We start from the raw sequence: 288,358 nt of genomic DNA, 5'->3' as shown, positions 1-288,358 counted from the left end.
ACTACAGAAATAAAATACTTTGTAAATTAGCATATTATTTCTAAAGGACATAAATCTGTATTTTATTAGTTCTTAAGCACAGTTTACTTACCCAGTGGCTAATAAATTATAATTTCTTACATTTACTGGTGTATCAACATAATAAAAAACGACACCTTACCTCCATCATATATTATAATACTGAGCGAATGAGTGTAAGGATAAATTATTAGCCCCTCGCGACCCGGTCAAGCTTCGCACGCTATGTACAATGAATAGAATTTTTTTGTCTTGATTGATTAGTCTCAAACGTTTTATTATTTGCACATACATGATACAATATGCGAGTATTAATAAAAATGTGAAATACCTTTCTGAAATAAATTTACATACCGATGATTTTCGTATCATTTTTTTTTATTGCGTGTTTTAGAAAAGCGAATGAAAAAGGAACATACGCGTGGAGAATTTTTCAATCATTACTTTGGGATTAACTTTTTTTATGAACAGATATTAGATATAGATAGACGAGTACATCCATTCTAAACCTTCTAGAAAAGTATAAAGTGTACTAATAGCCAGTACTGTGCCCATCTAAACGCACCTCGCGTAGATATCATAGTGACGTGTAACTTTGTCAAGGACTACGGAACAGAATTAAGTAATCAAGGCGTCGGCTTGTAACAAAGTTCTGCCGTGTTACGAAATAATGAGAGGGAAGTTATTACGGTTCTTTGTGAAACTGTAGCATTTTTATTCTAGGAAATGTAGTGGGCTATGACCACGTGGAGAAAGGTATTGTTTGGTAGTAGGCGATTAGCTTTTTATATATAGGTGTAGTACCTATTGTTTGATGGTAGCTGATCGGTTTTTTATTTAAATTGATTGTTTTATGGATGCAAGAATTAATATAAAGACATTTTAATTAATAGTTTTATTTCTAATTAGATTTTTTTTAGTTGGTAAAAACTTCGAAAAGAAAACTTCTCTGTTGTTGTTACCGGGTCGCAGCTAATCCAGTTGGCCTTCTGTCTATTGATATTCGTTTTATCAGAGGTATAAAATGTGAGCTACATTGCTGCAAATTATTTATACATGCTTGTTTGTATTTTTGGCTTCATGGCATTCAAATGCTTTATATAAATACAAATTTATAAAGAACTAGCTTACCGCCCGCGGCTTCGCCCGCTTTGTCTAAAACCTTATAAATTATATACTAAAACCTTTCTCTTGAATCACTCTATCTATTTAAAAAAAAAAAGACGGGTTGCACTCCGGGAGTGCCGGCAGTGTTTGATCGTCACGTGTCCTGACGCGAGTTTAAAATTTTATACCCAACGCCGCTAAAGAAGTTTTCACTTCAAAAACCGCATCAAAATCCGTTGCGTAGTTTTAAAGATTTAAGCATACAAAGGGACATAGAGACATAGGGACAGAGAAAGCGACTTTGTTTTATACTATATAGTGATAGAAAAAATTCGATCACGAGGCGGGACTCGAACCCGCATCCTTTCATGGCGTGAAAGTAGAACGTGACTAGTAGAGCTCTATAACATTTTCATCAGCCTAAGACTTTTAATTGGCATAAGTATTTCAAACAAGGTTCTCGAATTTTTCCAAAAGCATATTATGTATAGTAATATAGGTATTGTTTCAAAACTTCAAGGTAAAATTTAACTAAAAAGCTCAATAGTTAAACAATTGAATGAGATACAACACAATTTCAACAAGTCCCATTCGTCCCCACGTGACCAGAATACGCGAAGACATTGCAATTTATTGAATTAAGAGCCGTGTGCAGCTGACGCGAACCTTCTGGAACAATTGGAATCGATAGCGGGGAAATGTGGTTTCGTGCTTTCGGTGAATGGAGTATTTTTTAAGGGTTATATTGGTTATTATATATTATTATATTATAGTATTTTTAACATGCTTTTATTAGCTCATTGAACACTTTATTTATCAAAAATTGAAGGATTGTAATGTTATAGTTTTGTGTTGTTAGCTTAGCTTTGTCGTGAATATGCATATTAACTTCACTTGTATGTTTGTAAGACTGTATGTTTTTTGTAACCGACTCCTATAGACTCGATTTTGGCCCATTTTAAACGGACAGATTTAATTCAAACTTCGTACATTATCATGGATCTTTGACAATGTAATAATTTTATGATTTTTTAACTAGTAGGTATTTATTTGAAACCAAACATTAGAGGACTTTTAAATATGATAAGCTTTATTTAAAAATTCTTATACAACGCCCAAATGTTTCCTAATTTAAATATTTAATTGAAATTCACTTTATAAACTAAAAATGTTACCGTTCTGATAAAGTAACAATACAATGTTTTACATTTTTAGTAATAAAGATGTTTTTATTCTTAATCTTAACATAATAATTGAGAAAGCTTAAGGATTAAACTCAAAATTAAATATTGTACTGTTGATCCTATTTTCAGAGCGCGGGGGTCTCACCGGAAAAACCGTGACCCAATTTACGCCACTCGCACTTCCATCTCGCTGTAAAATATAAAATTAGTTATTTAGACGTAACATTATCATTCTATTATATCTAGAAAGCATTAGGAGATCAGAAAATATCTTATTTTATTTAAGTTGTCTTGTTAGTTTGTGAGGATGGGTGGACGTATGTGTCTTCTTTCTCGGGAAAACCACCGAGCGGATTTTGATAATACTTGTTAGTGATATAGTATATGTAGCAGAATAACACATAAGCTATACTAATACCTACCTTTACCTCGTGTCCGTGGTTGAACGCATACATATTTGCAATACCTTCACATTACTCCTTGAAATAATAGAAATTAAACGCTATTACTCCGAAAATATGTAAAAATGACGCCCAATTTATCCCGAAAACAAACAAAGGCGAAACGTTCATTTTAAACATCACTATACCATCCATTAAAATGCCATGACAGTACAAGCCGAGAATAAATTGGAGCCTGCGTAGGACGAAATATAGCCCTACAAAATCGCCCGAACCCTCCAAGTTTTTAGATCACATACTCATAAAGTACCAGGTAACTTGTTGCAGGGTTGAATAAAATTGTGTGCTTTAAAAGGGGTCGTTTTGGCACCTGTGTCTTAGATTTTGTAGGGTCCTGGTTTATTGCACGCCTCATAAGCGAAGCGTTGAGGTGGGTACTACTGTCACTTCGCGCAAAACATCTGATTTTTCAAACTTAAAATGTCTTTATGTATCATACATTGCACTTGTAAGATAATACATACACACACATATTAAGAAAAAACACTATTTTTAACGTTCATGATATTTTTGATGTCATTTTGTTATTTAAACTAGTTAAAAAACAGTTTAAAAAAGTTCTGTCTTGGACGTCCGTGTGTCTGTATGTGCGGATCCTTTTTCTTGTTAACACGATAGCGACCGAAATACTTTACTAATCGAGTCTTTTTTTTTCTCTTACGCTTGAGTATGCTCAGGAATAGAACCCTTTCATTTTTCAGGGTCTGATTCGATGTGGTTTAATTGTTATTAAATAAACAAAAATAATAATTAATAAATATTAATTAAAAAAAAATTATGAGGCGTGCACTTTTGGATTTTTCAAATTATTTTATTTTGTAGGTTGTAAATTCGATGAGTTTTAGTGTGACAAAGAAGAACAATCGGACGTTGTCACGTTCAACTATCGTTAGTAAACCGACTTTACAGACAACCAATTTTTTATTTAGGAACATAGGTACCCTTAAAACAATTCGTACATTAAGAGCCTACAGTCCACTAAGTATATTACCATAAAAAGTATATACCATTTGAATTAATATAGCTAAAGAGATCACGTGACTACAAAATACAAATATTTGCAACAACATTCTCATAAAATATTCTAGTAAATCCATGTAATTCATCTAAGTGTACTTCGTTTATTTACTTGGCGTAATAAAACAAGGGAAACACAGCATTTGAATAATTCTTTGTTATATCTTTTATAAGATATATTAGAATATGATATTATGTTTATTTAAAGCAAAAAAGATATAATAAAGCTCGAAGTATTTGAAAAGTTTTTGGGTTACAAGTTACGCCTGCTAGACACGTCCAAAAGGTAGACGTTACATCTTATTATATATATTACATCGTATTTTAAATATATTTCGCAGAAAGTATCACACGAAACCCGAGATACTGTTTCAAATTTTCATTAATTCTTTATTGGTCTATCATATTTTATTTATAAATAACTTCAAGACTGATTTGCTGGTTATGGGTATAATTTTATGTGATAATTTTTCATATTTTGATAAAAAAAAACATTCAAAACTTACCAGTATAATAATATCATCACTTGAGATTCTCCGGCATTATACTTTATTTTTATTTTAACACTAACTGGGCTTCGCGGTTTCACCCGCGTGGCTCCCCTCCTGTTGGTCTTAGCGTGATGAGGATATAGTTTATAGCATTCGTCAATAAATGGACTATCTAACACAGAAATAATTTTTCAAATCGGACCAGTAGTTCCTAAGATTAGCGCGTTCAAACAAACAAACTCTCCAGCTTTATAATATTAGTATAGATGTTTATTGGGATCACTATTACAAAATTATAAATAACTAATTAAGTGTAATATTTCAAAAATCAGTTCAGCTAGAAACATGAAGCTATGTAGATTGTAGGTATCGATTTTATTGATAGTGGTAAATTGGTAAAAGCAATTTTACGTTCAATAAAGTCTAAAAGTTTCACATTCAACTACAGCAGTTGTCGTACGATTTTTTGATAAAATGTTTGGACGGACGTCGGACGCATTTTTTTTCTCTCTATTTTAAATTGCAAAACCGGCGTTAGATTGTTGCTCTTTTCCACTAGAGCTTACGTTGAAACGTGTAATTTTAAAGAAAATACAACGAGGTAGTTCAATCAATCATTATATTAAAGAGATAGTTAAAAGCTACACTTATTTGAAACACAATTTAACATTAAGTAGGTATATTATGAAGTTTATGATCCGCATAGATTTATAAAAGATTTTTTAAACAGTAATTAATTCTGGCTCACCACTTGTAACGATATTATTTTAACAAAATATGTTGCATGTACCTATTACTAAATAGACAGTAAATTAAAATACCTTCATCATAATTCATAACAATTCCAATTCGGAATATAAGAAAGCGACCAATATGACAACAACAACAACAATAATAAAATCCAAGTAATCCATTACGATCTAATAAAATGTCTAGTTGCATTCGACTCGTAAAAATACCCTCATCTTAATAAAACATATTCATTTTGCAACTATTGGAAACGCGTAGAAAAGGCCCACTTTATACAACAGTTAGATAGGTAAGTAATGTTTTATGATATAATTAAAAATATACCGACCCATAATCTTTCTTTCTTTCATATTGAGGCAGTTGTATTTAAATGCTGATGAATCCGACATTCTGTGACGGCCGCCATCTTTGACCGATTTTCATCAAACATAGCTAAGAATCAATGTAAAGAAACTGGCTTTGAAATGTCAAAATCGCATCGAAAATCAGAACATAATTTATGAGCTACTAGCTTTCCGCCCGCGGCTTCGCCCGCGTTTTCAGAGAAAAACCCGTTCCCGTAGGATTTCCGGGATAAAACCTATCCTATGTCCTTTCTCGGGTATCAAAATATATCTATACCAAATTTCATGCAAATTGGTTCAGTAGTTCAGGCGTGATTGAGTAACAGACAGACAGACAGAGTTACTTTCGCATTTATAATATTAGTATGGATGATGCCACATAAAAACTCCACACTTAGATCGAAAGACATCGACTTCAAACTTATAATAACCCCCCTTTTTCCGTCGGGTTATAAAAAAAATACGTGTGGCACTCGGGGACTGCCGCGGTAAAGCTATTGCATGCTATGCCTTCAAGCCACACCTCCGAGCCCGTCGGAGTGGGGAGCGTGAGGTTTTTCGTTACGGAATTTTTCGATTCTGTCCCCGCGCTCAAGGCCCGCGATAGAAGCTATGCAATAGCTTAAAATGCCCACATCTTAATAAAACATCCATTTACGGCTAAACTGAAAGCGGATTAAACCGTCCACCCCATACAGAAACTATTAAAGCTTAATTATGTATGACGTAGTCAAATAATCTAGAAAATGTAAATAACTATTAAAAATACCCTAATACTTGTTCATTTAGAACTATTGGCATAACGTTCAAAGCGTCCAGCTAGCCAAGGAATGTATTATGATGTAATATGTAATTTCTGCCATCCAATTAAGTTGATTGCATCGTTCGCACTAAGTGCCAGCTATTTACTCTGTCAAACACCGTGGAATATACAATGGCGGTTATGTATTGTGTTTTGTTCCATGTTTTGTTCGCTAATCTCGTAGTAATGTAAGTTGTTTGTTAGTACGATTTTTGGCTAAGTGTGCGTGTCATTACCGAATGTAGATGTGGCATGGCTAATTAATTGGGTGTTCTTTTGGTGGCTTTATGTGTTAATGAGAGGTGTTTATTATAAAATATTGTGTTAATTTTTAGTTCAATTCGAGTACCTATGTCATTTATTGTAAAAATATTAATGTGCTTAAATCTCAATACTTTTTGTCATAGGGTTAAATATAATAAATGTTTATACTATTAATATTAAACAGGTGAAAATTTGTCTGTCAGTCTGTTACGATTCCACGAATAAACACAGTACAGATTTGAATTGAAGTTTGGAATGAACTATTTTCACGGGTAAAACCGTGAGGCACAGCTCTATGCAGTTTAAAATAATTTGGAAAATCCAAAAGTGCACGCCTCTTAATTTTTTTTAATAAATATTTATTAATTATTATTTTTGTTTATTTAATAACAATTAAACCACATCGAATCAGACCCTGAAAAATGAAAGGGTTCTATTCCTGAGCATACTCAAGCGTAAGAGAAAAAAAAAGACTCGATTAGTAAAGTATTTCGGTCGCTATCGTGTTAACAAGAAAAAGGATCCGCACATACAGACACACGGACGTCCAAGACAGAACTTTTTTAAACTGTTTTTTAACTAGTTTAAATAACAAAAATGACATCAAAAATATCATGAACGTTAAAAATAGTGTTTTTTCTTAATATGTGTGTGTATGTATTATCTTACAAGTGCAATGTATGATACATAAAGACATTTTAAGTTTGAAAAATCAGATGTTTTGCGCGAAGTGACAGTAGTACCCACCTCAACGCTTCGCTTATGAGGCGTGCAAAATCTGGGTTACAGTTATCTTTAATGTATATTTTTTTATTTACTCGTAGTACCCTTTACATAAATAATTTGCAAACTTTAATTATTAATTATTAAATTTTGTAAATATTTTACAGATTTATTTTATATGCGGTTGAACACTTTCAACTAGGGCATTTTGTGGTTTTATGGACCCACAGCTAGTTATATTTCCTGAAGTTGAAATTAGCTACAAAATACTCGTTTATTTCTATCTAGGATCGCTTTATAATGGTATTAAAAGTAAAGAATTGTAAGATTTAATTAGTTTATTTTTTCATGATGTTTTAGGACAAAATACTGTACTTATTAAAGAACAATTTAATTGCATATTTCCATGGAAAGTTGCTGAATATTTTTTAGCCCAGGGGTCCTGGGTTCGATTCCTGGTGGAGACGAAGAGAAAAAAAGGTCTCGGTCTGGTAGGACACAGAAAGCTGATCACCTACTTGTCCCTAAAGAAAATCGATCAGTGAAACAGATGTATAATGCATCTGCCCCTTACCCCACTAGGGGACATGGGACTTCACTTACTTAATTGCGTTATGTGTAGGTAATACATCATCAACACTACAAAGCGAAAATGAAAATAAAGAAGATGAATAGAATATAAATTTAGCCTTAATAAAAATTTCACGAAGCCTCAAGATTACTTTAAGGGCCTAAGATTACTCGTAATTCGTTTAAGGACTCTTAGCGTTATACTAGCCTTAGCCTTCAACTAAGCCATTTAACAATTTCCTCTGTTATAAGAAAATGAAAATTATTTTTTGTGACATAAATGCTTTATCACAAACAAACATAATTTAGATATTAAGATAATGTCCCTGATAGCCTATTTAACACCTTTGAATGTGCATTTCCGAATAATTTTTACGGACAGATAATCTGGTACTATCGATTTATACTGGATTAATATCAGTTTTAAACATCATTTTACCATTAATAAGCTACAGTTAACAACAATATCCTTTTGTATGCAATTAATTTATGTGATTGGGAATTGTGAGGAGAAATAAATAAATGATTTGATTTGATTTGATTTGATTTGATTTAAACACGTTGTATCTCTGCCAGGCAGCTAACTATAAAGCGTAGGTATGCGTAGCATGCGAAGCGTAAAAAATTAAACGTTTTCAACAAAATTAAATAAACGAATATTAAACAGACCGTTCGTTACTTCCTAGAACTTAAAGCTATGGAAACATTGCAAAAACAATAAAAACGAATAGCCTGTATTTTGTTATTGGTACATTCTATTTAAATTATACAAACTCGATAAACACACACATAGATTTCTTCTGAGAACTACAGCAAAAGAAATCAACCTTTCTCATTTAAGAAAAATAGCAAAGAACCTATTTCTTGTATATTTTTCCACCAAATAAATACATCTTAGCACACTAAACAGACATGAACATAAGTTTCCAAGAACTAAATGTGGTGCTTTTAAAGACCTCAAAACTAACGGGGAACTCGAAACAAATGGCATGCATTTGTGAGTGTAGTTTATTTAAGTCGAAGATTAAGCGGTGACGGACAAACAGCGGCGCGAACTTTCGTCGTTTGTCACTGTTCTTGGACACGTTTAATAGAATTGAAGTTACTTTTTATATTGCTCGGGTAATGTATTGAACCTTCGTAGAGGTTAACATGTTTGTCTGAACGTTTTAACTGCACTTTTAGTGTTCTTAGGCATAAAAAAAATTGTCTCAAAATTCAGGACAGGATTGGAATTTTTAGAAAGGATAAAATCAAAAATTTATTCTTCGATTTAGTAAATTATTTTTTCCGTTGCTACATTATCACTACATAGTATAAAACAAAGTCGCTTTCTCTGTCCCTATGTCCCTATGTCCCATTGTATGCTTAAATCTTTGAAACTACGCAACGGATTTTGATGCGGTTTTTTTAATAGATAGAGTGATTCAAGAGGAAGGTTTATAATGTATCATAACATCCATTAAATAGTGGAGAAGTAATGTTATTTTTGAGGTTTCTAATGTGATGTCGTAAATAATTACATTTTTTCCGCTTACATTGCAAACGCAGGCTGAACCCTACGAGTTTTTTCAAAATAATGTACTAAGTATTGTACACATTGAAAAGGTCTACAGAAAAGTCCGTGATGGTATATGTCTATCTCTTATGGATAACCCACAATAACTTTTTTTTGTCATTTACTTTTTACGACAAATAATGGCTAATTTTCGAAGCGATTTTAACCAATACAGCATTAATCCATAACCAATTGTTGTAATACCTTGAATACATTGTTCATTTAATATAGATCTATATGGCCCTTTACACCGTATGATTTAAGTGAATATTTTCGAAGATATTACAGATTTAAAAATTTGCAGCGGTACCGGCCGGACGCCATTGCACCCGTGCGAAGCCGGGGCGGGTCGCTAGTGTTATTATATTTCTTTTTTTGTTTTATTTCAGATCTTCATACACGAGTAAAGAGTACCTACAAGAAAGCAATAAATTCAATACAAATATAACATGCATAACAATATGAAGACACCAGAGGAACAAAACAATCCTCAAAGCAACTACATACAAAACCCTGTAAGAAATATATGTATTCATGAATTCATAGTTTCAAAATAAATCTCCATAAAGTACGTTGTCCTACAATAGACGACACAGTGCACCCTGCACCTGAACTTAAGTAAATATAAAGTGACACTTCTTAAACATTTCATACGAAAACCAAAAGAACGAGCTAAGCACACATACCTAGTGCTCTTGAGACGTTTTCCCGTATTTTAATTTTATTTTGTATCACGTGTGTCTTGGTTAAACTGTTGGAGAATATATTGTTTATGTCTTTATTGGAAAGTTGAGACTTTAAAATAATTACACATTTCAGAAGAAATATTATATTGATGAAGAGTATCTAGAGCTATACAAATAATGGACAACTGGATACACATCTTTAATAGAAATTCTTTTTTTTTTATTGATGCAATATTATAGGATACTTGCAAAATTTAAAATGTAACAACGACTAAAAAGTAATAGAACACACGTCTTAGTTCCAATTGTTAGCTATCTTTTATCAAAATATTAGCGTATTCATATTTATTCTGTAATTAAAACATTAAATCGACACAAAAGTTGACCTTTAACAAAGCATCGATTAAAATTGATTAACTCTCTGAATTATTTCAATATCTTTAACGGGCCTTTCGAGTTTCAATGAAAAGTAACACCAATCATTATAAAATCGTTTCTCAAGTCAAGTGCTTTCGATAAATTAGAGCAATATAATTTTGAAGCGTAATTAATAACGTCCAATAACGATCCGTCGTACAAAGTAATTTCATTAAATCACGTGAAAACGGTTAAGATCTTGTGAAAAATATTGACAACTTTTTGAATTACAAATGATAATTTTTTTTAAGAATATCTTGTGAAAAGATTGACAACTTTTTGAATTAGGAATAATAATTTTTTTTAAGAATATCTTGTGAAAAGATTGACAACTATTTGAATTTGGAATGATATTTTTTTTTAAATGACTTTTTGTTTTTTTTAAAGTTGAATGGGCTAATAATTTTTTGATAGTAAGTGAATTTCACCGGCCTTAAGCTACGGAGCTTTGACCTCTGAAATTATGTTGCTATTAATCCAATTAATTGAATTTGTTTTTGATTTGTAACATCTCACATAATTTATAATTCATCTGAGCATATTATTTATAATACTTAGATTTAGTAATCTTATATATAAAAATGAATCGCAAAATGTGTTGGTAAGCGCATAACTCGAGAACGGCTGAACCGATTTCGATAATTCTTTTTTTATTATATTTCTTGAAGTACGAGGATGGTTTTTATGTAGAGAAAACGTAAAAATGTACCACGGGCGAAGCCGGGGCGGACCGCTAGTAATTCATAAATATAATATATCATTGTGATTTTATTATCACAGATTCTGTTCAAGTATTTAACGACACATAATAATCATAAAATAGAATTCATTCATCTCTTGGCATTTTGGTAATCTCTTATATTGTGCTTTATCCTCTAGGCTCTAGGTATATTAATTATTCTTTATCTAGATCAGTTTATTTTAAACAAATTATTGAAACATCTATACATCATAAGCGACATGTTAAAAGCCCGTCATATTCAATAAACGATCATGTAAAAGGGTATTCGTGTAGCGAGATACAAACATAAATGGCTGCTAATGGTTGTTAATAAAATGAAAAAACTCTCTGTGATTGATTAACTAGCGAATCAAATTTAAAAAAATCTTGATGATGATACAAAAAGAAAATGCTGCGTTTTGCACAAAACGCCGAATAAAAAAAGAAAACGATTGGAACAAGATTACTAATTCCTTTTAATTCATTGAAATAAATGTCTCTCTAAACCTTATAAGAAAATCTTATTTTTCTCTTCGTCATTCATAAAGAAATAGAAAATTATATAGCAATTTTTTAATAGTAGAAAAAAATCGATCACAAGGCGGGATTCAAACCCGGGCCGCCGCCATTCCGGGGCGATGCCAACTCAGCCACCCGTGATCCCAAACGCCTCGTGATCGAATTTTTTTTTATTCTTATAAAGCATTTGAATACCATAAGAAACAAAAATATCAAATTCATAAAATTATATGTGTCCGTACGTATATGCTGGTATATGTAAACGTTAACAAAATAAATTTGTATGTTAGGGGGTTGCTCAGTATGACCAGATGTTACAAGGGGGAGAGTCAAGGAAAACGTGACGTTCGCAGCTCATTAAAACGCATCCCGAATTTGTAATGATGACTATATTTTGTCATCCTACTACTATTATAAAGGCGAAAGTTTGTAAGTATGGATGTACGGATGTTTGTTACTCTTTCAAGCAAATACTACTGAACCGATTACAATGAAATTTAGCACACATATAGAGGGTAACTTGGATTAACACATAGGATAGGTTTTATCCCGGAAATCCCACGGGAACGGGAACTATGCGAGTTTTTCTTTGTAAACGCGGGCGAAGCCGCGGTCGGAAATCTAGTGTAATATAAAAAAGAAGGGTTCAAAGACTAAGTGGTATTTCCCATTCATTTCTCTCGGGAGAAATTTAGTGTCACATCTCAATCCTCAGAAACCAAATGAAATTTTAATCTTTGATTCTTTTGGTACTATTCTTAAATACCTAGTTTAAAATTAAAACTTTATCGTATCAAACATAACAGTACTCATATTCTATAGTAATATTGATTAACTGAAGAGTTTGTTTGTTTGAACGCGCTAAACTCAGGAGCTACTGGTCCGATTTGAAATTTTTTTTTTCGGTTTTAGATAGCCCATTTATCGAGGAAGATTACATGCTATATATCATCACGTCAGGACCAACAAGAGCGGAGCAATGCGGGTGAAACCGCGGGACACAGCTAGTAAATTATAAATGATCAGTATGAAAAGTGTCTTGTAAATAAATCTATCATAATATATTGTAAAACATTTTAGCTTCAAAACCAATTCAATTAACATTAGCTTTTTGGTATATAACTGAATACATTTTGTGAAACTCCATTCATATCATGATAGTATTATAACTCCACTGTTCGTATCCGCACACATGTGGAGCAAAAGTTTTATTAAAATAATATAATACTCGGGGTATAGTTTATTTGTAGTATTCACTTGGAGTTGTAAATGTATCTAATAGTTTATTATTTGTAGGTACTATGTATATTTTACTAGCTGTGCTCTGCGGTTTTTCCCGCATTGCTCCGCTTCTAGCCTTCCTCGATAAATGGGCTATCTAACACTGAAATAATTTTTGAAATCGGACCAGTAGTTACTTAGATTAGCGCGTTCAAACAAACAAACTCTTCAGCTTTTTAATATTAAGTATAGATTACAGGGTATTGTATATTCGTATCTACACTGTTTTATTATAATACACTAGCTTTCCGCCTGCGGCTTCGCCCGCGTTTTCAAAGAAAAACCCGCGTAGTTCCCGTTCCCGTGGGATTTCCGGGATAAAACCTAGCCTATGATACTCGTGGATAATGTAGCTTTCGAATGGTGAAAGAATTTTTAAAATCGGTCCAGTAGTTTATGAGCCTATTCATTACAATCAAACAAACAAACAAACAAACAAAGTTTTACTCTTTATAATATTAGTGTAGATATTGTCTATTAATTGAAGAATGTATTCAGTATACAATTAAACCGCCTCTATAAAGTGTTGATGCCGGAAAAAAGACTAAACTTTTTTATTTGACTTCACAATTTTGGAAGTGGGTAATAAAACTAAATGAAGCTTATCTTCAAATTAAAATTCACTTCATGATTTATATACTGTAATAATTGTGTCGTATAAATCACTTGTTCGTGGATATCACAAAATAGAGTAGGTATGAAGCAATCTAAATCCTTACTATCTTACTAATATTTGTATACGTAGTATATTATTATTAGTCTGTGCTAATATTATAAATGCGAAAGTTTGTATGCTTATATATTTGTTACTCATTCACGCAAAAACTGCTGAAAAGATTTTCCTGAAATTTGGCACACATATAGGATTTGGACATATAGGATAGATTTTAAGAAATAAATCCTACGCGAACAGAACTGCGGGTTTTCCTTTGACTACGCGGGCAAAGCTGCGGGTGAAAAGATAGTAATATCTAAATAATTTGGAAAATCCAAAAGTGCACGCCTCATAATTTTTTTTTAATAAATATTTATTAATTATTATTTTTGTTTATTTAATGACAATTAAACCACATCGAATCAGACCCTGAAAAATGAAAGGGTTCTATTCCTGAGCATACTCAAGCGTAAGAGAAAAAAAAAGACTCGATTAGTAAAGTATTTCGGTCGCTATCGTGTTAACAAGAAAAAGGATCCGCACATACAGACACACGGACGTCCAAGACAGAACTTTTTTAAACTGTTTTTTAACTAGTTTAAATAACAAAAATGACATCAAGTTAAAAATAGTGTTTTTTCTTAATATGTGTGTGTATGTATTATCTTACAAGTGCAATGTATGATACATAAAGACATTTTAAGTTTGAAAAATCAGATGTTTTGCGCGAAGTGACAGTAGTACCCACCTCAACGCTTCGCTTATGAGGCGTGCAATTGTCCTTCCGTATGAAAACTCGAAAACGTCTATTCAATAAAAAAAAAAAACAAAATATGCATATAACCATATAACCAAGGCATACAGCAAACTAAATTGTTTGAGTTAATAAGACCCTCTCAGCGGTCGTAAATTGGCTTAACGTGCACGCGCGGATAATTTTGTTACTGTTTTTAGTGAAACCTATATTGTTGCTCGCTATCCTATGTAACGGCATATCCTCTCTAGTTTATTAGACATAATTCAATAAACATACATTAGTGACTAGTTTTGGCGAAGATGAAAGGTCGTAGTTGAGCTCTTTAATAATTCATTATGGTTTCTCTTAGATCTTGATATGTTAGATATGCATGAAGTTAATGTTTCCTAATAGTATAATGGGTCAACTGACATTATAGGTACTTATTTTATAGGAAGGATTTGAAGGAACACTGTTTATATTTTTACTTTATGAAATTTTACGTAGGTATTCGAAATAAATTGGATTATATGCTATCATAAAAAAAACTAAAGTACTTATATTTGGTAGTTGACTCAATATACTAAATAACGTATCGAAAAAAAACGATGTGTGGTTTTATGAAACCACGGTAAAAGTGAAACTGTTCGAACGGTTCCGAACACTGCTTTGTATAGCGCATGTCGCGTGACGGTCGGCTGCCGAGTAGGTATACCTACTCGGCAGCCGCGATACACGCGACATGCGCTACACAGACCAAAAAGTTTGAGACGATGTAATAAAAGTTTCACTTTAAAAATTACAAATTAATTCTAAATAAGGAAATAAATCGAATGTCGATATATTTCTTGAAGATGTTCATTATTACAAACAATTTGAAAGAAAGCGCAAAGTTGATTTGTGACTTACTTCATTTAAACCGAAAAGGTTTTCTAGTTCCTAAGAATTCAACTCATTCTAGGACAAAGAGAAATCTTTGATAATAAATTTTCTCGTACTGCAATCGGTCGGTAATAGAATTTCCAGGGGATTTATCATTCCACTCAAGACAAGAAAACAATCATAATTTAGTATCGATCATGGGAAAGAAAGGTCCGTGAACATTTTCACAGAAACCACAGATGAAACTAAAATTTAATGCAAAATATAGATAAACGTTGTTGATAATATCTTTTTCTTGTAATTTAGGGGCTTTTAGGGGGGTGAAAAATAGATGATTTCCGATTATCAGTACTACCTACCCGATATGAACACAAAATTTCATGAGAATCGCTCAAGCAGTCTAGGGGGAATTAAACTACGAACACCGCGACACGAGAATCAATCACTACAGAATATAAAACAAAGTCGCTTTCTCTGTCCCTATGTACCTATGTATGCTTAAATCTTTAAAACTACGCAACGGATTTTGATGAGGTTTTTCTAATAGATAGAGTGATTCAAGAGGAAGGTTTTGGTATATAATCCAACCAAGTATTAGGTTTTAGACAAAACGAGCGAAGCCGCGGGCGGAAAGCTTGTTTTATATATATAAGATAATAAATTAATATTTCTACTCATTTAATTTTACATTTATAAATTCTATAGTTACGTTTTATATTATAATAATTAACTGTTAAATTGCTTCACTGCGGTATAATAGAATAATCTAGAAATAATCTCTGCGATTACCGCGAGAATTGAGCATCAAATTATACAAATAAAGTTTAAAACTAAAATTCAGTTTTAATTTAATATCGCCGTGGATTTTCAGCGGTTGCAGTTGATTTATTTGTCACAAACTTTGTAAATAACTTTTTGCCGGCAATTAATTTTCAAAGTTCTGTTAGAATAGTCCCATTTGTAGGTTAAATTAAAAGTTATTATTTTAGAGTTGCATATAATTGTTGTTTTGGGCTTCTACAACTGTTTGACGAGATAGGGGGTAAACTTTTTATTACAGAGATCTTTTTTAAAAGAGAATTTTAAACATTTTTACTGGTTTCTTTGTTTCAATTGCATTTTGGGCGAGGTCTTCATTTGTAAACAAACTTGACTTTTCATATTCTAATGACCATAGTTTTAAAATAAAATCATGTTTTGTATCCAATAGTTACGATCCTGAAATACTTTTATTTCTACTGTAAGTATATATTAAAGAGTTTTGTAGTGCTAAATTTAAAACTTATGTAAAAAACGTATTAGTTCAGAGAGTCTATTACAGCATTAAGGAATATATGGAAGATGAAAACCCATGGAGGGTTGTCGCGTAAAAACCACAGGACAGTTCTTTGGCATATTATGACAACATAATATTATGTAGTTACATATTTTGTAAAATTAAATTGTAATACTGATATGATTTAAAAGAGCAACTATGGAGTTTCTTGCCGGTTCTTCTCCGTAGTTACTGCTTTCCGAATCGGTGGTAAACGTTAAAAATAATATGTAATGACGTTTTAAAAGTGCTTGTCGAAGAAGTCTAATTGCATAAATAAATGTTTGAGTTTGTTTGTTTGTAATCATTAACCTTTATCAAACGTTACGTGAATTCGATCGCAATTAAACTTTGACAAATCCAAGATGGCCGACGGGATTCTATGTGTATAGTTACATGATGAGTCGGCCCTTGTAGATGTATCGTGTTTATCCCAATTATACACCAGCGTAATGAATCCCCGGGGGCGAAATTCTCATATTGTCAGAGAAACCTTTGTTTTTGTTTATGGCTTCGTGTTTGAGACGAAAGAGCAATGTTTCTGTTCGTGGTTATATAATTATAGGAAAGTTTGCGTTAAATTTATTTTAGATTTGTGTTTAATTAGGATGGAAAAGAAAATTGTAATATTTTCGGTGTTAATACCTACTTAGATTGTATTACGATATGTTTTTTAATAGCTGCGCCCCGCGGTTTCACCCGCTTGGCTCCGCTCCTGTTGGTCTTAGCATGATGATATAATATAGCCTACCTATATCCTTCCTCGGTAAATGGGCTATCTAACACTGAAAGAATTTTTCAAATCAGACCAGTAGTTCCTGAGATTAGCGCGTTCAAACAAACAAACTCTTCTGCCTTATAATATTAAGTATAGATAAGTCTTCATCGAATTTAAGACTTCTCAGTTTGTTAAATAGATACTGTAACTTGAGGCTTAGTTAATTTAGTAAGTTTGATGATGATGATTTAGAAGTTTATACATATGTATATGGATGAGACAATTACAATAAATGTCGTTTATGTATTGCAATTAACTTTCTATATTCGATTTATGCTCGGAATAAGGAAGCGCAAAATTGTGACAATTTTTTACTGATGAAATCTTCTTTTATTCGTGTTTTCGAACGAAAACAATGTAAATTTATGGATATATCAGAAAGGAAGTAATTCGGAATGATATCGACGTTGAACAATCAACTGTTTTGTTATTTGGTAGCTTATAAATTTATGGCCCTGTGATTTGAAGAGCCTTTGATATTGTGGCATAAATTTCACCTTATTTGGAGCAATTGGGTCAATTTTGTAGCCCTCTTGAAATTATACAAATGTTAAAACAGTATAGAAATGGTTTTAAATCATAAGGCATTATGGTTCAATTCAGGAAGTAATTTGAATTGTGCATTAAATATACTATTGGAGAGTTATTTAAAAAAATACCTTTCCATTTTTTGTTACTTTATATCTTGTAGGTATATGGTATACCTATAGTTAATTTTAGTATAATTTAGAAAACCATCCCACTAAATCCCACTTCAAGACAAATCCCATACACGACATAACTGGTGCGTTCAACATCGTCATGTCAACTTGTTTATGGATACCATCAATTTAACAGTAACTCACGAACGATATTTATGTTTATTTCATAATAAATTACGTACAATTTTGTTGGACTGGTTTTGCGGGAAATCTGGGTAATATTTCCTTGCTTATTGTGTGTGTTGATGTCTTCATATTTGGTTTAGTTTAGCAGCGTACAGGTGAAAATAATATTTACTTAATTCATTGAGGAATAATTGAGCTGATTTAATTATAATTGTTTAATAAACATAGTTTCATCCTAAATAACATTGTTTTGCCGTAAAAACAGACTTCTGCATATGAAATTTAACTCTTATGTGACTTATTTTCATCTGTTTTATAAATATAATACCTATTTATTGTGATGTTTGTTTTATTTTCCATGAATTAAATGTTATTATTATAAACCATCACGTTTTGACTTTGATCCATAGATAAACAAAAACTACAAACAATTACTTCGATAATTATTATTGCCTTTTTGTGATATTGTTTTTTTTTCTGCTTTGTCCATTCATGTTTGTACCTACAATGAAGTATAATAAATAAATAAATAAATTATTAAAGTGCACAATTACCATTAAAGAGAATATTATAATGTTATGGGTCATTTAGCAAGCCTGAGTGTAGTACAGTTTAGCATAATACTAAATGAACCCTCATTTAAATTTATTAAACGACAAAAGATAAGAAAAGAAAGGAAAAAAGATCACAATGTGGATAAATGTACCCTTTCTGGGATAAGTGATTTAGCCGACAAATAAATTACTTCCTGCGCAACAAAATTTAATTTTGAACGTAAATTGTGTGCCTTTTATTTTCGCTTGGGCCTTTATTAATTTCATATTTTTCATTGCATCCGAGATGAAAAAATTTGATTTTCCGATTTTCGTAACAATTGTGTTTATTAGCTTCTCAATTATTTAAAAGCGGCTTGAAAAGTATAATGCCATGTTCTATTTAAATGTATGAATTTCCCGTGTTACAGCCAGTTATAAACCAAAAACCTCCGATACGGCTGCACAATTTTTATAATTTTATTTATATATTCGTTAGGTCTGACTCTCTGACTATAGTCAGTTATATATATACATGCAAACGTTGTCCTGGTTGCCCTATCGGGCAGGTTAACGTTTGTCAGATGTTTGTAAAATATGAAATTCTCTCTTGTTTAAACTATACGCCATTTATACAATATTAGCTTTCCACCCGCAGCTTCGCCCGCGTTTTCAAAGAAAAACCCGTTCCCGTAGGATTTCCGGGATAAAACCTATCCTATGTCCTTTCTCGGGTATCAAAATATCTCTAAACCAAATTTCATGCAAATTGGTTCAGTAGTTAAGGCGTGATTGAGTAACAGACAGACAGACAGAGTTACTTTCGCATTTATAATATTAGTATGGATGACAAAAATATATCACATAACTTTTAATTACCAAAAAGTTGTCGTGAAAATCTAAAAACACGTAAAACTAAATTTATTTCACGCAACGAGAAACTAGTTCAACTAAAACGTGCAACTCCAAATAAAACTGTATCAAATTAAATAAGTTTAAACCCGAATTAATTATATGCAGATCCGTATAATCCTACTCTTTTCATTAAAAAGTAAAAAAGCGTGTCCTTATGTAAGATTTTAGCCGGTATATCTTTCTGTGGCTTCTAAATTAATAGATCGGGCTCCATACATAATATTATGTAAAGACTATAGCGGTCCGCCCCGGCTTCGCCCGTGGTACATATGAAAAATAGATGTTGGCCGATTCTCAGACTTACCCGATATGCACAGAAAATTTCATGAGAATCGGTCCACCCGTTTCGGAGGAGTATGCAGACTAACATTGTGACACGAGAATTATATATATAAGATTATATCCATAAAGTTAAGTAGCTAAAGAATTATCATCCCTATGCTAAGTTATACGCAAGTATTTGAATCTCAGATAATATCGTAGTTAACCATTGAGATAATATTACTACGTATGGAGGAGACACCACGAACAAAATCTGTGCGCCATTTTTTTGCTCTAACTAAGTTTTAAAAATGATTATCTAGTTAGGTACTTAACGATGAAAGTTATTCCTTTGCACTTTTCCGTATTATTTGTATTATTTGTGCAATATCGTAACACACACGAAGGCATATTTGATGCGTTTCACTTTAAAACCATTAAAAATACCGCTCAACATACGTCACATGACGTATGTTGAGTGGAACATAAGTGATGTAGGCGGTGTCGACTCCATATTAATGATTATCTCAATGTAGTTAACTCATGTATTAATTTTATGAATAAAATTAAAACATCAGCTTATTAATAGCTTATTAATTTTCTTTAATTAAATTTAAAGTACTTTAATAATTTGTCTTGTAGGTACTCGTGCCTTTAAAACACCAAAACTTAATTAAGGCACTAGAAGCATGTGAAGAATTTAATATGGGTATTAACGTTATCATACGTTCCAATTACGCGAAAATCTTTTTATATCCATACTTGTGCAAATCCGTATACTTATTCAATACGAATAAATGCAAAATTTTACGATTAAAAAAACAAGTACTGACTACTGAGTGAAGTAGGTATGAAGTATGGGCTTTACTTTTTTATTTATGCAAATAATTTAATGGACTTTTTGTTATTACAAGAGGAATTATGTATTGACGCGGTAGTCAGAAGTGAAGCTTCTTTGGCAAGTGAAATTTTACTCTCAACGCGCCTAAAAAAGTTTCACTTCAAAATGGCAGGATAAAAATGACCTGCATATTAGAGGAAATCTTGAAGCAAGCAAGTTATATCAACTTGCATACGGTACTTGAAAAAGCTTACTTTGAAAAAGACATATAGAATCAATCTACACCATACCCCACCAGAGGTCATGGGCAATGGGCATTAATTCAATAAAAGTAACTTTCTTTCTTTCTAAACGAGGCGAATCGAACATATGCCCAAAATATGCAGCCAAATGCAAATTATATGAAAACACGAGGAGAGTAAACACGGCTGTTTGATATTCGTGTTTTAGAGCGCCATTAAAAAGCAGTAAAGGGGCGAAGGCTTCATTAAGTCCCGTCAGAGTGGCCGCGACGTGACGGGAATATCGTGGCAACGGTATGGAAACGGTTTCAGAACGGTACGGTATGGTATGGAAACGATTTTTGAACGATACATGAAACGATATTTTGGAATAAATTTGTGAGGGGATCTATTTTAAATTTTTTTAAACGTCGCAACGTCTATCTTTTATAATTGTTTATAATTATCCTTTAATTCTCTCTAAGTTATCTCTAATTTGTCAAATAAACTTTTCTCATATTTGCCAATAACTTCATCGAAACAACAATCTGAGCATTCAATAAAGTATGCGAAATCAAATCTTATAATACTGCTTACAAAGGATCGGCCATCCAGATAGGGTCACTAAGTTTGCAACATGACAAGTGTAATTATTGAGAAAAATGGCATCGACGCCGTGACGTTAGTGTGACAAACAAATTTCAAAATCACTTTCTTGAAGTGAAACTTCTTTAGGCGCGTTGAGAGTAAAATTTAAAGGTCGCGTCATGGCAATACCGTCACGCCATGGTGTAAGGCGACGATTTTGGTATCTTTGAGTCTTGCCAAAGAAATTTCACTTCTGACACGTGTGCCGACACACGCTCTTTTTTATAATACACTAGCGGTCCGCCCCGGCTTCGCCCGTGGTACATATTTACATTTTCTCTACATAAAAACCATCCTCGTACTTCAAGGAATATAATAAAAAAAGAATTATCGAAATCGGTTCAGCCGTTCTCGAGAGGTAAGTACTTAATCTCTAGACAGTAATGCAAGCATGACATGAGTTTACGTGAATTGTCATGCTGCATCTTCGTCTAGGGACGACTTTATTTACCCAACTATACTTAGTAACTATAATATAATATCATCATCAGTAGCCCATTTAACTATTCCTACAGTAAACTAAGACTTTTGATGGTTTGATAATATCTAATATTTAACTCGTCTAAGATGTCCTCTGTCCTCTAAAGTTAAAACCAAGAAATGTTCTTGATTAATCGTCACAGATTTTAAAGTAGGGTACAAACTCCAACTAAGTGACACGTTGCCTTGTCAACCCTTGTCTTATGAATAAATACTGCCAATCATACTGCATTTACATTAATTATTTACCGGTTAAATTATTACTTATTCATAATATTTCCATCGACTTAATCATTTAGTCCCAATTGAAAATTCACTAAATACCTATACCTTTTTTTAAAAATGAACATATTTGCAATAAGTCGTTAAAGGATTACGTGTTTACATGTCAACGTGTAATTCTTTAACGTAAATATGCCTATAACTTACTTTTTTTAAGGAAAATCCAACGGAAAATCTAAAATGCACCGCTAATTATTGGTCTGTTCAGAAGGCATTATAATACCGTCTTTACTGTCTTACGTCCTGTGTATTCTCTATGCAACCTAAGAAAATATATTTGAATGATCTTCCATTCATACAAAATTATGCACATCTGAATGCTATCACCATAAAATGCATCCTGAAAATTCCCGGAATAGCGGGAAATATTTTCGCGTTATATGCAAGCTCTTAAATCGATTACCTCGTACTTCTGTGCGATCATTCCCTTGATAAATATCTACATTAGCATTAAACTATGTAAATTGGGGTACTTGTTGCGCCTGGCTTATTGCCAGAGTATAAATCTGATACCCGGCGTCGGCTGAGTTTCACTAATTCGCACTGAAACTTGTGGTTTCAGGAATTTGGAATGCTCCAGAGAGTTCTGAAATAGGCTTCTTAATTGGAAAAGGCAGGTCAGCTGTTTTATTATTCGTTCGGGTTAATTGTTTTTGTTCGATGGTAACTTGCAAACTTTAAATAGTCACATTATGCTGCAACTTTCTGCGTGCATGCGTGAAACAACGGCAAATAAGGTTTTGTTTTTACTTCAAAATAGTTCCTATGAAAACATGCTTTATAGTAATCCCAAATAAAATATAATAGGATAATAAAAGGATAGTAACATGTTTATCAGATGTAAATTAAATATAACAAAAATTCATTAATCGATTTCATACATAATAACCAGCCCATAAGCTAAACATTTCATGTAATTCGATAGAATTAATTTAATTTTTTAATAAACTGAAGAATCTGAAGAAACTGAAGAAATCTATAAGCATCTCTTAACGAAATGCGCAGACAATTTATTCAAAAGTTGTTAATTAAAATCTAAACTAAACACGCTCGAGCCACATCGTATCTATTCAACCAACCCACAGAAAACTGTATAGTGTATACTCTGATAGATAAATAAAATAGCAAAGTAAATAATGAAGTTGTTCCATGAATATTATAGTTGGAGCCACGTCGACAAACTTTCGATGTCACGGTTCAAAGTTGCGGAAATAGTATAACCATAGTATAACTACGGACACAGCGGCTTAGAGTTGTGGTCACAAGTTCTAGAAAGAACGTCAACTTTGGTGGCCGTTAAAATTTGGTGTCGAAAGTTTGACACTGAACCGGCTTAAAATTTAACGCGCTTGTTCAATTTAGATGCTATGAAGCTGGTGTTTATAGTGGGAATTATTGTGTTTGATGGTTGGTTACTTAGATTGAAGTTTATTTATTTTGTTCAAAAGATCAAAAAACACCTTAAATGCAGTTAATTAAACGCTTAGGCTAAGGTAAAATGTGATGAAAATGAGTGTGCGTTCGCATATTTATGTAAACCTACTGTATGTGAGTCTGAATACTCTATTCTTAACGCGTATTTGAATATAGACGGTAGGTATCTAATATTTATTTACACAAAACTATTCTAAATTTATCTAAACACAACGCAATTAGACATTTCCAATATTAATTACTTTTGCCAATGCAAATATTATGGTTCCATATACGATATTAATTAATTCTGTAAAAGACGATCCCCCTTGAAACTGAACGCAAATAACGTAGTAATATAACCTGCCAAATATATTAATATATTCGGTTGAAATGTAGATTATACAAGGAGCAATGTATTAGTCAGTTGGAACGTTGTTCAAACAGATTTGCAAACAAATGGATTCATGGCAACTAAGAGAAACTAATTCTGAACTGCCAATAACTGCTCAAATGTATGATCCGGCGTGCATATGAATTAGGTTAGATTTACAGAGCTTACAAACTTTGACACATTGAAAGTATGCATACATTATTTTATAGTCCTCTGAAATGTTGTCAGTATCTTATTTTCGGATATGGTCCTATCTTACGTTTTGATACTGTTTTAGCATCTATAAAAGCATCATATAAAAGTACCTAAAACAATCCGCCCTGTATAAAAATGAATAAAGAAAATGAATTGATATTATACTCTCTAATGAATACACATTAGAGAGTATAATATCAATTGGCAAAAATTGCAGGTATATAATATATCCCTCTGAAAGTAAGCCATCAGAAAACATGTTTTGAATGGAAAACAATTCTGTAAAACAAGCCATTACCATTGAACCAAACGTTTGCCAAAATAAAACAGTTGAAATGAATATTTCTTTCCACTATTTATTCTGGCCACTATCTTGATAACGCAAAACTTTACCCCATAAACTACGCTGCCAAAAGAAATTCAATAACATTTAAGTGCCATAAGACGTTCTCAAAACTTTCTTATCTATAAAATTACCACGATTAAACTGCTATTGAAAGTTGAAAAAATAAAGAACACTTTCATGAGGATCCTCCAATAAGTCCCCGAGTAATGAAAAAGCTGTCAGTGTTTAATTAGCTACCCTTTCGAACTCTTAAAACTTGTGGAGTGTGCTGTGAATACAAATATTTTTGAAAAGAAAAATGTATCTGAGGGGCACTCGACAGTTCTCTCTTTGGGTGCTAAGTGCAACTTGAAAGTTTATCTTATTTATTTCCAACTGATTAACTATTTAAAGGATTCATATATTCACGAGTTAGGTAAACAAAAAGTATATTCTGTTAGTATTATTTTTATAAAAATTAAAAATATTCTATCTAATAATATAAAAACACAATAAAACTAAACAAAAAATCCCACAAATACCACACACAAAAGAGTGATAACCTGGAATTACCATTTATAAGAACTCTATACGGTAAGAGAAACTTAAGATTTGAGGGAGCACAATTGTACAATAGCTTGCCTAAAGCAATTAAAGAATCCTCATCAATTACTATTTTTAAAAATAAGTTAAAGACATACTTAACTAATTTCGATAGCTGATTGTGTTATACTAACTGCAAAATTGTTATTTCTCATATGTGTGATCATTGTATTGTTCTTGTTTATTTTATGAGATAAATAAAGTTTTTTAAACCGAATATTCTATTATGCTACCATTAACATTAACTTTAGATTATAATTATATATTTTTTCCCCGAAATCCCACAGGAACGGGAACTACACGGACGGAAATGAAATAGTCAAGCATGATATAAATCCAAAATTTAGTCATCAATGTAAAGAAATTAATAATTAAATAGTTTTATAAAATTTCAAGAGCATTTGGCTGACAGACAGCTTATGCAAGGGGAAACTTTTGTTGATGAACAAGACTTAAAAGTTTCTCGGGAAGTTTATTTGAAAGTCTTAAGTTATAAATGAAATCAATAATTTGAAAACAACAACAGAGACATTCAACACTTATCTGTCACTATATTTTGTCACTAGAAATTAATTTTAAGATAGAAAACTGTAGGTATTTCCATGTATTTGCTATACTAGCTGCGACCTTCGGTTCCACCCGCGTGGCTCGGCTCCTGTTGGTCTTAGCGTGATGATGTCTTAGACTATAGCCTTCCTCGATAAATGGACTATCTAACACCGAAATAATTTTTCAAAACGGACCTGAGTACTAACACCGAAATAATTTTTCAAAACGGACCTGAGTAAGTAGTAGTTCCTGAGACTAGGACGTTGAAACAAACAAACTCTTCAGCTTTATACGATTAGTCTAGATCAGCTTCTATGGACTTTTCAACGAATTTTAAACTCAATTTACGCACACGAATAAATCGAGCTAAAAAGCCGTTAAAAAATTACTTTCACAATGTACTAATCTTATTGTGTCTATGTGGTTTCTACTTTCGTACAAACCGAACTTCTGTAGTTATTCGAGCCCTCTGAAGTTCCTAATATGTGCCGAAATACGATGCTGTTCAAGTCTAATCACTGGCTTAAACCGCAATGATTTAGGTACCTAATAAATGATTTTCTTTCTTTCTTTCTTTCAAATACTAGAATAGTGTATGTAATAAAACTGTTCCTACCTGCACTATACTGGGAAACACATTACTTTTTCTCTAATAATTTTACGCTCACTCCAATTAGGCTACAAGCCAAATGCACCGAATATCAAAATATGACGTCATCGTTTCCACACGGCTTTAAACTCAAAACTTCCTCACACTCACATTTAAGGCTGGTTTACACTTTGATTAGTGTGAGTGCAGGTGATTAGTGCGAGTGCAGGTGTGTAGTGCGAGTAGTGTCCAATTCAACTGCGAGTGCAGGTGATTAGTGCGAGTGCAGGTGAGTAGTGCGAGTAGTGTCCAATTCGCGACGCTACACACTACGCTAAACACTAAACACTCCTGTCCAGACGTGTTTAGGCAGGCACACTGCGAGTGAGGGGGAAGGGAGGGCGCGCGGGGCGTGCCTACTCGCAGTTCACTCGCAAAAAAATAGAACACGCTTCTATTCACTTTACTACACAGCCTACTAATCACTTGCACTAAACAGTCGCTGTCCACACCTAGTCACTAATCACCTGCACTAATCACCTGCACTCGCACTAATCAAAGTGTAAACCAGCCATTAAGTACCATGATCCATTCTTGTAACAACTTAAATCTTACCCAATTAATATCACCAGGGCAATCTAAACTTTGCGCATCTTCCAACTCGGAGAAAAAACGTGCCAAATAAATTAATGCGGAATTAAGCAAATGAATCTCTCCATCCCTCTGTTTTCGTCGAGAAATCTTAATTAAGACGGTGATGTATACCCGCCTTTGCGTTTTATAGTCATTTGGGTAATTATCATAGTTATAAGACAGAGAATTCTCACTAATAGTTCGAGAATTTTATCAGGGAAATAGATTACGCGGCATGACCTGGATCCTTATCCAGATCACTTTAGTTTCACTTTTCCAAAAACAGAGAACATTATATTATGTGCTAATAACAGACCAGTCAGAGTAAACAAATGTTCTCAGTTAGTGCTGAAAGCAGTAAGTACAGGCATTGTCTAATATCTAATATAACTATATAAAGGCGAAAGTTTGTAAGGATGTATGGATGTATGGATGTATGGATGTATGGATGTATGGATGTTTGTTACTCTTTCACGTAAAAACTACTGAACCGATTACAATGAAATTTAGCACACATAATATAGAGGGTAACTTGGATTAACACATAGGATAGTTTTTATCCCGGAAATCCCACGGGAACGGGAACTATGCGGGTTTTCCTTTGCAAACGCGGGCGAAGGCGCGGGCGGAAATCTAGTTATTAAATAATGCACAAACATTTTAAAGAAACTTTATTTTTTTATATTGGTATATAAAAAATGAAAGTTTCTTTGATAATCACACTTTTATAAAATCTTAATAGCATTACCTTAGAGTGTTCCTTATATCTACCCATATCTAAACCATTCCATTAACCATTAACTAATATAACTACGTACTTCATCATACTTATATTATATCTCAATAGTTGTTACCTACATGATATATGTACATAATATTCAAAGCATTATACAGGGTGTCCCAAAAAGTAGTGATGAACGGAAGCTGGGAGGTAGAGGACCTAAAGGGCTATCCGAATCACCCCCATGTATGTTATGCGATTTTTCGTATTTTCGGAGTTATGACGTTTTTTTCAATTTTTCACCTATCGCCGAGTACGGTGATATTTTCACTCATGGTGACGTCAATTATTGCGGAAGGTGCTTGATTTTTTTTGTGTGCTAAGCTGAAAGATAGGCCAATTCAGTATGGTAACATTTACTATCGTTAGATCTTTGAATGGAATAAAAAAAAGAATTAAAATGCCAAGAAAGATAAAATTACCCAGTATGTTCTCCACTTCAAGGGCCCGTAAAAAAATAAAATCACATAAAAAAAGTTTTCCATTTGGCTTTTAAAAACTTGCTCTATCTATCAGGTAGCTACCCTGAAAATTTCATTTTATTATTCAGAAGGCTTCAATCGAAAAATTGAAATCTAAATGAGGTAAGTGCAAAAATTGAATTAACATGATGATTAATAAAAACAAATTAAAACCAATAACAAGGTGTTTAATTACCAGAAATTTTTAAAATGACCCCGCTATTGCTCAGTGCAAGTGCGACATCACCGTAAAAAGTTGTCTTTTAAATGTCTGAATGCCCTTTTATCATTTTTAATGGTTTCTTCTGCTACTATGAATTTCCAGGTTATTTCGTTCAAATTGTGGCAGTCTCTCGTCTTTGTAGTATCCCCACGGAAAAAAATCAATAGGGTTTATGTCCGGGGACCGTCGAGGCCAGGCTAAAGGGCAAAGATACCCTGAAAGATGGATTGGTCGTTGCAGCCTGCGCATGCGCTGGTGACGCCTGCCTTAAAGCCTGGCCTGCACGGTCCCTCGACCTAAACCCCATTGATTTGTTTCAATGGGGATACTAAAAAGACCTCGGCTACTTGAGAAAATGCTACAATTTGGACGAAATAACCCGGAAATTCATAGTAGCAGAAGAAACCATTAAAAATGATAAAAGGGCATTCAGACATTTAAAAGACAACTTTTTACGGTGATGTCGCACTTGCATTGAGCAACAGCGGGGTTATTTTAAAAATTTCTGGTAATTAAACACCTATTTATGGGTTTTAATTTGGTTTTAATGATCATCATGTTAATAAAATTTTTGCACTTACCACATTTAGATTTCAATTTTTCGATTGAAGCCTTCTGAATAATAAAATGAAATTTTTAGGGTAGCTACCTGATAGATAGAGCGAGTTTTTAAAAGCCAAATGGAAAACTTTTTTTATGTAATTTTATTTTTTTATGGGCCCTTGAAGTTGTGAACATACTGGGTAATTTTATCTTTCTTGGCATTTAATTCTTTTTTTATTCCATTCGAAGATCTAACGATAGTAAATGTTACCATACTGAATTGGCCTATCTTTCAGCTTACCACACAAAAAAAAAATCAAGCATCTAGCGCAATAAGTCACGTCACCATAAATAAAAATCTCATCGTACTCAGCGATAGATGAAAAATTGAAAAAAATGTCATAACTCCGAAAATACGAAAAATCGCATAACATACATGGGGGTGATTCGGATAGCTCTCTAGGTCCTCTACCTCCCAGCTTCCGTTCATCACTACTTTTTGGGACACCCTGTATAACTAACTAGCTTACCACCCGCGGCTTCGCCCGCTATTTCTAAAACCTAATAAATGATATACCAAAACCTTCCTCTTAAATTACTCTATCCAATAAAAAAATCCGCATCAAAATCCATTGCGTAGTTTTAAAGATTAAAGCATACATATCCAAACCATTGCATTAATACAAAAGGACATAGGTACAGAGAAAGCGACTTTGTTTTATACGATGTATAGTGATTTAACTTCTCTATTTCACTATTTATTCACATTTAATCCGTGTTAGAAATCAGAAGAACAGCGGAAAAGCAGCCTTTGAAAGCCATTACCTAACAACACGAATGCTTTCATAAGAACTTCTTAGAATTCGTTTGAATCGATGCAGTCACGCTTTTTATGATAAATCGTCCACTCAATGGATGGTCTGTTATGAATTACTTTTTCTCGTTTATACTGCGAAGAAATAAAATGTTAAAATACAATGCATTTTTGTAATAAGCTTTTAGTTATGTAGGTATGCATGTTTAGTGTAATCTAATTTTTCAGGGGTGTGTCAATTCACAATAAATCATATGCGTCACGAGAGAAAATTTCATTGAATTATTAAAAGAATACAATAATAAATCATTTAGCGTCCTACTTTATCAAATACTTACTTTAAATACTTCCATCACCTTCACCTTAGCGTAAGCTAAAGCTTGCTAATACATACACTAAGACCTTCACCCCGTGCGTCGAGTCATGTTTTCTTAACAAAAAACAACATGCAAAATATGATAATTTACATTACATTATCTCTTATATATAAAATTCTCGTGTCACAATGTTAGTCTGCATACTCCTCCGAAACGGGTGGACCGATTCTCATGAAATTTTCTGTGCATATTGGGTAAGTCTGAGAATCGGCCAACATCTATTTTTCATATGTACCACGGGCGAAGCCGGGGCGGACCGCTAGTACTCTATCTAAATGTAAACAAATTATTATATAGCTACTGAAAGACATTACTCAGGTCCAGCTTGTACAAATACAATGAAATAGAGAGACACACATAAAATCACATTGCAATAAATAAAATAGAACAACGCAAAGTCAATCAAAAAGACCCACATAATATCATATGAACAATAAGGAAAACACTTTCAGAATTCCCAATACGTTTATAACATAATATTATAGGGTCCGTTCGACCCAAGGGCAAAAACATGCCATACTAAACCTTCAAACTAGATATTACAAATTATTTTCTTACCTCCTACTTCAAATAAAACTTTTTTTGTAAACGTTTCATGCAGTGAATTTTGAGAAGATTGTACGTAACGGTGCATTGACATCAAACGAGCGAATGCTAATTTTAAACCCACTATGTCAAATTCTTTTACTGTAAACAGGCGTAGAGCATTCGCTAAAGTAAAAGATTCTTACAATGTTCTAATACTGAACAACATACTGAATGCGAGTTTTCGATTACATTAAAAGACAACGGAAGAATGCTCTTGCTCTAGCTCTATGTTCATTTGTTTGCTAAATTAGTACACCAATTTTTGCGTCAACCGTCAGTAAAAATTTTATATTACTTTTTAGTCCTTCAAACTAAACATTACAAATCATTTATCTTTTATTTCTATAGAATTTATTTGGTAAACTTTTTATGCAGTCAAAACAATTTAAACTAAGTTTAAATTAAGTTAAAGACCGTAATCTGTTTGTGACAGTTCAACATTAACTGACAAGTTGAAACATAAATCTAAAGATAGCCATACAAAAGCAATAAGCAATATTCGGTTATAATTATAATCGACTATAAAGCTCTAGTTATTTACTACTATCAGTAGTAATTTCTTATTTTGACATGCAATAGTAACATATTCTAAAAACATTAAGTACTTTAAAACTGAGAAGAAACAAAAAGGTAAATAAATTATATTTCTTAGGGCCGATTTTTCAATGCTTGGATACAACTTATCTGTTCAATAAAGTATTACACGATAATATTAAAATGTCACGTAAACTGTCAAATACGGGCAATTAGAATACGTTTTTAAAATAGTAGTTTTATACATTATTCGACGAATAAGTTTTATCCAAGCATTGAAAAATCGGCCCTTAATGTATGTACTGTGGAGCTTCCCTTATTTGAGCTTTCATTGAAATATACTAGAAGTATATAACTAAAGATATAACTAAATATTAGATAAGACTTCTTCTGATACATGAATATTATTGCATACTTAGATAAATATTTTGACAGATTTTAACAAAGAACTTCCTTCCTTCATAATACCTTAAATTTAAAGTTACATTTTACTACATTGTACCTATGTCAATAAATTCCATACACGCGATTCAATTTCGTTAGTAGACTTTAAACTTTCGTAATAAACTTTAAAATCCTTTAATAAACTTTAAAATCGTTCGCAAACTTAATAATCTTTCCGTGAGTAATAAAAGTGAAGTGGCTTTGTTAGTTTTTTCTTAAACTGCGATATTAATCCAGTATATGAAACGAGTTGTTAAAATTTTATTGTTTTGATCATGTTTTACGGTGACATAAAGTATAAGTGTTCATAGTGATAGCAAAATAAGAGCACTAAACTTAGTTTAATTAGGTACTAGCTGATGTCTGCGGCTAGGCTGGCGTGGTTATAGAAAAACGCATGGAATTTACAATATGTTTCACTACGGTAAGACCATAATTGGCTTCAAGTAGGCTGGATCAATTTTTAACGAGTGGATATTGCAATTAATTAATATTAATAAAATAATTTGGAAAATCCAAAAGTGCACGCCTCATATTTTTTTTTAAATAAATATTTATTAATTATTATTTTTGTTTATTTAATAACAATTAAACCACATCGAATCAGACCCTGAAAAATGAAAGGGTTCTATTCCTGAGCATACTCAAGCGTAAGAGAAAAAAAAAGACTCGATTAGTAAAGTATTTCGGTCGCTATCGTGTTAACAAGAAAAAGGATCCGCACATACAGACACACGGACGTCCAAGACAGAACTTTTTTAAACTGTTTTTTAACTAGTTTAAATAACAAAAATGACATCAAAAATATCATGAACGTTAAAAATAGTGTTTTTTCTTAATATGTGTGTGTATGTATTATCTTACAAGTGCAATGTATGATACATAAAGACATTTTAAGTTTGAAAAATCAGATGTTTTGCGCGAAGTGACAGTAGTACCCACCTCAACGCTTCGCTTATGAGGCGTGCAATAAATGCATTGGTGAAAACTAGATGCTTATTGCGTTTTGTTCTGCTTTTTATTGAATATTGTTATTTATTTTGCATTATTTCTAGAAGCAGTCTACAATCGGTAGAGACACCGTTGAATATACAAAAAAAATATCGGAAGATATTTTTTGAAGTGAATTAAAAAATAAGCTCAGCAGAATATAATGTGGTTAAAGGATATTGAAACTTATGAAGTGCTTGCAATGTTTTATACAGATAAAGTTTCTGAACGCATCGATCAAAGATACTGTTCAAAGTTTCATTATGCAAATATTATAGCGAAATATTTTCTGAATCGAGTAATGAAAGTGATTCTTTTGGAAGTGAAAGTTAAGAGTAAAATTCATGTCGCATCATGGCAATACCATCTAGTCATGGAGTAAGACGACGATTTTGGTAAAGTCTATTTCAAGAAAGAAGTCCCGCGGACAATTATTATGGAACTAATTTAACAGATGGGGAGATCGGCCAATACATTACAATATATATCAATTTTTTTTTATCTAAATATTCGACTCGTAGTAGTTTATAAAATGAAATTAAATGAACGATACAGTATTTCCCCCACAGATTTCCCCACATTTAACCTTGCCAACATTATTACGCGCGCATACAGCGCTGCGTCTGCGGGACTTCTTTCTTGAGATGGACTTTATCTTTGAATCTTGCCAAAGAAGTTTCACTTACGTACGATTTGCGTGTGATTGGCACACACGCTCTTTCTATTATCATCTGTATTGTAAGATAATAAAGGGTTTAAAAAAGGCTCAAATTATAACTAACTTCAATCTATTAGAGCGTGTATAAATATTATAGCGTGAGCGTGTAGTGATACCGATGTTTGTATCTTATAGAAGTAAGATGTGGCATATAAGTTTATTTTGACTCTTACAGTAGGAATTAGCAATTTTTATGGAATAGTAATTTCACATAAATTTTGCAATATGCTATACCTAGCCATTTTGTTTATCTACTGTTAAAATGAGGCTCAAATCACATAAAGAAAAACAATCAAAAACATAAACAATCCAAAAATATACTTTCCAATTTTTTTCTACTGAAACACAATCTAAAGAATTGTAAACGCCAATAATAATTTATGTTACAATACGTCACACAACTCTAAACACGATTCATCTTAAAAAAATCTTATCCCCAGCTATAAATTTAAACCTATCATTTCCTTAAATCCATATCTTTGAAATTTTACACCAACTGTTCAAAGTTGGAAGCAAATTCGCGATATTAAACCGACATTCCTCGAGACGAAATATTATATCCGAGCTTTCAGCCGTTCAGTTTTAAGAGAACCAATGATTTATTGCGAAAGCAATAACGTGAATAGATATTTTTCGTACAATTTATATCTTAAGTTTTTAAGAGTTAACGTTTTAATAGCGCAATTTATGGTTTTGGTTTCACATTGTATTGTAAACAACGGGACCTAGAATCTTATTATTATGTTAATGTTTGAGTGTAATGACCCCGAATTTCTTCGTTCACTCTATGTTAGGGATTAATCAAGGGTAACTTATACTTTTAAAAAAATATTAGATATCGTCTCAACATAACAGCAAATTTTTTTTTCACATTTACCAGAATATATGATTCACGGCTAACTTCGTAATAGCAATTTAAAACTACACCATACATATTATAACATCAATTAAATCAACTTAAGCGCTTGCAGAAAACGTTGTTTACTACTTTTTAAAAGTATGTTAGTATCAGATTAATATATGAATTTTCATGATTATTAGTTTCAGCAGAGATTCATCATCATCATCATCATCATTAACAGCCCATGTTTGTCCACTGCTGGACATAGCCTCAGCAGAGATTAACAATAAACATTCAAAATTTCACAAGATTTATTTCACCGAGATTCATTTTATTTAAATACTTCACCATTCTTGGAAACAACATGAAACTGCCTCTATTTTCTCCTTAAACACAAACTTATCTGTTTCTCTTAACGTCTGGGAATGATAGCAAGTATCAATTTTAGTTGCTAAGTCCACAGACGTTATTGTCTGAACGATTAAACTTCTATAGAACTATGAAACTTTTTATGGGCCGAGTTATGATCACTAAGTACCAATTAGATATTATTCTGATAGCTCTCTTATTTCAATGACTTAAACTTGTAAATTGTATGAAACTTTAATATATTTTATTCGAAAATGATACTGGCCTCCGCTCTTCCACTCATCGTGCGAAACACTATATTTGATGCTGACCTTCTGTGGTGGTGTGGTACCTTCCCCGGTGCAAGCTGGCCAAATTCGTTCCGAAGTATCTATACATAATATAATTTAATCGAAGGAAAATCAAAACCGTACATTGAATCACTTAATGAAGAAATGGAGTAATTTACCGAAGCCAAAAATATTATTTTTAGAATTTTCGTCTCTATGTCCTAAACCCAATAATTATTGCATGGATTTAGTTCAAATTTTGCATGAAAATTACTAACAGGTCAGGTAGGTAAGTTATTTATAATCACGCTAAGACCAATAGGAGCGGAGCAATACGGGTAAAATACTCGATACTTAAAAGTGAGAACAAAGGGTATCCTATCTAGTTAATATCGTCTCATTAAGAATGTGCAAGGAACAAATTTTCTACAGACTGTGTTATTATGTTTATTTATGTTACTTTATTAACATAAAAGCATCGGAAACTATCAATCAGGCCCAGATTTAATATGTACTTGTGATCGACGTTCACGCGAGAATCGTATAATCTTTTGGTAATTTATAAAACACGATATTTAATATAAAATTACAATTATTTCAGTATAATGATCTATACGATTTTTCCTAAATAGTTTTATAATAATGTATTGGTAATGAATTTCTATAATTTTCTCTTAATTCGAAATTGGTACTCGTTCCATAAAACAATGTGCATTATAATTTTCATTTGTATTTTATTCCTACCCACGATAATGGATTCGTAATACATCATTAATTAACTATTTGATTAATTCATTATGCACTGAAATGTTCTGTTAGTTTAATATCGCTTTTTCTCTGCATATAAATTATGTAACAGAGGAACTTTATATTCTTCCATTTCATGCATTCAACTTGGTTTATATAGCATTGAAGTGAATAAGCTAAGGCTTCTATAAACATTTTAAATGTGGGTATCAAGGTTTAACAGACCGTTATTTTTTCCTTATGAATTTGTCCGTTGTTTCTCCTCTCAATTGCTTTGACTATAAATAATAACTACTTTACTATTAAACAAAACGCTGCGTCGTGTCGTTGTCTTGTCGTAGTCGTATCGTATAAAGCGTGAACGATAAGGCGGTTCCATCAATCAGAGCGCTGGCCGCAGACCTCAGGATGGGGATGTCACGTGTTTTTGTAAGCTCTTGCTGGCTCTATCATTGGTAATTGCCTGTTATAATTTGTTCAGGAACAATAGGTACATATAAAATATTGTTTTTTAAACGATTAACTTATTTTTTTACATACAAGGGATAAATACAATGTTCAGGATGATTATGTTATAAATATAACTCAACAGAAATCGGGATATTATTTATCGTACCTATATTCTCTGGTGCAAAACAAGGGGCAAACCTAGAATTCACTATAGAAAATGTAATGCTAAAAGTAAACGAAAAAAAAACTTTGAAATTGATATCTTAATTTACATACTTAGTAGAGTAGGACAAAATGTGTCTGACTGAATTAATGACAATATTCATACAGACAATGAGGTGTTTGATTGCTTATTCCACGTGCAATATATCAATTATAGTCACTAAGGAAGTTCGTGATACCTTTACCGTAAATCTTTAACGCGTATAAAACTTTTTGAGCTCCGAAGTCGGTTCCATTTATCTAGCGAACTCCAGGTTTTTGCTAAAAGCCGATGGGCTACGAAGAAAAATGGTGAATCAGTTGTGGACATTTGAAAACGTTACAGTTTTCCAACGAATGGATGACTAGCCGGCGTTGTTCCTGAATTCAGTGGAAAAGTTCGCTTAAATCGAGTTCGGAAAATTTTGGTTAAAATTTAGCAGAATATTACGTGTTGGATTTGATGCGTTGAGCTGAGAATTCGTTTGGTATTCCGGCTTAGTCGGATGTAATCAGAAAATGGTTTGACTCGTTCCCTCTATGTAAAGAGATTCGTTATCTGTGCATTTGCTTAATAACTTCTTGATTTTTATCAGGCGCTCTTTGAAGGATGAATTTTATTGAAATGAGATGAGATTATTTAAATATGGATCGTGTGTGCACACATTTTAAATTAGTTTCATATGTAATTAGGCAAGCAATGCATATCCGTTTCTTTCTTCATCGAAGTCTTAAGTTACTTTTCTATCGCACTGAAATTAAGCCAAAACAAGCTAATACCTAATCATTAACTGTACTTATAAATATGACCATAAATAGTTACAACAGTTACAGCATAAATTATAAACTATTTATCATAATTTAGCAAATGAAGAGAGTCTAGGTCGTTAAAAGAGCTGTGATCATCCGATACTTAAAAGCTGTGTCACGTCACACTAAATTCAATATGGCGCACTCTAGGACATAATTCTTACTTTTGAGGACAAACTTTTCGTAGCCGACTTTCAGAATTTAGATATGTTTAATATTACGTATATAATATACTAGCTTTCCACCCGCGGCTTCGCCCGCGTTTTCAAAGAAGAACCCGCATAGTTCCCGTTCCCGTGGGATTTCCGAGATAAAACCTATCCTATGTGTTAATCCAAGTTACCCTCTATATATGTGCTAAATTTCATTGTAATCGGTTCAGTAGTATTTGCGTGAAAGAGTAACAAACATCCATACATCCATACATCCGTACAAACTTTCGCCTTTATAATATATATTAGATATATATTAGATTAGATATTAGATATTAGATTAGTAGGAAATGCAAACTTCTTCTTTAACTCATGTAAATGTATATATGAAATTAAACGAACTTGCGTAAAGTGCAGTACATACTATACTAATATTGTACGCCGCGGCCGTAGAGGTTTTGAGTACCAAATGACAGTAAACTAAACGTAGAAAAGATAGGTTGATATTCATTATAAGATCGCTATCATCATCTTATGCTATACTAGAGTTACACAACATGCACTTGATATATAGTGCTTTCGAAAGGCTATATATATCAAGAAGCAGACAGAAGGAATAAACGACCACATTGGCAGGGTTTCCAGCGTGATTCCCCGTCTATACCGAACTGAATACTTGATAACGTTATTGAATTATTAATGTAACATCCTAGAACTTTCGATGCACAGCTAGAATAACATAATTTTATATTCCTCTACAATTTTAATACAGCGGTGATACTATGAAATACTTTCTGATACGTAGGGAAATTTATCGACGTTTTTTAGTCGCATTCAGTTCATTGGTCTTGTAATTAGTCTTGGTTAGTTCTATTTGAAGTTGATCTCGGTTGCCGATAGACTGAGACAGAAAACATTGATTAGTCGTAATATATGTTAATGCTTTTTTTAAAACTAAGGGGTAGCTTAACACCATGTTTGATTTACATTTCTTTCATTCGAATAATATGTAGCAATTGCAATTGTTATCAAGTTACCGTATTATCTATTTCAAAATATTATGTTTAAATATTATTTTTTATATCTAGTGTCTGTTTCATAATATGCATATTAATAATTTTTATTTTTTCAGATCACCTGGCTTGAAGGACTGGCGAGTGATGACATCGCCCTTTTTATGCATTGTACTTTTCTTAATTCAACATTTACAATAGTAAGTAAATCAAATAAATAGTATTTATAACTATTTATACTTTATAACTATTGTTTACGGTTAACTGTCCACTAAGTTACTTTATTTCTATTCCACCTACCCCATCCCAAACTTTATATACGATTTTGTAACTTTTTATATAAATATTGGCAATAAAAGACACTCTGTATCGATAACTTTAGTTACAAACACGTTTTGAGGATAAAATAATTCGACTCAATATTTCCGAAGCTTGGTTCGAACAATTACCAGGGATCCCGGGCAGAGTCGGAAATAATACGTTTCTAATAACGTGTTCCGTGTTTCGATATTACGTATTGAGTCTTTGAATTGCTTTTAACAGGGTTTTTGATATAGTGTCTGGTTTTACACGAGAACATTTGGAAATAAAAGACTTGCGAATAGAACTTTGGTTTGAAAAGATTGCAATGAAACAAATGAAGTTTTAGGTACAGTGGTGTATCGAAAATTACTTAAACATATTTTATTTGAACAGGATCTTGAACCAGAGACTTCAAATGTGCTGACTAACCCTGAAATAATTTTTAAAATCGGACCAGTAGTTCCTGAGATTTGCACGCTCAAACAAACAAATAAACAAGCTCTTCAGCTTTATAATATTAAGTAAATAGATTAGTATAATTCCTTTTCGTTCCAGATCCAATATTTCCTAGAAATAATCTTACATTAATTAGAGCTAAGTATGGAGCTGAGAATAGTGAGACAAATTACTATGAAATGTATAAAAGAATTTCGATTAATAATCTTCATTCCCTAGAATGACAGTCAAATAGCCGCATGTCGCTTGATACAAAATGAAATTGATTAAAAGAAACGGTGGGAGCGCTAAAGCAATTTAAGCCGAAACCAAACCGAACATACCGCAGCCTTAAATCAAACCGAAACTTTGTCGGCTCGAATTCGTGGAATATACATTCTGTAACAAATTATTTGTAAAGAAATTGGGGCTCCTGTTTATGGCCCCTGATTCTTGTGTACATCTTACTCCGGACACAATTTGTTTCAACAAACTATGCGAAAAATGGAATTGAAATGGGACACGTGATGAGAACCATTCGTACAGGGACTGCTTCTATAATTTTCCGAGAAATAGTATGCATGTTTATAAATATTAAAGGTAAAACGGTATATACACTGGAAAATATAAATTTCTCTTTACTAGGTTGTTTAATTAGTTGCAATTGCTGTAAACAAATGTATTATGACCGCTTTTACATTAGCACCTTTCCGTTTTAATTACATTTCGGGTTTCCAAAATTTAAAATCCGTCCCTGGCAAGAGCCCAACAAAATAAACAAACCAATAAATTCCAGCAACAACAGAATACTTGCTACAAATTTTCGGAATATTGAATTTTCCCCTGTCCCTTTCTAATTAGCCGTGTGAAAGCAAGACAAACTGAATTACACAGATTATGCAAGCCGTGATCGCTCGGAACTATCTTCATTTTCAATTTCAATATATCTCTGTGATTGAAAAGAATTCAATTACGGTTTCATCTCCAATATCAGAGCACGTAACCGAGTTATTTTTTTCGTGCGGAAGCTTCTATTAAGATTGGATTGATTGAGATATTATTATTGATCATGATTTACACTTTTTAGTTCTCTGTGATGTAGGGTAACGGCACCAGTGGTCAGCCTCATAACAGCTTTTTGAAGTTTTGACAATTGCCATTTCTACAACAATCGTCGAATAAAAAAACGTACAACATGTATGGATTTATTGTTTATTGTAGTTTCGAATCAGCGTTAATCAAAAACAATAATTTTCTTAGTAAAATATATAATTAATTTTAAACAAAAAATGGCACAGTGTCCCAGTGAACAGCCTCTAAAAACCAATAAACAGCCTTGTTGAACCCAGTGTTCAGCCTTTAGTAAGTATAACTAATTATGAGATCAAAATAAACAATGTTATATCAAAATCAACTATATTAATCACATTTTTATAGCAACGATTCACTTAGCACAAAAAAATGTATATCGCACATAATACAAATATTTTTTTAAACATACTATTACAATCTCTTTGTGTCTTCTTATTTTCTAGGAACTTCTTATTATTTATCATAAAAATAACAATAATTCTTTTAAAAAAAATCAGCGATATTAGTTTATAATATGTCCTATTGATGTATCTATAATCCACAATATATATAATTATAATCAACTACAGGAGGATCTCTTTCGGAGGATTTCTCTGGAGGATACTGTTGTCTTGGCGGCATTTTTAGCTAGAAAAAAAGGGAACAATAATAACTTTTGGATATGAATACACATAATACCATTATTTCAGGTAAAACTTAACTAACATGAAGTATTACTTATAGATTTAAACACAAACATTCGCATTTATACTTAAAATATTATTTCAATAACATCGTGGCTGAACACTGGATCATTGAGACCCAGTGGTCAGCCGCTTGAAAAAATATTTTGAAATGCGGCTGACCACTGGGTTTTCTAACAATTAGGAATAATCCCAGTAATCAGCCCCAGGGGCTGTCCATTGGATCTTTCATAAAAAATCAGTATCCAATGGTCAGCCCCTCAAATTTTTAAGTAAAAAAACAATATTTTTTATCAAATTTCATAAAATTAAATGCTATAAGTAATCTATAAATTTAGTATCTATAAAACACAATCACATTTCATACTAAAATATGTTATTTCTCACCTTTCAAAAGAGCACCACGTGAAACAAAAAATATTGCAGACATGACACTTCTGCTCTTGTCGGCGGACAGCACCTGTACGAACGTGTTTACTTCTCTCCCCTGACCCCCTGCTGCTCCTTTCGCGTGATGCATGAACCAATAACGAAACAGAGCTTCTATTTAAGTGCGCGTGATTTGGTTATTTTGATTACAGCGATATTTATGGCCAATAAACAACGCAATAGGCTGATCACTGGTGCCTGGCTGACCACTGGTGCCGTTACCCTAAGTATTTAATTTTGCGTCGAATTTAATAAATCGCTTAACTTCTTACGATCTATTGGTCACCATGATGTGTATGTTATTATCAGGGATACGAGACCTTTTAAAAAGTACTAAAATTCATCGATAATGAAGTTTAGGGAAAACTAATTCTAATACTTATGATAATAACTGAGTTATAATCATACGTAAAAAATGAATGTATTATTTCATTATTGCACCATAACTTCTAAGCGTCCAAGGCTCGCAATTTATAGAGGCTAGCTCATTTTTTTTTAATTAACATCTTATCTTGTTCCTGTAAATTAAACATATTAATGTATAAGGTAATGTAAGGTAGAAGTTAGTTTGTTTGTTTGAATGCCCTAATCTCAGGAACCTTTAAATCGATTTCAAAAAATTATTTCACTGTACTGAATGTGTGCATTGTGCGCTATTATAATATTTAATAGGTATGTACCACGGCTGAAACCGGGGCGGACCGCTTGTATTCTATAATTATGTAGGTGATCAATTATTAGTATCATTTAAAATATTATATGCCACCTAACATAATAATCAGAAATAAGATTAAATGGATTTAACAATTTTATAAATGTTGATTTATTGTAATCTTCTTATCTTCATACTGCAGCAGTGCCACCGGCATCTGCTGAAATAAAACATTTTAAACTATGAAATGTATAATTTTAAAGTTATCCACACACATTTTAAACGAGAGTTTTCAACTATTTTTGTTTCACGTAAGTGTCGATGACCCCGTGCATTCTTGAAATTAGATCTCATGTTTTTATTTGTGAATTAAAATTGTAATTAATTCGCTGTCTTACAACCGGTTTTTAGTTGATTTTCAATTAGATTTTGGTGTTTTCAAAAAGAAAGAAAATATTTCACAGCATTTAAGATGTTCTTGACGTGAAATACTCTATTCAATAACCGGCCAAAAGTTGAAAATAGTATGTGCTATATGCACTAGTAAAATGCCCTAGACTACCTACACCTTTTTCTGTAAAGTAGCAAAGTTTTAATAACAAATAATTTAATTCAATACAAAACTTATCTTGATTCTATTTTCAGCTGACTACACGATAAGGTTACGTTCGAAATCTCTAAAGTACTAAGAACTTTCGGAATTATCAAAACCCTTCAATTTTGCGAAGTTTCGAGTTAGGTAAGCTCGTCACGATTCCAGTACTTCGCGCCAAGGAGAATAATTATTGTAAACCGAAGGACAAATATAAACAAATGGGACATGGACGGAATATTTTATAGTAGCGTTTAGTGGAACATCTATTCTGATTAAACAGGTCATAAAATTAATTATTACTATTTCTGTTACATAATTATTCATTCCAATAATAATGCATTGTTTGCACCAAGTTTGCACTATTCTGTTTAGTGCTCCAAATCAATAATTAATTTATAATTGATTATTCAATTCGATTATATTATAATGCATCATAATTCCTTTCCATCAAGTTCTATAAATAAAACAAAAATACATTACAGAATTAACATCTTAAGATAATACTAATCCTACTAATATTATAAATGCGAAAGTTTGTGAGGATGTGTGTGTGTGTTTGTTACTCTTTCACGCAAATACTACTGAACCAATTACAATGAAATTTAACACACGTATGTATGTAACTTGAATTAACAAATAGGCTAGGTTTTATCCCGGAAGTCCCGAGGGAACTGTAACTATGCGGGTTTTTCTTTGAAAACGCGGGCGAAGCCGCGGGCGGAAAGCTAGTCTTTACATATAAAAACAAAACAAGAATGTTTTGCGAGTACAAAATCGCTGTTCATATATTACATGGAATAGTCCCTAAGTAGAACAAAAGGTCAAAAAGACCCGAAATAATCGACCCTTGATATAATTTAGCCATTCCTAAGATAATTGCCGACCCGGCCATTAAATGGTTGTGTTGTAACCTCACGTTTAGATAAAATTAAAAAAAAAATATACTTTAATGACTGAAAACAAACAAAAGTAATGTTTATGGCACTGTATACTTGTTGTAATGTTTATGTCTCTTATAATATTACTAGCTTTCCGCCCGCGGCTTCGCCCGCGTTTTCAGAGAAAACCCCATATAGTTCCCTTTCCCATGGGATTTCCGGGATAAAACCTATCCTATCTCTCAAGTTGGATCGAACTGCACATGGTGTGCGAATTTTATTATAATCGGTTAAGTGGTTTAGGAGTCCATTGAGGACAAACATTGTGACACGAGATTTATATATATTAAGATGTATAACTTTAATTATTTTGCATATAAATAGGAGGTAAGATATTATAGATATGAGTTATTTTATTATTTTGATTAATTTAAACTAATATTATAAAGCTGTAGAGTTTGTTTGTTAGTTTGAACGCGCTAATCGCTAAAAGGATTTACTGGTTCGATTTGAAAAATTCTTTCGGTGTTGGATAGCGCATTTATCGAGGAAGGCTATCTTAATCTTAATACTATTATAAAGGCGAAAGTTTGTATGGATGTTTGTTACTCTTTCACGTAAAAACTACTGAACCGATTACAATGAAATTTAGCACACATATAGAGGGTAACTTGGATTAACACATAGAATAGGTTTTATCCCGGAAATCCCATGGGAACGGGAACTATGCGGGTTTTCCTTTGAAAACGCGGGCGAAGCCGCGGGCGGAAATCTAGTAGGCTATATAATTATCAGCGGGTAAAGCCGCGGAGCACAGCTATTATACAAAACTGTTGATATTGTATTCATCATGTTGATGCCGAAATATCCTTTTCCATACTACCATAATTTACTAAGATGGATTACGGAATCTTGCTAAACAATATCACATTATACACACAATAAATGATAAATTGTTTGCATAATAACGTTTGTAGACTATGTTTATAATATATCCGGTATTCCCTATGCGGAAGTAATCACAAACCTCGGGATCGGAGGTTGTTATGTCAATTAAATAAGACCGGCAAAACATCGCATTGAAACGTACTGAGGGTTACATATTATCTCTTATATGATACTAGATTTATACCCAAGCTTCGCCTGCACTGTTTTAAAGTTAATTAGTATATACTTCCTTCAAAAACCGATTTTTTTAGTTTCCACAATAATTGATAGTGGAAACAACACAGACAGACGTGGTGGATTACAGTGTATTAGATGAAGTACTGATTTAGCTATGAACAGCTGAAGCAGACTAAAAATTATACAAGTCAAGATATTTATTATTTTATTGTACATTATTTAGTAAGTATAAACTTTTGTTTTGATCTATCACAGCTTGGAATATTTTTAACAGACATAAAAATAATAATACATCCAGTAATGTAAATTCGTATTGAAGCATTAGTATCGTTTAGGGACGATTTTTCAATGATTGGATAAAACTCATCCGTCCAATAAAGTATTACACGATAATATTAAAATGTCACGTAAGCTGTCAAATACGGGCAATTAGAATACGTTTTTAAAATGGTAGTTTTATACATTATTCGTCGAATAAGTTTTATCCAAGCATTGAAAAATCCGCCCTTAGTAAAAATTGTTTTTAAGCTTTGACATAACAATAGTAGTTTCTTAACACATTGGTACTGTGTTTGAACCTTTTCATTCTTAAACCATAATGAAGAATTGTAGAAACATTCTGATTTCACAATTTAAATTAAGACCCCTATTCAGGTACATACTACATAATAAGAGGAACAATTCCAAACATTTCTAGACAACACAGTACAATCCCTTGTCATTTATAGTTCACTAACATGCAAGTCTGACATTATGCAAAACATGTGCAAATGTAGGAATTCTTCAAGTCCCCGGACAGCGCATTATCTCCTGGATAAACTGCTGGGTCAGTGTAAATTGTATGCAATTGTTAGTGAACAAAAACTTTTAACGTTCTGTTTAACGAAGTAAGACAAGAACATACGATATCTTATGACGAATTTTGTTTCGAAGGTTTATCAAAGAAATTTGGTAGAAGAAAGCCTAGTACATTCTAAACCTAGTACATAATAAAAAGCAAATTTTCGTGCATAGTTACTATAGTATACTTCTTATTCACGTTAAAACACTCCGAAATAAGTAGCAGAGCACCGTAGCACACCGTAGACCATTCGTAGCACGGGGGCTACACATGTGAAAGAAAATTTAAAAATAAACTATCAAAATATGTTATTATTTTATTTCATTGTTCAAAAACAAACAATCAATAAGTTTTAATTCAATAGATTCAATAAACTTCATAACAATACCCCATAGTGTGAACACATTCCTCATAGTAAAATTGGATAAAGCAGAATTACGTCTCCAAGAGAACCGCATCTGCCCGCTGCTGGGGATTAACCACATTTATCATTTTGAAAACGCAATTAGCCGCTACAAAGAATATTTAAAATACTGTATATTAAATAGGGTCGTTTGTCTAGTGTTTTATACGGAAGGAGGTCTTGGAAAAAACGAATTTATACTGAGTATAAATCTTTTAATGAAATGTACATTTTTGTGGACTAATATTTATTTTTGTAGAAAATGTACTTCGTATTTCTACTTAGTAAATATCCAATGCATACATAAGAAATATACCTTATGGAACTGTGCTGAAAAAATCATACGATCATGGTTTCTAGAAATTCAAATACATTATTTGACTGTTTGATATTAATAAAGTGCATAAATAAAGATGGTTTCATTTATCTCATTTATCAATATTATTTTCCCTGCTAGGTCTTCACGTGATGAACCTAGTATTAAACTGAAGGTTCTTCTATGGACTATCAGTTCTTAATCTACACTAATATTATAAAGCTGAAGAGTTTGTTTGTTTATTTGTACGCGCTAAACTCGGTAACTAATGTTCCGATTTGAATAATTCTTTCGGTGTTAGATAGCCCATTTATCAAGGAAGGCTATAGGCTATTTATCATCTCGCTAAGACTAACAAGAGCACTGCGGGTAAAACCGCGGAGCACAGCTAGTTACCTATAAAGGTTAAAACTATAACATACTACTACTACATCATGAAGACAAATAAAATAGGTTAAAGTCAGAAACTGTTTGAATATAAATGTGTTGTGTCCCAACACTAAAACTCCCAATACGGTTCACGTAACCACATCAAAGGGTGCTCCTAAGTTAGATAATTAAACGTCAAACGTATCTATTCCAATGTTTGCAATAAAGCGTAATTGCTTTGAGTTATGTAACTCCGTTTTATGTTTGACAACTATTTCAAGAGGTGAGTTTTCATTATCTCGTATATTATTATAGCTTAATATACGTTAGAACCATATTTTTGACCATCTACAATTAAATTACAATAGAATAATATATGTTTTTTGCATTGCATTTTATCGTAGAGACATATTGCACGCCTCATAAGCGAAGCGTTGAGGTGGGTACTACTGTCACTTCGCGCAAAACATCTGATTTTTCAAACTTAAAATGTCTTTATGTATCATACATTGCACTTGTAAGATAATACATACACACACATATTAAGAAAAAACACTATTTTTAACGTTCATGATATTTTTGATGTCATTTTTGTTATTTAAACTAGTTAAAAAACAGTTTAAAAAAGTTCTGTCTTGGACGTCCGTGTGTCTGTATGTGCGGATCCTTTTTCTTGTTAACACGATAGCGACCGAAATACTTTACTAATCGAGTCTTTTTTTTTCTCTTACGCTTGAGTATGCTCAGGAATAGAACCCTTTCATTTTTCAGGGTCTGATTCGATGTGGTTTAATTGTTATTAAATAAACAAAAATAATAATTAATAAATATTTATTAAAAAAAAATTATGAGGCGTGCACTTTTGGATTTTCCAAATTTTTTTTCAAGTATTTCTTCTTATATACAGTTATTTCGAATGTACAATTCAGGTACATAATATGCTAAATGCAGGTGCGTAGAGTGCAAGGAAACGCAGTCTAGATTGAAGAACATTCAATTTGATGGATGGTAATTATAGTATAGCTTCTTTATACATAGATGCAGTGGTTTTAATTGTCTTTAATTTTCTATAAAATACAAAATAGTATTACTAAAGTTTTCACTGAAAAGTTTAAACTGTCATTTTATTCACTCTATAAATACTAATGTTGTGTAGCTCTAATGAAACTAAAATATCATCAAAATTAGTACTAATAATAATTGCAATTCTAAATGAACTCATTGTGCCTCAAACCTTCATAACGCGGTCGAAGCCACCACAATGCTTCTATATATATATATTAAATTTTAAAAGATAATATTTAATAGCATCACTATTATCTATAAACAGCAAACTAAGGGGAAGAAAAAGATTAAAATGCATTTGATAGATAGCGCTAAAAGGATACTCTACATTTTCATAAACACTGGAAAAATTGTGAGTTGGAAACTCGATTACTTAAAATGAGTAAACATACCTCTTATATCATAATAATTAGTTTATATGAACAAGGCAATAGATGCTTCGAAAATATACTATAATATATACAAAATGGTTAAAAATATTTGAAAACAAACATTATTTTTTGAGTCAGCTAATAAATATACTTAGTTCCAGTCTGGCAGAAATATGGATAACCCATTTATTTTTCAAGCATATAAATTAGTGAAATATATAATTTATTTCTCCATAACCCACAAGGGAAAATACTACTTCAGTTTGGTCCCAAACGTTTGAAACTTATAACAATAGGCTCAAATGGCATGAATAAAAACTTTTGTGAACAGTGCCTTTTTAGGGTTCCGTAGCCAAAATGGCAAAAACGGAACCCTTATAGTTTCGTCATGTCCGTCTGTCCGTCTGTCCGTCTGTCCGTCTGTCACAGCCGATTTACTCGGAAACTATAAGTACTACAGTGATGAAATTTGATGGGAATATGTGTTGTATGAACCGCTACAAAAATATGACACTAAATAGTAAAAAAAAGAATTGGGGGTGGGGCCCCCCATACATGTAACTGAGGGATGAAATTTTTTTTTTCGATGTACATACCCGTGTGGGGTATCAATGGAAAGGTCTTTTAAAATGATATAAAGTTTTCTAAAAAACATTTTTCTTAAAGTGAACGGTTTTTGAGATATCAGCTCTCAAAGTCGTAAAAAGTATGTCCCCCCCCCTCTATTTTTATAACTACGGGGTATAAAATTCTAAAAAAAATAGAGGTGATGCATGCTAATTAACTCTTTCAACGATTTTTGGTTTGATCAAAGTATCTCTTATAGTTTTTGAGATAGGTTGATTTAACTGTAATTTATTATATTTGCTGCTACGGAACCCTTTGTGCGCGAGCCCGACTCGCACTTGGCCGGTTTTATTCTTGGTGAGTTCAAAGTATGAGGAATGTGATTATCTGAAAACTAATAGACTTCAGACTTGTATTTTTTCTTTTACTGTTTTAAATCTATACATGTTGTAAATCTATTAAGGTTAAGCAATAAATATAATATGCTATAAAACAACAACGAATTCATTCATCTCAATAAATCATAATTTAAAAAAATTCAACCAATTTCATTTAAAATGCAACATACAAAAGAACTCCAACTAAAAAGCAGGTTGAACTAGTACCGTTTAATAATCTGGACGTTAACACTGTTAAAGAATAATTCCATGTTGTTAACAGCTGAATAGAAAGAGTTGAACCCTAAGGGAAATCATACAATAAATAGGAAATTTTCTCCGCTTGCAAATTCGCTTCAGGCGATACACAACTTGGCTCAAAGGAATGTTATAAAGTGTGTCCGAGACCACATTTTTAGTTATGTAATGATGTACTAGTGTTGACGCGTGGTTTAGCTTTGAATATAGCTTACTTTTTATCCGAGTACTATTTGTATTTGTACTGCTAAGTATGCACTGCTATGTACTATCTCTATTTCATCTGTTTTTACAACCAACTTAAGAATACGAGCTACGATGCTAACTTTTGTCAGGATAATTTATTAAAAATTCTCTTTAAACACAACAATAGATTGAAAAACCACGGGCTATCGATGCAACCCAAAAAAAAGGAATCCAACGCTTCGCGTTTGACAAAATATTGACAAACTCAATTATTGATGAAGCTAAATTCTGTTTGCAATACAGAGGTAGGCGTTCATTGCTCGGGAACGCTTATTAATTTATCACCTTCAAAGCCGATTTCACGAATGAAACAGCCGTCGGACATGACATTTTGTGAGCTAACAACCGATTATTATGCTTTAAATATTGTTTATTTTGTGAATTAGAATCTTCCGATGTAGGACGCATATGTGCGTTATGTAATGCGTTATGTTATTATTAAAATTATTATCAAAACTAGCTGTGACGCGTGTACGACCCGGCTTCACCCGTAGCTACTTACTACCGTACTACTAGTTTGATACAAATATAGTCTATAGCACTCAGGGATCACGTACCTATCCAACGGTGATTTTTCAATTGGTACAGAAGATATTAGCGCGTATATACGAAATACTCTTCATGGTTATGTGAAGATACGTTTCGAATCTCGCCTCTCGACCAAATATTTTACAGAAAAGTAGCTTTTAGCCCACGGCTTAGCCTGCATGCACTTCACGTTATCCTGTGACATTTCCATCCTCTATTTCACACGCATCCGCTTTTTGAAGTGAAAACTTCTTTAGCGGCGTTGAGCACTTTTTCTGTAATGGGTATAAATTCTTAAACTCGCGTCAGGACACGTGACCTGATCGAAAAAGCGTAAGACGGATGGATATCAAACATGCTCAACGTTAATAATCAAGTTTTCACTTCTGCCGGCACTCCCGGAGTGCAACCCGTCTTTTTTTACCAAAACTAGCATTGCAGAGAATCTAGACTATCTGACTACCAAATACGTATTATCAATATTTATTCAGTCTTTCAATCCTGAAAGAATAATAAAGATAGGCAAACAGATAGTCACGTACGCATCTATACTAATATTATAAAGCTGAAGAGTTTGTTTGTTTGTTTGTTTGAACGCGCTAATCTCGGGAACTACTGGTCCGATTTGAAAAATTCTTTTGGTGTTAGATAGCTCATTTATCAAGGAAGGTTATAGGGTATATAATATCATCCCGCTACGACCAACAGGAGTGGAGCCACGGGGGTGAAACCGCGCGGAGCAGCTAGTTTAAATATAGGTGGGGATTGTGACAAATGTATTTCTGGTGCAATTAATATATTTTTCGCTTGTAATATAATATATAGTCTATATGTTATCATGTACGTCCTGCTGTTTACAGTGGCATGTATAATATAAAACCTTGCATAGAAATTCCACTTATATTCCCAAATAAAATGCAGCCTGTAAGTAACAATATCAAAAGCTGACTCTACTAACATTATTGGTTGTTAAATTTTCTACAAAAAAAGGTAATTTTGCAGTCTTACGTGCTCATAGCTGATCGGAGATAAAAAGTTTTACACACAAGTGGTTTCAAGCATGTTTTTCTATTTAACAAAGTTAACATCGCTCCGATCAAGGAACTTCGTTAAGTTGAGTATTTCTATTAGAGATACCTACTCGTTCTTGAGTTTCATTGAAATTTGCAAGAAGATTTTCGTAGAATTTAGATAATTTGACACTTATAACAGTATAAAGGATAACATATCTACATTACTCGTGAATTTGTTCGTATTACGCACTAAATTACGTACTAAAATACGCACTAATATCGTATTGTTTTTAAAATTATATCGTTTTATTATACTACAATTTATAATAACTTCATATTAGATTATGTTTCATTTCCGTCTAAAAATTCAGTCTTTATACCTACAATTTCTTCCAATGATCTATACAACTATCTATACTAATATTATAAAGCTGAAAGGTTTGTTTGTTTGAACGCGCTAATCACAGGAACTACTGGTCCGATTTGAAAAATTATTTCAGTGTTAGATAGCCCATTTATCGAGGAAAAATAAATTTGGAAAAGTAGTACCTAATGACAAAATGTTTACTATTATATTTACGTTTACGAACTTTGAAATAATATTAGTTCTATAATTTAGAATTTATTTACATATTATCACTACATAGTATAAAACAACTAGCTTACCGCCCGCGGCTTCGCCCGCTTTGTCTAAAAGGTTTTAGACAAAGCTGGCGATAAGCTAGTATTAGATAAATATAGAAATGTACACAATATTTTACAACCACTACTATTAAATAGTACGATTTCAAAGACAATCTGCCCAATAAATCAGCAGATTATTATTAATTATGTATAAATAATTTATGAGAGATAGCCAGATACGACTATTTATTACCGTTATTAGTTATGTTATTTGTACGTGAGATATTTATAATTCTCGTGTAGGAGTTTAATGTATTCTTTTATGGATTTATTGCGACGTTCAAATATTTTTGTTTAAGGAATAGGTATATTATATTATTATTTTAAATTTTTCATGAAACTGAGCAGTTAAATCCCCCATTTTTTTAAACTGCGATTAAGTAGCCGAAGAAAAAAGATAATGTTATAATTACGATTTACACAAGTAAAAGTTTGTTTCAAGAGAATAATTGTTATTTACCTAAATACAAATCCTATAAGTACATATATTGCAATCACATATTTCACACCAGACATCTTCATATTCTACGTCATTCTATTTATTTCTCGAAACGTCTTATTTACCCATTGAGTTACCATGTACTACGTACTAGAGAGGGCATCTCTACTAAACTATTTCTAACACGAGTTAGAGTCAATCGTCTCAAGCCATTTTTTTTTTGTTACATTGATTGGTTTTAATTGTTAATTTTATTCAATTTTTTTTAATACGATAAACAATATTTATTTGTTACATTGATTGGTTTTAATTTATAAGTAATAAAAGGCAGAATATCTACAAAGTGTCTACTCACAAGCCGGTCGGCGCCGCCGCGTTTGTTACACAGATTTTGTTCGTTGGGACCTCTCTATAGTAATAGTACCTCAATGTATTTACCCTTCCACGAAAATAAGTAAATATCCTATAATTTCCCATGAAATACATCGAAACACGCAAGTAAGCCTGTTATATTACGCTCCAGTAATTACGGCATTCGTCTTCATTTACGCTGAAGATAAAATACCAATTATTTAAGATTATTTATCTTTATAGGCTAGAGTATGGACCGGAATACGTTCTGTCGTGTAATATATTTTATCCTATCAATGAATTAATAAATAAATTACTATAAATATGGTAAGAATATCTGTAATAATTGTTCTACTATTATTATTATAATAGACTAGCCACTCGTACCTACTCTGCCCCGGATGACACGGCATAAAAAATGGACAACAACAGAAAACAGATAACAGATAAAATTACTATTAAAACTGGTTCAGTAGATCCAGAGATTACCCTTTATATCGTCACAAACATTACGTTTGATAATATTACTATGGATTGAAAAATCATAAAACTAAACTAAGATTCCTTATAGTTAAATTTAAATGTAATTCGATTTTAAATACATTTAATAAAAAATATTTCAAGATAGTATTTAAAAACAGCGACCCCTCAAAGCAGCAATATCCCTTGTCCAGTTTTCAGCTTTCATTACTTACTAGTATATCAACGTTCACAGCACCATTTAGCGCTGCAACGATGATTAAAGCGCTTCAAACTAACGGCTCGCTGATCCCAACCTCGTTACCTGCACGACACTCCATTACGTCGCCGAATTTACATTGTGGTGTAAGGAGTGGGTGAAAGCGCTTTAAGGTAGAGAAGAAGCTTAATTCGAACAGCAAGTCAAAAGTTAGTTAGTCACTTCTAGGGAAGCGCGCTCCATCTTAGACCACATCTCAGCTTACCATCAGGCGAGATCGTGGTCAAGCGCTTCCCTATCATACAATAAAAAAAAGTCACTGGAACATTTTTTCTGAATCTACGTGTGTTTTCCGATGTTCAATCTTAGGCTAGGCTACATTTTAGCTTACCATTAGCGCTTCCCTTTTGTCAACAAAAAAGCTTCTCGTTAGACGAAAAAAATTGTTAGTAATTTTATTTTATTTGACAGTTATACACATGATTTAGATAGCGTACAGTGAAATCTAACTGAAATGAAGAACCATTGAAGCCTTTACACTGGGGTAGATCCCTTTAAAAATAATAAAAAGTGCAAAAAAATCGCAGTCGGATGAAACCCATTAGAAAAAGAGGGGAATATGATGAAAATTAAAGGAAAAATAAATTACGGTCAATCCGAGTTCGGGAAGTGGGAGGGGGGAGCTTTTAAGAGAAAAAAATGGTTTCTCTCGATTTCCGACAAAACTACAAGTCCTACGGAAAAAAGTTCAATGGCAAAGTTGTAGGTAATAAAAAAATCTACAACTTTTTTATTGACAATTTTTTGACATAACCTCAAAATTTAGGTGAAAAATTAAAAAAACCAAGTTTTTGGTTTTTTATTTTTAACTACTTCAAAATTTATTTTTTTTCTACGACATTTGGTAGAAACTTGCTTTATTATGTCCCAAATACACTGTAATTTATTTGATTGAAAATATTTATTTTTTCGCCTTATTTTGAATTAATACCAAAAAAACAGCCTAATTTTCAATCGAAAAGTCACCCGTCAAAATATCAGCTTTTTTCAAAAACTTGGGGAGCCTTTTATTCATTGAAATCTCTACTTTCATATGGTGTAAAAAAAAATAAACACCACCATAGTAAATGTTCTCAGGAAATGCATACAAACAGTGTGATAATGAGCTTTAACTAAATCAGGCACACTTCTCGAACTCTATATCTTCTCTTGTATCTGCTTTTCGGTAATATTTCAAAAGAAAAATAATTATCTGTTCTAAGTTTAATATTTTACAGCATATTCAAAAGCAAAATGATGTCGATATAAACATTTCAGGTAGTTCGAGAAGTGTGCCTGATTTAGTAAATGCTAATTTTCACACTGTTTGTATGCATTTCCTGAGAACATTTACTATGGTGGTGTTTATTTTTTTTACACCATATGAAAGTAGAGATTTCAATGAATAAAAGGCACCCCAAGTTTTTGAAAAAAGCTGATATTTTGACGGGTGACTTTTCGATTGAAAATTAGGTTGTTTTTTTGGTATTAATTCAAAATAAGGCGAAAAAATAAATAGTTTCAGTCAAATAAATTACAGTGTATTTGGGACATAATAAAGCAAGTTTCCACCAAATTTCGTAGAAAAAAAATAAATTTTGAAGTAGATAAAAATAAAAAACCAAAAACTTGGTTTTTTGAATTTTTCACCTAAATTTTGAGGTTATGTGAAAAAATTGTCAATACAAAAGTTGTAGATCTTTTTATTATCTACAACTTTGCCATTGAACTTTTTTCCGTAGGACTTGTAGTTTTGTCGGAAATCGAGAGAAACCATTTTTTTCTCTTAAAAGCTCCCCCCTCCCTTTTCCCAAACTCGGATTGACCGTAATTTATTTTTCCTTTAATTTTCATCATATTCCCCTCCTTTTCTAATGGGTTTCATCCGACTGCGATTTTTTTTTGTTTCAAAAATTATCTACTCTAGTCTATTCATTTTAGTGCTTATAGAAAAGATATAATCAACAGTAATTTATTTGAAAACACAGCTTTGACACATTTTTCTTAATCAACTTATGAATGTGTCTGTTAAACGATATTTTACTAAATGTTAATGACTATGAAACTAAAAATCAGTCCTTTTTTGCATTGCTTAGCGTAGAAACGAATTTATATGCCATCAGCTCTATATCTGTGTGTGATAAATAATAAGTATTTCAGGGCATTTTTCACACACGGCACGATCTGATACCATACTAAGTTTTTCGCTTGTGTTATGAAAAGCAGATAACTGATAAACATACATATATAATTTTAAATATGTACTTATATAGATAATTAACACCTAGACACAGAGCAAACATCTATGTTCATCACACGAATATTTGCCCTGGGTGGGAATCGAACCCACGACCTCTGGCTTGGAAGGCAGGGTCACTACGAACCAAGCCAACCAGCCAGTCATGAATGAATCACCTATGGACATGCGGTAGTTGCCCCATATCTTACAGCAGACCCTATAAATTGATTGCAAATCGCAAACATCATTCCTTTGTACCACTACAAAGGTCTTTGCCATGTAATAGAATAGGACAACATGTCGTAACTCATTTGAGGTAAAGCGTTATAAAACAATATACTGGGACGTCTTCACTGCGGAGTTTGTAATTTATGATGAGCGGTCATTTTAAAGGATTTATATTGTAGCGTCATTGCAGATGAGAATGGAATTTAGAAGGTTCCAGAACAATTTGGTGACAGATAATTTTTCTGTATTAAGGATACTAAGATGGTTTGATGATAAGCAATATTGGTCAAATGCTTTCAATGAAAAAGTCGTATTCCAAGATCAAATGTAGCTTACTGGATCATAAGTTATTTGGTCAATAATTTTTGGAGGGGATCAAAATACATTTAGGTACTTATTTCATAATCATAAACAATATAAATCTGGAATAAAAATTTTTTAATTAAAGATGTACTTATATTTTTAAAGATAAAACACATGTTTATTTTCTCTAGCAGCATAAAAATACGATGTAAAGTGATAATTTTGTAGTGATTAGAAATAATCCTAATGTGGGTCACAGCTCACGCGCCGCTAGACGGCCTCAAGCGGATAAACTCCATGTTAATCATGACACAATAACCTATTAAAATATTACGTTAATCCAGTACTTGCTTGAAACATTTTTAATAAATATTACCGCATAACTTCTACTTACTTTGATTAACCCTTCTTTTGTAACAAATTCATTTTTCCCGAAGAGCAGCTTTCAGGAAGAAACTTATTTAAAAGAAATAATATTTTGATTAATTACAGTAACTAATCTGTCTCTTTCAGGTATATTTGAAGAGAGAATAGGCTTAATAATTACTTAAAGAATTCCATAGTATAGATTTGAGAAGTTTGTTTCAGAGACAATTAAACTTTTTTTTTAAAGATTCGCGATCACCTCTTTAAGTTTGAATTAAATCCTTAAATTGGGTCAAAATCGAGTCTAACTGCGTTGGTTACACACACAGGTTACACACAAACATATCAGAATAGAAACATACACTAACTCAAACATTTTTTGGGAGTTGCGTAATATCAACGAAAATTTAATTTCTTTATTATGGTTTTATAAGATAAGTGCATTTATGCTACCTATAATAATAAATTTAAAACTTAATTGGATTATTTCTTCATTTCAAACTTATCAGTCAATATGAAGTATAATAAATCTTTAATAATATTATCGTCGCATTTTAAAATCATCAATTTCGACCCTTATCGACAGCTGTGAACGCAATAAGACTTTGTCCTAAAAATTGTTTTAATAAAAAGTTAAATTTTCGAGATCTGAGTTATACTTACGTTTTCCTTATCTTACTAATCGAAAAAGGATCAGAGTTATAACCACTACTATTGTTTGCATTTAATTATAATGCAATGAAATCTTACTAATATTATAAATGCGAAAGTTTGTGAAGATGTGTGTGTGTGTGTGTGTGCGTGTGTTTGTTACTCTTTCACGCAAATTCTACTGAACCGATTACAATGAAATTTGGCACACATATAGAGGGTAACTTAGATGACACATAGGATATCCCGGAAATCCCACGGGATCAGGAACTATGCGGGTTTTTCTTTGAAAACACGGGCGAAGCCGCGGGCGGAAATCTAGTGTTTAATAACAGAGAAATTTAAAAGCTTTAAATACAATACGGTATCGACACTTTTACGATAGTCTATTGTGATTGTGTTATTAATATTAATAATACATTATTTTCTAAGCTTTGTTTTATGCATAGCATTTGTTGAGCACGCCGTCGTTGGGTTCAACATAAATACATTCCAAAAGCAAGGTTTTAATCATAAACTAAGCTGAGTAAGTAAAGCGGTCATTATAAAACCTAAAGAAATGTTCAGCCGAAATTGTCAACCAAGTTCCAATGTGCCAACTCTAATCAACTGCCGGCCATTACCGATTCAATCACACGCCAAATTGCTTTGATCAAAAATTCTAGCTGAGCTGTGCAGATGTCAAACAGTTGAATCTAGACCATCGGAACGCTTTCATTATGAAACGGTATTGCTACTCGTATTGGGTGTAAAGTTTATGGGCATTTTTATATCTTGGAAGGTGTTTTAATTTGAATCTTCAGTTGGACTCTAGCTTTAGATACTAAGGCTGGATATCAGGGTTGTAAGGCAGATTTATTTAAATAGAGAGCAAAAATGTATATGGTAGTTATAGTGAGCTTGTTTAAAACAAAATGAATGGGCTGTATGAATAACAAAACAAATTTTATATTTATCAACATTAAAAGTGTGAATTGAGCTAATGCCCGACTGGCATTATATAATATACTTGTTTCCTTTTTAAATCCACATCCATAGGCTATCCTGATAATTATTGTGACTTACCTATATGTATTTATTTATATATATTTTTTTACCGTCTAAAAAAGTTCAAAGTTTCAGTTAAAATCGATAAGGACAAGTGTCATCAAAAGCATTAACAATTGCCATAGCAATATATTTCGTGTAATATAATATCGTAATTAATAAAGACATTTCACAACCCCGCTCAATAAATTTACCTTGACTAACATAAGCTAATTGCTACGAGCGAAGCCGGGAAGGGTCGCTAGTATATTACCCTTAACGTATTATTTACTTTAGTACAGTAAACAACATTATTTCGTTATCGATGTTCGCAAATAACATTGAACACTGGCCGGAAGCTATTATCACAGTTTATAAACAGCATTGAAAATTCACATTTCACATTGTTATCGGCTTGTCATATTATATTCGTATACTAGTTTGACACGCGACCCTGTCGACTATAAAATTAATGAGATCAAAATTATATATTTGTTAAATTATAAAAAGGACTGCTCCTTTGATAAAGCTCTACAATAGTTTTTTTACTAAAAATCCATCCATCTGGTTAGATATGCAGTAACTTATTTATCTTCTTATATATAAAAATGAATCGCAAAATGTGTTGGTAAGCGCATAACTCGAGAACGGCTGAACCAATTTCGATAATTCTTTTTTTATTATATTCCTTGAAGTACGAGGATGGTTTTTATGTAGAGAAAACGTAAATATGTACCACGGGCGAAGCCGGGGCGGACCGCTAGTTTATAATAATTTTCGATGTTTATGCTAATCCAAAATAAGTAGGTATATTATACTGTAACGGTGCATTTACATCAAACGAGTGAATGGTCATTTTAACCCCACTATGTCAAATTCTATTAGTGTCAAGCGTAGAGCATTCTTTCGTTGTTTCGAAAAGATTCTATGCTATGTTCTTATACTGAACAACACTGAATACGAGTTATCGTTTACACTAAAAGATCACGTAAGAATGCTCTTGCTCTTAGCTCTAGCTCTATGTTCGTTTGATGTAAATGCACTGTAAGTTATGTCAGAATTAAACAATGAACTTAAACTTGGTGGCCTTATGGCTACGCAGCAAATCTGAAAAACTGTAAAAACAAAAATGTAAAGTGTACAATATTGATAAAATTTATTATATTATTTTTTGCTCTATATTATCTTCATCGTTGTACAAAATGTACCTACTATCTATATTTTATTACCTATAATTCATTTTTTGATTGCCTTTATTTTCATAGCGATTCATGCAATAATCTCAAACATTCCATCCTTTCTACAGGGTTACTTGTAAAACACCAGCCACCTCGCAGGACAAGATAGCTAACATCATAAGTAACAACATTAATTGTTCTACGACTTTTGGCATAACGCAATAAATTATTTTAAAATGATTTTTTAAACTTTTATTGTACTCTCCTAACATTTGTAAGTCTATGTTCTATTCATTATCGGATGGACGACGCGACGCCCCCTTCCCCCTCTCGTTCGCTTTTTGTTTACGTAATTTTTGGGATGCGCGTAGAGTTTATAATATTCAAACGGAAAATAATGAATATTTATTTTTGTATGAAAATAAAATCTAACAAATTATCAAAAGTCGTAGAACAAATGTTGTTACTTATGATGTTAGCTATCTTGTCCTGCGAGGTTGCCGGTGTTTTACAAGTAACCCTGTATAACTACATTCTTAATATCCTTTAATAAGTGAAGTCCCATGTCCCCTAGTGGGGTAAGGGGCAGATGTATTATACATCTGTTTTACTGATCGATTTTCTTTAGGGACAAGTAGGTGATCACTGATCAGCCTTCTCCAGTGTCCTGCCAGACCGACATTTTTTTTTTCATCTCCACCGGGAATCGAACCCAGGACTCCTCGGTTCTACGCTCACGCCTCAACCACTGTACCAAGGAGGCGGTCAATACTTAATACCCACATCTAATGAAATATTATTTCTATCAATACATTCCTAATACCATAATCTAATGAAACAATACAACGTTATCTATTTAAATGGAGCTGTTAAAGATTGGACGCAACGATTGGATTTCGCAAATCGAATGCAAACTCCACTTTCCTTGGATAATACAGAGCTGGGTCTGTTAAGTCATTTTATATAAACGTAGACCAAGAGCTGAATAAGAAATGTTATTAGTCTTGCGACAATATAATTTCTTTTCATTATATTTTATCTTTATGCGTTGAAGCAGTGCTTCGTAAATTTATATGATGATCACAAAGATTAAAGTTGAAGTTAAGCTTATAATTTTGTATTGTTATCTGTATCTTTATGGTACCTACTGAAATTGAAAATATTAAATTAAAAAAAAAACAATAGCAATAGCTCCACTTGCTTTTATTTTCATTTAAAATTGAATCCTAAGTTACGACGGGTTTTGAAATATCATCAGCATGTAAGTTTAAGGAATGAAGGGATTGAAATAAAAAGTATCATATTAAATAACTAATTTATTTCCTTTACAAACACACACAATTTACATATCCATAAAGAACATTATAAATACTTATTTATATGTTCCTCTTTCTTACTTTGTAGCAGCTTTTGAGTTAAATAAGAATTGATTAAAAGAAACAATACAATTCAAATTTAACGCCTATTTAACTATTTAGTTATTTACAAAAAGAGTCAACCGGCTCTCGGACTAAATTATAATAGATCGATGCAGATACGATCAGGTCGAGGGCTAACTGCAGATACACCGATATCATCTACACCTGCGAGTGAAACCACTCGTATATCCCTGAATATTATTAAGGCCATTAATTATACTGTTATTTTCAATAACTCGATTTTCCTTTGAAATTGAAAATGCAATATAAACACCGCAATGCTCTGATTATGAAATTGTATTTAATAAAACTTTTAAATTTTACAATTGTGAACCGTTTTTATTGCGTTAGAATTAATTAAACCTCGTTATGAATAATGTTCTGACCACTTTAATGGTGGAGTGGTGAAATTTTTATATTAAACATTATGCCTATTGACTACAGTGATATTAGTGTGGAAGTTTGTGTGCATGTTTATTATGAAAATATGTAGGTGCAAATGTAAAAGACAGTTTAATATTGAACCATATAAAATATCCTAGTAACTACATATGTTAATAGTGCTACAAAGGATCGATTGCCAAGATGACAAATTAAATTTTACCTATGATTCGCAGACCCTTAATAATTACGGAAGTATCGAGAAACTAAACTAATACTTTCGCTCCATTTTTACCTACTTGACATGCAATTGACATAATATAAACAAAACATGCCACTTATAAAATCACTTAACCTTAAAAATTAAAACTTTGTGATGTCGTTTTCACAAATTCTCTTATTGCATGCATTATTTTATCGTATCATTCTCATCCCTGTAGAAGCTTCCTATAATAATAAAAATTGTCATCTCTTCAGTACTGTCAGTATCAATAATTATTATGCATTTTTAATTAAAGGATAGGAAGGGAGGTTTGGGGGGTAAACTATTTCAATCAAACAACGTCCCTGACCTTCGATATAATTGTACATTTCCACTGCATACCAATTACCTGAATACCAGATATGGCAACATTCTGCGGTCATAGCAAATACGCGATATATCTACCTATCAATGGATTATAATTGTATTAATATATTATCTATTCGCCACTACTACTACTATGATTGAATCAGATATTTCTAAGTTAGTCAATTTTTACTAAGTTAGCATTTGGTGAATCTTCTTAGTTAAAATATAGGACAGCTGGCGAAATTTCGCACAGCAATTGATTTTCTATTTAATAATGTATCGCTTACCATTTCGTAGGTATTTTCGTTAATTTTCTTAATTTTTATAATATAGTATAGTATATCAAATATATTGGGTATTGTTATAATTTATTAAACCTATTCAAATTGTATCTTGATATAGCTGACAAATCATACACATAATAATAAAATGTTACTTTACACACACACACACACACACAAGCAGATAAAACACACTGGGATTAAAAGTGGGATAGTGGGATCGTCTGTTATCACAACAGTCGCTCATCGATGACAGTCAATCACTGAAAATATCACCCCACATTTAAATGCATTAAAGTTTACATTTTGTTGTATTAGGTGTTCCAGAAATTACACTACCCAGCCTATTTGAATGCACTAAAGTACCTACAATAGGGCACCATATTCTTTAAATATATTTTTACAATACATAATAGGTATATGGTTACCTGTAAGAGCGCTACCGTCGAAGAATCGTTCTTAATCATATGTTAGTATCATTTAATCTTCGGATTTATTACGTGGACATTATCGGCTTTATAATAGATATCTTAGTAAACGATATTTAATTTCCTGAAACAAAGAATTATAGAGAAACAATCGCGAACTTCAAAGAAATATTTTATGACGCAATTAACGTAATATTTTTTTTGTATAGGTACAAGGCCAATTGCCTCAAGCCTTCATTCAGAAAATCCCTACTTGCTATGAGAAATAAAGAGATTTCATACACCACTATAGAATAGATATAAGTAAGAAGAAACACATTTACATTTTTTATCCTGAGATATATGCAAAAAATAATGTAAGTAACTGTTACAAAAGCAGGCAGGCAACTGAAAACCTTATTTTTTTTACAGATTGAGAAAAGTCATTGCGATTGTGCATTTTTGGGAAATTTCTCTTAACTATTGCCATTCTTTGTAAGCTACGTAGGTTAGTACCCTAAAATAATCACTTCGATAGGTAGTCCTATCGAAGTGATTATTTTGAAATAGTTACAGTGTAAGATTTTTTGACTTAATAATTCTTAGAATAGTCGTAACTTCTACTTCTAGAAGCGCAACAGCTATTATAAGATTTTTGTGTAGAAAAATTAACGTGATACAAAAAAGAAAGAGTTTAATATTAATTTAAAAGGACGGATTTAAATAAAATATAATTAAAGCTAGGTCTTAGGAAAGTGATCATGACTTTCGTTATCAATCGTCAGTCATATATTGCATTATAAATAATAATAACAATAAAGATATGTCGAAAGTATTGTCTGTCTAAATAAGCTTAACGAAAATACATATTGAAGGAGCTTATATTAATAAAATATGTGTCGCATCGTTATTACTGTTTGCCGCCAAGATGCTTTTATGAGGAACTAGCGGTCCGCCCCGGCTTCGCCCGTGGTACATATTTACGTTTTCTCTACATAAAAACCATCCTCGTACTTCAAGGAATATAATAAAAAAAGAATTATCGAAATCGGTTCAGCCGTTCTCGAGTTATGCGCTTAGCAACACATTTTGCGATTCATTTTTATATATAAGACTAGCGGTCCGCCCCAGCTTCGCCCGTGGTACATATTTACGTTTTCTCTACATAAAAACCATCCTCGTACTTCAAGGAATATAATAAAAAAAGAATTATCGAAATCGGTTCAGCCGTTCTCGAGTTATGCGCTTACCAACACATTTTGCGATTCATTTTTATATATAAGATTATCAGCATCTATTCTTCGAATAGAAAGAGTTATAAAGATATCCCTACTTAAAAACGGATCAATCATTTTTATCTTTCCAAAGTTATTAAGAGCAATAAATTGATATCAGCCTTTATCTCTTAATCTAAACATCAGTAAATCCCTTGTAAACGATAATATTTTAGTATATAATGTAATTTTTCATTAGGAATAACATAATTTGAAAACAACAGTGGTAAGTGAAATTGTAATATTTGCAATATTCTTACGATCCTGTTTAATACAAATTACGGTGTTTCTTATTTCATTCCTATAACTCCAATTTGTGGTAGTTAATTTTTCATTCATAACAATTTTTTTCATTATATAATATCTTGCACTTAAATTATCCAATCAAGATCTAAGCATATCCCTTGATCATTTGTTCTTTACTATATTCTATCTTAGACATAAACTAATAATCATTTTCCGTTACAGATCAAAATGAAATTCCTAGTGCTCGCAGCCTGCTTCGCCGTGGCCCTCGCCGGCCCCGCCCGCCTCATCCCCGAGAGCGCTGGCCCCGTGGTCATCGAGCCTGAAGAGATCGCCGTCGGACCCGGCATCGTCAAGCCCGAAGTCATCAACCCTGGCCCCGCTATCATTGACTACGAGCCTATCTCCGTAGGCCCCGCTGTCATCGACCATGAGCCCATTTCCGTAGGCCCTGTTGTCATCGACCACGAGCCCATCTCCGTAGGCCCTGCCATCATTGACAATGAGCCTATCTCCGTTGGCCCCGCCATCATCGACCCCGAAGTTGCCGCTCAAGAACAGAGCCCCCTTGTTCAAGTCATCATCAACATCAACTCCAAGAGCCACGTCATCGAGATCCCCGTAGACGCGCCCGAAGCTGGCCCCGCAATCGTCCCTGAGCTCATCCCCGAACCCGTGGACGTGATCGACGTTGAGCCCGTTGATGTGATCGATGTTAAGCCCGTTGATGTGATCGATGTTCAGCCCGTTGATGTGATCGACGTTAAGCCCGTTGATGTCGTCGACGTGAAACCCGTTGACGTTGTTGAAGTCGCCCCCGCAGAAATCGGAACCCCCACCCTCCCCGCACCCGCTCCCATCGTCGTCGACCCCGCTCAAATCCTCCCTGAACAACTCAACTAAATACCAGTATTTAGCTGTAGGAACTGAGAACACTCAAATATTAGATGGTTTGTTAAGTAACATAAGTACATTTTTGTATTAAACTTTTAAAACATCTAGTTCCTACTTTCAATCATCCGTTTTGAGACGCTGTGACAATTCCCATTGTGGTATTTCGATCAATACAATGGTGCATATTTGAATAAATACTTGACTATTTATGTTTCGATTTTTATTTATAGTTTGGAATTTTACAATTTTAATTAATGCTGTATTTAAAATTAGTTGAAGGATTATGACATTATGCAATACGATAAAAAATTACATTTTCTGTTGGCAAGCACTTTTCATTATAAGTTACTGCCAATTTATATAGTTATTGGCTTCCTCAATACTACTCATACTGCTCACTATCTGATAAAAACAGTTTCTATTAAAAATGCAAATTTATATTTAGATGCATTCATTTGTTTAAGCTAATAACACCGATAAGAAATAGTGTGTATGCAATCAAATTAAAAATAGGATCGGACTCAACCACATAATATTGTGACGTCATAATATCATTTAATCCAAAAGAAGTATCTTTTATTTCATGTCAGAGACTTAATTGATATGCAAAAAGGGTATTGATTTAAATCTATTTTTAAAAAGTCATTTGCTTGGCCACGTCATTGATCATCTTATTTTTAGGTAGATCATATTATAAGTCTGTGGCGCCTGTATCACGCAAAGTATTGATTTGAGTGTTTTATCTGTAGCTCTCTTGATGCTGTTTTTTTAATAGAGGGAGTGATTCAAGAGGAAGGTTTTAGTATATAAATTATTATATTTTAGACAAAGCGGGCGAAGCCGCGGGTGGAAAGTTAGTTAATTATAAATCTATATGTTAATAAAAATCAATAAAAGGTTATCACATTTCAAAATGCATTAGTATTCATTCTTTCTTATTATAGGTATTGTAATTCATCAAAAATTATTTAAACTATAATTTTACTCATGGAATCATGATTAACGATTCTTGTTTCAAAAAGTAAAAGAATGAATACAGTTTTAACAATCATAAACTCCGATTCAGGTTAACACCGTAAGATATGATACATAATTCGTAGGAAACTTAAACACCTCTACTTTCACAAAGGGTCGTGGAGACGTTCAACCTTTTATAAACTTTATTTTCCCTTGCGCCTTGTTAAATTTAAAAGCCAACTACGAGGATAAGTAATTGAATTACATCGACGATCTACTTTCTGTAGAAGCAATATATTTTTAATTCCATAGTATAGACTATAGAGATACGGATTTTTTCTTTTCATTTAATGGATACATTTTATAGTGAACAGAATGTGTATGAAAAATGGAAATAATAAGAAATCTGATTGAATAGAAATTTATTTATTTCTTCATTTCAACATACAGAAGTGAGTATAGGTACTTTCCAGACTCATAAACACAACAACACAGGTTATATTACATAAAGAACTTGATACGCACAAAACATTATTTGTTAAAAGTAAGATCTGAAAAACAAAATAGAAACCAACAACACCAAGCACAGGTAACTCCAATTTAAAATTTCCAGAAATCAACTCGCAACCTTCTAAGAGTTACCCATTACTACACTGAAAGGTCGAAAGGATCTCAAGACATACAAAAGAAACTTTATCACTAACTTCTTAATAGAAATAAAACAACTTCCATTTGAACAAGGAAAGCAATTGAAAACAAATTCCTTTTAACGCTTCTACCGAACTTGTTGTTAATAATTAAGTGCTTTTGAGAAGGTTTCAATTATCAGATCAGTACGAGATTCGATCGTTGGTTAAAAAGAATCTTTGGTTGCTTCAATCAGAGAAGTAATACAATGTGAAAAAAGAGCGTGTTTGCCAAGCACACATGTAAGAAGTGAAGCTTCTTTAGCAAGATTCAAAGATACCAAAATCGTTACTTTACTTCAGTCTCCATGACGTGACGGTGATGCATGCAGACCTTGAAATTTTACTCTGAACGCGTGAAGATCTTTCATTTCAAAAATTACCAGGTTGAATGGTGAGGTCGAAAGTCATGTTCTTATTCTGACCAGACTTTAGGTTCAGTATTATATTTTCTTTCGGGCAAAGTTTTACTCTGTCTCTGGAGTCTTGGCTATTTTGTGATTTGGCAGTATTTAAATAAATTATTGTTTGCATTATTTTTCCACCGTAATTTTGTTTATTGGTACTGAGCATTTTATATCTGTCGCACTGATAATTTCTTACAATGGGCAAAGAAGAGATTTTTTTCAATTTCTACGTCTACCAGGAGAACTAGAACATTTTGTTATTAACCTTCACATAAAATATCATATATATTATAATATTATTTCATCCCTATTATATAGAGATGGTGTAATATATAATATGTTCCGACATTTTTGATAAATTATAACTGAGACAGATAGTGACTACCTTCCCTTACCTTATTTCTTCTAAAAACACGATTTTTTATATCCTTCTATTTACATTCTTACCTTTCATTTTACCAGAAAACGTAGAAATAAGAAAAATCTCAGTTGTTAAAATGATCACAAATTAGTTTCCAAATTAACTAATTTCGCTTAAAAACTCGAATAATGGAAATTAAACTGCAGCGTTATGCAAACGCCCGACATAATCAACTCTGTCCAAATTCTTATAAGCACAAAAGAGCTATAGAAATTAATTAAACCATCCACCGCAGACTAATCTCATTCCGGCCAGCAATTACCCAGCATTTACTGCGAAACAACATTAACTCTGCTCTTACAAAGTCAGCGCTTTAACCTTATCAAAATCACTGTGAACAATCTTGAAAAACTTTTGTCGGGTTAGTAAATAATGAAGCATCAGTGGTTGTCTAAACTAATATTATAATGAGGAAGAAAAATAAGATTGTCATAGAGTTAAACAAAATGGGGTTCCTCAATTCGACTATTTTTAACTTATACTATACTAGCGGTCCGCCCCGGCTTCGTCCGTGGTACATATTTCACAATAAAAAGTAGCCTATGTCCTTTCTCGGGTATCAAAATATCTCCATACCAAATTTCATGCAAATTGGTTCAGTAGTTTAGGCGTGATTGAGTAACAGACAGACAGACAGAGTTACTTTCGCATTTATAATATTAGTATGGATTTATTTGAAGGCTGCTGCTTCCCGTGTGATCTCATTTTAAGGTCTATTTCTGAAAATTTTAAGACAGTTTAGTTGTAGAATTTATAAAATAATTTTGTTTATAAAATAATTATTATGTTGAATGTGTGTTTAAACAAAAAATGATTGAACTAAAAACTAATCGACCGAATTTAAAAATGATATCTTCAGTAGAAAGCTTCATCTTAACCACATAATGTCAGCTTTACTTTATTTCCTTGGTTACTGGGCGCTCTGAAACACTTTTTTCATGATTTTAAATCAAGTTCTTACTTACGTCGATTAATAATATTTTAAGTCAGTAAAATAATTATCAACAAAACACCAGAATAAATTAAATATAACTACTTACAAAGGCATAATCATAAAATTACATATTTCTAACCTTCAAAAGAAATTATTATTGAACACCTGTGACAATCGTTAACAAAAAGCTACCAGACACCTTGACACACATCCTGCCAGTTTAATATGTTTTCTGTTCAATTTGTTTGTACTTAGTTACTTAGAAAAAGCTTAGAAAATAATTATCTTTGGTAGGTAATAATTTCCTACAATATGTAGGTTGCCTGGAAGAGATTAATTGTTAGTAACGTTTTCTGTGTTGTATAATTTTGTACAATATTTTTAATGTCTTGTATTATACGCAGATGCAGAATCTGGAGAGATTGATTGTGGTTGGGAACACGGAGGGCAAAAGATCGCGCGGTCGTTCACCAACACGATGGACATACCAAGTCAAAAACTCATCTGTCACTCATTTCTACACGGTCGTAAGTGACGCCGTGGACAGAGACCGGTGGAGGCAAATCATCCGCTCGATACAAGCCTGATATTATATTGAGATATTATTATTGTTATGTTATCAGCATAATAAAAAAGAAAATAAATAAAATTAAAGAATATAGAACTTTTTTTGGTACAGAATCCTACTAATATTATAAATGCGAAAGTTTGTGAGGATGGATATGTATGTATGTTTGTTACTCTTTCACGAAAATACTAATAATAAAGTATTTTGAAGAGGCGATGGAAATATATTTTAAATTTACCTTCCTTCTATTAACATGGTTTTACCTATAAAATTATTAGAATAATAATTATAGAAAATAACTCACTGTACTTCTACAGTAGTATGAAACTTAAAACCTGTGTGTTACTATTCCACGCAAACAATACTAAATAATTTATCCGAACTAAATATTTTTGTTTATCAAATTTTAATAATGATTGAACTTATGATTGATTACAGGTATTAAACACGACCTTTTAATATATTACCATTGACAATACCCATAAATAAGAATTTATACCTATACTAGATTTATTTATCTGTGACAATAATTGATGGTCAATAAAGATTATATTAAATATATTTTGTTTGGTGTTTTTTTTAATCGACGTTTGAAAAACTTTCCCAACCATAAAAATTAAACTATAAACTTGATTCGTATAAATGATAATCTTTTATAGCTTCTATGCATTTATATTTTTATCTATTTGTTTTTGTTGATAAATTTCAGAAATGGATATACTATTTCTGTTCTTTAAAATGTAAAACTTGACGTCTCAACTTAACATTTTTTTGTTGTTAATTTTCAATGTTAGAGGACAAAATATGAAGTAGATAATATTTTCCACTGCGTATGTAATACCTAAGTCTAGAAATAAAACATCACGTTTCTAAAATGTTTGACTATAGAATCAAAGTGTAAACATTTCCTCGGAGTAATATGAGTTCTATTTTTTACTTTTTTGAAGTGAAAACTTCTTTAGCGGCGTTGAGCACTTTTTCTGTAATGGGTATAAAATCTTATACTCGCGTCAGGACACGTGACCTGATCGAAAAAGCGTAAGACGGATACCATTCCAAAATATCAAACATGCTCAACGTTAATAATCAAGTTTTCACTTCTGCCGGCACTCCCGGAGTGCAACCCGTCTTTTTTTTCTCGAGTAGATCCGGGGCAAGTGGCTAGTGAATATTGCACAAATGTGGCTAACCATTCATTTCCGTAATATCGTTTATTTTTGTATTAATCTCACTAATCACACTATATTTACGACAAACTTGATAATGCCAAAATAATCACGTTGCCACAAATTCTCTTGACAGGATGTTATACAGGGTGTACCAATGATATTACTGATTATCTTGACTCATATCTTTGCATGTATGTTTGCTCGTATACTTACGCATATATTTTTTTTTATTTAATCCTGTGCCGCACAGTTGGAGTTGGAAGAAATAAAATTATCACTAGGATTAATATAAGATGAATTATCTACATATAATAGAATAAAAAAAGTAAACAAAGTTTGCTAACAATTTTCATCGTTGAAATCTAACAAAGTAACATAAGCGTGTTATTGACTATGATCATAAATTAAAGCCTACTATAAAATTGACGAATATCTTAATGATAGGTCGATTTATTTAAAAATTAATATTTTGTCGAATAAATGACTACCTACTTAAAATAAATTAATAATTTAGAACATCCTGTGTATGAGGGAGTTCCCGCTATTTATTTTGAATTGTTTGAACTATTTGTTTTTAGTTATAACTACATATTTTATTTCGGAGTAAATAGTATGTACGAGAAATCTTATTCTCTCATAAAATACCGATCAATCATGTCGGGAATATTTCTACAATATGCTACTGCTTTTCACAGTATGGTTTCATGTTTCTGGAGTATCTTCTTGCTACTATTCCATTCTAACTTATTTTCCAATAGTTATTAAATAATAAGATCAAATTATATTTAAGTTCTTCAAACATTGAGAAATTATATCATCACGAAAGATATTATTAATTGAATATTCTTAGTTGAAAAATTGACTGCACCTTATTAATGTGATTTGTAATACTTAGTTCCAATAAAAATCTTAAAATTTAACGCTATTTCATGATTAGTTGCCAACAATTTTCATCTATTTCAGACAAAAAGTTATAAATTTTAACAATAATCTGGTATTAATCAATCGATATAGAGTAAATTGACAGGCTGGTTTAGGCTATCGGTGCAATAAAGATAATAAGCCCTAAACGTATTTGTTAATTTATTAATTATACTCGCAAAAGATAAAGTTTTGTATAAAACATGAAACTCGCAATGAGAAAGCACAGTTTATATTGGATATAAACATTACAACAAATCAAAGAGAGGTAAGAATATTATAAAATATTGTCACCAATTAAAACATAATAAATTAATTTAAATCATTGAATTTTTGGCATAAAACTTATTGCGTAACCTGACTTAATATTTTGTAAAGAATTATACTCTGCTAAAATAATCACCACGTTGTTTAAGTTTATGTAGCTGCATATGCACTTATTTTTTTCTTTTATTTTCAGGAGAAGAATGAACACTTTATTTGTTTTGGCGGCTTTGGCTGCGGTGGCTGTTGCGGTTCCTGCCAATCGCTTCATTTCGATTGGACCTGCATTAGTTGAAGAATATGAGCCAATCTCCGTTGGTCCCGCTATCGTGAAACCAGGAGGCATTTCCGTAGGACCTGCCATCATCGACCAATACCAACCAATCTCCGTTGGCCCCGCTATTGTGAATCCAGGAGGCATTTCCGTAGGACCTGCCGTCATTGACCAATACCAGCCAATCTCCGTTGGACCTGCAATCGTTGACCAATACCAACCAATCTCCGTCGGTCCCGCTATTGTTAAACCAGAAGGTGTCTCCGTTGGACCCGCCATCGTTGACCAATACCAACCAATCTCCGTTGGACCCGCTGTTGTTGATCAATACCAACCAATCTCTGTTGGCCCCGCTGTTGTTAAGCCAGAAGGCATCTCCGTTGGACCAGCCATCATTGACCAATACCAGCCAATCTCTGTTGGCCCCGCTGTAGTTAAGCCAGAAGGCATCTCCGTTGGACCGGCCATCATTGACCAATACCAGCCAATATCTGTTGGCCCCGCTGTTGTAAAGCCGGAAGGCATCTCCGTTGGACCGGCCATCATTGACCAATACCAGCCAATCTCCGTTGGCCCCGCTGTTGTAAAGCCGGAAGGCATCTCCGTTGGACCGGCCATCATTGACCAATACCAGCCAATCTCTGTTGGCCCCGCTGTAGTTAAACCAGAAGGCATCTCCGTTGGACCCGCCATCATTGACCAATACCACCCAATCTCTGTTGGCCCCGCTGTTGTTAAGCCAGAAGGCATCTCCGTTGGACCCGCCATCATTGACCAATACCAGCCAATCTCTGTTGGCCCCGCTGTTGTTAAGCCAGAAGGCATTTCCGTTGGACCAGCCATCATTGACCAATACCAGCCAATCTCCGTTGGCCCCGCTGTTGTTAAGCCGGAAGGCATCTCCGTTGGACCGGCCATCATTGACCAATACCAGCCAATCTCTGTTGGCCCCGCTGTAGTTAAACCAGAAGGTATCTCCGTTGGACCCGCCGTCATTGACCAATACCAGCCCATCTCTGTTGGCCCCGCTGTTGTTAAGCCAGAAGGTATCTCCGTTGGACCCGCCATCATTGACCAATACCACCCAATCTCTGTCGGCCCCGCTGTTGTTAAGCCGGAAGGCATCTCCGTTGGACCGGCCATCATTGATCAATACCAGCCAATCTCTGTTGGCCCTGCTGTAGTTAAACCAGAAGGTATCTCCGTTGGACCCGCCGTCATTGACCAATACCAGCCCATCTCTGTTGGCCCCGCTGTTGTTAAGCCAGAAGGTATCTCCGTTGGACCCGCCATCATTGACCAATACCACCCAATCTCTGTCGGCCCCGCTGTTGTTAAGCCAGAAGGCATCTCCGTTGGACCAGCCATCATTGACCAATACCAGCCAATCTCTGTTGGCCCCGCTGTTGTTAAGCCAGAAGGCATCTCCGTTGGACCCGCCATCATTGACCAATACCAGCCAATCTCCGTTGGACCTGCTGTCGTTGACCAATACCAGCCCATCTCTGTTGGACCTGCTATTGTAAGGCCAGAGGGAATCTCTGTTGGACCCGCTGTTATTAAGCATTGATGATCTATACTCGATAACCCCAAGATCGTTCACTTTAAAGAAACAAATAAAAAGAACACTATTTTTCTCTAACAACTAACTTTTCTTTTCAGTAAATAGAAACAACTTATAAAATGAACTAATAATAATTAGTGATCTGATCTATGATTTTGTGTACTCGCGTTGTTATTGTTTTGAAAATTATATTTATTGAAAATTAAAAAAGTGTGTTCATATTTTATGTCCTTATAAGTTTTATGTTTTTTCATCAAATAATTATTAAAAGTATATATTCATATACTTAGGTAAAATTTGCCACAGTATAAACTTTAAAAAACACTAAAACAAGCATATTAGAATATAAAACAACTAATTTTAGCAAATAACATTTTCAGTGAACCCAACATTATTTCTTTATTTCCGTTTCGCGATCGAATCAAAAATGAATGTCGTATCGCGTGTAAAATGAAATCCCATCAAAAACATCCTGTAAAAAACCCAAGTCTCGCAGCTCAGTCTTTCTACCGTCAAAAGTTGTGAGATCCATGTAATACCAAGTCGGTTAATCTATTTAGTGTCTACTTGAAGGACCTTCTGTCTTAAGTTATTACATAAGTTATTATCATGCCAATATTAAAAATATTTAACGTTTTAAACAAATAGATCGACTTGGACATCGCTTGATTTGATTATTAGTATGTATCACACTACACAGCACGACGGGCCAGCGACCAACAGGAACGAGAGTTTCAATCGCGTGAGGCGCGAGAGACTAAAGAATCTAATATAATATTGTAATATTCATTTTGTTTTCATGCGATGTCCAAGTCGATCTATTTGTTTAAAACGTTAAATATTTTTAATATTGGCATGATAATAACTTATGTAATAACTTAAGACAGAAGGTCCTTCAAGTAGACACTAAATAGATTAACCGACTTGGTATTACATGGATCTCACAACTTTTGACGGTAGAAAGACTGAGCTGCGAGACTTGGGTTTTTTACAGGATGTTTTTGATGGGATCTCACTTCTTTTTGTAGAGCCTTTCTTTTTGATACCACCACCAACCACCAACTGCATAAATAACTTTGTAATCCCATATATTTATATGGGATTACAAAGTTATTGATGCAGTTGGTGTATTTGGAAAACTGGACTGAAATTACAAAATATTTAAGTTTTCCCATGATTAAGACACTAAACTCTATATGTATTCCAAATATGAAGCTTCTAAGTCTGCTAGAAGTGCCTTGGACTTTTGATGATCGGTGAGTCAGTGAGTGACAAAATTTAGAAACTTTAACAAGTTGTCATTCTTAAACTACTGGTTCAAATTGACTGAAATTTTAAATATTCCGTGTTTATACAATGCCGGATTAGTTACTGAAGATTCAGGTTTCTTGCTTTATCCACAACCGAATTATAGGGGGTCGAAAAAGGCCCGAATTGCTTCGAGAAAAGGATGGTACGGCCGTGCCGCTTTTTTTTTGCTCGACTTGGCGGGGGCACTGCCGTGCCCCCAGATGAGTTTCCCGGCGAATATTATTGGTTAATGCACTTTATGAAAAAGTAATAGATCGGTTTATTTATTCTTTTACATTCACTAAGATCGTTGCAATAGTCTTATTACATTTTGTTTTTATCTAGACACTATAATTTAAAGATATCTTATTTCATAATTATAAACTAGCCACCAGTAAATAGTATTATGTAATTTATCTGTTTATTTTATTTTTCTACTACATACTCCTATGACTGTTCCTTGACGGTCAACGTGATTGATCATGGCCTGTACCCTCATAGGAAGCCCATGTCCCTATAGTGGGAACTGTATGGGCTGATGATGATGATGATGATCTACACAAACAAACTACAATAAAGTAATAACTAATAATGATTTGATAACAATTAGGTACAAGCTTGTCTGTGCCAAAATATCTATTAAATATCGTTATCCCCCATACGTAACGAATGTTTAATTCTTTGTAAGCACATTACATATATAATCCATCAACTAATTATAAGTTAATCAAGTTAAACTTGTTCCATAAACACAATGCTAAGTTAGCACCATACCGGTAAATTCGCTTCAAAATTTGACAGATGTGAAGAAATACGCCGCGTATAAAATATTTCGTAAACATACGGCATTCAATAATGTATTTAGATGACGCGATTTTTTTTTATACGCTTATAATAAAATATGTCAAGTTTCGTACGTGCACAATGTACGTATGTAAATATATGTAATGAATATCCAAAATAATATCTACTTTTGAATTATTTTATGTCTCTTTCATGAATTTCATTCCACGATTAATTATTATATTAATCAGTTCAATATCTTCTTCTTATATATAAAAATGAATCGCAAAATGTGTTGGTAAGCGCATAACTCGAGAACGGCTGAACCGATTTCGATAATTCTTTTTTTATTATATTCCTTGAAGTACGAGGATGGTTCTTATGTAGAGAAAACTTAAACATGTACCACGGGCGAAGCCGGGGCGGACCGCTAGTTTAAATTAAAAATGTTTGCATACTTAAAGAAAAACATTTTATTCATATAATTGACAAAATTATAATTACTTATTAGCTATATTAATTGCAATAGATTGCACGGTAAAGTATAAGTACATGTGCCATTTCGCTTATTAAAAAAAATAGAAATCGATAAATATCGACCCAATGCCATCATGTGGCCATCATACACTAAAATATTGCCTGCTACGTCTTATAATTTCGTAGCGCCTTGTAGCTCGTAGCGTTGTCCGTAGCGCTACTATTCTCGTCAAAATGTCAAACAATATGTACATTACCAAGAAAATAAGCTGGAAGCAAATGAAACGGGCGCACGAGGAACGTTTTATGAATTCATAAGGTCTTGATGAAGTTTTTATTTTGTTCATTAAGAAGAAAATTTGATTTGATTATTTCACTCACGGAGAATGGGGCAGGTGAATAATTTATTTGGGGGTCAATGCGACCTTTTTTGTTATATGAATAATTTGCATAATTTTGGAGTAAACGATAGTAAAAGGATTGAGAATGTGAAATTTGTTTAGGAAAATATTAGAATGCATTGAAATGTCGTTTAATTTAGGTAGAATCAAAGATTGTATGGTAATAATCTTGAGGTTTTTAAGGTATAGGTTCCATCCATTTAGTACCGTGGTTCACTGTAATGGGTTGGAAACTCTGTATACCATATAAAACAGATAAACAGTATCCAATCCAATCGTATACTTACAATTACAAATGCATATAATATATTATATTCGAATTGTAAAGATCAAAGGACATGACCACGAATGCCCTAAACCTCTCAAGTGTACATAACTCAAACTATAATCCAAAAAATCTCACTTGATTCTCCGTAATAGTAGCACATAAAACAGGTGGGGTTAGTGAGCCTTTAATAATAATAATAAATGGTGCTTAAATCACCCGCCTGATGCCTCTGCGATGAATTATGGTATATAGTGTGAGATGTAATGAACATTTTACGATGTAATTCGTCGTAGGGAAATGATAACTCATTTTAAACTCGATTTTGTGAAAATGCTATTTTATAGATAGAGTTTGCAAAAATAAAGCTCGTGTTAAATAAGAAGAGCAATATTATTTTGCTTGATAATTAATTAAGAGCTTATTTTTATTTCTTATAAATTTTAAGCTATTGCATAGCTTCTATCGCGGGCCTTGAGTGCGGGGACCGAATCCAGAAATTCCGTAACGAAAAATCCTCACGCTCCTTACTCCGACGGGCGCGGAGGTGTGGCTTGAAGGCATAGCATGCAATAGCTTTACCGCGGCAGTCCCCGAGTGCCACACGTCTTTTATTATTTAACAATAAATTGACCGCTAATGCCGCCTTGGTGACTCGATATAAAAACATAAAAAATCTAGTTTTAACTAATGGAATAATAGAATACAAAATTGGTTAGTTGTACCTAAATAAAAACAAATCCCAAAAAACTAGCAAAGAAAAATCATTTCTTCTTAAATGTTAGTTTAGACAGAATAGAAAGCGTCTCTTACACTATAAAAGTGGTACAAATAGGCCAATCGCGTCCTTCTTATAAAGTACGCGGATTTCTTATAATCCTCGGAATCTCTCCGGCATATTTTACGATGGCGGTATATTTTATTTCCATTTAACCTGACGTGAATTATATTTCAAATGATATATTGTTTTATTTAATCGCATTTAGCTACTGATAGTCTGAGATTCTGGTTGTATCTGGAGAATATCTCTTTTTATCTAGTGGATTCTGACAATCTGGAAGCAAGTAAAACTTTGAAATTAAATGTAATTGGACTTCAATACGAGCTTTGGTTTCCTTGTAAATCTTGTTTGCCAATCAAAACGTTTTCGAATCATAGAATACCTACAAAGGCTACTCAGCAGATTGTTTGAAATCCCGACACATTTTTATTCATTTACTTTTTTAACATCAGAACAAAACAATCTTAGAAGATGTTTCGATTTCACTCACCATTATTGTCTTGACGTACCTACTTACATTCAAACGTAGCTAGCAATGCCATCTCCAAAACTCAACAAAATTTTAAAGCACCAGCTCTAAACGAAATGACCGTCACACAGGCAAACAATAAACCAATCACGGTACAAAATCAACACGGCTAGCAAACATCGGACAATTTTTCCGCTTTGTCCAATCCCAGTCCATTCTTTCCTGGTCTATCACCTGAACCTTACTGTATTTGTACAGCGAAATTGAGAACGTGCTGTAATTGAATTGTAGCTGCTTCGAGCATAGACTATACATATGCTTCCAGTGTCGCGAATGGTCTGGGATTTATGCCTTAGGGCTGGCGCAGATATGGCGGAGCGCAGCACAGAGCATTTTTCACTGTCAAACTATTATCGACACTGTCCTCATTAAAAAAATATTCATAAGCGTAGCACGCTCTCTACGCTATCGCTGCATGTGATCGCTTCGATGCTCCTCCGGAATAAATTGTTATTTTATTTTGAATATTAATTGCATGAGATGTCGATAATTGTACCTATGACCGTGAAAGAAACTCTGCGCTGCGCTCCGCCATATCTGCGCCGGCCCTTTAGATTTACTAGTACAATGTTTTGCGTTGTGGGAAATAGAATAATTACGTTGAACCCTAAGGATTAGATGATTTCCTGGTACACTGTATTCTGCTTTGGAATCGTTTAATTATGTTTAACCCCAGATTCTCGGATGAAAGGTTTTTACATTTCTGTGTAGACTGTAGGGTTTTGTAGCTACCAAACTATTCTGATTTATTTACTTATTAAAGTTTGATTAAATATGAAATACGAGATGCCGCTTAGATGGAAACGACAAATATACGTATAATTTGCTATTATCAATTCAAGCCTAGAGTGAACAGTTACCTTCTAGGGAAGCGCGGGAAGATGGTACCATCTTAGACCTTAGACCATCTTAGACCACATCTCAGCTTAACGTCAGGCGAGATTGTGGTCAAGCGCTTCCCTATTCACAAAAAAAAACATTACTTACATTATCTTTACTATAGTCTGTAAGTGCTAAGTAATAATAGAATATAGAGAAACTTGAATCAATTGGACACTACAGAGCATTAGTCACAATCGATGTCGATTTAACTCTACACCACTTAGGATTTCAATTAATGAGCAACATGAAGAAAATGCCTAACTAAGACTTAATAATTGTATTTTTAGTGTGTAGGAAAAAAAATAGAATTATTTTCTTACCTCTTACTATAACTATCTCTAGCTACTTATACCTTAAATATAATATGTATTTTGAGCGAGAAAATGCATTTTTTTAAATCAAATGGATTAATATTTGCATGATAATATACTACAATCTATACTTAATATTATAAAGCTGAAGAGTTTGTTTCTTCGTTTGTTTGCTGGAACGCGCTAATCTCAGAAACGATTTGAAAAATTATTTCACTGTTACATTGTCCATTTAACGAGAAAGGCATTATATATTATATTTATGCAGGTAAAACCGCGGGGCACAGCTATTGTCGTGTACGAAAATACTAATTTAGTGCCCACTCTGGATAATTAAACTAAACAGAGAAATAGTAAAGCAAATTCATGCACTACATAGTTCACTGGGCCAAATTGTTAATAAATTACTCCACCCCTTTACATACCTACAATCTACATACTCAAAAAGATAAATTCCCGAAAAAATATCCGAATATTATACAACATATACAGGACGTTTAAAGTCCCCAAAAATATCCGAATATTATGCACATACAGGGTGTTCCGAATCTCCAACGTTCCCGGATAATTCGGTTACGCTTTGCGATCCTTCACACTAATAGAATCGGTCGGTGTTGCCAAGTGACATACGATAAACAGACTTCAACTTATTGGACTTGCAAATTTGTTTTACCAGTTTATTTGAACGGACAACGGATTAAGGCTTTAATTTAAATCATTTCGTGTTTCCTTTTGTGCAAGTAATTGGTAATTATACAGCGCGTGAAATATCTTTCGTGCTTTAAAATTAATAGGTTTATGTTGCTAATAGACATTAATAAAGAAATAAACACTGTTATTGTGTCAATTTTTCATGTTTAAAAAAAACAGATTAAAATCCTACAGTATGCAATATTGACCTTATAATATTATGTAAGATTTTTTAAATTGATTTGAGATATTAAATTTACAACTTAAAATATTATTTACAACATGAAACTTTCAATATTTTTACCTGTACAAAATGTTCAATTTCAATACCTATAAAGTATAAAATACATAAAGAAAAACTACATCATGTATCACTTTACCATTTCTAGGAGATATTTCATTGGTACGATGAATTATTGCATCTATCCGTTTGATTGCATGCATATGGCAGGTCATAGAATCGGGTTTCGTTCTATTTCCGCGATTTTTATTCCAATGTATTTCGGAACGGAATGTTATTTGATCATACTGTATATTTACGTTGTTTTAGTAGTAAAGATGATTTATATGGCTTGTTAACTACGTAATACATAATTTATTGATAATTAAGAACATGTGCGATTTACACATAACTTGCTTTTGGAAAAAAAGGTCTTTTGGCATAAAAAGGTAGTTTCGCTTTTGCTTTTTTTATAAAACAGTAGGTGCCAAGTAAAATTTTTTATTTCTATTGATCACCAACGATCACTTCACCTATAAATGAAGGTAGGTACAACTTCTTGGAATGAGTGTTGAAGAAAGACAATTAAAACTGATTTCGTTCTAGGAAAGACAATCTAAAACAATTGTTGAAGCCGGACGGGAAATTAGTGGAATTAATTAAAAGAATTAAAAATTGTGTAGGTATAATGAAATTCGAAAACTCTCTTTCGTAAATTCGAAATCTCCGCCTGACATTTAATTATGTATTTTATTTACTTCAGCACTATTATATATTACTATAAAATATTAAGTACATTACAAAATTGCGTTCAATTAATAAAGTCTACCGTGCAAATAATGTTGTCTAGGTATAGTTACCTAGTAATAGAGAAATAAGAGTTATACCGTATTGAAAGCGATTGCTCAATATCCCCTTATTACGTGAATTCAAACTAACTTTTAAATGAAATAGCACACAGTTTGAGCGAAGAGTATCAATAGTCTCATTAAAACCGAGGCAAGTTCTACTTTCCCGCTGAAAATCTTGAAACTCGAAAATTGAGCTTTTATATCAGTTTATAACTTGTTTAATAAGCCTTTTTTGTTACAACTGCCTCAAAGGATTTTTAGATTTGAGCTGCAATAAAAGTTGGGAAAGTTTTCCTTGATTTTCTTATTCGTAGAATATCATATCATTGCTATTTGCTTTTACGGTTATTTACAGCTTTTGAGACTTTATAAAATGTTGAATTGTGTATTTTATACAAGGTGAAAGGTAAGACATTTGAAAAATTTAGACAGGAGAAAAAAATTTGGACTTTGTATGGAAATCTGTCAGCTGATTAGCGAAGTTTCCTTACAAAGTCCAATTTTTTTTTTTTACGAATTCAGCAAAGTTGTAGAACAAAAGTTGTTCAGTTTCATGAGTAGAAGCTCCTGTCTAAATTTTTCAAACGTCTTACCTTTCACCTTGTATATTACGAGAAACATCACTTCAAAGTCGCTTTCTCTGTCCCTATGTCCCTATGTATGCTTAAATCTTTAAAATTACGCAACTGATTTTGATGCGGTTTTTTTAATAGGTAGATAGTGATTAAAGAGGAAGGTTTTAATATAAAATTTTTTAGGTTTTAGACAAAGCGGGCGAAGCCACGGGTGGTTAGCTAGTTTATAATAAATTCTTACAAATTACTTTTTTATTCCCTTTAATAAGAAAGTGATATTAGGTAACCAGAAAATTATGCAGTGTAGATAATTTTGATTTTAAGTTCATATTTTGATATCTTATAAACTGACACTTCATTCATCATACATGACCTAATATTTAATGTAAAACCTTTACACAACTAACATACTAGCCTGACCAAACCGCAAATCCACGGCTTCTCAACTAAAACGAATACAAATGAATATTACATAAATGCCGGTTTACAGTGAATGCGATACAATTGAAATATAAACCTAGGCCACGCAGGTACCTACCAACCAACCACCCTCGGTAATCCTTCAAAGGGTCGGCCTCAGATTATCCGTGAAAACATACGAACTTTAACTCGATTCATTTCGTATTAATTGCTCGCTTTCAGTGTTAAATTACAAGAATGCTTGATGAACAATGGATAGCTTACTGAAAAAACATACGGGGGAAGTCAGGGCTTTCTGTCAATAAGCTACGTCATTTTTCTTTTAATTCAGGAAGCTAACGTAGGTATATAAGATTATAAGACGTTTTATGATATCGTTTTACAACTGTTAATTGGGCACAATAATAATGTGATTTAGATTTAGATTATATAGTTTCAAATAGCAAAACGATATTATGTAGATCACGTGATATTAGGATGCTTTGATCTTAAGATGTTAATATGGCTTCCACGATAAATAGCTTATACTTCTCGATAACGCACCTGGGGCCTTAGACAAAGTAACAACTACAAAACGATAACGAAGTTAGAAATCGCAAAAATGTATGGGATTGACATACGCCGCGTTAGATCACGTGGTCTATCTAATGTCAATCCCATACATTTTTGCGATTTCTAACTTCGTTATCGTTTTGTTATTGTTACTTTGTCTACAGCGCCTGTAATCTCTTTGTATTTCCCTCTCCCACACCTTCTCCCTTTGTGTAACAAATCTCCGTATTTTCCAATCGATGGCACGCATATAAATCATGAATAAATTCAACTCTAGGACGAATTATTAAGGCTCCACTATACCGCGACTCGTATAATCCTGCCACAAAGGAAAGCTCCAACGCTCTGGATTTCACGAATGTTTGCGAGTGTCATTTAAAATATTGTGGTTTGTAAAGGAATGGCGACAATGGACAGGCCTTTGTCAAAGACTTGGCCAGATCTATGAAATGGCATGAAAAAATGCCTCGAAAATATGCAGCTTTCAGTCGTAGGGTTATTGGGTTGGAATATTGGAGTGATCTCTGAAATTTGGTTTGGGTTTCGAAATGTAGGGAAGAATAAGAATTATATGCGACTTAAGAATGTAAATATTTCAAAATTACCTCATCGTGGCATAGATGTATAAATGATGTTACAATTTTTGTTAGCAATTCATTAAATCTGTTGTTATACCCTTTTCCTCAAATACTTAATTTTCTGCTGCTTTGTATACTAAAAAGTGATAGACAATTATTATTCATCTATCTATTAATAATTAAGATTTAAGACTAATTCGAATGAATAGATTGAAGAAGAATTTATAATTAGTAATCACAATCCCGCACTAATAGAATGAAACCAATAAATTGAAACAATATCCTAAAATCAAACACATATAGGTACAGTTGATATATCTTACTTTTGATGACATTTAAAACTAGTTCAAATTAATAAAAACTAGAATGATATTATGATAAATACCACATTCCAGCACACAATCCATTCTTGAATAAGAATACAATACCCTAAAATCGAACACATCCAGATACAATCTTAAAAACCTCTAACCCAGTTAAGCAAACTACAATATTGACAGAAACTAATTGATTCACGCAGGTTTACTATTGTTTGAATAATGCTGTCCCAGCGGAGTAGAATCATTGATCAATGCTGAGAGAAACCTATCAAATGTAGGCTCCGTGATTGGTTTTTGCAGATTTATTAGGTATCTATCAAATCGAACCGTGTTCATGCGGTGTTCGTGTCGGTTTATCCATTTTGTACATTCGTTGTTGGTAGGACAACAATGTATTTTAACGACTGAAGCGTTTTGCCACAATGTGACGACATAAACGGAATTATGAATAATCTGTGTAGCACCTAAATCAGTGTTAGCAAACATAAATACCCTCTCTTTGAGGTATTTTGAAGGGTCCACAAGCGCTAAATCCGTTAGATACTAGATAATAAAATAGGCAAGCTAGGTTACATCGAACCTTCTTAAAGGTCCACGAGACATAAAAATATATATTTATTCAATAAATATATAAAGTATACTAAAGCTGCGTCAAAGTGAAGCCACTAAAAGTGAATTGCTAACAAAAGGACCTCTCGCCCGCCAACAAATTTTGCCCACGTCACCGTAGCCACGTAAAAAATCATATCCATTACGATAAACCTGGGGTTACATTACTTTGCCTTTTGAAGCAGAAGATATAATTTTATTAGAATTTTTAACATGAAAATTATTAAAGTAAATTTTAAGACTTTTCTAGAGGTATGAAATTTTTCTGATTCATGAAACAAGGCAAGGATGTTATAATGTTAAAGTTTATTTAATACTAGAGGTCCGCCCTGGCTTCGCCCGTGGTAAATATTTCGCAATAAAAGGTAGCCTATGTCCTTTGACCTTTCTCGGGTATCAAAATATCTCCATACCAAATTTCATGCAAATTGGTTCAGTAGTTTAGGCGTGATTGAGTAACAGACAGACAGACAGAGTTACTTTCGCATTTATAATATTAGTATGCCTATCCAATGAAAAAAATGTTAAGGTCTAAAATAATTAACACTACAGTCTAAAAATGTTTCGCCCCATTCATTCTAAATTTCCGTCCGTCTTCATTAATTTGATTCTTATCACCAAATTGATAGTAAACAAGATAATATGAAAGGTAGGTTTAAAGATAACTTCATAAACAAATAAAGTTTCCACAAACAATAATCAATCACAAATTTATTATACGACTAGCAATATTTAAGGATTTCGTAAAAGTAAGGAATATCCATTGAATCTAACCCGAGCCTTTGAACTCAAGTCGACGCGTTCTCGGATTCCTGAGTTACGAAGGTAAAAACAAATATGCCTATTTCCAACAATTTCACGCTTATATTCTTTTAACTTTCCTTTCCGGGAATTTTTCGTCCACTATTCTATACATAATTCTATTATAATAATTTTCACATTTGAATTGTGAAGTGATATTTTGTTCAAATAATTAGATAGGTACATGTCATGTTTTATTTTGCAAAACTTTTAAACGTGGGACAGCTAAAATTGTTGAATTATAATATTTTCGAGTTTTTGTAAATTGTTATAAAAATATATAACTACGAGATAAGGTAATATCACTGTAATTCGTAATTAATCATTCAATTCTATATTTTCTGTAATTTTCAAGCTGATTTATTTTAAAGTTGGCAACCCTTATTCAAGATCCAATTAAAATCGCATAACCTCAAAGGTTAGAATTTGAATGCTCACCCAATTCCCTTGTATTGAAACACAATCAATGACTTATATACCCTATATGATGTAGGTAGGTACTGCACTTGTCTTTCTGTGCTATACAAATCAGAGATTACGACTGGGAGCCAGCTATACCGGCATTATGTATGAACAACGTGAAGTAAGAATAACGGACGATATTGTTTTCGTTTTTTCTATTGAATATCGAATATGAGAACGATGAAGCTCTTTTTGTAGGTGCCTACATTCCCTTTAGACCTTCTTCTTATGATAATTTTACTGTGAATTATTAAAAATAATGTTTAATACACTCAATAAAATTTATGAAGAAAATTTACAACAAAACTAACCTGCGGTGTGACATGTCAGTCAGTCACACCGACTTTTATTACATTATACACTTATATCCTTCAAAGGAAATTGAGTGGCTCTTCAATTTCCCCACAGCAAACTTATCCCATGCAAAACAAATTATATGACAAAGTAACGTAGGTATATAAAAATTCAATCCCCATGTTACCCGTTTACCGACGATCTATAGCTTCGTTTCCTTGATTAAATTCAGTGGTTAGAAGACACGTTAAAATTTCCCTCGAGAATCGGAATCAAAGCTATCTTTAAAGAGGAACTTTTGATGCACTTAGAAAGATTTAACGCTAAGCGCATCGCGTTAAACTACGTTGGGTATTTCACTTTGTGGAGACATTTGTATTGTACCTACAAAATGAACTAATTCTGCCGCGGATCCAATGAAAGAAATGTACTGGTTGGGAAACTCTTTGTGTACGTAATGTACGAGGGAATTGGAAATTTGCTTCGGGTTAAGTAGGTACTTCGGTGAAGCGATTTTGTTGCTTAACGCCTGATTTATAGAATAACTAGATTTCCGCCCGCGGCTTCGCCCGCGTTTTCAAAGGAAAACCCGCATAGTTCCCGTTCCCGTGGGATTTCCGGGATAAAACCTATCCTATGTGTTAATCCAAGTTACCCTCTATATGTGTGCTAAATTTCATTGTAATCGGTTCAGTAGTTTTTACGTGAAAGAGTAACAAACATCCATACATCCATACATCCATACATCCTTACAAACTTTCGCCTTTATAATAGTATTGAGATGAGATGAGATGCTAAATGTAAGTAAAAAAAAACCTTTTATTGATGGATAGATTTTTTTTGCCAAGAAGTTGTATACTTACTATCTATAGTCTATACAGTAAAATGCGAAGGAAAACTAACTAAACTAAAACTAAAAACTAAAACTGAACACCTTATTTATAGGGGGGAAAAAACTGAACACCTACAAAAATATGCTCCTTAAATTACCGCATCAAATTTTCGCGGATCCGTGTGGAATTCTAGATTCGCGCACAGATCAAACCCAGTCTGTCAAACTGATAGCAAACATTTCTATCGATTTGACCTGCATACCTCCCAGTCCATGAATTTAGACTTCAATTGAGTTTGAGCTGGCAATATAGCTATGCCTTTTGCAGTGTATTAACATAATATTATAAGTCAAGATAGAAGGCTATGGAAATTTAGGCCTTATTATGAGAATAAGGATAACAATAAAATTTACGAGCGTATTTTATAAAAAACTAGCGGTCCGCCCCGGTTTCGCCCGTGGTACATATTTACGTTTTCTCTACATAAGAACCATCCTCGTACTTCAAGGAATATAATAAAAAAAGAATTATCGAAATCGGTTCAGCCGTTCTCGAGTTATGCGCTTACCAACACATTTTGCGATTCATTTTTATATATAAGAAGGTGGAGACCGTTAAGATAGTAGGTACTAAGTATTATATTTTTTAATTCTGTAGTACCTACCTTGAGATGTAGGTACAGTAGGTACCTATGTCTTAAAATTTGCAAAGGATTTCAGGCGTAAGCCATTCACCCTTCATGTGCTGGTTCACTCTGGGCACTTTCTGTCCTCTGTCGTGTCTGCTTATCTGTTTTTCATTCTGTTTCTCCAATGGATAGTGGCTCTCGAGGAAACTTTTAATAGGTACATTTTATTTACGAGCGAAAAGCTAGGATTGGTTAATTAGTTTAGGGTAGGTATTAATTTGCTGCATAAAATCAGTGTTACAAAAGGGAATTATTTGCATTACTACTTAATTGTTTACCTCATTTTATTAATCACTTGTGATAAAATGGTACAAAGATTACGATGTCATCGCAAAAAACATGCATGCAACTATCGCCTTTTCTCCTCGGAAATACAGCCTAGCTTTGCAAGCCTATACTAATTGCAAACAACACTAATTTTGACGAGGCGTATAAACGCTAAAATTTTACTTAATTATTCGACAAAGGAGCCAGTAACAAAGCGATGCCATCCAATTAAAGGAGGCCTCTTGAGGGGTAACATTTGATGCAACCTCAAAGATCTCTACGTAATGGACTTCTCCCGCCATAAAACTCTTTTTAGATTAATTAGACTTTGTACCTTTACGGCGCGTCATAAAGTTTTATTTAGCGAAATGGCTTGTATTTCAGCCATGTTTTTAAGTTTTTTACTTTATCTTGTGTACATAATAAACATTGTTGCGTGCAATATTCTTATAGTGCAGTGTACAGTGCAATGAATATTTGAACATTTGAATTTTTAATAGTTACGAATTTATATATACATAGTTTGATAATTCTGTACCTACGGGTACACGTACTCATCTGAAAAGTAGGTAGGTAACAATATTATTTACGTAGTCACATACAAGGTCATATTCTATCATTGCATACAATATTATCATGAAAATATTATGTTGCATGTACGTTGCATGTCTCCATTCAACTTCGTCCAGCTGTTGACATAATAATATAAATAATTAGTTATATAAAGTAAATGTATACAGCGGCTAATACCTACCTATATTATTACAATATTTCAGATCACTTGGGAATAATCAGGAGATTGAGCGGCTACAGAACATAGGTCATAATCTAATTATGGAATTTTGCGTGTTTGAATAATTATTATGGCTCTTTTTAAATTCGTTATATTTAAACACATTTAGATTTTTAAGCTATTGCATAGGAGTCGATACATATCTATCAAACTCCGGTAAGTCCATTTTAACAGAAATGTGGGAATCGAGGTATTTTTAATAACTTAAAAAAACAATATGTTTGGACCTTTATAATTTATGACGGATATAATATAAGTAATACATTAGAATTATTTTTACGAAGAAAATAAATGTATTACTTGATGATTATGCCACTAAATTATATTTAAATCTGGACATACAGGCGTTTGATATGTACCAGCAAAACTTACCGGGATTTGAAAAACATCGTCTTGGACTTACAGGAGTTTGAAATATCTCTAATGGACTTACAGGGATTTGATAAAAACTCAGTTTTGGGACGTACTGAGGTGATGGAAATGGGTAAATAGTTCGTCGCGTTGTAAGTATTGGACATTAAAATAAAATATGTAAATTAAAAGATACAAATTATTATTATTATTAACCTTTATCATCCCACTGCTGGGCAAAGAGAGAGGTCAATAAATCAAAACGGTTGAAAAAATCTCAGTACGGCCCTGGGCTTCATGGCTGGGAATTACTACTGTGCGTGTGCTGTGCGTCTAGTTTCATTTATCTTTTAGCTGTTTTCTGGGCCTTGTCTGTTTTAGCTTTTGGTATTGTTTTTTTCCTTGCTTTGTCTACAACCACCACCTCTATAGTAAAACTGTTTTCTTCCATCATTTATCAATAAAAACGATTTAAAAGCATTGCGGTCAAACGTGTTAGCTTCAACAAAATTAAGAGAAATGGCAGCCATCTTAGTGCCATACTGCGCTGTGATTGGTCGAAATGGACTTGCCTGAGTTTGATAAACCACTGTCGATGGACATACCGGAGTTTGAAAAAAAAAATTTACTTTAAACCTTATTTTAATAGAGATACGATTGACTTACCTAAATTTGAAAAGTAGAGACTGGTTTAGTTTACAATTCAAAATTGGCGCCATTGTTATCTCAATTTTGGCGGGGAGTGGACTTACCGGAGTTTGATATGTATCGACTCATTTATTTATTAGCTTCTATCGCGGGCCTTGAGCGCGGGGACTGAATCCAGAAATTCCGTAACGAAAAAACCTCACGCTTCCCACTCCGACGGGCACGGAGGTGTGGCTTGAAGGCATAGCATGCAATAGCTTTACCGCGGCAGTCCCCGAGTACCACACGTCTTTATTATTTTGTATAATATGTATGTATTTGAATTAGCTGGTACCAATTATTATAGCCCAAAACTTAATTTGGAGGGAATATTAAGAAACTGAAAATGACTTTGATATTATGATATGATATAGATTAGATGATAATATGATAATATTATTTTTATTAGGAAATGTTATAAAAAAATAGGCAGGTGTGCAAATTATTAAAAATAAATAAATAATTAACCTGTGTATAGGTAAACCAGAATCTGATGGCAAATTGGGAAATCAAAATTTTGAGTGTGCAACCCTAGGGAAAATGGACTGAACGATCTTGATACTGCTTATTTTTTATTTTGTCCTCAACATCATTAGTCACATTACATAAGTGAACAATACTGTACTTAATAATGAGATATCCACTTAATATTATGTAGGTACATACTTACATGTATAATATACATATTACTAATTTTATCTATGTAATACATATTATTATTTACACATACCTATATTTGTATATTCATTATCATTATGCCATGTAAAAATATGGATGTAATGATAACGCAGATCAAAACAAGATAAATAATTTTTTATAAAATAAAATAAAACTATGTTTATTTTCGTAAGTATTAAAGATACACACATTATAAAATTGACTTGGACAGCTTGGACTTGACGAATAGCCGTATTGGAAACTCCTGTAATAAATTTTCATAAAATTATATTGTAATCAACAAACAATATTATAGTTACCGACTTATAATATTTTTTATTTTTAGGGCCGATTTTTCAATGCCCAGATAAACAGCTAGATAGACTTTATTCTTCAGTTAACAAAATATTCAATTTTTCAATAGACGAATAGGACTTATCTATCGAATAACTACGTTATTTGAAGAATAAATCTATTTGCCACTCCAACGGCCAGATAGCGCGCTATTCGACGGTTAGGCGTTTGAGTTGACAACTGATGCGTCAAATTTGGGATATTTTCGTATGTCATAACATAGAGCGTAGAATAATTAACAATTAAACCTCTTTCTATAAAATTATTATCAATTAAAATCTGATTTGAATTTGATACTTAGCACTGATGACCATGCCATTGAAAATTTGCCGAACGCTGCCTTTAAGTATGTCGTTTCCATCGTAAAATATATAAATTGAAACACAAATTTAACCAAACTCTTTACTCGAATCAAAACAACAATCAACAATCATAGAAGACAAGACAAACTTCAAATGCACTCCTGACGTGAGTCATAATGACGGTTGTTGACAAATTGCAAGAGTTGACTCTATCCCGCTCTAACCTGACTAATTTAATATGTTTGTTTCGCCACTCCGAGAGCAGAGCTGCCAATATGGAAATATTTGGTCAGATAGTTATTCATCAAGTAAATCACGATTGAAAAATAGGCGAGCCGTTATGAGTTAGATAAATAATTGAATAAATCTATTCGACTGGTAATTATTAGACTGTTTATCTCGGGATTGAAAAATCGGCCCTTAGTATCAAAACGGGTAAGTCCAATTTACCAATAAAATCTTCAAAATTGAAAATTGTGATGTGTTTGACCCTTCTTCATTTCTATACACATTATAAACAACACCTCTTGCTTGTGATCGCAGCGGCTTTTTCGAAATTTTCGAAGATTTTTTAGACAAAATCCTAAAAATTATTCATCAATTGCAAAGAAGACAAATAATTTGACAACCAATTTGATAGTTGTCAAATAAAATTGCCATATGAAAATCTTTTATTTCGTAAATATAAATATGCCATCAGATTCTGGTAGACCTATAATTAACCCTGTGAATAAACCCGCCTAATTTATTTTCAACTGGCCACATTATTTATTTTCAACTGGCCACATTGAACTCAAATAAATAGCGCTGGACTAGCAACACTGTATCAAAGTGTTGCGTTTAGAAATATTTCACAGCAAAAGTCAAAACATAAAGAAATATTATGTAATTTTTATTTAATATAATTTCCTATCTACATAATATCTCCATACTATTGCTTTTTTTTATTCAACTGAATCAAATAATTAGAATTTTACCACAGTTCTGAAATTCTAGGAGAAGTCGTTTCAAAACAAAATTAATTTCTGAACGTAAGCGTTCTTCGTTCCGTAATCCGTTGACGTTTAACAAAGTTTCGAAAGAGCTTCACGAAATGATAAACAAAGCTGTGATAGTGGGCGTTGTCACACATTATTTTACTGATAATTCATAGATTAAAAATCTGATAAAGCGGTGCCGTTGTTTCGCGACATTGTACTAGATAAAATTGGAACTAAATTGATAAAAACAACATACAAAACTTCATTCGTGGTGTTGGTGAATCACTTGTTTCGACTCATGTTTTTTACGATTTTGGGTTTAAGACAAAGTATTATCCGATAAAACTTGCGGCAGAATTGACGATTATATGCATATGATTATATTTTAATTCATGAAAATGTTGTATTGCGCACAATAAATTATTTTTAACATGATTCATCGAAGTTTCTTATTGGACCGTAAAGTTAGTGTTGTGTGAAAATGCATAGAAAAACATTGATAACATTATTATTATGTGCAACTGTGAAGTGTCAGTCTAATAAAGACTTATACAATGGACAATTTAAAAATGATTATTACAATGTGAGAACGCAAGAGGCATCTAGGGACCACAGAATACCAAACCCTGGTGACTCAGACTATAGAACGTATGTGTACAATAACCGAAGATATGGAGCGGATCCTTCGAGATATAACCCGTATAACCCTAATATAAACCGGCCTGGAGGCTTTCCCTACAATCCTATTGTGACTAATCCCTTGGACGAGCAGTTTAAATTCAATTCAGTATGTATTCATTACCCTTGGGTAAAGTTACATTATTATGTAAAAACTACATTTGAAGTTCTTTATTTGTATTATGATTACATATAAATTTATAAATGTTCAAACTGATAAATTTAATTTATCAGTTTTCTCAGAGTAAATTAATTGTTACTTGTGTATTGTAAATCAATGTGTAATGGCTATTATATATTATTAGTAAGAAATTTATGTACATACTATAAAATGTGCTTGAAATACACTGTTCAATATTTGTTTTTTTTTTTGTGATTTACCATGAATCTCACCAAGCGATTTATCTCCTTAATAACACATTAACAACATACATTTCAAGCAATTTATTTATCAATTAATTTTTGCTTAATTTAGTTATGTCTAAAAAATACAAAAAAACACAATAACACTATCAATGACAAAATCGTTTCTAGAATCGAGACCCCAATAATCCAGATGCATTATTCCCCGGAGTTCTTGGTGGGTGGAGAGAGGATCTGCAAGGGAAAGAGAGGCGAGACTCAAGGCAGCTGAAGAGAGACATCTTCGTTAACACTAATTATGGACAGGTGCAGGGGTTTAAGGTAAGTTGATTGTTGCGTTATGAATTGCTTTAAATACTTTTATATTATGTATACCTAATTCAAAAAACTCAAGTACACAAAATTTAAAACTAATACCACTATAGGTGGCAAGTAGTGCTGGGTGTATTTTGGAGAAGCTGCACATGCTTTCTGTTGCACCTGTATTAAAAGTATTGCTCAGAAACCTTATATTTTACTTTGGGGCCAGGTTTGGGCCAGTGTTAAATAAATTTGCCTCACACTTTTGTGACTTTTTTACAATATTTAATGAAAGGTGTTATTTTTTTTAGATAAAAATAAATAAAAACAATCAGTCGTTAGACTGAGTAGATACATTATAGTCTTACATATACTTTAATATGTAACAATCTTTCAGGTATACCTTTACGACAATCCAGATCCAGATTCAGGGTATCGACCGTGGTTGACACCTGTGGAGAGAATACAGGGGGAAGTGTCTGTGTTCCTGGGGATACCCTACGCTCGACCACCTGTGTTGGAAGGCAGGTTTAAGGTAATTTAATGGGAAATCATTATTTTGTCGCTATTAGTAAGTAGTTTTCTAAACATTATTTTATTTATTGATGTGGCTTTTTTTTTCAAAATAAAAAATAAGCATAAACTTACAAAAATTTTAAAGAGTGTAAACCATACATGAGGAATTGATAATATATTTTACTGAAATGTATTTAAAACTTTAAAAGCACATATTTGTAGATGTATAAGCCATTTATAAGAAGAATGGAAACACACATTAATTTTATTTATAGGTATATAATTAAAATGGGACATTTTTTTTGTCTGTTTTGATCTCCATTTGATACTAAATGCATATAAAACATTACAGCCTCCCCGTCAACACCCCGGCTGGCAACTAATTCAAGCGGTAGACTGGGGGCCGGCTTGCCCGCAGCCAGTCAGGTTCACAGGCGCTACCAAGGGAGTGCGGGATATGGACGAAGACTGTCTCTACTTGAATGTGTTCTCGCCTAATGTGAGTTTTTTGTCATATTTTGTGGTTAAATTGTGATTGCGATACAAATGGTTGAGTAATGTGTGTGTATATTTAAATTTTAATGAATTTTGGCTAGAATTCTTATATTTTCATATAGAAACGAACGAGTACTACCGTACGCTTCTGCGACACTTTTTACCCCGCACTACCACTTTGTGGAATAGTCTTACCCCCTTTTGTATTCCCGCCCGTGTATCACTTGAATACCTTTAAAAAGGGAGCCTACATCCATCTTCGACAGTCGGTAACAGCCTCACAAAGGTAAATTTGTGAGTGCTCATGGGCGGTGGTAATCACTTCATTAGGTGATCCACCTGCTCAGTTACCTGCTCTTTTATAAAAAAAGAAAGAGGTTCACAAGGACTATTAAAAGGTAGCGCTATATGGACGAACATGGGAACATTTATTGGCTGATGATGATGATGCATTCCCGCCTAATGATATATTATTTAGAAATTTTTACGTATTATATACAAATCCACAAATATATTTTATTAATTAATGTATTCAAAAGGAATATTGATCACCACAAACATAATAAATATTGTCTATCATTATGCGGCAATATTTAAATCACTATAATTAATTGGGGACACATTTCAACAAATCCCGAACAATTGAGACAAACGAAATCGCAAAGTTAATTACAATCACGGGTCATTAACCCCCCACTCATTGGACGATTAATTCACTGAATGAGTTAAATGATTCATAATTACTTCATTGTTCGTTATTGTAGGCCTTAAACTAACGTGATCTTGCAATTATATGCGGCAATTTGGACGTCAAAGGGTTTTAATTGCTTATTTATTCGGGAACTTGAGGCTTATTAAAGCAATGCGGTAAATGGTAGAAGAGTTTAGTAGCTTTAAGAAATTATCTTTATCATAATTCAATACTACACTACATATAAAATAGCGACATGCTGTCTTTGAAATGTTTTTATGGCCAAATTTAGACTAACATGTTGACTTCATTTAGAAACAAGTGTATGTACTTACTTGTAGGTTCTGGCTGTTTTAAATATATATTTATAAAACCTTGAATTATTATATCAATAGCATGTTGGCTTCATTTAGAAACAAATACTTATATGAATAGCTATAACAATGTATTGCTTATGAATATGGAATTGATATGGGATATTGTTTCGTACAATCAAAAATTATAGTTGGGCAAATTAACATACAAATTAAGCGCACTATAAACACGATACTAATAATTAAAATTCAAAATTCCTTAAGAAACTAAGTACAGCTTAGTTTTTTACTGTATTCAAAATAATTTGTGGCCCATTACCGTAAACCCTTAATAAGTTTTAGGTTTATACTCTGTTTTTTTAATCCATGACGTGACGGTATTGCGCTGACGCGACCTTTAAATTTTACTCTCAACGCGCGTAAAGAAGTTTCACTTCAAAACGATATTCATCATTTTAATTTATTTTTATTCATTATTTGTTTTTGCAGACGGAAGCGGGTGCGACAGCTCAAAAGTACCCAGTAATGGTGTACATTCATGGCGGCCAGTTTACCTCGGGAGCGTCTAACCTGTTCCCAGCTCATATGCTAGCTGCGTTTTATAATGTTGTTGTTGTTTCTTTTAATTATCGGCTGGGGGCTTTGGGTGAGTTGATTTGTTGTAAGTTTTTATTAAAGTGAAATTTTTATAACATCGTCTCAAACTATTTGGTCTGTGTAGCGCATGTCGCGTGTATCGCAGCCGACCGTCACGCGACATGCGCTACACAAAGCAGTGTTCGGAACCGTTCGAACAGTTTCACTTTTACCGTGGTTTCATAAAACCACACAACATTTTTGTATATTAAGTTACAAGTGACAAAACTCAATTGAAATATAATCAATGCTAATCAGTAGCGATTTATCCTTCTAATGTGTTTATAATTATTAAAATTAGTCAACTGTTTGGGTAATGGACAAACAAACAAATCTTTATTTGTAGTATTAGTTTAATAATTTATTAATTTCAGTTATGCTACGATACAACTCGATTTTTAGAAAAAAATCGACAGATACCTGCTTGTTTTATTTTTTTCTTAATTTATACTTACCTTCAATTTTCACCAAAATTACTAATCATATTAATTCCCACTTCCAGGTTTCCTATCAACAGCGGACGAGAACTCGCCCGGCAACTACGGTATCCTGGACCAAGCGATGGCCCTCCGCTGGGTCAGAGACAACATAGCCCCTTTCAATGGAGACAGCGAGTCTATCACATTGTTTGGACCGGGGGCTGGGGCTGCGTCAGCTGGACTACTGGCTGTGGCACCGCAGACTAGAGATATTGTGACTAAGATCATTGCACAGGTATGGGCAAGGAGATTTTGATGATCTGTTAGCAGAGTGCTGCTTATGTTAGGTGCAATAAAGACAGGTTTATGGCATTACTAGCTGTGCTCCGCGGTTTATGGCATTGCTCCGCTCCTGTTGGTCTTAGCGTGATGATATATAGCCTTCCTCGTTAAATGGGCTATCTAACACCGAAAGAATTTATATATCATCACGCTTGGACCAATAGAAGCAGAGCCAAGTGGGTGAAAGCACGGGGCGCAGCTAGTGTTCTGTATGTCTATTTAAAATATTTTTGTATAATTTAAAAAAAACGCCTGCTTGACATATTATTACGTCTTTAAAAATAAAAATTACAAAATCCCCAAACCTTTACAGAGTGGATCAGCATTAGCCGACTGGGCGTTAATCGAAGACAAATTTCGGGTTCAGAACACGTCACTCGTCTTTGGTAGGCTGCTGGGTTGTCCGATAGACTCCTCGTGGAAGTTGGTCAACTGTCTGCGTCAAGGCAGGAGCTTCCATGAGCTGGGGAATGCGGAGTTTCAGGTAGCTTATCTTCTAGGGTTGTTGAAAATTCATAAAATTAATGTTAACTATATTTATTTGTGTTAATCAATTGCGCTTTTATAGCAAAAAAAAAGAATACATAGAATAACGTGCATATTCGTACACGCACATAATACATTTACCCCCATAAACATTTACACGAATAAAGTGTAACGTACACTTCGTACATCCGAAAAATAATATTAAACTTTTTTTATGTATTGATTAAATTTTTTAACAATACTTATCCAATTATTTCGATGGATATATTCATAGCCCTATTATATCGATTTTTTTTTGTATTCCCACTAAAAATAATATTTATAATTCACTAACTATCAATAATTGACCCATTTTGTGTGAAAAAAAAATCCGAATTGCAGCCGCAAGTGGGCTTCATACCCTGGGGTCCCGTCCTGGAGAACAACTTTACGTTCCCCGGTGACGGCTGGTACGAGGGCTGGCGCGAGAGGGACTGGCACCTGCTGCGGAACACCCCCGAGGAGCTGATCTCCAGGCGGCTGTTCAACCCGGCACTGCGGTACATGACCGGAGTTACCACGCAAGAGGCGGCATATTATTTGTGTGAGTAGAGGAAGAGATATAATAATTTATTGGTCTTGGTATTAAATTAATTAGTAAATAAAAGAATTGCCTACTCAATTGCACTGACTGCGCATGGTGTTATTTAAATCAATATTGCAAATGCCCAGAACCTTTTATATGTCATTAATATGCAAAATTTACCGTTTGGCCAAACATTCAATACTTTTTGGTGCAGTATCATATGTATTTTCACGCATGTATTATAGTAACATACACTATTATTGCAGACAACAACCACTCCCTGGCCCCGGACTACGAAATAACCGAACAGTGGTTCGACCAGAAGGTCCGAGAACTAGTTCTCCGCTACAACTACACGCTGAACCCGCGCGGCGTGTACGACGCGGTGCGATACATGTACACCTACCACCCCGACCCGCACAACGCGAGCGCGATACGCGACCAGTACGTGCACGTGAGTATCTGACACGTTGTGACACGTATAACACGTTATGGGACTCGCTACATGTACACCTACCACCCCGACCCGCACAACGCGAGCGCGATACGCGACCAGTACGTGCACGTGAGTATCTGACACGTTGTGACACGTATAACACGTTATGGGACTCGCTCCATGTACACGCTGAACCCGCGCGGCGTGCACGACGCGTGTACGGCGTGTACGGTGCGCTACGTTATATACATGAGTTTATGACACGTATTTTGCGAAAAAATACATGCTTTTTATTTAGGCTAACCCATATAACGCTAATTTAATCATATAATAAATGTTTTGCGGTTTTTTCACGCATTTTACACTCGATACAGTCAGTACACATAATATGTGGCGGGTGTTGTACGCTTTTTGCGAAAAAAACTTTTTTTTTCACGTATTCCTTAAATAATTTATGTGTCACAGTAACTAACATGACTACGTAGAATATTAGCTCTATACGCGATCATAACGTGTATATATAGAGTATTTTGTTCGTTTATCATTAAATTTGTATGATGAAAAATAAATTTTAGCGAAGAATATGAACCCCTCCAATTATATGGCATGTTAATAAACATTTTCAAAAATGGGAGCATATCACGGGTCACAATATTTTCAGTTCAATCAATCACTTCACTTTAAGATACAAGTCTTCCTGTAAATGTAACATTTTAATACAATGAACAATGATTCTGACCATGTTGATTAAAATTTAAAAGACATAATGTTCGTTTTAGTTGTAATACATATTGTGGTAAATATGCAATCAACAAAAATAAACCAAAAAATAAAATAAAATAACATTCTGACAGCGGTGGGATTCGAACCCACGCCCTTTCGGACTGGTGCCTAAAACCAGCGCCTTAGACCGCTCGGCCACGCTGCCTGATGGCGGAGTCGTTAGATTTAGCGACAACACTAAAATTACACAATGACTAAGTGTCAAAAGAGATCCTACACGCTAAGTACTTAATTTTTTCTTTGACAAATTATTTTGTTTAATAATTTATATGACTATACTAGTGTACACACGTAAGAAGTGAAACTTCTTTATGACCTTATTTTTCAAAAAAATAATTTACATACTATATGCAACTTTACAGAAATACGTCGAATCATGCGTGGTAGGGATAAGAAAAAGATGGCGCGTAACGGAAAAATGTCACGCGTAACGAAAAAATGTTACACTAAATTTTTTTCCAACCCCGATAAAGAAGTTTCACTTCAAATATGCTCATCTATACTAATATTATAAAGAGGAAAAGTTTGTAAGTATGTATGTATGTATGTATAGTTTTCACGCATAAACTACTGGACCGATTTCAAAAATTCTTTCACCATGAGAAAGCTGCATCTTTACTGAGCAACATAGGCTATATTGCATTTTGAAAAAAAATAGAGATCCTCACCAAAAATGCAATAATGTAACCCAAGGTGTAAAAAATCCTCAATAAAAGTTCTGTCATCGCGTGCGCTGCGGAATCTATGGAGGATAGAACAAAAAAATGTTCTACGGTATTATAGAATGGATCAATATCTACAAGAAAGTCCGCGATACCATATGTCTATCTTCAGTAGTTATGTTACTACAACAACTTTTTTACGTTTTCAAAGTAAATAGAAGTGCCGACAGTAATCAAACCATGTTATCCATACACATATATTAATCCTTATCCCATTAAATGATGTTTTATTATAGACTGTTTCAATACCAGCAAAATACTTTTTAAATGAAAAGAATTGGATATTCCATTCAAAAGATATAACGAATTTTTAAAAGTGTCAATCTACAGAAAATAGTAGACCGTATACTGTTCGAGCAGGCCGTAGTTCGGGACGGGGTAAAGGTGATTTTTATGTGATTAAAAATTAAACCTATTATAGTCCGACCTATAGTAGACTTTTCACTGTCACGATATCTTTGCGGGTGAAACCGCAGGGCATTGCTAGTAAGTTATAAGTTGAGGTTGCCTTACCTGGCCTTATTCTATCATATTAAAATTTAGGAACATAGTTAAAACATTTTGTTCCAGAAATCATCTCAATAATAATTAAATAACGTAGAGAAAAATGCTATATGAACAAGTAACTTAGTTCAGTGAAAATAGATGTCGCTATACGCAATTGAGTCGAGTTGAATCGCGCTAGTGAAATTTTTTGTTGTATACTGATATAATTTTTGAATGGAAAGACATGACATGGGACCCGGAGGATGACATGGACAGCTTCCTTTGATAATGTAATTTTTGAAAAATCTGACAGTTAGTCAGATTTGTATATAATCACAGAACAGTAAAGTAGATAGAAGTGTGATGTGGGCGTGGCCCACGTGTCACTTGTAAGGTAAGATCACCTAACTTGCTCTCAGTTGTGCGCAGAAAAATATTCGAGTCGGTTGTCAGCTGTCAAACCTTTTTTCCATATTTATTCATTAATTAGGACGTGTTGTTCGGTATAAAGAGTGCAAAAATGATAGCAGACGAAATAATATCAGCAATGAAGGCATTTCATACCGTCGGTAAGTCTTATTTTAATTTATTTTAATTATATTTTAATTATATTTTATGTTATAACTTCGCTTGTCGTAATTTGTCAAAATTGTATACAAATATCTAGTCAAAATGAACCTTAATCCATAAGAAATTAGTACTATTATAGATTGAACAGCAAACAAGACTTTCTGGAATATTATTGCAATAAACAAACGAATGTCGCTTTAGTGATGCTTGTGGTGCATATCGACAGTATCGATACTTTAGAAAAGACAAACATTACTTATAAATATTAAATTTTATTTTATTTTTCCTTAGCTTTCATTTGTCTTATTTATTTATAGATTTCCCAAAGAGGCTAATTTAAAAGAGAAATGGATAAATGCAACGTGACGAGTTAACTGGATGCCGAACAGTACTAAGCGGTCTAACAAAGGCCACCGATACATCAAACCTACAGCAGTTCCAAGATTTAAAATAATGCATATTTTCTGTTTGTATTTTGTAAATATAGATTCATACTATTCTATTCCGTTTTTTATTTAATAATAATAATATAAAAAGACGTACTTAGTAGTAATAAACATACTCCAAAATGTGACGCATTATACTATACTCATATAAAAGAAAGAAAAAAAAATACACAAAAAATATTTATTTGTGAATTATCGATAACAAGGCTGACATCCCTCAGAGCATAGCATCAGATAAATATCAAGTTAATGTCATTAATGTTGAGTGACACAAATTTCAACCTTATCTCTATGTGTTGCGTTTCAAATTTATATCTATCGAAAACTAACGCCCTCTGTTGTGGAGTAGCTGAATGTTTTCGAATTTGGAATTTCTGTGCAATGAGAAACAAAACAGCTAATATACCTAGGGATGTTATACTAAAATAAACCGTAACATGGTGCGTTAGGGTACATATTGAAATGCTGAATTTATAACCTAAGTCAGTTTTTACTCAAATTAAGCTGTCCAATCAAAGGCATAGTTTACTTGTAGTGTACTGTATAACTATCGGTTAAAATGTGTGGGTTTGGCGACACTGGTTTTCATACTAATTAGACATTACAGCACTTCTATATGTTTTTACTGTTCTGTGTATATAATGTAGTGGAAGTTGATTATAATGACTCCGAAGCTGAAGGGATTATCATACACGCCAAACTGAGAGAAAAAAGAGGCCGCCATAGCCCTTAGGTAGAAAATAAACAATCCTGCTGTTTTTGTAACTAGGTAGTAGGTACATATTTATTTTATTACTAGCTGTGCCCGCGACTTCGTCCGCGTGGAATAGTGACTGCATACTTAGTAGTTACTACTTACTTCTTAACTTTTATTGAATAATATACATACCATAAATAATTAAAAGAACTGTTAGTAAAATTTATTACTTACATAAAAAAATATCCTTAATAATTTTAAAGTTTGTCTGTCTGTCAAGACCCTTTTTCTCAGGAACGCATGAAATTCAAGCTGAAATTTATATCGAATACTTAAATCTAGGGTCTATCGTAGGTCTTCATCTATCTTCTATAATATAAAAATGAATCCCAAAATGTGTTGGTAAGCGCATAACTAGAGAACGGCTGAACCGATTTCGTTAATTCTTTTTTTATTATATTCCTTGAAGTACGAGAATGGTTCTTATGTAGAGAAAACGTAAACATGTACCACGGGCGAAGCCGGGGTGGACCGCTAGTATGTATTAAATATGGTTGGTGGTATCTGCAAAGTTTTATGTGTTTTTTATTGACTCCTTAGAATTATAATAACTAGTTACGCATCCACCCCAACCCTCTGTGTTAGGTTGAGCAATAGCTTTCCGCTGGCCTCAGCAAGACCACCGGAGAGTTCTTGCAATTTAACATAAGCATAGCAGTTATTGAAAAACATTTGTTTCGTAATAAGGTATCGATTGTATCATTGCATGTAATTCTGGCATTAACATTTGTGACTCCAAATCGTCCACTTGTTATAGTTAAGTAATTAAATAAGTTTAATTTTAATTTTATTTTATTTCTTTTTTTTAAAAAAAGTCAAATCGCTCCCGCAAAGTTTAACTGGCGCAGCCGGTAGGATAGCCACATAAGGTCTGCATGTCTAGAGGTCTTCAAAATTAGCCCTAGAACATTGCTATAAAGGCCGTGCTATCCTGAAAGAACCGAAAAATAAATTTGTTAAACGACCACGACGAGGAATAATGGGATCGACGATCGGTTGGTGAGTAAAACTTTTTGCCATCCTTTCTGATATATTCCCATATCCTTTTCACGAGAGTGTAATTTTGACTTTTAACTATTTTTAACTGTTATTTTGGGATTGAACGTCTCGCATTATAACGGATCTGGTTTTAATATGAAATTCTATTAAATCAGTAATTAGTTAGTTATACGTAAGAAATATCGTATTTAATTCTAAGAATTGTCTTGCATAAAACTCTGCACAGACTAATTAACTATAGAGTGTAACTTAATTAAAAGTTTTAAATTAGAAAATTAAATGATTTTTGCATAAAGAAATATTAATATTAATTGATTTAATTGATCTCAAAATCGATCGTAATTCAATTAATGATTTTTATATTTTATATGTGATTTTATAACTTATTTCAAGTTTTAATTTTTATAGTAATTGATAACATATATTTCTTTTATTGTGCTATATTTTAAGAATTTTTATTACTTATATTGTGTTTTAAATTGATTTCTGTGTGTGTGATTTTTATAATTCGAAATTATTGTAATTGGTTAAAGACTTCAGAACTTTAATTACTCTGTACTTATTTAACATGGAAAGCGTAAACGTAATAACAATTCCGAGTGATATGTTAAAGCTTATTCCTCTTTTTGGTGGAGACAAAAGAATTTTGAATTTATTCTTTCGAAAATGCGAATATATAATTAATAAATTTAGAGGGCATGAAGAGCAGAATATTTACGTTTTACATGCAATAACTAGTAGATTAATAGGCGATGCCGCCGCGTTATTATCGGAGCGCGAAGATATTAATACTTGGCCCGCGCTAAAAGAATTACTAGAACAACATTTTGGGGATCCGCGCAGTGAGGATTGCATAAAAATCTCGCTCGAGTCCTGCAAAATAAAATCCGGGGAAAGTTATCTTGAATTTTGTAATAGGATACAGAATATTAGATCGTTACTAATATCGAAGGTTAATTTATCGGTAGATACGGAAATTAAACGCGCGAAAATTGCGATTTATAATCATACAGCCCTGAACGTTTTCTTGTATAATTTGCCCGAAAACATGGTGCGAATTGTTAGACTAAAATCGCCTAATACATTAGAACAGGCTCTAGAAGCTGTGTTAGAAGAAGTTAATTTTCACGAACAATATCAGTCGCGCAATCGTACCCATAATAATACAACGGTGCCCCAATTTTTACAAAATCCTCAACAAAGATTTAATTTTGGGACACCAAATGTACCTCAAAAATTTGGTTTTAAATTCACACCCCAGCAACCGTTTAATAAAAATCCACAATTTGGTTATAAGCCACCGTTTAATAAAAACCCACAGTTCGGGTATAGGCCTTCATTCCATCAAAATCCACAATTTGGTTATAGACCAACATTAAATCAAAATCCACAATTTGGTTATAGACCAACATTAAATCAAAATCCACAATTTGGTTATAGGCCTACATTTAATCAAAACCCACAACTTGGTTATAGGCCCCCTCAAACTTTTGGTATGAAGCCACAGCATTTCGGTCAAGGACCTCCTCAAAATAACCGCTTTGAGTCTACTGACGTTTCCATGAGGACGGCACCCCCTCGACCGCAAATAACTCAGCAAGGTTTTAGACTGAATGAAACCGACATACATAATGACAATTTACTATATGACAATTATTACTATGACTATAATCCTTACGACTATACGAATTACGAATACGATGAGAATGATATTTATATACCCACTGACGATACTGAAGAAATTAATGTGCCTCCGTCTGATGAAGAAAATTTTCAAACGGAAGCCTCTACAAAGGAGAAATCATAGAATTAAATTGCGATCCAAATCTGAAATTGCCACACATTTATATTCCTGAAATTAATTCCAAATTTATGATTGATACTGGGAGCACGCGATCATTCATCAGCCCCCGAATTGCCTATCAATATTTTCCGAATTTTATAAAATATGAACCCTTTAAAGTTATAAGCACCCATGCATCCAGTCAACATGACGAAGTTATAGAAATTCCGCTTTTTCCAACGTTAAATACCCCTGACGACCACAAATTTCATTTGTATGACGTAGACGAACGCTATGACGGACTTATTGGTAATGACCTACTAAAAAAAAATAGACGCAATAATTGACCTGAAACATTTGCTACTGAGAACCAGGAACACAGACATCCCCATCATTAATAATAACTTAGATTATATTATCCACTTGCCACCCCGATGTGAACAGAAGGTAAAAATTCCTACCGACCTTCACTCAGGTGTTGCAGTAATCGACTTTAAAGAATTTAAACCCGGAGTAAGAATGCCCTCAGCACTAGTTAACTGTAATAATGGCTATGCGACAACAATAATCCAGAATAGCGTAGAATCACCCATGACTCTGAAAATTAACGAACCTCTTCAAACATCAGACCCTTCCGATTGTAACTTTGTACATAACGACAAACACAACGACAACGAAGATGACGAATTACTCAAAAATAATTTATCAAAGCTGAGACTTGACCACACTAGCGAAATAGAGCGTAATAAGATATTCGCCCTATGTCACGAATATAGGGACATATTTTATTGCGAACAAATCCCATTAAGTTTTACAAACGAAGTTAAACATAAAATTAATACCAAAAACGAAGACCCGATTTTTGTTAGACCGTATAGACAGGCTCCTGCGCAAGCAGATGAAATTAATAGACAAGTCGAAAAATTACTTCAAGACAATGTAATACGAGAATCACATTCCCCGTGGAATGCTCCAGTTCATTTAGTTCCGAAGAAGCGCGATGCTTCCGGATTAGTTAAATGGCGTATGGTAGTTGATTATCGAAGGCTTAATGACGTGACTGTTGACGACCGTTATCCACTTCCTAATATTACTGACTTACTGGACAAACTTGGTAAGAGCCTCTACTTCACTACACTTGATTTAGCAAGTGGTTATCATCAGATTGAGGTAGACGAGCGAGACATTAAGAAAACAGCCTTCAGCACTCAGTATGGACACTATGAATTCCTTAGAATGCCATTTGGCCTAAAAACAGCTCCTGCTACATTCCAGAGAGCAATGGACAATATATTAAGAGGGCTACAGGGAATACATTGCATGGTCTACTTGGATGACGTAATTGTATTCTCCTCTAGCTTAGATGAACATATATTAAAATTAAGAACCATTTTTGACCGACTCAGACAGACAAACTTAAAGGTACAACTAGACAAATCTGAATTTTTACGAAAAGAAGTAATTTACCTCGGACATACTATTACTAAAGACGGACTGAAACCTAATGACGATAAAATTACTGCGGTACTTAATTACCCGATACCCAAAACAACTACTGAGATCAAATCCTTCCTTGGTCTTATAGGATACTATAGACGGTTTATTAAAGATTTTGCACATGTAACGAAGCCCTTAACATCTTGCCTGAAAAAACGGAATAAAATCATTTTAGATAAAAATTACATAGACGCATTCAATAGATGTAAGGAACTCTTAACGAATGCACCACTTTTGCAATACCCAGACTTTGAAAAACCTTTTATCTTAACGACTGATGCGTCTAATGTTGCGTTAGGGGCAGTATTATCACAGGGCCCCATTGGAGGCGATAAACCCGTTGCATATGCAAGCCGCACCTTAAGTGACACCGAATCACGCTATAGCACCATAGAACGCGAGTGTCTAGCCATTGTTTGGGCTATTAAACATTTTAGGCCTTATCTTTATGGTAAGAAATTTATGATATATACAGATCACAAACCTTTATCATGGCTTAACTCTCAAAAGGATACAAGTAGTAAACTGACTCGTTGGCGACTTCGACTCCAAGACTATGATTATGAAATAGTTTATAAGAAAGGGAAGCAAAATCTAAACGCGGATGCTTTGTCTAGAATTAGGGTTAACGCTACGCATTCCGATAACGAAAACGAATCTATGGTTGTTAATATAGACGATAGAGACAATAGGCCAAGAACGCGTAACGACTCTAGTACAATTACTATATCAGAACGCGATTCTAGTGAAACGATATCTATTCCCGACTCTGAAACTCTATCGGCGATGAGTTCTCCTAGAACTTGTGACTACCCAGTCAGGTCACCATCTGTAACGTCGAAATCGGATACAGTTCATTCAGCTAATATTGTAGAATCGTCCGGTATACCTATATTACATGAAGCAATAGACACAAAACCAAATCAAATTTTAGTATATACGTGGTTTAAGAACGAAATGCAAGTTCACGACCTTTCACGTGAAAAGCAAAAGGTTTTAGAAGTTTTCTTGCCTACTAATAACCAGGATCTAGTAAAACAATTTTTAAAAGAGTATATTAAACCAAAGGTTAAGTATTTCATTTATTTCGAAGATGATGAACATCGCAAACAGTTCACTAGCATTGTCATAGAATTATTTAGAAAGGATACAGTATTGTTATTTGAATGTACGGAGCGTGTAGTTTTTATAGAAGATGAGAAGGAACAAAAGGCTATTATAATAAAGCACCATCAAGGCAAAACGTGTCACCGCGGTATTAAAGAGACTCTAGCAAGTATACGTAGAAATTATTTTTGGCACAATATGCAGGAAACTATTTCAGCCCTTATTAATGCCTGTGAAACGTGTTGTAAAATGAAGTATGATCGTAATCCCTTTAAACCTATTTTACAATTAACTCAAACACAAGACGCGCCGTTCCAAGAAATATTTATTGATATTTTTCAGATAGAAGGAAATTATTACTTAACTATTATCGACGCATTTAGTAAGTTAGGTCAAGCCATTCCAATAGACAATAGATCAACGGCAGAGGTAGTGCGTGCACTCATGAAGTATTTTTCATTTTACGGCACTCCTAGAAAGATTAGTTCAGATCCCGGTAGTGAATTTAACAACGAGCTAATGAAAGAATTTTTGAATTTACATAAAATTGAGCTTCATATCGGCTCACCTAATAATCCTAATTCAATGGGATTAATTGAGCGTTTACATTCGACCATTAGTGAAATTTATAGATGTGCGAAATATGAAGAGAAATGCACGGATGCAGCATCAGTAATGATGTATTCAATTATTGCCTATAATAGTTCCATTCATTCAGTTACGGGCTTAACCCCTTTTGAAGTCGTATTTGGTCACACGGATTCAGGTAGCTTATTTAACGCTGATTTCGAGCAGCATTATATACAGCAATTGGTTAAGGACCATGCAAAACGTTTAAAGATTCTATATAAACATTTAGCAGAGAAAATGATCGAAACTAAGCAAAAGGTAAAGGATAGGAGAGGTGGTGAAGACCAAATCAGTCTCCCATCAGGAAAAATTATATTTGCGAAAGACGTTAATAAGCGAAAAAGCAAGGATAAGCCGCGATTCCATAAAGCTAAGGTTATAGGACAAGGTTCAAGGAACGTTATACCGATAGAGATTGGTAAACGGAAGACTAAGGTCCCTATTAAAAATGTAAAACGCCCTCCGCAGGTGGTGTTGGCTGATAGTGATGAGGTCCGCGCTGGCCCTTCAACTACAACTTCTTCAACATAACCCGGGAATTTATCCTGTGAAAGAAGGGCAAGCATATCTCCAAACAGACTATTGGACTATAATTAAGGTTTTAAATTTAGATAAGATAAATGATGACTTAAATTTTATTATTAGCAAATACAGTGAATTCGATAGTTTAATTAATAAGAATATTTCATACTTACACGATTTTCAAGTGGCAAAATATCACGCTGAATATATTCGCGACATAACGGTTCAGAAATACGAACAGTTAGTTCCACACAAACGCGTCAAAAGAGGTATCCTCAACCCTCTGGGTTCCTTAATTAAAATTATAACGGGAAATTTAGACTATAGTGACGCAATTAGATACGATAAACTTACAGCTAAACTTGAAAACGATCAGACTATCATTAGAAATAAAATTACCTTAATATCTAAAATGCTCGATAGTTTTATCAATTCTACTGAAGTCTTAAATCAAAATTCTAATATATTAGATAAGCGTTTAAAAATTGTAGAATCTATGATTAAGGAATTAGCATCTAAGGATAATCATTGGGTTTATACTACTTATGTTGTAAGCCTTTTAAATTTATTTGTTAGTAATTTTCGTTCTATTTTTATAAAATTAGGAGAAATAGAGACTGCTCTAGCATTTAGTAAAGTATCCATATTACATCAAAGTATTATTAATTCTACTGAACTGTTGCAACATTTAATTCTTATATCTCAAACTGAAAATTTAGTGTTTAAAGCGAGTGAGGCAAATTTAGTAAAACTAGAAGAAACTATTAATGTTAAATCGTATATTAAACAAAACCAGATTACGTTCATAATGGAGGTTCCAATTACAGATAATTATACTTATAACTATTACAAATTATACTCTATACCTATGTACCGTGAATCCGATAGTAAAACCTTTTCTATTTTTCCTAAATATCCTTACCTGTTGGCAAAGGGGATGAAATACTTACCGATTGTAAAACCGTGCCGATCGCTCGCTGCTGGAGAACAATTTCTATGCGATGAACAAAATCAAACGCCATATCCTGAAACTACTTGCATAGAACAACTGCTTAAATTTGAAGGAAATCCAATGCACTGCAAACAACAGCTAATCAATATAGAGAATGTAAGAATTCAAAGAATCACACCTATAAGTTGGATACTTTTCTCAAAATACAGAAATACTCTGACTCAAATTTGCAATGGTGATGTCAGCAAATATCCTGTCGTGGGCACATACATAATGACCATCGACGAACCATGTAGCATCGAGATCCAGAATATAACGATTCGCCCTCACCAAGTAATCACTGAGAATGATCCTGTGGAACCAACGAAAATTATAGTTTTGCCGCAATTACCTGTGAATAGAACTCCAATATTATCCAGTACACGTGTACTCAATATGCGAGGCATCAACTTGGACGAAGTTAAATATATGTCAACGATATTAAAGCAATCAGTGTTCAGTGATAGTGAAATGGTTAACAGTGAAAGAAATTTTAGATTCAGTGCTACTTTAGGCTATACGTCTCTATTTTTAATCTTTGTACTTGTAATTCTATTTTTACTTTACTTACTTCGTTATAAGATATTAAATGTAACATGTCTGCGAAATCATCGGATAGTTATTAAAAATGAACAAACCGATAATTTCGCACTTAAGGAGGGAGGAGTTACGCATCCACCCCAACCCTCTGTGTTAGGTTGAGCAATAGCTTTCCGCTGGCCTCAGCAAGACCACCGGAGAGTTCTTGCAATTTAACATAAGCATAGCAGTTATTGAAAAACATTTGTTTCGTAATAAGGTATCGATTGTATCATTGCATGTAATTCTGGCATTAACATTTGTGACTCCAAATCGTCCACTTGTTATAGTTAAGTAATTAAATAAGTTTAATTTTAATTTTATTTTATTTCTTTTTTTTAAAAAAAGTCAAATCGCTCCCGCAAAGTTTAACTAACTAGTCATTAGGCAATAAATTAGTCGGGAAGTACAAATAAAACAAACATTTATACATCACTAGCTTTCCGCCCGCGGCTTCGCCCGCGCAGTCAAAGAAAAACCCGCATAGTTCCCGTTCCCTTGGGATTTCCGGGTTTGCGTCATTTTCCCGGGATAAAAAGTAGCCTATGTCCTTTCTCGGGTATCAAAATATCTCCATACCTTTGAACTGAAAATTGGTTCAGTAGTTTAGGCGTGATTGAGTAACAGATAGACCGAGTTACTTTCGCATTTATAATATTAGTATGGATTTTTATGTAATTAGATCAGTACTATTTTCTCTAAAAATCTTTGAAAAGGCCTTTTGTTATAATATTAATTATATTGCTCAGGCAAAAATATACTTAGAAAATTTTCATTGACTTATGTTAGTCAATAAATAGTCTACCTTTCCTTCTAACAACATTTGCTGTTATAGGTATATTTTTTCAATATTAACTTTATTATATCTTCATACTTCATAAATTCGTATCAAGATACCACTGCATTACGTACTTATATTAATTAGCGGGTTCCAGATGTAACCCAATTTGGCGCTCTTTAAATTCATTAATTATAATGTAAATCTAATGAGTATTTAATTTTTAATTGATTTCTAGAACAATATTTTAAAATGAACTCTCAATACGCAATCGTTTTTTATAACATAGGTACATGGAAGATATGTGACCTACAGTAATATGTATTTTAAGTCTGTACAAAGGCTAATAACAAGATATTTGATTTGTTTCCGCTTCGGCTTGTACATAATAACTCTCATCTATACTAATATTATAAAGCTGAAGAGTTTGTTTGTTTGTTTGAACGCGCTAATCTCGGTCCGATTTGAAAAATTCTTTCGGTGTTAGATAGCTCATTTATCGAGGAAGGCTATAGGATATATTATATCATCACGCTACGATCAACGGGAGAGAAGTCACGGGGGTGAAACCGCGCGGAGCAGCTAGTAAGTTGTTTAAAACAAGTATGGCTTCTAAATAAACAACTAACATCTAAATTTCTCCCCAGCTCCTCTCAGACTTCCTATACCGAGCACCGACAGACAAAATGGTGAAACTCCTCCTGGAACAAAAGGTCCCAGTCTACATGTACGTGATGAATACAACAGTGGAAGCGTTCCGATGGCCGCAATGGAGACAATACTCACATAATGTGGAACATTATCTCCTAGCTGGTGCACCGTTTATGGACCCTGAGTTCTTCCCCACAAGGCACAGAATCGAACGGCAAGCTTGGACGCCGAATGATAGGAACATGAGTCATTTCTTTATGAAGGCGTACGCGGATTTTGCGAGATATGGGTAAGTTGGAAAGTGTGAAGTAAAGATTTAAGCGCGTCACACACGGTGAAGATACTATAATATTTTATCTTAAGATACTGTTATATTTTATATTACAGTATCTTAACTAGGGCATGCAGAACCGAGTCCGGTTCCAAGTTTCTGAAACCCGGTTCCAAATCGAGCTCAGAACCGGGTAGAACCGGGTTACCCGGTTCTTCTATAATACTTCGGAAAAAAATACGAAATTTAACAAAAGTAACTGTAAAAGTACCTGATGGGCCTTTTATTTTACGCGGCTTGTTTCTTATTTTATTAAATTAATAAAGAAACAAAATTTCACTACTTCTCTTTATTTATCAGTCTTATAAAAGTACCTTGTTATCATAATATCACATATAAACTTAAACCTTATTCATTAACTGAAAACTGTAAAGCAAAAAACCGGCCAAGTGCGAGTCGGACCCGCGCTCCGAGGGCTCCGAACAAACCTATTTTTTATAATGTTGTAACTTTAAAATTTATGTATCTAGCAATTTTTCCTTTATCTGTGTTATAAGACGTTACTTTTGCCAAATTTAAAGTCTCTGTGTTCAATGTTCATGAAAAGTACCCAGCTGTAGGTTTTGGGTCCCATGCGAATGTCGAAATTTGCGAAAATTTTCAGCATTTACGGCTGTATCTTTTGATGCGTTGCTTGTGAGTTTGACTTTTTCACATAAAAGGGACCGAAGACTTGAGTATTCGATATAAATTTCAGCTTGATACCAAAAACAAAAACATGACTGGATATATGAAACAGTAAAATCAACAGCTCTTCAAATTCACGACAAATCTAATAAAAATATTTCTGTAGCCTAATTTTTGTCATTTTCGAAGCCTAATTATTTTTTTTTTTGGTAATACAACCGTAGGAAACTTATAGCATCTAAGGTTGGACAACCAATCAGAGCCACGCTTGAGGCGTGGCACGAAAATTCGCGATGCACGTGAGTCTGACGTTGCCAGATACAATAAATTTGCTAAAATAATGCAGCAAAATATAAATAATACTTTATATTTTAATATTTTGGTCGGAACCGGGAGAACCGGGTTTCATACTATTCAGACCCGGTTCTCAAGATCATTAAAAAACCCGGGTTTACCCGGGTTTTTCGGAACCGGGTAAACCCGGGTGCATGCCCTAATCTTAACCCTTAAAGTCGCAAGGTATATGATGTGAATAAAACCAAAAAATATGAGTTTAATTTGTTTATTACTTATAAAAAAGACATAGTTATGACAATAAAAAAAATTACAATATTGTATTTTTGGAAAAATCATATGTATAGAATACCATACAATGCTACTCCTAGTACAAACTGACTATTTTTGACAATGTATAGTATACTAGACATTGTGCTTTTTATTGTTTCGTATGATAAGCCAAAAAACAGTTTCTATTTTTAACATAGCACAAATGTACTTTGCATTTTGTGCACATAGTACTGGCTTGACCAATTTTACAGTATTTACACCGCTGATAACCGGTCAACTGTGGCCAGTGATCAAATTTGTCATATCGTACTTGGTCACTAGGCCTCTCGGCTACCAGTTTCTTTATTTTATTTTTCTGCGATACAGATTCTACATTTCTTACAGCAACTTCTCTATCTCTCTTCAACAGTCCCATAAAAACTTCATACCTAAATTCTTTCAAATGGTCTTTCTTCATCATGACATTCCCCATTTTGTCGTGTCTACGACGCAATAACCACCCGTTATTTATGCATATATCTAAAAGTTGGGAAAAGATGTTCATATACCAATGGTGGGATTTGATGCCAGTGCGATAGAGTGCTATCAACATATCCGCTAAGTTGACTCCACCCATATTGCGGTTGTAGTGCTTTACTACTTGTGGACAGGTGACATCTACTCGAGTTTTAGACTCTTTACTGAACCTTTTAATTTTTTATAATGTGTACGTAAGAACCACTTTACTATACTGAGTTTGTTTTTGTTGCAATCTACTTGGCTGAATGCTCCTCTTCCTTTTTTTTTTCAGGGTCTTATCTGTAAGTACTTAATTTGCCAGTAGCATGTTTCAATCTATTCTGTCGTATGGTTCCCAAGCCCGTATTCGGGGGAATTCCCAAGCTTCATAATTACATTGGGAGGGACTTGGAAACACGTCTTCATCAAGGACCGGCGTAAGAGGAGCTTGAAATTGATCTTGAACTAAAACGGAAGATTCTATCTCTCGGTCAATTTTGTTATCGGTAAAGTCTGTGTGATCAGAACTTTCACAAATGTTGAGCCTCTCAAATGAAGCATATACTGAAGGCGCAGGTGAGCTTTGCGGAGTTTTACATTCGTCGTCACTACTGGATCCATCGCTAGCATCTGACCCAGCATCTCTTGCGGGGACTAACGCTAAAATTCGTTTGGTCCTTTCATTGGAAGCAGTCTAAAACAAAGCAAAAATAGCAGTCATGCAAACCACAACAATAAACAATAAAACCGATGTAAAATAAATAAAATACAGTGCGTATAATTTTTGATTTTACGTATAAATTTACATATAAATATAAAATACATTGTCGTCTCTTCAGTAGCAGTGTATATTATTCTATACATAACAAAAAAATGTTAGATCAGTGCTATGGTAGCGATGTATAGTATGCTATACATAGAAAGAAAACGTTAAAAAAATGCATAATACCGTGCACAGCCCTTTATTTATGCAATAAACCTTTAGAATAACACTTTGGCAAGCCATACTTTTCAACAAACACCCATAAATAGCGTTCAAAACATTTTTAATTTTTAAATCTTACCTTGGAAGAAACTGGCGGACGCATCTTGTCGGTTATTTTTCACCAATTATTCGAAATTGACATTGAAAGCCACAGTTTTTAGTTATTGACAGTTGAAGAAACGTTCAAAAATATCAAATTGCTCAAAAAACGGATTCTACAACCATAAATAAATCTAGTAGAATTTTTGAAAGTATGATGTATAGTATTATATACGAAGTGACTTTAAGGGTTAAGGGTGCGTATAAAGCAAAATTACCAATCTTCTATTAGATGATACGTGTAATATTCAAGACCAAATCTAAAAAATAAAATACCTATATATCAAACTAGATGATATGTTCAACGATTCTGTTTAATCAAAAACATAAAATATTAAAATTTACTCGATAAAAAAATCGTTGAACATATCATCTAGTTTGATATATATTTTATTTTTTAGATTTGGTCTTGCATATTACACGTATCATCTAATAGAAGATTGGTTATTTTGCTTTATGCGCCCCCTTAACGCATCCGGTATCAGCGTTCGGACCATCATTTTTCTTTTTGTCATTGCGTACTAAGACCCCTGTAGAACCGCCATCCTGTTACAAATGACGCGAAATTTTGTGGGTCATTTGTAACAGGATGGCGGTTCTACAGGAGTCTTAGTACGCAATGACAAAAAGAAAAATGATGGTCCGAACGCTGATACCGGATGCGTTAAGTTACTGTAATCTATCTATACATATAATAAATCTGTAGAAGGGTCAATTCTGTACATTGAAAATATTGAAAAAATAAATAGCAGGGGGTGTTACTGGATCGATACCAAACCCAAATATGTGATTAAAAAAATTTTTGTCTGTCTGTCTGTCTGTATGTGAAGACATCACGTGAAAACTACCGGTTCGATTTCGATGAAACTTGGTATAATTATACCTTATTATCCTGGGCGTAAAATAGGATACTTTTTATCCTGGAAAAATACGTAGAAAAAAATTAATCTTAATTTTTCAGTTTTATCCATAGACGTTGTTCTGTAGAACCGCGAACACACGTTGCGTATAGGCCTAGCCGTATTTGGGTCCAATAGATATTTATAAGATGTCATTGTCAGAGTTACTCAAAATGGAGAAATAATCCATCCACACAAAGACCGACATCCGCGCGGACGGAGTCGCGGGCGGAAGCTAGTATAAAATATAACAGTATCTTAAGATAAAATATTATAGTATCTTCACCGTGTGTGACGCGCTTAAATTATATATGGATTTTAATGTTTTTAGAACCTGTAATTGAATGAAAAACAATAAAAATAATATGACATCGTGTATGTAATTTAAGCAATTTGATAAAATTCAAAATTATAAATTAAATAAAATAATAATTTATTCAGTATCGCAAAATCAGCTTATTTTTAAATTTTGTCGTATTTTCAAATGTTATTTTACATAATATAAGAGTTGTTAAGGAATGAGGCGGTTGGAATGATGTTTGAATGCAATTTGTACAAGAATAATTATGATTAACCAGTGTAGCCATTCAACAACTTATTATATTTCTTATTTAACTGGTTATATAGATATTTTATAGTTAAATGCTATCTCAGAACATCTAACCTTATCACAAACACTACATTGCAGCAACCCAACCCGTTCCCGCATCCTGGGCATGCACTTCGAAGTGGCTGAAGCTGGACAACTGCGCTACCTGAACCTGAACACGACCTTCAACTCGAGCATCCAGCTGAACTACCGGCAGACGGAGCTGGCCTTCTGGACCGTGTACCTGCCCAATGTTGTGGGCCGCTTCGTACCTACCTACCCGCCGATCACTGAGGTGAGATACCGGTGTTGATACCGGTATCGGTATTGGTATCTGTAACGGTATTGGTACCGGTAACGTAGCTAAAAAAACTTGGGTTCACTTCTGAACACGACAGACAACTGAACTACCGGCAGACGGAGCTGGCCTTCTGGACCGTGTACCTGCCCCATGTTGTGGGCCGCTTCGTGCCTACATACCCGCCGATCACTGAGGTGAGATACCGGTGTTGATACCGGTATTGGTAACGGTATTGGTATCGTTATCTGAAACGGTTTTGGTACCGGTAACGTAGCGAGAAAACTGGGTTCACTTTTGAACACGACGGATAACTGAATTACCGACAGATACAGCTAGCCTTCTAGAATTGTTACAGAATTGTACTGCTTATTGTGATGTGATAGATAACATTAACACCGGTATCGTGATACATATCGATAACGGTAACGAATGTTTATTAAACATCTATTTATTAAACTAGTTTTGAATAGTCAAAATCCTTATTAAAAATGAATACGATAAAATATGAAAGGACCAAACCGATTTCAACAAATAGTACCTACGTCGGTAAGGATTATTGTTCATAATGAAATCTAAAACGGTACTGTCACCAAACTAATCAATACGATCAGCAAGTATAGGTAAACCAGAATCTGATGGCAATTAGGGAAATCAAAATTTTGAGTGTGCAACCCTAGGGAAAATGGACTGAACGATCTTGATACTGCTTATTTTTTAGTTTGTTCTCAATATCATTAGTCACATTACATAAGTGGACAATACTGTACTTAATAATGAGATATCCACTTAAAATTATGGAGGTGCATACTTACATGTATAATATACATATTACTTTTATACAGGTAATACATATTATTATTTACACATACCTATATTTGTATGTTCATTATCATTATGCCATGTGAAAATATCAATGTTATATCGATAGAAAACTAGACTACTTATAATTTTTTTATAAAATAAAATAAAACTATGTAAATTTATTTTCGTAGGTATTAACAGATACACACATTATAAAATTAACTTGGACAGCTTGAACTTGACGAATAGCCGTATTGGAAACTCCTGTAATAAGTTTTCATAAAATTATATTCCAATCAACAAACAATATTATAGTTACATACATATAATATTTTTTAATTGAAAGTATCAAAGCGGGTAAGTCCAATTTACCAATAAAATCTTCTAAATTGAAAATTGTGATGTGTTTGACCCTTCTTCATCAAATATTTTTCTATACACATTATAAACAACATCTCTTGCTTGTGATCATAGCGGCTTTTTCGACATTTTCGAAGATTTTTTAGACTAAATCCTAAAAATTATTTATCAACTGCAAAAAAGACAAATAATTTGACAACCAATTTGATACTTGTCAAATAAGTTGCCACATGAAAATCTTTTATTTCCTAGATATAAATATGCCATCAGATTCTGGTAGACCTATATATACTTGCGACGTATCTATGAAAATCATTATTAAAATCATAAAAATATATAAGTAGCTGCGCCAGTAGATGTTCTACCCTATTTTAACAAAAATATTAAAAATATTATCTGAATAAACTCGAGTAAGGCTGGCTTTTCTCGAGAATTACACTTAGCAAAACATTTGGTGATTCTTTTATTATATAGGTTCTTAATTTATATTATTCTTAATTTCCAGTACTGGTGGGAGCCAAAACAGCCTTTACAAATAGCCTTCTGGACTGTATCCAGCGCTTGTCTGCTTCTGATCGTATTATTAGTCGTGTGCTGTATGCTTTGGAGAAATGCTAAGAGGTAGGTTATTATTTCTGTATATTGACGTGATCAGAAAATCCTTATCCATTAATCATAAAAAATTAGTTAATCTAGCTAAATAATTAAGAAAAGATCCAAATTAGTTAGGATAGGCGAAGCACGAATTTCAATAACATAGCTATTTTAAATTACATATCTAACTATCTAAATACTCCAAACTCAAACTCAAACTCAAACATTTATTTATTCAATTAGACTTCTTAAAGAAGCACTTTTGAAACGTCATTACATATTTTAAAATTTACCACCGATTCGGAAAGCAGTATCTACGGAGAAGAACCGGCAAGAAACTCCATAGTTGCTCTTTTAAATCATGTCAGTTTTACAATTTTACAAAATACATATGTAACAACATATAAGTATTGTAATAACATGCCAAAGAACTGTCCTGTGGTTTTTACGCGACAACCCTCCATGGGTTTTTATCGTCCATATATTCCTGAATACTGTAGTACGCTCTCTGAACTAGTACATTTTTTATATAAGTTTTAAATTTAGAACTACTAAACTCTTTAATATTATGAGGAATTCTATTGTAAAAGCGTATACCTTGACCCATAAATGAATTTTTAACTTTAGCTAATCGGAAAAATGGCATTTCAATTCTATTTCTGTTCCTTGTGCCATAACAGTGTCTATCTCCTACTCTTGTGTGTAAGTCGGCGTTTTTGTGTACATGCAAAATATTATTAAATATATACTGTGATGGTACAGTAAGGATACCAGTATTCTTAAAGAGATCTCTTAGTGAGTCCCGAGCACGTAAATTATATATAGAACGAATGGCTCTTTTCTGTAAGATAAATATAGTTTCTATATCTGCTGCCCTGCCCCATAGTAGAATTCCATAGGACATAATACTATGAAAGTAGCTGAAATAAACCAGTCTAGCTGTATCTTCATCGGTGAGATGCCTTACCTTTCGGACTGCATATGCTGCTGAACTGAGCTTACCTGCAGCGGTGTTGACATGGGCTCCCCACTGTAGTTTCTCGTCCAATGTTAACCCAAGAAATACAGTCGATTCTGTAGGGTGTAATACCTCCCCGTTCAAGGTAATATTTCTGCTTAACTTTTTAACGTTTGGTAGTAAAAATTCAACACAAGTTGTTTTTTTGGCATTTAATAATAAATTATTAGCAGTAAACCAGTCGGATATGTGTAAAAGAGCACTGTTCACTTCGTCAACATTTGGGTCATGCCTATCCACATTAAATATTAATGAGGTATCATCTGCAAACAGAACTATTTCACACCTATCCTGTAAATAATAAGGTAGATCATTGATATATACCAAGAACAAGAAGGGTCCTAAAATAGATCCCTGTGGAACACCAATGTTAATTGACGCACCGCTAGAACGTTCTCCATTAACAACTACAGTTTGTATCCTATCATGCAGGTATGAGGCTATGAGGTTCTGAGCTTGTCCTTTAATCCCATAGTGATTAAGTTTACGCAATAAGGTACAATGTTCAACGCAGTCAAATGCCTTGGAGAGGTCACAAAATATCCCCAAAGCATTTTTTGAGTTTTCCCATGCCTTATATATATGTGTTAGTAGTGCAACTCCAGCATCTGTGGTTGAGCGCCCCTTTGTGAAACCAAACTGTTTGGTGTGCAGCAAATTATTAGATGCAAAGTGACTAGTCAATTGGTTTAATATTAACTTTTCGAATACCTTACTTAATGTTGGTAAAATCGAGATAGGTCTATAGTTGTTACAGTCTTCTTGATCGCCTTTCTTAAATAGAGGTATAACTTTACTAAGCTTTAATAAATTAGGAAATGTACCATAGTCACAACACTTATTAAATATAAAAGCTAAATTGTTCGCAATATTTTCTATTATATTATTAACTAAATTTACGGACATTCCCCAAAGATCACAAGTATTTTTTAAATTTAGTGTCTTAAAGGCTGTAACAATATCATTAGCAGTTACGTGTCGCAATTCAAATAATGTGCTGCACCCCGCAACATGGTCCCTCAAAAAGGTCTCTGCAAGTGCTGAAGACGAATTTAAATTATTAGTAATGCTAGCAGGGACACTACTAAAGAAATCTTCAAATGCAAGCGCAACATCAGCATTTTTGTCAATAACCATGCCATTATTAACAAGTTTTATGGTATTACTTGATTTGCTTTTACCCATTTCACCATTAATAATAGACCAAACTGTTTTAACTTTATTATCGGAGTCGCGTATTTTATCTCTGATATACAAACGCTTCGCAGTAAAACAAACAATTTTAAAAGTTTTTGAGTAATTTCTAACATAACTAAGAAAAGATGGGTCTTTATTATATTGCTTCATACCATATAACTCATAAAGAACGATCCTACACCTATGTATGCTAGGTGTCGCCCATTTACTAAATGGTAAATCCTTGGTAATATTTAAAGATTTAACTTTAAATGTTTTTTCAAATTCATTATGCACTAAATTAAAAAGATTTTTAAACATTTCACAAGGATTATTATGACAGGATTGATCATTCAGTACGGGCAGGCTTTTATTAATATTATCTCTAAATTTATTAATGCCTTTTTTAGTTATAGGCCTAACATTAATTCTTTTAAATTCAGGTAAACAATCCCATTCAAAAACTACTTTCTGGCCACAGTGATCCGAAGTGAGTGTATTGAGAATATTTTTCTCTAAACAGTTGCAGTCGCAGTATATATTATCAATACAGGTTGCAGAAGTAGGTGTGATTCGTGTGGGTTCATTAAAAAGTTTATACAGATTAAATGACTGAAACAAATTAACAATTCGTGTTGCCGTTTGTGTTTGTAAAAGTATATCAATATTAAAATCACCACATACTATAACTTTTTTTTTACTCCTACTTAAACGCTTTAATATTTCTTCCATGACTGTCTCAAACATATTATAGTCACTGGAAGGGGGTCTATAAACGCAAACAATAATATAACGCTCCAGCTCCACACAGGACAGTTCAATGGTCCGTTCTACAGAAAGGCTAACAATGTCAGTTCGTTCCTTGCATTTTAAACTATTGTGTACAAAAATAAGAGAACCTCCATGAATAGCGTTTGTTCTAAAGTATATACTTTTTAATTTATAATTATCAATATTTATTAACAACTGACATTGTTTAAGCCAATGTTCTGTTACACAAAATATTTTAATTCTATTATGATTTAAAAATAATTCTATTTCTAATAATTTGCTAGCCAAGCCTTGAATATTTTGATGCACAATAGAAAAAGACTGCTTAGCTGTTGTCTTATAAACTAGTTTAAATCTAGCTTAGGGCTAGATTGTCTGTCAACACTTAAACTAGGTTGATGTATATAATTACTACTACATAAAATTATAGTAGATCCAGGGTCTGATACTAAACATGTACCAGACTGGTTAATAATTTTATATGCTATTAACATAGCAAGTTCTCTCTTATATCTAAATGGCAGATACACTGTATTCTTTGTCAAACAAAAAGATTTAATACAAGAATTTATGTCAAAATATATAAATGCATCACTATGATGATTTGTTAAATTATATAATTTCAAGTTAATATTATAGATAAATTTATATTGATTTTGTGTCAAACCAGGCAAATATGGTAATGTACACAACATAAATTTGCATTTTGTCTCACTACTAATTTTTAACATTTTTTGAAATCCTATATCTATGTCATGTTTTTTTAATTTAAAACTATCTCCATATAATATAATAACAATACTATTTTCATTAAAAGTAAAAGTAGGGATTAGTCAATTAATTATTAAATGTATCTTACAGTTTATTATTACAGTTCTGTAATTTCAGTATGTCAAAGAAGAAGTCCGAAATCGTGTTAACTATTTTTGTGTAACTAACATTTTTAAATATTTAATTATCATTTCGAACTAACTGTTTTTTATTATGTATGTATTATAATTATTGAATATGTTTATAAATTTATAAAGAATAGAAAAAAATCCATCACGAGGCGGGACTCGAACATTGGCGTGAAAGGATGCGGGTTCGAGTCAAACCTCGTGATTGAATTTTTTCTATTCTTTATAAATTTATATTTATAAAGCATTTGAATGCCATAAAACCAAAAATATCAAATTGAATATGTTATTAACAGGGCTATACCACCAAAATGGAAACTATTACCGGCCATGTATGTAAACTAATATAGTAACGCTTATTGTGCACCCGCCTTTATCCAACACACACTTTACTTAGTATTTGATTCCACATATGATTTAATTTCATAACACGTATTCTATGTAAATAAGAAAAACGTTTGCCTTTGTATGCACGTTTTTCTATACTAATATTATAAAGAGGAAAGGTTTGTATGTATGTATGTATGTATGGTTTTCACGCATAAACTACTGGACCGATTTTGGTGAAATTTGGTACAGATAATCTTTAGACCCTGAGAAAAAACATAGGCTATAGTCCTTTTCACCTATGATGATTCCTGTGACACTTCATCCTGTTCCGAATTACGTATTTTATGTTTAAAAAGTCAAAATAATTTTAGTGCATAATATTTTTATTTTATGGCGGCATTATTACCAAAAATATAAAAATGAAACATCTTAAGCTTATAAATCAAAAACAGTATTGTTTAGTTTAATATAATGAAAAATAAAATAAAATAACACAAAAATATAATACCTACGCAATTCGTGTACATGAAATGGATCGTTGAAAAATCATAGAGTTGGAAAATCATATAATCGGCGCCCATCTTGTGATCGTTTGTCAATCGAGTCAATCGTCTGTACGAGTGCGTCAGCCTTGTATACAAGTTGCATTTTTATATTGACACTTTACGTGGTATTCTGTTATTTTTACTAATTGTTATTGTTGACTTTTAGTTGCTGTTGTTTACTAAGTTTCCTTAGTTAATTGTTGGCGAAATGCCGAAAAAACTAATTTTGCTACTTTATTCAAATCGATTTCATTTCCATATTAGAATATTATCGATTATCGGAAACAATTGATACGATTTCAGTAACCGACATCTCTACACGTGTCAAAAATCGATGTGTCACAGAAATCATCCTAGGTGGAAAGGACTATAGTTACCTTTTATTGCGAAATATGTACCACGGGCGAAGCCGGGGCGGACCGCTAGTGTATATAAACAGATTTTTGTTAGTACATATAATTATTATTAACGCACTTTCTTTTTCTATATTTTTTTTTTATCTCAAAGGAACAAATAAAAAACTTCACTTTTCTTACTTTACTACTTGTTACGAAGACATGCAACTTATATTATAAACATAATTTATTTTTATTTATGCACCTTTACATATTTATTAACATTATTAAAAGTATTTAACTATATTTTTGTCTCAACAGAGAAACCGACCGATTCTACAACGGCGACATATTTATCGTGCCCGAACTAGACAGCGGCATAGACAACACGACTCGCTCCAGAGACAATATATACGAGTATAGAGATGTGCCCGTGAAAACACCGCAGACACCACAGACTATGACTAGAACGGTGTGTTATTTATTATTTTTAATGTATAAATAATAAGAATAAGTGTTACGTTAATTGAAATTTACACTCTTTATGAAGTGTTAATTTGCGTCTATAATACATAAAACCAAGAGATAGAGATCTTTTAATTCAGTATTTTCTTAATAAATATTTTGTTTTTCTTTCCTTATAAGTATGCATTTTTGATATTAATAAAAAATATTTCCTATGTTACTTGGTAAAAATGACGCTTTGTTATGTAAAAAATAGATCGATTAGTTTGTGAGTTCAATGCTAAAACAAAAAACTTCAATATTAGTTAAGATAAACATATTTCAATATTATTAAATCGCCGAAAGTCGATATATAGATCACTCGAATGCGAAACCCACACAAATTAATTTTATGAAGTGAAACTTCTTTGATAGTAAAATTTCATGGTCGCGTCATGGCAATATCATGGAGTAAGACGATTTTGGTATCTTTGAATCTTGTCAAAGAAGGTCCACTTTTGACACGTGTGCTCGGCAAACACTATCTTTTTCCTAAATGAAAAATTATTCTTCCAGATAAGCCAACCAGCCACAATCCAATCGTCCCGCGCGCCATCAGAAGCGTCCACAGAGTCTGCGATATCGCTCAAGGAAGTTTCCAGAAAGCCAGATCCAAGAGGCATCTCCCCCGTGCCCAGAGCACGGTCGAGGACCAAACTCGTTGATGGAGTGCCACAGACAACTGTTTAATCTGTTTAATAGTGTTTTAGAAAAAATATATAAGTAGTAAAACCTACTTGGAGTGGATTTTTTCAGAAAAAAATGATATAAACCTCTTTGAAAACAAAGTTTTTCATCTAAAAATGTAGAGGTTTTCGACCATAACCAGGACTAAAAACGTTGATGGAGTGCCTTAGATCACTGTTTATAAAAAATTTGTAAATGTACTGTTTCAGAAAAAAGATTGCAATTTTATTTTTATTTTTAAATTGTTTGTGAACACATGAATATATTTTAACTTTTTCCCTAGCCAAATCTTATTGGAAGTTTAACATTTTTATTTTTTTCCATTATAATTAAAAATTATTGTGACCATTAGTTTTTAAATATGTTAGTTGAATAAACAAAATGCGCATATTAAGTAACTAGCTTCCGCCCGCGACTCCGTCCGCGCAGATGTCGGTCTTCGCGTGGATGGTTTATTTCTCCATTTTGAGTAACTCTGACAATAACATCTTATAAATATCTATTGGACCCAAATACAGCTAGGCCTATAATAATACCCAACGTGTGTTCGCGGTTCTACAGAACAACGAAAAATTAAGATTATTTTTTTTCTACGTATTTTTTCAGGATAAAAAGTATCCTATTTTACGCCCAGGATAATAAGGTATAATTATACCAAGTTTCATCGAAATCGAACCGTTAGTTTTCACGTGATGTCTTCACATACAGACAGACAGACAGACAGACAGACAAAAATTTTTTTAATCACATATTTGGGTTTGGTATCGATCCAGTAACACCCCCTGCTATTTATTTCTTCAATATTTTCAATGTACAGAATTGACCCTTCTACAGATTTATTATATTATTAAGTAATTAATTTTCTAATTTTGATTCTAAATCTTATTGCTATTTTATTCCGTCATTTTTATTAGGATTTTTTTTTATTCATAAATGAATTTTAGATTTTTGCATTTGGCAGCTTTTCGTTATTGGCGAATTATAAAATAATTTAGTGTTAAGTTTATTAATTACCACCGTATTTTTATAAAATTAGATCTCTTGTAAGCAGTATAAGATCCGGAGTTTTTAATCGGAATTCATATTATTATTTATGAACACAATCAAAAAAACTAGAAATAATTATTAAGTCTCTACTTCTCAAAGTTTTAGCGCATTTGTCTCGTTAAAATTTGGAGTAATTACATGTATTTTTTTTATGTGAATTATTATTTATTAACTCCGGGTCCAAATGTTCATTGAACAAATGTAATGCCATTACCATTTTTATTTTAGATCTTCCAACGAGATATATTTTTATTTTGAGCGTTTTTAATTGTTACCTTAAAGGTACGGTTCATGTGAAATGTGCTATTTTAATTTTTTTTTCTTTTTTTATGTTATATTTTTATGCTTTAAAAACGTGCATGATTTAATGTATTTACTTCAATGTTTTTTCTATTACAGTTATAGCTTTTATTGTATTAGGTTATTTTATCAACTTGATTTTTACACAATTATTACACAAAATAGAAATATGTAATAAAAAGTGATAAATATTAGATTTTCTTTAGTTTTCAAAAGATGTAGTTCGCACCTAAATTATATGATATCGCTTCGTTCTTCGATGAAATTATACTATCATTTTTAAATTAAATTCTTGTACGTGATGAAAATTGTTAAAATTAAGTGATTTAGTATAATAATTATAATATGTTGTGGTATGTTTGTGATCGTCCTGTCCGTCCAGCGAAGTGCAATTATTGACTTTTGTAGTATTTATTACAGACACTGCCAGCGTGTTTTTGTATATATAGAAAATAAAATATTTTTTTCTCAAACAATTGTGTTTTATTCATTTTATAAGGTGTATCATCCTGCTCCCATTGCCAACGTGAAAAAGCAAACACCAAATTTAAAATAAAATAGTTAATAAGAAAATATTTTACAGTCATCAGGAATATTACATTTTTCAAAATCAACGTAGTTTTTGAATTTGTCCATTATACAGGGTGTCCCAGTATTGGTATACTGAGCGCGAAGGGACTTGTTGCATACACTGATCACGTAAAAATGCTTAAACAACAAAATTGCATCAAAAAATTTTTGCTAAATTTTTCCTGAAAATCCATGTTTTTTTCTCGAGTTTCGCGCAGCCGGCATATACCGCTTCGCTAATGTGAGCATTTTGTCTATGAAAACATAATCTTAAGCTGGTAGCAAAGCTGGGCGGGTTGCTTGTTATGGGTGTACACAAGAAGCTTATATCTAATACACTGGAGATTGCACTATGACCATTAACTTGTAACAAGAAAATATGACGTTGAATGACGCCTGTATGTTTTTTATCCCTTTCACACCTAACTTGCCAAGCTAATAATAAGCTTCAAGCAATAAGCTTCTTGGGTGTACACATAGAGTTTTAAGAACTCATCTATTTTTTACGTACTCAGCGTATGCAAAACTATAACCTCCTTTGAGCTTAGTATACCAACAGTGGGACACCCTGTATATTACAACTATGGAAAAAGTATTTCTTTAACTGTTAAACATTGTTATTGCTCTTTTCTCTGTCTTTATTACGACTAAAGTACCATTACCACTACCATTAGGAGGAATATTTCAAGTGCTTACAATAATAATTGTTTCATTGACTATCCAGCGTGATGACGCTATTTAGCAAATCATTAAAAAACTATTCAAGACTAAATAAAACAAACTACACTCACAAATAACACTACTGACCAACTAAAACACTACAAACGACGAGTGGGGGTCTTCAAGCGTAAAGTGAACAGGTACCTTCTAGAGAAGCGCGTTCCATCTTAGACCACAGAGCAAGTAATATAGTAAGAGACGGCACTCAGTACATTGATTTCGAGCTCACGCACACATATGCATGTATTGGCTAAGGGTGATCTTAGACCACATCTCAGCTTAACATCAGGCGAGATTGTGGTCAAGCGCTTCCCTATTCCCAAAAAAAAAATGTGTGCGTGTACTAGTGTACACACGTAAGAAGTGAAACTTCTTATGACCTTATTTTTCAAAAAATAATTTACATACTATATGCAAATTTACAGAAATACGTCGAATCACGCGTGGCAGGGATAAGAAAAAGATGGCGCGTAACGGAAAAATGTCACGCGTAACGAAAAAATGTTACACTAAATTTTTTTCCAACCCCGATAAAGAAGTTTCACTTCAAATATGCTCTAAGTTATAAGTTGAGGTTGCCTTACCTGGCCTTATTCTATCATATTAAAATTTAGGAACATAGTTAAAACATTTTGTTCCAGAAATCATCTCAATAACGTATACGTAGTATATTATTATTAGTCTGTGTCAATAAATAACGTAGAGAAAAATGCTATATAGGCCAGTAGAAATCGACACTAAAAAACCCTAAATTCGCAAAGCACGATGTAGATTTGAATTTTTGGTATGTTGTTTGGATCAGTTAGGGTGATGTAAATCCCAATTTGCAACTTCGAAAAAGTTGTGCTCGCTGCGCACCACGTGATAAACTGCGAAAATTTTGGACTTTTTTCACTTTTTGCTCTAAAAGTCATGAACTATGCGTTTCCGACAAGTATGATTCTGTACATAAATTAAGGTTATTAAATTTGCAACAATTTAAGCCTAACCGCAGCTCTCTAAACCTTATAACGACTAAACTGTGGCCATTCGAAGATGGTTCATTTTTCCGGAAATATTGAAATTTTTAGTTTTGCTCCCGTTTGAACCAAAATATTGGCAAAAACCGCTCGTTCTATGAGAAAGTCGTATAATAAAGTTGTAGTGCATTTAATTTTCTTCCATTAGAGCATAGAACAAAGTCTGTGAGACAAATAGTTCACTCACAATATCTGAAAAACAAAAAGAAGGTAGAAATAGATTTTTAAAGAATTGAAACTGAGGGCATATAAAATCATAAAAAGGATAATACTTTTTCATTTGCAGGATAGGTAATTAACAAAATTACAAAGATAATTAAATTTGCAACAATTTAAGCCTAACCGCAGCCCTCTAAACCTTATAACAACTAAGCTGTGGCCTTTCAAAGTTTTTCCCGAAATTTTCAAATTTTTAGTTTTGCTCCCGTTTGAACCAAAATATTGGCAAAACCGCTCGTTCTATGAGAAGGTCATAAAATAAAGTTGTAGAAAATTTAATTTTGTTAATTACCTATCCTGCAAATGAAAAAGTATTATCCTTTTTATGATTTTATATGCCCTCAGTTTCAATTCTTTAAAAATCTATTTCTACCTTCTTTTTGTTTTTCAGATATTGTGAGTGAACTATTTGTCTCACAGACTTTGTTCTATGCTCTAATGAAAGAAAATTAAATGCACTACAACTTTATTATACGACTTTCTAATAGAACGAGCGGTTTTTGCCAATATTTTGGTTCAAACGGGAGCAAAACTAAAAATTTGAAATTTTCGGGAAAAACTGACTATCTTTGAAAGGCCACAGCTTAGTTGTTATAAGGTTTAGAGAGCTGCGGTTTGGCTTAAATTGTTGCAAATTTAATTAGCTTTGTAATTTTTTTAATTACCTATACTGCAAATGAAAAAGTATTATCCTTTTTATGATTTTATATGCCCTCAGTTTCAATTCTTTAAAAATCTATTTCTACCTTCTTTTTGTTTTTCAGATATTGTGAGTGAACTATTTGTCTCACAGACTTTGTTCTATGCTCTAATGAAAGAAAATTAAATGCACTACAACTTTATTATACGACCTTCTCATAGAACGAGCGGTTTTTGCCAATATTTTGCTTCAAACGGGAGCAAAACTAAAAATTTCAATATTTCGGGAAAAATGAACCATCTTCGAATGGCCACAGTTTAGTCGTTATAAGGTTTAGAGAGCTGCGGTTAGGCTTAAATTGTTGCAAATTTAATAACCTTAATTTATGTACTGAATCATACTTGTCGGAAACGCATAGTTTATGACTTTTAGAGCAAAAAGTGAAAAAAGTCCAAAATTTTCGCAGTTTATCACGTGGTGCGCAGCGAGCACAACTTTTTCGAAGTTGCAAATTGGGATTTACGTCACCCTAACTGATCCAAACAACATACCAAAAATTCAAATCTACATCGTGCTTTGCGAATTTAATGTTAATTTCCACTGGCCTATATATACAATACATGCTATATATGAATTATGAACAAGTAACTTAGTTCAGTGAAAATAGATGTCGCTATACGCTATTGAGTCGAGTTGAATCGCGCTAGCACAGACTAATAATAATATGTGTACGTATACAAGCGCTAGTGAAATATTTTTGTTGTATACTGACTTAGTATACTGATATAATTTTTGAATTGAAAGGCACGACCTATGAGCACAATGAGCTGACTTGCATTTTTATCAATTTTTTCATCAATTTTTGAAAAATCTGACAGTTAGTCAGATTTGTATATAATGTAGTGGAATTTGATTATAATGACTCCGAAGCTGAAGGGATTATCATACACGCCAAACTGAGAGAAAAAAGAGGCCGCCATAGCCCATAGGTAGAAAGCATTTTGTAGAAAATAAACAATCCTGCTGTTTTTGTAACTAGGTACATATTTATTTTATTACTAGCTGTGCCCGCGACTTCGTCCGCGTGTAATAGTAACTGCATAGTAGTTACTACTTACTACTTAACTTTTATTGAATATACATAAGGTAACGGCACCAGTCGTGGACAAGCATCCAGTAATGGACAAAATAAATATAAAATTTAAATATTAAGACCAAAATTAACGTTATATAATTTGAATAAAAGTTTGGTTCATAGGCTATCAAAATACGACACTTCATGTTATTCGGCCAAAATGTTCGAAGATGGCAGAACGTTATGTTTAGTTGCTGCGACTCGTTTCGAAGAAACCCGTTTTTACTAAGGAAATCCTTAAGGAAGTGAGGACACAATTTTGGTTACTTATAAGAATTTTTGTATAAATGTCAGCAAAATTTGATATTACTTTTATTTATAGTAGTTAAGTGTACGAAATATTACACGATTTACTATCATGATAGGATATGTTGTTTAAATAAAATTCTTCAGTGTCCATAACTGTATTTAATTCTATGGATATATCCATTTATCCAGGACATATGTCGAAAATAAACTTTTTTTAAAGGTATTAATTACATGCGCTTGTATGTATTGTCTTTTCTTTCTGATTAATAATATACCTATCACGACCATTTCAAACAAAGGGTTCCAATATTGTACAACAATTGTCCATGACTGGATTTGCTTTGGTTCCTATAATGGACATTGATATTTTTTGTTAAAATTACACTAATAGGTCCAACAACATAATATCTATCTAAACATGAAGAATTTATTTTAGAACAATGGGTCATTATGTGCTGTGCGACTCGTTCTCGGCTTCATTCTCTATCACTGCGTAGAGAAGTCGCATACTGCGTATTGTAACACATCTATCATAGAGAGTTCTCTGATGAACTGTTTGGATCGCTGTCTGCTGCTAAATTCCACCACCATATAGCACACACGCTTAATTTTCATCCACACCATATTGACAACAGTTTAAAAAAAGCTTTTTGCCTCGTGCTACAATTTGGAATCCATATCGATGGACCGATCAGATTGGCTGCTGGCGGATTCAGATTAGCGATTCACTTCACGAGTATAGCGGAATGCCAGGAAACAGAGAGATATGGCGGAACATCGTGAAGCGGGTAACATCTACCCCCCCAAACCTCATGTTGACCACGTTCGCTCTGACTAGAATGATATGACGAAGAAGAAGAAGTCCCAAAATGGATGGAATGGCAGTACATACTTTTTTTAGTTAAATTTTTCATCCCTGACTTATTGAGAAAAAAAACCCATACCTATTGGTGTTTCTTAACGGACATAACTCGTATCAATTAACGATGCATTTGTCCAATTTTTGCCTAGAAAATGGAAATTAAGACTGTTTTAAATAATTAATAAACTGTACTATTTTTTATAAATCCTACATCCCCGATTTATTGTATTCCAATCATCATTTTCAAGATTCTATTGATAACAAAAATGAATCCCAAAATGTGTTGATAAGCGCATAACTTGAGAACGGCTGAACCGATTTCGTTAATTCTTTTTTTATTATATTCCTTGAAGTACGAGGATGGTTCTTATGTAGAGAAAACGTAAACATGTACCACGGGCGAAGCCGGGGCGGACCGCTAGTATGTATTAAATATGGTTGGTGGTATCTGCAAAGTTTTATGTGTTTTTTTATTGACTCCTTAGAATAATTATAATAACTAGTCATTAGGCAATAAATTAGTCGGGAAGTACAAATAAAACAAACATTTATACATCATTATTTATTTCACAATTAGAAATTAATGTTAACATCCATTCTTTATTACGTATTTTTAGGTTAGTGTTCACACCGACACACATCCACCAACTCTCTAGCAGTACAAGGCGCGCTATTCCCGCAGATTTTCTGCGCGATCGGACTCTCTCGCGGTACAAGTGTTCCCGGGGATAGAGTGAGGTCCACTACGTAGTTGGCCCGGAGTAACCCGGCTGGGTAACTTTCTTCTTTGTCTGTTGTTTCCGTCTGGAAAGGGAAGATTTTTGTTACAATTTTTAAGAAAAACAATAGGCAATAATAATTATTATCAGTACGAAAAATACGACATTCACAATACATGTTATGTCATGTTAGTGAAACTACGCAGATTACTAGTCAGACAAACACATACAAACACTCGGCTAAGTTTAAGCTTTTCAGTTTTTAAATGCTAGAACCAAACACACTTCGGCACAAATTTTACAACACCGGAGAAGATATCACACCCCCACAGAAGATATGGATTGTGTGTCTTCTGATGTGAGTGTGTGTCTTCTGGTGTGAGTGTGAGTTTGTCTTATAGTGTGAGTTTGTATCTTCTGGTGTGAGTGTGAGTCTTCAGGTGTGAGTTTGTGTCTTCTGGTGTGAGTGTGAGTCTTCTGGTGGGCGCGTGTGTCTTATGTTGTGAGTTTGTGTCTTCTGGTGTGAGTGTGATAGTCTCCTGGTGGGCGTGTGTGTCTTTTGGTGTGAGTGTGAGTATTCTGGTGTGAGTGTGAGTCTTCTGGTGTGAGTTTGTGTCTTCTGGTGTGTGTGTCTTCAGGTGTGAGTGTGTCTTCTGGTGATATTGTGCGTGTCTTCTGGTATGTTGAATGTACGTAGTAACTATTTTTTATATTTATACGCACTATCTCCGGCACGGCTATCTCGCACCAGGCCCGAGTGCCCGCTCGGTACAGCGCGCACGGCAGCCCCACGCGGTCCGCGAGCACTTTGTACAGCACGGCCCGCTCTAACATCCCCCCGCATTTCACCCACCCGATACCCACTACGCAAGAGCCTAGCTCTTCCTGTAATTAAATGAAAATACGGTTATTAAAAATACAAATTTGATGAGAAAAATTGCCTAAAACCTAAATATCCTCTTATCCTTTAGGTAAAACAAAAAGCACATAGAGCCCACCGCACACGCTAGCGTCGCCGACAAAGCAAATACAAATCACCCAGTTTGATTAGGAACACAAAACTTCGACAGTCATTCGCTTCTGTTACCAGAATTTATTAAAACGAATTTCAAATATTTATTCTAGAAGAATTAACGTGAATATGATTGCGCGATGATTGTGCTGATTTTAATGTTTTTTTTTTCAATAGATAGAGTGGTTCACGAGGAATAAAATTTCTTAACTTTCATAAAACTATTGCTTTATAATTCCCGCACTAACCATCAAATCGGATAAGTGCAAGTTGACACTGGGCATGGTGCAGTCCTTTTCTTGCGACAAACCGCACATTTGTTCAGCTACGAACTCTGCCAATAGTTGGGCTCGGTTCTTTAGAGATGATGATACTTCTTCGCATTTGTCGCGGTATCTGATAGATGTTTTAGTGTAAAATATAAGCTAAGAAAATATTATAAATCTATACTTATAATATTATAAAGTATAGATTTGTAACATTTTCTTGAAGTGTTTGTTTGAACGCGCTAATCTCATGAACTAATGGTCCGATTTGAAAAATTCTTTCGGTGTTGGATAGCCCATTTATTACCCGACTACGGCAAAGCAAAAGGAGGGTTATGATTTTGACAGGCTATGTATGTATGTATGTATGTATGTATGTATGTATGTATGTATGTATGTATGTATGTTCATCTGTTCCCTCGTAACTTCTAAACTACTTATCAGAATTCGACAAATGACATATCATTAGAAGCGTCTTAATTGTCCGCTGGTTATAGGCTATATGGGGTTTCACAAAATCTAATGTGGCGCCCTCTAGCGGACAAAACATACAGAGTAAAAAAATAAAGTTAAGATAAATATGCCGTGTTTGGTATCATTTGAAAGCTTTTTACTTGCATATTTTGAATATATATATATATTACTAGCATTTGCTTGTGACTTTACCTGTATTCATGGGCTGATTGCATATAATTTACATCTTTTCGTTTATAGCTTCTTTATTAGTTCATCAATTTAACTTTTGTTAATATTATGCGCCACAAATACACTTTAACACCAAAATAGTACAAATAATAAAAAGTAAAAAACTAAAACCCAACTACGACAAAAAACGACGCTGAAAAAGTATAAAACAAGATTTTCAGAATTCCACTATGTAGAGATAAATTTTCATGTTTGGAAAGGCGTAGTCACACGTTACATATATATCTACCGTAGCACTTTGACAACGTGTGACTACGCCTTTCCAAACATGAAAATTTATCTCTACATAGTGGAATTCTGAAAATCTTGTTTTATACTTTTTCAGCGTCGTTTTTTGTCGTAGTTGGGTTTTAGTTTTTTACTTTTTATTATCGACGAAGGCTATACATGTATCATTACGTTAAGACTAACAGAGCGGAGCCACGCGGGTGAAACCACGAAGCGCAGCTAGTATACAATAATATTGCTTTCCGACAATAATATTCATGTGATCGAATCATAGTGCAATTCTTGTCAACTTACGGGGGTTTAAACATATTTTTTTATCTAAAAAAACATATATTTCACATTTCGTTTACTGGTTCAATTTTACAGCAAAAATAACATTTTACATAGCAAATAAAGGGTAGCAATAAAACTGACCTTACTTCATAATGAGCATCTTCAATCTCGAAGTAATGTAGAGATTTAGCCCTGTAAAAATTCATAAAATCAAATATTAAACTAGGGTTCTACTTATTAATAACGAGTTCGTCCTAAAATCTAAATGACAAATAAGACCAGAGGAGGTAGTTAAAATAATCTGAATTGTTTAAAAAAATAAATAGGCTAGGTTCTTAATTACTGCTAAAGGGTTAATTAATAGTAATTAAAACATCTATAATTTGTAACTACATTCTTGCAAATAAATACAATTTGAATTTGAATTTACTAGCTGCTTTGCAGACGGGGAGTCCTTTTTGCCACCATTGCTATCTTTTTTTTTTTGAAGTGAAAACTTCTTTAGCGGCGTTGGGTATAAAATCTTAAACTCGCGTCAGGACACGTGACCTGATCGAAAAAGCGTAAGACGGATACCATTCCAAAATATCAAACATGCTCAACGTTAATAATCAAGTTTTCACTTCTGCCGGCACTCCCGGAGTGCAACCCGTCTTTTTTTTTTTTTGTTTTCTGATCTGTGTTAGATTATTAAGATTTATATTTTTTACATGGTGGCAAATAAAACTATTTCTAATTGATAAATCATTATTTTACAACTTACGGATCACCAAACCAAATCTTCAATCTCAGTAAATACTGCCGCAAATTAACGTCATCGGGCAGTTTGGGCAACCGCAGCCGACTCGACTGCGATATCGCGAGACGGGCTTCTGATTCATCTATAATATTAAATTAAATATTATAATGATAAAAGAAAACCTTTAATAGTAGGTGCTAACCCAAAAGCTCTGACTATTAGACTATGCAATCACAAAGCTACACAAAAAATGCGTAAAATATCCTTACATAATCTATACTAATATTATAAAACTGAAGAGTTTGCTTGTTTGTTGTTTGTTTGAACGCCCTAATCTCAGGAACTACTGGTCCGATTTGAAAAATTATTTCGGTGCTAGATAGCCCATTTATCGAGGATGGTTATATATGTATATATCATCACGCTAAGACCAACAGGAGCGGAGCAATGCGGGTGAAACCGCGCGGAACAGCTAGTGTATTATAAATTGTGTCTTTTTCTCTTTCTTTAGCATCGCAACGGACCTTTTTTATGGAGACAGGATGTACATATGAATCTTTCCGAAATGTTTATAAATTTAAATAAAATGTGATATGAATGAATATAATAAATTTTCTTCTAACAATAATGAACTCAAGCTTCACATACAAGGCGTCCGTATATCCATATTAGACACAGCGTCAAACGGTTGGTGAAACATGCAGATATACACTGGGTCCGTGTGAGGGGGAGTCTTGTTCACGAGTGATTGGATCGTGGGAAATGGACTGTTTAGGCACTTTTGGACGTAGAAACCCTCCTGCAGATAATAACGATACACTTATAAGTAGTAGTTTCTACAAATTAATTTTTAAAAAGTACTTATAGATAATAAACTGCGTATACTTTCAAAACAATAACGACATAAAACTTCCGATTATTATTAATCTATTTCTATTTTTGGGGACACTTTCGAAGCTATATATTACGTAATAGTATTTATTACTTTAAATTATGGAAGTATAATGAGATATGCAAAAGTGTGAGTAAAAAGGAAAAAAATCTCCAAAATTCATAATCAATATTAATATCGATTACTTACTTAGAACAAATAAATAGTGAATTTGATGATAGATATAGGTATATATTACTAGCTTACCGCCCGCGGCTTCGCCCGCTTTGTCTAAAACCTAATATAAAATAATTATATACTAAAACCTTCCTCTTGAATCACTCAATCTATACTTATAATAAATCTGTAGAGAGGCCAATTCTGTACATGAAATATATTAAAAAAAAAACTATGAAGGGGTGATAAGGGATCGCTACTGATGCCAAAAATGCAATCAGTAAAATTTTTGTCTGTCTGTCTGTCTGTCTGTCTGTCTGTCTGTCTGTATATTCGTTATAGAAACAAAAACTACACGACGGATTTTAACCAAATTTGGCACAACTATTCTTCATACTCCTGGGCAGGTTATAGTAAAAGAATCATGTAAATCGGTGTAGAAACACCAAAGTTATACATGAAATACGCTATAAGTCATCGCGCGTGAATACAGAATCATGCAGCCATAAGGATTATTATTTTTGTGTATCAGTTGCCGCGTTCGACGCGCTGCGCGGCGGGAGCTATAAAAAGGCGGCGGGTCTGCACCCGTTTCGCGTTGTCACGGCATCACGTGTGAACGGCTGAACCGATTTCGATAATTCTTTTCTATTATATTCCTTGAAGTACGAGGATGGTTTTTATGTAGAGAAAACGTAAATATGTACCACGGGCGAAGCCGGGGCGGACCGCTAGTCTATTAATAAAAGCCGCATCAAAATCCGAGATTTAAGCATACAAAGGGACATAGGGACAGAAAAAGCGATTAGTAGTGATGTGTTTCTAATGTATAACGCGATATATTGTGATAAGTGATAACTAAATGAAATTACCTGAGTAAAATCATTAATATCCAATCTCCCAGTGTACGCAAACTTGGCAGAAGGATGTTGGCGGAATATCGCTTCTAGGGCCGGCTCCCACGCGCTCACTACGTATCTTGCTTGCTTGTTTTCTACCATGCTAGATAGATAATTTTCAATTATTATATGAAAACAAAGGTTTGGATGACGAAAATAATAATATAAAAAGACGTGTGTCACTCGGGGACTGCCGCGGTAAAGCTATTGCATGCTATGCCTTCAAGCCACACCTCCGCGCCCGTCGGAGTGGGGAGCGTGAGGTTTTTTCGTTACGGAATTTCTCGATTCGGTCCCCACGCTCAAGGCCCGCGATAGAAGCTATGCAATAGCTTAAAAATAATTTTATAAAGAAAATTTTTTGGAAGTCTAGATTCATGTTTGGTCGGTAAGTTAGGTTGTAGAAAACGCGCTTTTCTACGCGGCTTCACTCGCATTCGAATGGTAAGCCTAAATTATTATCATATCAGCCAAACATAAAAATTCGCACTAAAATCGATTTAGGAGTTCAGTGACATATTATAGGAAACTACCTGTCCCGGCAAACGTTGTTCTGCGTACTTTTATCACTTAGGAGTATGAAAAATAGATGTTGGCCGATTCTTAGACATTAGGCAAACAAAATTTCATGAAAATCGGTGCAGTCGTTTCGGAGGTGTATGGTAACTAACATTGTGACACGAAAATTTTATATGATATAGAGATTAATGATATTTATCATAGACTAGCTGCGCTTCACGGTTTCGCTTGTCTCCGCTCCTGTTGGTCTTAGCGTGATGATATATAGCCTTCCTCAATAAATGGGCTACCTAACACCGCAATAATTTTTCAAATCGGACCAGTAGTTCCTGAGATTAGCGCGTTCAAACAAACTCTTCAGTTTTATAATATTAGTATAGATATACACTATACAGAGATATAGATATTAATGATTATTATCATAGATATACGAACAAATGTATAGTCCCCAAGTCCAGATACACATCAGCGCCATCTTCCGACACGCTGGCGGCAATCAATAAACACAACGCGGTGCGGAGACCCACGTGCTCTATACGTAAGTTTTGTGATACCACCTTTGGAATATAATTACTGTATATGACGGAAGAAGGGCCCCAAAGGCTATTTTTAAAAAGAGTGACGTCAGCAATTCTGACGTCACCATCATCAGAGCAGACGCTCATACTCGAAGTAGAACGCCTGTGGGTATTTTTACTGCCTTTTTGATCTACGTGGAAATTATAGAGAGAGCTCCGAACGCTCCGACGGCCGGCGAGTGAATGTGCTCTGTGCCGTCGGGCGCTCGTATTTAAAGCGAACCATGACTCACAAGAATTAGTTTGAGTGTTGCCACTCGAATTTTTACAATGAATTTTCATCAGTTTTAACAAACATTAATTATTTCGTTAATTTAATTGTTTCATTAGTGGTTGATTAATGAATCAACCACTTATTTAAAAAGATCAAAGTAAACTTTAGCTAGTTATAATTATTTAGTAGTTTGAGGGTAGTCGTTTATCGTCGTTGCGCCGACATATATATATTAATACTAATAATATCTGGTAACTATAAACTTAAATATTATTTTAAACTAGCCACTCTCTACGGCTTTGTTCAGATAGTTTTTTTTGTTGTAGTTTTTTACGATTATTAATTACTAGCGGTCCGCCCCGGCTTCGCCCGTGGTACATATTTCGCAATAAAAGGTAGCCTATGTTCTTTCTCAGGGTCTAAAGATTGTCTGTGCCAAATTTCATCAAAATCGGTCCAGTAGTTTATGCGTGAAAGCCATACATATATACATACATCATTACAAACCTTTCCTCTTAATAATATTAGTATAGAAGTATAGATTACTAGATTTCCGCCCGCGGCTTCGCCCGCGTTTTCAAAGGAAAACCCGCATAGTTCCCGTTCCCGTGGGATTTCCGGGATAAAACCTATCCTATGTGTTATCCAAGTTACTTTCTATATGTGTGCTAAATTTCATTGTAATCCATTCAGTAGTTTTTACGTGAAAGAGTAACAAACATCCATACATCCATACATCCATACTTATAAACTTTCGCCTTTATAATAGTATTAAGATTAAGATTATTATCCAAGATAAATAGAATAAAATAAAAATTATTAAAATATTTAATGAAATAAACAGTAATGAGTTTAGTTAGTGGATTGTAAATTCATAATCGTGCGAAAGACAAGATAATATGAGAATGATAGTTTTTGCGATTTAGGTACTACTACATAGATAAAAGGGTAAATGAAAAGGTTTCAGAGACTTAAAAATGATAGCATTAATAATGATTGAAATGATACCTCCTCTCCATTTTTCGATGTGAACAAGTCTTTAGCCATGTCCTCCTTCATCAGTCCACTAATCACGGTGCACGTCATTATTTTCAAACTGATGTCTATACGCTGGGATTGTAAAAAAAATATTAATTTCATTAAGTACTTATATTCGCGTGTGTCTGTATGTTCGCGATAAACTCAAAAACTATTGCAAAGTTTTTTATTCCGTCATAGCCTACAAAGAGCGTGGTTTTCCAGTAAGTTTTAAATAAGTATGGTTTTGTAGTTTTTTTCCAAAAACATACATACATCCGTACCGAAGTACAGTATCAACCTGGAAAATGTTAAGTAATACGGACTATTTATTTATTTACTAGCTGTGCCCCGCGGTTTCGCCTGCGTTGCTCCACTCCTGTTGGCTTTAGCGTGATGATATCTATAGCTTTCCTCGATAAATGGGCTATCTAACACCGAAATAATTTTTCAAATCGCACCAGTAGTTTCTGAGATTAGCGCGTTCAAACAAACAAACTCTTCAGCTCTATAATATTAGTATAGATTATAATAGTAGATAATATCCACCTGTAAAATATTAAGCAATTCTTGCATAAATTCAGCGTTAAGCATCGCTTTAGTGCTAACATGGTAGTTCTGCAAATTGATGTAACATTGCACTGCTAGTCGTTGCGCTTCTATCGGATTGTCTTTGACTGAAAATATTGTGTTTATTTATATAGGAAAATATATACTTTTATCAATAAATAGTTTTCAAATAGGCTAGTCAAAAGTTTCTCGGAAAATATTTTTTTCTTTAACAATTTGGTCATGGAAATATCAAATTTCCCAGGATTTTTTATTATTTTATTATGAACTAGCTGCTCCGCGCGGTTTCACCCTCGTGAGTCCACTACTGTTGGTCGTAGCATGATGATATGTAGCCTATGTAGCCTTCCTCGATAAATGAGCAATCTAACACCGAAATAATTTTTCAAATCGACCAGTAGTTCTCGAGATTAGCGCGTTCAAACAAACAAACAAACTCTTCAGCTTTATAATATTAGTATAGATTAAGTTTATGATTGCTGTCGAGCACATCTTATATACTGCATTAAAATGCTGATAACTTAAAATTTTGCAACATAGGCACAAACCCTATTTATTTACCCTACAAAATAAACCTTTAATTTCTTAACTACTTACACTTTTTATTAATATTCCTCAAAGAAGCAAAGGTCTTAGGTTCGATCGCGCTGTAGGCAGCTTTAGGTATAATTCGACATAATTCGGACAAAGCACGGAGTGCGTTCATCCTTATGTAGAACCAAACTGCTGCGTCGTCTGCTAATATAGCTGGAAGTATTTATTTTTATTGGTATTTGGATAAAAATAAATAAATAAATAAATAAATATTATAGGACATTATTACACAAATCGACCTAGTCCCACAGTAAGCTCAATTAAGGCTTGTGTTGTGGGTACTAGGCGACGATAAATATAATATTTAATAAATACATACATATATAGATAACACCCAGACCCAAGAACAAATAATTGAGTTCATCACACAAATATTTGCCCTGACCGGGGATGAACCCGGGACCGTCGGCTCAGTAGGCAGTTACTTTACCACTGCGCCAACCGCGTCGTCGTTTGTTTAAGAAACGAAATAATTAGGTATCTGGTTAGTTACGATAATATGATGAAGACTTGCTTAACTAAGTAAGTAAATTAGGGCGTTTATGAATACCTATACGATTTGTTGTATGTTGTATGTTTTATTTCAATTGTAATTTTCGTCATTTTAGTAAGGAATCGCCCGATTTTGCACGACTCATGATGCGAAGCATCAGAGAGTGCTTTACGATCGAAAAATTTTTTTCGCCTCATTTTTGCAGCTATTCTTATTATTTTTGGATCTTACAGGGGCATTTAAATACCAAAATTAATTAGAGAACTACGAAGACTGCCATATACTTTCACAAATACAATATTAGTTTGTCTTTTCTAACAGATTGCGTAGTCTCGTATTCGTATAACATAGTACTTCACTTGCTATTTACTTCTGCTTTTCGTCTATTTAATTTAAATAGTGGCAGGAAGATTATTTTTGTATTCTGCCCAAACCCAGAATATGTAAATTTCTAGGTAAGATGCGGTCAAGCAGACAAACTTACCACACAACGCTTCTATAATGTTGGTATCAGACATTCTCACAGCGGCTGGCAATAACTTCGTCATGTTGGCAACACCCATAGCAGCATCAGCTAACAATTCAACATTTGAACTCAAAAGTTGATGACAGAACACTAAATCTGTACCCGTTTCGTATAAAGCCTGTAAGAAAAGAAGGCAGAATGTTAACATTATTAGATCGACAAGCAAATAATCTGAAATGGTAACATTATAAGCTGATTTGCTTACCGATCTAATATTTAGCTTTGATACTATGTAGGTATATGCGCTCATATGACAATTACAGAAATATCAAAAGATTTTTATGTATAAGGAATGCAAGCAAAGTTCAAGAAATTTTAAGTTGCTGAATTATAGAGTGTACGAAAAAGTTCAAGATTTACATTAGAAAATAAGGACAGTAATTTATTTTGCTCTTTGAAAGAAGTCACTAGTAATACCCTACACTTTTCCATACTTTAAAGATTCCTTTATATCTATGCAGTTAAAGAGAAAAACACTAACATCCCGTCCATTAGAAGTGAACGACATCTTAGTTAGCACAGCAAGGCAGTGTGGCTTCATAGCCGGTAGGGCCATCTCTAGATACGCCAGTAAACGTAGAATACACCCAGATTGGTACAAATGTGCTGCGTTCTCTTCTGTTTCTACGTAGTTGCGTAATACGCCTAGCACTTGGGTATGGACATCCCGGAATTCGTAGGACTGGAAGATATATACAACTATATGTATACAGTCAGTTTTTGGGAGTGGAGATATAGCTCTTTTTATCTCTATTTGTATTCTTTTAAATAGCACTCTCTTTCGTTTCTTTTTTTCTAGATTATATTTATTTATTTATTAATATTCCGCCTTTATTGTAACTAAATACCATGTGTTGTGCAAAAATCTAATTTCACGCTCTTTTTGGCAGTAGGACTAATAAAATGCAACGGTGTGGGTTCGATACGGATTAAAACAGCCATCACACAAAATACTTCCAGAAAACAACGAAAACATACCTCAAGTATATCACAAAGATCCAGTACTCCTGTAGAGGCTCTAAACGACTTCTGCACGACCACGTCCTTGTACCTACATATCAACTGGTCCACGGTCTTTAGGGCAGCGTGTTGTATCGCTAAGTATTGGCTTTGCATTAGTGCGAGGAGAGAGGCCCAACTGAATTGTTGGTTCTTTGTCACTTCTGACGCGCAAACTGGGTCTTCTAGTAGGTTACTTAGTGTCTGGAATGATTGGACAATGTCTTATTCTACTGCATTGTAAGCCTAGTTATTAGCAATGCTAATTCTATGAATCTGAATGGTTTGGTTGTTTATCCATTTGAATACGCTAATCTCGAAAATTCGGAGAAAATACAGGGCAACTACGAACTCTCTGGTAAAGGGCGCAGATAAAACCGCGTCTAATCGAGTCCGACTCAAACCAAGTCGGGAGTTGTTGGATGATGAAATTACATATAGTAAAAAAACTGCTAGTCAGGTAGATGGGACGGTCATCTACTCAAATGGGACGATTACTAATAAATATAATATTATTTTACTAACTACCTCACGCCCGCTATTTCCACTGCGTTTATTATGAAGCGAGAAATAGACACTTAAACTTTATTTAGCTACCTATTTAGCTGATATAGAATAAATGATAAGTACTTAAAGAATTCATACCTGTAGACAATTCTTTTGAACATCAGGATCTAGACTGTTCTTCATCCTACCGCACAGGCTGTTCAATATATTCGCTGACACCAGCTGCTCACATCCTAGCGGTTCGCGAGTCAATTCTGATAGGACGAGGGACGCAAATTCCAACACGAATACGTCTTCTATCTGAAATCATAAAAATTTAATTTTAACTTACGAATGATTACAAATAAACGGTTATTTTGTAAATAGTTCCGAATAGAGAACATTAGCTTTCCTGACAGAGAAGGCTTTGAGCCACAATGGAAAACTTGAAAAAATGTGCAATAATTTTGTTACATATTTATTTTATTAAAAAGAATTATTCTTTATAAAGATTATCATACCTTCACCAACATAAAAGCGATTTTCCTCAAATTTTGGGGATTAGCCAGTACCTGTTCTGGCCCTTTAGGTAACTGACAGAGTTGCGCTAAAGCCTTCAGAGCAAACCGTTTGATGTTCAACTCTGGATGTTCCACGTGAGGTAAAATGTATTTTATAGCGTCCAAGTCGAACAGGACATAACGGTTGTGCATCTCTTGTGCTGAGAACTTGGTTATTGCTCGAAGAGTCTGTAATAATTAAGTGTCGCTTAAACGAAATGCATTTTAGTCTATCATGTAAGCTGTTGTTTTCTTTCTTCCTGCCTTTATTTTTTATAGGTGCCTTTTTTGATACATTACGTCATTAAAACGTTACTAATACATCTTTTAAGCAATTTTAAACCCAATGGTTTAGCCGGTTTAGGTATGTTGCGTTGATGATGATAGTCTAAATAAATTCAGAGTAACTGCAAAATAAAGTACCTAGGTACTTAGGTACCTACCTAAAGGCAACTTAGCCACAGAATAGTAACTACTTAGTAGCTAGCTAACTAAGTTAAGAACTATAATATTTGTAAAAAAAGTATAACCTGGCATAATATCTCCGGTTCAGCAGACTCTAACAGCAGTATTGAAGTATGTGCACTCTCCGGAGTTATATTATAGGGATGGAAAGTTAAATCCTTCTTTTCCGCTGATCTATTTTCTCTCTCCTTTTGCAATGGTTTCGCCATGATTTAAAGGTATCAACTAATTTGGTAAAATAAATAAATCAAAGTGTTTCCAGTGGTTTGCGTGTGGTTTGCAAAATAAGGATGATGACGGAGAGTGACATTGCAATTAGAAAATTGTGCCAAAAAATTTTAGTTAGGAACTAGGAACAAACTAATTTATTTTTTCATTAGGTATAAATCAAGAATAAACATTTTAAGAAATTGCAATTGTTGTTATGAATTAATTTATTGCAAATTTTTTATTGGAGAAAATCTAGAGATAAAAATACGTTTCTAATAAAAATAGGCCACATGTTTTCACGGCATAAGAAAATAAAAAAAGAAATCACCACTGACTTTGTCAAACCTTGTCATAACATTTATATTATTTACTGTGTATTTACTCAATCTATGCGTAAAAAGAACATATTCGTACGTTTTGTAGGGTACTTGGCGCGACGGTTCAGGGTGCTACAGGAGGTATGGATACTCCCGTGGTGGGGGAGAGGGGGGTTAGTTTCGGTACCCTTGTTGACTTTGGATATAGTGATTCTGGTTACCAAGCTGGTGTCGACGTGTGCTGTTGCGATTGTGAGGGTGTTCATACCGCCGACTATGAAGAGCTTGTGTGGAGAGACTGTGCTGGTAAATACGACGATTTTTTAGTAGCCGTATATTATCCTGATATTTTTATCAAGTATATTTTATAAGTTTATGATGGATAAGAATGCTGAAACTCTATCTTGGCAATTTTTTGCTGGTCCTCTGGATATCATCTCATACATTTGTAACCATCGCAGATGACTTTGAAAAATATCGAAAATCGCAGAACCAGGGAATGCTTGAAAAGCCCCGGTGCGATCGCCTTTTTATAAACAAGACAGTGCTAGAAATTAAATTTTATACACTACTAGTAGGTAGACGAAGAATACTAGTAATAATGACAAAAATATCATAGGTATCTTTGTTTTCAGATAACTGGAGCAGGCCAAGGCATCGGTCGCGAGCTCGCTCTACAATTTGCTGAACTTGGTGCAACCGTTATCTGCTGGGACAACGATGCACGACGGAACAGAGCGGTTGTTGAAGAGATACGGAAGAAGGACGGCGATGTAAGATAATATTTGAAAATGCGAATTCCTTATAAAAAAAATCTCTACGAAAACATCGATTTTTCTATAGATCCTATTCACTAACGCTAACCTATCCTATTCTTTACATTGAAATACGCTCTGTAGTGTATTAAAATAAGTATGCTAAAATGCAAACAGAAGATAATTCCGACCACATATTGAGAATTACCCGCAACGCGTATTCAAAATACATAATATATTCTTCAAAACGTATTGCACTTAGTTAAGAGAACATAATTCGTTACTTGATATCATTTCGATTACTTCATTTTAGTTCAATAGCATCCGAAGCCATTTCTATAATCAATCACATTCCATTTTACAGTCATACGGCTTCACGATAGACGTGACCATGCGGGATCAGGTTGCATCGCTAGCGGTTCGCATGCGGCGACAACTCAGCGAAGTGACCATGGTCGTGAGCAACGCCGGGGCACTCACTTGTGCGCCGCTCACACATCTCAGTACTGAGAGGATTGGGAGACTGATTGAAGTCAACTTGATGGCGCACTTTTGGGTGACTATGTTATCTATCTTTCCATATATTTTTTGTAATAATCTTTTCTGCAACTACTAACTGTTTTTTCGCAACACGAAAATAGTAGGCAACATATCTCGATTCGTAAATTCTTGTTTAAAATTTTTATACATACTTAAGTGCTTTTTAGTTGGATTCATAAAGGTTTAAAGACTGACTTGCTGCTTCTTACGACTATCTTGTTACTTACAAGTAATTTCTACAAATCCTTATCTACAGTTGATCGAAGCGTTTCTGCCAAGTATGATAGAGAAGCGTCACGGCCACATCGTGGCTATAAACTCTAGTTCTGGACTAATGCCTTGCTCCGATATGGTGCCGTATTGTGCAGCTAAATTTGGATTAAGAGGTGATGTTCCATATTTTTCATTCATTTACCTATCAAACCTCACAATACACACACAACTATACATAATATAGAACAATAAATTATTTTTTTACGTAAAATAAATATTTGTTACTTTACAATGATTTCGAAACATATACCCTCATTTCTCAATCTCGATAAAGCGCACCCAATACACAGATCAACGTAGTAAAATAACTTAAATGTGATTAAAAATATAATATAAGATTAATTTTAAAGGTCTAATGGAGTCGTTATCTGAAGAGCTACGCTTGGACACTTGGACCAAAAATATAAACACGACTTCTGTGTACTTAGCTACGGTGTCCACGGGGTTATACCCACCACCGTCTCACCGATTCACGTGGTGGTACTCGGAGATTAGTGCTAAAGAAGCCGCTAGGATCATTATTGAAGGTGTGCTTTTAAAGCAACGGAGTGAAACTCTTATTGATAAAAATCTGCGTCTTTCATTACCTATTACAATAATTTCTTCTTTGTATTCCTACAAAATGATTAATTTTAATTTAGATTTGCTTGAATACATAAACATCTACTTCTGAGCATAACATTTCATGATTTTTGGAAACTGCCTCACTACTGACTTTAACGAAGCGGAGTATATTTTTTGGAATTTTTTTTATATCAATTTTTATTAAAATAACTTCTACTAAAATAAATTATTAACCTCTATTTCAGGAATTCGTAAGAACCGCAAGTGCATCAGCATACCATCGTTCATGAAAACGTTTATTGCTATACACAACCTTATACCCTACAGAATAAGGATTATATTAACAGATTTCTTCAACTACCCACATCGAGGATGGTTTTGCTTTTGTTAAGAATAATATAGAATTTAGATACATTTGATATTTACTTCAAATTTATAGTGAGACTTATCTTTTTTACAATGTATTGTATTTTATAATGGTGTGTAATTTTTAGTTTAATAATATGTTATTTAAATAAATTGAAATATTTCTAATGTTGTTTAATATTTTACCTTATTTTGAACTACAATATTAAATTGATTTACTGTTTGATAATATAATACTTAAAGTAACATACCAGCTAAAAAATTATAAAACCTTGTATAAAATCTGATAGATTTATTGATCAGCCATTTTTGGTCCATATTCACATTAAGTTGTACCTTGTACACTTCTTAGGTTTTTCTTTGGTGTATTTAAACAGTAATTATACTGAAATTAAAATCATAAGCAGCCATGTTCATTCAGCTCAATACTATTCACAGATTGTCCGCACTTCTCGCACATAACCATTTCTGCATGATCCAACATATGTTTGTCTCGTTTCTTTTCATCATTAAACACCTTAGAGCAAACAGGACATCTGCTATTGCTGTGTAGTAGCGAATGTCGTAACAAAGTGACTCGTGTAGAGAAACATTGGCCGCAGGTTTCACAGAGATGTTTTGAGTCTTTACCGTTGGTGTGTTTGTGTACATGCTTGTGCATTTCTTTACGATTTATTGTCGAGTAACTACATACTTTGCACCTGGAAATTTAAAAAAAATTATCTAGTGACAAGAATCTTTTAAAATATCAAACAAAAAAGAAGTATGGCTTGGATTGAAGTTTGTCCAAGATAAATATACAAGACTAGCTTCCGCCCGCGACTCCGTCCGCGCGGATGTCGGTCTTCGCGTGGATGGTTTATTTCTCCATTTTGAGTAACTCTGACAATGACATCTTATAAATATCTATTGGACCCAAATACGGCTAGGCCTATAATAATACGCAACGTGTGTTCGCGGTTCTACAGAACAACGTCTATGGATAAAACTGAAAAATTAAGATTAATTTTTTTTTACGTATTTTCCCAGGATAAAAAGTATCCTATTTTACGCCCAGGATAATAAGGTATAATTATACCAAGTTTCATCGAAATCGAACCGTTAGTTTTTACGTGATGCCTGAACATACAGACAGACAGACAGACAGACAGACAGACAGACAAAAATTTTTTTAATCACATATTTGGGTTTGGTATCGATCCAGTAACACCCCCTGCTATTTATTTTTTCAATATTTTCAATGTACAGAATTGACCCTTCTACAGATTTATTATATGTATAGATATAGTTATTAAAAAAGTAAATTGAATCATAGAACAATATGCATTATAAATCAATCAGACCAATTTTGCAGATTTGGTTATATATACAAGGAGGCAATCTTAATATCCATAATACATATAACAAAATACAATACTTAATGGTAAACTAGAAAAAAATATTGTTTATACAAAAAACTTACTTATAATGACAGTTATTAGGCTTATTATGTTCCTGTTTTCTATGTTTAGTTAATGCTTCATTTCCCACAAATGTATGACCACATATATCACACATCCTTTGTTCAGCCTGCAACACATGTTTCTTTGCGTGTTTGTATAGCTGGAACCGCTCTGTGAACATTTCCTTACATTGCTTACACCTATACATAAATCCCATAGATGCTATATGATCAATGTTACAGTATTTTGTATGAGCTAATAGTTTTTCCTTATCTTCAAACTTTCTGCCACAAGTACAGGTTAAAGGGGCTGTTATATTGTGTGTTAAGAGGTGTTGAAGCATCTTCTGTTTGGAGTCAAACAGTGTGTTACAAAGCACACAAGTTCGGCTCGCACTTTCACATATACTCAAATGTTGTGATAGAGTTTCAATGCTATCCAAACTTTCCTTACAAGCAAAGCATGAGTGAAGATTATCCTTCTTAGGTTCTGATTCTTTCATCAATAATTCTTTCACTATTTCTATATCTGAGTCCAAAACATCTATGTTCATGTTAACAGATTTCTGCTTATCCTTCTTTTTTGGGCTTGTCAGTTTTGCTTTGGCCAATTTATCACCTTCCGTTCTATCTAACATATTTACTATTACAGGTATATCTTCCTTACCTAAATTGTTTAAATACTCCTCTATGTTAGATGTACTATTCAGAAATTCAAGGAGTGAATCTGAATTGTATTCAGAATCGGGAAGCGGCGTTATAAAAGTTTTAGTTTCTGTGTTTTTTCTCTTATCCTGTAAAGTGGATTCGAGCCAATCTTGCGAGCAACGCGCATTCAGTTGAAAATTATAAAAATTATTAAGCTGCGATACACAAGATTCACAAATACCTTTCGGAAGATTATCAGTTTGGCTCACAGTCATGGATAAACATGATTTAATATGTAAATGTATAATAGGATCCTCGTATATTGAAACATGTTTGGATTCTACATCTAAACAAATTCGACAATAATTTTCAAAGTTATGTTCCATTTTTAAACGGCAGTCCGTAGTGAATAATATATGGGTTTTTATATTTATTATACACAGAACTACAGTAATAAAATCAACTATAAACTAAAATAATTAACATGTAATTTAAAAAAATAAAATCGTAAATGTATTTGACGGTAGCACTTCAAAAGTTTGTTTGAATTGAATTTGAACTTTATTAATTGTCAAATGATTGTTGAACGAAATGCAGTGTGCTTAATACCAGTGCAAACTTAGCACCCCATCTATGGAATTTTGGGTCGAAAATGACCTTGATCGTTAGGTCCCCGTTAGGTCCTTTAAGGTCCACCAATTTTTTCGTTAGGTCCCCTTTAGTTTTTTTTTAAATAATTTTTTAAATTTTAGGTATAAAAAAATTACACTTTAGCACCCCATCCATAGAATTTTGGGTCAAAAATGACCTTAATCTATAGGTCTTCGTTAGGTCCTATAAGGTCCCACAATTTTTTCGTTAGGTCCCCTTTAGTTTTTTTTTAAATATTTTTTTTTTAATTTTGGGTATAAAAAAATTACACTTTAGCACCTCATCCATATCAAAATTGGCGAATTTTATCAAAATCGTATTCTTTACCGTTAGGTCCGTATAGGTCCATCATTGAAATTGTTAAATTATTTATTTTATTAAAATCTATATATTTATAAGAAAGTCGTGTTAGTTACTCCACTTATAACTCAAGAACGGCTGAACCGATTTAGCTGAAAATTGGCAGGGAGGTAGTTTAGAGCCAGGAGAAGGATATAGGATACTAAATATGTACCACGGGCGAAGCCGGGGCACTAGTTATAAAATAATTGAAACCTGCGCATGCGCCTTAGAGCATTAAGACATGCGCACATCATACATAAACAGCGCGAAATTTAAATTGGTATCGTTTCATTTATTAAATCAATAAATAAATCTATACTAGTCACGTCTGGTTCGAAAGATGAGACTGGCTTTTTATTTCGAAAATTTATTTGGCAACACTTAACAGTTAACTGTCATTAAAACCTGAGTTGTTGATGTGTCAAAGCTTGTCAAAGTGATTTTATTTTCTGCGATTTTAGCTTAGGATTTTAGTGATTTCTAATAATTGAAAACTGAGTTGAAAACATGACGAAAACTTTAAACTATGATTAATAAATTTAAAAAGAAACAATTTGAAAGAGATGTAGTTTTCAAGGAAAAACACACAGTGTGACTTGATATTTTGATACTTTTCATCTTGATTGCATTGCACATTATATGATTTGTTTAATATTATTATTATTATTTTGCATGGATGATACCAGTAATCCAGTTATAAACTATTAAAGCAACAATATAAAATTGAACGATCTGTCCGTTCAAAATGTTTAAAGACACAAAATCAGTATCTCAACGAGATTTCTTCTATGACCGAACCATGTTATTCATGTTGAAGAGCAGTACAAAAAAAACAAGATGGAATAACTGCAGAAATGGAAGAGTTAATGATGTCAGAGATAATGATAGTGATTCTTATTCTTTATTCGCGGCTGAACGCGGCTTTTAGATTTAATATGATTATATTGATTAAACAAAATTTAATTGTATTTTATTATGTTTTTTATTACTTTCACTAGCTGTTCTTTTTTTTATCTGTATCAGATAACTGTACCAGATTACATATATATAATATTATATAGATGAAGAGTTTGTAGAGGTTGTTAATCTCTCAAAAAAACAAAGCTCGTAATAATAAATTAAAGTATCAAAACTTTATTTCCAACTATAACCTAAGTTACCATTAGGTTACCTTAATATGATGATTTTTTGAATTTGCCGCCTTTTCCAGTCTTATCTTTCGTTAGCCGGACTATCACCACAGTATCACCATATTTCCTACAGTATGGCGACGAATGTACTTGTGCAGAGAAACGGAGGGGAACTGGCGGGGGGTCGGGCGACGCGGGCCGCTTAATGCAATCACGCTGAGTTTGCATTAACTATCGCGAAAGGACGACGCAGTCGTATTTTTTGTGTAATAATTTTATTATACATAGGTACTTACATATTCTATTATGGCGCGCAAAAACTGTTCCGTTTACGGATGTAAATCTACATTGAAATCCCAGAAGGAAACAATATTTCAGAAAGATTGTATTAATAATTGTATCTGTTGAATTAAAATCAAAGCTATGTATATGTTGTCCTCATTATTTTCTAATCAGATTGTACATCCCAATGCGAATGCATTACTTCTTAAATGGTATAATATACAATTAAGAACATCCAAAAATAAAGTGTCCACGTAAATAATATTTAGCAGTGCAATATCTGTAATTATATATTTATGAACAAATGATTACATCAGATTTAATAATCGCAATTATTTTGAATGTACATATGAATAAATGATTTCATCATAATATTAATAATCACAATTGTTTTATTTCCCATTTGTTGCAACCCTAGCGTATTTTCGTGTGGCAGCGTAAGTACCTACGCTGGCGGCGGCATCGCGCGACATCAAAGGCGTTTCCTTACTGTAGGAAATAATATTGTAATACTGTGCTATCACTATCATTATTATATTATACATAGTATAAAACAAAGTCGCTTTCTCTGTCCCTATGTCCCTTTGTACGCTTAAATCTTTGAAACTACGCAACGGATTTTGATGCAGTTTCTTTTAATAGATAGAGTGATTCAAGAGGAAGGTTTATATGTATAATAACATCCATTAAATAGTGGAGAAGTACTGCTATTTTTGAGGTTTCTAATGTGATGTCGTAAAAAATTACCAGCCTTACTTATAAAAACTGACTGATCTGTTGCATAAACACCTCTCAGTTAAATAACTCTCAACTCCTTAAACAATGATTAAAATAATCTTAGGTACTTATAAACCTATCTCAGCAGTCTCTCAACTAAGTTACGTCAATATATGTATTTTTTTCTAGTAACATTATCGAAATAAAACCCGCTATTCACGTAAAACTTGACTAAAAATGTACTTTTTGACAAATATGAATGGTAGACTTTATTTTGTATGACGTTTAACTGACAGGATATTGATAACTTTCAAATTTCAAACATTTGTACAGATTTGAGATTTTTGATAAATTCAAATTCAGTTTTAATTTAAAATGAGTTCAATGATCAATAAACGTTCTCGTTCGACGAATTGGAGTGAGGAGGATAAGGTACGTAATGTACACAAGAAATCTAATAGAATGTACTTATTTCCTTACATGTTTTAATGCTTATTAATAAATATATATTGCTCTTTAGAAAGTGCTTCGAAAATAATTAGTGCTCGAGCGAGCACATATTATATTAGAGAATAAGGATACGTCGACTAATACAAATACAGCAAAAAAACTTGCATGGGAAGATGTTTTGTCTTGGTTATTTTAGTTTTACTTATTCTAACAGTTTCTTGTATTTAATAAATTGTTACAGTGTAATAACATTATTATTGTATTTATATTTCAGTTATAATATCATTTCACTCCATAAAAGGGACTTAAGCCAAATACAAAATCAGTGGAGGAATTTGAAGAAAGCTAAGGCTTCGGAACACAAATTTAGAACGGCAAGAAACATGACAGGCGGGGGACCTCCGCCACCAAGTCCTCCGCCTGAAGATCAAGAGCTTATAGCAGCTCTTCCTAATGAGTTTGTGGTTGATAACAATCCTTTCGATAGCGATGCAACACATGGCCAACAGGTTTATATTTTTTACATTTTCTACTGCTATTATTCCTTAATTTGGAATATCCATTAAGGGATAATAGCGCTATGCATATATAGTTTTTTATTGTGAGATTGAGTAATTATATTTTATATATTTATAGGAAGTTACTAAGGAGTCTGCTGATGATACATTGAAATTGAATGAAAATGATGAAAGCACTGCACATGCATAGGTAATCATATTATATAATAATTTGTATAATATTTTTATCAGTTATGTTATACAAAAATATCAGTATTATAAATAAAATTTATATTATTTTAAAATAATTATTATTTTTTTATTTTTAGCCTGAATTGCCAAATTTCTCCACTGAATTGCCACGTATAAATCCTACACATCATATTTTCAAAGCTAAACCAAAAAAAACGTAAGTATGTAATGTTGAAAATAGAATTTCATGAAATTTCCTGTGCTTATTGTTCAGCTGTGATTTATGTGAAATAATGTTTAATGTTTATGTTATTTTTACAGTGGGAAATCAAATTCCAATTACGAGCATCAATTATTCCTCCTTGCAAAAAAAAGCAGGGAGGAATTAATGAAGCAACAACAAGAGTTGCATCTATTAAGAATAGAGCAAGAGAGGGAGCTTCACCTATTAAGAATAGAACAAGAGAGGGAGCTTCACGAGAAGAAGCTCCAAATACTTGCATTAGAGGAGGAATATTTAAAAAAAATAAATTTTGAAAAATAATAAAATATGGTTTTTATTGATTAAAATAAGTTTCAATATAAATGGCCCTGTTTATATTTTCGTCTTCATCTTCTATATTATCAGGGATAGTTGGATCGATTAATAATTGATTTTCAAGGCCTGAAGGATCTAGAAAAATACAAAATAAAGAATTAAAATATGCTTATTTTTTATGTATTGGCATTATTAAATATACTTTGTTTACATATTAGTTTGCACAAATACCTTGATTTAAAATAGACTCATTAAAGAGTATTGCTAAATTGTGCAAAACTGCACAAGCAACAATAGTGGTCTTGATCACTTGCAGAGACCCTCGCATTGTTTCGTTGAGTATGCGGAATCTTTGCTTCCACACCCCAAAGCAACGCTCTACAGTATTCCTCGTTCGTATGTGACTCAGGTTGTACCTTTCTTCTGCCTGTGTCCTTGGTCTTAATATTGGTGTTAGAAGATGCGAAGTACAAGGATACCCGCTATCTCCAATCAGCTTCCCATGAAATTCATTCTCCTCAAACCTCCGCTTTATTGAGCTTTCTCTATATATGCGGGAATCATGTGTACTTCCTCTCCAGTGACACACAATATCGCAGATTTTAAGGTCAGAGTCACATACTACCTGTAATTATTGTCATCAATATTATTATAAATTAGAAACACATAATAGCACACATAACAATGAAAATTTATTACTTTAAATACACTATGATCAAACTAAAATGTTATTGTACAATGTTCATACTTGAGTGTTAATGGAGTAATGTCCCTTCCTATTAACATAGTACTGTCCAGCCTCTCCACTCACTTTGCGTATCTTAATATGAGTGCAATCTATTGCACCAATGATACGCTTCATCCCGCATATTATGGCCTCAAATTTCCTAATTGCTTTGGCTTCCTCGGTTGAGTTCGACGGCATATTAATATAACGCGAACTTTTAGAAGCTAACGCAATAGCAACATTTCGGGACAAACGGGAAAGTGTCTGTTGACTCATTCTGTGAATGTCAGCACAATCTTCTTGGATCTGTAATGTAATAGATCGTTATACAGGCTTTTCTATTGTATATATCCAAAACTAGAGCACAAGTCACATCTACCTCATGCCGGCCCCAATATCGAATAACTGCCATCACTTGCAGTTCCACTGGAATACCGCCCCCTCGAGTGTCCACGCGAAGGTCATCCCGAATCAAATTAATGATTTGTTGCATGTTATTCTTTCCGAATCTATACCTCGACCGTAGTGTGGCCCTGTGGCCGCTACAAAAAATATATTGACACCATAGATTGACACTAATACCAGGTTATTTTAATTCTAGGTTGAAAAGTAGGTTTTTAATAAATAAGCACTCTCAGAACAATAGATTTATTTAATAAATGAAACGATACCATTTTAAATTTCGCGCTGTTTATGTATGATGTGCGCATGCCTTAATGCTCTAAGGCGCATGCGCAGGTTTTTATTATTTTATAATTTTAATAAAATAAATAATTCAACAATTTCAATGATGAGCCCATACGGACCTAACGGTAAAGAATACGATTTTGATAAAATTTGCCAATTTTGCTATGGATGGGGTGCTAAAGTGTAACTTTTTTATACCTAAAATTAAAAAAAAATTATTTAAAAAAAAACTAAAGGGGACCTAACGAAAAAACTGTGGGACCTTATAGGACCTAACGGAGACCTATCGATTGAGGTCATTTTTGACCCAAAATTCTATGGATGGGGTGCTAAAGTGCATTTTTTTTTATACCTAAAATTTAAAAAATTATTTAAAAAAAAACTAAAGGGGACCTAACGAAAAAATTGTGGGACCTTAAAGGACCTAACGGGGACCTAACGATCAAGGTCATTTTCGACCCAAAATTCCATTGATGGGGTGCTAAGTTTGCACTGGTGTGCTTAATTTCTTTTATAATTAATAATAAAATATCTGAAGTTAAAAATTCTAATACATCGAAGATTACAAAAATTAATGCTATAAATATATTTACTCTCGTTTCTCGTAGTACACGAACAAATATACTTACTTATTTAAATAATAAGACATGTTCATAGTGTATCACAATTTTTGAACGAAAAGTTATCATTGACATTGTCAAATGTCATATGTCATGTCATTTTTGAATTTTTTATTTCCATTCCGCAGAATTCAATCTTTCGGTGCAGTGGCGTTTTATGTGGGTAGTAAATATTTTATTAAAAATACGGATAAGTCCTATTTTATATAATTTAGAACTCCAGTTACAAGATCGAGAATACAGTTAGATATATAAATGTGACGGGATAATTTACGTTTTGAAATAAAGAAGCAGTTGATACTGCGCCACAATATAAAAATGACCACAACAAATGAGAATACGGGTATGGAGGCCGAAGAATCGCTCTTATATTCAGCACGCCATGGTGAGATATCTGTGGTCAAGGCCCTTTTAGAAGCGAAGAAAGAGGGAAAACTGACTCTAAACATTAATTGCAAAGGTACAATTTTTTAACAGAACCTGTTTATTTACATTCAATACTTGTTTAAGCTTTGTAATGTTATGATTATGCATGAATGTGAAATATGCTTTCAATTATTCACATTCTATGTGTTTTTTTATACAAGTTCATGCTTCATTTTATTTTATTTCTTTGTATTGAATGTAATATAATATGTTATTTGTCTGTACAGTCTAGATTCTAGCCAATATATTATTTTAACATAATCATTAAGGAAATCCGTTTAAATATTGCACGCCTCATAAGCGAAGCGTTGAGGTGGGTACTACTGTCACTTCGCGCAAAACATCTGATTTTTCAAACTTAAAATGTCTTTATGTATCATACATTGCACTTGTAAGATAATACATACACACACATATTAAGAAAAAACACTATTTTTAACATTCATGATATTTTTGATGTCATTTTTGTTATTTAAACTAGTTAAAAAACAGTTTAAAAAAGTTCTGTCTTGGACGTCCGTGTGTCTGTATGTGCGGATCCTTTTTCTTGTTAACACGATAGCGACCGAAATACTTTACTAATCGAGTCTTTTTTTTTCTCTTACGCTTGAGTATGCTCAGGAATAGAACCCTTTCATTTTTCAGGGTCTGATTCGATGTGGTTTAATTGTTATTAAATAAACAAAAATAATAATTAATAAATATTTATTAAAAAAAAATTATGAGGCGTGCACTTTTGGATTTTCCAAATTATTTATATATTTCTTATTCTTATAAGTAAAATGGAATGGATAAACAAAAAACAACAGTAATATTCATTATCTTGAAACTGAGACATAATTAACTATGTATGAATGATATTATCTTGAAATATAGTACTTTATACTTAAGTATAGTATTATTTTTAACATTGGTTTCATTGTATTAGCACAATATAAATGTAATTTTAATTTTTAATATTGTTAGATGGTTTATAATTCTATAAAACATAATCTAAAAAATATATTAAATATTAAGCATATATTATAAAACATATAGTTATGTGGTACCTATAGAGTTTGCATTTACTATATGAATAATTTAAATATACATACATATATCCTTATTTCTATAGGTAAAAGCAAGACCAACCTAGGATGGACACCGCTTCACTTGGCAACATATTTCGCGCACAAAGAAGTAGCGGAAGCCCTGCTAGCTGCTGGGGCTGATGTGGACGAAGTTAACGAGAATGGGGACACTGCACTGCACAAAGCATCGTTTATAGGGAATGAAGTGAGTATGGTATAGCTATTGTAGTAACTATGTGTAGATTAGAGTAAAAATAGCAAATTGAAATTTAGTTTAATAATTGATTTGCTATCACAATATGTTGTATAAAATACCTTGATTTGTGAAATTGCTGCTTTTTTAATACTCAAATTCTTAAGAAGAAAAACTTAAGCATGTATTTTATTATTTATCATGATTTAGAAGGGTGTGTCAGAATAAATAAGTTGATACCAATGAAACAGAATTTATAAATAACTAGCTGTGACGCGCGGTTTCACCCGCATTACTCCGCTCCTGTTGGTCTTAGCATGATGATATATAGCCTATATTACTCGTGGATAATGTAGCTTTCAAATGATGAAAGAATTTTTAAAATCGGTCCAGTAGTTTATGAGCCTATTCATTACAATCAAACAAACAAACAAAGTTTTCCTTTTTATAATATTAGTGTAGATTACCAAATAAGTATATTGCACGCCTCATAAGCGAAGCGTTGAGGTGGGTACTACTGTCACTTCGCGCAAAACATCTGATTTTTCAAACTTAAAATGTCTTTATGTATCATACATTGCACTTGTAAGATAATACATACACACACATATAAAGAAAAAACACTATTTTTAACGTTCATGATACGTTCCGAAATACTTTACTAATCGAGTCTTTTTTTTTCTCTTACGCTTGAGTATGCTCAGGAATAGAACCCTTTCATTTTTCAGGGTCTGATTCGATGTGGTTTAATTGTTATTAAATAAACAAAAATAATAATTAATAAATATTTATTAAAAAAAATTATGAGGCGTGCACTTTTGGATTTTCCAAATTTTTTTTAGAGTTTATAGTGGTTTTGTTGTGTTGTGACAAAGTGGCTGTCTCATAAATCCTAAACACGTTTTCACACGCGTGGCTCCTCTCCTGCTGGTCTTAGCGTAATGATATATAGCTTATAGCCTTCCTTAATAAATGGGCTATCTAACACGGAAAGAATTTTTCAAATCGTTCCTGAGATTAGCACATTCAAACAAACACTCTTCAGCTTTATAATATCAGTATTTTGTATTAATTATGGATGTGAGTCAGCCCACAATTATTTGACATGAGAAATGTTATATCGTCACACATTTTTATGTTAATGTCGTATAATAGCCAATTTATTCAGAATTTATCTTACAGCTTGGTATAATAAAGTATTTATTAAGATAAGTTAAAAGAAAACATGTGGTTATTAGTATACAAAAAGCGGAATTTTGTAATTCATATTTTATTTCCAGTTATTATCTGTAAAAACCTTTAGGGTAACGTAGGATCCCATACTACCTTATGGATCTTGAAGTCAAAATATTCTCGTAATTGGCTCGTGAATATTTTTTTTTTCATAATGTTGCAAAAGCTATCTTGCATACATTGCAGTATAGTTTGCATAATAGACGTCTCTAACGACACTTCACAAGCAACAACTGCTTCTGAGCGTGCCAAAGAAATCTTTGCATACGACAAAAACTTATATCTATCTTTAAGTATATCTTTACTAATACTACTAGTGGTCCGCCCCGGCTTCGCCCGTGGTACCTACATGTTTAAACTATCCTCTCTCTCAAGTTGGATCGAACTGCACATGGTATGCGAATTTTATTAATAATCGGTTAAGTGGTTTAGGAGTCCATTGAGGACAAACATTGTGACACGAGATTTATATATATTAAGATAAAGCCGAAGGGCTAAATTTTTTGTCAACTCAAATCTTAGAAACTAGTTTGAATAATATTAAATTGTTTTTTTTCTATTTGATAGTCTATTTGCCCGCGATAGGCAATATAACATCACGCTACAACAAATACGTATAGATGATTAAAATTTATAGAAGCTTCTAGCCAACATAACTTCGATACAATCAGAGATATATCTATAAAACATATCTCCATTTCACACATTCCAGGACCTAGTGATCCTTCTCTTGAACCACCAAGCTGACGTAAACATAATGAACGGGGAAGGCAAAACACCCGTGGACGTGTGTAAAACCCAAGATGTGCAACGCTTGCTCGAAGCCGCGGATCGCGCGATGCGATATGAACGTGAGAGGAAATTACTTAACGCAGCTAAGGAGGGAAGGGTCGATGAGCTGCAGGAATTGGTGAGTTGACGGGCTTAGGTTGCTTTTTCCACCAATAATGTGCAAGGATGTGTTCGTTCAGTTTGAAGTTTGAAGCGTTTAGCGTTTGAACTCAAACTCAAACATTTATTTATTCAATTAGACTTCTTTAGGAGCACTTTTGAAACGTCATTAGGTATATATTTTTAACATTTACCACCGATTCGGAAAGCAGTATCTACGGAGAAGAATTGGCAAGAAACTACATAGTTGCTCTTTTGAAGCGATACTATTGGTTCTTTACAAACGTAGTCCTCGCTACACATCCTCGTTACATTATTGGTTGAATAGCACCCTTAAACCGGGTTTTTTGAAGTGAAACTTTAGACGTGGTTAGACTGAGAGTAAAATTTCAAGGTCGCATCATGGCAATATTGTCACGTCATGAAGTAAGGCGACGATTTAAATATCTTTTAATCATGTGAAAGAAGTTTAACTTCTGACGAACGTTCTTTTTTTGTTAGGTATGGGTAATGGATAAAGGGATAGTAATAAAACACCGCATGGGTAAAGGGTCAATAATATGATTTTAAAACATTCTTGTTAGTAGTTTACAATCACCCCTATTCACAATTACGCACCCTTACTATATTTTGATTTCAGTTATATTATTGATAGACGTCAATATGGAATCAGGATATCCAGAATTCCATTGGTAAAAATGTTGACATCCATCAGTACACGTTCAATAAATACCACGATACATTAGCATTCATTGGCAGAACACTGTAAATACTTTACATGTAGGTAAAAGACGCCAACTACGTAAATCTTTAATTTCAGTTTTAATTGACACTTGACCCAGATTAAATTTACATGTCTCCCGGAATTTTAAGTTGATTACCACGTAGGTACTAATGTCAATATACTAGTGGCAATATGATAGGTACTCAGGTAATTAATAATTAATAATTAACTCCTGTTGCGAGTGAGCTAGGTGTAATCTGTTTTATGCGTGAGAGTGCAGACGCTATTTTAAAATAAAATATTGCTTATATTTAAGCTTACTATCCTGCCAATAAATTGAATGCCTATCGGTATTTTAAAATATTATATTCCTGGAGTGTCTTTTTCATACTCTATTGCTTGTTCTTGCTCTAAAAACTTTATTTTTATTTTACGGTTAACACGATACGCTTTTTTTTTAATATAATAATTTTTTTTACTCACACTATTATTAATTTATATTCATTGAAATTTTTAACACTATTTTCTTATTGTTTTTGAATCGCTACAATATAATATTACTCATATTTAATATTAATCTTAGTCATTCGGACCCCTCGAAAGATCGAGTTTGTTCTACTTTTTGCATTGAAGTGTCTAAAATCACACTTTATTTCCCGAGGATTTCTTCAACACCTTAAACTTAACCTGATACATTTCAACACAATTGAATACTAATTATGCACAAGCGTAATCAGATTTCAATACTACCCACATATACCGTTAAGAAACTATAAAACTAAGTCAATAACATGATCACACTTAATGACCTTTACTCAACCACAAAAGTATCTATTTACGTAATAGGAAGTATTATACAGATAGCAACTATTTAAACATCTCATTAATAACACGTTTGAGGTTTCATATATTAATTTATTTATAAATTAGTTATGCAAATGATTCATTTTACGCGTACGTTTTATTGATTTAATGTGGGATGTAGGTCAGTTTATATAGTTTTTTGCTATAATAGTTAATGTGTATCGTAGAAAAAAACATCGTGAATGAATTTTTTCAAATATCATGTTGTTTTGCCATTTTTTTTACGCGAATCTGCTAAAATTATTGTCATCCTTGTTGCAGTGCCGTTATGATTATTTTATTCAACTATGGAAGCTTTTACTTTACATTAGCAATAGTTAGCATATTTCTGTTTTATAAGGTTTTACATATTAATATGAAATCAACGAGAATGTTATCTTTATTGCACGCCTCATAAGCGAAGCGTTGAGGTGGGTACTACTGTCACTTCGCGCAAAACATCTGATTTTTCAAACTTAAAATGTATTTATGTATCATACATTGCACTTGTAAGATAATACATACACACACATATTAAGAAAAAACACTATTTTTAACGTTCATGATATTTTTGATGTCATTTTTGTTATTTAAACTAGTTAAAAAACAGTTTAAAAAAGTTCTGTCTTGGACGTCCGTGTGTCTGTATGTGCGGATCCTTTTTCTTGTTAACACGATAGCGACCGAAATACTTTACTAATCGAGTCTTTTTTTTTCTCTTACGCTTGAGTATGCTCAGGAATAGAACCCTTTCATTTTTCAGGGTCTGATTCGATGTGGTTTAATTGTTATTAAATAAACAAAAATAATAATTAATAAATATTTATTAAAAAAAAATTATGAGGCGTGCACTTTTGGATTTTCCAAATTATTTAATTTTTATCAAAACTTTCTTAATTTTTATGTCTTAGTAACTCTTATCTATCTCATTATAACTAGAATATAATTATACTAAGGGAATTCGTTAAATATTATATAAGTAATGCTAAATATTCAACATATTTCTACACTACATCTGATTTGATTTGGAAACAAAATAAAATAACGATGACAAAATATGATGTAATAATATGTAAAATACGTTCTTTGGTTACTCTTATGTGGGCAAGGCATGGTGATAAAATATCTTCTTGTATAACTAATGAATGCTTTTAAAACTTGTATAAATATATCGAAGGTATAAATAACTAAGGTTATTTTCATTTTAATGTTATATATTCTTTCGTCATAGAAAAATACGGTTTAAACTGTGACCTGTAATTTCATTTATCAAGTACAAATGAAATAAAAAGGCTTGGTTCATCAGTTTTCCATTAGTCGGGACGAAACATACATTGAACTAACTTGCTTTTTAACACAAAATCTTCCAAACAAACAATATCTATTAAGACAATATGTAGAGGAGGACTCTTAAATACGTGCATACTATAAAACGACCCACACGTCCACCTATATACAGAATTTTATTTATAACACATAAAAAATAGTTCCTTTTACGCACGGCAGGGGCGCTTTTCAAATTTCCATACAAGCATTTCTATGGAAATTTTATAAAAGAAGACAATACGAATACCTACTTCGATGATAGTTTTCCTCGAGCTTCAAAAACTACTATTTCACAATGTATTCTTTTTAATCCCTCAGTCCCCGGAATCACAGACACAATAGAAAATCTATTGTGTCGTGGCACGATCGGGCCGTTCGGCACTCAATGGGTTAATTAGTATTTAAATCAACAAATTTTATGAACCTTTTCATTTTAAGTTGTTTTTCAGTTAAGCGGCTCCAATCCCCCAAATATAAACTGCGTGGACGCACAAGGCAACTCCTGTCTACATTGTGTTGCATATAGAGGCCATGCGAGATTGGCTGTGCTTTTGTTACAAAACGGAATTGACACTACTTTGAGGAATAATAGTGGTAAGTGAATATGCAAATGAGCAATGGATCTACAAATAGTCATGCGAATAACTTGTCTTATTCGCATATGCATATTTAGAATCCGTCCAATAGTTTTTGATAGTTACCAACATACATCAATTTATGCTTTCGAATTTATAATACATATTATTAGGATATTTTTTCCAATGTTTTTCCCTTAACAATTTAATCAACTACCTTACATTGAAAATACAGTAAATTTTATCAAAATCAATTACAATTTTCAATTAATAATAGTTGTTTCTATAATTTTGCTCTTTAGATGGGATACAAATGTGTCATTACATTTTTTTTTCATGTATAAATGATTTTTTTTAACATCTCATGTTTACAAAATTATGATTTAAATATTTTATTATATTCCAGGTCGCCTAGCAATAGATCTGGCGAAAGACAACGAAATGCGCGAAGTTTTAAGCGTCCGACCGGTGCAAAAGTTACAACGTACTGCGGCCCGCTTCGAAGGACCATTGCTCAAACGGTCTAGGTTTCTGGGATGGAGACCCGTTTGGGTATGTATTTAATTATTATTTTAATTAAAGTTAAAGAAGAAGTTTATTTTCATACTGAAATTATGAAATAATTGTTTCGTGATATAAACAGTTGTGTTTTTGATGGTTTTTGATCGAATATATGCATCATATATTATGATGTGATGTAGGTGGGGTATATCTTTATATTTATATAGGAATATATTATATTATATATATTATATTTTAGGAATTACCATTGGAAGGATGTATTTAACATCATTTTTAAGCTTCGTTACTCATCTAGAACATTTTTTTGCACAATAATTGCTTTGATAAATTTTAGAATAAAGTATCAGAGTTAAAGTATCATATTTCCTAGAATTCATCATTATTCAAAAAAAAAGAGTAAATATGATATTTGAATTTATTTACCTTTATCACAGGCGGTATTACAACGCGGTGTGCTCCTGTACTACGGATCGCGCGCAGAAGCAGCACGCGAAGGTGGTCGGTGGCGGGACCGCAAGTATGTGGATGCTGCTAAGATCACCGCGCCTGATACCGAACCTGCGCTCATTGTCGTGGCTTTCAGGTGAGAAATTATAACACACGCTTATGTTAGTCGCTTATACTATTATTGATTTTGATTTACGCTCGCACTTGACCAATTTTTTACGCGCGTTTAGCGTGTATGTTTGTGCGTACATCAAACATTAGACTCGACTTTGACGCTTAAACAGGCGCTTGAATTCAAACTCTGCACATTACACACTTATCAAAGTTTGGTGACAATGCAATAATTTATATTTTTAAAGCGTCTTTTTTTAACTATGTAAATTTATGTTTCATAAAATCATTCTGCATTTAACATTTTGACCTCTATATTATTGCTAATTGAATAAATGTTTCTTTAATATGTTCGCATTCATCGTGATGGCGTTCAGTGATGGTGAGTCGCATCGGCTAGCGGTCCAGCCGGGCGACAGTATTAGTGCGTGTAGACAGGTGGGGAATATATTATTATAGTGAAAAATGTTTTATGATTTTATGTGCCCTAATAGGAAGGATATGGTTGAATTAACTGTTTATCGTAGAAAAGGTGAATTGAAATATGTGGATTCATATTTTACATCAAAAATGTATATTTTTATAAAAAAAATTGTATTCAGTACCTAATTATTTTTTATAACGTTTCCCGCGGGATTTGAGTTTGTTAAATATGTTATTTGTTGCTTTTTTGTAATAGTTAAACTCAAGCAACTTGAACTTGATTTATTTTGAAGATTTGCCTATATATTTTTAAGCCTAAAATCCTTAATTTTAAAACCCGAAACCTCAGACAGTTTTAAGCGTGTATTAACTTTTTTTAGTCATGGATAACAGCGTTTAAAGAGCATATAGCATATTCCGGACACTATCTGTGGGCGGGAGTCACACCGGATTCAGCCAAGGAGGCCACAGAGGATCTGGAGGACGAATGTAAACCACTTGGTAAGTAATTCATTGTTCGCTGTGCTGGTTATATTAAGTGTGGTATTAATATGGTAGTTGGTTGAAAAGACAGAACTAATATTGATGTTAAATGTTAAGTTAAAAGGCAAAGAATGTAAAAAGTGGCCTTTCGGTTAATAAAGTAGAACAATAAATCTCTAGTTCTTTAACTTTGTTGAACGAAACATGCAAATATGTGAAAGAAAGAAATTTTATATCACTACAAACTAGATTTCATGGTCATTTTTGAAGTGAAACTTCTTTAGGCGCATTGAGAGTAAAATTTCAAGGTCGCGTCATGCAGTTCGAGCCACGAAGATTTTGATATCTTTGAATCTTCCCAAAGAAGTTTTACTTCTGACAGGTGTGCTCGGCACACATGCTCTTTTTTAAATTGTTTATTAAGGGAATATCCGTTCCAATAAACCTTGCAACAAATTATACTCCATTATTTGTATATAATTCAAGATGTACATAAACTTCCAGGCTCAATGCAAGACGCGTTAACAACAGCCACAAACAACTTGGCGCTCTTGGACACGCAGCTTCGAGAATGTTCCGCCATATTGGCTGCTTTGGACAAAACGCCGCAAGGACATTCGTTGCTACATTCGGCTTATATGGTGAGGAGATAGTCACTGATATTTTTATTAATAACTCAGGCCCCGGAATCACAGACACAATAGAAAATCTATTGTGTCGTGGCCCGATCGGGCCGTTCGGGGCTCAATAGGTTAATAGAAATAAGGTTAAAATATCTGTTATATCAAAATATTAGCTTGTTCAATGCATTGTAAAGAATAGGTATTTTATATCACGGTTATAATTATTAGAGATTTTCTGTCTTCTTTTTTGATCCGCCTCATTAAGCTGGGAGAGAATATCTTTGTCCGGTAGTTTTTGTTATGCAAAGTAATTTGGTATGATTTACAAGAGTCACATCAATGAACGTAATATCTGATCTCTTTTGCGATGGTCCCTCGAGCCGGATTTATCTGTCTCATCGTTTCTTTGTATAAGATTTATTCTTAATTTATGTGAGATAGGATAAATTATCTAAATTAAAATATTAAAGTTTATAATGAAAAATATTAAGAAATATTTCATAACTAGATTATATTTAGTCTGTGTTTTCTATTAAGAATCAACGAATATGTTATCTGTATATCTATGATTATCTATGACAGATTACTTTGTGTTTCGGTTGAAATAAGAAATATAAGATTGTATTTTTTCACCGGTATATGGGTAATAAATTAATTGGGCTAATTTGGCGTTTTTATTTACATCATACCCACATTTGACTGACCAGTTGGATCGGTCGGTAGTGGCCCTGCCTTCCAAGCCAGAGGTCGTGGGTTCGATTCCCACCCGGGGCAAATATTTGTGTGATGAACATAGATGTTTGCTCTGTGTCTGGGTGTTACATAAATTATATATGTTTATATTATTTAAAACAGCTAGAAGTCCGCCCCGGCTTCGCCCGTGGTACATATTTCGCAATAAAAGGTAGCCTATGTCCTTTCTCGGGTATCAAAATATCTCCATACCAAATTTCATGCAAATTGGTTCAGTAGTTTAGGCGTGATTGAGTAACAGACATACAGACAGAGTTACTTTCGCATTTATAATATTAGTATGGATTATATATGTTTATCAGCCATTTGGTTTCCATAACACAAGCGAAAGCTTAGTATGGGATCGTGCCGTGCGTGAAAATTGTCCTGAAATATTTATTTATTTATTTGTTAATTGATTGATGTGTTTTGCAGCGGTTTCAACACGCATGCGGTACTGGACAAACAGCTCTGGGCGCACTACGTCACTGCGCCGCGTTGGTTGCACAAGCGCGGGACAGAGACGCCGCAGCACTCGCTAGAGAGGTACGTGTCTATATCGCTCTACCACTCTCCTTCTCACTAAACACACATATATATTACACAACACTAGATTTGAACCCGCGGCTTCGCCCGCGTTTTCAAAGGAAAACCCGCATAGTTCCCGTTCCCGTGGGATTTCCGGGATAAAACCTATCCTATGTGTTAATCCAAGTTACTCTCTATGTGTGTACTAAATTTCATTGTTATCGGTTCAGTAGAATTTGTATGAAATAGTAAACATATACACAAACACACACACACATACATCCAAACACAAACTTTCGCGTTTATAATATTATAGGATACAGATACAACCAGCAGGGAAACTTCGTATAACACGTTCGAAATGGCTCACGCACATAGGAAACGTGTTTACGAGAATCGTAAGGGTATTTTTATATCTGTCAATTGTCATAATAGCCTTACGATTCCCGTAAACACGCTTCCTATGTGCGTGAGCCATTTCGAACGTGTTATACGAAGTTTCCCTACTGGTTGTATCAGTATATTGTGATATATATGTATGCCAGCTCTCCCACTCTATATGTTCTCCATAGAACTATGTCATCTCCCGACTCTCATTCTATCTGCTCGCCATAGAGGTGCTGTTTCCTGATCTATCTATCCAAATAAATTTCTATGTTATTGTTTGTATACACTATGACTTACAAACCAACCAACCCGTTAGGACAAAACATACGTTTTTAGAAAATCTCTCTCTCTAAGAGTATGTATTATCACTATTCCATTTCAAGAATAAAGATATTTATGCAATATTTTTTTTTGGTTCACAAATTGGAATCGACACAAACAGCCTTACAAACTATTTACTAAACAAACATTTGCGGTGTAATTCCTAAATTAGTGAGCACATCGTGCTTAGTGAAACTACTTATACTAACAGATAATAGACAAAATACACTTTAAATAATTTAACAAAATACACTTTTAATAATTTAACAAAATACACTTTTAATAATTTAACAAAATACACTTTTAATAATATTCAGGATTGATGCTCATTATATTTTTATAAACACAGGTAGAACGTAACAGAGTGCTAGAGGAAGCATTAGCGGCGCTGGCTCGAACGCACCACGCTTTAGAGATGTCGGTAGCAGAAGAATTGACTAAAGTAAGTGCACATTTTTAAATTGGGTAAATGAATATTTTTTTGTGAATGAATGAATTTACTTTTCTCAATCAATTCTTATATTTGTTATTTTTTAGCATTATAAAAAAATACAAAATTTTTCAACAACATAAAATATTCCAACAAATGGAAAATGTTTTGGTGACAAATGACACTTTTGCAACGAAACTTACAATCAAGCAAATATTTTTGATTATATTATCATGAGCATGAATTATAAATTTCTAGTATTGTTATATTGTGTAGCAATTTGGTTGCAAATTGCAATGTAAGTAGGCACTTATTGTTCCAGAGCAAAAGAAAGAAAAAGACGCCTCGTTCGCACAACGAGTCAAAGGAAAACTTCTTCGACGTGTATGACGGTACGTAAATATGAAACGATCAAATTAACTATATATATTACACCGAAAAGATCTACAAAATACATACAAAAAGCATGTCATTGAAATATTCTAGAGTCTAGACATTGACATTGTTTCGTGTCTTTTCTCACTTCCCTCTTTTGCCTTATCGTGTGAGAACATAATGTGTTCTTTTGGTGTATTAAAAGTTCACTTAATGCTTGCAACAAAGAAATAATTCAATATCAATACACCATAACACAAAATATAATATGTATGTATAATCACTTTGAAGGTTTTATTATTTATTAAAATTCTCGCAGAATCTTCAGAAGAAGACGATACACTAGTGACAGCTGGTCTTTCGAGCCCTTTGGGTGCATTAAGTCCGTGGGGCAGCAGTCCGGATCTCATGCGACGTACTCCGATTGGCAGTGATAGTGGTGAGCAGACAGACATACAGAAATATATTTATGGGAATAAAGGATGAAATCAATTTAGAATACCATCTAGTGTTGTGTCTACTATAATAACTTCATATTTTTCTTGAAAATTTCAGAACGAATTTTTAAATCTTCTCTGTAATATCATATTGTAAACTAAGCTACAAGTTAAGAAATGTATTAAATCGTTAAAATATGTGTCACGGATAGCAGCAAAAGCTGCCTAAATTACAGCCTATCTTAGTACCGTTCTGCTCGTATGCCTGTCTATATAATAAAACATAAGCTTCGTAAATATTGGTTTTGCTGGTAGTCCCTTTCGTGAAATTGAGCAGCTTAGCTATTACCACAATAAAGCTATATTTCTAAATAATAAATAAACAAAAATTTCTAACCAGGTGACATAACACCAACAAACGAGCCAGCCGACTACGACCACCGTCTCTCCGGGTCCTTCACATCGGGGTCTCCACAGTCACTACACACTGCGATAAGTCCAGCAAGTTCAAGGGGCACTTTGGTATCGCAAGGCGGACACGTGTATAGAAACGCTAGGTCGCATAGGAAGAATACTACTCCAAGGTTTGTATTGCAAAAACATAGGAAAAAATATCCTATAAGACCAAAAGAAATAGTCCATCGTCAACTTTACGGGAATGTGTGGTAAAGTAAGGCATAAGGTAGAATTTGATATTTTTGGATTTATGGCATTCAAATGCTTTATAAATATAAATTTATAAAGTGTAAAAAAAAACGATCACGAGGTGGGACTCGAACCCGCATCCTATCTCGCCACCCGTGACTCATAAATTTATAAGGTATATAAGTAATCATAGCTATAAACTGCTATCAATCTTGTTAGTTCTATAGGCGCAAAGGAAGAATACTACTCCAAGGTTTGTATCCTATGAAAAAATGTTTTTGACGCATCAGTCCAAAGAAAATGGTCCATGAGCAACTTTTCTGGCTAAGAGACCTAATAAGACATAGTAGGTACTGCTGCATACTGGAACGCAAGATCGTATAGGAAGAATACTGTTCCAAGGTTTGTATTGCTAATAGTCAGAATTATATAGCATATGGAGTTATCCCATGTCAATGATGAAAGCACTACTAGATTAACAGGTTTGTTAAGTTACATAGGAAGATTATTGCTCCGAGGTTTGTATTGCTTTTAGTGTAGTAAGGAGCTATAGCTACAAACTGCCATCAATCCTGCCAGCTCTAAAAGGGCATGGGAATAAAAACGCTCTGAAGTTTGTATCGTTGGTGAAAGTTTTATTGGCTTATGAGTCTAGAAGAAATGGTCCATAGTCAGCACTTCTGGAATACATGGTCGAGTAACAAGAGTATTTTACCTTTACTAAAGTTTACAAAGTCATAAAGGCGGTATAGATAAAAACAGCTACAGGTTTGTATCTCCTTTAGCCTTATATTTTAATCATAAATACTTGTAAAACTTTACATGAATAAAAAAGCTTTGGAGACAAGAGAAATTTATAATGGTTGCAGCCCAGGGACATCGCTTATGGTTAACAATAATTAGCTTTCGGCATATTATTACGATTCCTAAACGCCAATTATTTTATTTTATTTAATAAAAGCATTTATTAAAGAAGGATTTCACAAAGTTGCTCAAGTTTGTATTGTTATTAGCCCAATAGAAAAATTGTCCAAACATAACTAATTTTTATAACCTTCCAAGACTGGGTCCGATTGAATATTGCTTATGGTAAGAACGTAAGGCTTTATCATTGTAAATATATCAGTGGGTAAAAAACTAAATGCAAATCCTAATGTATTTAATTTAGTAACTGGGTATTATATAGGTTTAACAATCGGATTATAAAAAATACGTATTATCCCTACTAATCCCTACTAATATTATAAATGCGGAAGTAACTGTCTCTCTGTTACGCTTTCCCGCTTAATTCTCTCAACCGATTTTGATGAAATTTGGCACAGACAATCTTTAGACCCTAAGAAAGAACCTTTTATCCTCTTTTATCAAAACACCACGCGGGCGGAAGCTAATTAAAACTATGATTAAAAGTAAACTTTTGACGTAACGGTGAATTTCAAGTTTAACCGCCATAAATATTTTATTTGAACCACTTATTTTCATGCCTGAAAGTTTTTTTTTCATTGAACCCCCTGTATGATTTAATACTTCATTCATTTATTAATTTAAATATTTATTTTCTTTTGTTCCAGTTCAAAATGGTCGCTTTAATTTTACATTTTCAAGCACAAATGACATTTGATAAGCATTTTATGGCATTTGACATGCGTTTGCGCAAATTTTATTTTTTGGTACTGTTTCCATATATGTACATAGTCGAATTGATTATAGTAAACATCATGTATATATTAGTAGTTTTCATTAGAACGTCTTGGATTGTGATAGTATTTTTTTTTCTTTTATTTTATGTTATTACGATTTAAGATGTTGTCTTGGTGCAGGACAATTGTATTATTTCGCTGTTTACAAACGATCGGCATTTTGTAATATGCCGAGGATTTTTCCAAATGTCGACAAGGCCACCTATTTCTGTGTGTAAAAAAAAAACATGAACCTAACCCACCCCCTTATCCAAACCAAAAATTTCTGATTACGAATTTTCTGCAAATTACAACGGAGATATAATACAATTTGCCTGACATATACACTCACATATAAACACAATATAAGCCAATATATGTATTATAGTTTGACCAATAGGAATTAAGTACGATGACGAGCAAAATGATTTTGATTGGTTGTGTATATGTGTGCGTTTATATCATTCATTTACTAAACCTGGGATGGTAACATTTGTCGTAAATTTTAATTATGGTTTATTTTTAATTTGGTATTTGTTTTCTACTTAATTACAATCGGTGTAATATTGTAAAAATTGGAAAAATATCTGTGATAATTATTATGTTATGTTGCATATAAGTTGTACATATTATGTTGCTTTTTTGGAAAATTATTGCCTTATATGGTGCTTCGATTTAATTATATTAAGCGCACATTTTGTAAAATTGGATCTGAATAATGTGATTGTGTGAGGTTTTTAATACTATAATAATTAATCATTCCAAATTATGACTTTAATAATAAACCAACTCAGTGTAATGCTTTTATTAAGAGGCTTTGATTATTATTGTATGGAAATTTATTTGCAGTGACAGTTGACAGAAATAATGAAGAAAAAAAGAGACAGATGATGAAAAAATATTGATAAAAAATATGATTAATTGTTTTAGATTTTTCGTTTGTTGGTTTCATTTGATTTTCTTTTCTGTTGCAGCTCAAAATGGTCGTGCAAATTTTTTCTAAATTTTAAACGACTTTCGGCATGTTTTTGGAACTTGACAAGCTATTTGCGCAAATTTTGGAATAATTTGTTGCTTATTTAGTTGTACAATTGGCAGAAATTTAATGTTGTTCTCAATAACTATACTCATTTCAGTATATGGACTATAATGTTAAGTTTGTAAATCTTTGGCACAACACAATAAAAATAGGTGAAAAATTATCGGTATGTGAATCACTGACAATATTTTTCTTCGTATTCTTTTACTAATGACTGAATATTCTCTTTATGTTTACTTTGACCTGTCAAAGTGACATTTCCCGCATATGATCGCGCCTAGATTATTTCAATTTGCTATAAACTAGGAAATGACTAAAAGCAAAAACTGTGACATAGATGTTGAAATAAATAATAAATATTATCATAAAAATTTCAATAAGAAAATATTGTTTGATTTGGTTTGGTTTGGTTTGAATTTCTAATTTTTTTTTTTAATGCGGCCAAGCAAGCTTTCTCCCTCGCACAATTAATGACAATTGGTCGTATGCCTAATTTCTCGATCATAATATGACTAGTTTAATTTGTGTATATTTTAGATCTTTTTATGTCGTGTGCTTTAAAAATTTATACGTAGATACTAGGACTGGATTGAGTTTGGTTATTGAAAGCAGAATAATACAAAGTTGATTGAAATCCGGATTTGAATCTCAGATTTTATTTAAAAACATCTTTTGATGTATTGCTTGTTAATGTGAACTGTTCGAAGTTTTGTCTACCCTATTATAATATTGTTCAGTTCTTTCCGTGTGCAGTTTCAGGAGATCTTATAAAAGTACAATATAATAATATGTTATATCTTAAATATTAGAAGAAAAAATTATAATTTAAATATAAGGAGTGATTTTCATAAAATTGTACACGGAAAGTTTCAATGTTAGACTCCTTATTCAATTATATTTTATGAGCCACCATATTCGTTGTTTTAACATTGACATAAATATTGTCATAGGTTTAAAGAATAGACTGAGTGTCAAACAATTGGGCATAAAAGTTAGAAAGAGATCGATGTTTATAAATGCTAAATGAAAAAGAGATAGATAGTCACGTAGCAGTCGTATTTGAATTTATAAGAACTCAGTCAATTCTTTTTTCTGGTTATTCCAGATACGATTTCGAAATCATTTAATAAAAAAACCTCTTAATTTTCATAAATATGATACATACATCAAAAAAACCAATTATATCTGTAGAAACCAGGTACATAATCATTTCCTTGATCTGCGGTAAGATCTTTTGTACATTCTAAGGTGTAAGTGTTGTCTAACTATCGATAAACATTCAGCAATAAAATACTTCGACAATGCTACATCACTAGTGTAGTAAAATTCCAGAACATTCGATAGATGTTACTGAATTTGTTCTGAAAATATCGATATTGAGACAACACTATTAAGCCGTATTAAATTACCGAGGAAGCAAGTATTAATCCATTTATAACGTATAGATAATGTGTGGAAGATCTTACATATAACATTGACCATTAATTTCCATGTTTTGACGTTCTATTGTAGTTTTTGTGTATGGCTTCTGAGTACTTAAAAGGATCTTTAAAAACGACTCTTTCACATATCCTTGTCCCTTTCTAACTCGTAGATATTTTATTTTATAAGAGCAAGATGAACAGTAGTAACTGCTCTTTTTCGATATGTTTTTTAAAAACAGATAAAAAATATATCTTTCTCTTTCTAGAGGATATAGAAAGGGACAAAGCTATGAATGAAGGAATCTTTCTTGACCCATAGTTTGTTTTCTTGCATTAGAACTATCCTTACATGTGTTTCAATATGTAATTGATGCATTGTTGAATTATGTTTGGAAATATCAAAGTATTGACTGAAGAGCTGTGTCCATCTTTTCTATTACAATTTTTCCTTTATCATTTTTTCATTTATAATTTATATAAAAGCACAAAATGAAAGATTGATTTTAATATGCTTGTATGATTTTAATATACTTTCTGACATTTGTAATCGGCTCTTTGTATTCTTTGATATTTCCGAGCTTTTGTAAAAATGTGAATGTGATTGTAATATATATATATAAATACGATGTGATATTATAATTAATTTTATTTTTATTTTACCAATTATTTTGTTAAGTTATATTTTGACCATTTTTTTGTATTAAATGTATCATTTGATTTACTTTTTTTTTCATTTTAATTATCTCATGTAAACAACAGGTTTATAAATAAGAGATAGAGAAGCGACCGATTTGACCTTCCCGACCCCAGACAATATTAGCCGGTATAAACACCTTTGTAGCCGAAATCAATACTTCTATAACGATATCCAAAGCAAATAGCACCTACGAAGTATAGCAATCCTACTCAATGGAATAGCGCTATATCCATAACGATCCAAAGAGCTTTTATTTACGTAATCAAGCGGGATAAATAGGGGAAACGAGGTGGTGGAATGGTTAAGTAACTATATGAATTATTCGGCTAATGTATAGGAAACAGAGTGAATTCGATACGCGATCTAATGTCGGCCCACGTTGGGCGCCATTAAGCTGTGGGTGGCGTGAGGCGCCCGCCAGTCTCGGGGATATAGCCACTAGCCAGTTGCGCCGCAGCGCTCGGCCAGTGCACACGTGCTTTACGTTTTGGACTCTCATTTAAAAAAATATCGTGAGTTTAAATATTATGTAATTAGATCGGTTGGTAATCGTAATTCCAATCCAATTAACAGCGAGTGGTGATTTGATATTGCTGTAGGCAGGTATCGATTTCAAGTTTGAGGTTAAGGGTAGCCGGTAAATTAGGACGTAAGGGATGAAGCGATTTAATAACTCAATGAACAGAGATTATACGATTCATACATTTCATTTGATTTAATAACGTTGTTCACTTTATGAATAGATAGATCCTCTTCATAGTTTATTTTTAATGAAAGAGGTATATGGCCTACTTAATTATCAGGTCATATGGGTATAAAAAACGTTTAAATATAGACTTAACAGTTAACACCTGGGTAGAGATAGAGACAAGGATAGAGACCTTTAAGCATAGGCATAATATTCTATTTTATATTTTTCTCTATTGAAGATAGACAGAAAAATGTAATAAATAAAAAATATAAATAAATAATAAATATAACTGAAATACTATGTTTGTATGCACAATGATATATCTGCAACATTCCCATTGTACACAAAATTTGTGAGACACATCGGGGTCACTCGAAATGCCACGGCCATTCCCGCATTCTTAAACTTCGCTCATTTTTCACAGACGTGACTAAGGGTGCGTGCTATACATTCTACTTACCTACAGGGTAATATTTTCTCTTTTCTCTCATAATATGTAACTCTAATGTTCGAAAAGAGGCAATGAAATAGCTATTACAACAAAGTTTTCCACTAAAATTCTTAGAGCGATATTCAGAATTCAGAATCATATCGATATAAGTTTTCATATAGACCTCACCTCACCTTTAACAATAAGTAATAACTGCTTTATGCAATCGAAAAGAAATAAAATAGAGGTACTGCAGTATCGAATAAAATGGAAAAATCTTCACAAGGTCCTCCGAGGTTATTCCAAAGGTATGAATAAGTCTGGCACTATTCCAGCAAATGAGTCATATTTTGTTTTACACAGGGGAGGAAATGCGCTAACCGTACTTGGTGCAATCCTTTATGCTATCTTTACTCTACACAATTTAATTTAACACAAATAATAACACAACATAAAGAATTGCTGGATCTACATTGAATAATGATTAGCTAAGCTCAGTATTCTGCTTCCAGCTTTTGGAAGATCTCTGACTTAACAAAAATACAAGGATAGAATAGAGCTAAATATGTTATCTTTATTCAACTTCTCTATCTTATCTACGCGAAACTCAATGATTAATACCGTTTTTCTCTTGTCGTAGTCTTACCCTATCCCAAGTCCTTGGTCGATGTAATATGTAAACTGTGGTATAAAACCGGCCTATGTAATATAGACTCTGACTCACACAGGCAATATAATCTACAAGTGTGTAATATACACAGTGAGTTAAGAGTTTGTCTCACACAATATTTGTGATTACTTGTTTTGATAAAAAATAGAGCATTTCTCTACAGTTATCCCAATCAAATATTATTCATATTATTTACGATAACCTTGTAAAATATATTTCTAGAATACTAAAAAGGCACTTCAAATGTTATTTTAACATTCATAACTGATGAATGCTGTAAAAGTCTAATCTTGCTAGATGAAAAATACGCTCAAGTTGGACGTTGCTTTTAATTTATACAAGATGAATACATTTTGCTGAAGAAATGTTCAACTTTTTCTCATCTACATGTTCCATTCCATCTAGATCTAAAAATGTCACTGTATATATAAAATAATTAGTTAGTATTTTAAAGAATTTTCTGTTACTAAACTTGTCACGTCGTATAACAACTTGATTCTTCTTATTACAATGTTGGAAATGGGTCAAGACGCAAAAGAAATCTTAAATCCCTTAGGAGGCGCCCACGATGTTTCTTTTTTAATTTCTTTAGAGTTCAGATTATCTCAAGGCTTTTAATCTTTTAATGACTTTGGATTTAGTTTCAAAGGAGGTAAAATTGGTCTTAATCTAATCTGATGAACCTTTTTAACTTTGATTATTTAGGCAAATACAATTATTATTGTTGTTATTTAGGAAATTATGTAGAGAGCTTTGTATACATAGTTTCCATACCACAATCAAACTACCTACGATAAAAAGCAACATATTGTTACAAAAAATATCACTCCGAGATAGGTATTAGGTAGGTCCCTTACATAAGGAATATGAAAAAAATTTGTCGCATTTTCCCTCGAATACATTCAGCACTGAAGGACCCTACGCCTACGCCTTTCAGATGAAATACACGTATATATCAGGTAGTTATACAGTATGTACCCACCCTAAACGGGCCGTACCCTTGTGTCCCTGACCTACTTTGGTAATGTCAAACACATTTATCAAAGTGTCCTTTGTCTGTAGATTTTTGCAGGGTATTATGTCATTTGATAAAGGTAGAGAACTAGGGGTACGTTAGATAAGGGCTCTAACGCAAAACAATCTTGTTTGTGAACAATACTGCCTTATAAAGTAGAAAAAGTTGAGATATAACACAAGATATAAAATTCTAAGTAAAAAGTCGTATAAATCAGGTACAATACCTACACTACTACAATACCTACTAGGTATACCTACATCGATCAGCCATAATTGCAATTACTCTACAAAAAATTGATAACATGACGTTTTTAAAATCATAAAGAATGTTATTTTACAGGAAAATTAACGATAAACATTCGCGTTATTTACATTACCTACTGACTACTGTACTTTGATTAAATCTTATACATCTCTTATATATAAAAATGAATCGCAAAATGTGTTGGTAAGCGCATAACTCGAGAACGGCTGAACCGATTTCGATAATTCTTTTTTTATTATATTCCTGGAAGTACGAGGATGGTTCTTATGTAGAGAAAACGTAAACATGTACCACGGGCGAAGCCGGGGCGGACCGCTAGTATATGTATAAAAATGAATCGCAAAATGTGTTGGTAAGCGCATAACTCGAGAACGGCTGAACCGATTTCGATAATTCTTTTTTTATTATATTCCTTGAAGTACGAGGATGGTTTTTATGTAGAGAAAACGTAAATATGTACCACGGGCGAAGCCGGGGCGGACCGCTAGTTTTTCTATAAAATTCTCGCCGAATAACTCGTAGGCTCTGACGAATAATATTCGATATCTACTTTAGTTTAAAATCAGGTTACCAAATTATTTTAAACTTATTCAATGCAAATCAATCACCACTCGCTCATTTATTATTTACACCACAGTTCAAATTCTAGAATGGATATAAAATAAATGAAAAACAAAGGCACAGATTAAAAAACTTGAGTGGAGTGTTTGCGTGGACTGAATACAGTGGCTGGTGTCGGTGGTTGTAAGATGGAAGATAATGCTCACAGGCAGTACAAATATAGGTAAGTTATTATAAGCTCTAGTTAAAGACTACTTACTAAGTACATTGCCATCGTAAGAAGTGCAGTAGATAGAGACTCCTTACCGACTACGATAATCGTCTGAAATAGACGTAAATGGCCAATGATGATGATGAGTTAAAGATATTTTAATATACCTACTAGTTAGGATTTGTAGAGTAGGTAGGTTCATATGCATATTTGCATACATGTGTTCATAAAGGGACGGATATAGTAAAGTCTATATTATAATAATTAATATTAGAATATTACCTACGCAGCATGCAGAACTTAGTACCTACCAAGTACCTACATAAACTTCTCTCAACTCTTCCAGACCATGTATCCAAAAAAACTACACAGAAATAAAATCAATTCATCAAGCCTCAAGGTACATTTTCTCTAAAGAGTTAGCTATATATTTTGAAAATACTACAATTCTTTTGTATTTAATTTAGATTAACTAGAATTTACGATTACTGTATACAAACGTATACGAAATTGCCAATGGCAAATCAAATCATTTGATGTACGTATCGCCTTCATTCCAGAGTGTGGTGAAAATTTATCCTACTACTATCCTACGAGCGCAGCTCAAAAGCTCAATTTTAAACTTTAATCTCTGGGCAAGGATTATCTCCAATAGTGGACGTCCTTTGACTAAGTAGATAGATAAAGAGTCTACTTATAAACTCTAGAGAAGGGTGTTGACGCAATAAGCATTCACTTGTAGAACGTCGAATATTTGCCGTCTTAAATTTTATCGAAGAGCATTTCTTATATGCCACTTGACTTTTAACGTCTAATTTTTAAAACCTCCAAGAGACACCTCCGAGCTTCGAGATAAAAAAAATAGTGTACCTAACATTTAACCGAACAGAAGCGCAAACACCAGCGATGCGATGTTTCTTCTGTTCTTGTTCTTTTGCCTTCTTCGATTCTGTTTTTACCTTTATTACTTATTTAGGTTATTCATAAAGATAAACTTAGCACACGCAGCTCGTATGTCCAACAAAATAAATCAATAAACAAATAAAAATGTTGCACATGTTACCTATGTTACAGTCTAAAAACATTCTTACTAGGCAGGACAGAGCGACGAGGATTCGCATGAACGTTTACAAGGAAAAGCTTTTGGAAATTGAGCTGTAATCTGTATTCTATCATTCATAAAAAGAGTTATATTGCTTATAAATGTTTGTAAAAATACTATAGTTTGTAGGTACTAAACTAAGAAATCTCAAATCAATGAAGAAAACTCTACATTAATACAAAGTTTTAAAAATAAAAAAGAATTAGATATCAATGCATTTTTGGTTCTGTGTCTGTGCCAACGTTGAGTAAATAAAAGTAAATTCTCCAAAATTTGGCACCCAGTTTGAATCGTGGTGAAAAATTATTAGTTTAGCTTTAGCTACAATTCGAAGTATTTTATAGGTAGTACATTTTTATAGTAGGTCTATTGATTTTATATCACAGTTTTTCGAATCTTTAGGTATAGAGACAATGCAAATATTAAATAAGTTATATAATTACAAGGACTAACTTACATTTTTGTAACATTTATAAGTACCAAGTCTCATTTGCCTATCAGTTTATTGTAGTTAGTTTAATCAAGAGGTCATAAATTCACAATCAATATTGTCCCCTAAAATTAATCTCCACCTCCACCAAAACACAACAATAACCGATTCAGTTGTCCATAAGAAACATAAGCATCAAATTCCAATAATGGAGTGTCGGGAATCTTCGACATTTTAATTAACCATGTTCAATGTTCATCCCCTCGGCCTCAGTTAATCAAGTCTGCAAGTGACATAACAAGTTTATCCCACGCAATTTGCTCGCAAGATTGTTTACATCCCTGTTGTTAACTTTGTAAGCCCGTCTCATAATATTGCTCTAAGGAAATTCTTCTCTCGTTGAGGGAGACAATTTGCTGTGAAAATGCTTTTAGATGAGATTGTTATGTCTATGAATTATCCTAATTCTTTTCATCATAAGGTAAATTAAACAGTTTATGGTAATGTAAGGTAAACATAAGGTAAAAACAAATAAAAATGTAAGGCAAGGAATAAGGTAAGAGAAATATAGATTGGAAGAGATGGAAACATGCGCTGGTGAAAATTTAACCTTCCTATAACGAATCTCGATTGCGATATATTTTTAAGAAACCTGCATTGTTTATTATACCTACGAGAACTAAGAAATATTACCTATTAACTATTTAGATATAAGTACACTCCAAAATACATACGAGACGACGCTCTCTATCGCAAGCAGAAAGCTTTAACTAGGTACATTACTGACTTCGTTGTCGTTAATTAAACTGAGTTTCAGATAAAGTTATCCTTCCTGTTTGTACCCATGTTTATTTGTAATTATAACTTCCTAAAAGCCACTACACCAACTAGTTTACACTAAAAGCATAGTTTACTAAAAGTTTAGTAAAAGTAAAAAATATTACTAAAGCAGAGACGTTTCATGAGTGCGTCAGTTATACTATTTGTGAGTCCGGTCCCTATTTCTATGTCATTAGGTCCTATGTCATTAGGACTCCAACGTTGACATTTAATACAATAGCAACTGCTATGGCTATAAATCAATACGTCTGGCTTTGATTTACAGTATTCACATCGTATACCTACATGCAGCCTGCAGGCGTCGAAATTATTCATGTGCAGCATATGCCACTCGTACGTGCCTTGTTTTCGGACACAATTGAATTTCTGTTTTTACAAACCAATATGTAACGTTCATGCTGAACATTTAACGATACAAGTATTCTCTTGTTTAGAGTGAAATAGAGGATACATATTATTGTGTTTTATGTGAAAAGTTTTACTTTATTGTACCCTAAAATATTTGTGTTTATAATGTCTAAATTAGTAACTACTAGCTTACCGCCCGCGGCTTCGCCCGCTTTGTCTAAAACCTAATAAATTATATACTTAAACCTTCCTCTTGAATCACTCTATCTATTAAAAAAACCGCATCAAAATCCGTTGCGTAGTTTTAAAGATTTAAGCATACAAAGGGACATAGGGACAGAGAAAGCGACTTTGTTTTATACTATGTACCTAGTGATTATTTTGTCAATAGAGAATTGTAAGTGGTGATATAATTTAACGTTTAAGTTTGCTCAGCTTATATTATAACCTCCTGCGGGTAACATCTAATTTGTAGGCTTTCTTTCATAATTTTAATTAGTGTTTTTTCAGCCAGAATTTAAGGAAATCAGCATCGACTTAAAAGCAAATGCAAACAATAAGAAAACAAAAAAACATAAGTACGGTATTCAACGTCAAATGAAGGGTCTATTATTCAAAGTATACGGTCGAACAAAAGAAATAAAAACGCTTTATTCAGCAACGAAACCAATTACAATTACGGGAGTTGGAATTGAAAGGATTACTAAGTGAACGTAGTAGGTACTTAGATATGATTCTTTTAGATAGACCAGAATAAGTTTATGAAATAGAAAAAAGGTATTATTGTTTCAAGCTCTAATTCTAAATGGATTTTAGTATAGCGTAGTTTCTAGCCATTTCTAGTGGTCCTTGATTTGTAAGTAGGTAGAGGCTAGAGCAATAAACCATTGTCGAACTGTGAACTGAACTTGGCTACATTTTCTTCAATATAGCTAGTGCACTCACATTTGTTTTCTTAAGAAATAACTGAATTAATCTACACTAGGTACGTATTCAAATAAATAAAAAAATCTTTATTTGGAAGAAAAAACAAATCTTCACTACATAGTATAAAACAAAGTTGCTTTCCCTGTCCCTATGTCCCTATGTCCCTTTGTACGCTTAAATCTTTGAAACTACGCAACGGATTTTGATGCGGTTTTTTTTAATAGATAGAGTGATTCAAGAGGAAGGTTTATATGTATAATAACATCCATTAAATAGTGGAGAAGTACTGTTATTTTTGAGGTTTCTAATGTGATGTCGTAAAAAATTACATTTTATCCGCTTACATTGCAAACGCAGGCTGAACCCTACGAGTTTTATGAAAATAATGTACTAAGTATTATACACATTGAAAAGGTCTACAGAAAAGTCCGCGATGGTATATGTCTATCTCTTATGGATAACCCACAATAACTTTTTTTTGTCATTTACTTTTTACGACAAATAATGGCAAATTTTCGATGCGATTTTAACCAATACAGCATTAATCCTTAACCAATTAAATACATTGTATACATTGTTCATTTAATATAGATCTATATGGCCCTTTACACCGTATGATGTAAGTGAATATTTTCGAAATATTACAGATTTAAAAATTGCGGGACGTAGCGTTTGCGGCGGTACCGGCCGGCCGCCCGGCTATCTATTTTATACCTACCCGTACGAAGTCGGAGCGTGCGCTATGTTTATCATGTTTTCATGTTCACAGTTTTTCTGTAGTGTATTTAGTATCAGCATTGCACCCGTGCGAAGCCGGGGCGGGTCGCTAGCTATATATAAAAACTAGCTTTCCGCCCGCGGCTTAGCCCGCGTTTTCAGAGAAAAACCCGGTCACGTAGGATTTTCGGGACAAAACCTATCCTATGTCCTTTCTCGGGTATCAAAATATCTCTACCTATACCAAATTTCATGCAAATTGGTTCAGTAGTTCAGGCGTGATTGAGTAACAGACAGACAGACAGAGTTACTTTCGCATTTAAAATAAATATTCCTTGAAGTACGAGGATGGTTCTTATGTAGAGAAAACGTAAACATGTACCACGGGCGAAGCCGGGGCGGACCGCTAGTTTTACATAAACTTCAATTCCGATGGTATCACGAGTCTTCTAGGTGTGATGACCCATTTATTATTATATTTTAAATAAATAATTCCTTTATTCAACAAGACAGGATTATTAAAATATGGTGTATTTCACAATTTTAATTAATTTTGTGCATAATTACACCACAGATAAATGATAATATAGTATATGTCGGCGCAACGACGTTATACGACTACCCTCAAACTACTAAATAATTATAACTAGCTAAAATTTACTTTGATCTTTTTAAATAAGTGATTGATTAATGTAATGAAATAATTAAATTAACGAAATAATTAATGTTTGTTAATTAAAAATGATAAAAATTCATTGTAAAAATTCAAATGGCAACACTCAAACTAATTCTTGTGAGTCATGGCTTGCTTTAAATGCGAGCGCCCGACGGCACAGAGCACATTCACTCGCCGCCCGCCGGCCTTCGGAGCCAAAGAATATACTACTCTCTAACGTCGGAGCGTTCGGAGCTCTCTCTATAATTTCCACGTAGATTAAAAAGGCAGTAAAATACCTACGGGCGTTCTACTTCGAGTATGAGTGCCTGCCCTGATGATGGTGACGTCAGCATCACTGACGTCACTCTTTTTAAAAATAGCCTTTGGGACCTTCTTCCGTCATATATATTACCTATATAATACTATAGATTTCAGTTTTCACTAAACAATAATATCCCGGTAGATATTATGTTATCTAGCTACATTCACGTTGGAATAACGTTGGATCTGTTCGATTCGGAACGTATAGAGAAAGATAGCTCAATAATAATTATAATAACTGTATAGTGTATATGTAATATAAAATTCAGTTTAGTTCAGAGAAAATAATTAATAACCGTACGTATAGGAGAGAATAAATAGACGTGTAGGAGACACAAAGAAGTAATTTGATTCCAGGACGTTTAACGTCTATCTCCATTTTCTAAACAATTTAATATTCTCTTTCACAAGACCTCAAGAGTCGAGTCACAAGCGTTCACGTGTGTGGAACGAAGCAAACATTGCTCTTTCTGTTACAAAGAAAATTACTTTGCGGTTTATGGTTGAGCTCTAGGTATATTGCATCAATTTTCATCTCCTTTGTCAAGTACAATATCTTATTGTTATAAAAAATGAAGATGTTCCCACTCTATATCTTACCAATATATTTTATTATGTTAGCAGTTTAAATTCGGGGTCGTTTCTAAATTATTTATTACGATTTAAGATTTTTATAAAATCCACATCAAACTGCAATCAGTAATTATTTGTACATCTGTTTACGGAAATTATACAATTCTCGGATTTGTTATGATGGAAGCCCTGAGCGGGAACTCCGGGCGGCAGTATTGATCGCCGGGAGTGACCTTGAACGAAGCGCCCCGGCTAGGGCTCTACGCCGTACTTTCGCATCTCAGGTAGGGTTGTCAGTATTGGAAAATAAAATAAAATATTTATTTCACAGTGTTTTACCGAATTAAATTGTCGATTACATATTTTATAATAGTTACCTAGTTACTTCTTCATCTTGTCCCGAATTCGGAGTCCCAAATGTTGTGGTCGTAAAATAGAAGAGTCAAAACACAAAGCGTTTTTTATTACTAGACTACAAGCCCGCATAGGACAAAAATATGGGTCAAATGAACCACCAGGGGACATATCTAGATCGATAGCAGAGCAAAAAATAATAAGATTCATCACTATGCCGTCACTTGTAAGCTGTCCAACTGAGTGCAGATGAGAATTGAAAAGTACAGGTAGACTCGGTAAATTTTGGTCATATATTTTTGTACGGCATTCTTAACCATCGATAGATCCATTAAAAATAATAAGAAACCGCTCAGTGCCGTACAAAAATGGTGGTCCACCAAGTCGGAATTTTTATTTAATTTCCGAGAGTTACCGGGGGTAAATTTGGTCATTTGACCATGTACGGCATCTGTGTCATACTATTGCTATACTGCTTTTAATCCATTATTCCGCAACGCCGTACAAAAATCATGGGGACAAGGGGAAAAAATCGAGAGTTGTAATCCCCTCTCTTTCCCCACTCCAGGGGGTCATTAGCTCCAGCTTACAAGTGACGGCATAGTGATGAATCTTATTATTTTTTGCTCTGCTATCGTTCTAGATATGTCCCCTGGTGGTTCATTTGACCCATATTTTTGTCCTATGCGGGCTTGTAGTCTATACATCATAGTGCAGGTCCACACTGCGAGCCTAGCGCGGTTGCGACGGCGGGCGCGAATTATCAAACGTATGAAACGCGCCTTTGCGTCCACATTGAAATGACTATGGCGGAAGCCTAGTGCGACGGTAATGAGCGAGCCAGCGCGCGTAGTTTTCAAACTCTCCTATCCGCGCGTTCTGGCCACACTACGGGCCTAGTCAGCAAGCGACCCAATGCGCGGACGGCGGGGGTATCAAACCAGTTCGGTCTTGTCGCTCGACTTCTTATATTATATCCTTTATTGTTTTTCGTAAAATAGCGGTAAATACTTAATTGTTGAAGTGAAACTTCTTTATTTATAAGTGCGATTCAATCTAAAACACTTATATACACCACAGTAATTTTGTAGGGTATAATCTCAATTCTTCATATAAGATTCACCCGTTATTCCTCTGTTTTATTTATTTCGTGTACAACTTCTATAATGATCTCATCTCAAAATCGGACTGTCCAGTAAAAATAGCAAATCGTCCAAAGTTTGCAACACCCGAAAAACGTCGAACCGCTACTTGAGCTCGCGCGTCGGTGTGGCCACCGCGAGCGCCCGCTCGTCGCGCCCGCCTAGGCCGCCGCCACCGCGCATTCAGTGTGGACGCACACATAGTGTTCTTTACGAGCCTGATTCTCAAATTAAACTACAAGAATATTATTTTTTCTACCCTAATTGGTCCATATTTTACAATAGACGTTGAATTTTCGGCAATTACGGGAATAATGACGGGCCAGGTTTCCGTCGTGTTCTCTAATGCCGGGTCCAGACTGGTGAAACGTAACATGCAATGTAACATTCTGCCTTTCATTGCATGTTCGCTGCTGGTGTGGACGCATAGCGCGCTCATAACGCGCATTCACTACGAACATCCCGCGTTCGTCTGTTTCCGCCATTCTGCCGCGAACACGGCCCTTCGATACACGTTTTTTTCGTGCGCGTCAAACCGGTAGATCACACGAAGCATGGAGTCCGAAGACCACGTTCTTGCTATGACGATTATCAGTACTTCATTATTAATAATACATCAACTCATGAAAACACGCCGAAGACCCTTTCTTTTGCTCATTCCACGCAGTCTCGTCCTCCATGTTCGTTGCGTTCTCAAACGACCGTCCACATTGGCTGCTCCGCGCACACTACGCGCCCCTTTGTGTTCGTCGAAAAACCGACAAATTTCGGATCGCTCCGCGCGCGGCTTGTAATGCTCGTAGCATGCGCGTGTAATGCACAATTCGCGCGCGCAAGACGTCCAAACTATGAGAAATTGTTACAAAGTGTGTTACCTTTCATGATACATTGCAGCAATGTGGACGGTGAATTCTTTCATTGCATGTTACATTGCATGTTACGTTTCACCAGTCTGGACCCTGCATAACTAGCTCCTGAAAATGAAAGTAATTTAACATTCAAGTAGAGATAGGGCTCTTTCAATTTATGCGTTTCGTATCGGACCGCTGCCGCACGTTCTCCGTGCCGCTAGTTATAACCCGCTGCCGTGCCGTTGCAGTACGGTAGCAGTCCGTTACCAAACGCTTAAATTGAAAGCGTATCTGACTGCCGTGCGTTTGTATGCTAGTGCTGTTTTAAATTTATAGTTTGGTTTTTAAGTTGGTAACTCTGTTAGTCAATTTCAATTTCAACTGCCCGTCCGTATAATTACCACGACTGACTTATACATTATAACCTCAAAACGCGCGTATTTCTATACTTGAGTACCCGTAGAAATGTAAGATGATTGAATTAGATTAGACCAAAAAATTAATTTTTAGAGCACGAATATTCTCTGTTAAATGACAAATCATACCGATATATCGATATTTTGTAATAAAAATATCAATATCGATATTGATATATTTTCAAAAAACATCGATACGATATATATCGATACTTTATCGCATTTCCGACATCCCTATGGGACTTGCGACGTTGCCGTCCTGCTGTCGAGCGTTCGCGGTACGGACGCCGCGCTGTTGCCGCACCGTGCATTTTGTATGAAAACAAACGACCGGCCGTGCGCCGTACGACAAACGCACCGCTTCGGCACTGTAGCGGTCCGATACGAAACGCATAAATTGAAAGAGCCCATAAACTACGATAACATGGCGCGCCCCTCCAAATTACTGTTTCAATGTGTGTAGTGACATCCTTACGAAGGAGTTTGTATGTAGTTGTACGTATTCGTCTTTAGTACTTTACGTCCAGATTTGTTGGTCAACTAATCATAAGTTGTCGTTTTCATAGAATACGTCAATGCAGCGCCATTACTAATAATAATAGACCGGGAGATACTGACACAAAATTTCGAGTCATTTGTAACAGGATGGCGGTTCTACAGGGGTCTTAGTACGCAATGACAAAAAGAAAAACGATGGCGTGAACGCTGGTACCGGCGGCTTAGTCGCGTGGGCGTTAGTCGAACTAGTCGGAAAATAGCGAAAGTCAAACGATTTGTAACAGTATGGCACTTATTTTTCCTGTAAGTTTGAGGATCAACAAATATAAATACAAAATTTCAAAGATCTAAGTGTTGGAAATCCTCACTTATATAAATTAATAATAAATTAAGTTTTCAAGTATAACAGCACTTTTTCCCCCTACTAGAAGTATGGCAAATATAATAATGGTCACATTTTATCAAATACTCTCCAAAAATCCAAATGCAATACTGGTACAAAAAGTTTGGCGAAATAAAAATTTTTTGCAGATTTTCGGCGGTATGGCGACCATTTGGAATCGTCCGAAAAGTATGGCATGGCGATTTTCGTAAATGGCTGCACGACGATAGTTACCTGTGCAAAAGTTAGCCTGGTACAAATGGTTGAATGATTGTTTTATTTAAATCAACACATTCGCGTCGGTATGGCGGGCTGTAAGTCACACCGGAAAAGTATGGCATGACACTACCGCCTACTACTTTTTTATGGGCTATCGGTAAATTCTAAAATTTTTGTGTTACAAATCGTTTGACTTTCGCTATTTTTCCGACGAGTTCGACAAACGCCCACGCGACTAAGACACCGGTACCAGCGTTCACACCATCATTTTTCTTTTTGTCATTGCGTACTAAGACCCCTGTAGAACCGCCATCCTTGTTACAAATGACTCGAAATTTTGTGTCAGTATCTCCCGGTCTATAATGAGCGATTAGAGCGTGACTAGTCGAGCAACAAATCCTCGTTTTGACGGCCGTCTCATTACGCACACATGCGTTGTGAATCTTGGTGGTGCATTGTAAATACTTTCACAAATACTTTCAAACGTTTTGAATTTTAGAGGGGCGCGCCATGTTATCGTAGTTTATCTCTACTTATGTAGACGACTAATGATAAAACTTTCGGAAAGGTTTTTCGTCGGTTCGAGTCAAATCACTAAATAGTATAAAACAAAGTCGCTTTCTCTGTCCCTATGTCCCTTTGTACTGTAGAGAACTGTAGAGGGGTTGTTAACTCAAAGACATTTCTGATTGTAATGATTTTATTTGTACACAGTTCCCGTATTTATACAAAAAATCGACCAAAAACAAAACTAATCAGAATTCTAATTTTGAGATTGAAATTTAGAATGCGCTCTGATTAAGAAAAAGAATGCGCCGGCTTGTACACAATATGATAATATATATATACTCTATGCATGTCTCCCATAGTGTCCCCCCCTCAAGCGAAGCGAACATTTTTCTTGACTTCACTTTCTGTATTTCCAAATTGATCTGTTCACTGATTCTAGAGTTGTCCATGTTCATCATGTCCATTTGACGCTACTAATTGTTGCGCTTGGAGGTACTTTAATCTTTCAGCTGATCATTCTGTTTCTTCATCAACAGCCTCAGTTCATCGATTTCTTCTCTCGCCTCCCTATAACACTGCTTCAGAGCCCTAACATTGACCTCTTGTTCAAACGCCTGTTCCTTTGTCCCCATCATCATGTTTGTTTGTGTTGTCAAACCTTCGAACTTCATTTCTAGTTCCCTAAGCCTGTTATGCACTTCACGGTGTTGGCATCTCTCTTTTTCTAACTCGTCAGTCATGATGGCAAGGGAGCAGCAAGGAATGGGAAAACATAATGTTGTCGCTTCTGTGATGCTTTGACGGCGTTTCTCAAAAGCTTCAATTGCTGCAGTAGTCCATTCGATAGGCGTTTTGTCGTTCTTCTTTTTATTATGTAGATACTAGATACTTGTTTAATTCATTTTGTAGATGTGCTTGGTTCGGTAGGCAGTCTCTGTAAAAGTTGGTAGCAGCCTGGACTGGATGGAGACGGAGGCCAGCTCGCAGTGCTTTTCTTCATAGTGTAGTTAGTCTTTTTCTTCCATGTTTTCTATTTGCTCCGTCGGGGTCACCAATTGTAGAGAACTGTAGAGGGGTTGTTAACTCAAAGACATTTCTGATTGTAATGATTTTATTTGTACACAGTTCCCGTATTTATACAAAAAATCGACCAAAAACAAAACTAATCAGAATTCTAATTTTGAGATTGAAATTTAGAATGCGCTCTGATTAAGAAAAAGAATGCGCCGGCTTGTGCACAATATGATATATATATTATAACTAGCGGCCCGCCCCGGCTTCGTCCGTGGTACATATGAAAAATAGATGTTGGCCGATTCTCAGACTTACCCGATATGCGCAGAAAATTTCATGAGAATCGGTCCACCCGTTTCGGAGGAGTATGCAGACTAACATTGTGACACGAGAATTTTATATATAAGATATATACTCTATGCATGTCTCCCATAGTACGCTTAAATCTTTGAAACTACGCAACGGATTTTGATGCGGTTTTTTTTAATAGATAGAGTAATTCAAGAGGAAGGTTTATATGTATAATAACATCCATTAAATAGTGGAGAAGTACTGTTATTTTTGAGGTTTCTAATGTGATGTCGTAAATAATTATATTTTTTCCGCTTACATTGCAAACGCAGGCTACGCGTTTTATCAAAATAATGTACTAAGTATTGTACACATTGAAAAGGTCTACAGAAAAGTCCGCGATGGTACCTACCTATATGTCTATCTCTTATGGATAACCCACAATAACTTTTTTTGTCATTTACTTTATACGACAAAATATAATGGTTAATTTTCGAAGCGATTTCAACCAAAACAACATTAATACTTAACGAATTAAATACCTTGAATACATTGTTCATTTAATATATAAAAATGTATCGCAAAATGTGTTGGTAAGCGCATAACTCGAGAACGGCTGAACCGATTTCGATAATTCTTTTTTTATTATATTCCTTGAAGTACGAGGATGATTTTTAAGTAGAAAAAACGTAAATATGTACCACGGGCGAAGCCGGGGCGGACCGCTAGTTTAATATAGATCTATATAGCCCTTTAAACCGTATGATTAAAGTGAATATTTTCGAAGATATTACAGATTTAAAAATTGCGGGACGTAGCGTTTGCGGCGGTACCGGCCGGCCGCCATTGCACCCGTGCGAAGCCGGGGCGGGTGGCTAGTTTGTAATAAAAGTACAAAAGTATTATAGTTACAAAAACAGCAGGATTGTTTATTTTCTACAAAATGCTTTCTACCTATGGGCTATGGCGGCCTCTTTTTTCTCTCAGTTTGGCGTGTATGATAATCCCTTCAGTTATCTTCCTTCCAACTTCCACTACATTATATACAAATCTGACTAACTGTCAGATTTTTCAAAAATTATAAAGCTCAAAAGCAAACTCCCAAGCAAACTCCCAAGCTCTTCATGTCGTGTCTTTCCATTCAAAAATTATATCAGTATACAACAAAAATATTTCACTAGCGCGATTCAACTCGACTCAATTGCGTATAGCGACATCTATTTTCACTGAACTAAGTTACTTGTTCATATAGCATTTTTCTCTACGTTATTTAATTACCTATTATTGAGATGACCCTATGTCCCTTTGTACGCTTAAATCTTTGAAACTACGCAACGGATTTTGATGCGGTTTTTTTTAATAGATAGAGTGATTCAAGAGGAAGGTTTATATGTATAATAACATCCATCAAATAGTGGAGAAGTACTGTTATTTTTGAGGTTTCTAATGTGATGTCGTAAAAATTTACATTTTTTCCGCTTACATTGCAAACGCAGGCTGAACCCTACGAGTTTTATCAAAATAATGTACTAAGTATTATACACATTGAAAAGGTCTACAGAAAAGTCCGCGGTGGTATATTATGTCTATCTCTTATGGATAACCCACAATAACTTTTTTTTGACATTTACTTTTTACGACAAATAATGGCTAATTTTCGAAGCGATTTTAACCAATACAGCATTAATCCTTAACCAATTAAATACCTTGAATACATTGTTAATTTAATATAGATCTATATGGCCCTTTACACTGTATGATTTTAGTGAATATTTTCGAAGATATTACAGATTTAAAAATTGCGGGACGTAGCGTTTGCGGCGGTACCGGCCGGCCGCCCAGCTATATATTTTATACCCGTGTGAAGCCGGAGCGGGCCGCTATGTTTTTATATACAAAGTTCACAGCTTTTCTGTAATGTATTTAGTATCAGCATTGCACCCGTGAATTTTTACAGGCATGAATGAAATTCTTTGATGATAAAAGAGAAGGGAAATTTACGTATTACGTTAATAGTTTAAAGTTGAGGCTTCAAACATGCATTTTCATTTTGCTGTGAAATAAATTAGTGTATATTTATTACTGGTGAAATATAAAAGGTATTAGGTAATTTTTATAATGTATTTGTCTTCCTTTTTACATTAAAGTTCATGTAATTTTATATTGTAGTCGCATCTTCAATAACTTAAAAATATAAAATATCAATCGTTATCAATATTATATCTATATCTATACTAATAATTAAAAGAGGAAAGGTTTGTAATTATGTATGTATGTATGGTTTTCACGCATAAACTACTGGACCGATTTCAAAAATTCTTTCACCATTAGAAAGCTGCATCTTCACTGAGCAACATAGGCTAGGTTTTATCCAGGAAATCCCACGGGAACGCGGGCGAAGCCGCAGGCGGAAAGCTAGTCTTATATATAAAAATGAATCGCAAAATGTGTTGGTAAGCGCATAACTCGAGAACGGCTGAACCGATTTCGATAATTCTTTTTTTATTATATTCCTTGAAGTACGAGGATGGTTCTTATGTAGAGAAAACGTAAACATGTACCACGGGCGAAGCCGGGGCGGACCGCTAGTCTTATATATAAAAATGAATCGCAAAATGTGTTGGTAAGGGCATAACTCGAGAACGGCTGAACCGATTTCGATAATTCTTTTTTTATTATATTCCTTGAAGTACGAGGATGGTTTTTACGTAGAGAAAACGTAAATATGTACCACGGGCGAAGCCGGGGCGGACCGCTAGTTGCTTATAAAAGGTCACACTAAATTGAAGTCTTTGCATCACAATGTGATCAAATTCGGGATGCTGAGTTCGTTTTGGTCGCCTTTTGTATGTAACGAGTCCGTGAGAGAATTTTTTAGCCTTTATTTACAAAAGAATATAACATTTTATTTGTAAGAAAAATGAATGTAATTTCTTGGGTAAATTGAAAGGACTATAACACCACCTTTAAATTTTCTAAAGGAAAAAAAGGTCCTCGCAAATATATTATGGGCACCTACATTCAAGATATTTTCATAAAAATATCAAATGTTGGTCATTTTAGATGTGAGCACCCTTGTGTTTCAGATATAATTAGATGATAGAGAGATAATTAAATTCTTTATTGATGTGATAATAATAATTAAAAATTCACAACACAGTAAAGTTCTCGAAAGGGCCTCTGCGTGTTGGATCCGTGTCCCCACGTAAGCCTTCCAAAGGACCGGGTACCTTCCTTATGATGGTACCCGAGTATTATGGAATTAAAAATTCAAAGTAAAAGCAAATGACAATCATAATTCACTGTCTAATTTAAGAAAGAAGGAAGTTCTCTAAAACAGTGTTCCTTGTAGATATTATAGCTTCCTAAATTAAACCAAACAATTAACAGAACCAAATACCTAATATTACTTTAAATTACTAGAAATAGATTTTCTGATACATAATCTGGCCATACATTTTCCAGGACATCTCTTCCTGTGGCCCAATTCAGCCGCGGTGACTTTTCCCTGTGGTCAGTGTTGAAGAACTGCGTCGGCAAGGAACTGTCAAAGATCACGATGCCGGTGGTTTTCAATGAGCCGCTGTCGTTTCTGCAGCGAATGCTGGAGTATCTGGAGTACGCTCATCTGTTGAGGATGGCCTCAGAACAATCGGATCCGGTGGCCAGGATGGAATATATTGCTGGTAGGAAATCGAACACTTGAAAGGTTACAGCCAAGACATTGTAATGTTAATGTGAATGCTTTGCAACGGCTATCACTTGTGTCAGCGGTACAGACGGCTTTTATTCTTAGAAATAATATCTCATATTTCTTAATTATTTTCTCCGTTGAAGCTATTGTTATATCTCCATTATACCAAACGACAACAAGTATACAAAATTATATGAAAAATTGGTTGTCTGTAAAGTCGGTTTACTGACGAAAGTTGAACGTGACAACGTCCGATTGTGCTTCTTTGTCGCTCGTTCCGCGCTCTCGCTTGCACTTCAAGCCTTACATGGAACGCCTCAGAGCGAGGTAACGCCGCATGAGTCATGTTTTTTCGTGCGTGCAGCCGGCTCTATCGAATTATAAGACGTTGTCACGTCAAAAGTTCAATCAACTTTGAAGTTAAAATATTCCAATTAGCACACAATTACATCCAGTCTTCATACGATACATTCTAGACTCATCAGACCGATTCCCTCATTTAATTTTCAAGTCATAGCAGCAATTAACAATTCCGTATGTCACTAGCGTTCGCAGTAAGTGCGTTAGCGTCGAACTGGGAGCGTTTGGGGAAGCCGTTCAACCCCCTCCTTGGGGAGACGTACGAGCTGGAGCGGCCTGAGTTCAGAGCCGTGTGTGAACAGGTTGGTTCATAATTGGTTTATATTTAGGATTCTTGAATGTCTTATTACATAAATAAAACTAGCAGGATTGTTTTCAATGTGTTTACCTTTACTTGGCGAGTAATTAAATCATGGTAGATATATACGAAAGAAGGAATTATATTCCTTTATTGATCCTAAATTTTTATATATATTTTTGTATATATTTTTATAAGAATAATAAGCACACGTGTCTCATTTACCCTATGTATAATTTGGATTTTATTCTAATGTAAGCCTTAATCAGTAGAGCATGTTTTTCATTTTGTTCAAATATAAAACATTCTTTTTTATTGGATTGTAGATTGAAAAGTCGCCGTTTCTCATACCTATTACCTATCACATATTAGAAATTTGTAAATAAATGCTCATGCAATAAGCACTCATGAGATTATATAGTTTGTCCTATATTTATATTAAAAAGTTATATTTCGTATACCTACTACTATATTTAGGTATCACACCACCCACCAGTATCTGCGTTCCACGCAGACAGTCCCCACTTCGTGTTCCATGGTTCCGTACACCCAAAACTGAAGTTCTGCGGCAAGAGTGTCGAGATACAGCCCAAAGGTCACGTCACGGTTGAACTGCCCAGGTAATTTAACTGTAACCTAGTTTGGGATCGATCCAAATCGAAGGCAAATTGATATTTGAAATGCAGTGGAGTTGAAGAAGTTTTGCTATTGGATATTTTGGACTTATTCCTTACTTCTACTAAAAGTACCTATTGATCGAGGTTTTGCGTCACTTATGTTTAATTGCGTAATTCGGTAAAATCTAATTGTAATCTAAATTTAAATAATTATTGAAAATTGAAAAAGCTCTTCAATTTTCAATAATTCATGTTTTATAGGTTAAAGAAAACGTCTATCTCACAACATCAACCTTAACTTAAAAATATATACCTATATAAGATCTGTTCTAATTCAATTTGTGTATGCAGTAGAGACAATTCCTATATCCCTAACTATAGGTGGGGAGAAGCCTACACATGGAGCAACGTGAACTGCTGCGTCCACAACGTGATCGTCGGCAAGCTCTGGATCGAGCAGTATGGCGCTATGGAGGTCACCTGCCACGGCGGCGCTGGGCTCAAAGCGAACCTTTGCTTCAAACCCGCTGGTTTCAATAATAGGGATCTGCATCGGGTTGATGGGTTTATTACAGATCCGAGGTAAGTGTTTGCTTGTAAAATAAAGTGATAATTTTGAAGGTAGATTTTTTTAATTGAATAAAAGGTATCTAGAAAAGTACTATAATTCAAGGCAATTAATTAAGGATTAAACCACTAACCTGAGTTAATATTATAGAAACATTGGCAGGTTTAATAATTTAATTAACAATAAAATACTAAATAACAACCTCATTTTCCTTTGCCAAAAGCTTTTATAATTTGTTTTCGGGCACGCTTTGGAAAATTTCTGACTGATAGAGCCTTTTTACGTAGGTACTAACTTAATTATTTCCGTAATTGCCATGGTTTAGGGAATGGTTCGTGGAATTTCAATGGAATTGAACTATCTTCTCTATAATAAATTTCAGCAAAAAGCGCCTCCGTTTCCTGTATGGCAAATGGACGCAATACATAAAATGCTGCACGGCCTCCGCATACGAACAGTGGGCGAAAGACCGTGGAGATGAGGCGACGGGACAGACGCCGGCGCATACGCCCAAGAAGGTGCTGGCTAAGTTGAACAGCTTTAAGGTGGGCGCACTAAGGTCCATGTCGATACAAGATGTGAGTATTGGTTTTTCAGACTAGCAAATTACTAGACTGAGACATATTCAAAACTCTTAGTATAAGGAAGAATCTCTGTTTTTTAATTTTTAATGATTGTAAATTTTAAATGCTCTCTGCCTATAAGTATTGGTCCGACTATTTAAGATTTTGCCCAAATTTACATCTTTAAGGTTTTTTATCTTCATCATTTTCCGATTATTTTGCTCCTATTGCTTATTGACGAAATTTATATTTCATTTCATATTACGGTTATCTAGGCTGAAGAAGCGGAGACATCAGATGAGGTCCCAAAACCAGATGACTCCTTCAACATTGACATTCCCGGCTCCGTGACTCTTTGGGAAGCTCGTCCTAGACCCAGCACAAGCGCACAGGTACGTTGAATATATCTTGTTATAGTTATCATTAACTTTAACCTTTAGGGCTTTGGAAAATTTCATTTGCATCTGATTTATCGATACTTTTATCAGAAATGGACTTCAACAGTCGTTGTCTACCTCTACGTTGTATCTATATAGTACAACGTATATACAAATTCTTCAACCTAACCCAACCTAATCTTCCAGTACTACCAATTCACGGAATTCGCGATGTCCCTCAACGAGCTAGAACGCGACATGAAGGGCCAGCTCTGTCCCACGGACAGTCGGCTGCGGCCCGACATCCGCCTGCTCGAGCAGGGAGATATAGACGCAGCGGCCGTAGAGAAGACACGGCTAGAGGAGAAGCAGCGAGCAGCTAGGAAGATGCTTAAGAAGTCGCCGGATGGATGGCAACCGAGGTAGGTTACAAAACTAAATAGTTATGAAGTTGGGAGGGAGTATGACTCATGATTTTTTTTTCTTTAATTGCTATGTGGCCAAGGATGGTCTCGGTCTGGTAGGACAAAGAGGGCTGATCACCTATTTGTCTCTAAAGAAAAAATCGATTAGTGAAACAGATGTATAATACATCTGCCCCTTACCCCACTAGGGGACATGGGACTTCACTTATTTACACTTTGTAAGAGCTACCAATTAAAAGTGTTTTATGTAATTTACAGGTGGTTCAGTCAAGGCACAAATCCGTACACGAAGCAGGAAGACTGGCTGTACAATGGTGGTTATTGGGACAGAAATTACGAGCATCTGAAGGATATCGATATATTTTAATTGATTTCAGGCAATAGCTTAAAATATTTAAATTATTTCCAGAAGAAAATACAGCTTATTCTAAAAAGCTGCTTGGAGCTAATCAAAATTAAACTTAATTAAGGATTAATTTATTCATTAAATTTATACTATTTTTTTATCTTGCTATACTGATTTATTTTTCACTGTTTCAAACATGTAACAAAGTATATATTTTTCTATTCTTTCTCTTCATAAGCCTATTATTCTCTTCCTGTTATTTTTTTTCTTGTCAATAGAACTACACTAAGAATCTTTCTTCTACTAAGCTTCCTCTCCTAAACAAATAGTTGTGTTATTTTATGTTTATATTAGATTATTAAATAAAAATGAAATGCTCAAAATTAAAACAAAATATTGAAATTCCCTTTTTATATGAAAAAAATATTTTTAAAGAAATTAATTAGCTGACTCACATAATATAGACTTGAAATAGAGCTAAAGCTACCTTAGTTTTATGTATTTTAAACAAATCTTTTTAAAGTATTAAATAAATAGAGTGTAAGACAAACTCAAAATATAATTCATTGCATTTAACGCATTTTATTAATTGTATACTAACGCACAAATTTATATTAAATACAATATAATTATTATTACCAGTAAAATTGATAAATAAGTTTTTAGTTTTTTTTTGTTACTTTAAATTTTCGTTTTATTTTGAATAAAAATAGCATTTATTCTTAATTGTAAAAATATCATTGATAGCGTATCTGGTATTATCAATATTGTAATAATATAAAAAAGTTGTTATAACAATTTAATGTGTATAGATTATCTGTATACGCTTAAAATAAAAAAAAATATATTATCTGTTTGTAGCGGGGCCATTTTATGCAGTGCCAATGCGCGAGTAGAAAAATTATATTGTGTACATTGGTGTGTAGAAAAATTATACGTAGTGATTAATAAAAAAAACTTTGTATTGCTAGAAATATATGTTAGAGCACGAAATAAAAAAGTTATTACAATAAAACCGAATTTTCATACAATAATGCACTTTATGAATATTCACTTCTCTAAGGAACTAATACGCAGTAGAAAATTCACTTCACTAATACGCAGTAGAAATGTGTTCCTTTTTGTATTGAATATCATAAAAAGCCTTGGTCTGGTATGGCATGGAAGTACTGTCATCATATATTTTTAGAAAATTCTAACAGGCAAACAAAAAATAAGAAAATTAAATACATAAGTACAAAGAACACTGCAAACATGTTACCAAATCTGAGTCAATTATTGTAAATATTATATGGAATTAGACTCTGTTTTTTTTTAATTACAAAACGTGAAATCGGATGTTCTGCACGAAAAATGTAGTGCAGTTGACTCTTGTCATAGCTAATCTACTTTATTATTGGATATGAAAAAATATATATGCAGAAAAAATTTTTTTTTTAAATAACAGGCATAATACTTTAAGTAAATAATAAAAGGCATAATATTATATAAAATATGTATAATATACATTTAAAGCATAGCTTTTAGAGCATCATTGAAAGTTAAGTAAATTAATATCAATAATTATTTTAAATAACTAATAATATGTTGTAGTGAAAAATATAAGCGTATAATAAGGGCACTGCAGGATTGTCTACTAAATTAATTCTATAAGACTTAGTTTTATTGTATCTTTTATTTTACATATTGATTATAAAACCTAAGTTATATATTTTTATTGTTTGTAAATACCTATAATTTGTATATAAGCTAATAATTATGATCTCCAAAAATTAGTAGCTATATTTTTACAATAATGTGTAGCAAATGTTTAATGTGTGTCTATATGAATCATAGATTATAATATAGAGCTATGTAATATGTTGTCTGTGAATAATGAGGTGTCTACACGATATAAAATTCCAACTAGTGAGATTTGTGAAGTCTAGTCTTTATTTAAGTATTTGTTAAAGTTAGAACTTAGACTCGTACCGTGGTAGAGGAGTCAAACTTGGTGTGTAGTAAGACTGTTAGAAAAATTATTATCTTCCTCAAATAAATCTAAAGTACTACGGAAAATGTAATGAAATGTGTATTCAATCGCCAAATATCGCATATTATGTATATGTAAACAGTGGTATAAAATTTATTCCAATGAAATAAGTTTTTTGCATTTGGTATTAGGACGGCTCATATTATCGGGCTATTTTGTTTAGTTATGTTTTGAAACCCCCAAGTTGAAACTATCTGCCAAGTAACTGCTAGGTACTTATATCAGACCCGCGGGTCTCAATGTAAACGTTTATTGATTAAATAGCGAATTATATCATGCAACTGTTGTTTTATTTTACAAATCTTTCGGGTATAATTTGTTGTCAGAAATAATTTAAGATAACTATAATTATGATGAAAATTTATAATGATAGGTAAAGGTTATAGGAATAAAAGACGTTTTGTAATTATTTCTTTATTTGTCTATTAATCACACATTTATCACATTCACGTCACTAGTATAAAATATAATATATAAAAATCGTATACAAAATGATACAATACAGAATCCAAAATGAGAAAATAACGTATTATTGTGAAAATCTTATTCTGTAAATAAAAAACATGGAAAAAATAATTAGTTCGTTTTGATTCAAAACAAACAATTACGTTTTTCCTTGTAGCATTGTTATCACTTATCATAATATCGTTATTTACGAATAGCATCAACTATTTTAACCGACTTACAAAAAATGAGTAGTTAGGTAACTAGTTATGAGTAAAAAGTATTTACGTATATTTTAAAGTGAAACTTTTATTACATCGCATCGTCTCAAACTTTTTGGTCTGTGTAGCGCATGTCGCGTGACGGTCGGCTGCCGAGTAGGTATAAGGGTGCACTCACACACATCAGTCACCGTCACGGCACGTCACCGGACAGGATTAAAAAAAAATATGTATCAATAGTTCTAGTATGACTCTGTTCCCACACGACAGTCGCCGGCACGAAATCTATCAGTGACGTCACCGGTCAGGCACGTCAAATAATCTTTCCATACATGTATCATACTTTTATCCCCACTCACCCGGTGCCGTCACGTCTCAGTTCAGTCAGCGTCGTGCTACCGTCAATTGCTACATGTTCTCTAGCGTGACACACGTCTAATCACTGACTAACCTGATGTATGTGTTCAATGATTCAGTCAAACCGGCGACGTGACTGACGGACAACATGACGGTGACTGGTGTTTGTGGATACGTACACAAACCGTCACCGATCAGTCATCGGTGACTTGACGGTGACTGATGTGTGTGAGTGCACCCTAAAGCAGTGTTCGGAGTCATTATCGTACAAATACGATAATTTTGTGCCTAAGTTTCACTTTTACCGTGGTTTTTAAATAAAACCACACAACATTTTTTTTATTTATTCTACAAAGAGCGAAGAGAAGAAACGCGTTGAACAGTAAAGTATACCTACTAACTACATATTATTATAGAAATTATTAAAATAACGATCTTCACAATAATACGGCGACATAGACATTAAACCTGTCAAGATACCACAGATAATAAATATAATGGCACTTCATACAAATGTGATATAGTAGTAAAATTTACAAATTCAAAAACATTTAATTTAAAAGCTTCGATTAAATGCCTTTACAAAAAATGTTCTTTATTGTCTTTTGATATTTTTCATATAATATATGAAATATAGGTCCTTAATTGGCTCATTCATTCTTCTTAAAACTAACTTAATTAAGTCGTTTGAATTTTAGGCTTGTCGATTTCGATATAGAAAATTGAATAACAATATTTATACAAAAGAAATTCCAAAATGGGACTTATTACTAAAGTATCACCACAGAGTATCACACTCTCATCCCCTCTACTTTATATGTGCGTAAAGCAGTCTTCACACACGCAAAATCAGTTTCAATTTGCAAATCACATTTTTGCGTGTGAAATGGCATAACATCAATAACTCCAAGAAAATGTTACTAAGGCTACTGGTTACTATCAAAAATTTATCTTATCCTGCCAGGATCTTTATTTTTATCAAGACATAAAATCTTTTTTCAGTGCAATTCGAGCTATAATACATTTTCTTGAGCAGTTGAATCTCCTTTCTTGATGCTTATAAATAATTCTTGTATGTAACAAAACTTAACATTTAATAATCAAAAGACGGTACAATTTTCGTTGTATCAACAAAAATTGTATAGTCTGTCGATTTCGGCTTCAAGCCTGTTATAAACACCTAAAGATGATGAAAAAATTATTATTTTACCATGATAAAATAAATATTTTTTGTATTCATGTCATTCCTTACAAATCTTCTCTCGGTCACGCTTGACATCCAAATAGGTCCACTTTTGCAATTTTATAAAACCCTTAAATTTGGGCTATTTTTTATATTCAACCAAATTCGGTTGTTCAAATATACACTCCTAACTAGTAATTGTTTCTTTAATTACCAAAAAAACAGTTATCAATACATTTTCAATCCCACCCATTGCAAAATATCCTTACTTGGCCTACATACAACTAAATGGTCCAATCCCATAGTTCGCAATTTACTGCGCTTCCAAGCCAGAGTCAAGGAAATCCTTCAAGTGCAGGGGAACAGGCCGGGGGAACATTCTGAACATCTGTAATAGAAAACACATCATATTACAGATATATTTCGTCTGGAACTTTTAGAAAAATATTTTATTAAATGTTTGGGGAAAGTTTGAGTCGTTATCGCTAAATTTCACAGAAAATTGCTAGCCTAGACTGTTTTCAAATTGTCAAAACTAGACCAAATTTAAACGGGACCGGGAAAACAAGTAATCAAAACTTTTTCCCCAAGTCGGAAGTTCTAAGGTAACAAACACAGAAAATACCGTCGAATTGAGAAACTCCTCCTTTTTTGAAGTCAATTAAGACCTCCTCTTTTCGTAACGTTGAGCATGTTTGATATTTTGGAATGGTATTATGGTCTTACGCTTTTTCGATCAGGTCACGTGTCCTGACGCGAGTTTAAGATTTTATACCCATTACAGAAAAAGTGCTCAACGCCGCTAAAGAAGTTTTCACTTCAAAAAACAATTCTTACCTGGTTAATATAATAAAGAGAGCTTGGTATCGTGATCTCGGAGTAGTTCCTCCTCACAGCGTCCAGGATGTTGTCAGCAGCTTCAGATGGTGAGATGATCTTCATCAGAGACGGGAACTTGATCTTTGGGTTCTTGCAGAGACCCGTGTCCACTATGTAGGGGCAGATGCAGGTCAGCTTGATCTAAGGATTACAAATGGAAGCTTTTTCGTACTTATTGGTTGGTTTTTAATTACTAATGGGGAGTTTTAGTAAGATGATGATACGATTCTTAGATGGATCAATCATTATTGCTTTAATTAAATCATTAGAAAAGCTTTTATTCAAGCAACCCAACAGGAAATTATATGGGCACTTGCTATTCTGACCATTTATATCCTATTTTTTATATCGTAACAAGCAGTTTATTATAATTATTATGATGGTCTACTCTAACGTAATTACGTTTAATATCTGTTATTACCTGTTATTTATTCTCCTATTTTTGTACCTAGTGGCTAGGCTAGGACTATTTTTGTGGAATTAATATTAGCAAAAAGTGGCAGTGGAGGGTTCACGAAGTTTTCGAACTAAATTGTCTAATTTGCAACATATATTCATCTTTAATGTGTACAAAACGATATTTTAATGATTGATAACACATCTAAACAAGAAGAAAAGTGCTCTTTCGATGCCTAAACGAATAGCATAATATTATTTGTATCCAAACCCAATACCAAGTGTCATAGTTTCTCCAAAAAGTGTACTAAAAAAAATTGGTTGTCTGTAAAGTCGGTTTACTGACGATAGTTGAACGTGACAACGTCCGATTGTGCTTCTTTGTCGCTCGTTCTGCGCTCTCGCTTGCACTTCAAGCTTACGGAACGCCTCAGAGCGAGGTAACGCCGGCTATATCGAATTATAAGAAGTCAAAAATGTATAGAGGTAGGACATGGCCACTATGTGCCCGTGTTGCGCTATATCAGTGGGAGCAGTACTATATACACATTACACACCCCGCTAAAGTCCCTCGGGTCCTCCCGCAGCTCCTCGTGCAGCGCCTCCATCATGCCGCGCACCGCGAACTTGGTGCCGCAGTACGGGACCAGGTTGCGCAGCCCGAGCACGCCCGCCATGGAGGACATGGCCACTATGTGCCCGTGTTGCGCTATATCAGTGGGAGCAGTACTATATACACATTACACACCCCGCTAAAGTCCCTCGGGTCCTCCCGCAGCTCCTCGTGCAGCGCCTCCATCATGCCGCGCACCGCGAACTTGGTGCCGCAGTACGGGACCAGGTTGCGCAGCCCGAGCACGCCCGCCATGGAGGACATGGCCACTATGTGCCCGTGGTTGCGCTCCATCATTGATGGCAGGACCGCTTGTAGCAGCTGTAATGATTGAAACGAAGGAAATCTTGATCTTAATATATAACAATCTCGTGTCACAATGTTTGTCCTCAATGGACTCCTACACCATTTAACCGGTTATAATAAAATTCGCATACCATGTGCAGTTTGATCCAACTTGAGAGATAGGAAAGTTTAAACATGTAGGTACCACGGGCGAAGCCGGGGAGGACCGCTAGTAATAATTTATTAATTAAGAGAATGTAATTAATTAATAATTTTGCTTTTTATTTTGTTAAAAGGCTTTGTTCCAATTAATAAATAAATCAACGATGAACGACTAGCACAATAATTTGTTTCTTTACTGTGATAAATCTATACTAATATTATAAAGCTGAAGAGTTCGTATGTTTGATTGTTTGTTTGAACGCGCTAATCTCGGGAACTACTGGTCCGATTTGAAAAATTCTTTCGGTGTTAGATAGCCCATTTATCGAAGAAGGCTATAATATATATATCATCACGCTAAAACCAACAGGAGCGGAGCAATGCGGGTGAAATCGCGGGTAACAGCTAGTCTAAAATAAGTTCCATCTATTTCTATACGGGTGCCTAGTCATTTTAAATTTTGTGTCAAAACTCAAATCGTTGTAGGTACCTAGTTAACCTAAAGTTGAAACTAAAACTTAGATATTATTTTTAATAGGCTCTAGAAACCGTGAAGTTTGTATGATATTGTTCATGATAACATTACATTTCTGCAATTAAATATCTGTGCCAAAGCCAAAAAGTTTATTGTGGTTTATTTGTCGTGTCAAATATCAGTTTTGACCTTGAAAGGTGAAACCATTCGGTTTCATTGCCAAAGGTGAATCTTATAAAATATAATAAAATCCTCATGTATTTCACTGCACCGGTTTTTTTCTGTTTTCACAAATGAGAAGCGTGGGTCCCGAGGAAGGTAGTAAATAATTTGTTAAATTTTGAACGATAAAGGCGAACCCACGGGCGGAAAGATAGAGCCGTATATTCCAGAATTACTGTTAAATGGCTGCTTATATGATTGACAATTGAAAATCTTTAATTTTTGTCATCTTTATGGAGACCTAAGTGTATAACAGGCTACACGATTAAATCTTATTTTAAATGCTAACTAGCGTCTTAATTAATTTATAATTAGTCTTAAGTATTTTCCTCAATTTAAAAGTGTAGCTGAGCCTACGTTTATTTAAATTAAAAATTATAATTTAATTTAATATGTGAGAATTACTTCCCGTCAAACCGCCTATATAAAATATTAAAATAAGAAAAACGAAGGCCTTATTCAGTAGGTTATCTGATACTCAGTCAGTCAATACAATAACCACTCATATTATATTCCAATTGTGGTTTGCCACTTGTAATTATTAAAATATTTGCATTGCGTAGTTTCTTGTCGATTGTTACATAAGTAAGTCAAACATCCTTTGCACTTAGTTCTTGTAATGCCTAATTGATTCTTTAGTTTCTTCGTACTCTACAAGTTAAAATAAGTGCCTACTGAATATATTACAATCTCAGTGTATACCTACTGAACTAATGGTTTGAAAACTTTACTATTATTTAAAAAACACGGAAAACTTAAAATTCAAATGATTTATTGTGATTCACAGGTTATAAGTAAAGTTTTTAGTAAGTACTGGGTAGTATGAAAAGTATAGGTGCTGTGACTAAAAATAACTAGGTAAGTACATGAGAGCTGAGATAAAACCATGTAAAAATTATAATATTCGGCACATATTCACAATTGTGACAAAAAGTATAGAGCCACTATAATAAATACTAAATAGGTTAAACAATATCACAGATAGTGTAATCTATACTAATATTATAAAGAGGAAAAGTTTGTAAGTATGTATGTATGTATGTATGGTTTTCACGCAAAAACTACTGGACCGATTTCAAAAATTCTTTCACCATTAGAAAGCTGCATCTTTACTGAGCAACATAGGCTATATTCATTAGAGATCCTTACCAAAAATGCAATAATGTAACCCAAGGTGTAAAAAAATCCTCAATAAAATTTCTGTCATCGCGTGCGCTGCAGAATCTATAGAATCTAAGCGAAGCGTTGAGGTGGGTACTACTGTCGCTTCGCGCAAAACATCTGATTTTTCAAACTTAAAATGTCTTTATGTATCATACATTGCACTTGTAAGATAATACATACACACACATATTAAGAAAAAACACTATTTTTAACGTTCATGATATTTTTGATGTCATTTTTGTTATTTAAACTAGTTAAAAAGCAGTTTAAAAAAGTTCTGTCTTGGACGTCCGTGTGTCTGTATGTGCGGATCCTTTTTCTTGTTAACACGATAGCGACCGAAATACTTTACTAATCGAGTCTTTTTTTTTCTCTTACGCTTGAGTATGCTCAGGAATAGAACCCTTTCATTTTTCAGGGTCTGATTCGATGTGGTTTAATTGTTATTAAATAAACAAAAATAATAATTAAAAATATTTATTAAAAAAAAATTATGAGGCGTGCACTTTTGGATTTTCCAAATTATTTGGAAATTTCTTTCAGTTTACGATAGCTCATTTATTGAGCAAATCTATATTATATTATTACGACAAGTAAAATAGGAATGGAGCCATGTTGATAAAACCGCGGGGCACAGATAGTATACTAACAAAAGTAGGTCCTAAATACGCTTAAAATGTACCGAAATCCCTAAATTTAATTAATTCAATCTGTACAATTTATTGTCTGTCACCTGAATTAAATGTAATAAATAAATAAAATTAAATTATACAGCTTACCCACAGATGAGCAAGCACATTAACTTCAAAGGCAGTGCGTATCTCCTTTTCATTGGTCTGCAAGAGCGGCTTGCAGGGCATCAGACCAGCATTGTTCACCAGGATGGTCACTTCGCCGACCTCTGTACGTATTTTCTCTATTAGCTCGTTGATTGCTTCGCGATCAGTGACGTCACAGCTGGAAAGAGATCACTTATGTAGATACTAGTGGTCCGCCCCGGCTTCGCCCGTGGTACATATTTCGCAATAAAAGGTAGCCTATGTCCTTTCTCGGGTATCAAAATATCTCCATACCAAATTTCATGCGAATTGGTTCAGTAGTTTAGGCGTGATTGAGTAACAGACAGACAGACAGAGTTACTTTCGCATTTATAATATTAGTATGGATTGTTTGGGAGTACTGAGATTGTGTGTTATTACACAACAATACAATAGGGTGTTTTGATGCTTTTAGGGCTTTTCACGTAATTATTAAAAGCTGTATCGTTGATCGTTATGGAATTTTGTGCAGGAAGGCAGTATATGTAATTAAAAGTGGTAAATGTTAAAATAGGTAGGTAGATTCAAAAGTAGGTACATACTTCTAAAAGAAGTCTAATTGAATAAAGAAATGTTTGAGTTTGAATTTGTTAATAGTTACTCTGTAAAATTACTTCTTAGGTATTCTGCTAGAGCAGCTAGACTGTACTCGAAGCTTCTATGGTAATATTTGAAAAAGCAATCGTGTATTATGTAATGTTAACATTTATTTCAGCACCAAACTTATTTATTCTTGACAAATCTCTATCGTTACATCTTCATCCTGACAGATTCCTGTCATCCATCTCATCATCAAATCAATGATATTGAACGTCGTTATATTGAAATTTTACCTATTAATTGATTACGAATTGATAACAATTTGAAAAGACTGACCTGGTTAGTCTTTTCCAGTCTTTTCCAATGGCGCATTTTTTAGCGAGTATATAAATCTTTTTTAGTAATAAAAGCATCAATCGTTGCTTATAATTATTAGTCACAATATGTGGGGAAAAAATCATTTATAACCAGAAATTATGGCCATAAAATTAACATGATTCTGCCGTCAGAATATTATAGTACCTACATATATACATACAAGGAAACATGAGCAGTATTAAGCTTTAAAATCATCATCATCAATACATATAATAAAATTCTAGAAAAGTGGTGTCTGTACAATGAAAATATGTAAAAAAAATTAGCACAGGGGTTATTACTAAATCGATCCCAAACCCAAAACTGTCGTTAAATTTTTTTTTTGTCTGTTTGTCTGTATGTTTGAACACGCTAATCTCAGAAACGGCTTATCCGATTTAAATGCGGTTTTCACTATATATTGTGGTAATCTTCATTTAACATTTAGTGTTTATTTCATGTCAATCGGTTTATAAATAAAAAAGTTATGAAAAATTAACATAAGAAAATAACCTAATTACAATTGATTAAAAATTAAAATTATGAATTATAAAAAATGCACTAGAGTTCATACTAACTGTATAATGTTTGTTTTAAAATATAACTACAAGTTATAAAAATGCAGTTGTAAGTGTTCATGTACTACCTATATGAATAGGTATGATATAAATAATAAAAATATCACCGTACTATAAATTATAATCTACCTATAGGTAAACTGTCAAAAAATTGTAGACTGTACCAAACCAATTACACGCGGCAAATCTGATCGATTTTCTTGATGATGCATTATAAACCTGTAAACATGCATCTGCAGTTGATGCACAAAGGGATTCAGGTATATTCATTATTCGCACTACTACAGCAATTATTTAGTAATCTGTGCTTCTATTATAACGATACTGCTCATTAGTGCTACATTTGGTGGGTACATCAAATGATAATTATAGGCATAATCGGACGAGTCATCTCAACATAGACCGAGCTGGACACGCCTTATGATCGAATTATGGCTGTAGCTCGCACCATTTAAAGCGATGGATTAACATGAACAACTTAACAGTACCTACTAACCGATAGCTATGCGCCTTCCCCTTGTTCTCCTTGACAAGTTCCACGGTCTCCTGGTTGCCGGCTGGGTTGATGTCCACGCAGACCACGATACTGCCGAGCTTGCCGAAACGCATCGCCATCTCCCGGCCCATGCCGTGGCCGGCTCCTGTTATCTAGAAGTATTTAGATATTTGATATAAAGATATTTAATTACTATTATGATTTTTAACGGATTTAGAACATGGTTTATTCCTTATATTATTTAAACGAAGTTACAACTCTACAGAGTTTTCAAAATCAGGTTCTACTCGTATATTGTGTGATTTCATTAGCACGGGAATTTATTTTGACCGCGCAGTAAAGCCACTGCCTATTAGAAAAAGGGAGCCACTGCCTATTGGAAGGAGTCGGGGCAAGTCGCTGATACTCTAATAAAAAATCTGACTTGAACTTATTCAAACGGTACGTATAACGTACCTATATATGTTTGGCCTTGACACTCTCACTGGGTAATAAACTTTACAAATGAGGGAATGCATTGCAACTTGACTGAAGCGATGCAAAACATGTTTTTGTGTAAACATTTCGTCAATGTGACTCCACACTTACACCATTTTGTAATAGGTAGTTTGCTGCTAAGCGGTACTTACAACGGAATTTGATTAGGTATCGATGTAAAATGTAAACAATTTAATAACTACAATTTTGTGTGTCTGTATGTAGTTTTCTCAGAAATAACTGAACCTCTTTAATTTCGTTTTCACCAATAAATAGAGCAATATGTAGAGTGAATACAAGCAGAGCATAATATGGTTCTATGATAGTGTACCTAAATATTCGGAAAATTTTGAATACAACTTTTTGTCTACAATAAAATTAGGCATTTGATACAACAAATGTAAAACATTGGAACCCCAAACCAATGAAGCGTTTTAATTCTTAAAAACACTACTTTACTTACAAGCACAATCTCCCCACTAACGCTCTTCGGCTCCGGTGGTACGAAGAAGCGGTAGATGCAGTAGAACCACGTGGCGTACATCTTCACGATCAGCACGAGGATCTCTAGCGCCATCATGACGCCCTGGTACACCTTCATTGTGATGCCTTGTTCGTCCGTCCTAAACAAATAAATTATTGCATTAGATAATTTAATCATTATTTTACACTACTAGAAATATATTTTACAGATCGCGTCATGTAAAAAGAACGGTGACAGTCAAGCTACGTATAGATAGGCGATTTATCTATTTGGTGGTTATGAATAACAATATGCGAAGCCACTATTCGCGAGGCTAGTTCAAAAATAAAACAATAGACACAAAGTTTCGTGCGAATCTGTACCTATGCCAAGCTACTAGTTATTATTCTGTACCCATGCTCAAACACACCCCATCACATTTCTTCCAACGTTATTTTTACGTGACGCATACTGTCTCTCTATCTCAGAGATTTTAACAGTAAAACAATTTTGCATATTGAAGAAAGTATGAATGATTATTCTTATTTAATTAATTATCGCTACATTAGTAATCCGTATTTAAAGCTAATTTTATATACCTAATGAATCACAAATTATGTATTTTTATACGTAGTTTAAAACAAGAAATGATTTATTATCTTATGAATATTGTTTATCCAAATGCATGAATGGATGTTGTAAATGATTCACGCGTTAGTCAAATCAATGGTTAAAATATTCGATTGCTAAACGTTGTTTCCTCAGTGTGTACAAAACAATTACTTGAATTTGAAATCAGCCTTGTATGTAGAGTGCTAATTAGTCTTGGTTATGTAATTTTGAATGGCTTTTCGCATAGAGCACAATGCGTAGTTTTTCTTTTCCTTCGTTGAGTGGAAAGCTTTGCAACTTATGGAACATTTTGTGGAGTAGCTATGGTTACAAATATTTATTTGTCATGCGATATGTATATGAATTTGAATGAAACGTATTAAATAAAAGGCGTTTCCTTTCCTAGACACATAGAAAAATAACTATAATACTTGCAATAAATAGATTATCATGTCCCATTTGAATTCGGGACAAGGTTTTAGCAACGCGTAATGAGTATGCAAAAGTAATGTATGAGGAAACAGGGACCCCTCCGGATGCTGCTTTAAATTACATACATCGTTTCAACTATTATCTGTATAATAATACTAGCTGGAACCTGTGCTTGCTTGCATAGTACTGTGGTAAAAAGTATGTGCTAATTCTGACTATGTATAATAATTTATGTCTGCACCAAATTTTATATAGATCCGATCAGCAGCTGATGTTGCGTGTGAGATAAATAAACATTTACACCCATACATTCTTAATTTCGCGTTTATAATGTTATTAATTATAGTATTTGTAGGTCATGCGTCTTCTATTGATATTCAGTGTATTACGACCTATATTGAGACACAAAATTGATCACATATTTGCTGCAATTTCTAGACGTCCGCGTCGTAATTTCAACTTAACAATATCACTCTCACAATAGTATGAAGCATATAATGTGATGAGGAATGCATTGTGTGTTGAATCCATTATCTAGTATAATATGTAACGTATCTCCTGCGTCTGTCTATAGCTACATATAATGGTCGTGGTTAAAGTTCAGTCAGAATTTGGAACAAACAAAAGAACCGTTTTTCCATACAAACGTTGTCCCCTGTTTCCTCCCTGGATTGTGCCACTAGAGCAATATTTTTTTTATTAATAATCTATGGTAACTTTAGCCACGTTTTCCTTTTTGTCATATCTTAATTATTATAAAAGATATGAACCTTCCAAAACGTGAGAAATAGCACAGATTTTCCGTTATGTTCCGTCTTCCATAAAACTAATTTTTGGACATTATATAAAAAAAGCAAAACGTAGGAACAAAGCCTATACTTTTCTCTACTTAATTAAGAAAAAAGTAATTAAATCGGTCCAGTATTGGAGGAGGAAACAGGGGACTACGGAACGTCGAATTTGCGTAATTTTCCTAGGTATTTTCGGCCCGAGCTGCACTTGTCCCTGTCGCGTTCTACGGGGGAGGCTTGAGCCTTGAGGCATAGCGCGACAGCAATAGATAATAGAAAAGCCTAATTTTGAATAATTCTCTCACTAGTTTTGTTGGCTCTTAAAATATACCTACGCATAGAAATTAAAATACACCACTATAAGTTGGTTATAACACTAAATTATAATTATAATCGAATAGGATTTTTTTATTAATAAACACAAATAATAAAATACCATTAAACAAGACTTCCTGTATACTTACTTACATACTTAAACTGTAAAATAATCAATATGGTGATGATACTTTTTTTCCTATTCCGTAGGTATCACTTTAAGGATATTTATTTCAGAATAATGGAATGGAATAATGTAAAATCTATAAAATATAAAACTTACGTAGGTATAATAAATAGAGATATACTTATGTATTATTTAATTGTATTAGAAAATACTAACTCTAGGTCTTACTCTAAGTATATAGGGGAAACTATGTGACCTTGCGTGTTGCGTGCTACAATTATCTTGTTATCCGACTAAATGATAGATAAATCTTTTCTATCAATTATATACACACGGCTAAATTACTAACAGCATTATAACCGCTATCTTTCAGATAATGAATAGATATCTACGCTGTTTGTTTTTGTACGAAGTAATGCATTTGGTTAGGTTATAAATATCGTAAAAAGTGGTTATGTTATACAGGGTGTCCCACCACTGGTTTAATAAGCGCGAAGGGACTTGTAGTTTCACATACGCTGAGTACGTAAAAAATACTTATAAAATTCCAGAAGCATTTTTTTTTTCAAATGAATGAATTCTTAAAACTCTATGTGTAGACACCTAACAAGCAACCCGCCCAAATTTTCCATCCGCACGTGAGCTATCTTTTAAGTTTTAAGATTATGTTTTCATTGACAAAATGCTCACATTTATAGCGAAGCGGTATATTATGCCGGCTGCGCGAAGTTAGAGAAGAAAACATGGATATTAAGGTGATGAATTAATTTTTCTAACATTTACGGCCCTTTTTAAACCTTCGTAATTTTTATATTATTAAAGTTGTCGTGATGAAAATTCTTGACAAGAAAGTTCAATAGTAACACAATACGTCTACCGTTTTAGAAACATGATTCCATGATATTTTCTCGATAGAAAAAAAATACAAAGTTCTCATTGTTATTTTTTTTTAATCTCTGGCATCTTCAAAATAACAAACGTAAAGTTACGACTTTTTGGATATTAACTATAAAATATACAACCTATACGTCTACCGTGTTAGAATTTTGAAATATGCGATGGTTTTGAAATAAACAAGAAATACTTGAAATTAGCGCCTGACCAGCCAATATAGCGAGAGCCGCCCTGTACCTTCCTACCCCGATCGCTGCACGAGTCATTCCCGCTACGGCCGTCACACGGGGAACTTGTGTCGCTTGCGCAATTGTAAAAAAGGGTGACAACACGATAAGACAAAATGAGACAAATGGGGACAATAAAGAAAATAAGAAGAAGAAACATAAAGGTTGGAGGAAAAAGAATGCTTACAATTGGAACAAATTAATGAAGTAAGTTGGTTTTATTTTAAATTTGATGATAATTGTATTATAGACGATGTTTGATATGTACCCCTGTTTTAAGTACATAACGAATGTGTAAGATTTTTTCATTTATAGCATAAATAATCTTTTCAGAAATCCGGAATCCAGAAGGAAAATAAACCCACTGATTGTTCACAATGTGAACCCACTCCTTCGTAAGTACCTTTATTCAGTCAAAAATGTATGTTATCAACGCTCTACTGGTTTTATCGCATGATTCCATTTTTAGCAAAAAGCAACAAAGTGCAAAGAAATAAAAAATCATGGTGAACTTAGTGGAAGTATGGTGGACGTAATATGGAATTATGGAACAGGAGCTCGTTGGAGTAGTATTATATTTTAAAAAAATACGAAAAAATTTCAAGAATTTCTTAGTAGGTGGTAGATAAGTATGTTGTATAAAGAATTTGATGTTGATATTTATTTCATTTATACTTACTACACCTGTGCGGGAAATTGCTTAGTACTAAAACCGGTTTATATTCATATTTACATAGTAATGTGAGTTTTCATTTCGAAAAATTTTGTGTAAGTATATTAAATTGAGTTCCTGGGTGATCTGGAAACACAATTGAGCCCGGAAGGTGGCGCTGCAGTCACTCCTCCTAATGACATGAACCGATTTGGATGAATATTTGTGTGCACATTTCATTTTTGTGGGATGATTGGTTGATTCGTTTTCACATTAGCTAATATTATGTATTTTTGTTGTTAGAAAGTAAACTTAATTTAATGTTTATAATACATTATTATTGGTATAAATAAGCCAGTGTTCGTCTCACATTGCTGTACCTGCCTACCTATCCTACCAGGGCCTAACTTTGTTCTGGCTATTTTATTTTGATTATTTGTAATGAATAATTACAATTATAATAGAGTGCAAAAAATAAATACATGCGTCAATATATTTTGTGTTTTTATTTAAAAAAATATCATTCCGACCGCGGCTTTGCCCGCGTGGAATTAGGTTATATCGTGAATCCTGTTTTATCCCACAGAAGTGTTCAGTTCGGATAAAAAGTATCCTATGTGTAAATCCAGGCAATTAGCTATATTTTATCAAAATTGGTAATGTAGTCTTGACGTGATTATTGATTAAGTAACAACTAACAAAAAATATACAAATTAAGGGGCTTAGAAGAGCTAAACGAGGCAAAACTCGAGTTTTATAATGCTTTAAAGTATATGATTAACTGTAGTAAAAAATCTCAGACAAATATATGATATTCTTCAGGATATATACTAGTTAGATATCGTGCTGAAAACACAATACAACTTATTTTACTCGATAGAAAAAAATCACAAAGGTACCTCTAAAAAAATCTTTTGATACTTAAAAACCATACTAAACTACATGCAATCATTCTGTTTTTACGGCAAATAATTCTACAAGCAACATACTAAAAAAACTTCGTTTTATTTTTTTAGTCCAATCAATAGATTTCGTGTAAATCGCAAATTCTTATTCCCAAACCAAAAACGTACGCATGTGTGCGTGAACCGCCTGTGTACCGACACTACCGGCCGAGGCCTGTTAACCACTAACCGTCGTCGATTGTGTTAATGTGTGCGCGAGTCACTCAATTTCAGCTAGCTCTTGTAATCCCCTTAACATCCAAAGTTTCGCATCAGTTTTACTGTATTAGCGATATCTTCCACTCTTGACTTTGACTGAGAAGAATTAGGGTTTATAACTTCTTTCAGAAATAGTACCTTTCATTTCTGGGCATGATGTAATATCTACGTCAGCATCAAATTCTATCTAAATCAATTCAGTAGTCCGCGTAATTAGGTACCATTTCATTTTTTCAGAGTAACAATATTTTTTGTTATTTTAAAGATTATTTATAACCTGTATTATTTTGTAATAAAGTAAACATTACGAAATAATAATAATTAATAATTATTAATAATGTCTAAGTAGTTGTTAAAAAGAAGATAATTTTGTGTTTATAAGCAAGAAAATAAAACCAATAAATCAACAATTAAATATATGTATAACAATATTATAACTGTATGACGACTCCATACATGTTTGTCCCGAGTCGGCCAGCGGCAGCGCGGCGAGTATGCAAGAATGTCTTCGCGCACACCCGCGTTCGCGATAGCGAGCTATTAGACTCCGCCCGCCAAGCAGTGGATTTTTTTTTGTGTATCGTCTTAAGGAAAATTTTAGCAAAAAAAATTTGTGGTAATTTTTTTGTTTAAGTATTTTTTACGTGATCTGTGTATGTAAAACTACAAGCCCCTTCGCGCTTAGTATACCGATAGTGGGACACCCCGTATATGTATAGGTACAGTGCAACCTCGATATATAACAAATCTGAAGGGAACAAATAAATATTCGTTATATCAAGTAATTCGTTGAACTGAGGTTCGTTATATTGAGGTACGTTATATTAAGGTTGCACTTATCAATATTATCATTACACTTGATAAGACAATTAATCGTGTTATTGAAATGATACGTCCTAAAGTAACTGCAATTTTGAAATGTTTTCTGCAATTTTGAAATGTTTTGGGTTCTTAATCATCACTACATAGTATAAAACAAAGTCGCTTTCTCTGTCCCTATGTCCCTTTGTACGCTTAAATCTTTGAAACTACGCAACGGATTTTGATGCGGTTTTTTTTAATAGATAGAGTGATTCAAGAGGAAGGTTTATATGTATAATAACATCCATTAAATAGTGGAGAAGTACTGTTATTTTTGAGGTTTCTAATGTGATGTCGTAAATAATTACATTTTTTTCCGCTTACATTGCAAACGCAGGCTGAACCCTACGAGTTTTATCAAAATAATGTACTAAGTATTGTACACATTGAAAAGGTCTACAGAAAAGTCCGCGATGGTATATGTCTATCTCTTATGGATAACCCACAATAACTTTTTTTGTCATTTGCTTTTTACGACAAAATATAATGGCTAATTTTCGGAGCGATTTTAACCAATACAGCATTAATCCTTAACCAATTAAATACCTTGAATACATTGTTAATTTAATATAGATCTATATGGCCCTTTACACCGTATGATTTAAGTGAATATTTTCGAAGATATTACAGATTTAAAAATTGCGGGACGTAGCGTTTGCGGCGGTAAGGGCCGGCCGCCATTGCACCCGTGCGAAGCCGGGGCGGGTCGCTAGTTTGTTTCATAAAATAAGTCTTACTTATTTTTAGCAGTTGTTACTGGGCACATTATTTTAAAAAATAAATATTTATAATTCGAAATATAATTAATATCAATAGATTATAATATAAATAGGCCGGGAGATACTGACACAAAATTTAAAACAAACATAAGTGGATAGAATCCATACTAATATTATAAATGCGAAAGTAACTCTGTCTGTCTGTCTGTTACTCAATCACGCCTTAACTACTGAACCAATTTGCATGAAATTTGGTTTATAGATATTTTGGTACCTGAGAAAGGACATTATAGGCTACTTTTTACCCCGGAAAATAGGATACGTTTTATCCCGGAAATCCCACGGGAATGGGAACTAAGCGGGTTTTTCTTTGACTGCGCGGGTGAAGCTGCGGGTGGAAAGCTAGTAAGAAATAAATATCATGCGTAAAAATTGCAAAACGACTATTAATAATTTTATTGATATAGAACTAGAACGTTTATAAATATTGAAGTGGTATTTCGACTTCATCGTCACACCTTCGATAGCTCAGTTGGTAGAGCGGTGGACTGTAGCTGGCTATAACTGATATCCATAGGTCGCTGGTTCAAATCCGGCTCGAAGGAAATTTTTGGCAATTTCTATTTTTCTGTTTTCTTTTAATTTCCATGCATGCTATGATTTTCATTCATAATTTTCAATAAATTTTCGAGTAATGTGAAATATTTTTGTATAAAATATTTTAAATGTAATAATTTTTTAAAGTGAAACTTTTACTACATCGTCTCAAACTTTTTGGTCTGTGTAGCGCATGTCGCGTACGTATCGCGGCTGCCGAGTAGGTATACCTACTCGGCAGCCGACCGTCACGCGACATGCACATGCGCTACACAAAGCAGTGTTCGGAACCGTTCGAACAGTTTCACTTTTACCGTGGTTTCATAAAACCACACAACATTTTTTTGATAGAGGTGGTACACATACGCTGAAAACTCCTTACGTGTTTTTTACTAAAATATTTAAAATTAACTTAACTAAGTATAAATCAGCATCAAAATAAATCATTGCTCTCTTTTATTCTTCAGACAGTGAGGGTAAAATCTAATTGCAATACTTGATAAATATTTAAAATTTATCTTGCTTTAATTTGACAATTGAATGCATTCAATTATTTTGGGCTTTTTATTAATTTGGATGAAACAACACACGCATATTCTACCAATATGTATACGAATACTATGTGTGACCGACTTTGTTCAACTATACAGTTGAACACAGTCGGTCACAACTCACAACTCACAACTCACAGTACAGGAAGACCTATGTTTAATGCCATGCGCATTACCTGTTTTATATTTTTTATAAAAAAATCCCTTTTTGCTTTCAAAAAATCAGATCAAATCAAACGTTACTATCATCTAAATTCTAAACCATATCTAATAATAACACACACACGATTATAATCAGCTTATCAACGAACGGACAGTTGTGTACATATTTAATTATAACATGAAATTAATATTTGCAATCTTTAATCATGACCTGATTCCAATGCACAATAATATTATCATTTATAACCAGCTCTTCGCCCCCTTCTGACGTGTGCACGATTCACGTTCCGGCCCATTAAACTATTGTACTACTATCAAATACAATTTGTATACTTATCAAGGATCGATGAGAGTCAAATAATTTCATGAGTTTATCTTATCAATGTGTTTTTACTTTTCAGGTTCTTTATTTACTAGCTTTTCGCCCGCAGCTTCGCCCGCGTAATCAAAGGAAGCCGGATAGTTCCCGTTCCCATAGGATTTTCGGGATAAAAACTATCCTATATGTTAATCCAAGTTACCTTATATGTGTGTGCCAAATTTATTGAAAATCGTTTCAGTAATTTTTGCGTGAAGGAGTCAGAAACAAACATACAAAATTCGTATTTATACAGGGTGTCCCACTGTTGGTATGCTAAGCTCAAAGGAGGTTATAGTTTTGCATTCGCTGAGTACGTAAAAAATACTTATAAAATTCCAGACGCATTTTTTTTTCAAATAGATGAATTCTTAAAACTCTATGTAAACACCCATAACAAGCAACCCGCCCAACTTTGCCACCAGCACGTGAGCTATCTTTTAAGATTATGTTTTCATAGACAAAATGGTCACATTAGAGAAGCGGTATATGCCGGCTGCGCGAAGCTAGAGAAGAAAACATGGATTTTCAGGAAAAATTTAGCAAAACAGTTTCGACGTAATTTTTTTGTTTAAGTATTTTTTACGTGATCAATGTATGCAAAACTACAAGTCCCTTCGCGCTTAGTATACTAATAGTGGGACACCCTGTATAGGTAATATAGACCATAGTTTTGAAAATTGTAATAGTTTCCAAGTTCCAAACCAATAATGACATGCACTAAAACTAAATTTATAAACGGGTTTCCAGCAAAATCAGGAAGTTATATTTGGTGCGAGTCCAGTTCAAGCTGTGACGTCATTGGTTAGACAACCCGCAAACTTGTATTTGTTATTTAACTACCGACTTATCTTCGCGAATTTTAATTCGATTTTATAGGGATTAAAAATATATTGTATTTAATTAATTACCTGATTAGATAAAATATTTGCAAAGTACCTATTGTAGTAGGCAAAGGTAAGGTTGGTGTTTTTCACTCAAAGTTATTCAGATAAGTGATTACGAACGAACGAATGGTTAATAATATTATGTGGAATTTGGAAAGATGAAGATGAATTGGATGAATGTTTTGAGTAGGTTTTGAGTAAACTTTATTGTCTTTCGACATTAGGATAGTGGCAGCTATTTTTTTATGAAGAAAATAAGTAGGTAGTTCTGTAAAATGAACTTACATCATGTTGTATTAAATAATAAATTATCTTAATTGATTTTTATTATTGCATCCTTATCTTTACTAATCGTTACTTGAGAAACTACTAATGTTTGTTTGTCTTTCTTCACGTCCGTCGTAACGAAATTTTATGATTTTTGAAGCTAAAGAGTGAATTGGCGACCTACTTTTTATTTGAAACTTAGGTTACCAGTCTCTATAATAATTATGATTTCTGCTATAAAAGAGAACTCTAACAGAACAAGGGCTTTACATAACGCCAGCCTTATGGAACACCTCTAGCTTCCTGTGAAAACAAGTTTTTACTATAGTTACGTGGTATTAGCAGTAGAAAATGTTTTAGTACAAAATGTTCTTGAACTAAATCGATCACGCACTGCAACGTCTATTGACTCACATCCTTTGAAATTCATCCAACAAATATATACTAAAATTGTTGTTATTACGATATGATTAAAAAAACTTGAGAGAGTTCGTTCAATGATTAGTTGAAGATTGTTAATTTCAGATAGCTGTTGTTAACTCGTTAGTGAAATAGTGAATTAAAATGCTATTATAGTTAATTGGAGCTGTAGATATGTATTTATTTAAATATAATACCTGTATGATAGTTGATACATTGTTCAGTGTTTACGCAAAGATAACTCTGGATGTTGTCTGCTTCTTTTTTAAAACAGAATCGATTAACGTAATTATTATTGTATTGTTTCTATTAGCATAACTACAACACTATAATACAAACTGTACATACAAACACATCCACACGTTTTTTATTTCTCATGAGTAGGGACTTGTAAGGAATTAACATAATCAATAATCTTAATCTATCTATATATGTATAAAAAAAAAACGTTTTCCTTGGTCACCGCATCACGCGTGAACGGATGGACCGATTTCGATAATTCTTTTTTATTATATTCCTTGAAGTACGAGGATGGTTTTTATGTAGAGAAACGTAAATATGTACCACGGGCGAAGAGGGGGCGGACCGCTAGTTATAATAAAAACCCCGGGACTCGACTCTTAGGTAGGTATACTAATTCGTAATAACCACCTATTGCTTAATTAAATAATTGAAGGAACAATAATTAACTACGCATATTTTATGAAGAATTTTAATACTTATTTCATGAATTTAAATTGAAGAAAAATAATAATTATTCTTTTCCTTTGTGTATTTATAAATTTTAATGTCATTTATTTTTTGTTTAAAAATAAATCTTTATGAATTATCTGTACCTATTATGTAATTACAATAATTTTAAAATTTTCACAATATTTACACGTGGGTTCTTACTTAATCTACCTAATTAACAAATTTATTTCATTATATTAATTTTGCATTACCATAAATGTAGACTTTCGAATCACTGGTTTGATAATAATAATTAAATGATTCAAAACATCCAATTTTGACAATCATTAAAAACACGGAATAAAAAATAAAAAATAAATCTACAACTCACTCAAAAAACAATACATTCTGTTTCTTCCCTGATTGAACCATAGACACGTTTAACCACATCACTTTATGTCAAAAACGAAATGTCAAAAACGCGTTTGCCGCGCTTCACAACGCGGCGCTGGTTTTGGAGTGTGCGAGTCTAATGCGCGGTTTAACTTTCACTAGTGCAGTTGCATCGGTTGCATAATTATCGGAAACATTACAAAAAAAATTGAACGCATCCTTCCCGTGGCCGGATTGTTTCGTAGATAATTCGCTTGTGATTGTTTCGAATGGGTTTTTTTTGGGGTGTTCACGTAAATGTCAATTTTCCCGCCAATTATTTGTTTATGCCAATGTCAAGTCTACAAGTATAAAATATTCACAAAAAAAGTATCATAATGTTTATTATAATATTAACATAAATTAGTACCTACCTTCCTACAGAAGATAATAATTGTGACCCGCGATTTTTATGCTAAGCATGATTATATTAATCACATTACATACATTACGTTTAATTATTATGCTTAATCCATAATATTTTAAACATAATCAAGTACATAAGCTGCAGTAAAAATTGCTAAAATATAAAACGTGTCATTCTTGCGATAATTGATTAACGCAAATGAGTCTGTGCTATTAGCACATTACTCCATTATACAGAAAAACAATTCACACGCATATATCGCAAGTTTTAGCACAGATAATATACATAGGTACTACATGTATTAGTGTCGTGTGAACAGATCAATGGTAATAAATGAAATTGAACGCAATTGTTATACGCAATTTTAAGACTTCGTAAATCTATTTTTTTCTGCTTGTTTTATTTCCGAACAGAAAGCAATGATAGTGTACATAAACATACGTGTGCGTAAATTTGTCGAATGTACGATTCGTATTGTAAATGTACGACTTGTATTGTAAATGTGCGATTCGTATTGTAGATGGTCATTAGAAAGAAGTAAAATTTTGTACACCGGGTTAATTTTGAACCTTGCGTTGGAAGAAATATAAGGACAAAAAGAGAGTCATATTCAGAATAATAACATTTTACATTTTATATGAATGTAAAATCAAACATAAGTATTTGTTTTAATTATTATGCACGTCACATAGGTACACCTTTGTTGTCTCTTTATTATTGAAAAACTAAACAAGTTAGTAATAAAATAAACAACATTGCAAATAAAGAAAATTAAATACATATATCTATGCATATTATGCAGATGAATCGAGATAAGAATTTTAATGACATTTGCAATACCTACCTTTCCTTTTAAGAAATAACCTTTTAAAATTTTATAAGTAAGACCTTCGTTCTTTCCAAATTAAAAAAAAATGTTCTTGAAGCTATATATTTGTTCTAGTTGTTTTTCTTGAAAAAAAAATTTACATTTTTATAATATATTTTTATGTGTAATGTTGTAAGCACAGGTTGTAAGTATAATTATGTACCTACCTTTATCTATATTGTACAAAAGGTTTAAGTCGCTGGATCTACTGAAGTGATTTTGAAAATTATTTTATCGTTCGTAAGCATCTTGACGGAGTAGGTATCATAATTTCTTAAACAATTCGGGCAAAGTCTGAACAAAAAGCTAATATTACTTTTTCTGTCCCTATGTCCCTATGTAGGTAAGTATGCTTAAATCTTTAAAACTGCGCAACGGATTTCGATGCGGGTTTTTTTAAATAGATGAGGTGTTAGTATATTATTTATTAGGTTTTAGACAAAGCGGGCGAAGCCGCGGGCGGAAACTAGTATATATTTCATGAACCTCACAACGTTCACCTATTTACCCAATCTGCTTTCGACAATGCTACCAGTTAGAGGTTATTCCAACAAAATATTTGTCTAATTATCTTAGCTGCAATCTTCTGTATTGCATCAATGGTAATGTGTAAACAGAACATAAACGTAATATTCATGTCGTAACTGGGACAAACATAACATATCATTAACTGTGAGAAATGTATCTTCTCTGTTTAAGGTTTTTTGTATGAACATTTCTATTGATTTATCTCGATACTTGCTTACCTCCCGCGGCTTCGCCCGCTTTGTCTAAAACCTAATAAGTAAATTATATACTAAAACCTTCCTCTTGAATCACTCTATCTATCAAAAAAACCCGCATCAAAATCCGTTGCGCAGTTTTAAAGATTTAAGCATACAAAGAGACGAGGGACAAAAAGCGACTTTGTTTTATACTATGTAGTGATGAGAATGTAGACTAGAAGCATCAGAAGTTACTATTAATTTATGTTATGACATATTATGCTTTCTTCCTCAAAACTGTTTCCAGTTACTGTGAAGTATTTCTCAACAGAATTTTATGAATGTTTTGTGTATATTTCATAGGTATGGGAATATATCGTAGGTATGTAGCAGTATGTAGATATTTCATACCGCTTCCTGATTAGGATGTGTTAGCTCAACTTAGCTAAACAACCCGGTAAATTGCAATGCTGTTAAAAATTGAAACAACAACACTTTAAAAATAAAATATATTATATAAGTTAAAGGATTAATCAAATAAGTTATACAAAATATATAAAATTTAATTATCATAGCAATACTAATACAGCGCATATATAAGCTCTTATTTGTTTTGTAACTTTATAGTTAGCACAAAACAAAGATATTCCCTGACTCCATAACCTGAGATTGTATTATTCCGTTGTTTACGAACTCGACATGCTAAAGAATATAAACACGTTTTTTTTTAATTTGAATATTTTTATGTAGCATGTATTTTTCAACTATTGTATCTATATTCTATACCTACAATTTATTCTGAGCTTTTATTCATTCATTCTTTTCTAAACAATGTACAATGAACATCTATTTTTGGAGTTCTGTGTAGAAAACTACTTAGTTCCTTGTGATCTGTTCGAGAGAGTTTTGATAATTAAACCTTCATTAATTGTGTATCTTCAGATGATTGTGTGGTCTATGCTTAGAGCTGTATGGTTTAATGCTCTAAGGGTCTATGGTATCTTGACCATCTAAATAGGACGCGTTCCCATTTGAATCCCTTCTTTCGAAACAAACTTGCATGCTAATCTGGTTCTAAAATATTCAGAGTCAAAGGTCACAGTCGACTGTGGTAAATTTACATAAATGGCACTGTCTAGTCACTGGACGCGTATCGGATAAGGTTAATCGTGTGTGCGTGTGCGCATTGCGTAAGTGTGCGTGCGTGTGGTGTTAAATTGGGCAAATGTACGGTGACATTGTTTATGTTCATATCTGTGTATTTATATGTACCTAGGAAGATAATTAAATAATATAAACCGATAAATTTAGAGTTATTTTTAGAACGTTGGAGTAAGAATTAAGAATGGTTGCCTGTTTGTTTGCCCTGAAAATTTTAATTGTTGAACAATAATAATTTTGGGTGTATATTACTTAGATCTCATGATTAGACACAATGAAAATTGAATATTCAAGGCAAAATTTCGTAACAACTGTCAACCTTTAGGTGTTATAGTTATAGGTACTGTAGCTCCCACAAGCATCTATGTGTACAATATGCATAATAAAACATTCTAAAATATTATAGGTACCTGCATATATATTTTTTTTTATTTCAGTTTTGTGTAATAAACGGCAATTATAACTCTAAAATTACGTATTGCTAGCTAATAACATTAAAACACATTAAAACTCCCCTTTTAGCTTTAGTAAGGTAAAAACTACATAATATTATGTACATATAATATAATATACATTTCTGGTCCATATTTATCATTTCATTGAATCAACCAGGATTTGGTCAAACAATAAATTTTGCGATACCATCGACTGTTCGCAAACTTTCCTTGATACGAGCGGGTCGATGAACTCTCGCTTGATAAATATTAAAATATATCAATGTCACAGTTCATTCATATGAAAGATATTGTGTACGATGATTAATATGTGGACAAAAATAAAAGAAAGGACATGGTATACAGAGTAAAAAAGGATAATGAATACTTAGTGCGAAATAAATTTTGTCATATTTTCTTAGGTAAATATTCGAATTTTGAAAATCATCGCTGCGCTAAAAGGTATGACCGTGGTACATGCGTATGACCTACTTATAATTTATTTTTTATTTTTTTGCAGAATGTGGAATGTCCTTGAGTCTAGATACGAGTAGCAACAAATACCTACGTAAGATAGTAGATAGAATTATCACAGTATTACAATATTTCCTACAGTATGGCGACGAATGTACTTGCACAGAGAAACGGAGGGGAACTGGCGGGGGGTCGGGCGACGCCGGCCGCGTAATGCAATCACGCTTAGTTTGCATTACCTAGCGCGAAAGGACGACGCATTCGTATTTTTTGTGTAATAATTTTAATATACTTACATATTCTCTAATGGCGCTCACAAACTGTTCTGTGTATTGATGTAAATCTACATCGAAATCACAGAAGTTATTTAGACATTTTAGATAGATTGTATTTGTATCTATAGAATTTTAATCAAAGCTGTGTATATGTTGTTCTCATTCTTGTCTTATCAGATTGTACATCCCAATGCGAATGCATTACTTAGTTAAATGTTATAATATACAATTAAGAACATCCAAAAATAGTGTCCACGTAAATATTTAGCAGTGCAATATATGTAATTATATATTAATGAACAAATAATTACATCGCAATTATTTTGAGTGTACATATGAATAAATGATTTCATCATAATAATAATAATCACAATTGTTTTATTTCCCATTTGTTGCAACCCTAGCATATTTTCGTGTGGCAGCGTAAGTACCTACGCTGGTGGCGGCATCGCGCGACATCAAAGGCGTTTCCTTACTGTAGTAAATAATATTGTAATACTGTGGAATTATATTATCTTTGGTAGAATGTAAAAACTAATCTTCACTCGTTGTTTTGAATTGTCATTGTTTCCTCACAATTAAATTTCAACACCTGACTGGTTCTACCACATTCATTTAATTCTATAATTATCGAGCTATCTTTATCTGTTTTTTCCGTTTCAATTGAAATACCTAGTCATGCAAATACGATGCAATTAGTTCTTACTGATCCGGTAGGTATATTTATTCTAATCACTGCTCACGATTGATAATTTTACATACATTTCATTCACTTTCAAATGACTTTTTTCACTAATTACACCAAACGATTGAAAAAGAATCACAAGGACCGTCATCGTCTTTTTAAAAGCTCCTAAAATGTCCACGGCCAAATCTTTGAATTTAACATAATTTCGAAATGGGTTATTAATTATTATTTACTAGGATTCCGCCCGCGGCTTCGCCGCGCAGTTAAAAAAAAACCCGCATAGTTCCCGTTCCCGTGGGATTTCCGGGATTGCGTCATTTTCCCGGGATAAAAAGTAGCCTATGTCCTTTCTCGGGTATCAAAATATCTCCATACCAAATTTCATGAAAATTGGTTCAGTAGTTTAGGCGTGATTGAGTAACAGACAGACAGACAGAGTTACTTTCGCATTTATAATATTAGTATGGATTAGGTATATAATAACAGAAACTTGAACAATGTTGATTAACGTAAAAAAACGAATAATATTGAAAATTTAGGGATTGAAATTTAAAAGTCTGTTTAAAATTCTTATTAAAATAGTTAGTTCTTTTTCACAAAATTATTAGACCTCATGAGAATATTTGTACTGTATTATATATACCTACCTACTACATAATGTATTATGTCTTGTACCTACCTAGTTCTGATCGAAATAATAATACTTATACGTATGGAAGTTTTATAATTGACTAGCTGTCCCGCCGAACTTTGTACCGCCCTGTCAATGAATGTTGTGTTACCTTTTAGCTGAACTAATTTAGGCTTTGGTGAACGTAATACAATGATACAAAATAAATATTTATATGGATTGATATGTAATAGTATTTTAATTTATTACTTCAAACACGTCTCAGAGAAAAATGATTGAATTTTAATAAGCTGTGCAGCATGGATTAACTCTTTTCATTCTTTAACTGTTATCGACCACGCCATCGTTTCGTTTCACTTTAGTTGTGATAATAATTCTACCATTATCATTGGGCGATCGACGCTGATACAGTGGGTAACCATCGCTGCTTGTGATGGTCTCTGCCATCAATTTTCGTGGATACCTTTTGGTACACTCGCTGTCAACCATGCATGGTGTTTGTTGGTTGATGGTTTCACACGGTCCATGAATCATATTCGTGATAAAAACGTCATGTCGGTCTGGATCGGTTTTAGGATTAGCAATCCCCGCACACTCATATATTTTATTCTTTCGACTAACCAAATTAAAATGTGTGCATGCTGCAAGCCAGATTTTCGTCATTCGATTGAATACATACATCATTGAATAATCCCAAAGATGTGTTCCTTTAATGTAACTCATCAGTGATCGGATTTTTTTCTTGAAAACACGTGTGGTGATGACGTGCCGATCACTTGATATTTGTCCGGGAAGCAACAGTTGAATAATTTCCATCCATTTCGGATTACATATAAATGTAATGAATAGATCTGGCCGACCATAATGACGAACATATTATTATGTCATTGCATCTTGCACATATTCACTTGGGCTACCTAAGTATGTCGCCGGTAAAATAGCACCTAAGCACCTAAATAGCCCAATATTTTCTGCATCTTCTTCTCTGTGCTAATTGCATCGCGTAAATGGATGTAATCTTCAAAACGCAATTTAGCTTGGTTCAATCGAATGAGCCAGGGCCTCCGTTTCAATTTTAACGTTATAATATTATTTCAACGCAATATTGTTGAAGCAGTCGACGAAATCGCGACAAATAGTTGTCAGAATTTTTACATTTTTAGAGATTTTTTTTTAAATAATTAATCGAACTATCCTTCTTGGTTAGTTTCCTCACCGAAAATACCTTATCAACTTCTGAAAGCACGCGTAAACACAAATATTTGAGGAATTTTTATGTATCTGCTTTAATTGCACTTTTCAATAATTGATTTAAAAAAAATACAGACAATAGTTTATTCACCCTTTTTACTTTTTAATTATTTTACACAAAATACATTTTTGAACGCATGAATGTCAAACAATATTTTGACCGTATTCAACCGTATTTGACTGGATTGACAACTAATGATTGACATGTACGAAAATCAAAATTATTTTTATATAGTGGCCCGCCCCGGCTTCGGCCGTGGTACATATTTCGCAATAAAAGGTAGCCTATGTCCTTTCTCGGGTATCAAAATATCTCCATACCAAATTTCATGCAAATTGGTTCAGTAGTTTAGGCGTGATTGAGTAACAGACAGACAGACAGACAGAGTTACTTTCGCATTTATAATATTAGTATGGATTGAAGCGGAAAAATCTTCGATAATCATAATCTGATTACATCACGCAGTACGCATGTGTGCAACTGCAACCAAAAAGAATTCAAAGGACCAATGACCTTGATGGTCGGATTGTTTGCAAATTTTGAACTGTTTTGCTTATGATTATATTCGAACCTACTTAATTAACATTTATAAGAATGCAAATTGTTTTAAATATAGGTATTCTTTTAGTTACAAATATCAAAGGTCAATTTCATGCGATTTTCCATAGTAGGTAATTATATATTTTTTTCCATTATGTTGAAAATAATTAATCGAACAAAGGAAATCAATTGATATAAAAAGCGAATGAATTATAATAAGCATTTATGTGCACATTTAAAAATACAATTTTAATAGCACCATGATAGCACTGATAAGAAAATAAATAAAAAGTCTAGAGATAAAAAGCAACTATTAATGTTCTAAACACACGCATATATATATTAGCTTCACCTGTATGTTTGTATGTAACCGACTCCTTACATTTTGATCCATTATACTGACAGATTTATAAATTATCAGTGACAATACAATAATTTCATGAGTTTTTTTAGGGTTCCGTACCTCAAAAGGAAAAAACGGAACCCTTATCACTTTGTTGTCCGTCCGTCCGTCTGTCAAGACCCTTTTTCTCAGGAACGCGTGGAGGTATGAAGCTGACATTTATATCAATTACTCAGGTCTACTGTCCCTTGAAGCTGTGAAAAAAACAAACTTCTAAGCCAACGCAATCAAAAGATACAGCCGTTTATGCCGCAAATTTTCGACACTTGCAAGGGAATCAAAACCTACAGGGTGCTTCCCGTGAACTCAGAATCTTGAAATTTGGTACGAAGCAACGTCTTATAGCATAGATAAAGGAAAAATTACGAAAACCATAAATTTTTAGTTACATCACATAATATATATTTTTTTAATAATTTTATACTTACTACCCATTTCCTCATAAACGCGTAGAGGTATTAAATTGAAATTCATACCAAATACTCAGGTCTATAATACTTGCACTTGGCCGGTTTTTTTTTTATAAAAGCGTGATTTTTTTTTTCGGACTAAGAATATTTATTTTAAAATAAAATTAATATTTTTAACTGGGAATTCCACAGCTGTTAAGCAAATCTTTGTTGTGGACATAAAAATTATACATAATAGACTTACCAAGGTGCTTGTTTTATTAAATTTTGTGCGTTCCCATTTTTCTGTGTCACCGTCGTCGCCATTTTCAATCTGTAACAAAAAATTTACAATAAGTTCATATAGTCCATTATAATTATATAAATAAACTAGCGACCCGCCCCGGCTTCGCACGGGTGCAATGCTGATACTAAATACACTACAGAAAAACTGTGAACGTTGTATATAAAAACATAGCGGCCCGCTCCGGCTTCGCACGGGTATAAAATAGATAGCCGGGCGGCCGGCCGGCAAACGCTACGTCCCGCAATTTTTAAATCTGTAATATCTTCGAAAATATTCACTTAAATCATACGGTGTAAAGGGCCATATAGATCTATATTAAATGAATAATGTATTCAAGGTATTTAATTGGTTAAGGATTAATGCTGTATTGGTTAAAATCGCATTGAAAATTAGCCATTATTTGTCGTAAAAAGTAAATGACAAAAAAAGTTATTGTGGGTTATCCATAAGAGATATACATATACCATCGCGGACTTTTCTGTAGACCTTTTCAATGTGTATAAAACTTAGTACAATATTTTGATAAAACTCGTAGGGTTCAGCCTGCGTTTGCAATGTAAGCGGAAAAAATGTAATTTTTTACGACATCACATTAGAAACCTCAAAAATAACAGTACTTTTCCACTATTTAATGGATGTTATTATACATATAAACCTTCCTCTTGAATCACTCTATCTATTAAAAAAAAACACATCAAAATCCGTTGCGTAGTTTCAAAGATTTAAGCGTACAAAGGGACATAGGGACATAGGGACATAGGGACAGGGAAAGCGACTTTGTTTTATACTATGTAGTGATAGTAACTACCTAATCAAAATTTTAATTTATAACAAGATACAATTGAAATATACTTTTTTGTATGATGTTCATAACTTGATATTATTTTATTATTTCTTATCATTTTATTATTATAAATTTATTTTAATGTTTTTGTTTGGTTGTTATTTAGGTCATACTTTTATGAGGAGTAGGTACGTCAAAATAAATTCTATTGAGATATAAAAAATAATTAAAATAATTTATTTATTTATTAATTAATTTGAATTAAATAAAGCCACTTTTGGTATGTTGTTTTCAGTTTAAATTTGTAACTCTATAGCTTATAAGCAGTTAATCCGGTTCCATTTGTTTCCTTGAAGTTAACTATAACTTTTTATAAGTCTGATATCTGGTATGTTTTAGCACATTAAATACTGTTTGTTTACAAGGCTGAGACGATCATGTACCATGACATGCAATATGCATGATTGCTAGTTTTCGCTGATCTATAGTCCACAGTCCACACAGAACGGGTAATATTGCGAATAATTATTATAAAAAGGAGTAGCTATAGGTTTTTTGTTGATTTAATGTAATTTTTACTTATAATTTTTATGATTATTTTTCCGACCCAAATATCGACCAATAGAATTGCACCATTCGACGTCACGTGGTACAACCTACATGGTATTATACTGATTATTTTTCCGACCCAAATATCGACCAATAGAATTGCACCATTCGACGTCACGTGGTACAACCTACATGGTATTATACTGATAATTTTTTGAAAATTTTCTCTGGTCGTTGACGTCAAACTGACAGGTTCAATTCAATTGTGAAATTATTGGCCGACATTTGGGACGGAAAAATAATCTCCCGAATACCACACGAGCTTCAAAATTATCTGGCATTTCCCTCAAGGTTCCCTGCAAACAAAAAAAGTCGTCATGTTTTTCAGGAAAAATCACTCGCGCTTCTCGCTCGTGATTTTTTAACCTTGACTAAAAACTTGACTCCTTCATTTGTTTGCAACGAACCTATCGGAAAATACCCGATAATTTTGAAGCTCTTGTGGGTAAGTGATAATTTTTTGAAAATTTTCTCTGGTCGTTGACGTCAAACTGACAGGTTCAATTCAATTGTGAAATTATTGGCCGACATTTGGGACGGAAAAATAATCTCCCGAATACCACACGAGCTTCAAAATTATCTGGCATTTCCCTCAAGGTTCCCTGCAAACAAATAAAGTCGTCAAGTTTTTCAGGAAAAATCACTCGCGCTTCGCGCTCGTGATTTTTTAAAAACTTGACTCCTTCATTTGTTTGCAATGAACCTATCGGAAAATACCCGATAATTTTGAAGCTCTTGTGGTATTATAAGTGAATATTTTGTATACTAGCTAACCCGACAGACTTTGTCCTGTCTACGTGCAAATTGTCAAACCCGTGAATTTTATAAGGCCATTATGTTTTCGTAATTTCATAATATTTTGGCGCAAGTTTCTTAAAGTTTTCTATCATAAGATCCTTCTCCTGACATAACGTACACATTAAAATAATAATTATCGAAATTGGTCGAGCTGTTCACGCGTGAAGCCGTGACCAAGGGAAATAGGGATTCATTTTTTTACATAGAGATTACCATTTTGCGCTCCTTCTTTATAGAAAGTAGAAACTAAATCTGCTAAATTGCATACTCCACGTTTAAAATTATAAAATGGGATACAAAGTTTTCTTTCACATATTAAAAACTAAAATAAATAATAGGTAATATTTTGATGAACATTTTTTATTGTAACCGCGGGCAGAAAGCTATTTTTATATTCTCAATAGTCAATCCTCTGAACGACCTCGACTTTTATGGCAAGTTATCAAAATACTATTAAGCTATAAATCACATATGAATTGATTTTATTCGAATTCAGTATTCGAATGATTTTTCGAAATTTTAAATTTTTCTGAAGTTCCATAATATAAAACAAAATTTCGTGTTTTACTAAAATTAAGCACAGGGATAACTATAAATTTTATTATTATTTAATTCAGAATATTTTTAAAACTATTTATCCTTTTTAATATATGAATAACATAATTATAACTTATTTATTGTTTTATTATACAAAACAATTATGAGTATTTTATTCTAAATGTTATAACTATACTATTAGGTACCTTTGTTTAAGTGGGGAAATCGATACCACCTTGAACTACAACCTCCGGGGAAGGGGCCGTGGGTTATGTCGGATTCCTACCGACCAAAACCCCACTGTGTTCGGTCCAGCCGCATCTTATTAATTACCTACCAATGTGTTGTTTTATTTTACTACAATGCAACAAGCCATTAAAATCATACGAAATATTTTAAAATTACGTATGCATTTCACGTTCGAGTCCGTTAAATTTAAATGAGCTTTGTCAAGGCTACCAACGTGTTTTACTTAAAATATCGCACTTGGAAGTTCCTTATGTCCGTTCCTTATCCGTAAAACATATTTCTTTAACACGCTTATAGGTATGGTTTACCTGTATGTTTGTGTGTAATCGACTTCTTTATCTCGATTTTGACACTTAGGTATCTAATTCTAACTTTATACACTCATCAAGAATCAGTTACAAATTACAATACAATAATTTAATGAAAAATCTTACTAAAGCATGTGTTTTTAGTTTTAAAAACTATAATATTTATTTTAACTTAATATATTATTCAATTTTCTTTCAAGCTACTTAATTATCAGGTAAAAGTTCAGTTCTTCTTAAAATAACCACAGATAAAAAAGAAAAAGAGACAATATACCAAGAAAATAGAAAAAAATAAAAGTTATAACAACATCAAAAAAGTTTGTGTACCTATATAACTTGCTGTCTTTGTGTCCCGGTTTAAGATTATTGGATTAATCTAACAGATTTTATTTTAATTCGAATAAAAAACTAAAGCAAAATCAAACTTCATTTTCCTATATTGGCAAATATTTTCCTATACTTGTAGTTTTGCGTACCTACCTACCTACCTAGTATTCGTGCGAAAATGAGAAGATAAAAGTTTGAGTCAAAAAAATACTCATTGGCTGGAAAATTAACAAGGTTCGTTTATGTACTTATGAACTTTTGTATTTTACACGGAAGAAAGATTTTGGCATTTCATTCTTCGGAACTCGGAAGTGACTTTTTAATACCTAATTTAATAAATGTTCCTATTTTGATTTTTTCCACACCCTAAATGAGTATTAACGAAGATATTATTTTTTAAATGACTGTATTTACCTTAGCTCTAGAAACCAGACAGAAAATTAAGTAGGTTCTTATTAACCGACTTCAAAAAAAGGAGGAGTTTATCAATTCGGCCGGTATGTTTTTTTTTACATATTTAGTCTTCATTTAGTACGTAGTTATATCTAATTATAAACCTTTTTCTTTGAATTTAATTTCTGGTAAATTAGTTCTTATAAATTAATTTTATGTAAATTGGAGTGCGAATGTCATCGAAATCTACAAAATAATAGAAAAATACAGTAAGAAGTTTAGAAATACTACCATTAATAAAAATGTTATAATACCATTAATACTAGGTATGTCGTGAATTATACTATCCTGTTTAGAAAACAAGGTTATACTAGGATCATTTTTACTAATAAACATTAAAATAAATAAATAATCCATATAATTTATCTTTTAGAGTGGGTAATTAATGCTTGGTTCCTGTCAATAATAATTAAATATAGGTACCTACATTACCAAAGTACCTAATGCAATTTCCCTTTTGCTATAGTATATTTAATACATTCAATGCCAATGGTAACAACAAAAGGCAGTAGGTAATAGGTATATCAATTTAATACCTTTGGGAACTAACGTCGGAATTATAGCCAATTTATGACTATCAAAAAGCATGAGTATACAAGAAAATTATATTATAATAATAATACAACTCATCATAAAGTAATTACCTTCCAGAATAAATCCTCTTTTGTGGTCGTTGACAGAAAAAAAAGTTGCGTCAAATAAGCGCGGGAAAATTTTGGCGCGATTATCATGCGCGTCTACTGCGGAGTAAACGCGCTGGATAACTGAATGACCCACTCGCGAATCATTGAAATCAGTGACAAGCGGCAAGTTTATCGGATCAGGGTCCAGCTGTTAAAATCTGCATGATTTGTGCATTACATTATTTTGTTTGAAATGCTTTTTGTTTAGATTTTGTCTGTAAATTTCATGATAATTATTAGGCACGCGCCTTTTTTTTATTTGACGACCTAATTAGAACAGATTTTTAGATAAGGTAATAAATAGCACAGATAATAGTTATTATCATCATCACTACATAGTATAAAACAAAGTCGCTTTCCCTGTCCCTATGTCCCTATGTCCCTTTGTACGCTTAAATCTTTGAAACTACGCAACGGATTTTGATACGGTTTTTTTTAATAGATAGAGTGATTCAAGAGGAAGGTTTATATGTATAATAACATCCATTAAATAGTGGAGAAGTACTGTTATTTTTGAGGTTTCTAATGTGAGGTCGTAAAAAAATTACATTTTTTCCGCTTACATTGCAAACGCAGGCTGAACCCTACGAGTTTTATCAAAATAATGTACTAAGTATTATACACATTGAAAAGGTCTACAGAAAAGTCCGCGATGGTATATTATGTCTATCTCTTATGGATAAGATAACCCACAATAACTTTTTTTTGTCATTTACTTTTTACGACAAATAATGGCTAATTTTCGATGCAATTTTAACCAATACAGCATTAATCCTTGACCAATTAAATACCTTGAATACATTGTTCATTTAATATAGATCTATATGGCCTTTTACACCGTATGATTTAAGTGAATATTTTCGAAGATATTACAGATTTAAAAATTGCGGGACGTAGCGTTTGCGGCGGTATCGTCCGGCCGCGGCCCGGCTATCTATTTTATACCCGTGCGAAGCCGGAGCGGGCCGCTATGTTTTACGATCGAAAAATTATATACTACGTTCACAGTTTTTCTGTAGTGTTTTTAGTATCAGCATTGCACCCGTGTGAAGCCGGGGCGGGTCGCTAGTAAATTATAATACTATACTATAATAAGGTATAATAAATAAGGTATTATTAATTTTATTGAATGTTAGTGACTTAAATCTATACTATACATATATATAATATTATAAAGCTGAAGAGTTTGTTTGTTTGTTTGAACGCGCTAATCTCAGGAACTACTGGTCCGATTTGAATTTGAATTTTGAAAAATTCTTTCAGTGTTAGATAGCCCCTTCATCGAGGAAGGCTATAGGCTATATATCATCACGCTAAGACCAACAGGAGAGGAGCCACGTGGGTGAAACCGTGGAGCGCGTCCGTGGAGCGCGTCCGTGGAGCGCGCGTAGTCAAATTGATAATAGGTCACTATCGCCCGCCACAGTCATTCAATTAAATTTCATTCAATGAACGCGCTAGCCATTCTATCTAATAGCAGATTCAACCAGTTGACTGCGACATATTATAATGCATTCATTCCTAAGAAATATTGTATTGTATATATTATTGTCGTTTAAAATAAATATTTCAATTACTTATCCAGGATGTAATCGTTAAGTGTGCATCGGTTGATGTAAAATTTTTGGATATTTCCCGTTTTAATTTTAAAAAGTTATTAATATGGTCATTTTACTCATTAGGCTTTCGATATCAGTTTAAAGTTTTTTGATATCTGCAATAGTTATGGAATGAATAACCGCCTGTGCACAGTACTTAACGATTACACCCTGTATAAAGTTATTTCTATAGTTAAATGGCGCTGAGTGCAGCGTGAGAACATTTTATTAGAACTACTTTTATTTTACTAGACAATTGCCTAAATGTAAATATTTTATTATTTTTATTGTATAAATTAACATACAATATTAACTATGTTAACATTACGTATAGTACCTACCTAATGATAATATGACAAGATTAAAAAGTTAACAATTAATCTGATAAAATTGAAAAACGTAAATAAATTACTACCATCTTAGAACCGGAGCTAGTTACAAATTTAGAAATGCCTTCAGAAATACATTTAGTAAGTTTTAATTAGTAAGAAAAAATAGGTATTTATTCAATTATTCACCAAAAACAACCAGTAAGAAAGAGTACTTACTTTCATCGGTGATGAATTGAGATATCCTAAATAATATTATGACAAAGCGAGTTACTTACTTACTTACTTACTCCTGTGGCGCTGAAACCCCGAAGTGGGTCTTGGCCTCCGAGACGAGAACTCTCCACCTTGTGTGGTCCTCCAGCAATATGGGGGTTGTGCGGCGGGTTAACACCCCTCCCACATAAAAAAATCTTCGTGTTACGAAACAAAGCGAGTTACATAATTTTATTTTAATACATAACTTCAAAGATTATTAATGAAATGCTTCTAAGTAGATATGATTATATACATTGTAAATATAATCCCAAAAAAACATTTTCATGTAAAATGTTGCCAAGACGAGCCCATAATATGACTCGCACTGTCAAAAAGTTATCAGATCTCATGTAGAGCCAAGCTTCTAACACTACACGCCCTAACTCTACAAGGCCTAACTTCACAAACTCTACACCTTAGTCAAAATATGTGGCTTGGCCATTTCGCTACATTCACATCGGCGTAAGGTGAAAAATTAATTCACTGTTCATTACTTTTGTGTTATACAATAGTTCTTGTAGTAACGAACGGCCAAGCCACATATTTTGGCTAAGGTGTAGAGTTTGTGAAGTTAGGCCTTGTAGAGTTAGGGCGTGTAGTGTTAGAAGCTTGGCTCTACATGAGATCTGATAACTTTTTGACAGTGCGAGTCATATTATGGGCTCGTCTTGGCAACATTTTACATGAAAATGTTTTTGGTGGGATTTCATTTCTTTTTGTAAGTTGTTTGTAACAAATTTTTTTTTTATTTTTTTCTTCTTTTTTTGGGGTGTATTTCTTGCACATCAGAGACGCCTTTTTTTATAGCCCACTCTCTATTTTCCCCATTGTCGAATGTCGGCACAAGTATACAATTGTAGTTCATCCCAGTGGTTTACAACATATCGCACAATAGCAGTCCTGACTTGCAACGCCACTTCAAAGTCTATTTCTTCACACATTAAATATGTCAAGGAATGAAAGAGGCAGGAACCATCTCCCGGCATATGAACCACATGATGATGGCAAGGTCCAAGATTTACTTCAAGTGAAACTATTTCACAATCCATGTTCACTTTTAAATCAGTAGCAAGACAATCGACAATCGACGCGCTCGCTGTCAAGGACAATTTTTTTTTTATTTTTAGCTACTGTGTGGACGTAAGAGGCAGGAGACGTTCGCAACACTTCTATTCATTCATATTTATATGATCTGATCTGAAGTATATGTCTCAATATATGTCGATTAAATTTTTAATTTTTTTTTTAACAAGGAGTACCTATACTATATATATATATCTAGGGGAACCAAGTTTTAGATTATTAGATTAGACCTCTAGCGTCATCAAAATTTAATTTAAAATTACAGGTCTCATACAAACTCCCATCCCCTAGTTTAAGGGGTTGGGGGATGAAAGTTACAAGTTTTATAATTTTTTTGTTGTTTGTGTGCTAATACTAGCTTACATACAAAATTTCAGCTTTCTAGGACATTAGGAAATACCTTAAGAATTTTGATGATCATCAGTGAGTCAGTGACGAAATTAGCGTTTTTTAGATATAAATAACATCTGAAGTATAAAAGCTAATGTAATTAAAAGTTAATATGTTCAATAAGTCCGCTATTGACAATATATCCCGAAAATTTTGTTGATCTAGCATAATCCAAACCCAAGTTATGAGGGTTCAAAAAAACGTCGAAGCGCTTCGAGAAAAGGTAGGCAGTGCCCGTGCGCTTCGCTTTCGCTTGGGTCGTCTTGGCGGGGGCACTACCGTGCCCCCAGATCTTTTGGAATTCTAACTGTGAGTCACTTTCGTAGTTTTGTATAATAAGATTACCTACTCCCAACTAAATTCGGCCTCGGCTAGTTAAAACTAGAGAAATAAGTAGATAACTAAAACATTATTAAAAAAATTAAAGATGCGCTTTCTGTCATAGAATTTTTTGAATATAAAAATAAACCATCTGTGCATTATGTTGATTTACTGTTATTATTGCAATAAAATGTATACATATATATATTTCTTATGATTGATTATGCTACAGATATGCATTTATTTTATGCAATCAACAGATATGTGTTTTATTAAGTTACTAGCGACCCGCCCCGGCTTCGCACGGGTGCAATGCTGATACTAAATACACTACAGAAAAACTGCAGTGAACGTTGTATATAAAAACATAGCGGCCCGCTCCGGCTTCGCACGGGTATAAAATATATAGCCGGGCGGCCGGCCGGTGCCGCCGCAAACGCTACGTCCCGCAATTTTTAAATCTGTAATATCTTCGAAAAATAATATTCACTTAAATCATACGGTGTAAAGGGCCATATAGATCTATATTAAATAGACAATGTATTCAAGGTATTTAATTGGTTAAGGATTAATGCTGTATTGGTTAAAATCGCTTCGAAAATTAGCCATTATTTGTCGTAAAAAGTAAATGACAAAAAAAAGTTATTGTGGGTTATCCATAAGAGATATACATATACCATCACGGACTTTTCTGTAGACCTTTTCAATGTGTACAATACTTAGTACATTATTTTGATAAAACTCGTAGGGTTCAGCCTGCGTTTGCATAATGTAAGCGGAAAAAATGTAATTTTTTACGACATCACGTTAGAAACCTCAAAAATAACAGTACTTCTCCACTATTTGATGGATGTTATTATACATATAAACCTTCCTCTTGAATCACTCTATCTATTAAAAAAAACCGCATCAAAATCCGTTGCGTAGTTTCAAAGATTTAAGCGTACAAAGGGACATAGGGACATAGGTACATAGGGACAGAGAAAGCGACTTTGTTTTATACTATGTAGTGATATAGATCACAGCATCCCATACTATGTATATTTGAGTTTGGAAACTGTTTCAGTTGGACATAAAACCTTAGCTTCGTTCGTATAGGAAATAATTACAAAAAGTGAGATTACCATAAAAATATGTTTTTCCATGCCTAAGTAGGATCAACACCTCACTATCGTACCAAAACCGACCTTATGTTTTTCACATAAAGTTCAAAATTCTACCAAATAAAACAAACAGCCAGTCATCTCAACGAACACTAATCGGTTAATGATAAGTGATAACCATGGTAATGCTTTATCTATTCCACAAAACGATTTAATAATATGGTGGCTCTTACGAAATGCTTGTTTTGTCACTTTGCGCACGTTCACGGCATAAAATTGATTTCTTACGCCCATTAGTTAGTTATACTTGTCTATCATCGTATTTGTTATGATATTATGTAAATAAACAACGTATGTATGACGGGTATTCCCTTGAATTTGTATGGTTAGTTGTACCCCTGTCGAAAATTGTTGGTTCAATTTTAAGGCGTTAACATTGCAGTTTTAAGAGGCTTTTTTCAAACTGGTTATTACTATAAGTTCTAACAGACGAACGGCAAGTTGTGAACGGCAGAGGCTACTTCAGCCGTCGCCACCTGTTGACGGCAGTCGTCGAACGGCAGCAGTCAATATGTCGACAGCTGCCATCGACAAGTGGCGACGCTTGCAGTTTGTCATTGACGGCAGACTGAAAACGTTTGACGTCATGTTTTTGCGTGTCGACGGCAGCCGTCGACATATTGACTGCTGCCCTCGACGTGACGACGACTGCCGTCGACATGTGGCGACGGCTGAATCAGCCTCTGCCGTTCACAACTTACCGTGCGTCTGTTAGAACTCTAATTGATTTGATAAAGTGACATGCTTTTAAAATGTGACATGATCAACTTAAGCAAACATACAATATTTTATTTCGGCTTTAGCCCATATGATGTAAAGCTAGGCAAAACTCCTCTTAATTTTATTTAATTGAAAATAAAATTAATCCAACAGAATTAAACATAATGAGGTCTTGGATACCATGACGTAGTCTATTTCATCTACATAATATTTGCAAACGCTTAAATCCACATAGATAAGATGAACAGAAGCAACTTTATAAGATCAGCGCAAAAATATCTGACAGACAATAATAATAAACAAAATTGATAACATTGCCATTTGCCATGTTCGTAACAAATTAATATAGGAAATGGAAAAGAGAAAAGTAAAGAAACAGCTGACTTGCCTTTAATATTCATACTAGGTACACAATTTTAACCATAATGTAGTAAATATTTACGTTATTATTATCTGAGCAATGTTAACAATGAGCTTTCGCGCTGTTTTAAATAGTGTAGGTACGATATTACTAGGTGGACCGTACATACAAGAAATATTTGAAATAATGGTTTTGTATTTTAATAGCACTAATAAATAGAGGAATCTGATTATATTTTATGTGGAATATAAAAATTGTGAACGTGATTCGAAAAGTGAGCCGGCCCGCATAATTCTTCATTGTATTGACATTCGTTTGGTAGATAAGTATTTTTACTCAGAGCATCCTTTTCACATCCTTTTACATAATATAATTATGTACCTAGTTAAAAATATAGTAATTGATTTCCACGTATAGCAAAATATGTATATATATTTTAACAGAACTGAAACGTTTCTGTAAACACAAACGCAAACATTTATTTATTCAATTAGACTTCTAGATGCACTTTTGAATCGTCATGACATATTTTTAACATTTACCACCGATTCGGAAAGCAGTTTTTATGGAGAAGAATCGGAAAGATACTCCATAGTTGCTCTTTTGAAATCATATCAATTTAATTTGGCAAAATATGTAACATATATTATCATAACTAGCGACCCGCCCCGGCTTCGCACGGGTGCAATGCTGATCTAAATACACTACAGAAAAACTAAACTGTGAACGTTGTATATAAAAACATAGCGGCCCGCTCCGGCTTCGCACGGGTATAAAATAGATAGGCCGGCCGCGGCCGGTACCGCCGCAAACGTTACGTCCCGCAATTTTTAACCCCTTATTGCATGAATTATTAAGGAGATGAAATAAAAATTATTTTTTTACAAAAAAGTGTTTATTTGAGTTTAGACCTTACATTATGAGATCAAATTGAGAAAAAAAATTATTTACTTATATTATAGAAAATATGAAACTGCGCCATATATGGACTCGTATGCAGTTTTTGTTGTATTTTTTCTGTCATATGTGGCTTCGTATGCAATTAGAAAAAAGTAACTAATTAATAAAATAAAAATATATTCCGGACTAATTTCACACACATGGTTGCTAAGCCCCAAACTAAACTTAGGCTTATATCCTGAATGCTAAGTCAACTGATATACTACATATATTTAACATAAATCCTATCCTACTAATATTATAAATGCGAAAGTTTGTGAGGGTGGATGTATGTGAATGTGTTTGTTTGTTACTCTTTCACGCAAATACTACTGAACCGACTTCAATGAAATTTAGCACACATAATATAGATGGTAACTTGGACTAACACATAGGATAGGTTTTATCCCGGAAATCCCACGGGAACGGGAACTATGCGGGGTTTTCTTTGAAAAAGCGGGCGAGGCCGCGGGGGCGAAATGTTAGTACTTTATATGGATACCTAAATAACACCCAGAATCACAGCCAACTTATACTTCGTGAAATTGCTTAAAACAATGATCTACGTTTGTCATTATAACATAAAAACACGTTATATTTTTCACATAACGTGAAGGAACGAAATTGGAACAATATAGGCATAGCTGACGGGCGTTTTTCTTCCAAACTGGGTAATGACTAATCCCATCAGATCGTACAGAATCAAAGTGAAAATCTAGATGTCTTGCAGGAGTTTTTCGTAGCTTTTTTGCGGCAATTGGCGAGTCAGGAATACTGAGGAGACTCCAGAGATGCCGATGTTCCTAAGTTTTTGAGAGACGACCACGTCTTTTGGTAATAAGAGCTTTCCCTGACTTTCGCATTTGCTCTGAAACGGCTAATTAAAAATCATACAGTGGCATATAGTATGAGTCTGTATTTATTGATGATGATATGATATTTACATGCTTAGCAGTGAGATAAAAGTGTCCAGGATCGATACTGGAACAATCAGTGAAAGTATCCTTGAATGCATACCAAGCCACATAGGACATAATATATTTTGGACGGAATGCATACGAAGCCAAATATGACAGATTTGGAAAAGTACAAAAAAAACATGATTAAAGCAAAAAAACAACCAAACCAAATGTTTTACCTTATTTTAGAAAGACTAAAGAATGAAGTAATATTTTTTTTCATGGCTTTACTCACCTTTTTGATATTGAAATCTTAATTTGAAAATCACGGTTTTTTCCGCGCACCCAAACCGTCGCACGCGCTAGACTAAATCTATAATATATCTGATGGATAATATTTACACTGTATAAATTAATTACATTCCAATTCTCGATGAAATGCTGTTTAAGATGTAAGATAGTTTTTTTAGATATTGTTTATAGTTAGCCTATAAAAAATTCATTAACTTCGTCGTCCATATATGGCTTTGTATGCGGTAAGGGGTTAAATCTGTAATATCTTCGAAAATATTCACTTAAATCATACGGTGTAAAGGGCCATATAGATCTATATTAAATGCACAATGAAGGTATTTAATTGGTTAAGGATTAATGCTGTATTGGTTAAAATCGCATCGAAAATTAGCCATTATTTGTCGTAAAAAGTAAATGACAAAAAAAAGTTATTGTGGGTTATCCATAAGAGATACACATATACCATCGCGGACTTTTCTGTAGACCTTTTCAATTTGTATAATACTTAGTACATTATTTTGATAAAACTCGGAGGATTCAGCCTGCGTTTGCAATGTAAGCGAAAAAAATGTAATTTTCTACGACATCACATTAGAAACCTCAAAAATAACAGTACTTCTCCACTATTTAAGGGATGTTATTATACATATAAACCTTCTATTAAAAAAAACCGCATCAAAATCCGTTGCGTAGTTTCAAAGATTTAAGCGTACAAAGGGACATAGGGACATAGGGACAGGGAAAGCGACTTTGTTTTATACTATGTAGTGATAAGTAGGCCAAAGAACTGTCCTGTGGTTCTAACGCGACAACCCTCCATGTTTTCCGCGATAGAGGCTTTAAATCTAGAAGGCTCTAAGACAATCAACGATAAAACTATCGGTCCGATATAATTTAAACAAGCTTCTGTAACCTCAGTTAAATGCACAAGTATAACGAAGATGGCTAACTCAGTTTCACTATATAACGAAGCCAGGAGCCAAACGGTGGTTTAACTGAACGTTGGATACAATGGACTCTCGTGTTGTTTTAACATCGTTGTTATTTTTTAGCTGCATTGCTTATGTTCAACCGGCATGTAAGAGAATTCATTATTTTAAAGCGTAATTACCTTATTTATTCGGTGTTTTATGATTTTATCTGATCGTCGAGACTTATCTAATAATAAAATATAAATGTGCAGTTGATATTTCTGCGAAGGCATCGTATTGATAGTAGATTCTAATTTGAAACATGAAAAGTATTGTTTAAAAATACGATAAATTATAGATCATTCAAGATTAAATTTTTTATTATAGTATAGCATACTAGCTTACTGTGTGTGTAAAAAAAAACATTTTATTTCTATTTTCTAGCATCATTACCATGTAGAAAAATTAGAACGATTGTGAACGGGCACAATCAAAGGAGATTACAGCTAGCTGAGGGCAGGGTCCACAAACAACCGGCGGCGTCAGAGATGAAATATATGGTATGGAATAAATTATAATAAATACAATATTTTATTGTTACATTATGTTTTAAATTTGTGAGTATCAACATCTCTATTTTCAGTACTGCAATTTTTTTTAAATAATCGTTAAACAATATGAAACGCGACCTACCTGTCACCTATGCACTTTCAGTTCTGGCTCATGGTCTAAGATCCCACCGCAGGATTAGTGCGTTAATAATTTTTTTGATGAAACCAAAATTTTAGCACAGGGTTGAAAATTATTGTTATATTTATAATAATTCATCAATGCATAAACAATTTCTCAAACGGAAAATTTATTATAATAATATTCTTATTAATGATCATTTACATATTAGGTATTGCACAGATAGAAGGATAAATTAAAACAATACATGCCATTACGTTTACCCGCATTAGATAAAAAACAAATATAGAGTATCTAAAAGGAAAAAAAATATACAAAAGCCTTTAAATCTTAACTGAAGGTTGTGTCTGTGATTGTAATTTGGTAGGGAAATGACAAACATAAGTACCAACGTATTATATTTTAATATAACACCTGAAATTAATGAGTAAGTATATGATTAAAATTTTACGAAAATATTTTTTTTTAAATGTCTATCCTGTCAAATAAATGCAATGAAATTCATTTGGGGAAAGGAAAACGTTACTGTTTTCAAAGCAGCTCTTAAAATATTTACATGATTTTTTTTATAAAATAGCCAGGCATTTGACTGCACCACTAGGTACCACTAATGGTAAGCTGTAATGCTGTAGTCTATGAAAGGGCATGCATGCCTAGATAGAGCCTTGAGGCTTGAATCACTTTTTGTCTTGTAGCAGTTCATATATTTTAATGCACATGTGACAGATTTTTAGGATTTTCTATATATTTTTCTATCATTATCATTTATCAAATTAAAAAGCTTATATTCATTAGTTAAAAATGTTTATATTGTTTAATCCATACTATCTTATATATAAAAATGAATCGCAAAATGTGTTGGTAAGCGCATAACTCGAGAACGGCTGAACCGATTTCGATAATTCTTTTTTTATTATATTCCTTGAAGTACGAGGATGGTTCTTATGTAGAGAAAACGTAAATATGTACCACGGGCGAAGCCGGGGCGGACCGCTAGTTTATAATATAAAAATGAATCCCAAAATGTGTTGGTAAGCGCATAACTTGAGAACGGCTGAACCGATTTCGATAATTCTTTTTTTATTATATTCCTTGAAGTACGAGGATGGTTCTTATGTAGAGAAAACGTAAATATGTACCACGGGCGAAGCCGGGGCGGACCGCTAGTAATTTTATAAATGCGAAAGTAACTCTATCTCTCTGTCTGTTACTCAATCACGCCTAAACTACTGAACCAATTTTCATGAAATTTGGTATGGAGATATTTTGATACCCGAGAAAGGCTACTTTTTAGCCCGGGAAAATGACGCAATCCCGGAAATCCCACGGGAACTGGAACTATGCGGGTTTTTCTTTGACTGCGCGGGCGAAGCCGCGGGCGGAAACCTAGTACATAATATATTTACTTATTAAATATATTATTACTGTGTTTCCAGATTACTTGGTTATTTTCTTCGTTGTTAATATTACATTTTTCGTTATTTTGGTATTTGTCAGCTATTGCGTTTTGCAGAATATTTACATAATAATAACATTACTATCTTATCTATAAATTACGTGTTAAGTTTGTTTTTTACGCATTTCCTTGTATTTAAAATAAGTTGAATTTTAACATGTTTTAATATTGTGTAGGTAACTAACTACTTTACTTAAATAAAATCTTAGATATAATTTTTATGAACTTCATGTGTGTATAAAATATTATTTAAGTATGCATGTTTGTTTGTAGTTGCTGTGTTTTCAATAATTATCATTTTTTTTTATTTATTTAGATATGGGATGAGGAATTGGCTGCAAAAGCTTCAAAATGGGCTTCGAGAAACAAATTTGAACACAATCCCGACAGGACTATAGGTAATATCCTGTTAAAAATAATTTGACTTAATTATGACTTGTAAATAACTGTGTACTGTCCAATAATTGCATTTGCCATATTTATACAACTCATGAAGACACTTTTCTTTCTTTCTTGATATTTATGATGAATATTTTTACTATAATATCTTATAGTTAGTTCTAGTAATTCATTTTGTAAACTTATTTTAATCTTCCTTATTGTCCTTACTTTTTTGTGTGTGTTTTTAAACAATATTTGTTTTTTGTTGTCTAGGTTCGAATAGATTCACAACAGGCGAGAACATATACTGGCAAGGTTCTACGGATAAAAATCTCAAGTTTAACCCGGAAAGTGCTTTGAATTCGTGGTTCAATGAACATAAGGACTATACATACGGACCATTAACTTCAGAACAGATGCAATCTAAAAAAATGGTTGGACATTATACACAGGTAAAATGTTTTTTTTTTATTAAAGGATATCTTAACGAATGAATTTTCATATTCTTAGTTGACTCGAATATGATGAGGTCTTGTAGTTTTTAGGGTTCCGTAGCCAAAATGGCAAAAACGGAACCCTTATAGTTTCGTCATGTCCGTCTGTCCGTCTGTCCGTCTGTCCGTCTGTCACAGCCGATTTACTCGGAAACTATAAGTACTACAGTGATGAAATTTGATGGGAATATGTGTTGTATGAACCGCTACAAAAATATGACACTAAATAGTAAAAAAAAGAATTGGGGGTGGGGCCCCCCATACATGTAACTGAGGGATGAAATTTTTTTTTTCGATGTACATACCCGTGTGGGGTATCAATGGAAAGGTCTTTTAAAATGATATAAAGTTTTCTAAAAAACATTTTTCTTAAAGTGAACGGTTTTTGAGATATCAGCTCTCAAAGTCGTAAAAAGTATGTCCCCCCCCCTCTATTTTTATAACTACGGGGTATAAAATTCTAAAAAAAATAGAGGTGATGCATGCTAATTAACTCTTTCAACGATTTTTGGTTTGATCAAAGTATCTCTTATAGTTTTTGAGATAGGTTGATTTAACTGTAATTTATTATATTTGCTGCTACGGAACCCTTTGTGCGCGAGCCCGACTCGCACTTGGCCGGTTTTATTGCTTACTTATTAATATTTCATATTTCATGTTCAAGCAAACGAATTTAACAAGCTTTAAAAATAATGAAAATTGCATGAAAACTTTTAATCCTTCGTCAAACTCTTATACGTGCTAGCTCTACATTCGTTTTTAGATTTATTTAAACAAAATAAAATTGATAGCTGCAACCAGCTTGTCTATTACTTTGCTTTTCCTTGAATTTTATACATCAAAAGCGACTACCTGATGTAGACGTTTTACATTAAAACCAACGGCCGTATACAACTTTTTTTTGACGTGACAACGTCTTATAATTCGATAGCGCCGGCTGCACGCACGAAAAAACATGACTCATGCGGCGTTACCTCGCTCTGAGGCGTTCCAATTTTTTTTGTCTACAATCGGAACCTACGCTCGTGCTCTCACTATATTAATTACTAATCGATCATACTTAAAAACAAAGATAAGTAAGTTAATTTTCTACTGTTTAATGATTTCAGATGGTCTGGTCTGATTCTGTGTACATGGGCTGCGGATTATCTTCTGAACAGAAAGACGGATGGATATACTACTATTTCGTTTGCAATTATGGGCCAAGGTAATATTTATGTATTAAAATTAAGATTTATAAAGATAAATATATTAAAAATCATACGAAGAATTTTTAATCGTGCTTATCTTCATTCCAAGGAATAGACGAATAGTTCCAAATGTTTAGATTTAAAATTTTACACTGGTCCCAGTCGGTTGGACATTTTATTTTTCAATCAATAACATTCTCGAATTCATCTGAGTAGGTACACACAAAAATTTAATTAAAATCGGTTTAGCCGTGTAGGAGTTCAGTTGGAAACACACGAACAGAATAAAATATATTATATAGTTACCTAAGAATGAGCAAGAGGTGTAGGTAGTACTTTATTAAATGTAGACTCGTAAGTTCGTCTTATAATATTATGAGATCTGTTATCTAAATTATTATTACAGTGTGAAAAATTTACTATTTTTGTTTTATTTCAGTGGAAACTACTTAGGAGAAAAGCCCTATCCGTCTGGAACACCGAGCGGATATCTTACTTGTTCTATAGATGATTGCAAACTGCCTTTTGGTGATAAGTGCTATTGAGAAGAAGAATCGTATTTTTATAGAACTAGCTGTCCGCCCCGGCTTCGCCCGTGGTACATAATATTTACGTTTTCTCTACATAAGAACCATCGTCGTACTTCAAGGAATATAATAAAAAAAGAATTATCGAAATCGGATCAGCCGTTCTCGAGTTATGCGCTTACCAACACATTTTGCGATTCATCACTACATAGTATAAAACAAAGTCGCTTTCCCTGTCCCTATGTCCCTATGTCCCTATGTCCCTTTGTACGCTTAAATCTTTGAAACTACGCAACGGATTTTGATGCGGTTTTTTTTAATAGATAGAGTGATTCAAGAGGAAGGTTTATATGTATAATAAGATCCATTAAGTAGTGGAGAAGTACTGTTATTTTTGAGGTTTCTAATGTGATGTCGTAAAAAATTACATTTATTCCGCTTACATTGCAAACGCAGGCTGAACCCTACGAGTTTTATCAAAATAATGTACTAAGTATTATACACATTGAAAAGGTCTACAGAAAAGTCCGAAAGACCCACAATAACTTTTTTTTGTCATTTACTTTTTAGGACAAATAATGGCTAATGTTCGAAGCGATTTTAACCAATACAGCATTAATCCTTAACCAATTAAATACCATGGATACATTGTTCATTTAATATAGATCTATATGGCCCTTTACACCGTATGATTTAAGTGAATATTTTCGAAGATATTACAGATTTAAAAATTGCGGGACGTAGCGTTTGCGGCCGCCCGGCTATGTATGTAGTTCACAATTTTTCTGTAGTGTATTATTGTATTATTGGTATCAGCATTGCACCCGTGCGAAGCCGGGGCGGGTCGCTAGTTTTTATATATAAGATTAATGAAATCAATGCCAAATTTGTGGAAACATATTTTGAAACCCACCTTTTGCTGTAAATGAAAAATTACGTACAAAACAGTACATTTCTAATTTTCTAAATATAAACATTCACAGGTATTGCATGATAAGAATAAGATGGTATTGAAATAAGGATATAAGTATCAGATATATGAATACCTACTGAAATAAAAATAATAGGTATAAGATATTGAATGTTTTATTTCCTGTCCAATTGTTAAACTATCACGCCTGATTACGTTTTGATAGAATTCCTGAAAAATGTACCCAAAAAGGCTTAATAAATTGCCACAAAAGCAAAACTTAATTAAATTAAATGAACCTATAGTACGTTCTATATATACTCTCTGCTCAAACTCAGATTATAATAAAAAAAAATAGTAATAAAAATATTGACATAATTACACAGGTCAAAATAATGAATCCTTCGGCTCCCGAACTAAATACTGTGTCTCAGGAGCCAGAGGCTTCTCCCAATATTGATCATAATAATATTATGTCTATAAACTAAACTAAACTAAAAGCTCTAAAATAACAAAATTATAATAATAATTTAACTTCTTTCCATATGTAAACCATTTGCATCAAAGCCGATTCTACACAAAAGCTTTTATTGTACAATTTCATCTGGTAACTACACCATAAAGCAAATGATCTTATCAGTCACATGTACTCACGTGCTATAAAGTAATGCTAAGGTTAATGGCCTTACAAATACCACAATTTGCTAACAAACTATATTGCACGAAGTGTTAAAAGTCCGGTATTTTGTAAATTTCTCCGTGTAATGAGTCGGGTTGGTTAAGACTATTATACACGCAATAAAATATGGTAAAAAAGAAGAAGTATTTTATAGTGAACTAGCTTACCGCCCGCGGCTTCGCCCGCTTTGTCTAAAACCTAATAAATTACACACTAAAACCTTCCTCTTGAATCACTCTATCTATTAAAAAAACCGCATCAAAATCCGTTGCGTATTTTTAAAGATTTAAGCATACAAAGGGACATAGGGACATAGGGACCGAGAAAGCGACTTTGTTTTATACTATGTAGTGATAGTGATGAAGCAATGACAATTTTAACCGAAATTTCTGGCACTGTCGTTTGACATGGAAATTTCATGTAAAACGACAGTGCCAGATTTTAATTTCCATGACGGAAATTAAAATTTGTTACTTTTGCTAAAAAAATGGTGTAAGCTTCTAGTTTCAAAAAAAATTACGCAGGATTTTTTAGACATGAGATCTTTTGAGATGATAATATGTATTATAAGATATTTAATAGCTGAAATTTCTTAAGAATTATAATTTATTTCTTTTAAAAAAACATTGTTTTTCATTGCATTAGTACCTTTCCTTAGGGATCGTTATTTATCACTTCCTTCGTATGAGCCGATTGACTAAAAATTCTGACTCTTATAATTAGCTAGCTGCTCCACGCGGTTTCACCCCCGTGGCTCCAGTCCTGTTGGCCGTAGCGTGATGATATATAGCCTATAGCCTTCCTCGATAAATGAGCTATCTAACACCGAAAGAATTTTTGGACTAGTTAGACAAATCTGACTAGTTCCCTAGATTAGCGCGTTCAAACAAACAAACAAACACTTCAGTTTTATAATATTAGTATAGATTTAAAAGTGCATATAACAAAAATCAGAACTTGTTTTAAAAATTAGTCATTACAATAAAAATAATGTACCAAAATACCATGTCGACTGTCGTTGACCTTCACTCGCAATGTTGCTTTCTAGTCCAAGGTTGTATGTGTTTTGGTATCTATTTATATTGCTTATACAACGTTTGTTTATTTAGAATTTTAACTTAAAAACTGCTCTATAATATTTAATTTCTTTTTGCCATTAGTAAGCTTCGTATTACCGTTTTACCCAGGTATATCACGGGTGAACTCGTGCGAAGCCGTAGGAATAGTTGGCAAAAATAAATTGAGAATCCAAAAAAAATCCTCATTTAAATTATAAACCCATTTTATGGCCCATTTTTCAATGCTTGGATAAAACTTATCTGTCTAATAAAGTATTACAAGATAATATTAAAATGTCACATAAACTGTCAAATACAGGCAATTAGAATACGTTTTTAAAATGGTAGTTTTATCTGTCTAGTGTTGCGAACGTCTCCTGCCTCTAACGTCCACTCAGTAGCTAAAAATAAAAAAAAATTGTCCTTGACAGCGAGCGCGTCGATTGTCCATTGTCTTGCTACTGATTTAAAAGTGAACATGGATTGTGAAATAGTTTCACTTAAAGTAAATCTTGGACCTTGCCATCATCATGTGTCAGCGAACATGCTTAAAAACAGCATTACAAAGTATACACGAGCAGTTTCCTATGGTTGCGTTCTGGCTATGTATAGTTTGGAAATACGCAACAGCGAACAGCGAACAGCGAACAGCAAACGGCGAACAGCGAACAGCAAAAAGCGAACAGCGAACAGCGAACGGCGAACAGCGAACAGCAAACAGCGAACAGCGAACAGCGAACAGCAAACAGTGAACAGCGAACAGCGAACAGCGAACAGCGAACAGCGAACAGCGAACAACGAACAACGAACAATGAATAACGAACAACGAACAACGAACAACAAACAACGAACAATGTGAATGTGAATGTGAATGTGAATGTGAATGTGAATGTGAACGAACAGCGAATAGCGAACTCGAATTTTACTTCGGACACAAACACAAACACGAACAACGAACATCAAACAACGAACAACGAACAACGAACAACGAACAACGAACAACGAACGACGAACAACGAACAACGAACAACGAACAACGAACAACGAACAACGAAAAACGAACAACGAACAACGAACAACGAACAACGAACAACGAACAACGAACAACGAACAACGAACAACGAACAACGAACAACGAACAACGAACAACGAACAACGAACAACGAACAACGAACAACGAACAACGAACAACGAACAACGAACAACGAACAACGAACAACGAACAACGAACAACGAACAACGAACAACGAACAACGAACAACGAACAACGAACAACGAACAACGAACAACGAACAACGAACAACGAACAACGAACAACGAACAACGAACAACGAACAACGAACAACGAACAACGAACAGCGAACAGCGAACTCGAATTTTACTTCGGACACAAACACAAACACGAACAACGAACATCAAACAACGAACAACGAACAACGAACAACGTGAATGTGAATGTGAATGTGAATGTGAAAATACTCAAACACAAACACAAACACGAACACGAAAACGAACAGCGAACAACGAACAACGAACAACGAACAACGAACATCGAACAACGAACATCGAACATCGAACATCGAACATCGAACATCGAACATCGAACATCGAACATCGAACATCGAACATCGAACATCGAACATCGAACATCGAACATCGAACATCGAACATCGAACATCGAACATCGAACATCGAACATCGAACATCGAACATCGAACATCGAACATCGAACATCGAACATCGAACATCGAACATCGAACATCGAACATCGAACATCGAACATCGAACATCGAACATCGAACATCGAACATCGAACATCGAACATCGAACATCGAACATCGAACATCGAACATCGAACAACGAACAACGAACAACGAACAACGAACAACGAACAACGAACAACGAACAACGAACAACGAACAACGAACAACGAACAACGAACAGCGAACAACGAACAGTGTGAATGTGAATGTGAATGTGAATGTGAATGTGAATGTGAATGTGAATGTGAATGTGAATGTGAACATACACAAACACAAACACGAACACGAACACGAAAACGAACAACGAACAGCGAACAGCGAACAGCGAACTCGAATTTTACTTCGGACACAAACACAAACACGAACAACGAACATCAAACAACTAACAACGAACAACGAACAACGAACAACAAACAACAAACAACGAACAACAAACAACGAACAACGAACGACAATATTATTCTTTACTCTTTACTACATCATACCGTTAATCACTTAATATCAACATTCAGTTCTATCATAATAGTATTCAGGAATAATTATCTCATACATTTCCTTTCATCTGTTTCAGTAACTTAAAAGTACAACATGCTGACCCGCAAGGCAGTAGCTAAGGACATGGAGAATAAATTAAAAGCTACACTCCATGATTTAAAAGCTTCACAATCTTTATGTGAAAAGCTCATACAAGAGCGGGATGAAAGTGAATTAGAGATTCAAGGAATTATAAAAAAGAACTCTCTTCTTAAGGCCGAGCTGGCTGAACTACACATGAAATACATTTATAGTGAAGACAAGTGCAAAGCCCTACAAGACGTTGTGGACAGCTTCCAGCAGTGCTCTAGTGACCATGAGAAAGCTCTTAGCCGTATCGCTGAGTTGGAATGTAGCTTAATGGAAGCGCAAGAGGACAATCCCAAGCGGCAATGCAACACACCAAGTAGTCTTCATGATGAATTAATTGAATGTGGACAGTTAAGTGGCTCTATAAACTTTAAAAAAATCAATTTCTCTTCGCATAAGAAGTTAAAAAAATATCTTAGAATAAGTAAGTTCATCAAGCGTACGCAATCTATTGTTAGAAAGAGTTCTTTAAAAAAGATAGTTCAACTAAAGAAAGACAACATAAACCTTGTTCAGGAGTTAGATAAATATCATAGGGATCTAGAATACTATAAAATGTTATATGATGTAGAAACAACTGAACTTAAGGAGAAGATAGACTCCTTAAGTCAAATGTTAACTGATGTGAACCAGAAATACTCTTCTGCCCAAATGCAAATTAACGAGCATATACAAGAGGCAGATTATCTTATTAAGTTGAGCAATGAGAATATGGATCGTTTTGAGTCGCTGACCAATAAATATGTATGTCAGTGTTCAAACAATGACAATGAGCAACCGTCGCCCCATAAGCCTGACTACACAGACATACATAGTGTTAAACCCACTACCACAATTACAACCAGTAATACTAAATACCTTTCAAAGCAGGAAATAATTGTGTTGTCAGATAATATTGGTCAGGGATTTGGCGCTATGCTCAACAACTTAGGGCTTAAAGTTACTAATGTTTGTACGCCTAACAGTTCATTTAAATATATAATCAAATCACTGGATCATTTCAGCTTTAATAAGAATAATATTGTAATTATATTATATGGGGACAGTTTAAATATAAATAATAAGGATATTGATGTAGGATTAAAAAAAATGTTAGATATTAGTAGTAAGACTAAATGTAAATTTATGTTGTGTACCTTGCCATACCTACCTGGTTTAACACAAGAACAAAATAGATTAATTCATTATATGAATTTAAAATTGTATAACCTAACAAATCATCATCGTGATGCATTTATTTACTTTGACATTAACTCATGTATTAAATCTTTTACTTTGACAAAGAATACAGTGTATCTGCCATATAGATATAAGCGTGAACTTGCTATGTTAATAGCATATAATATTAACCAGTCTGGTACATGTTCGGTATCAGACCATCAATCTACTATAATTTTATGTAGTAGTAATTTTATACATCAACCTAGATTAAGTGTAGACAGACAATCTAGCCCTAAGCTAGATTTAAACTAGTATATAAGACAACAGCTAAGCCGTCTTTTTCCATTGTGCATCAAAATATTCAAGGCTTGGCTAGCAAATTGTTAGAAATAGAATTGTTTCTGAATGATAACAATATTAAAATATTTTGTGTAACAGAACATTGGCTTAAACAATGTCAGTCGTTAGTAAATATTGAAAATTACAAATTAAAAAGTATATACTTTAGGACACAGGCTATTCACGGAGGTTCTGTTATTTTTGTACATGATAGTGTAAAATGTAAAGAACGAACTGACATTGTTAGTCTTTCTGTAGAACGGACCATTGAACTGTCCTGTGTGGAGCTGGAGCGTTATATTATTGTTTGCGTTTATAGACCCCCTTCCAGTGACTATAATATGTTTGAGACAGTCATGGAAGAAATATTAAAGCGTCTAAGCAGGAGTAAAAAAAAAGTTATAGTATGTGGTGATTTTAATATTGATTTACTTTTACAAACACAAACGGCTACACGAATTGTTAATTTGTTTCAGTCATTTAATCTATATAAACTTTTTAACGAACCCACACGAATTACACCTACTTCTGCAACTTGTATTGATAATATATACTGTGACTGCATCTGTTTAGAGAAAAATATTCTCAATACATTGACTTCGGATCACTGTGGCCAGAAAGTAGTTTTTGAATGGGATTGCATACCTACATTTAAAAGGATTAATGTTAGGCCTATAACTAAAAAAGGCATTAATAAATTTAGGAATAATATGAATAAAAACCTGCCCGTACTAAATGATCAATCCTATCCTAATAGTCCTTGTGAAATGTTTAAAAATCTTTTTAATTTAGTACATAAAGAATTTGAAAAAATATTTAAAGTTAAATCTTTAAATATTACCAAGGATTTACCATTTAGTAAATGGGCGACAGCTAGTATACATAGGTGCAGGAACATCCTTTATGAATTATATGGTATGAAGCAATATAATAAAGACCCATCTTTTCTTAGTTATGTTAGAAATTACTCAAAAATTTTTAAAAAAGTTTGTTTCACTGCAAAGCGTTTGTATATCAAAGAAAAAATACGCAACTCTGATAATAAAGTTAAAACAGTTTGGTCAATTATTAATGGTGAAATGGGTAAAAGCAAATCAAGTAATACTATAAAACTTGTAAATAATGACAGGGTTATTGACAAAAGTGCTGATGTTGCGCTTGCTTTTGAAGAATTCTTCAGTAGTGTCCCTGCTACTATTACTAATAGTTTAAATTCGTCTTCAGCACTTGCAGAGACCTTTTTGAGGGACCATGTTGCGGAGTGCAGTACATTATTTGAATTACGACACGTAACTGCTAATGATATTGTTACTGCCTTTAAGACGCTTAATCTTAAAAATACTTGTGATCTTTGGGGAATGTCCGTAAATTTAGTTAATAATATAATAGAAAATATTGCGAAAAATTTAGCTTCCATATTTAATAAGTGTTGTGACTATGGTACATTTCCTAATTTACTAAAGCTTAGTAAAGTTATACCTTTATTTAAGAAGGGCGATCAAGAAGACTGTAACAATTATAGACCTATCTCTATTTTACCAACATTAAGTAAGGTATTCGAGAAGTTAATATTAAACCAATTGAGTAGTCATTTTGCATCTAATAATTTACTGCACACCAAACAGTTCGGTTTCACAAAGGGGCGCTCAACCACAGATGCTGGAGTTGCACTTCTAACACATATATATAAGGCATGGGAAAACTCAAAAAATGCTCTAGGGATATTTTGTGACCTCTCCAAGGCATTTGACTGCGTTGAACATTGTACTTTGTTACGTAAACTTAATCACTATGGAATTAAAGGAAAAGCCCAGAACCTCATAGCGTCATACCTGCATGATAGGATACAGACTGTAGTTGTTAATGGAGAACGTTCTAGCGGTGCGTCAATTAACATTGGTGTTCCACAGGGGTCAATTTTAGGTCCCTTCTTGTTCTTGGTATATATCAATGATCTTCCCTATTATTTGCAGGATAGGTGTGAAATAGTTCTGTTTGCAGATGATACCTCATTAATTTTTAATGTGGATAGGCATGACCCCAATGGTGACGAAGTGAACAGTGCTCTTTTACACATATCTGAATGGTTTACTGCCAATAATTTATTATTAAATGCCAAAAAAACCACTTGTGTTGAATTTTTTACTTCCTAATGTAAAAAAGTTGAACAGAGATATTACCTTGAACGGGGAGGTATTGCATCCTACTGAGTCTACTGTATTTCTAGGGTTAACATTGGACGAGAAACTACAGTGGGGAGCCCATTTCAACACCGCTGCAGGTAAGCTCAGTTCTGCTGCATATGCAGTCCGAAAAATAAGGCATCTCACCGATGAAGATACGGCTAGATTGGTTTATTTCAGCTACTTTCATAGCATTATGTCCTATGGAATTCTACTGTGGGGCAGGGCTGCAGATATAGAAACTATATTTATCTTACAGAAAAGAGCCATTCGCTCTATATATAATTTACGTGCTCGGGACTCACTAAGAGATCATTTTAAGAATACTGGTATCCTTACTGTACCATCACAGTATATATTTAATAATATTTTGCATGTACACAAAAGCTCTGACTTACACACAAGAGTAGGAGATAGACACGATTATGGCACAAGGAACAAGAATAGAATTGAAATGCCATTTTTCCGATTAGCTAAAGTTAAAAATTCATTTATGGGTCAAGGTATACGCTTATACAATAGAATTCCTCACAATATTAAAGAGTTTAGTAGTTCTAAATTTAAAACTTACATAAAAAATGTACTAGTTCAGAGAGCGTACTACAGTATTCAGGAATATATGGACGATAAAGACCCATGGAGGGTTGTCGCATAAAAACCACAGGACAGTTCTTTGGCATATTATGTAGTTAGGTAGATATAAGTTACATATTATGTAAATTTATTGACATTATTTAAAAGAGCAACTATGGAGTTTCTTGCCGATTCTTCTCCATAGATACTGCTTTCCGAATCGGTGGTAAATGTTAAAAATACTATGTAATGACGATTCGAAAGTGCTACTAAATAGTAGTCTAATTGAATAAATGAATGTTTGAGTTTGAGTTTGAGTTTGAGTTTGAGTTTGAACAACGAACAACGAACAACGAACAACGGACAACGAACAACGAACAACGAACAACGAACAACGAACAACGAACAACGAACAACGAACAACGAACAACGAACAACGAACAACGAACAACGAACAACGAACAACGAACAACGAACAACGAACAACGAACACCGAACTCGAATTTTACTTCGGACACAAACACAAACACAAACACGAACATCGAACATCGAACATCGAACATCGAACATCGAACATCGAACATCGAACATCGAACATCGAACATCGAACATCGAACATCGAACATCGAACATCGAACAACGAACAACGAACAACGAACAACGAACAACGAACAACGAACAACGAACAACGAACAACGAACAACGAACAACGAACAACGAACAACGAACAGCGAACAGCGAACAGCGAACAGCGAACAACGAACAACGAACAACGAACAACGAACAACGAACAACGAACAACGAACAACGAACAACGAACAACGAACAACGAACAACGAACAACGAACAACGAACAACGAACAACGAACAACGAACAACGAACAACGAACAACGAACAACGAACAACGAACAACGAACAGCGAACAGCGAACTCGAATTTTACTTCGGACACAAACACAAACACGAACAACAAACATCAAACAACGAACAACGAACAACGAACAACGAACAACGAACAACGAACAACGAACAACGAACAACGAACAACGAACAACGAACAACGAACAACGAACAACGAACAACGAACAACGAACAACGAACAACGAACAACGAACAACGAACAACGAACAACGAACAACGAACAACGAACAACGAACAACGAACAACGAACAACGAACAACGAACAACGAATAGCGAACAACGAACAACGAACAACGAACAACGAACAACGAACAACGAACAACGAACAACGAACAACGAACAACGAACAACGAACAACGAACAACGAACAACGAACAACGAACATCGAACATCGAACATCGAACATCGAACATCGAACATCGAACATCGAACATCGAACATCGAACATCGAACATCGAACATAAAACATCGAACATCGAACATCGAACATCGAACATCGAACATCGAACATCGAACATCGAACATCGAACATCGAACATCGAACAGCGAACAGCGAACAGCGAACAGCGAACAGCGAACAGCGAACAGCGAACAGCGAACATCGAACATCGAACATCGAACATCGAACAAAGAACATCGAACATCGAACATCGAACATCGAACATCGAACAACGAACAACGAACAACGAACAACGAACAACGAACAACGATCAACGAACAACGAACAACGAACATCGAACATCGAACATCGAACATCGAACATCGAACATCGAACATCGAACATCGAACATCGAACATCGAACAACGAACAACGAACAACGAACAACGAACAACGAACAACGAACAACGAACAGCGAACAGCGAACAACGAACAACGAACAGTGTGAATGTGAACATACACAAACACAAACACGAACACGAACAACGAAGATCAAACAACGAACAACGAACAACGAACAACGAACAACGAACAACGAACAACGAACAACGAACAAAGAACAACGAACACGAACACGAACACGAACAACGAACAACGAACAACGAACAACGAACAACGAACAACGAACAACGAACAACGAACAACGAACAACGAACAACGAACAACGAACAGCGAACAGCGAACTCGAATTTTACTTCGGACACAAACACAAACACGAACAACGAACATCAAACAACGAACAATGAACAACGAACAACGAACAACGAACAACGAACAACGAACAACGAACAACGAACAACGAACAACGAACAACGAACAACGAACAACGAACAACGAACAACGAACAACGAACAACGAACAACGAACAACGAACAACGAACAACGAACAACGAACAACGAACAACGAACAACGAACAACGAACAACGAACAACGAACAACGAACAACGAACAACGAACAACGAACAACGAACAACGAACAACGAACAACGAACAACGAACAACGAACAACGAACAACGAACAACGAACAACGAACAACGAACAGCGAACAGCGAACTTGAATTTTACTTCGGACACAAACACAAACACGAACAACGAACATCAAACAACGAACAACGAACAACGAACAACAAACAACGAACAACGAACAACGAACAACGAACAACGAACAACGAACAACGAACAACGAACAACGAACAACGAACAACGAACAACGAACAACGAACAACGAACAACGAACAACGAACAACGAACAACGAACAACGAACAACGAACAACGAACAACGAACAACGAACAACGAACAACGAACAACGAACAACGAACAACGAACAACGAACAACGAACAACGAACAACGAACAACGAACAACGAACAACGAACAACGAACAACGAACAACGAACACGAACACGAACACGAACACGAACACCGAACACCGAACAACGAACAACGAACAACGATCAACGAACAACGAACAACGAACATCGAACAACGAACATCGAACATCGAACATCGAACATCGAACATCGAACATCGAACATCGAACATCGAACATCGAACATCGAACATCGAACATCGAACATCGAACATCGAACATCGAACATCGAACAACGAGCAACGAACAACGAACAACGAACAACGAACAACGAACAACGAACAACGAACAACGAACAACGAACACGAACACGAACACGAACAACGAACAACGAACAACGAACAACGAACAACGAACAACGAACAACGAACAACGATCAACGAACAACGAACAACGAACATCGAACAACGAACATCGAACATCGCACATCGAACATCGAACATCGAACATCGAACATCGAACATCGAACATCGAACATCGAACATCGAACATCGAACATCGAACATCGAACATCGAACATCGAACATCGAACATCGAACATCGAACATCGAACATCGAACATCGAACATCGAACATCGAACATCGAACATCGAACATCGAACATCGAACATCGAACAACGAACAACGAACAACGAACAACGATCAACGAACAACGAACAACGAACATCGAACATCGAACATCGAACATCGAACATCGAACATCGAACATCGAACATCGAACATCGAACATCGAACATCGAACATCGAACATCCAACATCGAACAACGAACAACGAACAACGAACAACGAACAACGAACAACAAACAACGAACAGCGAACAGCGAACAACGAACAACGAACAATGTGAATGTGAATGTGAATGTGAATGTGAATGTGAATGTGAATGTGAATGTGAATGTGAATGTGAATGTGAATGTGAATGTGAATGTGAATGTGAAAGTGAACATACACAAACACAAACACGAACACGAAAACGAACAACGAACAGCGAACAGCGAACAGCGAACAGCGAACAGCGAACAGCGAACAGCGAACTCGAATTTTACTTCGGACACAAACACAAACACGAACAACGAACATCAAACAACGAACAACGAACAACGAACAACGAACCACGAACAACGAACAACGAACAACGAACCACGAACCACGAACAACGAACAACGAACGACGAAGGACGAACAACAAACAACGAACAACGAACAACGAACAACAAACAACGAACAACGAACAACGAACAACGAACAACGAACAACGAATGTGAATGTGAATGTGAATGTGAATGTGAATGTGAATGTGAATGTGAATGTGAATGTGAATGTGAATGTGAATGTGAATGTGAATGTGAATGTTAATGTGAATGTGAATGTGAATGTGAATGTGAATGTGAATGTGAATGTGAATGTGAATGTGAATGTGAATGTGAATGTGAATGTGAATGTGAATGTGAATGTGAATGTGAATGTGAATGTGAATGTGAATGTGAATGTGAATGTGAATGTGAATGTGAATGTGAATGTGAATGTGAATGTGAATGTGAATGTGAATGTGAATGTGAATGTGAATGTGAATGTGAATGTGAATGTGAATGTGAATGTGAATGTGAATGTGAATGTGAATGTGAATGTGAATGTGAATGTGAATGTGAATGTGAATGTGAATGTGAATGTGAATGTGAATGTGAATGTGAATGTGAATGTGAATGTGAATGTGAATGTGAATGTGAATGTGAATGTGAATGTGAATGTGAAGCTAAAAAAGGAATTCCACATAAAGCTAAATTAGAAATATTTATACATATAGAAGTCATAGGAATATAAATTCTTAAACCACCCATATAACGAATATCTTGATTATCATTTAATATATGAATATATGAATTTAATATATGAATTATTCCTGCACATATAAATAATAAAGCTTTAAATATAGCATGAGTTAATAAATGAAAAAATGCTAAATCATAATATCCTATTCTTAAAATTCTTATTATTAAACCCAATTGTCTTAATGTTGATAATGCAATAATTTTTTTTTAAATCAAGTTCATAATTAGCTGAAACTCCTGCTATAAATATGGTTAAACCAGAAACTAATATTAATATTTTAGAAAAAATAGTACCTTCTAATAAGTTTCTAAAACCAATTAATAAATAAACCTCAGCTGTAACTAAAGTAGAAGAATGTACTAAAGCAGAAACAGGAGTAGGAGCTGCTATAGCAGCAGGCAATCATGAACTACAAGGAATTTGTGCTCTTTTAGTTATAGCACCTAAAATAATTAAACTACTAATAATTTGTATAGATAAATCTTTTTTTATAAATTCTAAATAAAAAATATAATTTCAACTTCCATAATTTATTATTCAAGCAATTACTATTAGTAGTATTACATCCCCAATTCGATTTGATAAAACTGTTAATATTCCAGCATTAAATGATTTTAAATTTTGATAATAAATTACTAAACAATATGAAATTAATCCTAAACCATCTCAACCTAAAAAAATTCTAATAATATTAGGGCTAATAATTAATAATATTATTGAAAAAACAAATATTAATACTAAATAAATAAAACGATTTAAATTTAATTCTTATCTTATATATCTTTTTCTACATATAATAAATAACAGAAGAAGAAATTAAATGGTTAGGGAGCCAGGTGCAAATTGGGTTCATTATTTCCTCTCAAGAGATAATTCGTCAGAAGCATCAGAGTATAGTATTATAAAGCCTCGTGAACGTCAGCTGGCGCTCGGTTGGGGGGGTGAGCGGTTGTAGCCTCCCACGCACGTAGGAAAAAAAATACATTCATTAATTCATTTCCTCTCAGCTAAAAATTTGTCAAATTGTAGCTAACCCAATATCTCAACGAAAAAAAATAATCAGCTGGTTACAACATGGTGTATTATACGTCAGCTGGTGTCTCGAACATGAAAGTTAAATTTAAAGAAAAATTTATTTTCCGTGATTTCCTCTCAAACAAAAATTTACCTGATGATAGCTTATATGTAACTGTGGATAAATATATAGGTCAGCTGGCTGTATCTTGGTGGAAAAACCGTCAGCTGATACGGGAGGCTACAACCGCTCTTCCCCCCAACCGAGCTCCAGCTGACGTTCACGAGGCTTCATAATACTATACTTTGATGCATTTTACTAATTACCGCTTGAGAGGAACTTGGTCATAAAATCTGTTCCTGGCTCCCGGACCAAAAGAAACAAATATGTATTATCTATCTATACATATAATAAATCTGTAGAAGGGTCAATTCTGTACATTGAAAATATTGAAAAAATAAATAGCAGGGGGTGTTACTGGATCGATACCAAACCCAAATATGTGATTAAAAAATTTTTTGTCTGTCTGTCTGTCTGTCTGTCTGTATGTGAAGACATCACGTGAAAACTAACGGTTCGATTTCGATGAAACTTGGTATAATTATACCTTATTATCCTGGGCGTAAAATAGGATACTTTTTATCCTGGAAAAATACGTAGAAAAAAAATTAATCTTAATTTTTCAGTTTTATCCATAGACGTTGTTCTGTAGAACCGCGAACACACGTTGCGTATTATTATAGGCCTAGCCGTATTTGGGTCCAATAGATATTTATAAGATGTCATTGTCAGAGTTAATCAAAATGGAGACCATCCACGCGAAGACCGACATCCGCGCGGACGGAGTCGCGGGCGGAAGCTAGTAAATACTAAAGATATTCAATCAATTAATATCGAAAATACAATATTTACTGAATTAAAAGAAATAATCTCCCATTCTAAAAAAATAATCTTATTATTTATTAAAAAATAAATTATAAAATATATATTTATAGACTACAAGCCCGCATAGGAAAAAAATAATTTGGAAAATCCAAAAGTGCGCACGCCTCATCATTTTTTTTAATAAATAACTATATTTATTAATTATTATTTTTGTTTATTTAATAACAATTAAACCACATCGAATCAGACCCTGAAAAATGAAAGGGTTCTATTCCTGAGCATACTCAAGCGTAAGAGAAAAAAAAAGACTCGATTAGTAAAGTATTTCGGTCGCTATCGTGTTAACAAGAAAAAGGATCCGCACATACAGACACACGGACGTCCAAGACAGAACTTTTTTAAACTGTTTTTTAACTAGTTTAAATAACAAAAATGACATCAAAAATATCATGAACGTTAAAAATAGTGTTTTTTCTTAATATGTGTGTGTATGTATTATCTTACAAGTGCAATGTATGATACATAAAGACATTTTAAGTTTGAAAAATCAGATGTTTTGCGCGAAGTGACAGTAGTACCCACCTCAACGCTTCGCTTATGAGGCGTGCAAAATAATAAGATTCATCACTATGCCGTCACTTGTAAGCTGTCCAACTGAGTGCAGATGAGAATTGAAAAGTACAGATAGACTCGCCGTTCGTTACTACAAGAACTATTGTATAACACAAAAGTAATGAATTGTATAACACAAATTCACCTTACGCGGATGTGAAGGTAGCGAAATGGCCAAACCACATATTTTGACTAAGGTGTAGAGTTTGTGAAGTTAGGCCTTGTAGAGTTAGGGCGTCTAGTGTTAGAAACTTGGCTCTACATGAGATCTGATAACTTTTTGACAGTGCGGCCGAGTCATATGGGCTCGTCTTGGAAACATTTTACATGAAAATGTTTTTGGTGGGATTTATTTATCAAATAATAATAAGTAAAATATGCGCATAATCGTATTATACAAAATATTAATGCTAGGCGTCATAAAAAAGCTATTTTTGTCGCACCTATTAAAAAATTTGAGTCGATAATATTATATGAATTTTTGCGAGAGCTTTAAAAGCTTTAAAAGCGAAGGGTGAATGAAAAGCGTAAGTTGCGAGAAGGCAGTCAACGGCTCTCCTTAGGCTTCTCCCGAACTCTTAGATGCGCACAGTATAATATCTAGGCTTGAATTAAAGTAAAATATTAAAAAAAAAAGAAATATCTGAATTTTTAGGCATAATGTGTAGTATACTTCAAATTATGCCTACCACTTCCTTGAAACAGTGGTTACCTAAATGTTAATTAATGCGAGACCTTAGAACCGAGGTCCTGGGGTCGATTTCCAGTGGAGACGAAGAAAAAAAAGTCTCGGTCTAACAGGACACAGAAGGCATCTACTAGAAAATCGATCAGTGAAACACGGGACTTTACTTTTACTAATTATGCCTAATTTACTTATTATTTACCAACTACCTAGTTCGTTTTCATTGATAGTGGGTAAGTATTTGAAGTCAATATCATAAATGCAACGCATAAATGTCTGGTTTGGAACATTTTATTATGTCAATAATGCAGTAAATTATATCTATATCCTTGAAAGTACCTGATAAATGAATAAAGAAAACAAAATAAAAATAAACGTAATATCATCTTATCTTTTGACCGATAAAATGAATATTTCTTTGTTATGACTAAATAATTTACCATTTCAATGATTATAATATGTGATTATATGCTGTTGCGTCAATCCTAGATTTATCCTAGATGTTTATCAAACACAATTATCAATATTCAATGTCAATCCGTTTATTATTAAAGTGAAACTTTTATTACATCGTCTCAAACTTTTTGGTCTGTGTAGCGCATGTCGCGTGTATCGCGGCTGCCGAGTAGGTATACCTTTTTTTTTTTTTTTTTTTTTTAAGTGGGGAAATCTTGCATAGATACCCACGGCCTCCGGGGAAGGGGCCGTGGGTTATGTCGGATTCCTACCGACCAAAACCCCACTGTGTTCCGTCAAGCCGCATCAACGACGGGGCCACGGGTATGGTAGAATTCTTCCGTGACCCCGTCAGCGGCTGCCCGTCGCCGGGCCAAAACAAATTGTGAGCCAACCAGCTCTAACCTCATGGGGCGGCGTGAGCGGAACACGTCTCACGCCACCACATCTCTCCGGACGATGGACTAAATCCCCGCTCCATCGCCCGGCTCCCCTCGTTAAGGAGGCTGGTTGCGGCCGCGTAAATCAGCCGCAACACGACGACGACGCCCAATAGGGCGTCGGCGCCGGATCGGGTCCGCGTGAGGATCCCTCTCGCGGACCCGCTCAGCCTCCTCTTTCCGCGAGATCACGTCCTCAGAGAACGTGATCACCGCGCGCCAGGATCTGTCGCTGCCCACCATTGCACGAACTATGGAAGGCAGAGAGAGATCCGACCCGACGACCGCGACCAAGCGAGCACGAGGCTCGGCCCACGCGGGGCACACGGCAAGAGTATGATCTGCCGTGTCCTCCGGGCAGGCGCACCAATGGCAAGCCATGCTGGGCTCCCTCCTCGCGACTTTGCACAGATACCGCCCGAAACAACCGTGCCCGGACAGTACCTGTGTAAGGCGGAAGGTTATGGCCCCATGCCGCCTGTCGCACCACTCTCGCAGCACCGGTCGAATTGCTGCGACCGTCCGCTCTCCAGCGCTGGGCTCTTCGAGCCGGCGTTCCCACTCCCGGAACCGCCGTTCGACGGCCTCATCCCTCCACTGCTCAACCTCCTCATAGGATGGGTTGAGCCCAAGTAACTTGGACGCCGAGACGCGGCGATACACGTCCGCGAGCATCTCGGCGTCCAGTTCCCACGGTGGCGTTCCGGCCATCACGCACGCTGCCTCGAATGAGACCGTGCGGTACGCCCTCACTACCCTAAGCGCCATGACCCGCTGCGGTCTCCGCAGGAATGAAATAGATAGAATGAAGAGGCAGAAAAATTATTATAACACAGTAATCAAAATTCCTTATAATTATGATAACTACTATCTTGTGATTCATCTATTATTAAAATATTATGATTAAATGATTAAATGTGCATTCTGCACTTCTAAATACCTATAGTACTATGTTTAATTGTAGTTCTAAATTAAAATTATAGGTTACCCCAGTGAGGGAATTGGGTCGTTGGTACGTTGTATTAAAATCTGTAAAAGACTATCATCTTCCTAATTATTTATTCACGAAAATAATTTAAAAGAAACATTAATTTTACCACACACTTCGAAGGAAATGTACTATGAATCAACGTGAGTTCCGAGAACGATCAAAATAACACATTTTAATAAATATATTTGTTAAAAATAATTAACTTGTGTGTTTTTTTCTTTATTACCAAAAGTATTTTCTTGACAACTTATATTATTCCGACTGATAACCTTAAGGAATGAAAGTATTGATAAGAATCGTACTTACAGCCGTAATTATAGACTACAGGCCCAGGTTGAAAAAAATATGGGTCATTTGAACCACCAGGTGACCTATCTAGAACGATATAAGAGCATAAAATTTAATAAGATTCAGCACTATGCCGTCACTTGTAAGCTGTCCACCTGAGTGCATGAGAATTCGAAAGTACAGGTAGAGATTTTTTCCCCTTGTCTCCATGATTTTTGTACGGCGTAGTGGAATAATGGATTTTTAATCCAAAAATGGTGGTCCATAAAGTCGGAATTTATTTTTATTTTCCGACCATTGCCGGGGTAAATTTGGTCATTTGATTTTGTACGGCATCTGTGTCATACTATTTCTATACTGCTTTTAATCCATTATTCCGCATCGCCCTAAAATGGTTTAAAAGCATATATAGCAATAGAATGCATGCAATCATGGGCGGAAAGCTAGTATAATCCCATCAAAAACATCCTGTAAAAAACCCAAGTCTCGCAGCTCAGTCTTTCTACCGTCAAAAGTTGTGAGATCCATGTAATACCAAGTCGGTTAATCTATTTAGTGTCTACTTGAAGGACCTTCTGTCTTAAGTTATTACATAAGTTATTATCATGCCAATATTAAAAATATTTAACGTTTTAAACAAATAGATCGACTTGGACATCGCTTGATTTGATTATTAGTATGTATCACACTACACAGCACGACGGGCCAGCGACCAACAGGAACGAGAGTTTCAATCGCGTGAGGCGCGAGAGACTAAAGAATCTAATATAATATTGTAATATTCATTTTGTTTTCATGCGATGTCCAAGTCGATCTATTTGTTTAAAACGTTAAATATTTTTAATATTGGCATGATAATAACTTATGTAATTACTTAAGACAGAAGGTCCTTCAAGTAGACACTAAATAGATTAACCGACTTGGTATTACATGGATCTCACAACTTTTGACGGTAGAAAGACTGAGCTGCGAGACTTGGGTTTTTTACAGGATGTTTTTGATGGGATCTCACTTCTTTTTGTAGAGCCTTTCTTTTTGATACCATCTACTTCACGTTTCACCGGATTTCCATAATCACCACCGAATGATCCTCTCAAAAGGCCGTTTTCGTAAACCTCGAAAGCGTACGGATACAAAGCTGCGGCAGCCATATGTTCAGACACGGAGCCATAGGTAGTTGTTTTTACCATTGCCGTCGAGTACAGGTCGGCGTCAATGTAGGGGTCTCCGTGCTCGTCACACGTATACACTTTGAACTCGTCCCAATGCGCTACCACATACTCCACTATAGCAAGTCTAATCTCATACGACGACTCAGTATTCCCATACATAGAGAATGACAAAGAATGAAATAGACACGAACCATCACCAGGTATACGGACAATCCGGTGTGGGCATGGATGGTCATTCACATACAGTATTTCCGAATCCATTGCGACTACTAGTACTGGTAGATATGCAAGATGTAAGAATACAATTAATACTTAAACGTAACTTTGGTCTCGTTATTTCGACCGACACTATTAAGTAATTATATTTGAAGACTAAGGTATTTATGTAAGTTCCTTAAAATTAACCAAACAACATCCCAATCGTAAGCAAATAATATCAGTAAACTAATGAGCAAGCCTTTTAGTCGTAAATGTAATTTACCAATCGAAATTATAAATGAAAATCGCAAACTTATAGGTTAGGTTTCGAGGCACATCCGAACAGCATGAGGGCGCTCGCACGTATGCGTGCGGCTGCCGCTCGCTCGAAGGCATTCACATTTCATTGTTCTGTCATTTTGGCGTATATTTTGCTTGTCAGTCATAGAGTAAAATAGAGGCCAGTCTGTCTGTAAGGAGGCTAGTCGCGCAAACAATTTATATATATAACAGATTTAAATTATAATATATTGTTTTATTAGATTTTCGTACTTCAAGACATGTCCAATCATGTGTTTTTCATTACGTCGACCATTTTACAAGTAATAATGTTGTTCAGTTTCATGGGCTAAACACACCCTTACCCACCCTATACCCCCTCCCTTGCCTCATATGGTAGGTACCTATCTACACCTATTAAATTTATAACCACCACCAACCACCAACTGCATAAATAACTTTGTAATCCCATATATTTATATGGGATTACAAAGTTATTGATGCAGTTGGTGTATTTGGAAAACTGGACCGAAATTACAAAATATTTAAGTTTTCCCATGATTAAGACACTAAACTCTATATGTATTCCAAATATGAAGCTTCTAAGTCTGCTAGAAGTGCCTTGGAAATTTGATGATCGGTGAGTCAGTGAGTGACAAAATTTAGAAACTTTAACAAGTTGTCATTCTTAAACTACTGGTTCAAATTGACTGAAATTTTAAATATTCCGTGTTTATACAATGCCGGATTAGTTACTGAAGATTCAGGTTTCTTGCTTTATCCACAACCGAATTATAGGGGGTCGAAAAAGGCCCGAATTGCTTCGAGAAAAGGATGGTACGGCCGTGCCGCTTTTTTTTTGCTCGACTTGGCGGGGGCACTGCCGTGCCCCCAGATAGAATTAGTTATGTATAGAAAATGTTGCTTACAAAAATATAGAAAATGCAAATGCATATCTAATTATCAATTAGAAGAAAGTAGGAAAGTGTATGTATAATTTAAAATTGTTCCACAATTTTTTTATCGAGTGACAAAGGTGACAACATAGTCATGTTACACACACAATTACTTAATACAGATAAACATTATAATTTTGCAATTATAATAATAATTACGGAAAAAAATATATCAATATGAGTATTTTTATTAAGACATTGTTCAATACGATCCGGCCAAGGCAAGTTATCACTTATCATTTAAAATAACATTTAGTGTCTTATAGTATCGCCTTGGAGAACGACGTTATGTAAGTTTTTATTTTTATTTATTTTTTAACGTGTTTATTTTTTATTTAAATTCAATAATTTAAATCAAGTGGATATTAGTTTTTTTTTAGTGTTGATGGCAAACTATCAATTTAAATTGATGTATTTAATAACTAATGTGTTAATTGTTTACTATTTTTAGTGGTTTATAAAATAACACAAGTGTGGTGTTTTGTTTTTTTTTTATATTTTCATCGTTTTACTTCGGATGTAAAAGTTCTAATATTTTATTATTTATTCATTTATTTTATCAAATACAACTAATAATGAGATCGATGAGAAGTGTTCCTTTATTATTTATATTTTGATAACGTTTTAAGTGTGAAAATTTATATAGAAGCACTAAGCAGTATATTATCCCTACTAATATTATAAATGCGAAAGTAACTCTGTCTGTCTGTCTGTTACGCTTTCCCGCTTAAACCTCTCTACCGATTTTGATGAAATTTGGCACAGACAATCTTTAGACCCTGAGAAAGAACATAGGCTACCTTTTATTGCGAAATAATATGTACCACGGGCGAAGCCGGGGCGGACCGGTAGTCTAATACAAATGCGTGTCACGTCGCGTCGCGGGCTTCAACTATTCATCCGTAATTTGAAGTCTATTATTCATATTTAAAGATGTCGTATTATTATTGGAGAAAAAAATGTCTCGGTCTGGCAGGACACAGAAAGCTGATCACTTACTTACTTTGTCCCTAAAGAAAATCGATCAGTGAAACAGATGTGTGCATAATGCATCTGCCCCTTAGAGCGTATACGCACTATGCGGGTAGCCGCATTGCGGGTAGCCGTCCGGCTGACCGCAAGCACAATTATGTACGTAATATTCATTTCTATGCGCACTGCGATGCGGCTACCGCAGACCGCACAGTGCGCATAGAAATGAATATTACGTACATAATTGTGCTTGCGGTCAGCCGGACGGCCACCCGCAATGCGGCTACCCGCATAGTGCGTATACGCTCTTAGGCCTTACCCCACTTGGGGACACAGGACTTCACACTTTTTTTATTATTATTGGGTTAAATCTATCAGTGAAATTATAATATAAAAAGTAATAGTTATTTTGGACTGGATAACACTGATCTAAACAAAATTAATTAGTGGATAAAAATTGGTTCGATTTTTTCGATACTTACGATTCGTTAAATTTAATACACATGTATCTTATCTGTTAACCAAGGAATATATTTGACCTTGGCGAAATCTAGATAATGGCGAACACCAACTGATTATTACAGAAAAACATGATTTGACTTGAATTAAATACATAATATTCACTTGTTTAGTCTGTACATACATAGAGTATTTCTTTGCTTCGATGCATATTTTGACAACTGTTTTGTTAATAAAATTACCTATCCAATAGTGTAAATACCAAATCAAAAGAATCATTAGTTTAAGAGGAGACGCACGGTATAGGTACATAATTATTAAGCTATTGCATAACTTCTATCGCGGGCCTTGAGCGCGGGGACCGATTCCAGAAATTTAGTAACGAAAATCCTCACGCTCCCCACTCCGACGGGCGCCGGCCGCCGAGGTGTGGCTTGAAGGCATAGCATGCAATAGTATTGTGTTTGAATTGTATTGTCTTAATCTAATTGTATTGTGTGCGTGATATTTTTTTGTGGAGTCAAATAAATGATCTTTCTTTCTTTCTTTCTTTCTTTCAATACTTTACCGTGGCAGTCCCCGAGTGCCACACGTCTTTTTGAAGTGAAAACTTCTTTAGCGGCGTTGGGTATAAAATCTTAAACTCGCGTCAGGACACGTGGCCTGATCGAAAAAGCGTAAGACGGATGTTTTTTTTTAGCCCTTATATTCCATGCGTAAGACGGATACCATTCCAAAATATCAAACATGCTGAACGTTAATAATCAAGTTTTCACTTCTGCCGGCACTCCCGGAGTGCAACCCGTCTTTTTTACACGCTTTATATTAGCTTCACCTGTATGTTTGTAACCGACTTCTTTGGGCGCGATTTTGACCCACTTTAAACGGCTAGATTTCGTTCAAACTTTGTATATTTATTGACTAAGTATTGAGGACCGATGACAATACACTAATTTGATAAAATTTTCTATTTTTTAGTTCGGTTTTCTATAAAAAGCGTGTTTTTTAGTTTTTTTTAACTATTTTTATTTATTTCTCATTTCTGGGATTCCTTTGGGAGGAGATTAATTATACTTCAAGTCAATAAAATAACTACTTAAATACGTTTACTATTTTTGAGCCAAGAATATTTCGAAATTTAATGTATTTTTTATTTATTTCATATATCTTTTGGATAAGAAGGAAATAGCTCCAGAAAACAGTACAAAAGCTGGGTTTTACTCTATTCCGCGTCTAAAAGCAACATCATTATGACCTCTTTTTCCAGGCAGATTCCGCCGGGAATTAAACTGACTGGTCAATTCATTATGATCGTAATAACCAGCCCTGGAATTATTATGGTTTAATATGAATTTGCCGATCGAAGTTATGCAAATTTTCAGGAACGTCATTTGCAAAAAACGCATTATTTTATTGATTTTCTCAATAGATTAAAGTTATTAACAAGTTTAATAATTTAAATTATGAATAATTACTGAGGTAAGATTTTGAAGGTCGTCTTCTCGGACAACATTTATTTTTAAGTTGTGGATTATTAAATAAAACCGGCCAAGTGCGAGCAGGTCGTCCACCGAGGGTTCCGTAGAAACCTGTTTTCATATGTTGTAACTTTTCACAATTTTTCCTTTTGCTGTACCAAATTTCAAGATTCTTTGTTCACGGAAAGGACCCTGTTGGTTTGATTCCCTTGCGAATGTCGAAATTTGTAATTTGAAATCCTGATTCTTTCACAACTTCGAGGGGCTTGAGTATATCTATACTGATATTATAAAGCTGAAGATTTTGTTTGTTTGAACGCACTAATCTCAAGAACTACTGGTCCGATTTGAAAAATTCTTTCGGTGTTAGATTGCCCATTTATCGAGGAAGGCTATAGGCTATTAATATCTCATCACGATAAGACCAACAAAAAACGGAGCCACGCGGGTGATACCGCGGAGCGCAGCTAGTTCAATATAAATTTCAGCTTGCTATCTCACACGTTCCTGAGAATAAGGGTCTTGACAGACAGACAGATAATAGGTAAACGTATTTTTCTAAATTAACCTATTTTAAATGCGAACATGTATTTGTCTGTAAAAATTCTCGGCTAAAATGCAGCACCAACTTCAGTTAAATTTGAAATATAAAACATAGTTGAACGAAGGTATAAAGAATAGAAAAATTCAATCACGAGGCGGGACTCGAACCCGCATCCTTTCGCGCCATTCCGGGGCGGATGCCTGACCAATTCAGCCACTCGTGACCCGCCAGAGCAATCTAATATTCTATTCTTTCAGTTTTATGTGTCAGGGACACTCTTATTTTATGATGCTTGTATGTAACGATCTCCTTTGGACTCGATAGTGGCACATTTAAATCGGACAGATTTAATTCAATCTTTGTACACTTATTTAGAATCGGTTTCAATACAATTATTTCATGAGTATTATTTTATTATTATAAAATATAATATATACTTATTTTTAAATATATCAATTAGTTATTTCACTTAGCCGTGCATCGTGTAAGGTCATAATTATATTTTTTTTTCACAAATTGACTTTAGTTATATTAAGCATACTTAGATATACTATATAATAATAATAATATAATAAAGCATAATAAAAACACGACAGGAATGTCGTTTATCAAAATCCAGTTTATGTCTTTATTTTTTGTTGAAATAATTTGTAAATAAAAAATACACGTGTAGTAGAGAAATTATTGTCGAGCCAATTTAATAGGCAACATTTGACGTCTATCAATTTTATCTTCGAAGAGAGGTAACCTGCTTAAAATCATCGATTAAAGTGAATTAATCGATACGGATTTTAAACATTTGTCAATCGAATTTATTGATTTATGATAATTTTTATTCACAAGTAATCAATGCATTCGATTCTAGATGTCAGATTTCGATTTTTAGAGTAACGTCTCTAGTATTTAAAAAGAAAAAAGGTTTATTGACACAAAATTGTAGTGACGTCAGTTCTTCAATTCAGAAATTGTTTATTATGTTTAAAATGGTTTATCAGTAAAATGAAATCTTAAAATTACTTGTATCGGTCATTGTTATTATAAATATGTAGTCGTAATTGAAAAAAGTCAAGCAAATGTGCAGTTCTAACAAAACGAAATATCATGTTATTCTATGTCGTCGTTACTAGGTTACGTTCTTGAATTTTGTTGAACTGTCAAATGTTGCCTATTAAAATGGCTCTACAATAATAAATGACGCTTCAAAAGTCAAAACCGCTTCTATTGGTACGGGAGCTATTAACGTTTTAAAAAAAGTCATTTTAGTATAGTTGGGTTTTTGATATACTGTTTCTCTTGCTATTTCGGTTAGAGTCCGGGCTGTCTGGCTGGCGGTAGTGGTTGCGTTTATTAGTGCGCACAGGAAAATGTCCGTAATTTAAAGTCATTTATTAACGCGTAATTTTTAATCTTTTGCCTTTAGATAGATCCATCAGACATAAATTATTTATTGCAAGACGTTTTTTTCGTTGTTAAATGGGTGCCATACGCAATTTTTTATTTCAAAATAATTAAAATGTCATCGAAATAAGTGAAATTACATCAACATGAGTCCGCTTAAAAGGTAAGTAATAACTTTATTACTTATATTATATTATCCTTTTTTTAATTTATATTGAATAATTAGTAAACTAATATTTTTAATAGATGGTTTCATATTTATTACACTTTTGGGTATTAATATGAATTTGATGATACATATTTGGTTTTTATCAAGTTTACATTAACGTCCTATTTGAGGTTCGTTGGGAATAGGAGGCACCATGGTAGATTGTTGCTAAAAAATTGTAAATAATAAAATGAATATTATACATAGTATATCCTTCACGGGGACTCATGTTGATGGAATTTCACTTATTTAGATGACATTTTAATGATTTTGAAATAAAAAATTGCGTCTGGCACCTATTTAACAACGAAAAAAACGTCTTGCAATAAAAAAATTCTGTCTCATGGATCTATCTAAAGGTAAAAGATTAAAAATTACGCGTTAAAAAATGACTTTAAATTAAGGATATTATCCTGTGCAGATAAGATGCGCACTGATAAAAGCAACCACTGCGACCAGCCAGACAGCCCGGACTCTAACCGAAATAGCAAGAGGAACAGTATATCAAAGAACCAACTATACTAAAATGCTCTCTTGTCAACGTTGGTAGCTCCTATACGATATATACGGATACTTGGAGACAAAAAATATTAATTTACTAGAATATTAATGAACTTTTTTCGAATATAGACATTGTGTACGCATTTATTATTTTAAAGGGCAAAAAGTAAATCGATATTTATTTCGTACGTAGATATTTTTAGGCCAACATACTACGGTAGTCTCTTTTGTGACGACTCTTTGTTGACGACGCGGTTGGCGCAGTGGTAAAGTAACTGCCTACTGAGCCGACGGTCCCGGGTTCGATACTTCGATCCCCGGTCAGGGCAAATATTTGTGTGATGAACTCAATTATTTGTTCTTGGGTCTGGGTGTTATTATCTATATATGTATTTATTAAATATTATATTTATCGTCGCCTAGTACCCACAACACAAGCCTTAATTGAGCTTACTGTGGGACTAGGTCGATTTGTGTAATAATGTCCTATAATATTTATTTATATATTTATTTTGTAGATACTAGCTGCGCTTCGCGATTTGACCCGCGTTGCTCCGCTCCTGTTGGTCTTAGCATAATGATATATAGCCTATAGCCTTCCCCGATAAATAGGTTATGTAACACCGAAAGAATTTTTCAAATCGGACCAGTAGTTCCTGAGATTAGCGCGTTCAAACAAACAAACAAACTCTTCAGATTTATAATATTGTGTAGAAGTATATATGAAGATTTATTATTTCACGTCATCGTTTTACTTTAACAAAATAAACGGTTCATCATAGTTTTAACGATTGGCTGCATTTTCAAATTACTAAACTACAAAATATTATATCCTCATTTCTCACACATAAAAAATTATGTAGTTATACCAATGTAATGAGAATTCTGTGTACAAAATTTGAATTTGAAAGTAATTAAAATATGTACTTAGTTCCCACATAAATATATTTTACGTTTGCAACACTGGTTTCTGTATTTTTGTTTTACATTATGACCTTACTCGATGCACGGCTAAGTGAAACAACTAAATAATATATTTTTTTTTAATAAGCTTAAACTCATGAAATTATTGTATTGAAACCGATTCTCGATAAGTGTACAAAGATTGAATTAAAACTCGTTTCCAAAGGAGATGGTTACATACAAGCATCATAAAATAAGAATGTCCCTTAGACACATAAAACTGAAAGAATAGAATATAAATTGCTCTGGCGGGTCACGAGTGGCTGAATTGGTCAGGCATCCGCCCCGGAATGGCGCGAAAGGATGCGGGTTCGAGTCCCGCCTCGTGATCGAATTTTTCTATTCTTTATAAATTTATAAATTTATAAGATAAGAGTGTAAAAAAATGTACTTGTAAAATTATTATTCATAGATTATACTGAATTAATTTAAACTCTTTTTACAAATTATCTAAACGTAAACAAAACATTAACTAATTACATATTCAAATAAGATAGAGAACCGGTTAACAATTGCCAACATTGATACATAATATTACATATTATGTTATATAATTGGATTAATTTATTATAGTAGAGCCATTTTAATAGGCAACATTTGACAGTTCAACAAAATTCAACAACGTAACCTAGTAACGACAACATAGAATAACATGATATTTCTTTCTGTTAGATCTGCACATTTGCTTAACTTTTTTCAATAACGATTACATATTTATAATAATAATGACCGATACAAGTAATTTTAAGATTTATTTTTACTGATGAACCATTCTAAACATAATAAACAATTTCTGAATTGAAGAACTGACGTCGCTACAATTTTGTGTCAATAAACCTTTTTTCTTTTTAAATACCAGAGATGTTACTCTAAAAATCGAGATCTGACATCTAGAATCGAATGCATTGATTACTTGTGAACAAAAATCATCATAAATTAATAAATTCGATTTACAAATGTTTCAAATCCGTATCGATTAATTCACTTTAATCGATGTTTTTAAGCAGGTTACCTCTCTTCGAAGATAAAATTGATAGACGTCAAATGTTGCCTATTAAATTGGCTCGACTATAGTTTATAAATTCATACTAACCTTATAAAGCTGAACTCTGGCTATGTTGGTTTGTTTGGAAGCGCTAATCTCAGGAACCACGGGACCCATTTGAAAAATTATTTCACTGTTAGATAGTCCATTTATCGAGGAAGGCTGTCTGGCTAATACCAATAAAAGCGGAGCAATGCGGGTTGACCCGGGGGGCACAGCTAGTTATTAATATAATAGTATCCTTTCTGCTTTCTACAAGTGAAAATATTATAGCTTTTTGTTAAGTAACTACTTACTTATTAAATTGTCTTTGATGTTTTTTGATATGGTGCAAAAAATATTATTTTATAAAATCTAATCTTTAGCACAGACTAATAATAATAATATACTACGTCTTTAGTAAGTATCATCTTCTTATATATAAAATTCTCGTGTCACAATGTTAGTCTGCATACTCCTCCGAAACGGGTGGACCGATTCTCATGAAATTTTCTGTGCATATCGGGTAAGTCTGAGAATCGGCCATCATCTATTTTTTATATGTACCACGGGCGAAGCCGGGGCGGACCGCTAGTTAGACTATAAAATTTTACAATCTTATATATAAAAATGAATCGCAAAATGTGTTGGTAAGCGCATAACTCGAGAACGGCTGAACCGATTTCGATAATTCTTTTTTTATTATATTCCTTGAAGTACGAGGATGGTTCTTATGTAGAGAAAACGTAAATATGTACCACGGGCGAAGCCGAGGCGGACCGCTAGTATCACATAAAATAATAAGGGAAGTGCGCAGTAATCTCATAAAAAAAATTAAAATGATTGCAACCAACTCAATTTTTCTGTAAATGCTTTCGCGATTGCCATAACCATAACAAAGACTGTCAAAATATAGTAAGGTACCTACAGAAAACAAATCCCACCAAAAACATTTTCATGTAAAATGTTGCCAAGACGAGCCCATATGATTCGCACTGTCAAAAAGTTATCAGATCTCATGTAGAGCCAAGCTTCTAACACTACACGCCCTAACTCTACAAGGCCTAACTTCACAAACTCTACACCTTAGTCAAAATATGTGGCTTGGCCATTTCGCTACATTCACATCGGCGTAAGGTGAAAAATTAATTCACTGTTCATTACTTTTGTGTTATACAATAGTTCTTGTAGTAACGAACGGCCAAGCCACATATTTTGACTAAGGTGTAGAGTTTGTGAAGTTAGGCCTTGTAGAGTTAGGGCGTGTAGTGTTAGAAGCTTGGCTCTACATGAGATCTGATAACTTTTTGACAGTGCGAATCATATGGGCTCGTCTTGGCAACATTTTACATGAAAATGTTTTTGGTGGGATTTCATTTCTTTTTGTAGGTTGTTTGTAACAATTTTTTTTAACAAGGAGTACCTATACATATATATATCTAGGGGAACCAAGTTTTAGATTATTAGATTAGACCTCTAGCGTCATCAAAATTTAATTTAAAATTACAGGTCTCATACAAACTCCCATCCCCTAGTTTAAGGGGTTGGGGGATGAAAGTTACAAGTTTTATAATTTTTTTGTTGTTTATGTGCTAATACTAGCTTACATACAAAATTTCAGCTTTCTAGGACATTAGGAAATACCTTAAGAATTTTGATGATCATCAGTGAGTCAGTGACGAAATTGGCGTTTTTTAGATATAAATAAAATCTGAAGTATAAAAGCTAATGTAATTAAAACTTAATACGTTCAATAAGTCCGCTATTGACAATATATCCCGAAAATTTTGTTGATCTAGCATAATCCAAACCCAAGTTATGAGGGTTCAAAAAAACGTCGAAGCGCTTCGAGAAAAGGTAGGTAGTGCCCGTGCGCCTCGCTTGGCTCGTCTTGGCGGGGGCACTACCGTGCCCCCAGATTCTTCAATTTGCAAACAAATCGAAACGTTTTTCTAATAAAAACATGGAAAATAAACTCAATCCGCATCAATCTGTGCTCAATTATAACTATGTTCTATGTAAATTATATGATATTATAAGTATGTAATAGGAGACAATAATTATAGAAACACCATAATATGTGATAATATTGTCAGTGACCTCTGACAGCAATCTAGCTCGATGATGAATAATATATTACCTGTATCATAAAATAGTAATCCATAACATAATCTGCCAGCTCTATAATAAAACACAAAAAATGCACAGAACAGTAGTAAAGAAAAAATGCAATACGACTTGTGAATTTCTGGTCTTATTGTAAATATATAGGTATATATTATATATATTAAGATTTGAGTAAAAACTCTTAAACTTATTTTATTATTTAACTAGTTGTGCTCCGCGGATATAATATAGATAGCTAGTATTTATTATTCTGTGATATAGCCTATATAGCCTTCCTTGATAAATGGGCTATCTAACACCGAAATCATTTTTCAAATCGGACTAGTAGTTCCTGAGATTAGCGCGTTCAAACAAACAAACAAACTCTTCAGCTAGGTTATTAAGTACTTATAGATTACTTGGGAGCTTGCGATTTAAGTGCTTAAAGTTTGTATACCTCTACATAGAACATTCAAACTGTTTTTATTTTTTACTTAATACACATTTTTTGTTGTTTCTAAATTAAAATCCTATAATAAAATATTATGAACGCGTCTAAAATATTATTAACGTCATAAAACACAACGTATAAACGCTGTCAAGTAAATCATACCATATTGAATATCAGAAATAATATTAAAAACATAATAAATAATAATTTTACCGGTTACTAAACAAGATATCATAGGTTAAGGTCGGCACTATCTTTGTAGGACAACTAAGGCCAGTGTTATATTTCCTAGAGATTCAGCAAGGACAAGGCAATTGATTTTACTGTATATTTAGTTTCTCAAAAATTATTAAAACTTGCATTATACTACACGTATATGAAATTTTATGATAGTTTGCTTTAGGCAATTGTTTTTCAGACATGTTTTTCTACTTTTCAAGACTGTGAAAATTAATCGAAGATCATTACAATCTGATAAAACGAACGAACGTTAAACCAAGTAAAATATTGTATATTATATTTATACTAATATTTTACGGTTTTGCATGTACCTATAAAATATGTATTGTTTTTATAATAATAGAAGATATTAGAATTTTTATATAAATAATCTTATATTGAAACACGGGTTATTGTTATAGTAATATTACCAAAAAGTTACGTACCTAATACAATTATTTTAAAATTATTTAAAAAATCTTTTCTACACGAACATTTAAACTTTACATAATATTAAATTATGTTATCTTGTGATTATTCTCGGTTGATAAATATGATAATAATATGCACTAATTAGATTATTTATAATCACTATTATAAGAATAATCTTCAGATTTTTTTAAATATCGTGCATTTTTATAAGACCTTTAAAATCATAAACTAGAACTGGAGGATTTAGGAAAAAAAACTGAAGATCAACTATCTACAAATATATCTATGTTTGTTATAGTTTAATATTTAATGTGTAAAAATATATATTTACTAGGTTTCCGCCCGTGGCTTCGCCCGCGCAGTCAAAGAAAAACCCGCATAGTTCCCGTTCCCGTGGGATTTCCGGGATTGCGTCATTTTCCCGGGATAAAAAGTAGCCTATGTCCTTTCTCGGGTATCAAAATATCTCCATACCAAATTTCATGAAAATTGGTTCAGTAGTTTAGGCGTGATTGAGTAACAGACAGACAGACAGAATTACTTTCGCATTTATATTATTAGTATGGATTTTTTAATAATCCTTACCGGTAATTTTTAAATAATATAATGAATAAAATGATAAATCTATTGAAAAATAAAAAAGGTTAATATGTCCAATTCTTTTTTTTTAACATTGTTCCAAAATCTAGATGAACTAAGGACTTCTTATGCTAAAAACGTTTACTTCTTAATGATAATTATTAATTTCTTTACGACTTTACTACCATAGAGTCAAGGCAAGTCGAGGTCAAAAACTAGTGTCAAATAATATATAAACAACTTATAGCTATTTTCCTGTCATTTACATACCTACTGGATTCCACTAGACTTTAACAAGTTTTAACCATACCGTTAAACTATAAACTGTTAAACTATCGTTATGGTAAAAAATAATATACCTCATTATAATGCATACAAAACAATTATGTGTAATGGCTGCTGTACACGGGTAGAGTAAACGGTAGAGTTAGCTAGCATACTTACTACCAGTTCTCAGTACTCTACCAGTTTTAGTAGAGTAACTGTCATACTGCCACGGTGCTAGTCACTCTACTCTACCACTTGTGTCTATATTAGTATAGTTAGTAGAATAGTTAGAACTCTACCGCTCTGATAGAAAAAAAAATCACAGTTAGCTGAGTAATAGAAATAAAGATAGAAGATATAGAAGTTTTTAATTGTATTTTAATTTAACTTATTTTAACATCTTATATTTAGAGTCAATGAATTCAGTTCAAGATAAAATTAAAGGATGATCCACCTGTTTTAGGAATTCAGGAAACAGGGCAACATTTCCATAATTTATTCCCACTGCAGTTTAAGGTAGATCTTAAATTTAATTGTAGATTAAACTCATGTTTTCATAAGCCAAATTAGGTACTTAATCTTTGGCTCAAACTTCTTTCGTAATATCAATACGATAACCTATGTCATAGATGAATGATTTTTTGAACGAAGTTCCTTATCCCATGTTGCGAAATTATAATTTTTAATAAAAAAATATTGACGACATTTTTCCCTTATGCGGCGTGCGTTGCGTGCGTTTTTAGGGTTCCGTAGCCAAAATGGCAAAAACGGAACCCTTATAGTTTCGTCATGTCCGTCTGTCCGTCTGTCCGTCTGTCCGTCTGTCACAGCCGATTTACTCGGAAACTATAAGTACTACAGTGATGAAATTTGATGGGAATATGTGTTGTATGAACCGCTACAAAAATATGACACTAAATAGTAAAAAAAGAATTGGGGGTGGGGCCCCCCATACATGTAACTGAGGGATGAAATTTTTTTTTTCGATGTACATACCCGTGTGGGGTATCAATGGAAAGGTCTTTTAAAATGATATAAAGTTTTCTAAAAAACATTTTTCTTAAAGTGAACGGTTTTTGAGATATCAGCTCTCAAAGTCGTAAAAAGTATGTCCCCCCCCCTCTATTTTTATAACTACGGGGTATAAAATTCTAAAAAAAATAGAGGTGATGCATGCTAATTAACTCTTTCAACGATTTTTGGTTTGATCAAAGTATCTCTTATAGTTTTTGAGATAGGTTGATTTAACTGTAATTTATTATATTTGCTGCTACGGAACCCTTTGTGCGCGAGCCCGACTCGCACTTGGCCGGTTTTATTTTTATTGTTTACAGGGAAGCACAATCTCGGCTGATGGAAAAAAATTGCGCAGTTTAAGCTGATGTACAAGTATTACTAGTTCGCAGACGAGTTAATCTACGAATAACAGTTTAATCAAAGCAGTTTAAACAATTGATATTATCTACAGCATAACATCTCTAGGCTAGATCTAACCTTGCTCCATATTTATAAATATATTATCTGACGTGTAGAAGAAACAGTTATTTTTATCAGTCTTCATTCAGTTTCACAGTTAATAGGATCATTGAGTTTTACTGGAGATAAAAATGGTTTTAAAAAATGGTTAAATTTAGGTATTATTATATTTTTATTTTTTATTATATTTGTTAACTGACAGTGTGTTTCTTAATAATATCTAATATCTATAGGCTCCGTTTGTGTGTGATGTTAAAAATGTTGTATCAAACTTGTTATAATCAAATAAAAAATTTACACATGTATTTGGTAATGGCAGTTAAAATAAATAATGATTGTAATCTGTCTGTAGTGTGTTAATTGTTAAGGATCATATTTTTTATTAATTAATTAATTAAAGAAGGTTAAAGGTATGATCTAGGTACCTAATTAGTACATTATTGTTTTAAATCATAGAATATGGATAATAAAGGCTGTTTCGGTGATGAGATTATTAATTCACTTTTTCAATAGACATATTTCTGTGGCATCTATTTTAATGAAAATGTGTTAATTTTTTCAAATCTATTTTGCAATAGAATACTGATAGGAGAAAAAATATCTCAATGAAACATAATTCTTTTTAATACTTTATTACATACGCAGAAAAATACAGAAAGAACATAAAATAATAGGAAGAGGAAAACATACAAAATAAGACATTCTTATCGCTATGTAGAGATCTCTTGCCGTAACTCTTATGAGTCTAAAAAGAAGCTGTTGAATATAATAATTATTACGATATTATTATTTATACATTTTTTTATTACAGGGATATTCAAACGTTCCTGAACCTCTTCTTGGAGATCCTCTGGACCTTCATCAAAGTGGTGTATGAAATAATTAGAGCCATGGTGAGAACGGTGATCCCTCAGGAACCAAAGTCTGTGAAGGGAGACATCGTGCTTGTAAGTTTTTATTTGAATTTTCTATTGTTTTCTTAATTTTGTTTAATAAAACATGAATACAAAAAGCGCTTTCAAAAGTAGTAACTAAATATTTGTCTGATAAAGAGTTATAAAATACTTTTTACGAAGAAATTAAAACGACAAAAAACTGCTGAAGATCCTTAGAGAATATTCAGGAATGTACTTACAGAATAAAATAAACTAATAAATCATTAATCCTTACTACACAAAAGCTCCTTTAAATTATTACAAACTAGCTTTTAGAACGCAGCCTCTGCCGCGTAGTCAAAGGAAAACCCGCATGGTTCCCATTCCCGCGGGATAAGTGTTAATCCAAGTTACACTTTATGTGTGTGATAAATTTCATGAAAATCGGTTCAGCAACTTTTGCGTGAAGGAGTAACAAACATACAAACTTTTGCATTTATAATAATAGAGCATAAATAAAGATATTTTTTTTAATTTTTAGATAACCGGCACAGGCCATGGAATGGGCCGGGAGATGGCGCTTCGCTTCGCGCGTCTTGGCGCCAAAGTTGTCTGTGTTGACATCAACCAGCCTAACAACGAAGAGACAGTATCCATGATCAAACATGAGAAAGGCATCGCGTATAGATATGAGTAAGTTTACAATATTATAAGTAGTACTGGTATAAGTGACAATTTGTTTTTTTTTTGACATAACTCAAACTCAAAAATTTCTTTATTCTCAATTACCTTACAGACTTCTTTTAGAAGCACGTCCGAATCGTCACTACATATTTTTAACATTTACCACCGATTCGGAAAGCAGTATCTATGGAGAAGAACCGGCAAGAAACTCCATAGTTGCTCTTTTAAAATCATGTCAATATTACAATTTAATTTTACTTATATCTAACTACATGATACGCCAAAGAACTGTCCTGTGGTTCTTACGCGACAACCCTCCATGGATTTTCATCTTCCATCTGTAATAGGCTCTCATAGACATACCTAGATGATATTATAATACTATATTAACATAGGTATTACCTGTACTAATAATTCTTTCTGCTGCTTTAGCATCTATCTCCAGTAAAAGAGCAAATACTGCACCAAATAATAGTAATCCTACATTAGCTGTTATCCATACGACTTATTAAAATATACATATAATATAATGTGGTTCATAAAAGTATATCTATTTTACATTATTTCCTCTTTGGTGCAAACACAAATAGGCAGCATTTTAAAATACAAGGCAATTTTGTATTTTATTATCAGACAAGCGCAATTAACATTGAAAATTGAAATAATTTGCGCCCGTGTTCAGCCAACTGCAACAAACATATTTTTAAATTTACAATTATAATTTTGTAGCCAGAATTTCTCATGGACTTAAAAGTAGCATAATCATTCAGAAATATTCACATGATAAACAATAATATTCTTATTAATTACTAGCTGTGTCCCGCGGTTTCACCCGCATTGCTCCGATCTTGTTGGTCTTAGGCGATTAACACACGGTGCCGCGTCCCGCCGCGGTTGGCGGTGAAGCGGTTCTCAAGTTGCATTGGCTTCTATTAAATCCGTTGATACCAAACACACATACACCGCCCGACCGCGCGGTCGAACGGTCCGTTCCTCGTAGGGATTCACTGCTAACCGCCGCGGTGCGCGGTGCCGTGTGTTAATCGCCTTAGCGTGATGATAATATGTAGCTTATAAGCTTTCTCGATAAATGGGCTATCTAACACCGAAATAATTTTTCAAATCGGGCCTGTAGTTCCTGAGATTAGCGCGTTTAAACAAACAAACTCTTCAGCTTTATAATATTAAGTATAGATCAATCGTTAAATGATATAGGTAAGTTAAGATATTATGTAAAACATTATAAAATATATTCTAACGAACACGATGTTATAGACCTTCTATGTTAAGTCAAGGATTCTAACAGAACTCAAAACGAGTTAGAGAACAGGTTTCAAAAACATTTAATAATGACAACAAACGTTGTTTCGATACGATAGTTAATTCAAAATCAAAGTACCGAGTAAAAGTAAAGTACTATGAGAATTTATCTCATGATTACGGTATAGAGTAGTCATTCAAAATATACTTTTTTTCGGCCAATTAAAAACTGTAACTTATATTTTCGCTTTACACGCATGCTTCACCATCTTCGTAAAAAACTTAACAAAATATCTTTCTCAAGAAGCACTGTCCATTAAAAAAAAATCATCAAGATCAGTTGCGTAGGTCATACACATGGACAGCGACAACGACTTTGTGTTACACTGAAGTGATACTAATTTCAACACAAAAATCTTTTCGATTATCTTTGAAGTTAAAACTTGATTTATCAAATCCTTTTTCAGGTGTGACGTAACCAATCGATCAGCCGTGATGCAATTAGCTGAGAAAGTCAGTAAGGAAGTAGGAGATGTTTCGATCCTCGTGAACAATGCGGGGATCATGCCCTGCAAGCCTCTCCTGGACCAAACGGAGAAGGAGATCCGGCTGATGAACGATCTCAATGTTAACGCGTACATTTGGGTAAGCTTTTTTATTATAACGGTGCATTTGACTGACCGGTTGGCTTGGTTGGTAGTGACCCAGGACCCTGCCTTACAAGCCAGAGGTCGTGGGTTGCTCTGAATCTGTGTGTTAATTATCTACATATATAAGTATTTGTTTAAAATTATATACAATGTATGTTTATCAGCCATCTGGTTTCCATAACACAAGCGAAAGCTTAGTATCGGATCAGATCGTGCCGTGTGTGAAAATTGTCCTGAAATATTTTATTTATTTACATCAAACGAGCGAATTCTCATTCTAACATCACTATGTCAAATTCTCTTAGTGTAAACAGGCGTAGAGCATTATTTCGATGATTTCAGTGCGTCCAAAAAGATTCTATGCAATATTCTAATACTGAACAACATTGAATACGAGTTTTCGTTTACACTAAAAGATCACGAAAGAATGCTCTTGCTCTAAGCTCTATGTTAGTTTGATGTCCCATAAGTTAAAATAAAATTTTATCTTTGTTTTTTGCCTCCAATATTCTTAACTAGCTGCTCCGCGCGGTTTCACCCCCGTGGCTCCACTCCTGTTGCCCGTAGCGTGATGAAATATAGCCTATAACCTTCCTCGATAAATGGAAAACACCGAAAGAATTTTTCAAATCGGACCAGTAGTTCCCGAGATTAGTGCGTTCAAACAAACAAACAAATTAATATCATTCCAGATGATTCAAGCTTTCCTCCCCCCGATGATACAGCGGAACTACGGGCACATCGTCTCTATGTCGTCAATGGCTGGACTGCAAGGGATCAGGAATCTGGTGCCGTACTGCGGCTCTAAGTATGCTGTTAAAGGAATCATGGATGCCTTGGCGGTGGAACTGCGTGATGATAAGAGGGATCTTAGCGGAGTGAGTATTATAAAAATCATTATTTAATGTTCCTGAAGCATTTTTATGAATAATACAAAACTAGGCGGGATATTTATAATAACAAACACATTATGCAAAAACTTCAAAATTAATTGTGTTGAAACGTATGACTTAATAAAAATGATAAACCTTTACAGTAATATAGGTCTGAATAACACATGAGCTAGGTACACAGTGTGAAAATGTTCTATAGGCCCTGGAGGGAAAGTACTTTAAATACAAGAGATAGCAAATTTTTCTAAAAGGAAACATTTATTTATTGCCCGCGGGTTTGTTCGCATGTTCACACCGCGTGTTCCACGTTGCACAGCTAGAATGAAAGAAAATACATTTATTATGGACACATACGTCATACACACAATATATAGGTTATATCATAACTTTTTTTCCTTTCAGATAAAACTAACCACAGTATTCCCGTACATCGTGAACACGGGTCTCTGCCAGAAGCCGCGGATCCGCTTCGAGAGCCTCATGAAGGTGGTTGAACCGGGGGACGCGGCTGACACCATCCTCAACGCAGTCAGGAGAGAATACAACGAAGTGACCATACCTCAAGACTTACATTATGTCAATCGGGTACGTGTGGAGTATTTATTTTAGCACGCAAGACTATACAAACTAATAATAATAATCTAATCAAGTTAAAGGTTGTTTATTTTTACTGTTCTAAGTCAATTTGAGCTTATAGCTTTTGTAATCTGAAGGGAATTGGTATTTGGTTATGATTAAGATGGTAAATAATTTTAAAAATATGTTATGACGATTCAAAAGTGCTTCTTGAAGAAGTCTAATTGAATACATAAATGTTTAAGTTTTGGGTTTTTTGATTTTGACAGTCATGATCAAGTTTGATCAAACCCTCATATTTAATATAAAAATTATATCTATACCTATACATAACCACAATAGAATTACATGTTTAAAACGTTTAACACATTTAATATAGAATTTTTTCATCCCACTTTTTACAATGATCTTTAGAACACTGCTACGAGCAAGATACCTGCTACGGCACTATAGATAAACATATTTAATGTGAATGATAATAGTGTTTTCGCACCACCTTATTCACTACTGAAGAAGTGTTCTCATAAATTTACCTAAAATTTTATAATATATACTTACTTTCTTTTTCAGTTCGTATATCGTCTCCTGCCATTCCAAGCTGCGTGCGTGTGCACCGATTTCTTGGACACTGGCGTGGACCCACACGATTAATTTTAATAGCAAAAGTGTATTGTAATTTATTAATATTTTAAAGCTATACCAGATTCTACACTATATTATGTTCATAGTTTGCTAGATTCTTTTCAATTATTACGATGATAATATAAGTTTATTTCTAGTACACCTTCTATTGCATCTTCGTAATGCGTAACGATATAGATGTTATTGATTCCGGTTATATTATTATACGTAGATACGTAATTAATTTCGATAAATTACGACGACGATACATTTGAAACATAAAAAAGATCGCAGCTTCTAACTTACCTAGCAAAAATGCAGCTTAATGAAGTAAATATATATTATATTATGTTTAAAGTGCGTCACACACGGTGAAGACACTATAATATTTTATCTTAAGATACTGTAATATTTTATATTACAGTATCTTAAGGTATCCGGTATCAGCGTTCTGACCATCATTTTTCTTTTTGTCATTGCGTACTAAGACCCCTGTAGAAACGCCATCCTGTTACAAATGTCCCGAAATTTTGTGGGTCATTTGTAACATCATATCTTCACCGTGTGTGACGCACTTAACTAATAGATAAATGAATTTGAAGAAGACGTTATTATAAAGTGTTATTTTAAAGAATTCGTGTAACGTTGCATTTACATCTAACGAACATAGAGCTAGACCTAGAGCAAGAGCATTCTTTCGTGATCTTTTAACGACTAAACGACGAAAGACAGTGTTGTTCAGTATAAGAACATTGCATAGAATATTTTCAAACGCTCTAAGAACAACGAAAGAATGCTCTACGCCTGTTTACACTAAAAGAATTTGATATAGTGGGTTAGAATGAGCAATCGCTCGTTTGATGGAATTGCACCGTAAGTTTAAAATGAAGCATCGGGCAACTATATTGAGAAATTTATTTATTATGTGACAAATCACAGTAAATTTTTGAAGATTAGAAATATCTATTGAAGTGAAACTTCTTTATCGGGGTTGGACAAAAATTTAGTGTAACATTTTTGCGTTACGTTACGCCGTACGCGTGACATTTTTGCGTTACGCCGTACGCGTGACATTTTTGCGTTACGCCATACTCGTGACATTTTTAAGGTCATAAAGAAGTTTCACTTCTTACGTGTGTACTCTAGTACACGCATACATTTTTTATTATGAATGTATTAAAGTCACCTTGCCTTAAATAACTCCTAAGAAATAAGTTTTATAGTAAATAATCGATAATAATAATTTAATGATTACCACTATGTACACTTTCTTAACAGTCCAGTTTCTTAACAGTCCTGTTTCTATAAAAGCCAAAGATA

The 288,358-nt window shown here is 33.7% G+C and overlaps 12 protein-coding genes, 3 long non-coding RNA genes and 2 other non-coding genes across 25 annotated transcripts; 12 read left to right on the top strand and 5 right to left on the bottom strand.

Moving 5' to 3' along the window:
* Positions 1-38,429: 38,429 nt before the first annotated feature.
* On the top strand, positions 38,430-72,839 carry LOC149488089 (uncharacterized). The gene is made up of 4 exons (XM_089695827.1): positions 38,430-38,513; positions 63,843-64,520; positions 68,324-68,478; positions 71,038-72,839. Exons 1-4 carry the CDS (start codon positions 38,478-38,480, stop codon positions 72,683-72,685), a joined length of 2,517 nt encoding a protein of 838 aa, XP_089551953.1. The 5' UTR covers positions 38,430-38,477; the 3' UTR covers positions 72,686-72,839.
* A 17,924-nt stretch (positions 72,840-90,763) lies between these two features.
* Gli (carboxyl ester lipase-like protein Gli) lies at positions 90,764-124,963 on the top strand. 2 transcript variants are annotated; one of them, XM_089696829.1, is made up of 15 exons: positions 90,764-91,469; positions 91,895-92,044; positions 92,421-92,558; positions 92,892-93,038; positions 94,529-94,685; positions 95,178-95,389; positions 95,750-95,920; positions 96,304-96,505; positions 96,754-96,941; positions 110,221-110,513; positions 114,919-115,114; positions 116,787-116,902; positions 121,036-121,071; positions 122,271-122,421; positions 122,970-124,963. In XM_089696829.1, exons 1-15 carry the CDS (start codon positions 91,164-91,166, stop codon positions 123,141-123,143), a joined length of 2,637 nt encoding a protein of 878 aa, XP_089552955.1. In that variant the 5' UTR covers positions 90,764-91,163; the 3' UTR covers positions 123,144-124,963. The 2 variants fall into 2 exon arrangements, with proteins under 2 accessions (XP_089552955.1, XP_089552956.1); XM_089696830.1 differs by lacking the exon at positions 121,036-121,071.
* On the bottom strand, positions 97,772-97,851 carry TRNAL-UAG (transfer RNA leucine (anticodon UAG)). The gene has a single exon. It is a non-coding gene; the product is annotated as a tRNA-Leu (tRNA).
* LOC149488087 (uncharacterized) lies at positions 99,242-100,573 on the top strand. The gene is made up of 2 exons (XR_016315795.1): positions 99,242-99,483; positions 99,802-100,573. It is a non-coding gene; the product is annotated as an uncharacterized LOC149488087 (long non-coding RNA).
* Positions 124,964-130,474: 5,511 nt separating the features above from the next.
* LOC149488084 (armadillo repeat-containing protein 3) lies at positions 130,475-146,186 on the bottom strand. 4 transcript variants are annotated; one of them, XM_089696862.1, is made up of 17 exons: positions 146,088-146,186; positions 142,308-142,535; positions 141,946-142,107; positions 141,280-141,504; positions 140,783-140,983; positions 140,260-140,419; positions 139,286-139,435; positions 138,668-138,795; positions 138,110-138,211; positions 136,745-136,866; positions 135,764-135,893; positions 134,492-134,642; positions 133,868-133,985; positions 133,246-133,296; positions 131,881-132,028; positions 131,344-131,505; positions 130,475-130,705 (listed from the first exon to the last, which is right to left on the bottom strand). In XM_089696862.1, exons 2-17 carry the CDS (start codon positions 142,497-142,499, stop codon positions 130,520-130,522), a joined length of 2,388 nt encoding a protein of 795 aa, XP_089552988.1. In that variant the 5' UTR covers positions 142,500-142,535; positions 146,088-146,186; the 3' UTR covers positions 130,475-130,519. The 4 variants fall into 4 exon arrangements, with proteins under 4 accessions (XP_089552988.1, XP_089552987.1, XP_089552989.1 ...); XM_089696861.1 differs by lacking the exon at positions 146,088-146,186 and adding an exon at positions 142,877-145,014; XM_089696863.1 differs by lacking the exons at positions 140,783-140,983; positions 146,088-146,186 and adding an exon at positions 142,877-145,014.
* Positions 143,411-145,861, top strand: LOC149488085 (17-beta-hydroxysteroid dehydrogenase 13-like). The gene is made up of 6 exons (XM_089696952.1): positions 143,411-143,644; positions 143,974-144,111; positions 144,458-144,649; positions 144,890-145,019; positions 145,257-145,433; positions 145,716-145,861. The coding sequence occupies exons 1-6, from the start codon at positions 143,411-143,413 to the stop codon at positions 145,859-145,861; spliced, it is 1,017 nt and encodes a 338-aa protein (XP_089553078.1).
* Positions 145,115-148,456, bottom strand: LOC149488083 (uncharacterized). 2 transcript variants are annotated; one of them, XM_089696910.1, is made up of 3 exons: positions 148,410-148,449; positions 147,299-148,271; positions 145,115-146,537 (listed from the first exon to the last, which is right to left on the bottom strand). In XM_089696910.1, exons 2-3 carry the CDS (start codon positions 148,198-148,200, stop codon positions 146,234-146,236), a joined length of 1,206 nt encoding a protein of 401 aa, XP_089553036.1. In that variant the 5' UTR covers positions 148,201-148,271; positions 148,410-148,449; the 3' UTR covers positions 145,115-146,233. The 2 variants fall into 2 exon arrangements, with proteins under 2 accessions (XP_089553036.1, XP_089553035.1); XM_089696909.1 differs by having other exon boundaries at positions 147,299-148,456.
* A 6,437-nt stretch (positions 148,457-154,893) lies between these two features.
* On the top strand, positions 154,894-173,362 carry LOC149488082 (oxysterol-binding protein-related protein 1-like). 2 transcript variants are annotated; one of them, XM_089696881.1, is made up of 15 exons: positions 154,894-155,218; positions 156,299-156,459; positions 158,393-158,590; positions 161,914-162,058; positions 162,446-162,591; positions 162,996-163,144; positions 163,497-163,557; positions 163,923-164,043; positions 164,530-164,666; positions 165,816-165,926; positions 166,966-167,058; positions 167,369-167,438; positions 167,741-167,860; positions 168,259-168,442; positions 171,157-173,362. In XM_089696881.1, exons 1-15 carry the CDS (start codon positions 155,077-155,079, stop codon positions 171,263-171,265), a joined length of 1,947 nt encoding a protein of 648 aa, XP_089553007.1. In that variant the 5' UTR covers positions 154,894-155,076; the 3' UTR covers positions 171,266-173,362. The 2 variants fall into 2 exon arrangements, with proteins under 2 accessions (XP_089553007.1, XP_089553008.1); XM_089696882.1 differs by lacking the exon at positions 171,157-173,362 and adding an exon at positions 170,075-170,977.
* Positions 173,363-173,426: 64 nt separating this feature from the next.
* Positions 173,427-198,341, top strand: LOC149488081 (oxysterol-binding protein-related protein 1). Of its 2 annotated transcripts, XM_089696907.1 has the most exons (10): positions 173,427-173,945; positions 177,053-177,199; positions 192,246-192,466; positions 193,021-193,136; positions 193,610-193,752; positions 194,131-194,331; positions 194,700-194,895; positions 195,156-195,272; positions 195,465-195,679; positions 195,941-198,341. In XM_089696907.1, the coding sequence occupies exons 2-10, from the start codon at positions 177,165-177,167 to the stop codon at positions 196,047-196,049; spliced, it is 1,353 nt and encodes a 450-aa protein (XP_089553033.1). In that variant the 5' UTR covers positions 173,427-173,945; positions 177,053-177,164; the 3' UTR covers positions 196,050-198,341. The 2 variants fall into 2 exon arrangements, with proteins under 2 accessions (XP_089553033.1, XP_089553034.1); XM_089696908.1 differs by lacking the exon at positions 173,427-173,945 and having other exon boundaries at positions 176,966-177,199.
* Positions 198,342-198,751: 410 nt separating this feature from the next.
* Positions 198,752-199,488, top strand: LOC149488080 (uncharacterized). The gene is made up of 2 exons (XR_016315808.1): positions 198,752-198,893; positions 199,328-199,488. It is a non-coding gene; the product is annotated as an uncharacterized LOC149488080 (long non-coding RNA).
* Positions 199,489-200,019: 531 nt separating this feature from the next.
* On the bottom strand, positions 200,020-232,650 carry LOC149488077 (17-beta-hydroxysteroid dehydrogenase 13-like). The gene is made up of 8 exons (XM_089696951.1): positions 232,532-232,650; positions 227,781-227,849; positions 208,191-208,350; positions 207,251-207,402; positions 205,241-205,418; positions 202,289-202,474; positions 201,103-201,285; positions 200,020-200,653 (listed from the first exon to the last, which is right to left on the bottom strand). Exons 2-8 carry the CDS (start codon positions 227,840-227,842, stop codon positions 200,579-200,581), a joined length of 996 nt encoding a protein of 331 aa, XP_089553077.1. The 5' UTR covers positions 227,843-227,849; positions 232,532-232,650; the 3' UTR covers positions 200,020-200,578.
* On the top strand, positions 211,206-212,851 carry LOC149488079 (uncharacterized). The gene is made up of 3 exons (XR_016315709.1): positions 211,206-211,795; positions 211,922-211,983; positions 212,058-212,851. It is a non-coding gene; the product is annotated as an uncharacterized LOC149488079 (long non-coding RNA).
* TRNAY-GUA (transfer RNA tyrosine (anticodon GUA)) lies at positions 215,501-215,588 on the top strand. Its single transcript is given in 2 exon segments — positions 215,501-215,537; positions 215,553-215,588. It is a non-coding gene; the product is annotated as a tRNA-Tyr (tRNA).
* Positions 232,651-241,871: 9,221 nt separating the features above from the next.
* Positions 241,872-247,510, top strand: LOC149488076 (venom allergen 5-like). The gene is made up of 7 exons (XM_089696828.1): positions 241,872-242,003; positions 242,281-242,396; positions 244,299-244,380; positions 244,637-244,815; positions 245,967-246,064; positions 246,487-246,617; positions 247,441-247,510. Exons 1-6 carry the CDS (start codon positions 241,937-241,939, stop codon positions 246,590-246,592), a joined length of 648 nt encoding a protein of 215 aa, XP_089552954.1. The 5' UTR covers positions 241,872-241,936; the 3' UTR covers positions 246,593-246,617; positions 247,441-247,510.
* Positions 247,511-251,440: 3,930 nt separating this feature from the next.
* On the top strand, positions 251,441-253,389 carry LOC149488075 (uncharacterized). Its single transcript, XM_089696827.1, has one exon. It carries the CDS (start codon positions 251,573-251,575, stop codon positions 253,079-253,081), a length of 1,509 nt encoding a protein of 502 aa, XP_089552953.1. The 5' UTR covers positions 251,441-251,572; the 3' UTR covers positions 253,082-253,389.
* Positions 253,390-266,160: 12,771 nt separating this feature from the next.
* LOC149488074 (uncharacterized) lies at positions 266,161-267,433 on the bottom strand. The gene is made up of 2 exons (XM_089695797.1): positions 266,810-267,433; positions 266,161-266,183 (listed from the first exon to the last, which is right to left on the bottom strand). The coding sequence occupies exons 1-2, from the start codon at positions 267,228-267,230 to the stop codon at positions 266,161-266,163; spliced, it is 444 nt and encodes a 147-aa protein (XP_089551923.1). The 5' UTR covers positions 267,231-267,433.
* A 1,179-nt stretch (positions 267,434-268,612) lies between these two features.
* On the top strand, positions 268,613-287,385 carry LOC149488073 (epidermal retinol dehydrogenase 2-like). Of its 2 annotated transcripts, none has more exons than XM_089696927.1 (7): positions 268,613-268,692; positions 282,291-282,426; positions 282,896-283,047; positions 284,766-284,943; positions 285,641-285,826; positions 286,244-286,426; positions 286,988-287,385. In XM_089696927.1, coding segments are annotated over exons 1-7 (918 nt in total). In that variant the 5' UTR covers positions 268,613-268,690; the 3' UTR covers positions 287,069-287,385. The 2 variants fall into 2 exon arrangements, with proteins under 2 accessions (XP_089553053.1, XP_089553052.1); XM_089696926.1 differs by lacking the exon at positions 268,613-268,692 and adding an exon at positions 281,553-281,637.
* Positions 287,386-288,358: the final 973 nt, after the last annotated feature.

Source organism: Colias philodice, chromosome 6 (genome assembly GCF_061535455.1).
Source record: "Colias philodice isolate Cphi_HAF_F1 chromosome 6, ilColPhil1 Martin Lab GWU primary, whole genome shotgun sequence".
NCBI classification, from domain to species: domain Eukaryota; kingdom Metazoa; phylum Arthropoda; class Insecta; order Lepidoptera; family Pieridae; genus Colias; species Colias philodice.
Note: the sequence above shows the minus strand (reverse complement) of the source record. Positions and strands in the feature narration are given on the sequence as shown.

What these genes read in the sequence shown, in the direction of transcription:
- LOC149488089 (XM_089695827.1), top strand. Translation starts at nt 38,478, where the DNA reads ATGCATTGTACTTTTCTTAATTCAACATTTACAATA. An exon ending in TTAATTCAACATTTACAATA is followed by an intron (nt 38,514 to 63,842) that starts GTAAGTAAATCA and finishes TTTCCGTTACAG; the next exon opens with ATCAAAATGAAATTCCTAGT. An exon ending in TCCTCCCTGAACAACTCAAC is followed by an intron (nt 64,521 to 68,323) that starts TAAATACCAGTA and finishes TATTATACGCAG; the next exon opens with ATGCAGAATCTGGAGAGATT.
- Gli (XM_089696829.1), top strand. Translation starts at nt 91,164, where the DNA reads ATGCATAGAAAAACATTGATAACATTATTATTATGTGCAACTGTGAAG. An exon ending in AGAGGCGGCATATTATTTGT is followed by an intron (nt 96,506 to 96,753) that starts GTGAGTAGAGGA and finishes CTATTATTGCAG; the next exon opens with ACAACAACCACTCCCTGGCC. An exon ending in TGGAAACTATTACCGGCCAT is followed by an intron (nt 121,072 to 122,270) that starts GTATGTAAACTA and finishes TTGTCTCAACAG; the next exon opens with AGAAACCGACCGATTCTACA.
- LOC149488084 (XM_089696861.1), bottom strand. Translation starts at nt 143,020, where the DNA reads ATGGCGAAACCATTGCAAAAGGAGAGAGAAAATAGATCAGCGGAAAAG. An exon ending in AATTGCTTAATATTTTACAG is followed by an intron (nt 138,212 to 138,667) that starts GTGGATATTATC and finishes TTACAATCCCAG; the next exon opens with CGTATAGACATCAGTTTGAA. An exon ending in AGATAGCCGTGCCGGAGATA is followed by an intron (nt 130,706 to 131,343) that starts GTGCGTATAAAT and finishes TTCCCTTTCCAG; the next exon opens with ACGGAAACAACAGACAAAGA.
- LOC149488085 (XM_089696952.1), top strand. Translation starts at nt 143,411, where the DNA reads ATGCGTAAAAAGAACATATTCGTACGTTTTGTAGGGTACTTGGCGCGA. An exon ending in TACGGAAGAAGGACGGCGAT is followed by an intron (nt 144,112 to 144,457) that starts GTAAGATAATAT and finishes TCCATTTTACAG; the next exon opens with TCATACGGCTTCACGATAGA. An exon ending in CGCTAGGATCATTATTGAAG is followed by an intron (nt 145,434 to 145,715) that starts GTGTGCTTTTAA and finishes CCTCTATTTCAG; the next exon opens with GAATTCGTAAGAACCGCAAG.
- LOC149488083 (XM_089696909.1), bottom strand. Translation starts at nt 148,311, where the DNA reads ATGGAACATAACTTTGAAAATTATTGTCGAATTTGTTTAGATGTAGAA. An exon ending in CCTAATAACTGTCATTATAA is followed by an intron (nt 146,538 to 147,298) that starts GTAAGTTTTTTG and finishes TTAAATTTCCAG; the next exon opens with GTGCAAAGTATGTAGTTACT.
- LOC149488082 (XM_089696881.1), top strand. Translation starts at nt 155,077, where the DNA reads ATGACCACAACAAATGAGAATACGGGTATGGAGGCCGAAGAATCGCTC. An exon ending in TGGGATGGAGACCCGTTTGG is followed by an intron (nt 162,592 to 162,995) that starts GTATGTATTTAA and finishes CCTTTATCACAG; the next exon opens with GCGGTATTACAACGCGGTGT. An exon ending in CTCATTGTCGTGGCTTTCAG is followed by an intron (nt 163,145 to 163,496) that starts GTGAGAAATTAT and finishes GATGGCGTTCAG; the next exon opens with TGATGGTGAGTCGCATCGGC.
- LOC149488081 (XM_089696907.1), top strand. Translation starts at nt 177,165, where the DNA reads ATGGAAGATAATGCTCACAGGCAGTACAAATATAG. An exon ending in TCAGAGCCGTGTGTGAACAG is followed by an intron (nt 193,137 to 193,609) that starts GTTGGTTCATAA and finishes TACTATATTTAG; the next exon opens with GTATCACACCACCCACCAGT. An exon ending in GGTCCATGTCGATACAAGAT is followed by an intron (nt 194,896 to 195,155) that starts GTGAGTATTGGT and finishes ACGGTTATCTAG; the next exon opens with GCTGAAGAAGCGGAGACATC.
- LOC149488077 (XM_089696951.1), bottom strand. Translation starts at nt 227,842, where the DNA reads ATGGCGACGACGGTGACACAGAAAAATGGGAACGCACAAAATTTAATA. An exon ending in TTAATAAAACAAGCACCTTG is followed by an intron (nt 208,351 to 227,780) that starts GTAAGTCTATTA and finishes TTATTTGTTTAG; the next exon opens with GACGGACGAACAAGGCATCA. An exon ending in ATGTGCTTGCTCATCTGTGG is followed by an intron (nt 202,475 to 205,240) that starts GTAAGCTGTATA and finishes CAATCATTACAG; the next exon opens with CTGCTACAAGCGGTCCTGCC.
- LOC149488076 (XM_089696828.1), top strand. Translation starts at nt 241,937, where the DNA reads ATGGACTCTCGTGTTGTTTTAACATCGTTGTTATTTTTTAGCTGCATT. An exon ending in CGTCAGAGATGAAATATATG is followed by an intron (nt 242,397 to 244,298) that starts GTATGGAATAAA and finishes TTATTTATTTAG; the next exon opens with ATATGGGATGAGGAATTGGC. An exon ending in TGGTTGGACATTATACACAG is followed by an intron (nt 244,816 to 245,966) that starts GTAAAATGTTTT and finishes TAATGATTTCAG; the next exon opens with ATGGTCTGGTCTGATTCTGT.
- LOC149488075 (XM_089696827.1), top strand. Translation starts at nt 251,573, where the DNA reads ATGCTGACCCGCAAGGCAGTAGCTAAGGACATGGAGAATAAATTAAAA.
- LOC149488074 (XM_089695797.1), bottom strand. Translation starts at nt 267,230, where the DNA reads ATGGATTCGGAAATACTGTATGTGAATGACCATCCATGCCCACACCGG. An exon ending in GAAAGGCTCTACAAAAAGAA is followed by an intron (nt 266,184 to 266,809) that starts GTGAGATCCCAT and finishes AAACCATTTTAG; the next exon opens with GGCGATGCGGAATAATGGAT.
- LOC149488073 (XM_089696926.1), top strand. An exon ending in TGAAGGGAGACATCGTGCTT is followed by an intron (nt 282,427 to 282,895) that starts GTAAGTTTTTAT and finishes TTTAATTTTTAG; the next exon opens with ATAACCGGCACAGGCCATGG. An exon ending in ATGTTAACGCGTACATTTGG is followed by an intron (nt 284,944 to 285,640) that starts GTAAGCTTTTTT and finishes ATATCATTCCAG; the next exon opens with ATGATTCAAGCTTTCCTCCC.